Genomic DNA, 246,875 nt, shown 5'->3' on the forward strand with positions numbered 1-246,875 from the left:
TCCCGCACGCTTCTCTCTATTTCAGGGGTGGTAATGAGTGTAATAACCGCCCAGTCAGAGCTAGTAAAAGCGATTCGCGGTGTTAACGGTCCAAAACTTTCACCGGCTTTGAGCTGATAGAAAAAGATTTCACTCTGTGGTAGGCTGAAGGCATAACCCCAAAACCTGCCATTGTTGAGGCTGAATCTTTGCTCCAAACGGTTGGCCGATGCTGTTGGCTGCACTCTGCAGAGATGTAGTCTTCTGAGTTCAGACGCCGTGGCGGAAGCTCTGTAGCAGTTTACAGGAGTTTGAGAAAGCACCGTTAGGTTGGTAGGTCTCACGGCCATGCTTGTTTGAGAAAAAAGAGAAAGCTTGCTTGTTTTTTCTGAGAGAGAAAAAAACAGTTAAATTTAAGCTGAAATGTTAGATTATTTATCCTGAATGCCAGTAAGTGAATTAACCTATGGCTGAGAAGGTAAATCGAGCCTGGAGCGGATTGGCTAACCGGGGTGCGAAGGGAGCGGTGCAAGGGTTATGTGATTGGCAGCGGGGCGCAGTGAGGCGGAGTTGGTCTAAGGGGGGAATTTTCAAACGAGGTAAGCAGCGCATTCGGGACCAGAGCGGGGAGCGAACAAGCAGGAAAAAATTGTGCTCTGGAAGCTGTTGCGGGATCGGTGCGATTAAGAGCGAGGTAGAACTTAGACTCTGCGTAGAATTTTAGAGGTAGCTAGCAAGAGGCAAGTTTTTGAAGAAAAAAGAGTAAGGAGCTTTCCCAATGTTTTTGGATTATAGCGCTTTTTTTGGGGGAATAGAGGGGTAGCTAACAAGTTATTCTAGGGGTTTTGGAGAAATCGCGGAGAAATTTTTAAAAGGAGTTTTGGCTTTGTTTGGCTGAGCATGAAGGGAGCCGCGGGGCGCTGAATTTGAGAAAAAAGACTAAGGATTTTTTCAGGATTTTCCCTGTTATCGAATATAAGGTTTTGGGAATAGAGGGGGTACCCTAACAAGTTATTGTAGGGTTTTGGAGAAATAGCGGAGGGATTTTTAAGGAGTTTTCCCTGCTTATGTATCTAAGGATTAGGTTAAGGGGGCTGCGGGGATCGCGAGTTGTTTTTTCTGAGTATGAGTTTTATTCTAAATCTAGAAATGCATATAAATCTAAATAAAGTTTTCCCCCAAGGCATGCAGCATGTGTTTGTGGCCATACTGAACGTTACAAAAGCACAAGTTTAACTAAACAATTTTAATATGGTTTAATACATTTTTAAACACATGAGCACGGAGCCCGAGAGAGCACGGTCCGGAGACACGGGCGCGCCCCCGCGCGCCCAGACACACAGCCTCGGGCGCGCGTGGGCGCGCGCACACACTGACCCACCACCAGATGGCGTTTTTTGAGCATAAAAAAATAAATAAATTTTTTAATTGCTTAAAGAAATAAAAGAATGCTATTTTGATATATAAGAAACTTTCTAAATAATCAATTATATTTTTATGAATATCATATTTTTATGAATATCATATTTTTATGAATATCATATTTTTATGAATATCATATTTTTATTATTTAATTACTTCCTACTTCCGGACTTCCGGAGCTAATTTAATTAGGGGCTAATTTAATTAGGGGATAATTTAATTACTTCCTACTTCCGGACTTCCGGAGCTCATGAATAATTAATGAGCTCCGGAAGTAACCTGTCACTTTTTTTGACGAGAGGGGTATAATATCACTCTCTAGCAAACACTAGGCAATTATACAACCCTTGCTTCACATCTGAATTTAGCTGTCTGTGTGTTTACGTCCAATCTTCTCTGGATCTTCTCTGCGCTTTCCTTAAGACAACAGACATTTTTCTTTTGTGCCCTAAAGACAGCGGATATTTACTCATATATGCACGTCCAAAAGGGATGAAGTAATCCCTTTTCCAGCTGGAGGCATAACAATATGTTATGGCATTAAGATTTAACCACGAGTCCACAGACATGGCGGCGCTTTCCGAGCAATCAGAAGAAATGACATTTCTGTCATTGTCACTGCACTACTCAGAGATAGAGAGCCATCGCTGATATATGCTCATATGCTTCTTTTTTTTCCCTGTTGAGGCATGATAACATCTTTGCAGCTTTCGTTGACGGTGCTGTGATGGGTGTATGCCACTGTTCATGAATGGTTGATGTACTGCAGCTCTAGGCAATTATTATCCCTACCACATTCATCTTACCGAGGCCATTGATTTGCAATTAGTCCAAGGGTGATGTTACACACTCAGGTCTCTCTTTTTACAACCAGGTACAGTATCTTTTGTGTGCCGCGCACCTCTATTGTTGTCGAGTCCCACTGTGTCGCCCCAGGCTCTAAGTCAGCTTGTATAAAGTATTCAGCCAGTGTGGCGTTGTCGACTTCGACCGTGTTCCTCTGAACTGCTGTGTTTATAAGTATGCAGGCGGAGTGGCGGCGTGTGTCTCCTCAGCCTCCTGCTCCTCCCCCTTCGTGAAGTACGCAGGAGGTTTTATCAAACCCTGACTGGGAAGACAGATGGCTTTGAATAGGGGAGCCTAATGTAAAAGTGGGTGGAGTATGGCGGAGGGGGAGATAAGCAGCAACTGGCCATTTCTCTCTGGCTGTGTTGGGATACAGGGCCTTAAATCACCTGTTATCTCCTGCAGCCTCAGCCAGACGCTAATGGTCATCACAGCAGGCTATACCCCGCAGGCAGCAGCAGGGGGAGGCGGGGCGGGGACCGTGAGATTTGGGCTCTTCTCTCCACTGCTGCTGCAGGATGCTTCATGTGGACACACAATGTGATAGTGGCTTTTTTTTTCTTTTTTATCCCCCTATGGAACATTATTCTTTCTGCTGTACAGCAGACGTCCCACTGACACACTGCCCATTAGTTTACTGTCAGATGTAACATCACTATCCAAGAAGAAATATAGCATAAAAGATTACTTTTTAAAATTGAATACGGTGCAGATTTAGCATCACTTCGATTGGTTTTGATAACACCGTAGCCCCTTGCACTGTAGTCAGCGATACTTCAAGTCCAAAAATGGCAAGAATTCAAGCTGAACTTACAAGCTGTGAACAAGCCAAGAGATTGACCAGTCTAATCCAGGCACAGCGGCCATGGCAGTTAATTACAGAGTGTGTTATTACTGAAAGATAAAGGATCTTTCATTAGGCTGTTTTTTGTGTTCACATGCATCGCTTTAGTAAGTTTTAGTTCAGGGCCGATCTCTCTCTATTTATCCTCCTCTCAGATAAGAAAGCAAGCGCTGACACGGAGTTCAAATGCTAAAGAATGAGAGAAAAGGAAGAGCAAAAGATCGGAATAAAAATTAAAGAAAACCTAAAGCAGAGCCTTGTTTTTCCTATTCCACATCTGTTAGTTAGTAAAAAACAAACAAACAAACAAACAAACATTTTAATGAAAAATGAAAAAGGTGGTGCTGCTAGATTACCTTGATGGCCCTGTGATTAAACATGTACAAGTTGCTGTTGGATGTGTAACAGGGAGCAATGAGGAAAAGTGCAGCACAGACGTTCTACTAATTTAAGTTGCTGCAAACAATTTGATTCCGAAGCAACAGGTCAATTAAAATTCTCATCATAGTGTTTTCTTGTATCACATTCTCTGTGGTTTTATGTAGGCCTAAGTTTTTTTTTTGGGGTTTTTTTTTTAATCTAAACATTAACGAAAGCATTACATTTTTTCTAACACTGCTGAACTGTCCTGTGATGACCTGTCTGGGAGTACCCTGCCTCTTGCCCTATGACAGCTGGGATGGGCTTCACACTGCAAAGTGGATCATGTCCTTCTTTTGGCTGCTCCCTTTAGGTGTTGTCTCAAAGGATAGTGTGCCTGCACCTCACTCTATCCTCTGCATCCTTCTCTTTCACACCACTTCCCTGCACGTCCTCCTTAAATGCATCCTTCTTTGGCTTCTGCATATGCAACATGATCCTTTGCCCAAGATATTCAATCTCCCTCCTCTGAATAGGATAAGCAGATGATTGATGGATGGATGGTTAACATTTCATGTTAACAGCTGTTTGTAGGCAGTTAAGCACATTTGGAGCAGAGAATTTAGCTTCACTCTTTGCTTTAAAGTAGACTTGCTATGCTCAACACCAGCCCCGTATTGTTCTTGTTGACCTGCTAGGGTAGCAATGCATGATTCCTCTCATATGAAATCACCCTCTACATGAAATCCGTTATGTTAGCTACAGCTACCCCTCTTCCCTAACCCTACTTTTTTCAGATTGATTGCCCTTCATAAAGTCAAAGGGCCAGATTTACAAAATGGGGCACAATAGCATCCGTGGGCAATCTCAAAACAGCACTAACAGGCATGATTAGTTTTACGGGTAATTTACAAAAGTGGGAGTGTTTTTGAAACACAGGTGCAGTCAGTTCATTTCAATGGCAAGCACAAAAAATAAGACTTTTTTTTAGATTTTTTTAAAAATCATGTTTTAATCCAGCACCACAAATAAATTGACACAAGTGGAGAAACATTTCACTCTTCTAGCATGTGCTCTTAAATCTCTGCAGCTACCACTGTATCAAACGCACTGGACTTCTTTTGTTTCGTGAAGACGTGTCACCTCTCATCTTCTGTTCTAAAAATCAAATGATGGAGAGTCCCAGGTATTTAAACCCTAGTGAGGGTTGCCCCCTAAGAGGGTCGTTGACCCACTATTAATCATGTGCCTCATCATATGAGCCAAGGTGTTTCTGGTGAAACCATTGTGACACATTACCTCAGCATATTATGTAACCTATTTTAAGTAATCGAAGAACTGAAGAAGCCTCTCGGATGAAACAAAAGAAGTCCATCTGCTTTCTTTGACTGATTTAAATACCTATATTTTACACCTTGAGAAAGGAACTCCCAGAAATGCATATGCAACAGGGTCAGTTACAGTTACAGTTTTCCCTCCACGCAATCTTGTCACTGCGCTCTATTTGAAAATACAGGCAGTACTTTTTGTACCCCCAAACCAGTGTTGGTCAAGTTACTTGAAAAAAGTAATCAGTACCAAATTACTGATTACTTCCACCAGAGAGTAATCCCGTTACTTTACTGATTGCTTATTTTCAAAAGTAATTAGTTACTTAGTTACTTTTTAAAAACACCATTTACAACCTGAATAGGTGATAAAGTGATAGATCTTTCAGCCCAATTCTACTTTTTCTGCATCATACAAAATGTAATCAAATGGAAAAGTCCCTTTTTAAAACTTGTTTTATTAGTTTTAATCTTTTAACTTTATGCATCAAGCAAAAATTTAATTATATGCAACATTCTCTGACTGGAAGAAATTAGTTTAACATTTAAACCTATTTTCTGCACATTCCAGCACATAAAATAAAATATTTTTTGTGTTTACACTCACTCTTTCAAATAGATGCAAGTAAAACACAGCAGAAAATAAATAAAATCAAAGACTAGCGGTCCTGTTGAAGAATCCGCGAGTTTCTCTGTGAGTTTCCCATTACGTCGTTGCGCACTCGGTGCTTGCTTGGAAGTTTAGGGTTTTTTTCCCCTGTAAAAAGTTTTCTTCCCACGCACAACGGACGCTAATGTTTTTGTCACTTTTTATGGAATCAAACTCAAAGTAAGGTCAGTACTTCCACGCTTTAAACGCTGCACGCTCATACTCTCTCCCGCACTCGATATATGATCCATTGTTGATCTGCACATAGCTGTTGTCACGAACGTCGCACTCGCTTACGTCACTGTCATGAGACATTCTCGCAAAAAAAAAAAAAAAAAAAAATCACGGTTTTAGTAACGCAGCGTTCCTACGGGAAAGTAACGGTAATCTAATTACCGTTTTTGCAATAGTAATCCCTTACTTTACTCGTTACTTGAAAAAAGTAATCTGATTACAGCAACGCATTACAAGTAACGCGTTACTGCCCATCTCTGCCCAAAACCCAGTTTGCCCTGGAGGGGTGTGTTAGTAAATCTGGCCCAAAGTTTGAGCAGAAGGGAGGTGTGGCTGATGGAGAGAGCTATGGCTGAAAAGACCACATTAAGGATAACTATTCTCACTAATACCAGAGCCAAGAGTGGTAAAAAAAAACAGCCTTAAACAAAGCATTTTGAAGGCTGAGCTCTGTAATGATAGGGTTTACTTGTGTTTTACTATCAGAGGGAGTTTCACACATTCCCAGCTAAACCTACAACAATCCGCCGATGAAGTTAACGATCAAAACTAATAAACTATCGTAAGACCGAAGCTGAAGCAAACCACAATTATCCTTTAAAACACCATTGTACACGATAATAACAATATTAGATCCACAGCCATCATTATTCTGCATTATTATGACATCATTGCTAATAACACACTCTGTCTTCATGTGGCTGGTATAACAAAGAGCTTTGACTGGTTTACAACAAAGGAAGAAACAGAGAGTCGAGCGACTGCAGCTCAATTATCTGTGGCATAACCCAGCTCTCAGACCAGCTGTGCTCTTTGTGAAACAACTTGCTGTGAACAGTGTTCTGCTTTTATTTTCAACTAAAAATCAGCACACCGCTCTCAATACGAAATGGAGGTTTACAGGTATAGTACTTTAAATCTAGTATCACCAAATTTAGTGCACCATATGTAAAGTTGAAGATTGTCAGCAACAGGAAAATGTCATATATATCAATATATATATATATATTTGTCCTTGCACAATGCATCACAATCAGGAATCCTGATGCTCACATTATGGATTTACACCTGCTTCCAAGTCATCTCCTGAAAAGCCCGAACACATTGTTTCTTTCAGTTAAACCAAATGGATTTTGCCACTGCCTTTGTCTCTGAGCCATTTATTTTAATAATAGTAACAATAACGTTTATTCATATAGTACCTTTGAATTCAGGGTTATGCAGCGCTTTATACCCCTCAGAGCAAACAAGCACAGCGATACAGGGAGGAAAAATAAAAAATAAAAAATATTAAAATGTCACTCATAAGAAAAGGGATAAAAATGAGTTTTAAAAGATAACTTAAAAGAACAGCGCTTTGATGAGCCCGAGCTCCTCTGTCAGATCAGTCAAAGACCTGGCTCACTTTAGTCTTAAAGCCAGACAGGGAAACAGCCAGCAGGTTCCTGTGGGAGGACTTCAGGCTGTGCACAGTTTGGTGGTGGTGGTAATGGTGGGGAAGCCCGGCCAAGAAGAGACTTAAGAGTAATCAATCAAATCTTTAAAAGACTATTCCTTTCTCTGCTGCTGTCAGCTATCATTTCAGTGTCAGATTGATGAAACTCTTCTCTGCCTCATTCATCTTCAGTTTTCCTCAGAACCGGCATCCGGTGAGCTCATCAGCTCACATCGCATCCATCCAACTCAACGACAACAACTGCTGTTAATTTCTTTCTCCACCAACGCTAGGGAGTGGATTCAGGCAATATTCCTGATCAGTTAATGTCAAAACAGCCTCACTTAACAACACGTAAAACAAATAAATATGTCTAACTTTTGAGACTGTCCTGGTCTAAGGATAGTGTTTCTCACAACTAAAGCAGTGAAGCAAAGTAATAAATCCTTTCAAATTTCTTTCTTACTATCCTAACATCAGCCTCAGAAGGAGAGCGAACCTGCTAAACTGATCTTATAAGAACAATTTCAAAAATAACAAAACCTATAATTTGTGCTGTATATAAATATAAATAAGATGCCAGGGTTTGCGGTGGTTTTTATTTTCCAAATAATATAGTCTCCGGTGAGTCAGCACTCCATTAAAACTACTGATTTAGTGCATTCACAGCAGGGATCATAGCGAAGTGCAGCACATGTGCCAAATAAAATGCCTTTGTGCCTCTGAGCCATGATGTGTTTCTTAACCACTTTAGCTGAGCCCGCTCCGTGCCAAAAAACAGCTTTATAGGATGAGCTTCATAGTGACGTGAGATAACAGCTGGGTTAAAAAACAAATAAAAAAAACAGAGCTAATAAAATCCAAACCCATGCTAATTGCTGAGTTGATTTAAAGTGATGATGGGAAAGATTGTCACCTACAGTCTTCGCCCTGTAAAAACCTGACCATTTCTAGTTGGAGTTCCTTCCCTCAGCTTTGATGTGGGCCAGCTACCGTGGGGCAGACTTCACTTGTTACTGCTGTGCCAACAGAGTACTGATTGGAGCCAGCCTGGACTACAATAATCATTTCCATTCCCTCTCCCTTTTTTCATGAGTCAGTCAGAATTAATTCAGCTGCCCTTTACAAGATTAGAATTCCACAAGGCGACGGGGAAACCACTTATCTATAATATGAATTCCATCAGTTACACGGCCACATTGAAATCCCAGTCTGTTCCCACAAACTTAAAAGGTAGGCTCACATTTTTGAAACAACAATCACAAGAGTTATCAGTCACCAGATTGGCTCTGAAGTAATCGTCACCTTCAGGTCATTTAACTGTAAGAAAGAGGGCAATGCGAAGTCCTTGAGATCAGATCAGCAAGAGCCAAAATGAAGCTTTCCCAGTCCGAGCTTGTCTGATTTAAATGCTCGACACACTAGCCTCTTGATTTTATGCATGGCAAGGATCATGCTTGTCTATTCTCTGAAGTCTATTCTCTTTATAGTCTTTTCTTCTTCTTCTGTCATCTTGTTCCTCTCGCCAGCCCAACAAGTTGCGGCAGATGGTTTCCCCTTCCTGAGCCTCGTTCTGTTGATGGTCTCTTCCTCTTGTGCTAAAGTCACACAAGAGAAAATGATGACTGGAGACCGAGGCAAGGATGAAATTCTTGAAACCGTGTGCAATGAACTTGCAATGGTTGCTTCAAAGACAGAATGATTTTGGTGCGTCAAGAAGACATAAAAATGGAAAAAAGCACCAAGGCCGACTGCTATCAGTCTGCGGTTGAATCAGGTCAAGTTGGCAATTATAAAACCTGCTGTTGTAACACAATAATTTCCTCGTGGGGTCGATAAACCATCCAATTAATAAACCTGTAGCTGCTGCAGACCAGCAATTTAACTGTAAAATGACATCGGTGCTTGGCAATAATAATGGCAATATAATACATACATGAATTAGATGGTAATTATTTGCAAACCTTTGTCAGTTTGTCTAAGAGAGATTGGAGTCAGTTTTAAGGTTTAAAGACGGGTCGCCTCACACCAGGTGAACTGTGCAATTGCCTTGCAACCAGTAACAACCTCAACCTCTGGGCAACCAACTTGAATGAGCAGGCAATTACCAGTTATTCCTAAAGAAGCCTGACAACCTATTTTTACACTAGTGTAACTGAACAGTTTAGAGGCTTCGGTTTTATCGCTCTATAAATATAATTAAATAATGTTGGACTGATTTATCAATTTCTTTGGTCCAGACAGAAATATACAGAAAGAAAATGTTATTCCATTTGCAGGTATTGACCTCCACCAACTTAGGTGCTCACTTTTTCATGCTGAAAGTGAAATATCCAGGTATGGTTGAATTGTTATGAACTTTAGATATTTAAGTTGTTCTTTTAAACAACTGCCATTACCATGAGCTGTACCTTAACATCATGAACTCTTTCTATGGTGAACTGTACATGCAGTCACCTACAAACTTACATATTAGGACGCTCTGGTTAGCGTTTTGTTCATAACTCAGAATTGCTGTCAGTGAGGACAGTTTTCTATGCTTCTGGTTTTTATCTGTTGCAGTGTAATCACATTGATAGGGGGTCTCTTTACGACTGGCAGGAAGTTTGTCTTTTAACTCTATGTTTGTGTGAATATTGCTCTATTAGTCTAAGGGAGAAAAAAAAATGCTGGAACTGTGGAGAAAACGCATGCATTTGGAACCGAGTAAGGTAATCAGTTGCGAAAATTTCCCTTTTAACACACAACTGCATGTGGGGGGTACACAAATGGCCTTGCAGTGTTTTCAAAGAGCCGTGCAACAATTACACCAGAAGTGCAGAGAAAGAAAGCTGCCTGCTGCAAAATCTGAACGCTTTCTATCAGGAGCGGTGGCCAATTAACAGAATAATTAACTGAACTAACGTCTCTCTTAAACAACTGTTACAGGCCACTGTGACAGCAACGAGTGTATTTTAATTAAAGTGCCCTCCAGTTAGCTGCGTTTATATAAAGCCCACGAGGGACTCTTTTTCCAGGGAAAAAGAGATGTTCAATGAACTGCTGCACACTGCATGTGCATTGTGAACGCCTTGTCAACGTGGGCTAAATTGGTTGTGGATTGTTGTCAAGCGTTGGAGGGGGAGGGGGGGAAAAAAAAAGCAATAAAACTATCATTCTCCCTCAATCGTACCAAAAAGCTCATCATCTCTACCAGCACCACGGCTTTCCTTATGGGTGTCCAATGAAGCATGCAGATCAGCGTCGAAATTAAAGAGGGATCTGTAATGAAACTCCCAGAGCCCCCTGAGTAAGAAAGTAACAAGACAGCCCATAAATAAGACACAGAGAACAAGATCATAAACGATTTAGACACGCAGGAAGTAGGAAATAGGACAGCAGACAAGAGCAGGAAGTTTATGAATGCCTCGCTGACGTACCTACATTGTGAGCCCACAGGGAAACCTGTTTGGCATTTGGGGCAGAAATGTCATGTAGCTGTCACAAGCTATATTTAAATGAAGGATGGCAATGTCTCAGTTGTGAAGGTAGTGATCTTGGTGTTCAGTTTGAAATGTAAATCAAAAGACAAATTTAAAGAGTTCTTGCTTTGAAATGACTCAAATAAATTCACTCTCTTGCTGAATGATTTATAAAACAAACTACTGCTGCTTTTGAAGTTAGGAGTTGGCTCTAATCTGAGGGTTCCAAAACGATATCACTTTGGGCAACGGCCCCAACCTTTTTTGCACCACGGACCGGTTTATGCCCGACAATATTTTCACGGACCGGCCTTTAAGGTGTCGCGGATAAATACAACAAAATAAAACTAGTACCAGTATCGAAAAAAAAAAAAGATTTATTCATAACACACGTGAAAAGACCCAAGAAAACCGAGTGAACGATAAAAACGATAACAAAATAACGCTGAAAACCGATAAAAACCCTGAAAACCATACATTTCACACCTGAGCCTCAACTCTCACGGACCGGTACCGGTCCGAGGCCCGGGGGTTGGAGACCGCTGACTTTGAGAGTTGGCAGGGGCGTAACTTCCAGGGGGGTTAGGGGGGTTATGACCCCCCCAATAATCAGACCCAACCAATATAACCCCCTCAATAAAATTATGAATCATCTTGCATAAATAGGCTGTTGATTTTCTTCACTAATTTGAGGTATTACCAGCAAAATAGTTGCATGTTTAATCATCTGGGAATTTACCCAGATTTTATTTATTTACTTAGACAGCGATCTTGACCCCCCCCCAATGTTCAGCACAAGTTGCGCCGATAAGAGTCAAGGTTCTCCTGTTTTTTTAAAAAAAATTTTTTAACGGAGATACTGAAAGATCAACTTCGGGCGATGAGTTATGCTCTCGAAAAATGGATGGATGCCCTTCAGAATATGAAGCCTCGATTCTCAGCTTGTAATGAGTGCAGTGTAGCTGAAGCATGTTTAGCCTGATTGAGTGAAGCGCTTGTTGAGAGTTAAGAGACGGAGGAGCAGATGGTGAACCGAACCAGACCAGAGGGGGGAAAAATGCAGTGTTGGTTTCTCAAGTTTATTCGATCTGTGGTTATCAAAGACAATGCCCAAGAACATAAGTTATGAAAAACAAAAAAGCCTTCATGATGGGGAATTTTGATATGACATATCATTATTATTTTCAACATAGGCATATTTTCCTCATTTATTTTAAAATAGCAATGTTAAAATTTTAAAAAACAAACGACAAACAAAAAGAAAAACAGATGGACAGAAGAAACAGCAAAGATGCCGAGAAGGACATTATCTCAGTGGAGTGCTTCGTTTGGTGAGCCCCGGGACGGCTCTTGTGTCTGCGTGGGTGTCTGTGCGCGTGCACTGTGAGTTCACCACACTCCACATAATCTTACCATTGTTCGTTACCGGCGGAGTGACTGGCGTTCCCCGTTGTTCTGAGGGGATGAGGACAGTCCCCACTGTCGCTGCCAGTCTCAACTGCACAAACATTCATTCGGGGAAGGAAGAAATAAAAAAAACAACAAAAAAAACCAAAAACTGCTCACCAGTAACCAGGCACCTGGTCATGACATGGCCCCTTAGATTTAAACAGCACACACAGGCACACTTTGATCGCACCCATTCATCCTCTCTTTCAACACACACACGGACACAGTACAGTACACAATGCACAAGCCCCATACATACAAAATTAAGACCTTAAAAAGACACTTGATAAAAGCACAACATGGTATTGTAAAATTAATTGCACGTGAAGAGACGAGATGGAGGAAGCACAGTAAGAGGGGTAAAGGAGGAAGGGGATCGAGAGGGGTGTAGGTGCGGTGAGCGTGGCGAGAAGAGGGTCCAGTACATTCAGTAAACAAAAACAAGAGAAAACGAACAACAAAAAAAGGCAAGATTAGAATCAAAACCACTGAAAATAATTAAATTAAAAAAAAAAAAAAAAAATCAAAACACTTCTTTTCCAGTTTGTCATTTTTTTCCTCCTCAGTCATTGATTCGAAGCTCACTCTACAGTAGTCCCGGCGCCGTCTCGGGAGAGAGACAGCTCGGTCAGTTGTGTAGATTTTTAATTGTTTTCTTGCTTTATTTAAAATCAATGTTCACGTCTAAATGTCTACGGACCCGATATCAGAACGTCAGGCGGGGGAGTAGTGGTAGGGTGCAAGTCTTCCATGACCTGACATATGCACAGGCATTTACACAAGTGCGCACACGCGTTCTCTCCCACATACACACACATTCACGCTCACGCATTAACACACAGAGTGCATTCGCATTCCTATCACCCCTGGGTACAGGCTTCCTCTTTTCTTCTCAGCTTAGCGCACTAAGTACGCCTCTCTCTTCTGTACAAAAGCAGCCTCCTTCTCTGGAATCGGAGACTACATGTTTTTTTTCCTCACTCCTTCTCTTAATTTTTTTTCGATCATTTCTTCTTTTACTTATTTTGAGAGTTGAGCAGTTTGTCTGCCTCGGGGTACGTCGGGTACTTCACGGTCTCGATTTTCTCTCTGACCTTGTAGGAAGGGTAGAGGCCGGTGCGGCCCAGTTTGCGGTTGATGCCTTTGGAGTAGCCGTCCCAGTGGTTCCCGGCCACGCCGATCACGTCGCCGGGCTCCAGGGGAATGTCCTCGCTATTGCGGGGCTGGTGGGGGTAGACGGCAATCTGATTGTGGGCGTTTTGACCTCCGAAGTAGTAGATGTCATCCAGAGAGTAGAAGAAGGAGGAGGCGTCTGGATGCAGTGTCTGCATAATCTCATAAGCCACACGGCAGACCTGAAACAGAAGCACAGCCAGGTGTTATTTTTATAGAAACATCCATACATGCTCAAGATCTCAAGCCGTCTTGGTGATAATCGTGTTGAAAGACAAAGAGGGACTTCGACATATACATTTTCAGTCCTAGCCAAAGAGACATAGAACATGGTAAGTGACTTATGGATGGGAACTGTGTGTTTGTTGGTGACCACATGACTGATTATCAAAGCGTTTCACACTGATAAATTCGACAGCTTCCTCACATTTTTGACTTTTGACTTTTTATTCCTACAGCACATTTATGAATGTGTACCGACTCTCTCAGGTGCCTCTCACCGACTTTGGACTGATCTCAGTGTAAGGAGCATTAATTTGTGGATAAGCAAAGAACAGGAATTTAATGCTTGCGCCAGAGTGCCGTGGCGCTTCAGCTCTGCAATGGTGTCAATAGTGAGCAATGCTAGCTAACGACAGCTTGTTGATGTGGAGTCCATTAATCACTATAGACTCCCGGACCACGAACATCCTTCTATTACTGTCACTACATGACAGAAAATGTGAATTCCCAGTCTGGTTTGCAAGTATTATGCTAGGAAATCACCTGGTAAAGCCTCTATTACACAGACCTAGAGACCAGTCAGCAACTCCCTAGAAACCACTGGTTGCTATGGAAAAATGTGTATTCCCTGACATGTTGGCACAAACCTCCTCGTGATTGCTTTGCTTGCTAGCAGATTTGCACGCTCGCCTGTAGTTTGAATGAAAAAAAGCAGACTTCTCTACAAACACACCAGTGAAATTGTGATAAGCATGATCCAAACCAGAGATGGAGAAAAATTCCCCTTCAAAATAAAAGTTTTGCCTTTTAAAATGTGCTGGCTACATTTCTGGTTTGTGTTACATTGTTTAAAGTCAAAAGGCTGGTAGTTAGCAAGTGTTTGCAAATAAGTCAGTGGCTTCCACGAAAACTAAACAACCATAATATGACCGGCTTCACCGAGTGACAGCCAAGAACCTCGAGGATACATTTGTCAGTTAGTCTGGAAATACATGATCTTCCCTAGTGACTGGTGGGTTCATATTGAGGTGCTCAATCCCCAATATGGTAGAAAACGTCATGCAATCCAAGCATGAAGTCATGTGTATTTGTTAATGTTTTTGATTAAAAAAAAAAATAATAAATCCAGTCAGAGGGTAAATGCTACATGGGGAAAGCTAACGCTATCATCATAATATGGTATGTAGTATGCTAAATGCTAAATCCCACATGGTAAATGCAAGGCCTGTGGTCCTTTAAGTTATATAAAGTGCCAGCTATAATGCGTCTCTCATGCACAAGCACACCAGTTGGACTACACCCAGGCTGTATTGCGATAGCTGGTATGTTGGCATGTTAATTATGGCCTCCTGACTCTTGATTGACATACGCAGAGTCCTGTGATTGTCCAGTCGTTTTGAGTTAAAGAAATGAACGAACAAAAGCCGGACTTTAAATACAGGTGGGAGGAAGAGCATCTGCTCAATAACATAAGACAAACAGGTTTATCCTTTATGTGTGGAGCTCATGTGGAAAAATGAAAGAAAATACCATCAGACAACATGAGCAAACGAAGCACCAAAACAAGCACTGGGATGTGCACATACAGCAGAAACTCCAGAAGGTAGAAGAGTTAAAAACAAAAAAAGAAAAAGAAATAAATAGTCTGGTGTCACAGCAGACAAAAACCAAATCTCAAAGTAAAGCTGCTGTAACAGATTTACTGTGGTGGAAGAAATAACTACATCGCAGCATTTACTGAAGTTGAGTTTTTGAACCAAAATATGGTTAAAGTGCGCAATGTCATGTGTCAAAGTCAAAAAGCAAGCAGTTTTTGAGGTGAAGCTTAAGCAGACAGGAGTGCCCGCTATGTGCAGAGAGAAGAGCAGCCGTGTGAGCATGCTGAAAGAAAAACTGCACGCTGCGTCACACACCAGGAAGGTTTGTGTGGTAAAACTCTTAAAAACTAAACATGTAATGAGCACAGCAACACCCACAGTTTACTTTACATGAGCCAAAGGTTTGAATCGTCGCTAATTTCCATCACCTCTGGAGGAGGTGAGCTCCCAACGTGAAGCCCCGTCACACTGAGGTGCGATGGCTAAGCCGATGGAAAGTGCTGAACAGATGTTTCGAGTTGTCTGAGGAAATTTGTCAGTACATGGAAAGCAAGGGGAGAGACGCCACAGAGCTCTGACATGAAAAGTGGCAGGGTGAGTTGGGGTTTCTGTGCAACATAATGAAACATCTCAAAGCGCTAAACCTCCGGCTTCGGGAGCGGGATGGTGTGAGTATAGACATGTACGCTGCAGTCGGAGCTCTTAAAATGTGGGAAAAGCGGGAAACGCTGGTCTCTTCCTGCGTGCTGCCAATCAATGACAAAACAGGTCTCTACTGCAACATTTGCTACAAGTGGACGTTTTGCTGAAAAAAACTGAGCATGCATAGTACATGAAGATTTGCACGTGGAGATTTGCCCAGAAAAGTAAGTTTCACTTTCTCAGCAAGTCATTCTGGAAAGAGCACCTACAAACATTTAAATCAAACTGATCAAACTCCAGTTTAGTGAAACACTCAAGACAAAGTATGGCTACGTGGGCGCTGCGCAGTTCCCACGTTTTATCGCCAAAACGATGCCCCAGCTCCGCCGACAAGCTGTGAGAAAATGATTTCGTTAGAAATGACTCAGACTTTAAAGAAAGTAAGACACAAAAACTAATGTCACTTATGTATCTTTTATTTTTAATGTGATCTCATCTGTTTGTTTGCTCTCTCAGAGCCGTTTAGATCTTAAATCTGAATTCTAAGAAGTCTTGGGAGAAGAACAGCTGAAAAAACACAATAAATTCAAGTATGTTTTTCAATAAATATCAACACAGTGTGGCTGTTTGAGTTGGATCCAGGTATTAATTTTCTGTGACTGAGTTTGACACCCCTGTGCTAAGTGGTGCTGATTTTATATATTTCACTATTCCAGCACTAGCCAAGAACAAAGTAAGGCGCTGGCTATAAGCCAGCCAAATCAAATTCACTATTAATATACTTCTACTTGGGTATATAGTATAAACACTTTTTTAGTTAATGTACAAAACAAATCGCAGGCAACATAATAGTGCGGGGAAAGTGTCGTCCATGCCTCGTTATTGTTTTGGCCAAAGCTAAACTACACCTCAGAGTGTGCGAGCATACTACAAAGGCGAAATATAAGATGCTGACAACAGAAAGGCTGCAGGTCTTATCAATAAAGCAGCTTTTACGCAGGTTATGAAAAGAACCTTTATGCGTGAGCTTGAGAATACTTGAAATATAGTTAACAGCACATCCTGACAGATTACAAGGTTTATTTTTACTCCACATCAACCGTATTTGCTTTCTCGCCTCCGTGTCTGAAAGCATCAACATTCCAGTCAGCTCTCCGAGTTACTCCGAGCTGCTTTCATCCCAACATCAAATCCATCCTGACCTTCAGTTTCATGTGAAAACATATCAAAGACACCGTTTCGTGCTCTCTCCAAAAATGAACTGGAAAGCGTGAACTGACCTGCGAAGAGAAAGTGCAGACCAAGAAGTCGGTTTGGGAGAGGAAGTGGATGTCAAGAATGACTCCTCTAAGAGAGTTCTCGGTGTAGCGGTTGTGGAGGCCGGCCGACCACGAGATGGAGTTATCGCTAATGAACTCATAGTCTGGGTACCTGAAAGTGATATGCACACGGAAACACAAATAAATACTTCAAATACACACTAAGGAAACAAAATGAACACGGGCAGATACAAAAACACGCTGTCACGTATGCATCAGTCGGACATAAACACTCTTACAGATTACACACACACACTCCTAGACACTGACTTGGTCTTAGCTTCTTGCAGCAAAGATGGGTCATCGGTAGCTAGGTAAACCCGTTTCTTGTCGACATGAACACGCCTGGCCAGATGTTGGAACTGCTCCTCCACATGCAGCATGTACTCCTCTATGGGGTGGAAGGCTGCCTCAGTCCCCACTTTATCTGTCCTCCTCACATGGACTCTGGAGACAGAGAGACACAGATAGGGCAACAAATTAGTCATCTATGTTAAACTTACACCATTAAGTTACGACTAATCAAAAGGTTTTTCATTGCATTAAACTGGTTATTTGCTTGGCTTTCTGATATCTTGAATGAAGTCTGTGTTGAAACGTTCGGCATTTTCTCTCCAGGCCATAAAACAGTCGTAACACAGTTATGATGGTGCAACTCATAATTGCGTTACACGGTGCCTAGTTCTTGTGCTTACATTGCCGGAGGAACATATTTTGTTTCAATACTGGTTACTGGTTGACTAAGCTAAAAATGTAATCTACAATAACTGGAACATGTGCAACTGCTGAAGTATTTTGAAGATCCCGGCGATTGATCACAATATTTTTACTGCGCCTTACAAAAACCCCCCAAAACTAAATAAATAAATAAAGAAAAAACACGTCTATATTCAAACACATTCAGGGAACCTAAACTCTTATGACTCCGAAAGGAATTACAAGTGCAAGTAGCAACCAAGTGTGATAATCAGATGAACCTGGTTTATTGATCATCACCACATGCGGCTGCCTCTATAAAGAGCACAGGTTGTGGCATTTTGCTAGTGTGGAGCTGTCACCACAATATGAGAAAAAGACAAGTATGGCTCATCTTGAAGGGTTTCTAGGAAAACGCCTTATCTCTCTAAAAAAAGAGCATGACGCACAGATTAGATTTGCAAAGTTTCATCTGAACAAACCACAAGACTGGAAAAATGTCCTTTAGACAAATAAAAGTGGAGATGTTGGGCCATAAAACACGGCGCCATGTCAAGTGAAAGACATATAGCACATTAGCACAAACGATGCATGGTGGTGGAAGGATGAGGATTTGGGTTTGTTCTGGAGCCACAGGAGCGGAGCACCTTGAACTGACCATGAACTCCTACCAAAGTATTTAAGAGTGAAAGAGGCCACATGTATGACACCAAAAGCTTGGCCGATTCCGAGTCATACAACAGGACAATGATCACAAGCACAGGAGTAAATCTACAACAGAGTGGCTGAAAAAGACTGCATAGAGTCCAGTGAAAACTTTCACAGGACTGCAATGCTGATGGATGTTCAATAGATATGACCAAAGTTCCTAAAAATGAGGAATGGAAAACATTCAGATTAACTGAGGTGACAAAGTTAAGGGATTTATTTTCAAAACGGTTAGAAGCCAATAACAGTCGGGGGAAAAGAAGCACACGGTCGTGACGAGAAAAGAAAATACACTTTTTTTTGTGTTACCGTCATTGACGAAACCTAGTTTTAAATCCACACCGATCTCAAAATAACAGTAAATTCATGTTTTGTTCACAACTGCATTTATTCTGCTGCAAACGTAAAAAGGAAACAGCACTTTTACTTTAACGGCATGTTTGGGGAATCTTTCCATTGTTAGTGTAAATGCACACCCACAAAAAAAATGCTAGGATAGAGACAAAGTAAACAAGAAAGGCCAACAGTGACAAGAGAGGAGTTTCAAGGATGTAGCGAGACAGAAAAATGGACAGAAAGAGCAATAACCAACCCAGCTGTTTTTATTCCTTTCTTTCTTTTTTTTAAGTATCCTTGTCCTCGCTTCCAGTAAGAAAGGACAAAGAGAGAGTGCTGTCACTGCTGTACATCTGACAAAAAGAGCACAGCTTGAAAACGGAACAAACGATGAGAACTCCTCCTCGGACACAAAACCATCTGTCAACCTGATGGGTGCAGAAACACAATTTTATTCCAACCATAACTATTCACTTACGCAGCTACCCAGCTATATCTACATTGTGACTTCTGCCCTCAGGGAGAAAATGAAATTTATAAATATGAGACTGGAGAAAAAGACATTTTAAGTGTTCACTTCTTTTTTTGGGGGGTGGGGCAAACATGTGTGCCTTTTCCACATTAATATAATTCCACTATGGGAGCTGGCCAGTACAACCAGCTGTCTGCTGCTGGACAAGAAGCAGTTCCACTGGAAAATCTACAGTCAGAGGCACCTAGGTGAAACCTATTAGTCTTTTACTTCCACTTATTCGGGATCTCTCAGCTGCTTTGGGAGTTGAAAAAGTTCTGTGACCTCACGGTTGCCTTGATCTCTTTTGTGAGAATGAAGCAGAAGTAGAAAAAGTTAGACGTTGAGAGAATAAACACTTTGTCTCTAATTTCTACCGCTGGCCACAGATCAATCAGTAACTATTGAGTTTGCTCGCCTTTATTTACGTGGCAATGAAACCCACAGAATGGAGGTGAGAACAGCAGGTGAATGGGCGCCGTGAGTCTTTCATTCAGCGTCGATGTCTCTGATCGGACAGAGGTCTCGACATCAGGCTTTCCCATCCTTTGTTACGGTGCCTCTCTCCTGCTCCTGCTCTTCTTTCATGTCTCCCGTTTTTTTGTTCCCACAAACCCTCGTTTTATCTCGCTCTTTTCTCTCTCTGTCAGAGCGGCAGAGGCCGCTGTGAGGTACTGCTTTGCTCTTAGCCCCCCCAATCCCACCAGCGCTCTCCCACACAACTGCCACAATAATTCAATTCACTCCTCCCTATTCATACAATATTGCCAAGGCAGACTAATTCTCACGGTGGGTGTAAAAACATACATTATAGACATCAAACACCCGCACCCTAGACGCAGCAAGCGCTGATCCTGGCAGACTACGACAATAGACAAAATGAATTACCGGTATTTGTTTGAGTATGACCTCAGTACTCTGCCCACCGGAGCTCTGGGCTGCTGGGCTTTGGAACTGTAGCTGCTATTAACATTTGAATCTTTAGAAAACAGCTCATATGATAATTACATACACAAAAGCTGTAGAATCACCGCTGATGCAACTTGTACTTTGACACCAAAACATGTCAAAGTTGTTATTAAGATTTATCTCCAGTGCTCATAATTATAGATTATGACAAATTAAATATAATGCCATCATCAAGTATCCTAATGAGCTGTCAGGGCTACAGTAAGCCTCTATGAAAGACTAAATTATATTCTCTGTTGGCAATTTGGTGACGGGTAGTGTGGGTAGTGCTATTATATCACCCCTAAATGACTTTAATGGATGAATATTTGGTGACTGTGATGGTCATATCATGATCCAGATCACGCTCGGTGAGCACTCATGAAACAAAAAAGGTTATACCTTTCCTTTAGTGTACACCAGACCTTATATAGAAAATAGATCAACTCAGATATGTATAATATATATGAAAGGCCCGGGAAACTACAGTTTTGCTTTTCATATCAGCACATTTTAAAACTTGTTAGCGTGTCATCTATTATGAGATTACCGCCAACACAAAAAAGGGAAAAAAGATGCTACTTCACGAGTAATAGATGATAGATTAAAAACAATCCAGGTAATTTTCAAAGGAACCAAAAAGCTTTAAAAAAGTTGAATAAAAAGAAAATATGCTGCTGTTTATACACTAGAGTCTCTTTAAGGACAGAAAAAATGTCAGTGAAAAATATCTGAAGCAGCTTTTTTTCATGTAGATTTTTGTATTATTGATTTTTTTTTTAATGTTTGTTCCAAAAGATATATTTTAGCCTGAGTTTACAATGAGCTGAGAGGTTTTAAATGTGCGCAGTCTAATAGAAGCTGTTACAAAAAAAAGAAAAGGAAAAACAGAATACACATGACACAAGGCTTCATGGTAAATTCACCACTTGGGAACCCCTCTGTATCTGCAGTAGTGGCAGTGTTCCCACTTGCTTTTTTCCCCTCTCTGTACCTCTAATATTAAATCGTAGCAGGCCGGACCTGCTGCTTTTAGTCCGTGGCTTCCAGCTTTTCTGCAGCTCGCATCCAAAGGGAGCAGCGGGGCATGAGTGGTGGTGTGGTGGCTGAGGCACGTGAGGTCGGCTGGCAGTTGCTGGTTGCTCTGGGGACAAGCTGCCTTTCTATCCCCTCTTGGTACTCTCTCCATCAACCCTAGCCTTTCCCACCAGTGCCGCCCTCTTGCCTTTTCCTTTCAGTCCAACTTTCACATCTTACATCCACCAACCCCCCACTCTACAGACACACTTATAATGCCTTCCCCCACAGTGCTGATAGAAGCACACAGGCACTTTGTTGTAACATCACTACACAGTGGAGTGGCTATATCAAGAGCTGAGAAGGGAAGAGGGGGGAAAAGGAATAAAAACTTTGTTCTACCCAGCGCCTCATTTCAATAACCCTTTTCCCCAGCGATATGTAGGGAGAAAAGGGTGGGATATACGTGTGTAGGGAGGGGGGAACACAAAGAACTGTGATAGAGATGTGTGGAAAATGATGAGAGAATTGTGGGTATAGATCTATGCCTTGGGAACATGAGGAAGAAGTGAGGGAGAAGCATAAAAACGGGAAAACTCCTGGAGCAGAATGAACAAATGAAGACAGAAGAACAATCATAAATGAGCGGATGTGAGAAGATGGTAGAGATTTATGGGCTCAAAATGTGGTCATAAATATTTTGTACTTGTTAATCAGGTTTGTATGTGTAAACAGAATTTGTGTGTGCGTAAAAAAAGGTTTGTATGTGTAAAAAGATTTGTGTGTGCGTAAAAAAGATTTGTGTGTGGACTTTTGAAACTATTTTTCTTCCTTTCATCTGATTGGTCAATGTCATGTCAATCACAAATGTAACAATCCAATCAGAGAACAGATGGGTTTGGCTGTCGGAGGGGCACTTTTTTGAACTGCAGGTCCTTGAAGGGTAATACAGTTACATTTGTGATTGACATGACATTGACCAATCAGATGAAAGGAAGAAAAATAGGGTCAGAATTCGTACTTGTAACTTGCAGGTGATTTTTTTGGCTAAGTCCACGCACAAATCTTTTTTACGCACACACAAATCTTTTTTACACATACAAATCCTGAATTACAAGTACAAAATATTTATGACCACATTTTGAGCCCATAGAGATTGACTACGCTGGGATGAGTCACTGAATTTGAAAAAGAAAAGTGAAAAAGGAAGGGGCGGGGGGCTAAAAGAGGACGGGGAGAATGAGACACAGTGGCAGGGGTGATGAAAGGCAGAGAAGTTAAAAAAAAGCCCACAAAGAATAAGGACAGAGAGTCGGAGGAAGAAAGAGAGTGAGTGGAACAAGCCGGAGTGAGAACTAAAGCAGGACAGGAAAAGTGAGGAGACCTGGGAAGCTCGCTTGCAGCAAAATGTAAAGAAGAAAAAAGAGAAGTTATGAAGGCCGAGAAGCTGGCACAAAAGACTAGGAACATATGGATGTGAGAGTTATGAAGAGGATGACAGAACTAATGCAGGCTGACTTCAAAAAATATTAGAAGATATCTCTTAGCTTTTTTTTTTTAAATTTTATTTTATTTTGAACTACTTCCTTCACCAGGCGGAGTCAGTCAGTCTCGTGGGATGGAGCAGAATTTCAAGATGATCTCAGCAAAGTGCCTGGCACTCATTTCACATACTTTCAGATGACTGACAGCTTACTAGTGATTATGTGTCTTGTCCTAATATATAAAAATCCTCCTCCCTACTTCTAGACCAAGAGGGTTAAAACAACTGCCGAGATATATTCGCAAAGTCTCATTTGATCCAGGTTTGAAGTGGTGCAGGAAGGAATTATTTATGAGCCAAGAGGGGCTGGCAGACAGCACATGGATGTTGGTTGACTGAGTGCCTGACAGGGATACAGAGAAAAGTAAACAAGTAAATAAACAACTACATGTCTAACCCATTTCTTAGAAGGCTGCTATCAAAAGTGGCTTACAGTACTGTGAGCGTTCCCACAAAGGAGTGGCCCTCGTGGGAACGGATCTCGTCATACTTGTGAATGCTTTTCAACAATGCTGCGCTGGACAATAAGGAGTATCAAATCACTTTCAAGCATTGCGAGCCAAATCTCTGGAGGTGGCACAACACTAAGCATTAAGAATAAAAGCGAACACATTATCGATGACTGAAATCAGACCTGCTGATGACATATTTGGCAAAGATGCTCTCATCTCATCCGCACAGCTGATGCCAAGTTTCCTAAAAAGTAATATTTAAATATTTGTAACCTCGTAAATGTCAAATTTTAAGAGGACCGATAATTTTTCTGTTGTATATGTACTGTGACAGTGGCGGATGTTCATATTAAACAGGTTTTAACTAATGAGGTCATTGGATGTAAAAGTAATCCCTGTGAGATAAAAGTCAGGCTTCCGACTGCCCCAAATACTCAGTACTTTTATTCTTCTCCCGGGTTCGAATGATGCCAGTGATAGAGGATATCCTCAATAAGGTCACATGACTGTTTCCATGGGGCGACCGTGGCTCAGGGGGTTGGGAAGCGTATCTGTAACCGGAAGGTCGCCGGTTAGATCCCCGGGCTCTCTGTCCTGGTCGTTGTGTCCTTGGGCAAGACACTTTACCCTACCGTCTACTGGTGTTGGCCAGAGGGGCCGATGGCGCGATATGGCAGCCTCGCTTCTGTCAGTCTGCCCCAGGGCAGCTGTGGCTACAACCGTAGCTTGCCTCCACCAATGAGTGAATGAATAGTGGCATTGTAAAGCGCTTTGGGTGCCTTGAAAAGCGCTATATAAATCCAATCCATTATTATTATTATTAAGCCCCACTCACTTGACGTTCAAACCTTCTGTTTGCAGTGGACAGCCAATCAAAAGAAAGGAGTCTTAACGGTAGGGAGAGGAGCTGAAATGGCTGCACCAAAGTCTAGTAAAAGATAACTAATGACCATTTTGAAATATGAACCATACAATGCTCTCCAATGCTCCGGGAGATGCCAAGAAGAAACTGTGGAATATCATAATGCTTCTGAAAAACATTTTCCCAAATTTTGTTTGTAAGCTCCCCTGAATGTTACATATGCTACTATAGTTTATAGTAAACAGGTAGTTGTAATGTATTCAGTATTATGAATTAGGGTTGGGCGATATGTACAAATTTTTCAACCGACAATCATCAGTCCAATAATCGACGATGGGCGATATGTTCGCGCACGCGCAGACTTTTTGATGGGCGGTGCAATGTAATCACGCACGGACTGATTTGCGCGTTTACAACACAAATGTCCAAACATGGACGAACTAATTTACCCCAAAAAACATTAGGGCTGTCAGACAACAGCTGTTAGAAGTTCTCTTTTTGGTTTGCTAACATTTCATGACAAGCAGGTAGCCACAGAAGGCCTTCGTCTACATGTGCCAAATCCAAAACGCAAAGATTTTTCACTCAAATGATCATACAGTAAACTTTGAAATGCAGCATCTTAAATAGCTAAAAGAATAATAACAATAATAAAAAAGGATGCTTGAGCATAATTTCTCAACTTCATTGTGGAAAGCTACATACAACACATGCTAGTGGAATAGATTCATCTTTCTTTATGACTTCCTTCAGCATAACAACAAATAAAAATAGCCAGGCTTAACCTTTAGGTAACAAGGACTGATGAAGGTAAAAGAAAAGCTGCCAGGCCACTCGTTTTTAATACCGTTGTAAAGGTACCGCTTTCTTGTCAGGTTTGACTGATTCTGAAATCACACACACCTTTAGCATTTATTTATATTTATAAGTCAAAATATCAAATCAGTATTCTCCATGGATTTAGTAATAGGGCCATTACAATAAAAATGAGACACTCCGGTATAGCATGCGACTGCTATTAGAAAAACACTCAGTGATGGGTACTGAGTGATGACATTTCTTTAAATAGGCTGATTTGCATGAATATAAGATGTCTGAGTATTGACGGTGTGGTAATGGAAAAAGCGAAAGCATTCTAAGGGTGAAGGTAAGAGAAAATAAATAAATAAAAATAAGAAAACAAAACACGATTATCAAATTAAGTTAATTTTAATACTATTCTATTAACCTCATATTAACCTCACCCAAAGCAGTGTTTGTATTCCACCACAGCTCTCACAGCTATGTCTTTGTTTTCTCTCATTTCGTTTACTGTAGAGCAATGCTATAGAGAAAAAAAGCCATTATTACTTAGCGGCAAAGTAACGCGCACATACAGACAAGAAAGCTGGACATATTTACCCAATTATGGGGTGTTTGAAGCCCAGCTTGGCAGTGGTCTGCTGGATCTCCTTCTCAAGCCACGCCTGAGGACGCACCAGGTACTTGACAAACTGGGACACCCACCATACGGACGGGTCGCCGTGCAGACGCTGCAAGCGTGGGGCCAGGTCCTCGGGGATCGCAAGGGGCAGGTATGGAGGGCGAGGGTGGAGACTGTCCACTATGGGCAGCTCCACAACTTGGACGTCCTTATCATGGGCCTCACCTACATGGATCAGAGCAGAGGAGGTAGCTTTAAAACTTCAAGGGCTTTGTCACAGTTTCTCAAAGGCAAAAAACCCCCCAGCATGTTGCCTGAATACCAACTGAAAACCAAAAGATATTCCCTTTACACTGGAAGAAAGAAGAAGAGCATTAAATGAATACTTGAGTTTTTCCCTCACTATTCAAACTCTTACAGGCGAGTTCTTCCCCCAATTATTCTAATCAGGGGTTAAAGCATAGAAGAAATGCGGAATAATTTGCAAAGCCCTCTGTGGAAAATTTGTGACATTGGGCTATGCAAATACAAATTAATTCATTTCCCTTGAAAGGCTTTGGATCAAACAGAGGTTAGATTGAGAAACTGACCAATTAAGGTAAGAAAACAGTATATGAAATCTGGAGGAAAACCATATGGCCTAAAATAAAAACAGGCAGTCAATTAAAAACTAGGTCTCACATGACACTTATTTCATTCCAACAAGTCACGTCAGAATGTGCACTCTGTTCACTTTCTTGTTAAAAGTTTGGACAGGCTTTTACTAGCCAGGGTTTACGTGTAGGACTAGGTCAGAGTGCAGACTACCACAATAACCAAAGCTAATGCTCAAGGTCACAACTGCAAATGTCTCTGCTGCATCTTAGGAGATTCACATCATGGATGTGCAGCAGTGTGATGCTATCATGTCAGTATGGATCAATCTCCTCTAAATGTTTCCACAAAGAATTAAGCTAGTTCTAAAGGTAAACTGTGGTCAACCTGTTACTACCCACTACCATCACTTTTAACAGACTGATCAAGCAGCAATGCTAAGATTTCAATACCTGAAACAAAAAACAGGTGAGAGGGGTACAGATGCATATGATATGCCTGGAAAAAATATTTCACAATAAAAATGTTTCTACTGACACACAATAGTATTCCATCTGAAATCGTTACAGGAACTGTTGAGTTTGCAGTGTAGCGCCTGGCGTGGACGTGTCAGGTAAGCTCTAAGAGTGCAGTTGTAATGCTTACAGATGTCAGCATGTTCTGCTATAATTAGTTGTCCTGCAATGGTTCCATCGCTCATTATATATTCCATGTTAAATTAGTGAGGCTGACAGTGAAAGCACTGGGTAGTTGGTTTAAAGACCATTCCTACCCATATGTTAACACAGAAAAGTGTGTGCAGGTGATCCTCTGGCTGTTACTTAAACAAAGAGTTATGGCAGAGAAACTCAATCTTGCTGATCTGTCTAAAGCGCCAAACGCTGCTCACTGCAGAATAACGAGTGAAACAAAGCAACTTGAAATAGCAAACAGCAGTAGAGACTGAAGGAAGTCTCTGTGCACATGAGATGACTATAACCAGCTTTTCTAAAAACTCTTGGAAATAAAAGCTTTTCAAGCCAAATGAAAGATGTAAATGATGCAGATACAAAACAATCAGCATTCCTTTCAGACTTTTTTTTGTCAACTTAAATGCTCACTCTATATACAGTATGATAGTGTGTCATAGTTTCTATATTAATTCCTATCCTGGTTCCACTATCAGTCCAAATCCTCAACCGTAGTGTGTCCAGCTTTGATGACTGACAGCTATTGTTCACCTCTCCTTGCTGAAAGGCCAAGTCAAGCTCCTTTCTGTCAAGGTTGTAGAGGGCCAGAGGGCTGAGGCAAAGATTTGGATTTGAGGGTTTGGGGAGAGAGGTTGAAGGGGTGGCTGGTGGTGTGGCACCCTTAGGCTAAGTCCTTCTTGGAAGAAGCCCTGAGCAGAAGGGTTGAGCACGGCTGATTATGAAGGTCACCTCTTTGGGAAATAAAGAGCCCCTGAGCACTGCCAGACCTCCCCTAGCCTTCAAGGCCAACTGCCTCTACACAAAGACACTTGCAGGTGCATGACACACACCTGCATGTGTGAACAAAAGTGGGAAATGCACACAAGCATGCAAACATGGATGCACCCAGTCACAAAAATGCCAGTGGGAACATGGACACATGAGCGTGCACGTGTACAGAAGCTTCTGAACAGTGGAACAAGGTTTGGTTTGACAATGATAACTAATGGAGACCCAAATAAAAAGGGAAATATGTATTCACACCCAAAAACACAGACAAAGAGCTCCAGCTAATCTCATCTCACCAGAAGGGATATGGCTGGCAGACACAACCTCCACTCTCTTTCAGTCTTAAAGCCTGAGCAGAGTTTGCGCGTAAACCCCGGATTTAGGTAAAAACAAGTTTGAGGCCTGTGTTCTGTCAAACTTAAGTGGCTTTTGTAACTGCCACAGACAGCCCCTAGTACAGCTGCAAACGCTGCTTCCATAGCACACTTCAAGATAAATGGCATAATGAGTCATTAAAAATGGCCTTTCACAGAAAGGGTACATAAAAAACATGTTAAAAACAAGGGCAGCAACAGAGGCTTCGATTTGTGTGTGTGTGCGCATGCAGGAGCATGAACTGAATATAAATTGGTTGCAAGCATTAAATATTGAAAAGAAAAAATATTCCCAAGTCTGTCTTTGCTTATATAACAGAATTGGCACGATTCACATAAGGGGGAATGAGCATATTTCGAGGCCTTCACTTCTTGGCACAAATGTACAGATATGCAGTATGTCTTCCTCCCACAGCTACTTAATTAGACCACAAAGCTACTCTAAATTGTATCTCAACTCCAAAACCCCTACATTCATTTCCTGTATACATCATCACTTAGAGCACATGGGCCTGCACTGACACAGAATTCCTAAACTTAAGTCGCTGATGTATACAGAGCCTAATGAATATTTTATGAGATTAACATGGCTAAGAAACTTGAGCTGTGAGTGACACCATCCAGACTCAAAATATGGAGCCTCTCCATTCATAATACATTTGAGACTTAGTTTATGAACTTGGAGATCTCTTGTTCCAGTCTATCCATGGCAGGGAACATTATGTTTCTCCTGCTGCTCTCAGACTTGCACATAAAGCAGTGATATCTCTACAAAGAACCTCAAAGGAATATTCTCTCTTTGGCAAATTAGCTCTTTGATCAACGAAGCATTGTTCCAAAAGAAGCCTGGTTTCCTCTCTATGCGTCGAGACTTTAGTCTGTTATACCAGATGAGTGACGGTGTTAAGCTCTCCAGCTGTCCACTGAAAACAAAAGTTGTGGCAGAAGAGCAACACGAACGAGTGGAATAAACAGTCAGCAGGGGTAGATATGGAAATGCATTATTTTTTGCCATTTCTTGCAAAGTTTAAGTGTTTAAGAACGGCAGCAACTCAGTCACAAAGTAGCACACCACGTAAAGCTACAGAGCGGTGGTTGCCTGGTGTATCATAGTTGTTAACACTCTGTTGACTCAAAAAGCGCAGTGTTTTCCAAACCTCCTCTGGCATTAACATCAGCACAACAACTGTGTGCCAGAAGCTTCACTGAATGGGTTTATGGTTCTATCCATATAGTCTTTTTCTGTAGTTAAAGGTCCTATCTGGTGTAAATTATGTTTATATTAACTGTCCAAAAGTTGATTCTGTTCATCGGGATGTAGCATTTTCAGTGGGAGAAACGTTTCGTCACTCATCCAAGTGAGAGGTCACTTGGATGAGTCCAAAACCAACAGAGAAAAGAGACTAGAAAATACTAATACTGTATATTGATCACTACCCCAATCCTTAAAAATTGTTATATTTTATATTAGGGCTGTTCGATATAATGAGATATATAGTTAGCACACACACACACACACACACACACACACACACACACACACACACACACACACACACACACACACACTTTCATCGTTTTGATGGTCACTGTAGTGGCTATATTAATTTCTTAAAGTTCTCTCTTTCTCAAATATTTAATATAACCACACTACGGACAGACAAGAGCCTGTTTTTTATACGTTGTCGTTAGCAACAACGACGGTAAAACCATCGCGTGTCCGCTTGTTTAATTTCTACATAAACCTTTCAGAATAAAGCTCAAGATCCTGTTGAGACCTTTCAAAATAAACTGAATCACGTGAAAGAGTATGCAGAGTGTTTACGGATGAGAAGCAAAAAAAGAGCCTATCCTTCTTTTTTTTCAGCTGTAGAACAAACCATAGAAGGCAACCCTGTATGTCCTGATTATTTCAGGGTGGATCGTCTTGTAATGTTTTGTTTTTTGTTTCCCATTTGCGGAAAGAAAATCAGTGGGTCCCATAATGACTTCGTTGCTATCTTTGATGTTTCCCGCAAGCATTATGTTTTCCTGATAGAAACACCCTGTCACATACGCATAAACCATAGATCCTCTCTAGGTCTATAAATGTCTCACGTCCTGGGGGAAAACACTTAACAGAAAGTGGGAGAACCATGTATAGATATATAAGGAAATTGGAATCGTGAAGGGCTGCTACACAATATACCAGAAAAGTCAATTTTACCACATAAACAGAAACAATACAAAGGCATAACTCAGTACAGGACAACCCAAAGCATGTTTCTACATGAATGTAAACACAAACAAGTGGTGACATTCACAACCAAATGATAAAGAACATTTTGAAGAGGAGAATTTGAGAGAAACAAAAGTAGAAAATAAAGTGTCCTCAAAAGGGAGCGCTCACTACCATCTGGGAATTCAGCTTGTATTGGCACTACTACAAGTTCTGAAGAGATCAGTATTCACTACATTAAACACTGTAATTGCACTGGCATGGGCAAACACTCCACTTAATTAGCGAGATATTCAATGTATATCTACTTATTAATCCAAGGCTTTAGCATCCCTTTGTGGTCTAGTGCCCCAAGGAAAGTACTTGCTTGCACTGTTAACAAAACAGGCATGACCACAGGCGTAGCCAAGTACCCAACAGGATTACATTAGCTATGCCCAGCTAGTTAGCTGGCTTGATTATCAGAAACTACTGCCTCTGCAAATTGCAGGCTTTTATAAGGACAACAATTCAGAATGCTAAAAGGCCTAAGGAGGGTAGTGACATTTGGAGGGAGCTGCCTGCTGATGTGCGCTGCCAGATGGCATATATGGATCTATAGGAGACTGTTTGCAAGACAAACTCCTACGAAATACATTAAAAAGTGGAAAAGGACACATGAAAGGCAGGAGAATAAGAGAGGGAAGGCAGAGGGAGAGCAGGAGATAAGAAGGGAGAGCCCAGGAGAGCACAAGTAAAATAATGCGATAGGAGAAAAATGAAGAGCTGAAAGGACATGGCGACGAGAACGAGGAGGCAGTGGAAGATAACGTGATAAAGAGGGAGGCAGGTACAGTCTCATAGTAACACTTCTAAGTCATAACTGAGCTCCTTTTACATATGCTCCGGTAATGTCAGCTTAGAAGTGGAAAAACAAACATATACTGTGGGACTCAGTCATATTAAAATTGCACTTTATAAAACGGTTGAATTCATTTATAAATGATTCTGCTGCCTGTGCATTAGTAGGGAGATCTTTTTCCTCCCAACAGCCCCATCAATCTTTGGCCTAAGGTATTCTGGTATCAGCTGTACATACGAACTAACTTTTGCTTCAACTGTGTTCACAATGAACTGGAAGTGTGCAGAATTCTAATGTCACGCAAAAATAACAACACCATGAATCAACAGCCATACTAGCATTGTCTGTATGTAAATCTGAAGGTGATGAGTACGACACTGGTTTTGCTGCCAGACTATTCCTTTGGCAAATGCCTAAAGCTGTGCTGGTATGGGCATTTCTACTGTTGCGAAAAATACAAATGTGAAATATGAAATAAGAGACTCGGGTTTAAAGCTATGCCCCAAACCTGCATGAATATTTATATTCCCTTTAAGTGTCCCCTGGCATATACGTAAAATGTCTTCAAAATATATAAAAAAAATCAAGCATAGAATTAGTTCAGGCAAGATGAGCCAACTATGGCAGTCAGCCAATATCCTTCCACATGTACTATGGACAGAGCTCACCTGGAATATGTGCTATTTCAGGTCCCCCAGGCACACAGCCCTAGCACCAGTCAGCACATATCCGCCACTGGTCGCTAAGGGAATATATATATTTCCTAACTGGTCGGCAAGTGGTTTCTGGAGGTTGAAGAGGGCGCTGCACCAAAAACCCTCTTGAGACCGCTTTGGTTGCTTAGCATATTGTCATGGTTTCTTGTTGTTTGCATGGAAGATGCCAACTTCTCTGGAAATGGCTGCTAAGGCTTAATGTGAAAGCAAATTTTCTATTGAATTTATTTATTTATTTAAAAGGGACAGTGCAGTTTAACATAGTTCAAGTGCAAGACATGAAACTGATGTACCGCACACAGGTTTATAGCTACTGCTAATTTTCGACAATTTTCTGGTTTGTTTGCACATTTCAGCTTTACTATTAATAAAAAAACAAAAACAAAAACAGGCGGCAAGGGTTTGCAGACAAGTCAATTTGCATCTTCCATGCAAACTACGGTCAACTAATTCTTTTTGCAAAAATAATCACAAAGGGGATTTTTGTGCAGCACCCCTTACTGACTATCAGCCATCTGCACCCACTTGCCAGTCAGCTGGATAATACAGTTTTTTCCATAGCAACTTGTGGTTATGGGTGAGTCATTGACTGATTAACTTCCAGCAACCACCTGCAAGCCAAACAAGGAATACACATTTTTCTTGTGTGACCGGAGGTCGCCAGTTTCTAGGTTGATGTATCTGGAAGATGCTTTGCAATTGACCTCTACCCTTGTTCCTCCATTTCACGCTGTTTCTAACTTAATCATTAATCACGTCATTGTCTTTCCATGTTTGTGCACTGAAGGGCAGGGTGTACCAGAACAGAGCAATGGTGCTAAATGTAAAGTACCGCAGATGGAATAACAATCCTACTTTGATGAAAAATGGTCCATGGACTGTTTATAAATGAAAGAGATCCTGTTTATTTTCACTAACATACGTGTAAAAAAGCATTTTTACATTCAGCTGAAAATTAACTTGGTGTCAAAATAGATTTTTGACAGGAAAATGATGCAATAGTGAAGCTGTATGGGAATATAAGACCCTTCAGTCAGTCTCTGCCACAGCCTGGGGCTACAACAGAAAAATGACAACAGTCAACCTAGGATTCCATAAATTAGCTCTAATTGATGCAGTTTATTTATGCTCGGTCTGTGATGAAACCTACAGGATGTGCAGGAAATTGTGAATCAGAATTTTCCCTTCAATATCAGCCTCTAGGCTCTATCAGAGACTTTTGCACATATAAAATTACTGTAGGTCAGAGGAGTAAGGTGCATACAGAAAATGATTTTTTTCCTTTTTGGCTATAAAATCTATGAACATTAACGTGCTGCTACACCGGCTGCCAAAACGTTTTAACAAGAATTGCATAGTAATGCTTAGCCAGGCAATTCACACTTTGCTTTCGCTGTAACAGCATGAAAGAAAAGGTCTGGCAAAGCCTGTTTTAGGTGGGATCGTCCAGAAATCAGCGCGTAACTAGTCACAACTGGCATCTCTGAGGCTTTCACTGTCTGTAATTCATTGTTGTGCTGTTTTTGTGTGTACTCACCTGACCAGTGTCCAGTGGTGGCCCCAGAGCGGTCAGTGCAGGTGTTACTGACGGGCAGAAAGACTGTTTCCCAGCCGCCGGGAGCATAGCGCCAGTTGTGAGACTCCAGAATGAGCGTGCGCTGGGTGCCATAAGCGATCATGAAGCAGTAGACGACATGGTGGAGCTGGCAGCCGTAACCACAGCCCTTATTGATGTTACACACCAGCTTTCTCGCCTTACTGCAGTCTGGGGGGTTCTGGGAGAAGGAAAGAGTGGTTCAACATTTTTTATTGCTTGACCTCCACCTTGTATCTCTCAAAGACCTACTCTGTGACTTTTAATATCAAATAGCTGATATTGTTTTGTGTCCTTTTCTTATCTAATACACCACTCTAATTTCACGATGCCTGCTTACTCCCAGGTTGCCTTTCCTGCTGTACATGCTATTTTTCTCTACTCTTTAAATTAATTTTGCCTTCTCCCCCTCTCCTTTTTAGTCTCATACCTTCTATTGTTAAAGGATATACATTCTATACTTCTACAGTGTTACAGTGCTTAAGAATTATAGTGATTTTTCAAATTTAAATTCAAATTCAAATTTTGTTTGTCACATACACAGTACGACATGCAGTGAAATGCTTAGACAACTGTTTGTGTTCGTCTTGTAATCAGAAGGTTGCCGGTTCGGACAGCCTCGGTCGTTGTGTCCTTGGGCAAGACACTTCACCTACCGCCTACTGGTGATGGCCAGAGGGGCCGATGGCGCGATATGGCAGCCTCGCCTCTGTCAGTCTGCCCCAGGGCAGCTGTGGCTAACTGTAGCTTGCCTTCACCAGTGTATGAATGTGAGAGTGAATGAATAATGGAATTGTAAAGCGCTTTGAGGGTCCCGAAAAGTGCTATATAAATGCAATCCATTATTATTATTATTAAATTAATAGGATTATTTCCCGAAGAACAGTTGCTTTACTACTGTATCTGTCAGACATGAGGGAGGCAGTGTTATGGAATAGGCATGTGTGGTTGGCAGTGGATCTGGGTCACTGCTGTTTTATTTATGATATGAATGCTGGTAGAAACACTGGGATGAATTGTGAAATGTACAGATCTATACTCTCTGCTCAGTTTTAACTAAAATTTAAATATTCTTTAATGGCCAAGTCTCATGCATGATCTCAACCCAGCATAGCATCCTTTCAGTCATTAGTTACAAAAACGAATGTAGAGAGGCCTACAGAAATAGCAACTAAAGGTGGCTTTGATAAAGGCCCGGAAGAGCATTTCAAGGGAGAAAAAAAGAGCATTTGAAGAGGTCTATGAATTCTAGACTACAAGCAGCCACTGATGGGAAAGACTTTCATCTTAGTAATTAAAAACAATCCTTATATTTTAGATGATAATAGTCTGTTCAACTAATTTTGAGCATCTGACAATAGAGGACTGTGCACAAAAATGGCTGTAATTCCCCCCAAAGTGCATCCAAATCCTTTTCGTTAAATCTCTTTAAGTATATCTACTTCAATCACATATTGATTACTACCAAAACCTTAATCCAACAAATTATGGCCCTAAAAATGTGTGAAACTGTTGTCTTCATTATTGTAAAAATAGAGACTGTAGAACATTTTCAGTTTCATACATATTTACTAGTGCATATCAACATTAAGCAAAGTATAGCTCCCAGTATTATATACCATGTATAACACTTGATGACAATTAAACTGCAGTTTACCACCTGTTTCAAGAAATTATTGAGCCTATAAAGATGACAATCTGTCAGATGAGCTCTTTTCCTGTGATTTGTTGACAGTAAGTAAAAATGTAGACTGTTGAAAGCCTCATCATTTACTTTCGCTCATGCCTTCACGGTTCACAGCCCCTTTCTTTTGCTGCATTCTCAATGTTTCACCTTTACAATCACTCCTTTTACCACTCTATAGCGCTTTATTTCTTGCAACTTCCCTCCTGCTTGTTCCCCTTTCCACTCCCTCTAATCCCCCATCTTCCCCACTACTTCAGTCTCATTCCTCTTCTTGAACATTAGCTTCAATATCATACAAAGTCTGAGGGGGAGAATACCAAATGAGAGGCGCTGGGGAAAGAAACAAGGATTTCTCTCTTTTTTTTAACATTAAAAAAAATAAATAAAAAAATTGGAAACCAGAAGAGAGTGACACATGCTGTGCTGTCGATGAGTTGCCGGGCGGGTAGCGATTCGCTCAGCAGCCGGTCTGAGCGACTCCACAACGCTCATGCCAACCAGCTTCCTAAACAGCAATTACCGGCTGATGGGAGTGTTTTCCTCATTAGGCTGCTGCAGCTGTGGATGGTTCACAGTAATCAGGCCGCCCGGCACCCACCGGCTAACGCTGCCTATCATACACTAGCAGGAGAGGAAAAGGAAGAGAGGGTGGAGGAGGAGGGAAGGAGAGGGAAGCGGCGAGGAAAAGGGATGAAAGCATTAAAAAAAAATGTGGTGATGAATGTAAAAAGAGGACAAGAGGCAATAAAAAAAGGAAAAGGAAAAAAAGGAAAGAAGAGAGGATCCTTTATGTGAAGAAAACTGATTACCACCGCTGCTGCTCAATAACATGAACAGGCTACAGCAGCCATAGAGGTGACAGAACAAGCCACACAGGTATTTCCCTTCGAGTTACAGGCTGCCGCTACTACCCCCATAGGTGTAGGCTAACTTACTGAACTAATAATCTACAGTGGCATCCTGAGCTTGTTTTCAGTGTCAAACCTGGCCCCCGAGTCACAGTACGTGCATGAGATCATTCTGTAGAATGAATCTCGCGGCGTGGAGGCCACCGTTGGATGCCAGGGCGGTAATGGTGTAGCAGGAATGACTGCAGCGCTTAAGAGACGTGGTTCAAGGATAATGACGGCCGATGCATGCACAAAGGCAGCCTTCGAGTAGCGCTTTGTACTGTAGGTTAAGTGGCTGTTTAAATTGTTCTTTTTTTGAGTGTGAAACACAGCATCAGCTGCAGAGCGATTTGCACTAGAGAGACCACGGAGATATTGTTTATTTAGGGACTATGGCTGAGGACCACTGAATTTGAGACAGAAGTATGCCGAGCTTAGGTAATTATCCACTGTGATGCTGAAATCGTGACAAGTTGTTCAAAGGGCTCCTTTTGTGTTTTCCTATTTTTGTCATACGCATTTATCTTACCACACTGGATGATTATATTAGATGTAAAAAAAAAAAAAACATGAGATCAGTGCACGTATGAATAAAAACCAAGACTTAAGACTGTTCTAAATGTTTGATTTCAAGCAATTTTTCTCCTCTTGGATCTGAGTGATGTCATAGAGAGGGGGCATGCTTAATACTGTCATCTCAGGCTCTGGCTGTGAATGTTCTGTTTACAACAGGCAACCAATGAGAGGCCTACACTACAAAGCAGGATTTTGGCTTATCCAGGCAAGATCTCTAAATCACCATGGTAACTTATGCTGTGAACCTAACCTGTGCTGGAGCAGGTTAAGATCCAGTTTAGAGATCAACAGGTATAAAATCACTACCTACTGATAAATCAGTTCTCCAGAAAATAGCGTCACAACTCCTGGAAGATCCCTCAGACGTCTGTGCCTGAACAGTAGGAGCAGGTTATGTTCTGAGATTCAGTTTCACACCAGCTGGGACAAAATTAATTTCTCTTGGATCCGAATCAAATTGAAGCGATTTCAACTTCTTGTTTATTAGTTAGTAAACTTTAATGTTTAAATGGATCCTGTTTAAAGTTTCAGAGTTTTAAGGTGCAGCTGTCACCTTAGAAAATAAATAGCAGCACTTAGAACACAATCTGTGATAAAACAATCAACTGGAATTAAAATGTTTATTTTACCTGTTTAATGCGCTAAAATTAATCATTAACGATCAATATGTGTCCTTTTTTCAACAGTGTTTCATTTTAAAGTTGCATTTTCTAAGTTCTCTATACATTTGATAATGTTTCTGTTGTAGGGGCTCATAGTGATCATTTTCGTGGAAGAAGAGTCATGTGATCTGTGAAACGCCACTTTAGGATTCGTCAGATGCTGCCAACACCAGCCCTTTTGTGTGAATGCAGGTTAACTTAGTAGATAACAACCTTTGTGTGATCATTTAAACAGATCGACAATGTTAGAGTAAACGAATGCAGATAATGGAAAGATATCCTTGAACAAGCATCGTAGAGTAAGGCCCAGAACTTAAAGGGAAAGACAAAAGAGTGAAAACAGCTCATTTCAAACAGAGCACTGTAAGATGAGCAGTTATATATCAGTATTAGTTTGAACTGTGAATCGTGTGAAGTTACTGTAGTATAGTCCAAAAGTAGAATATACGACGCTGTAAATGAGCATAATAGACCCCCTCTAAAGTAAGACTCTGGCACGTTTGAAGTAAAATTGGTGTTGCTGCGCTTTGCTGGCAGGAGACTTACAATAATATGTTGATGTTTCAGCAATAAACTGCATAATATATTCAGCTCATTAAAGCTTCTGCATTTTCCTCACGGATGCCTTTTTAGGAAAAACACCTCTTGCTGACAGGCTGTGACATATTTTACACATGAAGGTGCAATCGCGTGTCATTTAGAGGGACTGGTTAATTAGCATGAACATCTACAATGGCTGCACGAGCTTCACCTTCAGAAAAAAACTAAATCTAATATCATTATTAGAAAATCCGATGCAGGAAGAACTTTTTAAAAGGTTTTAGCATGTGTCGTTTCCTTTATTCATTCATGGATCATTTTATGAAATTATTTCACATTTTGTTTTTCCTGATAAGAGTTTCTTTGTTGGAAGCAACGGCAAAACGTTTTGCATTCTGCAATTGGTTTTCTATTGAATTGTTTTTCCAGTTACACGAGAAGTCTCCTTTTTGTTAATGGGATTTAAACTCTATACCTACGCACAAGGGTACATGTAAGCACAACAGACAAAAGCTAACACCATAGAAAACACCATTCAATCATAGATCAAGACTGTCTTTTGATTCTTCAGCGTTAACAGTGTGATGGGATGAATGCTCGCACTCTTCATGTCTCTAGATGTGTTACTAACAGGTACACGATCTGCTTTCCTTCTTTGGCATTGACATGAGCACTTGATTTATGCCTTACTCCAAGTGATTAGTAAACATTACTCTGATTGGATCTCTGGCACTGAGGGGCATAGGTGATCAAATCTATCTGGACAACTATCTTAAAGCTGTAACAGGTGAACACAACCACAGAGCTGCCAAAGCTCCAGTTTTTACTCAGCTTGTACAGTAGCTCTTTGAATCAAAACAGCTGCCTGCTGGGGCCAAAATTGCACAAATAAAAGCAAAACAAATCAGCTGAAAGATGCAATAAAGCTTTGTAGAGCTGGCTAGGGTGATTGTGATTATAAGCACACAAGCACGCCATGCCAAGCACTGGACAGATTTATAGTGATAAGTGGTCTCTGGGAAATGGTGTGCAAAAGCACCAAAGATCAAAAACATGATTTTGTTCATTAGCTTTTAACACCACTACGCAAAGGCTCATAGTGCAAAAATAGATGAAAGGCTTGTCCAACAGAGCGCCATCTGAAGAAGTGAGCCTCGATGTTGCGAGTGGACAGATGGAGCAGACGGAGAAATGGAGTTAGTTAAACCGGGAATGAAAGGAGAGGCTGGTGCGAGTGGCAGAGACAGGAGGACAGGAGGGAGGAGTCCGTCTGTGTGAGTATGTATATATGTGTGAGTATGCATAAGGGATGTTGAAAGAGACACACGCACAAACTCGCGTGCACACACTCTTCGGGTATGAGCGTGTGCATATGTAAAGCTGAGGTTGTGTGAATGTGCGCCAGTTGCCCGCATAGGTGCGGATGAATCCATCTGTACACGAATGTGTGTATGCGTGTGTGATGAATTAGTGATGGCAGCTGGTAGAGCGGTGTGATCCCTCAGCGGTGGTGACAGCAGCTGTTAGTGGTGCTGTCTCCACCCAGCCAGACTGACTGGGTCCTCTTCGTCAAACACACCGGCTCATTAATGCTGCAGGGCATGGTGCCGCACCACAACGCCCCGCCCGGGAACCCTGCAGCACCAGAGCTGGAGAAGGGGAGCAGGGCAGCTGAAGCGAGTGAATGCATCCCGGGTCTTGAGTTGTGCATGCACTGGCCTGTAAGTGTATGTGCATCTCTGTGACTCTTGGTGAGTGTGTGCATTTGTGTCTGTTACTGTAGTGCATTGAGATTTCTTTACATTTTCGCATATCCACATGTGCTGATCTGTCACTTTGCGTTTCTGTGCTTTGCCGCATGTGCGTAGGTGACACTAAACTGCTGACAAACAACAAGCTTGTCAAATGTAACTGCTGAAACCGTCTGCTATGGTACCACTCACCTTCTAGTTGTGCAAACTGATGTTGACAGATATGGACGGTGCAAATCAGACGAGCAAGTGTGAAAGATATTTCTGGTTTATGCATATGTGCATTTATTTGTGTGAAGAAAATATTTGCATCGATGCTCACAGCATAGTTATGTCTCCGACACCTTTGTGTATGTTTGTGTGTGAAATGGTACAGTCCAGTTGGCTCAGCAGCTGCTGTGTCTGTGGATACCTGTAGATAGGTGATTCTGTTTTGGACCAGATCCGACAGGTCTTTAGCCTCCTTCATTCTCCATTCACCAATTCCATCTGCCTGGCTGAGGTAGTACAAGTCTGTCATGATGGACCTGCAGACACACAAATTTCAAAAATTTATCGCTCGAGAAGTCTGCCAGGCATGTGTAATTTGTTAGGTCTGTACACACACACCCCCAGAAAAAAAACACCTTTTCTAGATGCGAGCATTGCCAGTAACATCAGATTAAAAGCAGTGCATCTGCAAATCACTGCACTTCACATCTATGAGCATTGCTTTTAGTGCCAAACGCCCACAGTTCCTACCCAAAAAGCAAAAGTACATCTCTGAGAGGCTTGTACTTAATAATCTGACTGCAGTTGAACCCCCCCCCCCCCCGTATTTAGAACAGACACTCTTTTGCTCTCATTAACAGTGTCAACATCTGGCACAGAGCTTTTAAATGCAATTAGCGCACTTATATTAGGTACTCCTTGGTAATATGTGTACATTCTCAAAGATAATAAAACACACAACCTTATGTCCTTAACAGGTCAACAAGTTAATCATCTTTCGCTGTGCAAAGCATGAGCCTTTCAGGGTGTGTGAAACGTATCCAGTCACAGGCTAATATTAATTAAGGACATAAAAAGTCAATTTGTTGGTAATATGAACATTGCTTAATATGAATTGTACTGGAAATAGAGATTACAATGTAAAATAATTAGAACTTTAATGACTAGTGGCTCATCTGGCCCACGATCAATCAGGATTCACAGGTTATAGTTCTGTGTGAAATACAGAAACAAAGCTATAGGCTTTGTTACCGCTGGTTGGCTGTAATTCACAAATTAATAGAATTTATTGCCACTGATATCAAGATATAAAAATATCAAAAAAATTACATATTTAGTCCATAACCATATTGCCCACTTCTATTTTTGATATGTGGGCAGTATTAAATGTGCAACATCCATCTGCACTCATATGGAGAAGGGCTGTGGGGGTAGCAGTGTAAACAGACAAGCTCAGACCTCCCTCACCCCAGCCACCTCCTCCAGCTCATCCAAGGGAACGCCGAGGCCAGCTGAGAGATATAAACTCTCCAGCATGTCCTGGGTCTGCCCCAGGGCCTCCTCTTAGTAGGACATCCCAGCAACACCATGCCCAGGAGGCGCCTAGAAGGTATCCCCATCAGATCCTCGAACCACCTCGGCCGGCTCCTTTTATCTTTCATCTACATGATGAAATGATTCGAAAGGAGTTCTTACATAATATGTAATCAATTTTTATTCTAATCTCTATCTGCACTTTCCTGGACATAAACTGTCCTCAATAAAAGGAAATGTTTCCTCTCCCTGTAGCATAACAGTTTCCCCAATGTTATAATGGTATACACCTTACCTGTGAAACACTTGGATAAGAAAATCAACCAGACAAGAGTATATTGTGCGAGTAAAGCATTACAAAGTCTGAATAGTCTTTTATATTAACAGGAAATAAATTCTAATGCTGACTGACAACAGTGTCTTTCTGGTTGTTTAGCTGCTTTTTGGATTAAGCTGGCCATCTGCATGCTGCTGGCAGCAAATTTGTGTATGTGTCACATGCCGCTTAATATCGTGACCATCCACTTCCAAAGTTACACGAGAACTGAGATATATGCAGCTAAGGGCAAATGCAAAAGCATCTCTCTCACACACACAAACACACAAATGCACACGCGCAGACACACATAATTTATTAGTCATTTGTTTGACCCAAATCAGTCACATCCTGTGTGACTGAGAGTTCTTTAACGTATAATCAGCAGTGCATACAAGGACACGCAGGGAAGATGAAAGTAACGCAGTGTTTCTTCAACATAAACTTCAGTTAGGTGTAGGTAGACCACCCGGGTATTTTAACTCACCATTTTCTTATCTTTTTTTTTTTTCTTTTTTAAACAAAAGCATCTCCATTTACTAGTAAATAATCTGCTCACTCCAGTTTACCCCACCCGTTCCCATCTTGTATTTTTCCTATTGGGTGGCTTCCTGTCCAGGTTGCTATAGAGTTTTTTTTTTTCCAGGAAACTTTTTAAAGTGTTACAGCAGGGGACGTACATGTCAAATTATCAACAGATCAGTTCCGTTAAGAGACCCAAATGAGCTGCAACAGTGAATCAGCATGCAGAATTTCATCCTGCCACTGGGTGTGTGCCACATCCACTGTATAGACATGGGCCTTGCGACAGTAGCACTTCTTCTGTTTTGGGGGTCTGTTGCGAGCAGGAGCGCCTCTTTAAGAATTCTGCTGCAGAAAAGAGGTTCACATGCAGCTAAGGAAGTTGAGTTGGTGTTAAGCCAAAGGACGAGAAACTGACTAGAGAGGCAGCTGAATATGCTGAAAAGTTAATAATACGTCTACTTGACAATCCAAAACCCTGCAGAGGAGAAACCTGAAAAGTATTATTTCATAATTAATCTGAGAAAGCTTACGTGTCTCCTTTCCACAACATACATGTCTGAAAATGCATTCTAAATGTGTGCGACACAAAACCGTACCATGGCCCCTTTTTAACAGTGCGGCACAGCAAATGGCGTCTTACTTGTTAAAGCTAACGAAGACAGCATCATTAGTCACTGTCCCATTTTGAAGCTGGAACCACAGCGTGTAAATGGATGTCTCCTCCTGTAGTGCACAGGGGAGCCATAACCAACCCTCTGTGCAAAGGAAACGCAAACTGGCCCGTTGCAAAAACCTAACAAGAAGGAATCCACAGACAAGCCCTGAGGGATTTGGCAGCAAGGCAGGAGAACACCGCGCTGATATGAAACCTAGCATATGCACTGCATTGTGTGCGGCTAAGCGTGTGGGGTCTTATGGATATCTGAAGCTCGTGAGCTTTGCCACAGCCTTTGATTGGCCGAAAGTGAAGCGCCAAAGGCTGCAGCTGCACAACTTTTCTCAGCACCGACTGCAGAGCAATTACAGGTTTCAGATTAAAGCATAAATATCACCGAGTCAGTTGAGACAGATTATGTGCAAAAGGGAGGAAAGACAAGAGGTTCCCTTTCAGTCGATTCACTCGGTACAACACATAAGTATGGGATATCACGCCCTCGCGTGTCCTGGCTGAAGAAACCTTTATTCACGCCTTTACGGCAGATGACGTGTGATGACACGCGCAAGGCCCCGCCCGCACATATAGCCGCTGCCATCACCGTCATCCCTCAGTTCTTACGCTCTTCACCTCGCTGAGAACACCTCTGCTGAGTTGGGCTAGCTAGCTACTGCTAGTTAGCTCCGTTGTCTGCCAACTTGAACCTAGCTTAACTGCCCCTGTTGGTGTTAGCCTCCACCGCCCAGCTGGTGCGTAGGCTGCCCGCGGAGCGCTATTTTCAAGTTTTTCTTGTGCAGCGTTTCGCTTTGCGTTTTGGGAATGGACTCCAAACCGAAGCGAGCAAAGCAGAAATCTTCTGTTCGCCCCTGTCCTCAGGGATGTGGTTTCTCTTTGCACGACAGCGACCAGCACGATGCCTGCCCTGTCTGCCTGGGGATCGTCCACGCTAGGAGAGCGTTGACGGAGCCCGAAGCTTGTGCGTTTTGTCGCCAGCTCCGACGCTCGACCCTGGAAAGACGGGTGACGTTTGTGGAAAGAGTGCTGGGACGCTCGGCTGTCGCACGGCATGACCCTCCTCTTTCCGAGTCTGGAGCCCCGGCTTCGTCCGAGTCCGAAGACGAAAATTTTCAGGTCGATGTCCCCGCGATTAGCTGGGCTGACCACATGGAATACGTTGACGGGTTAGCCGATGACGGACCGGAACCATGCAGGGGCGCTGACGGGCTTCAGCCTGGGTTGAAGCCCGCCAGCGCTCCCCAGGAAGACGATGACGTGCTGGACATCGGCCTGGACATCCATGGTTTGTCGGAGGATGAGCAGGAGAGCTCATTGTCGACCCAATATGCCGCCGCTGCTGCGCCGGTCGGCCACGATGACACCTCTCTTTTCTCCCTGTTTCGCCGTGCCGCTGAGAAGCTGCAGGTGGACTGGCCCTCTCCTCCACCAGCTCGGAAGCCGTCGCGGTTTGCGGGTTTTTTCCTTCCACCGGAGCCCGCAACGGCCAAAAACTGCCTCCCCATGTTCCCAGACTTTCTCTGCGAGCTAACAGCGTCATGGGACAAACCTCTGTCTACCCGCGTCACTGTGCCCGGCTATGGACAGTACATGGAATTGGACGGCGCCGAGGGAGCTGGTTTAGCTAACCCACCCCCTATGGAGCCGTCTCTGGCTGCTTATCTGGCCCCGTCCCATAACCATGGTGTCGGTGGCCCCGCAACTCTGCCGTCCAAGCACTGCAGATTCTCGGCCTCGCAGCTGGAGAAGATTTATCGGGCTCAGGCCGGCACCGCTCGAGCCATGAGCTCCGTCACCATGCTCCAGACGTACCAAGCAATGTGCCTGGCGGAGCTTGGATCGCTGGTTCCGGAGGACAGCCCGCTGTCACCTCTTCTTAACGAGGTTAGAGTCACCACGGATTACATCCTCCGTGCGTCTCGCTGTGCAGCGCTCTCCCTGGGCAGAGGGATGGCTTCGACAGTGGTGGCGCAGAGGCACCTGTGGCTGACCCTCTCCGACGTCCCTGATAGAGACAGAGCTGTGTATCTGGACGCACCAGTGTCTGCGGCTGGGTTATTCGGACATTCACTTGAAGCCATTCAGGCTAGATTTGATCTGAGGAAGAAGCAGACGGAAGCTCTGCGCGACATCATCCCCAGACGCCAGCCCCAGCCCAAGCCCACTGCTAGCTCTCACAGGCCCGCCGCTCCTCTGACAGCTGGCAAGAGACCGGCGCCCACTGCTGGAGTGGGAGGGCCGCCGGCGAGAGCACGTACTCCGGCCCGAGCTCCACGCCAGTCGGCCTGGGGCAAAGGCCCTCCCCCGGGCCCCCGACGGGACCCGACGCCCAGGAGGAAGAAGCCTCAGCCCTCCTAGCTGTGATTGCGAGTGGGGAAGGGATCCGGCAGCAGGGAGACGCTGCTCTTACCCCTCTGTTGCCGCACAAGAGGTGCCGCTTAAGTTCTGTTCAGGTTGTCAGCCCCAGAAGGCGCTGCACTTCCCTATCGCGGTCTCCCAAGCACATAACCCCTGCACACGGTTCAGATGTGTTGAATGTTCAAGCGACCACATCGAGTGTTCCCGCTGTTTTTCATTGTTATGCCCCGGAAAAGGTGCACCCAACAAAATGTATAAATGTACATGTTCCCATGTTGCAATCAATAAAGAGTGTGGTTTACTCTCAAACAATCTCAAATGCTCAACCTGCAGGCGAAATGAGCCAGGTCAGGCAGGGGATGCAGTCCCCTGCAGACACACTGGGGGGCGACGGCGCCCCGCCGTCAGTGCTGCAGGCCAGCCGGCTGGCTGCTCACTTCCCTCAGTGGCGCGCTTGCGCCCCCTCTCCGTGGGTGCTGCAAACCGTTGCCATGGGTTACCGGTTGCAGTTCCGGGTCAAGCCGCCTCGTTTCCAAAGAGTCGTGAACACGATTGTCAACCCCGAGGCAGCCTTGGTACTCAGAGAGGAAATACAGGCGCTATTACAGAAGAGAGCAATACGGGTGGTCCCCGCTTCGGAGACGGACAAAGGTTGGTACAGCCGTTATTTTGTCATTCCGAAGAAAGGGGGAGGGCTTCGTCCCATCCTCGACCTGCGAGTCTTGAACACGTACCTGCGAACGTACAGGTTCAAGATGCTAACACTCAGACAGCTCCTGAGTGCAGTCGGCCCGGGAGATTGGTTTGCGACAATCGATCTAACAGATGCTTATTTTCATGTAGCTATACACCCGAAACACAGGCAGTTTCTGAGGTTTGCATTCGAGGGCGTAGCCTACGAATACCTAGTGCTGCCGTTCGGGCTGTCGCTCGCTCCCCGCACCTTTACGAAATGTGCCGAGGCAGCGCTAGCGCCCCTCAGGAAGAGGGGCATCCGCATCTTGGCCTACCTGGACGACTGGGCTCTCGTGGCTTGCTCCAGAGAACAGGCGGAGACGCAGCTGTCGCGGGTTCTGTCACACATTCAGACACTGGGGTTCTCTGTGAACTTTCAGAAGAGCTCGCTAATCCCAGGTCAACAGATCGCTTTTCTCGGTCTGGAAATATGCTCTCTTTCCAGCCGCGCACGGTTGTCAGAGCACAGAGTGGCCGCGTTTCATCGCTGCCTCGCTCAATTTCAGCTGGGACGCAGACTGCGTTTCCAGACGATATTGCGCTTGTTGGGCATGATGGCATCTATGATCGCCGTAGTGCCGCTTGGGCTGTTGAAAATGAGAGCGTTTCAACGCTGGACTCTCTCTCACCGTTTGTGTGCTTCGCGTCACCTCCGGAGGAGGCTGCCGGTAACTGCGTCTTGCATGCTAGCTCTCCGTCCTTGGAGGGAGCCCGGGCTACTGCACCAGGGCTCTCGGATTGGGAGGGTGTTGTTTCGCAAGGTGGTGTCCACAGATGCTTCCCTAAGTGGGTGGGGAGCGCTGTGCGAGGGTGCGTCAGTGAGAGGGATCTGGTCCGCGGCTCAGCGCCAGCTGCACATCAACCACTTAGAGCTGTTAGCAGTGTTCTTAGCTCTAAAGCGTTTCCGTCCAGTCCTGCAGGGCCAGCATGTCTTAGTCAGGACGGACAATTCAACAGTGGTGTCTTATATAAACAGGCAGGGAGGAACACGCTCTCTTCCCCTGTTGCAGCTGTCTCGCTCTCTGCTGTTATGGTGCAGTGTTCATTTTCTGACTCTAAGAGCCACCCATGTCCCGGGCCACCTGAACCTGGGGCCGGACCTTCTCTCCAGGGGGGGTCCTCTGGTGAGAGAATGGAGGTTACACCCTTCAATAGTGGCTCAGATTTGGGATCTATTTGGCGAGGCGCAAATAGATCTTTTTGCTTCCAGGGTGAATGCTCACTGCCCCCTGTACTTCTCCATAATCGACCACGATGCACCCTTGGGCTTGGACGCGCTAGCGCACCAATGGCCGGACGTGCTCCTGTATGCATTTCCCCCAGTGGAAATGATATCTCCAATTCTGGAGAGGGTGCGTCGGCATTCCCTCTCTCTGATCCTGGTGGCCCCTTGGTGGCCCGCGAAGTCGTGGTATGCAGAAATAATCAGCCTGCTTGCAGCAAGTCCTTGGCAGCTTCCTCTCCGCAGGGATCTCCTCTCTCAGGCGGGGGGGGAAGTGTTTCATCCGCGCCCGGATCTGTGGCACCTTCATGCTTACCTGCTGAGAGGTTAAACTTGGTTGCTAAGGGTCTGCCACCTAGTGTGGTAGCGACGATTCAGAGCGCCAGGGCCTCGTCTACTAGAGGCTTGTACGCTTACAAATGGCGAGCCTTCGAGCGATGGTGCCAGGGCCGCCACACTCTCCCATTTCAGTGCTCTATTGTGGATGTTTTGACATTCCTGCAGGAGCTGTTGGATAAAGGCCTTTCGTTTTCGACGATCAAGGTTTATTTAGCGGCTATATCTGCTTGTCATATCGGTTTTGACGGGGTGACACCAGGTGCGCATCCCCTCGCCGTGCGTTTTCTGAAAGGGGTTCGCCGGCTGAGGCCCGTGCTTAAGTCCAGTGTCCCTGCTTGGGACTTGTCTTTGGTGCTGGAGGCCCTTTGTGGCCCTCCGTTTGAACCCGTTGAGTCGGTAGATATGAAACTTCTTTCGTATAAGACCGCATTACTTCTCGCTTTGGCCTCGGCGAAGCGAGTGGGGGACCTTCATGCGCTGTCTGTGCATCCTGCCTGCACACAGTTTTCTCCTGATGGCCGCAAGGTCGTATTGCGTCCGAATGCCGCCTATCTTCCCAAGGTCATGCCTGCATCTTATAGTTCGATGGAGTTTGAGTTGCTGAGCTTTTGCTCCCCTCCTTTTGAGTCTGAGGAGCAGAGGAGGGTGCATTCTCTTTGTCCGGTGCGTGCGCTACGCACCTACATTGAGCGCACTCGGGATGTGCGTTTGTGTGACCAGTTGTTTGTCTGCTTCGCTAATCCGAATAGAGGTAGAGCTCTGTCCAGACAGAGGCTGTCCCACTGGATTGTAGAAGCTATCTCGCTGGCATACAGCACCGGAGGTTTTGCGTTGCCCCACGGGGTGGGAGCTCATTCCACCAGGGGGATGGCGACCTCATGGGCTCTTTTTAGAGGGGTGCCTGTGGCTGATATTTGTGCAGCGGCTAATTGGGCGTCGCCGCACACTTTTGTGCGGTTTTATCGGTTGGACGTTACAGCCCCTTCGGTGGCTCATGCTGTCCTTTCTGCTGGGTCTACCACTCACTGAGGATGTGGTGGTCCCGTTCCGGTTCGGTGGCTGCTCTGCGGGGCGTGTATATAGGTCCCATACTTATGTGTTGTACCGAGTGAATCGACTGAAAGGGAACGAATAGTTATGTCTATAACTTCTGTTCCCTGAAGGAGAGGAACGAGGTACAACACAGGGTGGCCCCACTGAGCAGTTGGCTCGGTGAAGAGCGGCTATCGAACTGAGGGATGACGGTGATGGCAGCGGCTATATGTGCGGGCGGGGCCTTGCGCGTGTCATCACACGTCATCTGCCGTAAAGGCGTGAATAAAGGTTTCTTCAGCCAGGACACGCGAGGGCGTGATATCCCATACTTATGTGTTGTACCTCGTTCCTCTCCTTCAGGGAACAGAAGTTATAGACATAACTATTCGTTCTTTTTTATCATCTAAATATTTTTTTAATTGCTGTGCTCTACTCTGTGAATTTATTCTGGTTTCAGTTACAGGCTTTCAGTGAGGCTTTCATTCTCTAGAAGCGCAGTTATATGAGTTTAGGCTACCCAGCGGATATGTTTGTAGCACTGTTGAATATAACTTATCTCAACAGAAGTCATAAAAATTGCCAGATGTTCTGTAGCCCAAATTACACATTTCCTTCTCTGGGTGCTTTCTACAGTATGCAAATCAGTCTGATCAACTAGATTATTGGTGTTAGAAAAATAGAGTCTTTTTTCTGGAGATTTGGTCAATATCACATGATCGCCTTTAACCTCCTAGGACCTACGGTCCACATATGTGGACATCACATTTTGGGTTATTTAGACCAAAATACTCAATTTTGCTCAACAATAGCCTGATATCCACTTACGAGGACATTATACTGCTAAGGTTCTATTGAAATTTTAAATGAATATCCTCATATGTGACTCTCATTTTTCTTAGAAACAAAAATCAGGTAACAAAAAATAAAATAAAATAAAATTTGGTAATTCTTTGTTTTTACATTCATCAGGTCCCAATATGCCCAGATGTCAAAGAGAAATTAAAAATGCATGCCGTGGAAGAGTTTGGGTCTTAGGAGGTTAACATGGCGTGCTTTTTAACTGTGATTTTAAACCGTTATCTCAGCTAGATTATTTTAGGCTTAAGGTTAAGTTTACACTGAGCTTACAGTGCTATTATAGCATATTACCGAGAAACCATAACACACAAAAACACACACACACAGGCACCACTACTGTGACACATTTTTGATTGCTTAATTTCCTGCTGCAGACATTCAAACTTTGACCTGTTGTTTTATGACAGTTCTTTATGAGCTACCTGTAAAACTTAGTCAAATTAAAAGCCCTCTATAATGCAGTGATCATTTTCAGCACTTTCAGCGCTTTTTTTTAAGCGTGCTGCATTTTTTGCCTTGGAAATTTTTAAGGCAATGACCTTTCAACCTTGCTGAGCAGAATTTAAACAAGGATTTATTTAAGTCAAACATTTCCCTGCTCTTTCCACCTCTGCTCCATCTTTGCAGCGAGAAGGGGAGGAGGGAGGGACGTTAGATAGAAAGTGAATGCGTGTGAAAGTCTGTGACCGTGTGCTCATGTCTGCCTGTGTATTAGGCGGTGGAATCAGTCTGTGGAAAGCTTCTTAGGCAGCAATGACTAAGACAATGGGTTTTATAAGCCACTTCATTGGGATTACAATGGAGCCACTTGGCAAAGTGACACCCGGCTTTTCTCTGCAAAGCTGCAATCCAAATGACAGAAAGTGTGTCCATGACCTTTGCCCTTTATTACTCAGCAGCTATCGTAGCACTGCTTTCAAGACTATCAGGATTTTATCCCATTTATTACAGATGGCATTAGCACTAGTCACATCTATAATCCAAGTTCCTACAGTGTCTCTTTAAAAACCTGTTTGCCTAAATAACTAACTGGTACCTTAATAATTATTTAGTCCTAAAGGTGACAAAAAAGTTAGAATTGATCAAAAGTAGCCATGACTGACAGTTGTGCAAGCCCTTTTCTTTACACTTGGACACACGTATGATAAGCTGTGCGTGGGTGTTACTTACTGTTACTTTAAAATCCTAACCAAAAGAACGGAGAGGCTCTGAAAAACACCTTACATATTAATAGGGCTCAGAGCCGTTTTTAATTTTTCAATACTGCTTTCGATGCGATACCCTAGTTTTTAAACTTATAAACTACTTTGTGAAATATGAAACACTTCTGATTAATTTAGCAACAAACAGATAAACTTATTTAACCAAGCATTGGATGTCGAGTTGGGATTTTTAACAGCTCCATTCTCTGTGGCATAATGAACTTATAGATTTCATCACTTGTCCTTACTGGCCTGGAGCACTAACCACAGGGACCATGAAACTAATTCCCCCGCAGATTGTCATTAACGTCCCAAACGGCAGCATTATTGACCCTTCTGCTGCAAAAATACATATAATTGTCAGCACATTTATATGCTTTTATCCCGGGGGCGGTGTAAGGGTGGAATTACATGCGCTTTCGCAGGGACTTTTTTTTTTTCGAGTGGGATACTGCGCCAACTCCTGTATGTTAACTGCAAATGTTGAACATTTACAGGTGGTTTATGTATTTTTGTTTCCTGATTTGAAAGGCGTTTTAAATGGAAAATTACCAGGCTTGTGCTGTAGTTCTGTGGACTGTCCAGTGTTGGGGCCTCTTACATGACTAAAAAGTCTGAGTAGTTAATAGTTTGATAGGTGAGGGATTTTTAAATGCTTTTAGACCCTACAAAACAAAGTATATTATTTTCAGGATGTAGAATGCTTTTCCTCGACCGAACCTGCTGCAATTTTGCTCCGAAAAACAGAGAAAGCAAACCAACAGATAGCATTTATGTGCATATATTAATATTTCCAAACCACATAAGCAACCACAATCACCCAGATTTTAACACAAGATGAAATCTTTGCAGACTTCATAAAGCCTTCCACACAGAAAGGAGCCATTAGCCAGGCCTGCACCTTATTAAGATGGCGACACTAAATCAAAGACATAAAAACAAAACATGATTTTTTTTTTTTTTATTTATCACTGGTTTCACTGCGAGTGTTTCACATTTTTTCCAAGCAGCCCACCTCTCCTGGTGTCCCAGGTCCTGCAGGAGTGTGTCAGCGTACTTCTGCCTCTCGCTGGGCTCAACATTGGCCAGTTTCTTCACCTCGCTGCGGACAAAGTACCAGAACTCCTTAACCCCATTCTCCACCCTCCGCCGCAGCTCCTCCTGAGTGGGCCCGGGACCTACAAGGACCAACAAAGACACTCAGCTTCTGTGACATTTTAGGCACAGGCGTAGAACTATTGAGTTACTCAGCTAGAAGAAACAAGGTGCCAGGAGGACTTTCAGAATATCTGAGCATTATATTATGAGAGCGTAAATAACCTACAAGCACAAAGCAAGGTCTGGGAACATAACCATTAGAGTCTTCTTCTTTCATACTCTGTCTCTGGGTGTTTTTTTGACCTCATTATTAACAACTTGATCACTTTTTCCCTCCTGCTTGCGATGGCGCTCTTGTGTTTTTCGAACACAGGGAGGATCTCTATACCCCTCCCGAGCCAAACAATGTGGAGTAACCTACATGGATAACACAGCTGCCTGCTCTCATTTTTGTGGAGAAAAACAGAAGAAAAAAAATCGAGGGAAGGAAAGAACAGCCTCAAGCAGGGGAAGGAGTTGGTGAAGAGGGAAAAGCTCTTATTTTTTTCCCTTGTTTCTCACATATTCTCTTTTCTCTTTAGTGCCTCCCTTGTGGAAAAAAGCTGAAGGGTATTTTTAGCTTTTTCCTCCCCCTGCGGCAAGATGGAGAGACTGACCCTGCTCTGCCCTCCAAGCTCGCATGTCTTTTCTCTTTTTTCCCCTCACCTTTCACTCTTGCCAATGGTACATCCACACTGCTTCCATTTCATTCACACAATTCTTTGCTCACCTGACAGCTTACCTGCCCCTCTGACCATGCTTAGGGTGGCAAATACACACATAGCCCTGTCCATCTCATCATGTGGCTTTGCCATTATTGCTCCAGAGCTAGAGCAGGCTTAACGCCAGACTAGACTCAGATTCTCGCTGCAGGAAAAAGCTCATAGGAGTCATAGACTCAAAGCTCATAGACAGCCCACACCTTGAAAATCAATTTTTTTTTCCTCATATTTGTAAGCTCTGTGCCAAATTCTTCCCTGCAACCTTTTAGGTAACTCTACTCTGCTTACCATCTCCAGTAAGTTTCTGGAAGCTGTGGATCTTCTGTTTGGCTCTGGTTAGTTGGTCCTCCAGGGAGCGCAGCCTTCCTGCTGCCAAGGACCCAGCATCGGCTTGACCCTCTGGTATCCTGACGGACACAATAGGAGATATAACAGATGAATTTGGGAACATGCACATCACTAGTAAGAGAAAAGAGCAAAAACATCCATCTCTGCAGATAAGCTGTGCTGCAAATGTAAAATTAAATAGGTAAATAAAGGAGACACTGCAATAAATTCATTTTTCTCATCTCAATAATGAAGGGTCACACGATGTATATGTTGTGCACTTGTAAGTCTTTAAATTGCTTATTTAGAATAGACAAAATAAAGCCATGAGTTTTAAATTTACAGTGATTTTAATGGGCTAACAGCCAATATATGACTTTTGATTCTTTGTTGGGTTTTAAAAAAAAATGTTTATTACAAATTTAGTTTGAGGGAAACAAATGGAACATTTTCCTAATTCTAAAATTGCAAATATATTTTCCAAATCATAACAAGGAAGAAAAAAAATTCTCCAACATCTTTAAAACTGACATATGCAGCAGGCAGGAGAACCTCAAAATCAAACTCTAATCCAAACAACCTCTAATTTGGTGTTTTACCCATTTATATCTTAAGCAGTAATCAGTTGGAGGCAAACCGTAAAAGTGTTGTGGTGACAAGCAGATGCACATACAGAAATACTTTGATATATTAGAGTCTCTGAGCTCTTTGTCACACAATGCTTGAACATTTAGCCAGAGCAAAACTGATGTTTGACGACAGATAAAAATCCTTTGCACACATCAATGTCATGTTGTTTTCCCCACCCAAGTCAAAAATCTATCAAAATGTCAGATTTTTGCAGATATGTCTTTGCATCTTTATTGAAAACAGGTAAATCACATGTAGTGCAAGGCTAACTTGATGTAAAAGTCGCTGGAACACAAACTCGATTACCACCAAACTGACTTTTTAACAGTCTAACAATGTAGCTGAGTATTCTGATGAATCAGTGAAAATGTTTATCTTCCATCATGCACTGGTTAGTGAACCATATCTCTTCTGACTTAAAAGCTGCTTTCAAAACTAAGCCACGAAAGCTGGCATCTCGCAGTGTTCGCCACTGAAAATTCCATTTCATTTACTAAAAACACCACAGCGCAGCGTTCCAGAGCCCTGTCCTGATTTATTTATTCAGAGCTCAAGATTATGCACAGGGCACTGAATCAATTCCCTCTGATTACAGCATCTATCATGTGCTACATTAGTGCTCCGGAGACTATGGCGGCCCTTTTGTTACCAGGCACGACTGTGATGCTGGTACTGTTTTCGAAATCTGCGTTGGCGTCATGGCAAGATGCCGCCCCGGCGACACTCAGAGTAGTCGGATCTACTTAAAAGACAGGCATTAGTCCTTTGGCATGTATTTATACAACCGACAAACACAAATAATACAAAACTTTGACTTTCTATATGAATATGAATTACATGCATGTAATAAAAATACAAATGAGCACTCTGACAACAGAGTTCAAATTAGCCAAAGGAAAAAAAAATGCCACTGACATTATACAAAATCAATTTCTCTACATAAACTCATTAAAAACTGAATATGTCCAAATGCACAGGGGCATTAGTGAAGTGCTGCAAAGACCATGTTAATGAGTCATCAAGGCATGCAAACTCAATTTGCTCCATAAATAAGGAACATCAGTCGCTGGCAGGCATAAAGATGAGACTTTTAAAGTTGCAGTAGCCTTTCTTGCCACACAACTTCCCCCTCATTCCCCAGAAGCCCTGGCCTCCCACTTCACTGAGCACTAACTGAGCATTGTGCTTCAAAGCCATGGAAACTGAAGAGAAAAGAGAGGTTATTTGACATCTACATTACGTAACTGCATCATGGAATGCTAAACCTCTGCATAACATTGTGGCACCACGGATATTTATATGCATTCCTTAAATCAGGGCTTCTTTTCTCCGTGAAATCTATGATGTGTCCCGTTACAGCTTCCTGACACAGATCTTTTTTTAAAAAGGACCCAGGTGCATTTTCAAACCAAATATCAGCTGTAGTATCTTTTTTCACAGCTAACTCTGTTCAGAAAAGCCGTCCCTAAAGGCCTTAATCCAGTAGTTACTCCATTGTACAGGAAGTAGGACAATTACAAAGTGACATCATTTCCTTTGTTCTTTGACAAAGCACACGGACACAAAAAACAGAAGACGAGGCGATCTATGTAACCTGAAAAGTTTTTGGCATCTGCAGGGGATGAAAAGAGGCAGGGTTACATTGCAGTAGTGCAGTCAGTGGGGTTTTTATGTCCCATTACAAATATAGATGTCTTTTTATGCAAGTATTTCTTTTGCAACTTATTTATTATCAAAAGTTCATTCTGCTGCCCTTTATGTAGAATTCAACAAAATGCTCCCAACATATCAAATCTTTAGCTATTTCTCTTTCACAGAGCTCAAAATCTACGATAAATATTGAGCCAATCTAGACTAAAAACTATTAACTTCCATTATTAAAAAAAACATAAAAACAACAGTCAGACATCTGTTGAGATCAAAAATGTAAAATCCCCCCCCCCCAAAAAATCTCAAAGTGCATTTGAATTCCCACCACCGATCTAAGCTTGAAGTGGAAGACTTTGTCTTTACTGCCTACACATGTAGTAAAGACAGTCGACCTATATTAAAGGGGAAAAAATACGATAAAATGTATTAGACCACCATTTGCCACCAATTCGGTTTTGAGAATAGTTCAATCCCCTTAATTAAATTAATGAAGTAATTTAAAAGTGTTTTACTAACTTATAAACCTTACATAATTAATCAAATCACATTAAACAAATAAACTTCTACAGGTCAAGCAGAATTGATGCACTTGGACCCAAAGGAATTGAGGTTTCTCACATGATATCATGTGCACATTGGAGTTGTCCCCCATACTACATTACCAGTTGCTAGGGAAGAAAATGTACTTCCTGACTGGTTGGCAGTGGTTCCTGGAGATTGTCGGATCTCACTGGGTAAAATTTATTACAAAAAGGTGCTGCACCAAAAACCTCCTAGTGTTTGTTTTATTTGCTGGAAGACTTCCACTGTTGCCTGTATTTAACCATGTTTTCTGCATTTACATACTAACTGCTAACCCAGCAGTAGTAAGACTTGAAAAAAAAAAAGTGCAATACAAACTGCCTTTAATGAAAATTTACCACCTTTTGAAACATGTTTTCGGTCTGTGCCCCACTTGGTCAACTGGTCTGTAGAAAGCTTCCATCACTCTCCAGCAACCACTCACAACAACTCGGGTAATCCTCATTTTTGTGTCCTAACCAGTGATTGCCTGGTCTCTAGGCCTATGTGACTCGGGTTTTATTCACTTGATCCCACATTGTTATCATAATCGTGGGCGATTATGGCTCAAGATTTGGGAGTTCGCCTTGTAATTGGAAGGTTGCCGGTTCGAGCCCCGGCTTGGACAGTCTCGGTCGTTGTGTCGTTGGGCAAGACACTTCACCCGTTGCCTACTGGTGGTGGTCAGAGGGCCTGGTGGCGACAGTGTCCGGCAGCCTCGCCTCTGTCAGTGCGCCCCAGTGTGGCTGTGGCTACAATGTAGCTGCCATCACCAGTGTGTGAATGTGTGTGTGAATGGGTGGATGACTGCATGTGTAAAGTGCTTTGGGGTCCTTAGGGACTAGTAAAGCGTTATACAAATACAGGCCATTTACCATTTAATTGTCACATGTCCAAACTGATGAACAAATTAACGTCATATATTCTGCAAAACCTTAATTCATGTTCCATATATTAAATGCCTCAATGAGTGGATTTTTAACAGCGCTACAGTGTGGATTCAACATAAGTATCTCCAACCAAAATTCTGTATGCAGGAAAAAAAAAAAAGAATCTCTTGAGGATCTAAAATAGAGACTAGACAAAGCAGCTGGATTCAACAGCATCTTAATCAAACAATACAGGAGAAGTAGCAGGAGAGAAAAAACTGAGTCAGGGGAGGTGGTATGTGAAGTAGAGGGGAAACAGCAGAGGAATGAAAGACAAAGCTGTGAAAGCAGGGGTTGATCTGCCCTGCAATTTCTGAGTACTGAACTGGAAAGCAGGTGAGGTTGAACATTCAACCCACTTTCTTCCAACCCAGTTTATCTGTGAACTGTTGCCATAGCTATCGCTCCACCGCCTCCTGCACTTGGTAACCATGGAGTTCACAGGGTTATCAGACACGGGTAGAGCAGTAAAATTAAATAATCCTGAGGTTTACTTTTTAAGTCAACCAATATGCTAACCAAGAAATGCCATGCATATGGATAGAGAGATGAAGAAATCTCGATGGTTTAGGGATGTAAAGACGAACACGATTTTCCTTGCTTATATACATCTCAATTATCACAAGCTTTTAAGGCTCGACTGACATGTTCCAGCCTTTCCTGGGAATTCAAACATCTTAAGTCACTTCACTCTAATAAGTCAAGCTAATAAACGACAACAATACAAGCGTAGTGCATACTACAAATTGGTGGAAAAGCCTGTTCTTACCATGAAAACTGCGACCAGTGTTCAACATTTGTTTTTAAAAACAGATAAATGCCATCACCATTTACAGTATTATTTGCTGACGTTATATGCGTAGATGTTTTGCAATTTTGCATAATATATTTCAACCCCGTGGCATATTAGTTACATTTCCTGCCTCCTTCCTTTGCTGCATCCACTGAGTCACTGTTCATCCAAGTAAACTGATTCTGAATGGTGCATTTTTGCCTCGCATGCTTCAACGCCTCAGCATATCCAGGGCGAGCCAGCTCTGCTCTGAGTCCTACTTGACAGAGATGTCCAGACCCCAGACAGCTTCAACAATGGAGCTAGTGTCTATGGTAGTAGACCATCTCTCGCTGGGCCTGAGCGACGGCCGGGTCGATGGGAGTTCAGGTCTGTAAACGGCAGCAGCGTCTGCTCGGTGCGCTTGCACTCTTAAACTCTTAAATCACAGCATAGGTAGATCTTCTTACTGTCCCTTTTCACACGAGAGAACAGTAGCCTCACAGAAAAGATATCTGTTCTAGAGATCAAATTTCTATTTAACATAAAAGGTAGCGACATATGAGGCAAATGTATGCAAAAAAGCACTGTGTAGATTTTACAACCTAATGTAGCCAGAAGCTAAACAACAAACAAGGACACGCAGAAGGCAAGTAATTGAGGTCTAATGGCCAATGGCCTATACCATTAAAAGACAATTTTACCAAACCCTGTAAAGACAATTTGTCTAAATCGTGCCCTTTTCTGTCCTAGATCAGGGCCACATGTTGTTGTGTATGCAAATAATTTCTTGTATCTGCTTTGAATCATGGACACTACATGCACTGGGTCACCTGAAACACTGAACTGTTTATCGAAGATAAATTTAGAGAACTGCCCGTTTTAGCGTCTAGTATTTGATTGTATATCTCAGCCTGTTAGCACTGGGGTAGGCTGAAATAACATTTAAAGCAGATTAAGGCAATGACTGTGGTCTCGGCAACCCTTCTCATCCCCTCTGTCCTCATTTTTCATTTCTTCCTTGCTGCTCTTTACTTAGCGCAGTCCTCACGCCATCCATCATGCTTCCATCCTCTTCTCCTTCTCTGCATTGTCCCCTCCCTCCCTCTGCTGGCATGCCTGGGGGAATTGATCAGGTCCTCATCGCTCAGCCCAGCTGTCACTCTCGCTCCTCGTTCTCTCCGATGTCAGACCATCGGGCTGGCGCGTGTCACCGTCTCCAGAGGAGCACTGGCTTCACGCCTGAGGTGACAAGCAGCTGCAGAGAGGGTGGAGCCAGACAGACCGAGCAACTTGACCTCGTGCTCACCTCTCATTAATGCTACTGGGCGATTGGTAGGCTGGCACGCTGCCTGTCACTCAAATTGCACAGGAGTGGCCTGAATAACCGAATTGCTGTACTCGATCGGTAGGCCAGCCAGGTGATACTAATTTGAACCTAAGTGCTGATTGATTAATTTTATATAACAATTCCATTTCAGAAATGAAGAGTTCAGCAAAACTTTGTAAAAAGCGTGCAGAGAAAAGGTTGTAGAACTGAGCATTTTTTGTCATCTCAGCGACTTTCCTAATTTGTGATCAAGAAAATCAATATCCCGTGCAAACTGCTGCCGCTTCACTCTCTATTACAAAGAGAATGAGACAATGTAAACAAGATCCCTTCAGGTATATAATTAATGCACCACAATGCCTGATAATACATAACACATCTATCAAGTTCTGCTGCGGTGCGATGACAGTAACCGAGTTAAATTCTACTCTGAACTATACATCAGTGTCAGTGCAGTGGGTTTCTATTCAGCAAAATGTGCAATAACGCCGGTTTTATGGGTTTGAGGCCACTCGTGAAAAATGAGCGCACTAATGTGATAGTTAGGTACTTTAAAAGGATTGGCTCAGGTTCTTGTACAAGATTCAGAGATTCATGTTCTCGGACCAAATCTGCAGAACGTGTAAAACTGCGAATTGGGTTAGGCACGCGTTCCGCTAGTCGATCAGTGAGCTAGTGACTTGTTACATAGTCAGTCATTCTGTGACAACCTGCGGGATAGAGTCTGGCTCCGTGCCATACCCCTGTCAGCAGTTTGGTAGGAGAATGAGGCAGAGGAGAAGGAGGACGAGGAGGGAGGGTTGTAGGTGAAGGAGGAGTGAAACGAGGAACAAGAGGAGGCAATGAACAGAGAAGTAAGAGGCTGTGGCAGGGATGACGGGCAGCTCACTAACAGCCTTTTTGCGTCTATTAGAGCTCTCATATAGGGATAAGAGAGAGACGGCGGGGTGAGGTGCTGGAGTTCTCTCTTGGACCTGTATCTGACTATTACGCAGACGCACACAAGCACACACATGCACAAAGAGACAACGACGTGAACAAGACAAACCAACCGCTGTTACTGTCGATAGCTCATAAAGCTTGACCTCAGAAAGCCCGTTGCCCGCTTTTGGCTTGCTGTGCTGGATACTTAGCAGAAGCTTAGAGGGACTTGTGAAGGCCCTGTAGCAGTGCCCCAGTAAACAACTGCGGAGGCCTCAGTCCCAGATCAACAACCGAACTCAATAACAAGCAACAAGCGTGCAGTGTGCCGGGGACCCATCTGGACATTGGCCGACTGAAAGCTGCACTTGTTTTTTATGCCATGAATTCCACCTTTGTTTTAAAGCCAATTTTGAATAATTACAAAAGCAAGGGATTTAATCAGGGACCAGCTGTCTGAAGCAATGTGCACGCGTGTGTTTGTGTACACCGATGAGGGCCCCGCATCAAAGTGAATCGGAATATCACAGAGGAGCAGCAATGGCAACATCTGAAGTTCCCTATTAATATGGCACACACTGGATCGCGCTACCACTTCCCGCCCACATGCATGCGCAGTCACAGGCACCCATGCACAGGCGTAGACTTTATGTGTGCATAGAAACATCGGCGGCATGCGGCGATAAGAGCAGAACCATCTGTCTCTCTATTACACATAGAGTGAATGTGCGAAAGACGCTGTGTGGTTAATGGGCTCGTACAATGTGCTATTGTCTTCCAAAATGACACAACAAAATCTGCTGAGGTGTGCGACAGACCATCCATCTGTCTGTCACAGGCAGCATCTGCAACACCCGTGGTGAGCTTTGAAACTGAACACTGATCAGCTGATAAAACCCAACTCAAGCATTTTAACTTTAAGCCAGACGCAAGATGCCGATTTAGACAGATGCTGCTTAAAGTTCCATAAATTGTTAAGAAACAATCATTTCATTGCCACATTCATTCATTTGGAAAACTACTGATTGGGCCACCAGGAATCTAGACTGTGTGCTCATTGCTGGACAGGAGGAAGGAAGCATTGCACAACAGAACTTTTATCAACTCAAAAGTTTACGTAAGAGGCAAAGCAAGAGATGCAATACATCTGATCTCTAGATTTAGTAGTAACAAAACTCTGGGAATAGATCCATATTAATAAAAACTTTAAAAAAACCTACAAATACAGATCAAAATGACAAACTCTACCCTAGCTTTGCTTTGATACTACAGAACATCTTCAGAAAAGGAAAAAGAAGACGGTGGATAATAATTCAATCAAGAAAGACACAACCAGTACTCATGTGCAAGTAAAGGGACTTAAACTGAAAAGAAATATTAACGGTTAATTGTAGCATGCGAGTAAGTAAACATGCAGTTTACCTGAGCGATTCGGCCATGCGCCGCAGGTCCTCGTTCTGCTGCTTGAGTCGCTCCAACTTGGCCAAGATCTTGGAGAGCTCCCGGCTGGACCGCTCCGGATGCTCGCTGTCCCTCACCAAGTGACCACCAATGTAGAAGAGGAGTGTTCCCCAGGCCAAAAGCACCAGGGTAATCCAACGCCATGAACCCGCCCAGGGCCGCATGTTTCAGCAACGCGACCCAAAAATGCCTCTAGGTGTGCCTGTACACCCACCGACCCGCCGGCCTCCCAGCCGGATGCGCACACGCACTTTGTGCTCTGTCACCACAAATGCCACAGTGGCATTGACATCTCGGCAGGTATGGGAAATGACAGATGGGAAATGTGTCTGTTTATGACCAAGGAGTGTTTGGTAAAAATACAGTGGGTGCTTCTCCGCCAATAAACCAGCCTCTCCTCTGTGCTAAAGCATGATTGGCTAATATGCTCAAAAGTCTGAGTTTTCACAGCCTGATTGGTATCTTCTCTCCTCCACCCAGATCCCTGTTGACAAGGTCGTCCAACACCACCTTTCTGTGTCCTTCCACTCCCACAGGATATGTTTTATTCAAGTTGCATCCTGTAGAATAAAAGAAAGACACTGGACTTAGTTAAACTTGTTGCACAAAGTTTTGATTTGCAAATACATTCTGTGCTTAATAGGGAAACAGAAGCAAATTACAGCCACTGAATAGTTTGCCAAGTAGGTCAACTTGGCAGAAGTATTCCTGAAGAGGAGAAGCGGAGAGCAAAGCATCCAACAGAAGAGTGCAATACAGAAACAGTGTGGAACAGGTCAGACAAACAGACTGGCAGACAGACAGCCAAGATGCTGCTGACTAGTCCTGACATAACCCTGTCTCAGCAGCCTACAGGATTGATCAGTGTGACACTGCAATTTGCATATACGTAGCGATGTGCAATCCCTGAGCTATGCTGCACTGCTGTCGAGGCAGGACAGGGACGCACACATATTCCAGTCTGTCAACAGTCACTTCCTCAACATGCACGAAGTCGACACACAGAAGCCTCTATGCGAAGACATTTTTATTTCACGAACCGGACACAACCACTAATTCACCTACAACCGCCCTTCAAACACGCTCTTCCTCGATCTTAGTTAAAGCACAACTAAATCCGACATTTAACTATTTATTTTTGTGTGGAAGACTATTATTTTTTATTTTTTTGCGGAAGACTGACCATTCTTCTTCCCAAGTGTCCCCCTGCCATCCTGGTAGCCTTGGTGACAGAATACAACACTGCCAAGGTGATACAGTGAGTTAATAGGGCAGAGAAAAAAAAAAAATCCCTGGATCATCACTTCCCTTCATTCTCAAAGCAGCGGGGGAGATTTTGATGGACGCGCGCCGGGTTTATGAAGCAACCTTCGCTGTCAACTCCCCAACAAAGCCCTGCCACGCAACAGAGACTAGTCCTGTGATGGGATGAAGACTGGCAGATACGCGTGCGTGTACAGTTCATCCAAGTGAATGTGTGTGTACGCTAACATCTCTGACTGTACTGAGTGTGCTGGAGTAATGCCAAGCATCTTAGTCTTTATGTGAGCGGAGCTGGTGGGATGGGGTTGATTGACAACGTCACGATGTCTCTGGTGTTTCTTGTTCTGAGCTTTTCAAGATAGAAGAAAACGTTCCTGCTGGAGTTCGCCTGGCAGCATGGAAGTAGGTTAAGAGTAACTAACCATGTATGCCATAGCAGCATAGCTGATATGTAGGCCACTAATGGTGCCATGTTGCAGTGCTATAGAAGCTGTTCATGCTTCAGTGGCGCAAACTGCCCAGAATGCAACAGCTGAGATCTCTGAAACAACGAGCTGCAAACAATTCATCTTCATTCCTCACCAAATGATGTGGGATTATTAAAATCTGAGCAGACATTCCTTCTTTGCCGGTGCTCCTTTTGTGACTAACCTGGGCTGACACAAGGGTGGCTCTCCTTTATGCATGCGGCACACAGATTTGCTGAGCTGTGTTTTATTATGGAAAATAAGAGGTGCGAGAGGATAGCACTCCACCAGCTAATGCACGACTGGGACTTTACTAAAAGCCAGGCTGCATAAACCCTTGTCACTGTGTTTGAGGGAATATAATGAGGTTCGTGTGCAGCAGACTAAAACTGATAAATGCGAAACTGCCGGATGAGACAGGCAACTGCTGCCAAATCGGATATGAGAAAATTCTGAGATAAAATTTCTAGCTATTGGTTCTACTTATACAAAAAAGAGTTAAGCTGAGCTAGTAATATTTTAACCGGTATAATAAGAGAACTTTGGGGAAATTAACATAAGGAAATGGGCTTACTGGGACACCAACTAGTGAACTGGTATCAGTCAAGATAATGAAACGCTAAAAAAGGACAAAATACACATATACACACACACAATAAATTAAAAAAAAAAGATTAAATTCATCTTCATGACAATCACTAACAGCACTTCAAAAAACAGCTGTATAAGCTATTCTGTGGCTCTGGATGAAGCCCTCTGAAGTCTGAGAGGTCACCAGTACTGGCTTGAGCCAGGCATCAAAAATATTTGACAGAGAAAGTGTGATATAAAGTGGAGACTTCACAGAAAAGGTTATTCATCAGCAGGGACTGGCAAATGAAGAGAATACCGCGTTGAATTATGGGGAACAGACCTATCCCTAAATCGTCACTCGTACTAGACAAACTAAGTCTGAAAACGTTATGCTGTGCAAGTCCTCTTTATCACTTTAAGCTACTTTCGGCTGCCCCCTTATTCAGAAGGGGGTTGTCACATGATTTGGTGGATTTCCACACTGGATGCCTTTCTTGATGCAGCTCCAAAAGGGATTTCTGTCTCCTCTTGGGATCAAATAGAAAATCTTGTCCTTGTTCTCTCATAGGATGACAGACAAGGAGCACCTTTGATGGGTCACCAGTCTACTGCACGGCCGTGTAGTGTACACGGTATATCATATATGAAAACCAAGCACAATAATCTTCTGCACTAATGACTAAAGTTAGTAATGGAAAGCCACAAAGTCAAGCTCAGCCACTTTACTGGCAGATCAGCCCATGGCTCATTTATTCTTCTTGGCAATCTCAGATATGCTGCATGATTTAACAGCTTGTCTCTCACTCCATATCTGCAAGCTGCTTTGCAACCCACCTCAGTGTGAGCTCCACTTTTTCGTGAGCTAATATCCATTCACTTATGGGCTAGATCTCAGTATGTCAATGAGGTTATTAAGCTCTCTAAATGCTGAAAGTGAGAAAAATCAGCCATGTCACTGAGTACACAAGGTGTCTAGATGTTAAATAACACAACCTTGGATCAACCACTTGCAGTTAAACCAAAAAAACAAAACAAACAACATAAAATAGAAATACTCATTAAGAGGTTGAAAACCTAAAGGATTATTGGTTAATTCTATCTCCTTATATTAAATCCATCTTTACTAACTGCACATTATGACAATTATCAAATCCTGTCAATGTCTCCATAAAATGAATGAGGAAGGTTTAACAAATCCTTTTCATTGTGCCTTACAGCTTAGCCTTGGCTGTGATGAAATGTCAAAGGAAAAGAGAATCACATACAATGACTCTTCTAATTAAATGAATGAGGAGACATCTATTCAATATGCAGAATGTGGCCTGATTAAAGAGAAAATGTTTTCTACTATGATACTTTTGATATAATTTATTCCACTGATGAAGATCTGTCAGTGAAATATGTTACTAGAAATATAGCTGATTCGAGCCAAGCACTGAAGATTTTTGCATTTTTGCAAACCTCTCACATCTGCCCTTGAGTCAAATGGGGGGTACATAAATAATGGAAATTATAATAGTCAGTTAAATAAATGAAAGTTCCCCACTGTGGCACAATCATTTTTAAGCTGGACTGGTTGACAGACATGCTGACAATGAGATTTTAGAGAAGTTGGCCATTTCGTGCCTCTTCTTTGTTCCGCTTCCTTCCCCCAAACCCCTCCTCCTTATCCCACCAAGTACAGTAGAACCCCCCCCCCCCCGAGTTGTCAGGTTTTAGCAACTACAGACAAAATGAAATACGTGACTGCTTCGGCCTGAATGTGAAGTCCTACAATTTTATGAGTGGAAGGAATAAGTGCTGCTCATAAACAGAACCTTGGTCTGCGCCACCTACACGCTCCAAATCTTCCTTGTGACCTTGGGTTTCAAACATGATCATTCTCTCACTATGCCCTTCACGGTCAAGGCTGGTGTGGTACATGTGGCACTGCAGGGTGGACTGTCAGACCTGTCACAAATTGTCACTGTGCTGTGGCAACATAAAGAAGCCCGAGGGGTCAGCAGAGTTGACCCGTTTTCACTCCTGCTGGTGATTCTTCCGAGTGACTAAGGCTGCAGCAGAGGTTATCTCTTATCAACGGCCTCCGGTCTCCAGACAATAAGCGCCGGGATGAGGTCCACTACTGAATTATGCATGCGGCTCTGCTAAGGACGGCTTCTATTACGCCAACACAACCACTCTACTTTGAGGACAACTCTAAGAGAGTCACCTATACGGCTATAGATAGTAACTTATCGTTTTGTTGGCGGAGGAGATGCATTGGTGTGTGTTGCTAGGGCAACCCTGAGGAGGACATATAGCAGATTGTGTTTGTGCCGTGGTTTATAGCGCGGTGGCAGGGAGATATGATGCATGTGTCTAGAAAACAGACAGGTAGAAGAGGATAAGGAACAAATGCAGAGCAGCAGTGAAAGAATGCCGATGGGGGGAAAAAAATGAAAGTGGAAAAGCCATTTACACATTCATAGCTCTGATGCAGAAATATCTCTTTGACAGATGAATCTAAATGTGACCTATGATTGAAAAGAAGATGTATTTTCTGCTGATACTGTCAACGTATTCAACAGAACTGTGAATTTTCCATCCCAGCATATCGCCGGTTGGAGACACGCGATTCTCCATATCAGCTTACGAGCACAAAGCAGGGGGCATTCTTGCTGGTGTTTGGACGGCACAGATGTAGCAGCACTGGCGTCAATTTTTAACCATTATTTATCCTCCAGCAAGTGAACAAGCTGTTGTTGGAGAAGCAGCCTTTTAAAAAATAAATAAAGAAAAGCACAAAGCTGCACTGGTTTCTTATGGTTTCCTTCCAAACGCTGTAGAGCAGCCTTTCTGATTATTTTGTCAGCTGGTGTTGAGGTGTAGTCCAGCGACCTTTGATTCCTTAGGCTTCCTGTTTACATGGGAAGGACGATATATGTAGTGAAGTCGTAGGGTTGACACATTTTAAGTATTGTATAAATACATCAAATGTAAAATGAGTAAAAGAATCAGGGAATGGTATTTATCAGACTACCATTAATGTCTGCTAATATCACAGTGCCAAACAATGACATTTATCTTTGGCTGGTGCTTATCCAGGAATTATTCAGTGTGCTCACAACCCTGCTCTGTCATTAGAACAGACTGTGTCCCTTGTTCTTCATTCTCAAAGTGGGAGATAAAACCCTTGGTGTCTCAATGTCAGACTTGAGAGAGTAACAAGAGCTTCACCCACCATTCCATTCAACATGCAAACTTATTTAAAAGGAACTCTAACTACCATCCAAACTGTTATTTAAAAAACATTATCGGGCCAGAATTTTAAAAACTGGTGCCTTCCTACTTAAAAAAGGATCCAAAATGAAACAGCAACAGTTGAAATAGCATGGTTCAGGATTATGAATAACATACAATCCAGTCGTTAAGTCTGACGTCACTAGCCGCGTCTGGGCCTAAACTCCGCTGCAGGTCCATATATCAAACGATCACTATGGCATTACTGAGAGTTGAAAAACTGTCTAAAGTCTTTCATCTTTAATAAAATGATCAGCGTTCTGCTCTACCAGGTGTAACAATTGAGTTTAACATCCAGGCATCCATGAAAACGGAATTTATGACATTTAACGGAGTTAGAAGTTAGCAGGGAGTTAGCTCGCTAGCTTCTATCTAAATACAATATAGCGTGTCCTGACTGCGGGGTTTTGGAAACAAATTAAAAGGTACAGCTCTGTTATCACTTCCAGCATAAATGAAGACAGAAAACTAAACAGCAGTGACGTTTGTAGGGTTACTGAAGTTTGGCTAGCTGGTATATAATGATGTGCTACGTGACCGCTAGCGACACAGCTATGTTAGCATAATATAAACAAGCTAACATTTTTTCCACTCGATAAAAGTTAACGTGAGTGTTCTTGGTGGTCAGGAACAAATGTAATCGCATGGCAGGATGCTGTAAAAGGACCAAACTTCAGCCAGGAGAACAACTGAGATAATCCATCCACAATACGAGGTTAGTCATTTATATACTGCTGCATGGGCTGGGCTGTAGTTACATCCTAAGGTTTTAAAAACTGAGCTTAAATAAATGATTAGCGGTAATAAAAGCCGAGGGAGGTCAACAGTGATCACTGACTGTTTTAGGAGCTTTTTGAGATTAAATAGAAGAAAATACAAAACATTAAACATGTTAACAACACAAGAGCCATATTAAACGCAGACTACTTTAGGCCCAGAAGTAGGATTCGTCACGTGATCACTTAACGACTGGATAGAGTATCCTAACCTGAAATGTTTGTCCTCCTGTTTTCAGCCATTTGCAACTAAATATTGAGATTGAATTTTGAGTGTGACTTTTTTTCCCCCCGCCAGTATGAATATCAGCAAATGTATGAGTCATTCAACGCCATAGTGCTCCCACTCGTTTCTCTGCTGGCTCAGAGCCAGGATACGGAGACACCCTTAGCTTTTTGGGGTGCCCCTTGTGTTTCATATGCATGCGTGTGACTCTGAGTGGGTGTGTGGGAGTCGCACGGCTTAGTACAGCCGACTGCACACGCAGACACACACCTCCACACAGAGGAGAGCGGTGAATATTTCATGAGCTGCTGTTTACTTTACAACATTTCTAAGCAGAATGTGCAGGAGTCCATTAACTTAAGCTAAAAGGCTTGGCGTGGGGAAAGAGGAGAATAACGGCTAGATGGTGAACTGGCAAGATGAAAGGGCATGATGTGCAAATGAATGTAATGCATTTTATATACATGAAAAGCCCATAGCTAATGCATTATACACTGAGATCATTTCAACACAGAGTTTAATTTCTGCAGTTGCATGCAGGAAACACGGTAGCTTTAAAAAAGAAAAAGAAAAAAAAGGGGGGGGGGGGGGGGGGGTGCTGGCAGCAAACCAATGCATTTATGCACGTAGATCTGGTCAAGAAAACCTGCTTAAGTTCAAACAAAGTATTGGAATGGGAAGAAAGGTGATTTATATGATTTTCAGCGTGGCAGACAGGTGGTCTGAGTATTTCAAAACATTTTTTTGCTCTATAGAAATAGAAAATGGTTAGAAAACGACATGATATCCAATGAGTGGCAGTTCTCTGGATGATGTCAGTAGTCAGGAAATGGCCACGATTTTTCTAATTGATACGAAGGTGACAGTAACTCATACAGCCACTTATTACAACAAAAAGCTAAAAGCACAACGACAAAATAAAGTCTTCGCAGGAATAATCTATGGTGGACCTGAAGTCATAAAACATTGCGCAAGTAAAGCCGTAATGGATGAGATATACAAGTGCGGCTCTTGCTGCACCACTTATTACAACAATGGTGTGGAGAAGATCATTTCTGAATTTGAACCCCGAAACAGATGGGCTCCAACAGCAGAAGACCACACCACCCAGTGTGGTACTCCTTTCAGTTAAGAATTGGAAACTGACGGGTCCCACTAACAACAGAAAATTGCAAAAACAAAAAAACCCAAAAAACATTGTGCGGTCTGATAAATCTTGATATCTACTGTGAAGTTCAGGCCAAAAATTGGTGTAAAAACATGAAAACATTGCCCCGTCTGCCTTGTATCAACAGTTCAGGTGATGGTGTATTGGTGTCCTTGGCACACTTTGGACCCTCTGGTACCAACTGAGCATTGTTTACACACCGCAGCCTATCTGAATATTGTTGTTGACAATGCCTATCCCCTTATGACCACAGTGTACCCATCTTGCGATGACTGCTTTAAGCAAGACGGCACACCATGTCACAAAGCTCGGATCATCTAAAAGTGGTTTCCTGAACATGACAGTGTGTTCCCTGTACTCAAATGGCATCCACAGTCACCAGATCTCCGTGCAAACGTGCACTTTAGGTATGTGGTGGGACAGATGATTTGTATCATGGATATGAAGCCAACAAATCTAAGGCAACTATGTGATGCTATCACGGGAATATGTATCAAAATCTCTGAGGAATGTTTCCAACAGCTTGTTGAATCTGTGCCATGAAGAATTAATGCAGTTCTGAAGGCAAATAGGGGGATCCAACCCAGTATCACCAAGGTGGACTGAATAAAGCAGCTGGTAAGTGTGCTTGGGAGATTATCAAGATATACTGAAATATCTGAACAAGAAGTATTTCATATAATTTAATATTTTAGTTTTATAAAATTTTATAATACAATATAACATCTACTATCCAGCCACCTATCATATGACAGGTTTGATTTATGATCTCTGATGTCTTAGAGATAACAGTACAGTAACATCATAGAACCAAGGGTCACCAAATACAATGACTCCATACAAAATCTGGGTGAAAAAAAGAAAATAAAAAATTGTCTTCTGCCATTTACCACTCTCCAGTTTGTTATTTTGCTGGCCAAGATGCTGATTATCAAGGCTTAAATTCAAACTGGGCATAGCAAGCAACTGCGCTACAGGGTGGATATTATTTACTTTATTGTTGCCAAGTATTTTTGCTGGAACATATGTTAATGTCTAGTTTGAGGAGCTTTATACTTTTAGTTTATAGTGACGCATAGTGTATCATCTTCTTAAACAGGTCTCACGGGAGTAAAGATTCGGTCTAAACTTTGTGAACACAAAGCAAATAACAAGCATTACTAAAACCAGACCAACTTAATTTGTTTAATCAAAAAGGCTGAAAGCACAAAGACGAAATAATAAAGTCTTCACAGGAATAATGTATGGTGGACCTGAAGCCATAAAACATTGCCTAAGTGGCTGAGATATATAAGTACAGCTCTTGCTACACCTGTTGGTGATTATAGTTCCCCACTGCCAGCATCCAAAAAACACCACCTCACCGTTAAACTCATTCATTACAGTTACAGCATGCTAATAGCATAGAATGGAAACCCTAATGGTTGATGCGTATGCGTAAAAACATTCTAGTTTTTTTACATTTCCAGGTTACTGGAAAGAGCCCAATTCTTGAGAGTGTTGTAAATGTGACTGCATACATTCACACTTGAGCCACATTGACAGTAATTTGCAAATTTGTATGGGATATTAGGTCCAGGGTGCTTATTCAGGCAGTTGACTCCAAGTCTAAACTACTAAGTCCACGGGTTTAAAACAGGTTTTTACAAACCAAACCAAACCATATATCCTTTAGATATAAACACTATATGACACAAAACCAACATGGAACACAGCATATGTCTGAAAGGGGCTTTGATGATAACTTGGAGGCAGCAAGACCACTTCTGGCAGCCCACTTCATTGCAAGTTTGGGATTAAATCTCAGAGAAGTGGCTAAATGTCTCAGAGAAGTTCTAGCCACACAACCACTGAGCCCACTGCAGCTTGGCATTCAGTATCAGAGCTCAGCACACAGCCTCTCCTTCAAGGTTATCTCTATGGAGAATTCGCTGACAGCAGGATACACGAGCACACGCATTCACACATGCACAGGTGCTCACATAGTGACAAAAGATAGGTACCCACAAACATGACTTCTCAAACACCCACACCCCATGCCCTCATGGGGTGTGGGTGGGCTAAGGCTTGTTTATGCCAGAGGTTTATACAAACAGGCTTTTAATTGGGACACAGGGACATATGATTAGCCGTAAAAATCCACCAATCAGTCCTGTGTTTTATGACGTTTTATGCCCAAATGAAACTGGGCGGGTGCTCTGCCTGCCAACCCAATCTGTCTCCTGACGACTGAAGGTGGATCTCGGGGTCCAGACGTGGTCAAGGACATGATTGTAAATTCAACATTTCAGTGAGGGTGATGAACTGGCTTTGCAGCATTGCATTTGTGAATATGTCTGAGAGAAGGCGAGGATAGAGCAAGTATCAATGCCACTCATGCAGCTATATACATCATGGTTGGTGCATAAAGGGCATTAAGTTTCAGTGTGTGTGTTTATTAGGGGAAACTACAAATGGATTGTTTACTTTATGAATACCACAATTAAGTGGTTTGCATAATGACCATCATTATTTATGAGCAGCAAAAAAAGCACAAGCTCAAGGTCTGTGCTTTACCTCCACCATGATCTATACTGCTGCCGGTACCCACACACACAGCTACTGTCCGTTCTAGTTTCTGTTACTCATAATGAGTCCCAATGACGGCTGACCTTTCACAGCCTGGGGTGCCGGGGACGAGCTAAAGTGATGGGGGCAGTGAGGGAGGGTGGCTGAGCCTGCAGTGACCCCATATAGAGGGTGCCAACCTTCATTCGGTCACTTCAAAGTGGTCTAATGAGTGGCAGAATACACAGGAGAAAGGCGAGTGGAGAGGGGAAAAAAAAACAAAAAACTGGGGATAATAGAAGAAAATCTTTGGCCAGAGAGGAAAGGTGAGAAGGAGGAATAAAGAGGACACAGAGAGCGACAGTGAGTGCATAGCTACAGTTACACTGTCCTCAACTGCCTGATTTTTATCATCGGAATATGCAGCGATGCATAATATGATATGTCCGTATCTACCAGATATGGATTTTTTCCCAGAATACAATCATACCTTTGGAATGAGACAGGGTGGACAGGCTCGCACTCTGGGCCATTTCTTATAACTTGCCATCAAGTCACAATTAAATTGATAGTTGAAAAAAAGGTGTTTTAAAAGTGCTCTAAAAGGAGGACTTCAGTTATACACTCTTAACAGTCTTTCTGATCTGCTACCAGAAGAAAAAAAGAAAAGAAAGACAAAATCATGATGAAATGACCTTATGTGTGACCAGCCCACGTAACAAGACCTGGAAGAAAGTAAAGGGAGAAAATAAGAAATGTCACTGCAGCGAGAACAGACAGAGGAAGAAGGTGTTTGAGGTTGGAAATCAGTGGTTAAGGGACACCAGCCACAGGGGGGAGAGGGAGAGAAAAATTGTTCTGGTCTTCTATTGCAATCTTCCAATAAAAACCTAGATTGACGAGAACAGGGTCCTCGGCGGTCTCTTGTGCGATAAGTTACATTTTCAACACAATAAGCAGCGCGCCCAACCGCTGCACATTTCCTACCTCACTCATCCTCTGCAACAGAATTTACAGTCAGTGGTTAACTCCCATTATATATATGGCTCAGGGCAAATGTGGTTCCCCCTTCCACAAGCCAAAGTGCCCTTTTCTGAAGCCAAGGCTTGAATGATAAAGCAAGAAAACGAAGAGCTTTGGCTAAAAAAAATAAAAAATAAATTTAAAAAAAGACAGCGAGATCTAGGCAACAACAGATGAGGAATACTGAGAATAAAGAAGAGGGAAAGTAAACAGCACAAGAATGCCCAGACAGCAAGAACACCAAGATTTAAAGAAAAAAAAAAAATAGTTGTATTGAAAGACAAAGAGGGAAAATAAAAATGAGTGTGGTACGAAAAGAGGAATCCATGGAGGTGGTAATCAGAAGAAAGATGGCGGTGGTAGACTCAAGACAGAGGGAGAGATGAAAAATGTTCCCCGAGGGGCCCGAGTCCTGACTAATACAGAGAAGAAGTTCTATAAACAGCAGTAACACATAGCTCCCACAGATTCATCGCTCTCCGCTACATTACCTCCATCCTCTCGTCTTCACCTCTTAGCTACTTTGCTCTTTGACCTTAAATCCTCTACAATGCAAAAAAGACATATCACCAGTAACATGTGACATGCTTATATAGCAAAGTTTACCTTTTAAATTCAGGCATTTAGCCTAGAAAAAAAAAAGAAGAACTTCATAGCTTATTATAGTCTCCTGTCTTCCCTTTAAAACAAAAGACTTTATTATGAAGTCTGGACTGGAATCCACTTTAAATAGTCCTGCATTAGAGATTTATGGATTTTAATAAAGGATGGGTCACGCAACTATTTCTCGTCTTAAAATATTCTTCTTTCTGTTGTTTTTACCAGTGCCTGGTGGTACAACTGCCAGAAGGTGGCAACAATGTAAATAGATGATACCAACCACTTTCAAATAAAAAAAATATATACAGACCCCCAAAAATAACGAGGTGGTTCTATAAATTGGTGTCCTGGGTGTTCTGTGTGAAGTTAGGTTAATTAGGAAATTAGGTGCTAACCACCTTGATCCAGGACACACTCTCGATTCTAAAGTTCTGTTTCTGAGTTTAAAAAAGTTCGAATTATTTCTGATACGTTGCTAAACACCATGCTATTAAAGAAGAAAAACAAAACAAAACAAAAAGCACTGAACATGAACAGGTCTCTCTGCTTGCGGGTGTGTTTGTGTGGAAGGGACAGGATTGAAACGCCCTTCCCTAAATTTATTACACCGTATCTGTCAGATATTCAAACTGAATAGTCAGGACTTCACCCTCCGTGTTCGCTTTCCGAGTTTCTCACAGCTTCGATGGTTGCCTGCTGCTCTCCAAAGACACGCATGTGAGATGAAATGAAAATTCAAATTTGCCAACAACTGCATGAATCGGCCTGTCTGGATCGGCCCTGTGATGGACTGGAAGCCAGCATGAATAAATGCTAAAGCAGACTCCAAAATTAATAATTGACAAGCTGAGATCGGGTGTTTTTGTGACTTACCCCTGCCTGACTGCTTCTTTGCAGGTGTGCTACTGTCCCCCTTTCAACTGCCCGCTTCACTCCCTTTTGCTTTATTCTGTTCGCTGGTTTCCTTTTAACTCCATTTCCTCTTCCTCATCTTTACAGATTTTTGTTAGAGCTTGACATTTAAACCCAAACCAAGCGGGACCTGCCTGGAGCAGACTTGGGTAAGCTTACACTGAGTTTTCCCATTTAATTGCTTGGCTTTGGGCGAGGGTTGTTTGAAAATGTTAAAGTACTCTTACCCTCTTTTAATGACGAGAAAATACTTAGCAGTGTTTGGATTGAGAGGTTTTGGATATTAACGAGTTCGGCTGTTGATTAGGCAGGAATTTGTAGAATCTGTGACACGCGGAGAACAATTTTTTAAGTGAATATCTGATTTTTGCACGTTGCAGCCTATGTTTAACATCACTCTGTCCTTCTGCTTCCATGTTTTTTTTAAGCTTCTTGCCTTTTTTGTGTCCTTTCACCGCAGTGGCACGCATGTGTCACCACACAAGCCATATTGACAGAGCTCCTCGTCTCCGTCAGGTTGCGTTTTCTGCTTCGGGTCCGTACTCGTTCGTCCGCCTCACTTCTCCTCTGTCTCTTCCACTCGGGCTCTACGTCTGGCACTGTGTTTGTCTGCTTTGCCCATCAGCTTCCGCTCGGATGCTCCTTCTACTTGATGTGAGTTGTTTGTAGGTCTTTTGTACTTAAATGTATAGACTGTGTAACAGTTTCCATGTGTGGACCATAAGTGGAAGGTCTGTGCGATTTATAGGTAGCACGGCTGGCATGATTTCCTTCGCTTGGTTCGACAGGAGTTTATTCTGGTATTGTAGTAAAACAATCCTATCATCACACAGAAGTGTTTCTGCTTTAGTGGAGACACTAATCACATTCACTACATTCAGCCTTGACTTGCCTGAATTGGTTGTTAGTGTAATGAAACTGACAATTACAGGCTACAGAGCAAACATTCCCTCTGTGGTCTTTCATAACCAGAGGCCTTTTCAGTGTATTTATTCATGCTTGGCCCTAAATGGTTCAACTCTACGTTCCTCCAGAGGACAATAAAAAAAAGTTACATGAGTCCATTTGAAAAAAAAAGAAAAAAAAAAAAGCAGCTCTAGGGAATGCTGTTTGCTAAATACTAAAAGGAAACACTGGCATGCAGTCTACCTTGACCCATATTAACAAGTCCTGAGAAAACAGTCACTACTTTTCTCCTCTCTACTAACCAGAACCTGTTGCTCAGATTACATTAACAGCAGGTGAAAACAACTCGACGTGCCAAGCAGTGCTAACGCTGCACTGTTCAACTCAACTCTTACTACCGTCTCTTCCACAGGAAAATAAAGAAATTAATGAATGCGTTCCTGCAAAAACCGAAGTATGCGTTTTCTATCCAGGGAAGGCACCACTGAGACCTTATTAGTACTCCGTAAAGCCAGAGCAGGAGTTTACACAACGTGACTTTGTAAAATCTGGAAGTGAAGGGAGAGACTAAACAGTTCTTCCACTGCTGGCGGAACACTGTGATCCAACTGGGAGCAGCTGCATCCCTTGTTTCAATAACACGGCAACAACATACCGCACCCTTTACAGTTGCGAGGATCAGTCGGGGAGAACCCGCAGGGAAAATGTCACGTTCTCCTTGGTGACGTTCTGGGATTCTACAAGATGGCCATGTTGCACATCAGACATGATGGCAACATTACACAGAATATGTAATCTTTCCTGCGCATCGAGTCAGCTGTCTTAAACATCAATGCTGAATCGAGTCTAGACAACAGGAAAGTCCATCAATCGTCCTCTGGGGAGGATAATATTTTGTTGCTTATTTAGTTCCCTTGGGGAATGATTGAGCTTTTACCCCACTACTTGCTTGCAGCGCCTATTTCCTGAGTGTGTAACAAGCTACTGTGCACAGCTGTCATGTGTCTAGGCAAAGCAGTGTGACTGACAGTCATTGTTCAAGACTGAATATGCATTTCTCCCTCCAGGACTGACGCATGCCAAATGAAGGACATTCCCCTGATTGATGACATCTATTTATAACAGAGCTCTCCCGTTTTGCTCTTGTACAGGCTTTCTCTACATTTCTCCCCGTCTGCCATGCTGACCTCTGACAGGCCCAGAGCTAGATTCCACCAGTGGGTAAACAGAAGGAGATGCACTTAAATGCCGAATCAAGAGTTATTGGAAATCTCTTATAGTTCACCCAAGTTTTCATTAGAGTGGGGGGGAGGGAAAAAATTCTGTTTTGCTGCAGAAATTATGCATAGGTAGGGAGGAGTAGGAGGGAAAGGGGGAGGTGGGGGACTCCCAAGCACCGAGGTTAGATCACAAACACAATCAATAATGCACTGCCTATTGTGTTTCAGCACTGCAGTCAGCTCAGCTCAGTTCCATTCAAGTGAATCCACGGTGCAGGACTGGCCGAGCCCGTGCTAAGTCAACAGTTCACATGAAAGATGGGTCTTCCCGAAGGCACTGACAGAAAACAGCAAGGAAGGGAGAGAAAGGGATGATGGCCTGAGCAGATGAGAGGGAACAAAGGCGGTCTTGGCAGGAAAACGAGGCACTGAGGGAGTGCACGGTTGCCACTAGAGATGGCACGATACCACTTTTTTATGTCCGATACCGATACCGATATCATAAATTTGGATATCTGCCGATACCGATATGAATCCGATATAGTGTTTTTTAATCAACAAAACTGTTTTTTAAAAATATCTTGCTGCATTTTGCAAGTCTGCAAGTTCATACTCAAGTTTAAAACAACAACTACACTAAAGCTATTCTGTTATACCTGTATACAAAAAAAATATTTCATAGTTCAGCAATACTGATCAATCTAATAAACTTAAACCTGCACCATCCTCCCTATTCTGGTATTTTAAAGAGTACTTAGCATAAATATTAAGCAACCTAACTAATAGGGTTCCAACTCCCAGCAACAACAAAAATAAATAAATAAAAAATAAGGAACCACCCCTCACGCGCCACCTCATGATGCTTAATCAACGTAATCAACCTTAATTTGATGCAGTGTGGAAAAAAATGCACAGAAATCAATTATTTTTCAAGAAATATTAAATAGATTCAACATCTTTCTTCAACAAAATTGCAGACTGCACAGATGGTACCTTCCCAAAGTAAAAAGTACTATAGCTTACTAGGGTATATATATTAGACTTAATAGTCACTATGTACAGTAATTGACTTCTATTCATTTTACATCAAATTAAAACTTTGGGTGTCAGATAATTATTTATTAAAAGCTAGACATTTTAAATGAGAATAAGAAAGAAAAGTATGTCTTTGTGCCCCCTTTTCCCAGTTAATGCCCTATCGGCCCCCCTGGCTAAACTTTGCTAGATCCGCCCCTGCACAGTTACCAGCCGTCAGCTACGTAGAAAAAGATCCTGGTGTAGAAATTAATATTAAATAAATTCTAACAACAGCTTATCAAGCTTAAACGTGCTGCTGTTGTTCAGCCGCTGGTTTCCTCTTTCTGGTGTAAAGTGGGCCAAAAACAAACGAGAGACAGACTCGCGACAGAAAAGCCGATCAGCTGATCATTAAGCAGTTTCATGATTGAAGTAGCAGCCGGAGAGCGAGAGGCAGTCGCTTGTTAAGCTTAACGTGGGAATGCTTTACAAACATTCAGAGATGGACTTACACACTTGCTTTACTTCTCTCGGGGATAACTTTGTCGGAGATGAAATGCCAGGTTGCTAGCGAAGCTCCACATGCTATCCAGACCACCGACAGGTCCCGCATGCCACAGCTGCTCTATCACGTGATGCATACTGCTCCGACTGCTAACGTTCTGAGGTGAGTTACGGCGTGTTGCAAGTTTTGTGAGGTGCTTTCGTGATATTTAATGGATCGGATTACATTTTTTATTTTTCACCGATATCCGATCCAGTAATTTAGGTCAGTATCGGACCGATACCGATACGTAATATCGGATCGGTCCATCTCTAGTTGCCACTGCTGCAGATGTTGTTTGTGAGTCTTTACACAATGTTGCATTCGATCTGCAGTTCACATAAAGAGATGGAGACGAAGCTGAGGCACATACTGGTGAAATGCCATCTTCTGTGGTAAAACGCATCTTGCTGGTGTACGTCTTTAAGATCTCCTGCCCCGGCTTTTCACTACTTCCCCGCCGCAAACTATCGACGCCGAGCATCAAAATCCTTCCTAAACAGCTAATCCACCCCTCAGGCAGCATCAGCGGTTTCATCTTCAGCTCTGCGAACCAAAATACTGGTAATCGAATTGAATTTAAATCCTTCAGCTTCTGTCCCTCATTGTTAATAGGTCCTTGGAGTGCATTAAAATATATATTGTCTCCACATATTTATTGCTACATGACATACATGTGGATTATTCACATTGATTTTCCGGGTAACCTTCAGCGGCCATGGTGACAAACAGTCTTTTCCGTGTTACTGCCACTATATTGCCTTGTAATCCAGATGACTCGCCCTCTGGATTATTGATCCGGTCTTACGTGATATCCATCTTCGACGGCACGCTGCGATGCGACTGCGTATAGATAATTTATAAATAAAAATGTGGAAACTGCTACATGTAAGATCACAGAAATAACTCAACTGTGAAATGTATTTTCAAATTGCTTTCATGTGCTAAAACACCACAGGCACACTGTTGTTTTTATTGTATTTTGTATCTGAGATAAAAGCAAATCTTATTTGATTGTGCTGGAAAACCCTGAGCAAAGATGTTGCCTATTACAAAGTTCTCCAATTCAAACAACCACACGGCTTAGAAATTCTAATCATATCTCTGTGAATACACGATCCTGGAGAATCACATAAACCTACGAGGCACATTCTGTACAAAGTGCACATTGATCTTGCTCAGCTAGCACAGATATAATCCCAGGTCTATGAACTGGCAGTGTGATAGTTAGATCCCGCGTACTTGTGTGTGTGTCGGTAATGGTCTAGTTTGGTCTCGGTCTGTCCGGAGGTAGAACTCTCCTCCCCTCTACACTCCTCCTTTCCTCCTCAGTCTGTCGGATCTGATCCTCCCAGTGTGTCCTCTGTGGTGTCTGCTTCTGTTCCCCTTCCTGTCGGTGAGCTGAGGGCCAGCAGAGGGGAACGGGCTGCCAGCGTCTTGGCCTGGTTGCCTGGCTCCCCACAGCCTAGTCATTACTGCTGGCTAACAAGCAGAGAGCGGGGGACGTCTGCGGCTGCTCTTTCCCTTAACTAACAAAGAAAAAGACCTCATGGGTAACTGTGGTAGTAGCAGCGGCACAGAGGCACGGGCTCCTGCTGGACCCATAATGGTGCCTTCTCATTATAGGCTGTCTCCTGGGGGAGAAAGAAAAAAGTTGTACACGCTGGGTTACAGGTCCTTTCAACTAGGCACTGTGGGACTACCGGGGGAGTGAGGAAGGAACATTATGTACACAACCTGTGACATGCCATTGCTTTGAATTATCTTTATGTAGCGATGCTTGCGTTCGAGTCTGTGCATGTGCTCTGCGTAACTCTCACGTGCGCTCAGCTGGATGTTTACACACTTTCATATTTACGCTGGTGCCAGAGACATGGGGAGTTCCTCAAAAGGGGTGGGGGCGTTTGAAATGCGTTTGACTTCATTTGATTTGATTCCAGCGACTCTTTTAGAGACAGAGGTGTGTGTCATTGGGAAAAGCAGGACTTTGAGAGAAATTATACCAACCATGCACACGAGCAAATTAGGCTTCATTAAATGCAAAAAAACTTGTGGTATAAGCAGCATTTTCTAATAGTTGGCAGTCAGTTTTAGTAATGGGCGATGGAGGCGTGGAATATGCTTATTAATGGCTTGTAAAATACATCTAAATCCGCAGCCCACTGCTTGTTTGACACCTGTTTTTATTAATTTTCAGCTTTGTGTCCAAACTGATGTAGGCTGTACTTTGGCTGCATTTCTGTTGACATTTCATCGACTCAGCTCAATATCTTATTTTCACTCAGCCAAGAAAGTCCCTCGCCGTTTCAAATTAATACGACTAATGTTACCTAACTTAGTCATGCAAATTTGCCATACTAATCCTTGAAACACTGTCACTGTACTGAATATGTTCTATGTTCTTTGGAAGGTGCTTGTCTCCAAACGAGAAAAAATATATACCATGAGATCTGCAAATTCTAATGAAATCCCATGCAACAGTTCTGGAATACAAATTGTACTTTTGTGAAGCCTTTAAGGCACTTTTTGTTAACCGTGTTACAGTTTATTATTATAATTTCACAGGCTGTAATTTGTGATAGGGTTATACTGGAATATGCAGTATTGGAAGTGTTTTAATCTTTATTTAAAACAACAAGAATATACTTTTAGATTTTTTTAACTTATTTTTTGGCCAATGCAAAAGGGGCTTCACAAAATGTGCATCATATTCAAGGCTATTTTATTAAAAAGCATTACAACTTACAAGTTGATGTAATTATGTGCACCCACACCAATTTACATACAAGTACAATTCATTATGCTAACTGTAGTTCAATAATTCACATATACTTCAATCTGGCTTTGAATCTGTAGCTTTTCATTTAAAATTGCAATAGAGAGAACTGCCTGGAGTCAGAAAAGAAACAAGAATAATTAGATCCAATTTCCTCCACCTGTGATACATTGAAGTTTGGCTATGCAACATTTTAATGAAGGACTTGCTATTATATTTAAAGTTAAACTCTTGTAAAAGATACTGTTACTACATCGTAGTGAGTTCCAGCTTTACTGAGGCATAAGATCACTCAGAAAATAAATGAATGTCTTTAACACTTTTATCTTGATTAGCCATCAAGACAAAGGCAGCTGGTAAGAATGACTTTGTTTATATATCATTTTAATTACCAGGGTTGGAATCAACCTTTGAAAGTCTTGGTTTTCTATTTTTATAGATGTAGCCTTCATATCCAGCTTGATCTGGGTGGAGCCGCTAATATTCACATTCACTGTTGCTGAACGTGCTTAATGTTGTAAAACTGTCAGTAGAGCAATCATATAAAATATCCAAGATCTTACAAGCTCATGTTGTGGTTGTTGGAACCACGTAAGCTGAACTTAATTGACAAATTAGCCTATTGTTTATGAACAAAATGCAGTGTTCTGTGACAATGACACGGCATGAATTAGTTTGCGCCAGCTCTGCGTAAACGTATAGTAAATGTTGATTGGGAAAAACAGTTTGATTCTATTAAGGTTCTTGTAGAAGTTTCTAGTAATTGTCAGAACAAGGACATTTGGGGCAGTGCAGGCCATACTGACCAATCAATTGACCAGATGACCTGGACAATATAGGTCTATACTCCAAATTGTATCTCTTTTTGATTACAATGACCATCATTAATGGCAAACAGGCTTTTTATTCACATTCACCTGTTATGGCAGTGAATGTTCGGTAGATGGCATATGGTAGCCCGCTGCCATGTGAGCTATCATCTGCCATCTACTCAAGAGAAACTTTGTGGAGTGAATGAGTTTCCTAAATAAAGCCTTCTGAAATCTTTCATTTAAAAAAAAAATAACACACCTAATTAGCATATATAAAGTCTAAAACGCCTTGCAGAGTTGTTAATTTCCCTAGACTTCCCAGTTTAAGTCAGTATGCACAGAAAAGCTAGTCATCCTCATTCCTTTTAGTGGCTTAACCACAGATGTTCCATATCAGCCACTAGTTACTTCCTCAAAATCCAGATGTGCCATATGCACCCAGATCACATGGGTGATCTTTGGCAGGCTGCACACTGTGGCCTGCGCAGCACAGCTGCCTGGAGACCAGAACTCTGACCCCTGGGAATGCTTCTCGGTGGGGGGTGGGGGTGGGGTGGGGACAAACCTATATTTCTGAATACAGATGTAAACTGCTGGGACCTCCACATGCTACCACCTCCCATCACCTACCCTTTCTCCTCCACAGAGATCATTACAATGTAATGATGTGACACTGTTGCCAAGGTTACGTGGAGATGGGAAGGTCTGGGGGTGGGGCAGTATGCATATGGCTACATTGGTGATATGAGACAAAACATTACGATGAGCTGTCGAATATGAACGCTGTACGTGAATGTTTACTGGAATTGTTTTTGTTAGCAGATACTGTGAAATGTAACTAGGGACTGCAGCACTCCTGCCTGGCCTCAGTCAGAAGCCCCAGCAGGAACCTGCAGCCCCCCGCCAACACCTTGCTTTCCAGCTGCCACTGTGATTTGCTCACCTCGTCTCTATTGCACGCGGAGATAAGTTGAGGTCGAGCAAAAAGAAGCAGTCGCTCAGAATGCGTTATCATTTCCCAGGTATTTGATACATGCACAACCGCAGCTATCTACTAAGATTATTGCTCAAGGGAAGGTTCAATGCTTTAATCTAATCTAATGACAAATTAAACGATTAGCGTGGGGACTGATTAACCTCTTCTGTGTTCTGTTCACCCATAGCCAAGCAAGTCTCATTTTATCTTTCCCCCGCTCAGTGGATGCGGCTCTGCAAAGGTCAGAGTTAGCTGCAAGTGTCACTGGCTTGATGCATCGCGTTGTTCTGTATGTGCAAGGGTGGCTCTGCTGCACCCATGGCTCACCAGCCATCTGCAGCCCGCTGAGGGACACATGATGATGATGGCTGAGTCACCCATTAGCCCAAATTAGAGCCATCCTTCCACCATTCAAGACACGGCCGCTGGCAATGCCACGCAGTCAAAGCCATTACAGAAAACACGCGCTAAACTGATTTCACTCTGCAAATACCATTAGCTGGTGCCCCAAGATTATAAATATCCGAACTCCCGATTTGACGAAGAAAATGAGCTTGGATGGGGAACCATGTTAAGAAAATCCTGCATCAATGTCATGGACTTCTTCACTGGTTGCCCGAGGGCAGAGAGAGACACATAATGGCTACAACAAGTCAAAGAAGATGAAAGAGCAACAACGGTGGCCAGAGTAGATGAATATGGACAGTTATGCTTGCTGCAGGAGTTTAGTGAAGTGCGTTAAAGGTTCCTGAAATAAAAATAAAAACATCCTTTTTTTTTATTAGGAAAAAAACAAACAAAAAAAAACACACACACAGAAGCTTTACAATACCCCCCACCCCAAAAAAGAAAGAAAAAAATCACTGTTTAAAATTATATAGATATGAGTAAGTGCTGTCTAAAGTAGCTGCAAAAAAATGGTGGGACATGCTGTTCAAATGGCCTTGGTTTGGTAAACAACTGTCCTACATGTGGGCCAATTTGTCAAAACAACACAGCCACTTCAAGCCTGGGGAAATTGCCATTTTGTTCATACAACCTATTTTGATCCACTCATGTTTCTGTTTTGCCACAAACGCACCCCAACCCGCCTGCCTCTTTCACCATCTCCTTTACTTGAGGATTCCTGTTGAATGCCAAAAACCGTTGCCTAGCAACTAAATATTCACCCTGCAGAAATCTGCTAGATTATTATTTCTTTCCAAGTTCCACATTTCTGAGAGGAAAGAAAAAGAGAGAGAGCGAGATATCTTTGTGATGTGAAGTTTACAAATCCCAGTTGTGCACAAGCAGTGGTACGCTCTTCAAAAGAAATGTACAACCCTCCGTCACATCTACAGAGCTAAAAACAGCTCCAGACACACCACGGGTGTTTCAGGGAAGAATTAGAAAAGTGTTAAAAAAGAAATCACTAATACCAACTTAACGTGCTCGGTGTAAACATGCCATCACTGATGATGAGTTAACCTCCATTCTAACAACCGCTTTAAAGGCTGCTCTTGGAGTCAGCTGTTTCAATTAAGATGATGAAATTGGAACTTTTCATACAAAGTCTGATTACTGATGAGATGTGTGCTCCTCCCAACAAAACACTGGTCTTGCTGAAACCAGAAAACTCTGTATTCTGCAACTGGTTGGTGAGTTGGTGGTTGCAGTCACAAGTGTGAAATTGGATGCAAAGACACTGACTTGACTACAAACATTTGCAATCTACTTCTAAATTGTGAGAAATGAAACCTAAACTATTGAACGCGAATATTCCACACTGCACGTTTCTGGTTTCCATTGAATTATTTTTCTAGTTTCAACTTTCACTTTAGCTCAGAGAGGAAATGGTAAGTGTTTGCAGACAAGTCGATATCTTCCATGCAAACCAAGGGCGGCTACAGCAATGTGCTAAAAGGTTTTCAATGCACTGGTTGAAGCTAATTTCACCTAGCGACAGCCAACAAACTCCAGCAATCAATCGTCAAATACAGGTTTTCCTTTAGCAACTGGATGTTGCCAACCAGTCTCCAGGCCTGCGTGACTGAGATCTTGCTGACTTTAACCAAAATGCTATGTTATACATCCCAGAAATATTAATGTATGGTTTTCTATAGGGAGAAATGTTTATAAGTGGGTATAAGAGAGTTTCTAAAAGTCACTATGTTGAAAGCTTTCAATTTTTCCATCTTGCATTGTCAATGAGTACTCAATATGACCAATACAAATGTGAACAATACCACTTTGTGTTTTACTTCACTTAGTCAGATTAAGTGTATCTATAACTGTGACAATGTGTCAGGTCATACTTATGAGTAACATGTATGCACGATTTTACCAAACTGCCACACACTTCCTTCTCCTAACCTCACGAGATTTAACTTCTAGATTTTCTTTTGTTCATGCAGGCATTCCAAGAAATAGTTTGTCAAGTCTTTATTTCTATAGCGCTGATGATCTTTTCTAAATTGTTAGAATCTTTCCTAAATATAGACCATTAAAGGTAAAAAATAGCCAACAAATGAACTTGTTTTTCCCCTTGAAGACTGAGCGTGTGCCTGTGGCTAACCAGCAGTGTGGGCTGCACTCTGGACTCACAGTAATATGTCTATTTATTCAAGACAACAAAGGCTCACTGTGAAAAATACCACTGGGTGGAGACTTGATGCACACAGCAAACATTGTAGTAATGTATCATTTCCAGTCCATATCTGAGTCTGATTGTAGAAGCGATGTGCCTCATGCTGTTGGCAGCAATTAAAAAAAAACCTTCCTGTGAATACATTTCACACTAATTACTAACTTAGATGTTTTACTTTTGTGAACAAGTTTTTCCCCCTTTTTTGGCAGTACTGCATCTGTTAACAGCTGGAGAGACATTATTTGCTTTAATCTTGCGCACAAAAGTAATGCGACTTCAAGTGAAGACAACATATATTATTGTAATCATAATGAACCTTTATGGATAACGCTGGGGAAAAACTATCAAACATTTTGGCAAAGCCCTCTGGGATCTGTCTGTGAAGGTTCTCAAGTCATCCAGGTCATCGTAGTTTAAGGATCTTGGAAAGAAAAGCGTCTGGACTTCTTTAAGTTGCTTGAAGACATTTTACTTCCCATAAGGCTTAAATCTGGGACTCTCCACCATTTGACCTTAGAACTGAAGAAGCTTCTCGGATGAGAGGTGCAACGTCTTCAAGCCGGACGCTTTTCTTTCCAAGCTCCTTAGACCCCTCTGGGGTCTGCAAAATTGTTGAAGTAAAAATGTACAAAAATGTACTGATGAGGGCTAAAACACATGCAACTGTCAATGTTGCACAATTGGTAAGAGAAAGTAAATCACTGACATTTTAGAAAAATCAATCTGTCTCTACTGGGATGTGCTTGAATCTGTCTTTTCACTAACATTGATTGGACGTCCTCCGTAAAAATATTTAATGAAGCACGGGAGACTTCTGAGGTTTGAAATAAATGCATTTGCACATCCACCGTCATGACTACGTACTCAAGGAAATAAGAGAATAAGTGTCGCACACAAACAACTAAAGGAAGCTGTTATTCTGACACCTAAACAAGTCTTCTTATCTGATCTAGCTTGTATGCTTTGTTGCTTGTTAAGATAATGCAGAAATATGAAAACAAAAAATGATGGCGAGAAAGCAGGTTTGAAGCCGGCAAATAGGTTAGTATTAATGCTCTGTTGATGGTCCCATCAAGAGATTCTGAACCTCGATAGAGATCCTTTTCACTCCCTAAAGTTTTAGATGTGTCAGAAGAATCGCCACCACTGAAATCACGCTTATGCAAATATTTATCTAAATTCACACTTGCCCTAATTCGACACGAGCGAGCCAATGTTGAATGGCTTTGGATGCAAAATGCTAATTACCCCTAAACGAAGCAGGAATAATGAACTCGTTAGCATGCTCAGCCTACTGGAATTCATTACACCACCCGACTCCTGATGGAGCAAAACCTGATCTGTTTTCATTCCCAACCGCTCCAAGCTATGTAGGCTGTTATGTGTCCAGCAGACACTTAAAACTACTTGTACACACAGAGCAAACCCAGAAGTATGAGTTCCGCTAATGAGAATGATTGCTCTCGTGTCTGCTTCCCACTGCCTCATGTGATTACACAGGACTTTTCACAGTAAAGCAGGATATGCACGCTCAGGTTAGAGTCATACAGCAGAACGCTTACTGTGGAAAAATGTGAGCAAATCAAAGTTAAACCAAGTTATATAACACATAGCATTAGTTAACGAACCGAGATTAATGAAGGATACTAACAACGTAACAATTAGACTGATTTAAAAAACGCATCGTTTTCTGGGACACAAGCTACTTGATAAGTTAAATAATTGTGAAACAGACAAGTGCTCTCTGGAGAGTGTAAGACTTTCCTAAAAAATGTTTCAAAAAATTCAATTTAAAACGCTTCTCCATGCGTGCATCATTACTGAGGCAATTACACATTGGCTTTTACAAAGTTACAATTTCTGTTAAATTACAGCTGAGGAAAGCTCGAGACTTTTGATTATTACTCATTACTTTTGTCAATTTGTAATCTTCCACATATATTTCAGTGGTAATCTTCTGCTTCATATTAAATACGGTTGTTGGTAAGAATTGCAAAAACTCTATTCCACATGAGGAAGTTGTTTTCTTCCTCATATCGTTTCTATTGTTCAGAGGAAACTTGCTCTGGTTGCCTATAGATCCAATCTATTTGAGCAGACCAACAAAAAACAAGACATGCTTTCATTAATTATGGTTTAAAAAAGGTTCTTTTTCACAGCAATGGCATCACACTGATGTTTAAGCAGAATCTGAGACTTTCAAATTAAACTAAAAATTGACTTATCTCTATAAAGCAACCCATTCACAAAACACCCCTAGCATACTTACTCACATACTAGCATAATTACTTTACACTCCTGTGCTTAGGTAGGTCAAGGACAGATCACAGAGAGGCAAACCCATTCAGCATTTGTCCTTTTTATCTACGGAAAATGCTTGCAGGCAATCTGGCTGTTTGTCCAGCGTTTGAGTCAATCACACCCCCAAACAGGCTTACAATCAATACACACATTGCTGATTACATTTCAGATGGGTATTTGGGAGGTAAACATTTGAATGACAGTACAAACACACGCGGTGCTGTGACAGACACTGCTCTGATCCTTGCCAAGTCTGTCACACTGCAGCAACTGTAGTTTCACGATCACATTCTGCCACAACGCAGCTATGCTAGCTATTTACGCAATATTGGCACCCTGTACCGCTGGCAATTTATGACCATAAACTAATTCCATTGTTGCCGTCCTTGTGACTCACTCTGGATACAAGCATTGGCTAAATGACTAACAGCTTTTGACTAGTATAATTCAGCACCTAGCAGTGAGGCAGCTTTATTAGAGTTGTAGGGTACCTGGTGACACCCAAAGAGCGTTTCAGGGCTAAAGCAGTTATTAGAAACAGCTGGGCAGCATATGGGTTAATGTAATGGTTTTGCATGTTGAGCAGAAGTGGCGTTAATCTCAGGCTATCAGAGAGTCATCGACAGAGCAGACCCGCCGCTTCATCTCTCTCATGCTCAGTGTTCCTGGCCCTGCATCTCCTGCTCTCCTTTTTCCACTCCCCTCTAAGCACCCATCAATTGAGGCAGTGAAGCCATCAGTGCCTACGCTTACCCCGCCTGTCTCATTGCTTGGATGGTCATGTGTATGTGAGAGAGGTTTAGTCTTTGAGAGTGCTTGTGTGTGGAGACCTCTGATTGGACTCTACAGCAAAAGCTGGAACATTAATGAACACTGTCTGTCACAGCCGCAGTCCTCACCCATCACTCTGGATGGATCAGCATGGCCAGATCTAAATGGGCTCTCCTTTCCTTTTATTTTTCTCATTCCTATGACGTGCTGCGCTGGCTAGAGATCGCCAAGATCAGTGGGGGTATCAAATCCTGACACCCAGCAGCTTCTCTGCCCATCTCCCAGAAGTGTTTGTTACAGCTATCCTGGCAGCGCTTAAATCAAATCAAGAGACAGAAGTGACGTCTAATACTGCAGGAGGCTGTCAGATTTTGATAAATGAACTATATTACAGATATTGCAGTAATACTTTAAAATGGTCCACAAAATAAGTGGGCTTTACAAGATTTTTGCTTTATGCCTGCAAAGGAAAAAAAACATAAAATCAGCATTTAGTTGTACATCAATACCTTTAGATACCGAAGAATTCAAATTCTAAAATGAATAAAAACTGAAAATGCTGCATGAGAGACTGCTTCAGTTCATTGAGGTTTGTGGGCATTTGTTTATTCACAGGTTTCTTTAAGGTCCCACCACAGGTTGAGGTCTAGATTCGGACTTGGCCATTGCGACACTTCCATTGCAAGTCTTTTCTTTTTTAGCCATTCGGTTGCAGATGTGCTGCTGTGCTTGGGATCATTGTCATGTTGCATGATCTATTTTTAGCCTAGCTTTAGCTGTCAGACTGCTGGCCTTTGACAGACATTTGTATCTAGAATACTTTGGTGTACAGAGGAGTTGGCGGTTGACTGTGGTGCCCAGATCCTGTGGCTACAAAAGACCAAATCATCACCCCTCCAACCACTGTGCATGACAGTTGGTAGAAAGTGTGTGTGTGTGTGTGTTGTTTTTTTTTTCTTAAGCTGTTCCTTATGGTCAAATATCTCCAAATATCTCAGATTCACCTGTCCAAAAGATACTGCTCCTAAACTTGTGGTTGGTTCAGATTTAACTTTATAAACCTAAGCTGTGTTGCCTTGTTCTGTTTAGAAGAAAAAAAAACGAATTTCTCTTGGCAACCCCTCTAAACAAGTCATTCTTGTTCAGCTTCCTGAACCGTCATGAACTTTAACATGCTAACCGAAGCCTGAGATATAGCTGTTGAGGGTTTTCTTTTCTTTCTTTTTTTTAAAACTATCTGCACTGCACGGCCTGACCTTGGATTTCATTTTCTGGGACATCAGCTCTTGTGTTAACACACACCCGAATGCTTCATTTCATTAGCAGCACCTGGGTGCTACTTCCAATTAATCCATTAATTCCAATGGAAGTCAAAAAGGTGTACTTTTTCAGAAAACTGCAGAGTCCTGTGTAAACGTTCTTTTTCACATGACCAAGTGGTACAGCCAGAACACAACGTGGTATTTAAATAACAAAAACACATAAACAAAAGAGAAATGGAGTTTGCTTGAACACAAGGAGAATACTAGCCTTCATTAGCTCTGGCAACAGTTACTAAGATTCACACTGCTCAGTCAAACTTCATGCCACTCAGGTGTTGATTAGTGCCACTGAATTTTAATTTGAGAAATATTTTTAAGGGGATGGAAATGAATTTAACACATTTGCTACACATACTAGGTTTTAGTCAGTAATCCTAAATGCAACTTTTGTGTGGTTACAAGAAAGTGCCAAAGGCCATCTTTTGAACTGTAAAATCTAGTGTTTTATTCAGTAACGGCCCATCAAGTGATTTTCAGTGCTAGCAGTTTCTGCTGGTATCCCTTGTTTTCTGCATTTGCAAGATAACATCAGCAATTTAATACCGTGCAAGGAATAAAAAGGTTAGATTGCTGCATCCTCCGTAATTACTGAAACAATAACAATTTGAATGCTTTTGCTGACAAATAACTCCCAGCCAGTAGTAGAGGAGCAATCTCAACCAAGTTTTTATCCTTAAATTTATGAAATATCTAAAATAATGGCCTAATATTTAAGAGCCCTTAAATAAGTCAAATTACATTTTTTTGGTGCATTTTATGGTTTATTTTGCTCCATGCTTTATTACGTATTTCTGTTTTTTTAACTAAAAAGAAATTATCTGTTGCAGTATTTAGCAACAGATTTTAGGATGCAGATAAATTTGGTGGCACAGTCTACAAAAGGAAAGTATGTACCAGATCAAAACGCGTCTTGCAGAAGCCAAATCTGAACAATGACCTCATACTACAGGACCCTGCAGAACAGCAGGACATAGTTAAGAAGCACACAGCCACATGATGTCAACCTGCATAACATCTATCCACTTCACATTAGGGAGGAGCACTTATTATGAATGTGCAAGGTTACAGTACGAGGAGGAACTTGTCCCTACCCCCATGTTTTATTTAATGAGCCTGGGGTTGGCTTGATTTGATTTGCATGTGCTTATTACAGAATCACGCAGAAACATTGCTCATGCCCACACACTCCCCAATATAGTGACATTTTGATTCCATTTTTTGCTTGGCTTGCCTGTCAGTGTATGCGAGCAGAAGGACCGTGACTCAATTTTCCACTGAGGAGTCTGCCGCTGCTGCCATTTGTATGCACTTTCACATCAAGGGCAGAAGTTCTGCTGCTCAAAGTGCATGTGAGCATATGCGCGCGTGTGATCTGAGGTGTGTCGTTTGAAGCCGAGTGTGCGTGGAAGAGTTAGCTCTCTTGTGAGGGACAGCTCTGAAGAGAATAGTGCTGATGTGGTCCCTCTAACCGACAACAACCAAAGAATACCAAGTGAGGAGACGGCGGGATACGAACTACATGAAAAGGCCTAAAAATCTGCAGCCAGTTAGTGCAGGTCTTTGACAAAAGAAAAAGAAAGGGGGAGGAAAAAAAAAAAAAGGACGAAGACATAAAAATTCTCATGTCTCTTTCGTCTTTTAATCTGAAAATGACATGGATGCTCATACCATACTTGGCAATTAACAACCCCCGGGGCAGAAACGTGTCTCAATTTTGATGATGTCAGTGCTTTGCAGTGAGGGACAGGTCAGCGCCAGCGCCACGGACATCAGAAGCCTGTAGCTCTGCGGCGAGATGTCAGCCCAGCTAGAGCCATCGCCGTGTGATGAGGCCTGGACAGCCGCGCACGGGGGCCAAATGTGACAAGGCAAGCAGAAACGGGGATGATTCAACCCTGCAGTAAGGACGGAGACAGGGAGGGAGAGCGAAATGCAAGGAGAGGGGGAGACGGTTGTGGGAGGATGGGTACACAGAGCACATGGCGAGGAAGACTAAAAGGGGATGAAAAAGAACAGGGGGAATGGGCGGCAGGAGAGATGATCATGATGGGGATTTTTAAAAAAAAATTGGGAGTTTATAATACACAGCACAAAAGAATTCACTTGGGGGGTGAAAGGAGGAATGTATTAACAGAACAGTGTTGAGTGAATGAAGCACGTTAATGAAAAGGGGTGCTGCTGAGCATGGAGAGCAAATGGGAATACATCTTTTGAATAGCTGAGGCTTGTAGCAATAATGAGAGAAAGGTGTGATGATGGGAACCAAATTAAAGGATTAACACGTGGCTTGAATCAAGGTTGATAAATGGAGACCAGGAACAAGTCAAACACATGGCAGTATGACCAGAAGTTCCCCCAATGATGCTAAATGACCCTCCCCCCCACTCCCACATGTACCCACTGGTAAAGTACACACTATCCAACCTGCTCGGGCATAGCTGTGGCATACTGTAAGAAACAAACATGTGGTTCTCCTGCAGGACTCCCCCAGTGAATCTGAGCTGCTGTATGAATGTGAAACAGGGCATTGCAAAACAAGTGCGCACATCCTCTGCAGACTTTCACTGAATAATTTAATGATCTGTGTTTAAAAAAAAAAGAAGAAAGAAAGAAAAAAATTCAAGTCAGTTTTTCCTGTTTTTGTGTTGCTGACATATCCAGCAAATTCAATCTTTGGACCATTTATAAAAGCTGTTTCATTTTCGCCTACAAGATAAATATAGTGAGTGCCTGGTGGGTCTTTCCCATGACTAAAGCTTCTGCACCAGGAACCTGCTAGTCATTCTTCCCATTTTTGCTGTGCAAATTTACATGATTCTCTATCTCTGTTTGTTTTTTGTTTTTTTTACTTCCTTATTGCGAAAATGCAAATCTAGAATTTGACTGAAAAAAGGAAGAGTTAGCTTGAAATGCTGGTTGTTTACTACGCTTTTGTTTACAGAACACCAGGAAACAAGCAATTTTTAAAACCCTAAAGTTTTCGATTTGACCAGTCTAACTGCCAGATGCTGAATTGCATGATGGTCCTTATCCTGCCAGGTCCCTAGTGTGATGTCCAACTTTAGACAACGTCCCAGCTTGATTCTCCAGAGACTTTTCCCAGACTTCATGTGCTAAAAAGGCCAAAAAGACACCACACCTGTTTCAAGTAATTCAAGATGAGACTAAGTAATTATAACTATAAAAAATAAATAGAAAAGAGACTGACAAAATGACTGGTGAGGCATCAGTGGTGATAGGGATGCTACACCTGTCTGCTGTGATGATGAGATAGCTAAGAGCTAAAGCAAAGCCATTAATTTACTGGTCGATCTACGTTCCAACCCTCACCTATGACCACATTAGATTGTAGACCAGCAGAAATGAGCTTCTTCCAAAAGCTCTCCCTACGAGAAAGGAAGAAAAGCTCAATCAGGATAACAAAACATCAAGTTGAAGTTGAAGTGGTTTAGCCATCTGACCAGGAAACCTCCGGCTAAGTTACGCGTTTCTGGGCTTGCCCCACCACAAGGTTGTGTAATGACATAATGATGCTCTTGTATTGTCTTGTGTTTTGAATCCAGCACATCTCTCTACTTTACAGCAGTGTTTTCACCCAAACTGCTTAAGCAAAATAATGGAGAGTCATAACAAAGTTTATGTATCCTTCCTCATGTGGAAATATCTTTAATGGTAAGCAGCAGCAGCAGAAATTTTTTTTTACTTTGGTGGAGGCTGCAGCCAACAGGGACTGCCAGTGGCTTTTGTGAGATGGGGTCAAAAACACCCTCTAGTGTGGGTCTAACTCTAGCAGATGGCGCAAGCCCCACCCACACCCACCCCATTTATTTATCTATTTGGTTTTCAGTTGGATTAAAATTAAACACACAAAGGAAATGGCCCTAAGTAAATAGTGGCCACAGTAATCAAAGTTATCAAATCAAAATGACATTATCCCTATCCACAGTCATTCGTTTACATATATAAACTTTAAAGGTTTTCTGGCTCGTGGCTTTCTCAGAATTAAGCTTTTCAACAGAAACAAAGTGTTTTGTAGCTTTGACCTTTTCAGTATATTTCACTTTGCAATTCACTTTGGAAGTAAGTGCCAGAAATCCCTAAACTGTAATTGCTACAAGATTGTGTGCAAAACATTTTTCTCTTCATTTGCAATTTTGTACTTTGCTAAAGGGAGCAGGGGCTGGAAGGACACGGGGAGTGTCATGTGAGCAGAAGGCGTGGAGCCGACTCCAATGGCCATCTGGAAAGTTGGTGGGAGCTCAGGATCTGACAGGGAGCGCAGACTGTCACCTCATATCCACACCTGAGCTCATGCCAGTGTCTGCCTTCATGTGTGCGGAAAGAGAGAAAGAGACGGATCGAGTACAAGCAACGTTACAGTTATCAGGAGGCCATGATGAGTTTGTGTGACTCTACATATCTGTCAGCAACCCGTGTTTATATAACGGGCCGTGAGAAATAAAGGAAGCGCAGGGGGACAGATGGAGAGAAAATGAGATATTGTAAGTGTGTCAGAGCATATTGACAGGGGCATCCCTTAACAGAACTGCTGGTCCTTTGATATTAATCACATGACCTGAGCCTTTTGCATTCACATGCCACAGAAAATTATGAAGAGGCTGACAAATATGATGAAAGACATGAAATGAAAATATTAATGTAGCAGGAGACAGAAAAATCCACAGCGAGAAACAAACAAACCAAAAAAAGCAACGTTTTTAAACTCATGGCCACGGAATTAAATGAAATCAATGCTTTACGGAAAAAGGGAAGTGAACAGAAAACCAGCTACAATCCTTCACCACCTTTATTCTAGGGCAGTGGCCCCTCTCAGGCAGAGCTAACTGCCTCTAAAGCCAGTGGCAAACCTACTGTAAAATTTATTTCAGTGCTTTCTCAAAGACACAAAGAGACATTTTAAGGCTAGAGAAAGAAAACAAAGCTCCGTGGTGGCACTGGAGTTCAGTGTGGACGGGCAGGAAGACTGCCTGGAGCAAGTCCTTTGCAAACAAGTCTTCACTAAACGACTGCTGACTGTGTAATCCTGATGGGGCATCTCAGATTTACTCAAATTTCACATTAGCAGTTATTTATTAACTTATTTGCATTTATCCTTTATTTGACTGACTTAGAAACATTAATTACACCTTCATTTAACTGGTTGTCTCTAAGGTTAAGATGCAGCTCTATAAAAAGAGGAGCTGTTATGCTTTTTCTTTATTTATTTGTTTACAACTCTTGGCTTTATACGATGTGCATGAGCAGAGACTGAACGTACAGGAGCACCACCTACCCATTACTTAAATCTTCTGGTTGCAAAGGAAAGCCAATCAGCCTTAATGGGAGCAGGAAGGAAGCTGAAACGGCTTTGTCCAGGAAGTGGATTAACTGAGGGGCTGCACAAAGACCCTGCATGAGGTAAATAAGGATTACTTTTAAACCGCAAAGCTACTCTTACAGGGCCCAGGAATAAAGTTATGAACATAATAGGTCCCGTTTGCAGAGAGGCTTACAGCTCCAGCGTTTTCATCGTCTTTCCAGCATCCAGTAGTCAGCTTTTTCAAAGCGTATCATTTACGGCATTAGCTTGATAAAAGGGTATCCTCACCTTTTCAGCATCCCCTCATATAGTGATTCATTCCGCTGTTCTTTTACCCAACTGTGTTTTAACTGTGTGCCTGACTTGACCTGTTTCCATTAGTGTAGTAGAGCTGGAAAAAGATGTTCCTAAACAATGAAATATCTCATAGCTCCAGTTTAGAGCCTTTAGTTTATTTGTTCTTTTTTTATTTGGACAGACTTACATTCCAAAACTCAAAGATTTAAACTGAAAGCTTACAAAACTGTTATTTTAATTCTTATTCAGCTTAATCAGTTGACGATTTAAACCTCTCTTTTTCCAGTTTCCCAGAGTTATGTTGACCAATGCTTTAGACCGCACATGAACAAGCAATGCAAAGCTGCATGCTGTGAGTGTACACAAATTTGCCCGCTGTGCACTGGTCCCCTGCTTCTCCTTCTGGCAAGTTTGACTGATGCCATTACACCACTGCCTTAAGCCTGGTTAGAGCAGGTCTGACACAGTCTGGGTCTAGTGCTTCTTGCAGTGTAGCCACCATAGTAGGTCAATGCACAAACTAACACAATCATGGACGAAAAAAAAAAAAACACTAGTATGCATACAAAACATCCACACTGTGGCCCCCTTGGCTATATACGTCCTCTTTCTCTGCCTCCAATATAATATATGTTGTTTGTTTGCTGGATCTGTGCTAGCCAGCAGCATTACCCTGATGCAGCCAAGCGTGGACTGCACTGGACACACACTATGTCAACGGCAGTAAGCAAACAGAGCACTGCACTGCCAGAGATGTGGAGCAACAAATCTATACCTTTCACAGAATGGGAGGCTGCGGATGGAGGGGGGTGGGGGTAGAGGGTATCCAGCTACAGTATATGATAGAATTTGATAAACAGCAAGGGTCGGGAGGTAGGTCAGCACACCATTTAGTTATTCTGACAATTTTGATCCATTGTGCGCTGGGATGAAGCACTGGGTGTCGCCTGAGATGAGAAGGCTTTAAAAAAAAAAAAAAAAGTAAAAAGAAAGAGCTGGCAGGAAGTATAAAACAAACAGAGACAGTCTTTTACTGCAGGAGATGAGAGGAGATAAAGCACATCAGAGGGAGCGTTTGCTTTATCAGAATGCAAAAAGAAACCAGGAGGAGAAACACACTCCCTCTAGAGAGTTTGGAAGACGGAAAGGGCAACACGGAGGTGTAGAGCTGTGTTTAAAAAAGAAAATTAAAGAATAACACTTTTGACTTATTCTGAGATTTCAGCATTAGTAATGACAAGTGTGTGTGTGTGTGTGTGTGTGTATGTGTGGCTTATGTGGACTTTACTGTATGCAATAGTCTTCATCTCAGCGAGGGAGGTTTGGGACTCAGTAGGGGGGAACTAAGGCCTTTTCTTTAATTAACAGTTCAATTATCAGGCAGCTAATGGCTTTGTAAATATAATGGGTTAATAACTCCGCAAGCACGATCAATCATCTGATTTTCACTTTTTGAAGCAAGAGAAAGTTCTAAATTTGGAATGCACATGTGCAGTAGTACATTTTGTGTGTGTGTGTGTGTGTGTGTGTGTGTGTGTGTGTGTGTGTGTGTGTGTGTGTCTCTGCTGTTATAATAATGAAGAAAGTGGAGCAGCAGTCATTCCTCAGATGGGTTTTCCATTTGAGTTTAGGAAAAACTGAGCTAGTATCAGCTCTGCAAAGTTACTGCCGGCAGTAGGTTAACAGTCTCAAATGAAGAAGAAAATCTATACAGTGTAAAATGAAAGCGGGCAAAATGATTGTGTATGGGGGAAATATTTTAAACAGTCTTTATATCCTAAAGGTAAGTTGAATCAATTTCACTTCACAGTAACTGAATGTACAGTGGCTTCATTCTGATGTATTTAAAAATGTGGTGTGTGTGTTTGTGGGCATGAGCCCAATGAGGCAGAAAGGGTGCCAGTAGCCTTTGAGGAAGGAGCATGTGTACAGCATCCACCACTGTTGTTCTGGGTCACAGATGTCACCTCCTCCAGCAGCCTACCTCATACCACTCGCCCTCCCCCACTGCTCAGCTCTATGTTGCAGGTGAACACAACGAGCCAGGAGTGTTAATCATTATTTAGATTATTTAGGAAAAAAATGGGTCAAAGAATGGTCGCAAAACTTCGTCAGATTTAATATGAGAAATGTTATGCAGAGCTACTGGCTATGTTATGTTGCCATGGTCTTGCCAAGTGAAAGTTAAACTGAATTAAACACTGTTGGCTCCTGGGTTTAAGAACCAGCTAATCAGAATGGGGGAAAGCTTGGCAAAGGGATAACACACTTAGATCGTTTCAGCCGCAGGAAACGTGTGAAACCAGCATCCCACAAAATAAAAAGGACAAAGAAGGGTGTGTGTGTGTGTGTGTGTGTGTGGCAAAAGCATATAGAGTCCTGCTAATCGTAAAAAGGAGCTTCCTTTTAATGGTGTGGTCATCTTTTTGAGAGGGCCTGAAATTATTTTTGCACGGCTCACCATTTGTTTGCTTGAGACGCTGAGAATGGTTTACCACAGGAATCCTCCATGGGGATTGTTGCGTGTACATCATTCTCTCCATCTCTCTCGCTCTCACTCATACGCACACATTAAATGTGTCCACCCACACATCGCTGACATTTCTTTTCGGAGTGTCTTTAAATTACCACGCGTATTAGTGAAGCACTGCAAAGACCTCTTTTTATTATTCTTCCTAATCTCGTGCGCTTACGAGGTCAGCGGCTGCCCCCGCTCCCCCATATGTCTTTCCTCTCCCCTTCACTCCTCCGCCTCTCTCCCAGCTCCCCTCTGCCAGCAGGCACAGACAAGTGGTTACACCCAATCTCCCATGGGAGCCCCTTCTGCAGTGCACCGGCAGATTAGGAAAGGACATCATAGCGTGCTCCTGTTACATGCCTGCCTCCTCTCCCTACACTTGCCACCAGCCGCCCACTTTCTCCCAGCTGTGACTCACTTCTCACAAATCCAGCCAGGCATTTCTGCATGCCATTTTGAATGTTATATTAATGTTACATGGGTGTAATTTGAATTAATTTGAATATTTTTTCACATTTGCAGGTTAGACTTTGGTGTCTGCTAGGTTACGACTTCCAACAAGGATTAAAACTGTCAGCGTGCTCGAGCAGGAATTGAAACAGCCATCGCCTCCAACAATTTTTGTAACATTCTGAAACAAACTGAGCATTTGAATAGCACGCTCCCTTCATGTAGACAGGCATTTAAAAACAAAACAAAAAAAACACTCTGGTGAGGTATCCAAAGATTTTAAAAGTACAAAGAGTTTTAAATTTAGTCTCTGTACCAACTTTTTTCGCACCTCTGAAAGGTCTAAACACTTTTAAATTGTTGGCAGGGCAAATATTAACTAGTTCGTTTGAAGCATATTGAACCACGTGCTTTCACACACAATTTATTTCTGGAGCGAGCAGAAGGAGGTGCATTTTAAGAATAATTGGTTAAGGAAACAATCGGTAGATAAGAGTTTTGGTTTTTTTTGAAAAATGGGTCAAAGGAAGACAGAGCATCAACTTGAGCAATGAGTTATTTGTGAGTGAGTTGGAGGTGCAGAGCAAGTGTAGGGGCAGGGCTGCCTGAAAGTTACAAGCATTGACACATCAGAAAAGAGATTAGGAAACTTTATTTAATGTGATATCAAATTGTATACAGTACTGTGCAAAAATCTTGCACTGGCCCTCATTTCTTAATACTTCTAATGAGGAGGATGACATGGGCCGTTTTTTCACTCATTTTCAATTCAGCCCATATACGTGACCATGTTCAAAAGAATGTTGCCCCCCCTTTTGTTCAGCCACTTAACACTAACTTAATAAACACTAAAGCACAGCAGCAAGGCGCCCAACTCAGGGGATAAAGATTAACTTAGCAAGAGAATTGATGATTTCTTTAGACACTTTGTTACTAGCAGTCTGTCGCAAAGAGCTGTTAGCTGAAAACTTGAAATGGTGTGCAGTGTACCCTTTACAAAATTTGAGGTAGCAGGACAAAAAGAAGAAGTAGCATGCCTACATCACGTAAACAGTATTTGAAAGTCATTTCTTTAAGAACTACACCTGACACAGCACCACAGAGATGCATCTGGGCCTTGCGTTGATTCACCGCTGAACCTCCTGAGAAAGGAGGGTGCAGGGTAGATTTAAAGAAACTATTCTACAACTGGAATGAAAATCAGCGTCAATTGAGGGATGAATGTAAATTTAAATTTTTTTGTTCCAGTTGTTATCAAGGGGGAGGAGGAGGAGGCCCCGGGGCAGACCCAGGACACGCTGGAGAGATTATATCTCTCGGCTGGCCTGGGAACGCCTTGGTATTCCCCCGGATAAGCTGGAGGAGGTGGCTGGGGAGAGGGAGGTCTGGGCCTCTTTGCTTAGGCTGCTGCCCCGCGACCCGGCCTCGGATAAAGCGGATGAAGATGGATGGATGGAAGTTGTTATCAATATATAGGGGAAGAGTCATGCGAAGCCTGGAAGAAAAAAGCTTGCCCAAGAATGTTTAGGCACCAATTCCATAGTAAAATATAAAAAAAATGACAGGAGGCTCAATATTTTTGCACGTACTGTAGCTATAAACTGCATTGTTTCATCCTTTATCTTATCTGAAAACATATCGATTTATCTTCAAAACCTAAGACCCAAGAACAGCATTAAATCCATTTTGGACAAACAATACTCTACAAGCTGCTTGGACAAAGCTAGCGGTTGTGTTTTCCTTTCTCTTGCTATAAATAGATAATCTTAATAACTCACATCCTAGGAGAGCAGGGCAGGATGAAGCCTAGTTAATGGACCCGAGTACTTGAATAGATGATGGAGATTCACATTTTTCCTCCCAACTTTGAAATGGTCAAAAATGATTAGGTAAAAATCATTTCTGTAAGAAACATCCAAAGGCGCTGAGAGAGTTCAAATAACTATGAGCGCAATGTGAGGGCCTATGATTCTAATCCCAGTTAAGACAAGCCTGGCAGGCGAGCCGACACAAAGGAGCTTGGTCCAGTGTTAGAGGAATTAAAGCAAAAGCCTCTTCTCTGTTGTTATGCTAATCCACAAGACAATGATTATCTGCAGGGCAACGTTGCCACGGTGATAAACATGGCTCAAGAGTGCCTCAATTAGGGCGCCAATAGCTAGGTTTCATTTGACGTAGACGTGACGTCGACGTAAAGCGCGAAATTTGACTGGCGGTCGGAAGTGAAAAAGATAAGCGCAAAATCACAGACAGACAGTACGCAAAATGCCTATGTCCTGTTGTGTTTACGGATGCTCCAGTAGGTCGACCAGAGAAACTGATAAACGGTATTTTAGGGTACCAAAAATAGCCCAACGAAGAGGAGAAAAATGGAAAATTCTAACCGAAAAACGTAGGAAAAAATGGATTTTAAATTTACGTTTACAGTCGGGAGGAGCAGAGTCTGCCAATGCCCGTGTCTGCAGCGACCACTTCGTCAGAGGTAATGTTATGTTTGCAAACGAACTTATTAGCATTAGGTTGTCGTTAAATTCTCGTTTACTTAGTGCTTTTAAGTTAGTAGTCTAATATTGACTTGATTGGGACTATAGGCTGCCCAAGTGCTTTGGATGACGAAGAGTCGGAGGACTGGGCTCCGACGGTCAATCTCGGCTACGAACGAAAACCCAGATCGGAATCAGTTCTCAAACGAGAGAAAAGAATGAAGCTTAAGGCAGAACAGCATCGATGTGCAGAGGCGATTTTGGATATGCAACAGACGGCTGAGAGCCCGGATTTGAGCCTAGTGACAGTGGAGAACAGGCTACTAACCCTGCCATACAATTGCAATGAGCTGCAATCACTTCTCCATCCTCCTTTGCAATTACCCAAGTCTTCAGAGGTGTCTCGTTAGACCGCTGAGAATGGTTTACCTTGAAACAAACAACTGTCACTCTAACGAAGTCCTAAGGATGTGGCATGTTTGTTGACGTTAAAGCCGCTACCGCTAACTGTTAGCGTGTTTAAGATAAAGCAATATAAGAACAAACACTCACCCTTGCAAACACCAAACTGTATCCATCACGGAGACGTTTTGTTCCAAGGTTGTGGAAAAATTGTACGCCTCCAGACTCTTGAAAGCTTTCATTTGCTGCCTAGTGTAGTAAGAAGTCTGGAGGACCAAGTAGTTGGTGATATCCACAGCCTCGATAGTAGGCAAATCCTTTACTTCTGTGGTGTATTCGGACATTTTCAAAGAATACGGATCACGTCCGATATATTTTTTAACTATCTGTTTATATCTCTCCCGAGAAACGGGGTCTAAAGTTGCACAATAGCTGCTCTCCTGACTCTCCACAGTGTCCTCCATGTTTACTTCCGCCCTCCACTCAAAAATCGCGCTGCCTCCGCACGTCATCAGAACCACGTGACCGCAACCCAACTATTGCCAGAGGAGAGCAAAAAGTGAGTAAGGCGGATGATGCTGCCATGAAGGAACAAGAGACAGAGTGCATGAGGTCTTTTGTTATTTCAGTCGAGTGGATGGGTCAGCTTTCGATTGATGGGGTAGCTTACAGATGAACTTTGACCTTTACAGCTTGACCTTCGTCGGGCTTGTCCCTGTTCACGCTGTAAAGACCTGCTCGTTCACTAGGACAAGTAGTTCAAGAGGGGATATGTAAATCACCTCTCGAATCAAGGACACAACTATAGGGTAACACTATGACTCTCGAGTACACGCTCTGTGCAGTGCAAGTGGAGTGGCGAAAAATAAAAGGGCGTCCGGGGTTGCGGCTCTCTTCATTCATCCGCCGTTCGGGTGGCTGCAACTGTTTTCAGTTTTATATAAACATCAAAAGTTGGAGGACAACCATAACACTTGATTCATCTATGAAAATCCTTCATTTACTCCACAAATCAAAGTGAGGATACAAAGCCCTTGCTAGGTGTTGAAAAGCTCCTCACTGAGTTGATGTGCCAACTTCAATTCTTTGCTGTTGTAACAAGATCAAAGTAAAGTTTAAAAAAAAGACAGAAAGAAAATCAGGCTGGGAGAGGCTGTTTTCTGTTTCTGGAGCAGCTCGTCACTCAGCTTTTTCACAGATGCATATTTGAAAATCTGGTCATGTGGTTGGCATCACACGAGTGTCTCCTCGATCCTCGTCAAAACTAGCTCTGGGCCACCGACGTAGACAAACAGAATGCATCCCCACTGCTTCAGAACACCTCCATCCTGTCTATTTGGTCTTGTGCTCCACTTTCCTGCCGTTTCTATGAGGAATGTTTCAAGTTTTGCCTTTTTTGATCCAGTCGGTCACTTGCTCTCTTTTGTCTTCTCTCCCCATCTGTCCTATACAGATCCAACTGCATAATAGGCCTTGGACTGCTGTGTCATCTCACTGAGTCCCCATTAGGGGCTCTTATATCTGACTGGCACGTTGTTATTACTCTCCCAGACCACAGCTAAAACTGAGAAATGGGTCTGCCAAGCAGGCCCTTTAAAGTCCACTGCACTGATAGCTCTGGCACTGAGGAGCAGTGGGGTTGTGGTGGGGATGGTACAGCGACAGCACATAAAGATGGGAAGAGTAGGAGGTGAGGCTATATGATGCAACACCTCTAGGGCAACATGACAAGAATGTCAGATGCAAATGGTCTCATGCTGGTTTACTAAGGGGCTTTGCCATAGGTGAATGCCAGTGCTGCCACTCTCACAAACACAGAGGAGAACTCAGTGGCATCAACGATCTTGCAGAGACAGCAAGATACAAAATTTAAAAGAAAAGTGCTGATGTGGGAAAGCAAAGGTGGCCTATGAACCTGACTCAGAGCTAAAGCACAGGTGCTGGATCTGGAGAATAGGTCCCGCAGGATTCACAGTCTTTCCCGGGTAAACAAACAGAGCAAGATGTTACAGCTGCAGTGTTTTTTTGTTGGGAGTTTTTTCTTTCTTTCTTTCTTTTTTTGAGAAATAACATCCTCCTCTCCAACAAGAACTAAAAAAATAAATAAATCAGAAATTAAAGCAAGTAGGAACCAAAGCTGGGACAAAGATACATGATGAGAGAGAAAATGAAAATGTTTGCTTTGTTCCTCTTTTCTTTCCGGCTATCAGAAATAAAATGAGCTTCCAACACACTTCTCCACATCAAAACCTTTAGTCTCAGGCTGGTTTCTTCCTCCAAGCAAACTGCTAATATATAGAAGTCTGGTTGATGTTACAGAAACACCAGAGAACACTTAACCTTGCACTGTAGCAGCCACTAGTTCAAGTTGTACCCGAGTAACAGAAAAGAAAGTGCGCTCTGCTGCAGCAGACTTCTACACTACGCTCAACAACAAATAACACAGGAAGATGTTTGTTCCTAAAACATTATTTTGTGAAGCAACTGTGAAGGAGTAACCTTACAGGAAAGATGTCAGTACATGCAAAAAAAAGACACATGTAAACCCCTCAGACACTGCTTTGTACCAAAAGTACAGCTTGATTCATTTGTACAGTTGCGGTTACCGTTTGCAAAAGAACATCTTTTTCACTTCTCCAATTATATATTTTAAGAGTGATGTGGAACTGAGAAAAAGAAAAAAAATCAATTTGCTCCTATTTGATGGATGGACAACTTGATGTAAATGATGTCTTGGGAATAAACACACACACTCATTTTTTGTACTGCAACCCACAAACAACTGGCATCTGCACTATACTTGGACTGGAAATTCATCCTGACACTGCTCTAATGCAAAACCTGCAACATGAGCATTACAAATTAATTTTATAACTCAATCAATAAATGAAAGATTGGAAGTGAGACTTCTCTGGCACACAGTACTCCTTAATACCCAGAAATACCATTAACCAGCATGAGACTGGACATCAAGGAGGTCCCATGAGACACATTTCAACTATATACCAAAAGCAAAAGCTCCTGGAAATGTTTCAAGTTACATCTATTAAGCTAACTAATAAAACCTTGAATCCATTCTGCAAATGCATCGCAACTGCAGTATGCGTCAAACGCGCTGTTGTCCCCATTTTGCAGTGTTGCTCTCTTTTGTCTTTGGGCGAGCACGCTGCACAGGTATAATCATCGTGAGGAACACGCTGTAATCTCTTCTGAGAGACCCCAGTTTGCAGAATGAGCAAACATTTCTCTTTATCTGGAAAATTAACCCAAAAAAAACTTCTGTCCACCACAATCAATACTGAGTTACTGTCTTTGAGGAACACCAGGACTGCAGTGCTTTAGGATAATTTGCTGACATCTTGCAGTCCTTCCAAAGATCAGATTTATGAGAGTAGCAGACAGACAAAATTAAAGAGAAAAAAAACGGACAGCACACCGATCTGGGCTGTGTTTGTTGATGTGATGTTATCTACCAGATACATAGTTGTGGAGGATGAGCAGACAGTGTTTGAATTCCAACAAATTCAATCTAGCTGTGTTTAAAATTTTAATAAAATTTGCACTTTGTACAAGTTTAAATCCAAGGAAACAACAATGCCGCTCGTTTGAACGTAAAAGCAGAAAGACGCTTCCAAGATGGGCTTTATACATAGAAACTGAACTAGGAGACGGCTGCTTATATCCACTTCAATTTGAATCTGTTAGACAGACCTTAATATATTAGGTTTAAGGACTTAATTGGTTAAAGTATGTTAATGATTACAGATGAACGCACCTTTTGCTGTTCTCTAGTTAAGATTCAAGTCCTTCTTTGTTTAAAAAAAGAAAAATGCCATCTGACTTTTGGCTGGTGTCTTCAATTAAATCCACTAAAGGAAAGCACTAAAAGAGAGCTTTGAGAAAACAACAAAAAAAATATATTTTATAAGATGCTCTCACAGCACTGAAAACCATCAATATGTGATGAACAATGCATTCCAGGAGTTATTCTGTGATTTTTATAATTACTATTTTGTTGTGCCCACTTTCCTTCAGCTTTCCACATCTAATTCTACTTCAGTTAGCGATTTCCTATATTTCCCAGAGTGCTTTTCAACAACCCCCAGTAAAAAGGCTCGACAAGCTCAATGGAGCAAGCTGCTTTATTCAGCTTAGGGAAACAGACAGTTCATATTTAGGAGGGAAACAGAGTGGGCATATCTGAGCTTTTAGGATCTTTTTTGGTGTATCGGTTCGTCAGTATGGGATGACTATATCATCACTAGTTTGAAAAATACAGACTAACGATCGTAATATAGAAATGCCCCATCGTTTTAGCCTTTTCAATTTAACTTTAACATACCGAGTGCATACTTGGTGTACTGAATACTACCTAAAAATTACAATCAGCTCTAAACTAACCAATATTACTCAGAAAACAACAAATATCTTTTAACTGCATTGTATGCAGGTCTCTTGAAGCTGGTTAAAATAAATAAATAAATAAATAAATAAATCTGTGAGTCATCATTTACGGTACAGAGAAAGTGCAATCTAATATTTTCTTTTTTACGGTGAATGCTTGGGTCCGCAATGCCTGAATGCAAATTTTGCTGTATATTCACAGTGTGACTGCTGTCTGATTGCTACCCTGCTGTCTTCCAGAGCGCCATGCTGTGCCAGGTGACAAGCCTCCTACAACGGAAATCCAATCAGGCCAATCCTCTACGATCCCACTCAATCCTCTCAGCCGCCGCCCTACACCGACAACCATCAGTAACACACGCAGCAAATGTCACACACACTCATAGTGAACTCTGTGACAAATATAGAGATGGACAGATTCACATTAACCACCTCTTGTGAACTTGGCACACACATTGGGGGGCTCGGTGCTAAACACGGCATCTCTTCAAGCTACAATGGCCACACAGTGTGGCTGACCCTGCATTCTGACCTCTCAATGGAGGTTACAGAGATGAATTTCTCCCTTAAGGATCAATAGTGCGACTGCAAAAATCCCCAAACACTCTCCCCATCAAGGCAAATAAACCCTTCAGGAAGCAGAACTGGCAACAGTGACACAAATAGGCCCCCTGCCTGGGAGAACGATAATGCACGCCTTTCATCACAGTCCAGGTCCCACTTTCACAGGAGCCTGGGGTTGAACCCTCTCCGGACCTGCATAGAGGTCACATGCAGGCCATCCAATACTGGCTAGTACCATTGGATACCACTGGCTAAATGGAGGACATTCAGCAGTCCTTGTGTGCTGCTGGGAATTTTCGTTTGATGCTGAAAACAGAATAATATCCACAACCCCCGTGCACGCCTGTCACACAACCTTTTTACCCAAGTGTGGGAAATGCACCCATTCTGTCAGATGAGCTCATAGTCGTGTTCTTTTCTACCCTGTGTGTGTGTGTGCGCGTGTGTGTGTGTGTTGTGGAGGGCCTGTGCATTCTGTGTTCGAATGAATGCGAATTATTGTCACTGTGATCCTAATGTCCAGCATCTGGCTCTCTGACTCTGTTTGTTTTTTTAAAGCAGGGGTGAGGTGGGCAATCTGAGCATTTGTGCTTCAAGCTACACAGCTGCCCCAGTTACTGAGACTCTCTTCCCTCCTAATTTTCCATCCATACCCATCTGCCTCTTCTTTACTCCAAAATATCTGTCCCGTTCAGCCTTGGATGACACTAGTGACGACTTGTACTTTCTGGAATCTCCTGTGCTCAAAACATTCCTTAGAGTCTGTTAATTTTAGATCTTGTTTTAACTTAGACAGTGTAGGGTCCATAAAAACAACACAGCACAGTAAACTTGTCAGATGGCAAAGAATTTTTAGCATCTCTGAATCCCTCCAGCCCTCCATGCCTGTGCTGATCCTGGCCTGAGCTGTGGACTCAGAGGGGTTAACAAGGCTGTTTGATGGGCCATGGGCACTGAGCATCAGGGGTTTTGTGGGTAGATGGGTGGTTTCAGCTGTCTGTGTCCCACAGTGAATCCCTGAGCAACTTGTGATGAGCTAAAAATTCCCACTGTGTCTCATACCCATATGAATTCAGTTCCACAAGCAGAAAAGGCACCGCTTGCATTCTACTTGTCTTCGTGTGATGCTTACACAAAGATACAAAACTAGAATACATACATATATTACATAGAAAGACATAAATTAATGCAAAGGCACGTGGGAGAGTGTGCAGCAAGGGGGACTTAAGTGCCTCCTACTGAAAAGCAGAAGAAACAGGGGAAGGAGGAAATTTAAAAGCTGCAAGTGGATGGGTACATGCCTATTTATGGATGGCTCCAATGAGCCGAGAAGAAATGTCGTAAGACCCACTTCCCACCTCAGACTGCTGCAGCAATAACTCCCCAAGAAAAAGCAAAAGCAAGCCTACACAAGGGAGTGTGCACGCACAAGTACACATTCTCAGTGATGCGGGTGAACTGCAGGCTGGGCAGCCTCCCTGCAGGGCCAAACAGAGAGGGGGCAGCATACTCTTCTAGGGGGAGCCCTGGTCCGAATGTCTGACTGGTCACAACAAAAGTAACAGGAACAGGGTACACTCAGAGCTATCCCTCAACCCCAGTGCATGTTCTAACATCCTCCAACCCCACCCGAGATAGATGTAGCAAAGACATGTGATCCATCTCCACTCCCTACACAAATCAAATCTGATGGCACATGGCTATCGGCTCAAGCTCCTATTGCGCCTGTCTGACTGAATTCCTATTCCAAACTTCTTCTTCTATCCTGTCCTTAGATATTCAAGCGAGTAAAGATGGGAAGACAAACAACAAGACATTTAGACAGGCAGACAGCAGGGCAGGCCTTCCAGGGCCCTTTTTCTTCTTCTGCTGGCGGAGAATGCTATCAGCCTGGATCAGGCTAGCCTACTCAAGCTGAGCTTCAGCAACCTCACGGGCCAGCCCGCTTTTCACCATGGAAACCTGCCCTATACTCGCCTTGTGATTGGCTCATGCAATCACTAGACAGTCACTCTGTCTTACAATACGGATAATAATGGCCCTCCAGCAGGATGACAGCAGGAGAAGAGTGATGCAGAAAGGTCTTTTTCCTACCGATTTTGCCCTTTAGAAATGCTGCATTCTGCAGGTGCACAAAAAGTACAATACCTGAATGCTGCTCAGCTCGTTTCTTCTACAGATCCTAGCCAAACCCACAAAACACAGTCCCAACAAACTCATTAACATCTTAATATGTTAGTGATTATTTTCTCATCTCCATAAGGACGTTTTCAAATCCTAGAGGGCAAAAGAGAGATAAAACAAACCCCAAACAACCCCTCTAATATGAAAAATGCCAGCCAAATGCCAGCACTAGTCATACAGCAATTGCTCACTGAACCGCATTCATGAACCAGCTATTCTTTATCTCTTCTATCTTTACAGACCGAGCTCCTGATAATACGGCTCAAAAATGGGTATGTGTCCATGTTTCCATACATAATCATTTCCGCCTTTTTCTTCCCAAAAGCAGGGACAACAAAAGCAAAAGCGTCTTTTCAATGGCCTCTGCTCTATTTACAGTACATTGTCTGGAATTCGAATACCCAGCACAGAGATTAACAATACCAACAAATCAATGCTTGCGGATGAGCCTCTTTTGGTAACATTGTTACTGCATCTCCCTACAAGCACTGCCATGTCTTGCATAGCCTCTTCACTTCAGTTGTTCTTTGTGTTTATAGCATGAAGCCCCAAAACTGGGAGCATGTCTTCAAAATGTGCTGTTTGTTTCCTCCACAGCACAATTCAGCCTTCTCATCCGTCTGACATTTTTAGAGAGGGGAAAAAGAAAAAAAAAAGGATATATCTGGGACAACAGGGGGAGAAAGGGGATGTATACACAGCACCCCGAAGCCAACATCAAGCATTATACACACACAAACTGTACACTAAGCCAAAACACTGTGATGCTTGAAATTAGAATGGCTTTTCATGCAAACAGAGGCGCTTGCTGTGCAGGTGACAGGCTGGTGCTGCAGAAAGAATTGAAATGAAAAACAAATCCTATTTTAAATAAAAACACCACTTGGCAGGGACTCGCTGCGCTAAGCCAAACAGAGGAACGGTGCTCGCCACGTGACAAACGTGTACACGTTAAATACACCTATTAAATGAGTCGCCGCCCATTTTTGCTCATCGCCCCGCATCCAACCTCTTTGCCAGAGCAACAGTAATATGTTTAATGAAGTCATTAGTCAAAAAAAATGAAGACAGACAGCGGCATGAGGCACTGAAGGTGGAAGCGCAAAGGGCAGAGACAGAGGCAGGGAAACAAAAGGGGAATGGGGGGGGAATGGATCAGCTGAAGTGTACTTCTCTGGAAAGCACATTCTCCTGCATTATAGATGCAGTATCATGCGTGCCAGCAGCTACATAGCTGCAAATGTAATATGTGTCTATTCTAATAAACCCAACAAACAGAAGGAACACAATCAGGGGTGGCATTTTACAAAAAAAAAAAGTTCAAACATGCCAAGTAAATTTTCAGGGTAACTGCATGTGAGCGTTATCACTACTGCTTGATCTAAGCGCTTCACCCAAATAAGACACCCGCGAATGAACTACTCTAATGAAATTATTAATACTTGGCTGGTATAAATGGGTCCACCCATGGCTATGCCCATTCATTCCTCAAATGGCAAAGCCCAGATCAAAGCAAATTGTTGCCAAAGCGTGAGTCACAGTTGCTTTTATGTAAAATAATTGCCCCCTGACAGTTTAAAGCAACTCAAATATAACCACGCGTCTATCTGAAGCAGCACAGTGGCTGCCACTGGAATCCAAGACCGAGCTCCCCTGCCGTGGCATAGACTGCTGTCCCAGCAATATATACAGCTGTTTACTTATTCATGAATGGATTAGGGCTACTAACTCAATCAATCTGCTTCCAGTTACCAAGGCTGACTTTATTAGATAACATTAATGATGAATTAGTTGTCCATAGGTGTTGCATTTCTCCCTTGTCAGCAAATATAATTCAAATGGGAGCACAAGGGATATGGGCAGCAAATGGATCAACACTCTGGGGATGATTGTGGCACTATACAACATTACAGACTAATAAATTATAGTCGGGCCATATGCCATTGAAGAAAGAAAAATCACTTGTGTGCTTCATGGAGATGAGATATGTCTTGTAATATCTGCTCCAGACATTAAGTGATATGAAATAATAAAGTCAAGCAAAAAAAAAGAAAAAAAAAGAAAGAGAGCCATCCTTTACAAATCGATTTTTATGAAAAAGAAATAAGATACCGCACTTATAATCTGTCTTATGGAACACAATTAAACAAGAGCCTTTCACTATGCTTCTTTCTGACATGCTTTGATTTTAGCTAGAGCTCTGACATCATCGCAGTATTACAGCCATTCATATACCAAGAGCTTTTGCTGCCTAAGTTGTACATTTATCACGAGCTATTTGGTGGTCCTCACATCACTATGAAGGAATACATCTTCTAATGGGTGCTCCTGCTGGGAGCTGAACCTCAGGCCTTACCAGCCCTGACGGTCCAGATTCTTATCAGTGGAACTACACCACACACAAAACACATACTTCCTCCGTGCGTGTGGGCGATGCCGTGCACAGCATCGCCAGCTTTATCGGAACGTGCACGCGTGCGAGTGGAGATGGGGAGCAGAGCTCACCCCCTCTGACCTACCTGACGCGATGCAGCATGAACTTAACTGAGCAGTTTTTATTTCTCAAAAACCCCCATATCAGAGGCCTCAGCAAACACTACCCATACCTCCAGATATCGAAAACAAACGCACGCCTGGCTCTGGTGATACAAAGCGATTCCAGATACTAGCAGTTGTGCACTGAGGCTTACACACAGGCAGTTGCTTTGTCTGGCCGCCACGCATAAATACAACACAGCAAAGGAAGGGAGGCAGACACTTGTCAAACACACACGCCGGTGTCATGTGTCTTTATTAACACGTTGTGTGCGCGAGACTGGAGGTCAAAAGCATTGCATCCTTATTTAACGACACATAGAAAAGCGGCTAGCATATAGGCTACACATTTCTAGCACTGTTGATGTCAAAAATTAACCCGCTGCACGTTCATTCAGGTGATTATTGGGTCTTAAAAGGCGCTTTCACACTAACTACCCGGGTCCTGACGCGGTCACACTGTAAACCAATTTGTTCCGAGCACTTGCTCTTCTCAACGCGAACGAGCGGTAAAAAAAAAAAAAACAAAACAAAAAAATAAACCGGGGGGGGTCGCAAGGCAGTTTGTGGGTATGTAAAGCAGCCAGGTGTCAACAAGAGAGACCCCCTGATGGAGAGTAAAAAGCGCGGATGTAACGGGACCTGAAATCGCTTCCTACCGTGACCGCTGTTTGATCTAACCAGCGACGCAGTCAACAGGCCGGGATGTAACGGGCTGAGCACTGCCTCTGCTGCTTCAACATTTCCGCCATGCGAGCAGCGTGATCCGCTACCTACCTTGACTTGATACGCCGGCTTCCAGAGGCACCCGACCCGAGCTGCGGAGGCTGGGTCCTGAAGCAGCAGACAGCCGAGACGTGTTGCTCCACAAAACTGAGTAGGACGGCTGCGGCGGAAACAGGAACTGAGGGGAGCTGGGGTCTGTGAATCCGGCAGTCGAGGCTGCTCTGTGGGGATCTGCTGAATGGCCGGTGTCAACAGAGATCGGAGAATGGGGAGGGGGATGAGACTCCACATCCGGTGAGATAATTTCAAAGTAAAGAATGCGCGCGCTTCAGGTGCAGTAGCTTAAAGTGGAGCTGGAGTTATATATACTTTAGGGTTGGAACTAAATATATTATTTATTCTTATTATGTATTTTTACTTAAAAATACAACAAATACATCATAAAACAAACATGTAAACAGATGCAAATTCATTGCACATTTCCAAACACCACAGTGTGTTCAACTGTGTTGTTTTAACCTGTGTTCAGTGTATTGTCTGGCCTGGCAAATAAAACAAAAGAAAAGTTATTTATTATTTCTGTTTTGGAAAGGACTAAGACATCTCAAATACCCCTACGGTTGCTGATTTTCTCAGGTTAGTTAATCCGAGTTATTTCGTTTTATTGTGAAACAGAAGAACCTTGTCTTGATGTCTTGACGCATGCTCAACCATCCAGGTAAGTAAATGATCTAAGACAGAAGAAGTCACCTGGATGAGTGACGAAACGTTTCTCCCATTGAAAACGCTACGTCCAGATGAACAGAATCAACCTGCTGGGTACAGAAGAACCTCATTTTGTCTTGTTTCTTCCTTATTTTGAATTGTGTTTCCTCTTTTTATAGTATATCCGGCGGTGATGCAGAAGCACTTTACTGCTCTGTGCCAGTGCGAAGTTCATTTGCAAACCATATTGTTTCATTTATTTTGAAGGCGCGTAGGTCTAATTTCCTGATTGCGCGTCGTTCTCAGTGATGCAGACTCTGATGGGAATCGTTGACTTGAAAGCGGCAGTGCGCACACCCGCGTTGGATTGGTGAATTGCATGGGAGCTCACAGACTGACAGACCCGGTGTCACCGGCCAATGGAGGGCACGACTCCCCCGTAAGCGTGGTACTCGACCTTGTGACTGGTACAGTGCAGAATAGAGACACTGTGCACAGTATTAGGTCATCAGCTCTCACTCGCCATCACTTATCTGTTACAGCCTCTTGCATTACTCTTGGCATATTCTCTGCCCTCATAATAACCGTATGTCTAAACTGAGCGATAAGACAAATAGCTTTAATATCCAACATTTCTGTCTTGCTTTACACAGTAAATGCAGTTGGGAGTATGTGTAGACAGAAGAAGGAAACTACCCCACATTTTTCCACCAGGTAAAGGGATGACAGGAATTCACATTAGAGTGAGTCATGTTTTTACGGTAGTTCGCTGACGCAGATTTTCCAAATTGTGTTATTAATATTTTACATCCATCTACCAAAATGAAAACTCGAAGAACTGCACAATACACAGGCAAGGACTTGCCTCTAAAGTATTTTACAGTCTGGGTAATGCTTTAAAAAAACATTTACGAAGTTTTAGCCACAACGTGTGTGTGTGTGTTGACCTTAAATACAAAAGATTGTGAGATATTAATAAACCCAAAGACGTTTTTATAAAGTGATTAGGACTGTCACCTCACAGCAAAAGAGACCTGAGTTTGAAACCACTGACCTGTGCCCACATGTGCTCTCTCTGGGTACCTGAGCTTCCTCCCACAGTCCAGAGATAAGACTGTTAGGATAATAGTTGATTCTAAATTGGTTATTTCTCTGTGTTAGAGCCCCGTGATGGAGTGGTGACTTGTATAGGTTGTACCCTGTCTCTTATTCCGCAACAGCTAAAATATTCCCACCTTGACTCTGGTTAGGAAACTGGATGTATGTAATTTGCTACGTGGCTATGACCTAAATTTCATAAATAAAACGCTTCTTAAGGTTAGATGGCCACTGAGCAGTCAGAACATCTGTTGTTTTTGGGGGGCCTACAACAGTACAACATAAAGGTGTAGCAAAGTGTCATGCACAGGATTTTTATGTAATGCAGCTCTGTGATGTTGTTGCAAAGCTCATTCATTTTACATTCGGTAACAGCATTCTTGAGTGGACTCTGCTTCTGCACAAGTCATCAGTCACCCGGCTGTAAACCACTCCTGCGAAGGTTGTGCATGATCACCCTCAGCTGTCCGTGCCAAGACCTATTTATTTATTAATTCACAGTCATGGTCACAGTATATTCATTTTTAATTGCAGCTTGCTAACGTTATGCACAGAGGATCATCAACTTGGAGCTGATGCAACAAAAAAAACATACTGTCTGTCATAAATGTAAGTACGCCTTTGCTGTATCTCTCTAAATTAACCTCGCTTGGCTTGAAATAGTGCCAAGCAATAGCTGAAAAAAAAGAAAAAGGAAGTGTATGGATGCCCCTTAAAGACGTATTCCATCTGTACTATTCTCTATGAACTACTACACAGATGTTTTTCTACCCACTGGTTTCAGTTTCACTTGAGAAATAAGCCAGGAAATCAAATTCTTAATGCCCAGAGGCTTTTTATTTTGTTGCTGCTTTTCCATCCATCTTTGAAAAATATCTGTCGTGCCTCTGAGAGGTCTCTCTCCTCCAGGAGCAAGCCCAGTCTTGCCCGTAAACCGTCACGTAGTGGCAGTCGAACCGGTTAAAGCACAAATACAACCCCCACCTACAAATTTGCTTGAGTGGTCTGAGTCATAAAGCTGATGCCACAGCGCCATCATGTGGTGCAAAGGCAACTTTTTAGTATTGTAGAGAAATGAGCAGATAAAGCAGGCATTTTCTTGCTACTGTAGGCAGTATTTTAATTAGAAAGGTGTGACTAAGAAGATGTTTCATTTTTGCTTCATCATCCAGGCTCAAAACTGGCACACAAACACACACACACACACATGCACACTATATTTTTATGACTTCATAGGCTTCGGAATGACGACCAACCTAACCATAACTACATGACTAATCCTAATCATTATCCACCCCAACTGAAGTTTACTATCACCCTTAACAAAATCTTCATACCTATACTGATGGATTCATTTCAATGAAGGCTTTTATTTATATATTTATTTGTTGTTATTGAAAAAGAGGAGAATGGTCACCACAATGATAACATTTGAATGCCCCATAACATACTATGAGTATATCAAAAACACGCACACACTCACCCTACCTCCAGCAACAGAGGGCTGTTGATGCCATATTCAGCACCGTTCTACAGGCCAAAGGCAGGTCGATCCCTCCTGACCTTTTTTTCTTCTTTCTTTCGGTGTGTGCTGACCTTTTCAGATTGAGATACAGAGTTCCTATAGTAAAACACATGAGCTCTGATCACCTAAAGGTAAAACCTGAGTTTGAAGGCAGCGGTGGGAAATAAAGCACAAGTGCTGCCTTATGTTTACAACACATGAAATTAAAAGTTATTGGATTAAAAAAAAAAAATCTTTATGCAGGCTAGGCACGCATCATTCTTCAGGCCATGAAATCCATCTGATACTACAAAACAGAAACAAAATGGAGCAGACTAATTAAAAGCTCATTAGAGTATCATTAGAATATCATTATCATATGAATTTGTAACACTTTGGAAGAGAAGCACTGCCGTGACACTTTCCAAAATGTATTCGGTGCAACAAAACATTTTTATGAATGGGTGACATTTACAACATTTTAATGATGACATATTGGATATTTAATGGGTGTCCTGGTGGTGAACAGTCAAAGAGCTCATATTCATGACATGAATAGAAAACACCTGCTTCACTTCTGTCTGGAGAGCTTTGTTTTTGATGAGGGCATTGGGGATGGTAATACCCTCTTTCCCCCAAGTGACATGATTAATGAAACAAGATATTGTGAGTGTAAACATCTACACAGTGCAATTCACGTGCAGAGAGTTGGGAATTGTTCCAATGCAGAACACTTGGAGTAATAGCATCAGATATAATATATTAGAAAATATATTATGACTTCCATTCCTTGGATTTAGAAAATGATCCCACCTGGGTTTATATCACATGGGAAACTTGGAAATAAAAGTTGTTTTTAATGTTATTAATTTCAATAGTGTTCCTAAAGGCACTGGTAAAGAGGCACGGGATAATTTGAAACCCTGCCCTATAGAGTTACAGAGTTACATTACAACTAATAGACACTTGCAGTGCCTATAGATGATGACACTTCTGTATGTTACCGGCATCGCTAAACAATTGCAAAAGTGAGAGACTTCCCTTGTTTGGCTTTACTTAAAATAGCAACTAAGCTACTGAGTAACCTGCTGGTAAGTGAGCACTTACCAAATGTAAACATAGTAGGAAATGTTTAAGCTGACTGAGGCCTCTAAGGATCTAACACTGTACTGTATTTAAAACAAGAAGAATTTATTGTATAACAAAGGGTTGAGTTGCAGGAAATTACAAGTCAAAAGTTTTAATAATTGTAAATGGAGTGAAGTGAAAACTGATAAAACTCCTCCAGCATCAAATGTTGGCAGAGAATACATTTTCATCTCTAACAAAAACGTTATTATGACTTGTTTACCTGTGTGGAGTGTCTAGCCTGCTTTTAATGACGTCAACTTCATAGGAAGGTTTGCTGAAGATTGAGCTTAGGTGTCACGGAAATATCTGTGATATGTGTATTTATATTTAAAAATGGGGTAATCAGAGTACAGGAGCAACACATTTGAAATTTGAAAGAAGAAAAAGCACCTGTCCCAACTTAAAACAGAAGAAAATGAAAAAACGGACATCAGCATTAAAAAAAAACTAATAAAGATGTTGGGAATGGTGATCCTGGGCACACATAAAGAGTACAGATATGGATCTGGAGCTGATATTGATGATAGCTGTAATGCTGATTCTGTTAGAGACAGCAGTTCTTAAGATTCAAATTGCTTGCTCATTAAGATTGCATAACTTTTGCTCCCCTGAGTATTTTTATTTGCTGGGACATTCAGCCGAAGGACATAATTAATTAATACTGAAATACCTACTCAGTGCCCTGGAATAGTAAAGGATGGTAGTGGGGGCAAGGGCCCAAAACTCCAGTGTTAAGGTTAAAGGGAGAACCCCTTATATATTTCATGGGTGAATGATGGTTTAATGAGCATAATAACATTTGTTTTTCATAGGTGGGGAACTGATTGATTTAGATGAAAAAAAAAGAAGAAGAAGCGTTTGTTTACATTTATGCAAACTGAGCAGATTCATACTGATTGATTCACTGATGTGTGCAGCGTGAGCCTCCGCCTGCTTTCATTTTCCACCGCTGCTAATTAGGCGCTGTATTGACACTCAGATGTTTATGAGTGCAGCTCTGCCTGCGTGTAACACACTAATGTTTTAACTCTTTTGGGACTGTATGAGGATGAAATGCTTATATTGTGTTTTGCTGGAACTTCTTGTCATTTGATTTATTGTAGAGAGAATGAAAATATTCCTTGTCTATTAAAAAAAGAAGAAGTCACATTTACGCTAAGAGCTTTGTCACAGCTTTCAGAGTGTTGTAATAGGAAATGGGTGAACAAAGGATAACATTAACGCACAATATGCTATAACTGCACTCATTAATCTACAGATAGCGCAGGTATTGATTCTTACAACTTGATGGTGACTTTTACAGGTTTAAGCAGTTTTTAAAATGATGATAACGGTGATTCAACTAGATTAAGACCATCGCTGGTTCGCCGTTACTTCCAGCACTTGTTCAGAAACGTCAGTGCAGAATCAGCCCAGTCGGGATATATCAGCTGATATCAATCTACACACCCAATTACCAAATCTCATACAGGACACTTAAACTTTAGCTTGACTCTTAACCCCAAAAGGTATTAGGAGCCAAATGTAACCCTATTTTCTCTTTATAGTGCTGTCAGACCCAACTACTACTGTCATATCTGTTGTCACTGATTGCTGCTTTTATGTGATGCAGACACATCTTGCTGCTCATTTCTATTAGGCTTTTAATTTATGTGCATGGATGGGCAGCGAGGTGTGCTCGTTCTTCATGTGTAGCAGAGCCACGGTACCAAAAATAAATTACTGCAGATGGAATAATTATTTTTATTGACTAACAGCAATTTGTGTGAGGTTTAGCCGATGTCATTATATACTGCATACATTCAACGAGGTCATAAATTTGACAAGCATTAGAGATGTTGCATTCTCTTTACACTGAACGTGTTGGGCATTGCTGCAATGTACAAGATTTACAGAACTGATGTTGGTCTGCTGGGCTTTTTAAAATATATGTAAAGTTTATTTTTATTAGTTTACATTATAAAGTCAGACACAAAGCCAAAGAGTTTATTTAATGAAATGGTTCTTTTTACTGCACACACACCGGACTCCCCGCTGTCACAAAGGGGCTTTTCTCTAAGCATCATTAATTACTCTGCTATTGATACACCTCTTACGCTGTATCACTTCATTTCACCTTATTTATTTTGTGCAGCACATTGCACCTGGGGCAGCAAGGTACATTTTGTGCTCGTCAAAAAATTTCATGGCACATTGCATGGTATAAATGCATTAAATGCAGCATGATCCTTGGGGGTCTACAGTTAAATGAGCTGTCTAATTTACTAGTTTGAGAATTTTCAAAGTGCAGTTTACAATAGGGAAACAAAGCAGGTTATTAGTAAAACAGATTCAACGGTAATGCAAAATTTCAACAGTTTCATTTGGCAGTTTGCTTACATTGATTTTTTTCCCCCTTCTTTGAGTTTAGGCTTCTCTTTGAAAGCAAATATTTTGCAATTTTTTGAGTTTTTGCTACAACAAAAGACAATTTTAGTTATTAATTCAAAAGGTAAGGTCATTTGAGATTGGTTGAGTGTTTTGTGCATAAAAATGAAATTCCAGCTCTTGAATACAAGGGTTACATAAGCCTGGGGGAAAATGAAAATAAATATATCTCAAATAATAAATGAACTACAGGACACATTTTTAAATTTTAATAAATTATATTATTGGTAGACTACTAAACTTGACATGAACAGGAAGTCCTCAGGAGGTCCTAGATTTAAGTCCTTCTAAGCTGCTTTAAATTCTTAATGCAGGTTGTATAATTTCTTGTAATTATATGGTAATAAATGATACTACCTTGAATGAAAAATAAAAATAAAGACACAGGTACTAACATGTTGCACAGGTTATAAATGTACAAGATACAAAACAAACATCATGCTCATAAAAGTAAATCTTCTGATTTTTATCTTGTATATTAGGTTAGGGAATTATGGGGAGTTTAATGAACAAACTACTTTAAAATGCAGCAAGTAACTGGTAAGAAAATAAATATTTTACCTTTAAATTATCATTTTAATTTAAACACTAGATGGCGATGTCTCATAATTTCTCATGTCTTATTTCTCATGAGTGTCAGTTCATTCATTGTCCTCTCAGTAAATCCAACATGTCTACATTATGGGCATTTGATTTTTGTCATTTTATTTAAATATTGTATTTAGCTCTGTGTCGGGATTATAAGCTGTGACATTCGTTGTTTATTCTTCGGTTCTCAGGCGTTTATGCTTCTGCTCAATGTCACCTCGCCAGTGCTTACTCCTGGGGTATGTAAATACAGCTGGTGATTAAACTCACAAAAGAAATAATGTGGCACTTTTCTGCTGGTCAAATTGAGAAAGCTCTGGAGCGCTCTTGTGGGATCTCTTGTGTCAGTACACCAGCAGGTGTCACTGAAGCCTCCTCACTTGAGAGGAAGCTGTGCTGTGATAAGGCAGCTCAGTTTCTACTGTCACCTCTGTCATTAATGTCATCATCTTTTTAAATCATGTTGGAATGATGGCATATCGATGGCAGCTTATAAATGAATGAAGATAGAAAGATAATGAAGATAGTTTTTAAAAAAAGATCAAACATGAAAAATCTGACTTAAACGAACAGATTTATATAATAAATACAGAAAAATGCTATCATGTGTTATTTATTATTATTATTATTGTTAAATTAGTTCATTTTTGTCTGTACAGCCAAACCAGGGAGAATAAAAAATGGGAACGACAAAACATTTTACGGTGGAGCCTACAGGTGGATGCTGGGTTGGTGGAAGAGAATCAGCAGATGGCAGCAGAAAGAAAAAGTAGCACTGACATGTCATGACCATAATTACTGTGACTGTGCGCAGTATACTCTGTGATCTCATTGCTTTTGAAATGGTTGCTTCAAGAATGGGGAACAGGTCTGTGATCACTCACAGTCAGCTTCTGTCTTCAAACAGACTTTGTTGCAAGAGATGGCGATAAAATGGTGATCGAATGGGGTCAAGTTGCCACTTTCATCCAGTCCGCTTGTGATAATTCAGCAGTTAACTGATAGATCATGAAATCTATCAAAGCTTGTTGCAAATTTCTTGTAACATACATACACAGATGTATGAAACAGTCTAACTAGAAGCTCAGATTTGAGATGGAAATTCAGAAATTCCTTCACAATGAGTCATATAGTTGCTGCTGGATGGCAATTTAACTGCAAAGTGACATAGGTGCTTGGCATCCTCGCTGTTATATAGGCAAAAAACAACCAGCTGAGTCGAGTCTCTCATTGCGAATACATGGACTGCAGATCGGTACAGACTGGCTGTAGTGTGTTAGTAGTCTGTCCGTGCTTATAAATTAGGCGAAAATTTGCAACCTTCAGACTATTTTGCCATCTATGTGACCAGCCGGCTACTGCAATGACTTGTAGTTGGTGGCTGAATGTGCAAAAAATTCAATGTAACCACCCGTCTTTTGTTTTTTTCATTTTTCATAGTTGCAAAGAGATTGCCATCCTATTTTTACTCTAGCGTGACTGAGACATAATATGAGGAGAAGACTGGATGTTTGCAGCTTAAACAGACTGCCAAACTGAGAGAATGTGTTATGACACGAGGAGAGTCAGACATGTTACGCGCAAATAACACAGTGTAAATTTAGCCTGAACTTGCCTGCAGATTTAATTTGCTCCTCTATATTAATATGCATAAAGCTCATATCTTACATACTGAGACTAGGGGATGTCTGGCATCTTTGCTTGGAAACTTACCAAACTGCTTAATGCATTGTTAAAATAATCATTTAATTAACCAGTCTTTTAACCATACACAATAAACAAGGAAATTATTTAACCATTGGAATTGACAGTGTTTGTTTGACAAGGTGTGGAGCTAGAACATAAAAGCACTGATGAAAATAGTGCCAAAACAATTAACTGATTAGGAATGAACAATACAACAACACAACAAGAGTTCTGATAACAGATTAATTTAAGAGCATCAAAAGCTGCTTCCAGCTTCTCAAATGTGTGGATTTGTTAATTGTCTGTTTTATATCACTTATATCTCCAGCTTTTGGGATGCATTGCTAGGAAAAAACAAGGTAATAAACAACATGTTTGTGTCGGGTAAATTTTGATGAGCAACTTTAAGGTTTTAAATGAAATAATAAAAACTACCATAAAAGTGTATTGTATCAAGTGGTAATGGCTAAAACCTCAACTGGAAACAAAGCATTTCTTTGCCCTCAAAGCAATAAGGTGCACAATATAATGTATATTTGAAGTTTAGCCTGTCAGTTATTTTACCACTCATTCCTAAAGGTTCATTAATTCTGCTGTCTGGCGAGTTCCCAGCATTTGTTCATATTCAATGCACCCTTCCCAGCATTTTTAATTCCATCTCTCTTGTGTGATTCATACCTTTATTTCCCATAAAAGCCATTGAGTCACATTTTTTTGCACCGCAGAGCAAAGACTGCTTCACAGCACGCTGAGGTCAAGAACTTTCAGTGTATTCGACTATGCTGAGAAGGTTCAAGGTTTATGATATGTGATTTTAAGAGCGCTGTACTGAAAGGGAGGCTGACATCTGCTCCCAAATTGTTGTACCTGCACCGCTTCTTGGTTGATAGCAGTAGCTGTGTTTACTGTCACAAGCTAGGTTAAATGACTCCATCTGTGGCAGTGCCTGACATTTAGACTTAATGAGGGAGTAAAGCTGTGCAACTATGTAACTCATCAGTAGCTACACTCAGTTTGAAAATGCCACCCATTTGACTGCATTGTAAAACAAGCACGCAAGGTCAAGCTCTGCACATAAGGGCATTTCCAAATCATGCACCATAGTCAGCAGTGAAACTTGCCTCGGTGGAAAATCCTTGTCACCTCCGCAAGAAAGATTGTTCTAAAGCACCATCTCATACTCAGCATGTCAAGTGGAGAGTTAAATTGAATCCTGGTGGTGGAGACTGTCACAAATCTGCTGCGGTTAAGGAATGTGCTGAAGAGGAGCTGGCTGAGTGACTATTCTAATTTGTGAGATAGTGGGTTATCTGGAAGATCTCTTGCTGTAAATGGGAGATGCATAGTCAGTGAATGGTTGGAGAGATACAGTGTGTGTTGTGTGCATCGTGTGTGTGTGTGTGTGTATCAGGTATCAGCATTTAATGTATAATGCCTTTGCAGACCGTATGAATGAATTCCAAAGCACACAGAAGGAGAGAGCATGTATTTTATTTTCATGTCACGCTAAATGCTTTTTATAAAAAAGGTGGGAAATAATTAAGGAGAGTTATGAATAAAAAAAGACTTCTTTTGAGTGTCTGATAAACTTTCTAGATGGGCACAAACCCACCAAATGAAGTGGAGAGAGTGAAAGCACTACAAAAGAAGCACAACAGATAAATAAAAGACTGATGTAATTAGATCACAATGTGATAATATCTGTAAATTACAGAGAGAAAAATAGGGGAATTAATGACAGTTATTAACCAAACAACTTCCTTTTTTGGCTTATTTTGGTGATGTTTTATTCCCATTTATATTTGTGCATCAGTGTGTCTGCATTGCTCTGAAATCACAACCGAAACTGAGGTGATCATGTTGGACTTGGAGTTAATAGATCTTGAACAACAAGTCACTTTTTCTGAAATGCAGTGCGAGAAAGAGAAAAGACTCCAACAAATCGAGTTTGTACAGGGATCGTCACAGCTATGAAAATACGGAAATGACATACAGTAGTGAGTAAAAGTCTGAAGCCACCTTTATATTTTGCTAGGAAAATGGGGAAATAGGTTACACAATTTATTGACACACAAGTATGATATATAAGGCGAGAAAAGATGTTGTACAGCATGAAAGTCAAGATTTTGTATTCCCACTTTTCTTTTTCAACTCAGCCTGAACAGTGTTAGCAAAACTTTTTTTAGTCTTTAGCAGTAATTCTCCAGGCCCCTTGAAGTACAATCCAAGCTCTTCTTTGAATCTTGGCTGTCTTTCGTTCTGTTCTCTGTCGAGCTGAGTCCACAGTGCTTCAGCAATGTTGAGATCTGAACTCTAGGGAGACCAATCCATGCCTGTGTCATGATCCTGGGTTTTGGACCCAACGTTTTCACTTTTGGATTTCCAGTTTCTGTTATATTATATTCTCTGTTTGACTTGAACCGGTTTTGAGTTGATCTAAAATTACATTTGTTCGGGTTGTGTGTTTTTCCATATTCAGTATTGATAGTTATAGTTTGTAGTTATTCGAGATTTTTCTGTGTCTAGTCTGCGTTTGTGTTACGTCTCCCATGTCAGTCTTGTCTTTATGTTTGTCTACCTTTTGTCTATGTCAAGTTTGTGTGTTTTTGTCTCTGTCCCAGTGTTAATGCTTCCTGATTTATTATGGTGGCTTGTTTATGGTTTCTTGTGCATTATGTTCAGTTTTGTTTCCCATGCCTCATTACTCCTGATTTGCCCCTGCTGTGTGGGGTGTGTGGGCGTCTCCACTTTCCTATCGCCTCCTGTGTGTGTATATATTGTCTGCATCTCTTTCTATTCCTTGTTTTGTCTTCGTCATTTGTTGTGTACTTGTCCATCCATATGTTCCTTTCCTAGTCTTAATCTCCCAACCACCCAGTTTCTACTTGCCATGTTTGATCATTAATTAATTCAATCTGTTATCAGCAATAAAGCTGCGATTTAAATTCACCTTCTGTTTGCTGAGTCCAGGTTTGTGTCCCACCTGTCTGCTTCACAGCCAACATGTGACAGCCTGATGGTTTTCCATTTTGTGTTTTTCTGTCCAGGGACGCTTTTACTGTATTGGCAGTGTTTAGGATTATTGTCATGCTGAAAAATGAAGCCATTGTCAATTAAATGCTCTCCAGATGGTATTTAATGGATCAAAATCTGGTACTTTCCTATGCTTGTAATTCCATCAATTTTGAAAAGATGTTTATCTGCTGTCGATGGTTTTTGGTCCTGACACTTCTTTTGTTCTCTATTTCTCCAGTTTACATTAATTTTTATAAGGACACATGACATGGCATGCTGAAATGTGACATGTTTTTGGCAAGTATTGCTTTGGAAATCATCTTGTTTACTAACGGGTATAAAAAAATACTATTTTATACTTTATAAAACTAAAGAAATGTGGAAAAATACTGTGTTTTAGCAACAGGCTAACAAAGTGCCCTTAGATACAACCCAAAATATGTTCCTAACAAAATTGATTGGTATGTGTGGACACAACCACTGGTGCCTTAGGTTAAGTGCCTTTTTTATTCTTCATTCAATTCCGCTATAAGTCAGTATTTAATGTCTTAACCACCAAACAAGGAAAAGTGAAAAAGCAGCCAATGCCCAAAGAAACTTTGAAAGATCTTCAGAGAGCCTGGAGAACTATTGCTCACCACTTTAAAAACGTTTCACACAGTACTACATATTGGCAATATACTAGAAGGATATTGCCAATATTGTGACCAACATGATACAATGGCCTATTTCATTTTATTTAATTTAAGGATTATCCTGTTGCTAATCAATAAACTGTATTTTTTGGGCATATTAGTGGTGGATCTATCACAGTTGTGTAGTTACTTTCCTTGGAAGTTAAAAGCCAGTCTACATCACGGATCATGGTGTTGGTTTAACATAAATTTCATGCTATTTCTATAAATCAAACTTAACAAGAAGCTGCCTCTACATGTAGACAGGCTCATTTTATGGTATGCACTCAGGTTTTAAGTACCATTTTTACTGTGGCCTCTTGTGGACCAATCTTGTTGATGAACATTGCTCAAAGCAGCTTGAGTTTGCTGTGCCTGCTACCAGGCGATCACGCCAAAGCAGGTGGCCACGTTGTTAGATAAAATTGCTTTTCCAGTGCTAGAAATTCAATATTTTCTTTGGAAATTAGACAAGGGTTCTAACATTACTATGCAGAGTAAAGCTTGTTCACCAGCAGTAAAAATATTGTTAACTTTGTCAATGCTATTGAAAAATCTACAATATATATAGCTTTTAAATTTTTTAAAGGGTAAATGATGATCTGTTGCTTAATACAGCTCAAATACAGGCAACGTTTCTAACAGTATTTACCACCTTTTGTAAAGAGAAATGTCACATTTAAAAAAACAAAACCAGCCTTTTTTTTTTGGCCTCACAGTATACCAATACCATGAAACCACAGGAAGCAAACTCTAAATAAGAAATGAAAAACACAGTGCCTGTTCTCATTCCCATGTTGGCCATATCTTCCATCTCACAGATAGCAAGAAGTTGTGCTTTGCATGAGTGCCATCATGCACAAGGTTACGGCAGCAGTGAGATGGGACTTTCGCTTCCAACTCATTACATATGCATGCTTGTAAAGAACCCCTTGGCGTCACATTTTAAAATTTACATAGTGTTTTTTTTTTATAAAGTTAATATTGTGAAGATGCATATTTAACCAAAATTAATTAACAACAGTTAATTATTTAGTGGAGAAAAAAAAAAGTTACTGACGATGGGTGAAATAAACCACATTATGCTGGCTAACAAACATGTGATTTACTCCATCAGCACTCCAAATCTCCTAATGTGGACTTTGGCTTTTTCCATGCCTGATCTGATGTAGATATGTCACACATTCCTGTGCTTATGGTACACACACGCCACAAAAGATGAGACGGGTGAAGTGAGATAATAAAAATGATAGTAATATTGCATAAAAGGTGTTAAAGAAAACATTAAGGTGAGAGCAAGAGAGAAGCCGTAATTGTTGTTCGAGATTTTCAGGTTTGTCAACTCACTTGATCGCAGTTTGCAGTTAAATTAAAAACCAAGCTTCTGGTGTGGCTAAAGGGTATGTTGCTATCCTAACTTACGCTGCAGACCTAAGCTGATTTAAAGTAGGTTATGTTTGAGGTATGAAATCATCATCTACTGACCAATCAATTCTACCGAAAATGACGTCAGCTTTCCTGGAAGTTGCCTCGTAGCTCTGTGCACATGTACTGTTTCCCTGATAAGCATCATTAATAAATACTGATTCTTAGATGCAACTTTATTCCTTGATTCTTTCGAGTTCCAAAAATGTTATTTTTCTATAAGCATTCATATATGATCCTAAAATATAGCACCTATTTGTACCTGTGCACCTTAAAACAAAGGAGCTAAGTCTACATTTGAATTCAGTTTTTCCATTTCTTTATTCTCACTGTGTAAAACACCTCTGTGGCTGAAGCTGAAGGAATAAAACGGACATATAAACATTAACTTCACGGAATAGCAATCGTAAAATTCTCTAATTCTCATTAAATGAAACCACATCATCATCAAATCCTTCACTAGTCATGTTATGAGTTTTGTTAACCTACATAATCAGCTTTCTTTCCTGGCTTCAAATAGGTTAGACTTTATTAATATGGTAGCTCTTTTACAGTCTTTTTGACCACACACATTCATACAGTGCTTTAAATACTGTGAGCTCTCACACACTCAGCACTGATTTATCTACGCTCTGTGTTGCCGTTTCGTGTCGTTAACCTCTTAATATTTTTCAAATATCATCTTTTATCTTCCTTTTTAAGATCAGCTGCTCTGTTGCCTGTTGTCTTTGACTGGTCATATATATTGCCAACGCCACACCTTTCATGTGAATGTGCTCGTAGCTAGATTGATATTGCAAGTGGTAGGCCAGGGTATTTATTACTGGCCTAACCTGTAAGGTAAGGCATCGAGTCCATTTGTCTGCAGGACCACTGGCTTATTTGATGCCCTGCAATAAGAAAATACTTCACTTTACCAAGTGACAAAGTAAAAGCTTCATATTTACCTGGAAGTTTCTTTTTGCCATATAGGCAAGGAGTTGAATAACATCTTGAAATAGCTCCTGGACCTATTTCAGAGTCTAATTCTGAGTTAAACTCATGGATTTCACAATGGCTTTATGGAAAAACACCTTATTAGTAAGGCTTAAGCTGCATGTTCAGCCAATATCTCAAACAACATCACAATCAATATACTTGAAATTGAAAGTAAACACGTCCTCATTCCTCCACACCGATGGTCTAATGAACAACACGATGTGCCAGGAAACATACATTATCTACCAACCTAAAACAAACAAAAACAGCACGATGTATTGTGATGAGAAAAAACTGACTACATATAACTGTTTGTTTACAAGACACAAAAATCCACAGGCTAATTTAAAGATGCCATCTGCTCTCACAGTACGGAAAATATCATTAAAATGCCTTTACATCATTCCACACTCCAGACTAGACAGGCAGAAACCATTCCTACAAACCTGGCTACAAAATTCATTGTGATAAAAACTCCACACCTTATTTCCACAAGTTAACCAAATTTCCAGCTGAGCGTGAACACAGATTAAAAGTAAATAAATAAGTAAAACCCCAATTGATTTTCTTCCTGTGGAGTACACAGACCCAAGATTAACCCACTCACCAGGAATTCATTCCCCCAGCTTATCAAACAGAACATTCAGCCCTCTTAAAACAAACCGAACCCTAAGATGCCGAAGAAAAACAGTCCTTTCGCTTTCAGACTGACAATGAGAGGGCAAAAGACGAAAAGAGAGAGACCTGCCACATCGATCGTCGAGTGGCCTCATGTTTCTTTCCTCTCTGCTATCTGTCTTCTGTTAATGATAACACACCCAGAGTGACAAGCATGGATGCAACAGTGACCATGCTGGCTTCAGTCTGCTAACCAGCAGGACTGGAGTTGGGGCTTCATTCCCACTGTTATGCTATGTAAAAGAGACTGCAAAATAATGACAAACCGCCCACAGAAATACACCAACACAGAGACAGGTGTGTGTTTTGAGTTTGATTTCGGTGCTTTCAGAGAAAGTTAGCAACAGTGATATAAAATAGGTCACATCGGTGGCAAAGAACAAAACCAAAACCTCACATTACAAATTGACATTTTGAGCAATCCCACACATTTACAAACATGCACACTGTTCTAACCTAACAGAGAAAAAAAACAAACCCCTTGTACCAAATCACTGTGACTCAGCACAATGTGAGAACACGTAGTGCAAGCGTATGCAAAGTCAGTGAAAGATGAAGTTGTAAAGATGTCGACGGAGGACGTCATCACCCCAACTTTGTTTGGCAAGGGCGTCTCTTCCCTCTGACTTGGGAGAGACACCACTCAATAAAGCTGGATGGCAATCTGGAGCCTAAATTGAGCCACGTCTCGGCTTCTGACAAGATGAATTCACTTAATAATGAGAGCAGTTGGGTTTTATGTATGACGTCGAGGTGAGCCCCATCTCTCGTTGGCCACGGGCTCTTAATTTCAGACAAATCCATTGACTCACGCCCTCTCTGTGGATGTAGCACCTTTTCACTCTTGTCTGCACTGCACTGCCAGGAAATGCAGTTTCTCCAATGAAGCCTGTCCTGCTCTATATTTGCAGATCAGGGTGAGAAGGCCGTGTTGCCAAGAAGACAAGACCGTGGAAGAAATATTTGGACAGCTGTGACAGAGAAATACCTCTCTTGTGTTTTCACCTACAAACTTTTCAGCTCTTTCCAAGTAGGGGAAAAGTGGAGCAATAGAATACACGTTTGCTTCTTTGCTAAATATATTCAAACGTTGATTATACCTTCAGGAAATACTTTTTGGCCTTGATAATACTGTGTTCTTGTCCCTAAAATGGATGCTTTTCCTCCCAAGGGAGTTGCTTCTGAATATAGCCAAATGCTTTTTATGCACATACCCGACACATTTGAGGCACAAAGCTGCTTCCTAACAGGTGGATGGGGCCCTGTAATGAATTGCAACATGAAAGTGACGGACCGCAAGATGAATGAAATCCTGAAAATACATCTGCTTTTTGGTCATCTAATACTCAATACCTTCACGTTTTTATATCTAAAAACATATATATATATATTGAAAATTCTTATGTTGACCAGGTCACAATCCATTGACATTTATAAATCACCTAAGGCGGTGTCCAAGGACACTGGCAGTGGACACTTGGATCCTATTGGTTGCAGGGTGAAGCCCATGTGGAGGCTTTTGCCAGTGTATGCTGCATAACCTTGGTTGGAATAGGAGTTTAAGGGTTTTGCTGTGTTCCTGAAGTCATTACTGAGCAGTTTTCAGAAACATACTTTCCATTAAACTGTTATGGTCTGGGGATTTTGCCTTTTCCCTGCTTTCACATGGAGATAGACAGGCTCTGCCCTGGACTCCACCTACTGGTTTCCCACTTGTTGGTGGAGACACCTGTTCCTCATTTGTTCATCACTCACCAGTACTTAAGGACCAGCTCAAGCTTGTTGTTGAAAGTGGTTGTGGTAATCAGCGTCTCTTATGATGGTTAAAAGCTCCTTGTGTTTCTCTCTGCCTCTCAGCAACCTGCTGCGTCACCTGAAGGACTCTTCCTGTGCAAATAGCTTCTCAAATTCTGAGCTGATTCTCTCCTGCAGAAAGAGCAGTTGTGAATTCACTTACCTCCAGACACTCACCGGTCTGCCCACCCTCTACTGTTTTCTTCTTGGAAAATTCCTGACCAGTCAGCCTTCTCGCTGCCTCAAAAGCAAAATAAATTCTCAACATAAGTCTTTCTCTTTGACAGAAACCTGCTCCTGTTTAGTGAACTAAACCTCACCTGTGGTCACCTCTGCTGCAGCTCACCCTTGGTTTATTCAAGTGACTTTGCAAAATAAATATTTCCGAGCCACACACTGAATGTGTTTTTTGGGTTTTGATTCAGAGTCCACAAAAAAACCTTTTCTCTCCTTTGGTTTTCACTTCGCAGTATTTTCCAGTGGATACTAAAAATTCACTTTACCTCTCGATGTTTCTAATGTTGTGGATCGACTTTGTATTTTAAAGATGTAAAGCTTAACAATTAATACCATATGACCCCGACAGAGCACTTTATTCTCAGACTGCAGGCTTATTCGTGGTTACTAGGATATTTAAAAGTAGAATGAGAAGTGGAGGCTTCAGCCTGTCATCTGTGAAAACAGCTCCCAGTTTAGATTTGGGAGGCAGACACCCTCTCTACTTTTAAGATTAGGCTGAAAACTTGTATTATTGTAGGGTTTTATATAACGATATAAAGAGCCTTGAGGTGATTGTTGTGATTTTGTGCTGTATAAAAACAACTGAATTTCATTGAACAATTCTGCTTTCTTTGAGCAATATTTTTTAATCAAGTGGTTAGAGCTTTCACATAACATGCCCACATGTGTTGACTCTAATGCTACACTGAAGGCTACATCACTGCTGATGTGCACGTATTTAAAAATGCTGCAACGTGTCAGGGCCATGGAGACCAGCTGTTTCTGGCTGCTTGCGTTTTTTTGTGTCCTGGTGCTAGCAGCCATTGTTCAGAGTGAAGACCCCATTAAAGAACTGGAATTAAACCACAGATGGTTAATACCTTTCAGGAATACATGAACGGCAGAACCACTTTCACAGCAAAGCCTCTGGGCGATGCTGCACCCAGTATAAAAGTCAACAAAAGAGTATAAAGTAATAGCATGACGATAGATAGTGATGCAGCAGTGACACAATGCAAAACAGAGCTGACCTGAATGTAATCCCCAGTGTTACAAGTTCTGATGGTTAAATCCAGTATGTTCATATTATAATGACTATATTAAAAACATGAAGTGGTGTAATGATGTAGGATACTGTCACAATGCTGGGAGTGGACCCAAATGCAGGACTCTGGAGACTGATGATAAACTCAAAAAGGCGGCTTCACTGCTATACACAGAACACAAAGGGAGGATTGACAATGATGTGATAATTAACAAATGGAAACTGAAGACTTAAATACACTCATGAGATGAGGGGAGAGTGGAGATACCCGGGGAACACGGCTGAACAGAATCCAACTAATAAACCAAGGGAAGCAAAACTGAACAAAATGCACACAAGACGAGAGACTATCAAAGTAAAACAGGAAGCACAACACTTAGACAGAGACCCAGACTTAGGATGTACAAACTTGGCAGGACTAACTGACTAACTGGGGAGAACAAGGCTCACTCTGGTCTCTCAGGGAAACCAGACAACCACAGACAGGGAACACAAATGATAATTAAATATTACAAAATGTAGAAGATTAACTATAATATAAATTGGCTACAAATGTAATATAATAAATGCCTAAAGACCCTAAAAACAAAGACCGCATGCATTTTTTTACTTTTGTTTGTGCAGGCATATTGGTACCAAAACGAGCAATATCAAAGCAATGACAAAGCTTTGGGATGCTGAGCACAATAATTGCATCAGGACATTGTCTGCCAAAAAGTTGTTACAGCAAATTCCTTTGCTGAAACACAAAGTGTCCTTTTCACGATTCAATTTGTGCAGGGTAAAGATTTTAATTAATAAGCTTTAGAGGTGTTTGCAGTTGTTCATTTTCACTTTGATAAAATCATCTGTTCGTGAGCTCAACTCTTTCTGTTTAGCTGAAACAATTTACCAAAAAGAACTAAATACGTTTAGTCCTCCAAAAACCATTTCTTCGAGAGATGTTTGTGGGAACGACTTAAAAACAGGATTTCACCTTTTGTGTTCAACAACAAAAACATATTGCCAGATGTGTTTTGGGTTTTTTTTGCCTGACTTTAAGAAAAGATATTAATATTGAAGGTGGAGAGGAGCAGGCTGTCAGGGCACAGCAGGGTTCTTCAGTCATTACTGCAGCCCGGCCAGACGGTGTTGGTGTTTACTGTGAGCAGAGCAGCTTCTTAGTCATATCATTGCCCAGCAGGCTCATTTCCTCCACAACGTCACCCCATGCTGGTTTAAAGCAAAGCTTTGTGCTGGATATAAGTCATGCAGTGGAAGGCAAAGGCACAGTGCAAAGTGTTCCTGCATTCATGTCTTAGGAACATGATTAACAAATGCTGTAACTATCTAGTGTTTCATTACAAACACATGATGGATCGGAGTTCTGTTGAAGACTGCAGATGAAAGCTGCAGTTCTTTTTGGCCTATCTAAGTGCAGCTCACCCTGCCTTAACCATTGTAAATGAGTTCTCGCTCACAAAGGAAGGCTGCCCGGCTGCTTGGCCTCACCGGGCCCCTCCTCGCTCCACTGGCCCCTGGACTCGCCACTCAAAGCCTACTTTTTCCATTTTCCAATGCAGCCAGGAGCCAGCTGGCTTTATTGGAGTTTTTAAAAGCTATAGCCTCAAACATTCATCCTCTGTCTCAACACATTCTAGACAGTTTCATTTTTTCTCTCTGCCTCACTTCATCTTCATCCCCCCCCCCCTCTCATTGCTGTAGACACTTTCTCTCGTTTTTGAAACTTCTTTCCCGTTGCCCCGGTCTTCCTTTCCCCCCCTTAATCCTTCAACTTATCCCCAGAGCTTATTCCAGTGGTTCAGTTTGGCCTGGCTTTTTTTTTTTAAACCACTCTCTCATACAATCAACACTGCCAACACAAATGCTAGTTTCAGCCATATTAAATTCTGCTCCTGCTTCCTTCTTTCACACAGAAGGAAGCAGTCCTCAGAGGATTGGGGGCCTGCTCTCATCTACTTAGATTTAATTTAGGTTTCACAAAATGATACAAACACATTCTGCTGTCTGACTCATGTCGAATGAAAGACCTGAGACTGGAGAGAGTGGCCTCAATTTTCTTCTTGTGCTTTATTATTATTCTGCTGGCAGCGTGTCCCAGGGCAAGGTTGTGGTCAGCGGATCTCTGCGGTTCTCCTGCTAAATAATTACACAAGACAATTGGAGAAACCACAATCAGTGGCATATGGGTTGCACTGGGCACAGTTATTCTTCCAATTTGACGTGTTTTTTCTTGCCCACATTTTGCATATGCGCTTAAGACTTCATTCGGTGGATCACACAACACGCGGCCCTTTTTTTCAGTCTGCAGCCTAATTACCACTGTTACTTGAAAGTGACATAAGAGCACAGTTCTGAGTAGAGCTGCGTACATATAAACAAGACTCTTGCCCAAATGAGACAGGAACTGTCCTCAGCAGAATTGCTTAGCCAAGTATTTCTATATCATTAGTGGGAATATGTCCAAATTCTGCACAGAGGCATGTCATTTCCCTTTGCCCAGGGAAATGAGCGCATCTGTGGGGAGTTTGAGGCTCTCAGCAAAGCAAACAACACAGCATCTGTGTTCTTGGAGATGCATATCCGCAAGGGATAGGGCCTGCTTCAAAATCCCAATGAATCCCCTAAAAAGAGAGACAAATTGGGATGCCATTTTTGAGATAAAGGGGGATGATAATTCAGTGGGAAATTAGCTAAATGCAAGTATGAATTGAAGCTTTATAACTAATTTGGACCCTTATGCCATCAGTGATATTACATTGAGATAAATGGTTGCTATGGTTGCTTTCCAGCTCTCTTTATTGTTTGTTTCACGATGGGGAGCAGTTTTTCACTGCTGTTTCCCCTGATATGAAGACAGGCCTGAGCTTACTTGTTGGCTTAGTTGGTGCAAACCTGCCACTAGCTTCTATTCCCTCTCATTTTGCCCTCATTAGTGCTGCTGTCTTTACTCTTTAGCATTTCATTTGTCAAGTCATTCTCATCATTAGCACAATCATTATCATATTAGCCATTATATCATTTATATCCACTCACCAGTCTCTTCCTCAGCAGTAACTAATTTGTTATCATTATTATAAAGACAAAGCATGGACGTCTAATAATTATAGAATCAAGTCCCGCAATATTTTGGAGCTCAAATAAAAATGTGAAAATGTTTTGGGGTAGTTACCGAAAACAATAAAACACGTTGAGACAATTCAAAGTATTTTCACAGATAACAATGCTTAGAAGACTCTGCTTCAATCAAGTGGCGGTTAATTTCCCTAACAGCCCGCCTAAGTCTGTGCTCCAGTTTTGAAGATTGAAATTTTAGTCTTTTATTTACACGGGTTTTTTTGTTGTTGTTGTTTTTTTTGCAGCGAGGGCGGCATGAAGATCTTGGGTTAAGCCTGGCTGACGTCCCTCTGTGTGGCAAGCCTGTGTGCTTTCCAGGTACTCTGGCTTCCTCCCAAAGACATGCATGTTAGGTTAATTAGTGAATCTAAAACAGCCGTAGTTGCAAATATGAGCGTAAACGGTTCTGTCTCTCTTTGTTAACCCTGCAACAACTGATGAAGTGTCCAGGGTGTACTCTACTTCATGAACTGTGACAGCTGGCATTGACTAAGTTGGATAAGCAGGACAGGATGGATGGATTTATTAGCAGATACCATGGATTTGCTGGGATTTCCCCTCCTATAGTCTACATGCCTCTGTTGAATTATTTTTTGTATCTCAGATCCCATTCCACTTTAAATTTTCGTTATGCCACCAAGTAGTGCTTTTTTGCTGTGATAACTATATAAAATAAAAGAATACATGAAATGCATTCATAGCACTGGATCTGCATATTTTACCTGAGCCTCACAAAACATTACTGAGTCTCAAACACGTGCCGATTGCCTACATCAGAACTGCCGACAAAGGGGAGAAATCTACAACTTTGCATTTGGACTGGGGCTGCTATCTGTGCAGTCGAGTTAAAAAGGCTTGATATGCTGGGCAGCTCTGAATAAATGTTATGTGCACGGCTTGTTGGTTTTGCAAGTGATGGTGCAGCCACTCTCCTACGTGAAAGATCAACCCTAACCTGAACGCCATTCGCTGCATCAATAACAAGTTAGAGCTCGCTTTCCATGATGCTGGAGCACACATTACAGAACCGAGTCATTTTCAGATATTTATTGACTCTCTGACTCCAGAGGTCTGCTGTTCATCTTAGCAAATAGAACAGTGTTGCTTCCTTCCCTAGCCAGACATTTGCAGAGTTTTAGGTAAAAGACGGATTTCTTAGACTAACATGTTGGAATCTGTAGCAGAACATCTATATATTGCCTTTCTTTTATTAACATTTTAATTTAATTCTGAAATGTTGAAAAAGCATTTAATCCTTTGTATTGTGATGTTTGACTGGATCCACTGTATCTGCAAAAGGAAAAGATGAGGCTGACAATATTGTGCATATTAATTCATTTGACTTTGAACAAAGAGATTGAAATATTAAAATATTACTGAAGGTCATAACTATTATATAAATGTTAAATTGGCAACTGTAATAAATAATAAAGTCTTGGACAGGCTTAAGAGTGTATATAGGCATTTATGTGTTGTGAATCAAACAAACACATAAACAAAAAAGTTTCAAAAACACCCGTGTGGATTCACTCTGTGGATCCCTTGTGAACCAAGCTTGCTAGCTAGCTGATAATTCATGACTTCGGGGTTGTGCTGTTATCTGCTGGGTTTAATCTGATTGCACCACAAGAAATCACTGATTGAAGTTCAGTGGAGCTCTGTTGCTCCTATAATGTTGGTGTCACAAGAGGGCGCATCCCATAAATCAGCAAGGAGGTTTGTTTACAGCCTTACTGTCAGAAATATACACTGTTTTCCCCACTCAGAACAGTCTAATGAGGTTATAAATGTGTGCTCCATTGCATTATGTGTTATATGGGCAAGAAAACCCTCATGTATATGAAATATATAAAGGTAAAAATGGGCTAGCTAGACCATTAAGAGGGTTTCTGACTCAAATGGAGGTGCAGACAGGAACTGACAGTTTCAGGTCTGCTTTTATTTACATTAACTGGGATTTAAGGGGGGGGGACACTGGGAGCGGTTGTCACTGGAAACAGCTTTCTAGAAGAGAGGAGAGCAGCTAGTTAGAGGCTTTTAGAAGCTGGTGGTTACTGTCCAGAGTAACCACCACTTTGTTTGGAGATAATGCAAAAGTGAGTTTAATTAGAGAGGTGGGGGACAAATTCCCAAGGGTGGGGTGGTCATGTGAGGGTCGCAGAGGCTTGTAGGTTCTGAGTTCCTTGCCCGTTCTGATATCCTTTCTGAGGTCTGGAAATGAGTGAGGCAGGGGAGGCACAATCCCAGAGGCTTTCGTGAGAAAAACGGGACTAGTGTTGGGAGGCCAGGTGAGTAACAAACAGTCATAAATTCTCGCTCAAGACCAAGAGGACCTGGCGACAGAGACACTGCGTGATTAATACACAAGGAAACAAGATACTGTAATCGAAACAGGTCCATGATTGCCGGCTAAAGAAGAGCAGGTGAGTTTAGTGGGATTCAAGGCCTGACCCTGCCTGGAGCGAGGAACCAAACCTGACCTGAACACAGAGAAGACAGTCCAACCAAGATCCTCATCCTGGACCATGACAGTCCACACTGTTCCCTACTGACATGCCTAAAAGCTTTAAAGACATCAAAGAAGGAGGCAGACTTTCTCTTTTCACCTTTCTGCAGTCACGCTTGAAACAAATCCCCAAAATACCAAGGTGAGAAATAAACCTGTATCAGTAAGACAAATATTTGACTCCTTGAAATAACTCCTATCTGAAGCAGTTATTTTTAAAAAGCGTATTACCTCTCTCATCATCACCTTATTTGTCATCGTTAATATCAGCCTCGTAATGATAATTCCTACCATCATTATCATCATCATAAAAGCTCGTACCTCTCCTATGACATCATCATTATTACACTGTCACCATTTTTTCCTCATGATCATCATCATTAAACTATTTGTTATTAATATTACTGACTTTATCACAGCCATTGTTCAGCCAAGGAAATGATTGAACAGTGGTTGACCTTTTATAGCAAATGATTCAACATTTAGATTTAAAGGAAAAGGCACCATTCTTAACAAATCTGTAATAGCAAAAAGAATTCAGGTGCGAGCAAACCGCCTCTCGATAAATGCATTAGATTTCCAACATAAACAGGAAACATGTGGAGGAGGGTGCAGGGGTGGAAGACCCGGAGCATTACCGTGAGCCTATTAGAAGAGCGGCGTTGAAAAGCGCTAAGAAGATTAAAATTTGAGCCCCACAAACATGCGTGAATGTGACTTGACCTGACGAGTCAGCCCGTATCTAAACAGGCGATGGATGAACCAGCAATTTGGAAGTCTGAATGAAACAATCAGCTAATGTAGGCACATAATCACTACCCTGTCTGGACTAACTCTCCACTCCATTTGTTAACATCAGTCAACATTTACGTTGTTTATCTTTTCCCCATAATCCTTATTGCTTCATCGCCATTGGCTGCTGTATTTAGGCACTTTTACTCTGTCTGTTTAAGACAGAGATGTCATTTGAACATCCCATTTCGTTTGACACAGGATGGATGAATGAGGTTGATAGTACACACAGTCCTCTGAAAAAAACTTTTCACAGGACTCCATGCAGTCCTGTGAAAAACTAAGTACAGCCCATGATTGAATAGCTTGTAGAAGCACTATGAGTAACATTATCATGAAGTAATAAGTTTCTGTATGATCTTATCAGTTTCTCACATCGTCGTGGAGGGATTTTAGCCCACTCTTCTTTACAACGTTGCTTCAGTCCACAGCATTTCAGTTGGGTTCATGACTGGAGTCTGACGGCAACACTTTGCAGCACGCTGTCATTCTTTTCTTTTTCAGCCATTCTGTAGATTTGCTGCTGTGCTTGAGATCAATGTCCTATTGGATGACTCAGTTTTGTCCAACTTTTAAATGCTCACGTTTGACTCCAGAGGACTGTATACTTTGGTGTATAAGGAGTTCATGGTTGACTTAATGACTGGAATTTGCCCAGGTTGTTTAGACCAGATCACCACCCGTCCATGATGATGGTTAAAAGTTGGAATTCCTATAGAAACAATAAGGCTGTATTTTTGAAAGTACACCCTTACATGTTATTAATGTGTACATTTGAAAACTTTCTTTTATGACTGTAATTTAATGCTATTAATTTTTTCTCTGCATAGCTTAAAAGACATGCTAAAAATAGAAAAGCCTACTGCTGTCTGAAAGCTCCAGACAAACTTGTGAGTGTTCGTCACAGTGCAAAGCAGTGAAATTTTGCAGCTCTGTGCACACAAACTTTTGAGAAGTGCTCCAAACCACCCATGCACTTTGATTAATGTCATATTAATCTTATTTTTCAACTGTTGAGATATTTGTCTTAGAGATTTCAGTTACGCGACACAGTGAGGCAGTGCTGTTGATGTCTTAATACTATGAACACCACAAAAAACTCACCCACCTCCACCGGAGGTGGATACCTAAATCAGAGCCATTTTCACATCACTTCATCTTACCATTACAGGTAACCAAGACAACCCTTTTCCTGTAATTTGGTTGAATTGAGCACTTAAACCTGGTATTATTTAAAAAGTTATGAATTTAATTCCACTGCATTAACAACATCAGTAGTGGTTTTACTATTTCTTTTAACTTCACCATGATACTGAGCTAATCACACACTTCTTATGCACCGTTATTTATTGATCCCAGGATATTCGTCATCATCCTCACTGTTTTTGCCTGGGATTGCCTGCAGAGGTGCAGAAAAATGAAATGATTTCCCTGCACCATGGATAGTGGTGGAAATGTCAGCGAAAATAGCCCACAGGAGAAAGAGAACAAAACAAAGAGGGGCGATCACGAGTTTGATCTGCTATTTATGAAAAAGCGGAAAAACAAAGCAGGACTATGAAATCGATAGATTCCTAAATCACCTGAGAGAAGGTAAGCAGAGGCTCCCGGGCAGGCCTCCAACTCAGCGACCGGCAGTTTATGGATCCTCTGTCGCATGCATCCAATATACACAGCTTATGCACAAGCATAGTAGGAGCGTCAGATCCTGAAAACAGACTTATTTTAGGCCAATATATTTCTAGAGACCCATAAAAAAACAAGAATGCATACTGTTCTTACTCTCTCACAATCAGACACATACAGAAAAACATACACCCACATAGACATACTGTAATCCCTCTTTCTGTCACACACTCACGTACGCACTGACATCCACAGTGACAATCCCTAAACAAAATCCTGAAAGCATGTCTCTCTATCTTTTGCACACATACACAGAAGCACACTTCTCCACAACTGCACTTTCTCACAGAAAATAAAAAAAATAAGCAATCCTTCACTTGCTCTATCTTTCCCTCTGACACACACACACACACACACACACACACACACACACACACACACACACACACACACACACACACACACACACACACACACACTTATAGTTCTACTCACTTTAACACATCCTCTTCTGCACAGACACACTCATTAAAGGCCTCCGACTCTCACACAAACACGAATGCCTACTGAGATTTAGTCAGTGCTGCATAAAAGGTAAAATCTTGGGGTTTTTTGTTGTTTTTTTTTCACCAGGAGATTATATTATGCTCATATTTTTAGGTAAAATCTGCGTTGGTGAAATATGACATGAGACGAAGGGTTGTAAATACACACACTAAACTGCGGCACTGAGATATACTGAGGAAATAAAAATGATGTATTCAAGTTGTGATTGTAACCTGCACTTGCATACTGTTTACTCACACCTCAGCTATAAATAGTTTAGCTCCAATTTTTGACTCCTAAATTACTTTTACTGCCATGCTTCAACACGACTTTAGTTATTGAGGAAGTGAGATTCTCAGCAGAATGAGCACAACGAGTCAATGAGAGGTTGTTGTTTTTTTCGTTTGAAATAAATGCACTAATCACGTCAGACTGTTCCCTTTTGTTGTGTGTGTGTTTGAAGCCTGTTCTTTTTCATGTGTTTTTATGTATTTCTATGTACAGCTACTCTCTGTCTCCTCTGAGGGCTGCCTACTTGTTTACTCCTTCGAGTTGCTTCTCATTCAACATTTTGCAGCTGGTGTCACGGAGCAGTTAAGGTGAATGCCTGGTCAGCTGTGTTTAGACCTTCCACCAAGGGGAAACACTTGATTCATATGCACAGTCTCATCTGCATATATTAACATGATCAGCGATGACACGCAAGTACGCAATGCTTCCACACTCCCTCAGCGGGTGGTAATGACATCCACAGTGCTCGCTGTGTCCCATAGAGAAATGACGAGAGTGACATTTTTAGAGTAGCAGAGAGGGGTGAAAATTAGGCTTTGACAAAGAGGAAATGACAAGACAAGAGGAAATAAAAGAGAAACACTGTCAGGGGAGGGTCATAATTTCAGATAAACAAAAGCACGAGTGAAATGCTTTTGGAGTTGAGGAGAGGCTGAAATAAAGTGCAAAGCGGTGCCTATATCATACATAGTATACTGTATTCTGTCATATCTTTGGAAGAGCAACAGTGAGTGAGAGACAGGGATGATGAGTGAAAGGGAGTAGAGGCCAGAGCTGTTTTCTCCCAGGCGGGAGGCAGAATGTGAATACCTAATCAATAGCCATCAGACACGGGAGGATTTACTGTCTTGCACTGCAGAACCTAGACACCCCAAGGCAAGCTGAGCGCTCAGACCAGAGCAATGGAGCATGAACGCTCCGACACAGCAAGTCACTGTGAAACAAACAGGGAGGAGGGGGTAAAAAGGACAGTTCTGCTGGATTTAAACAGTTACCTTGAATGTGCAGGACTACATCAAATGCCTGTGCAGTCTAAACTTGAGTTTCAATAATGCAGATATAGTGCACTGTATGAGACAGCTAACAAAAAGTTGGAAGATTCGTGTATACTTATCTATATTCTTATGCTTATACATGCTGTAGTCATCTAAATGCATCGTCAGGCTGATCTGTAAGACATGTCTATTTCAGTGATTCAGTGTTGGTCAGGCACAAGGCTTTTTGTTCCTGACCTTGTTAGTTTGGTGCTAGTGGTTGCTAGTTTGGTTAAATGCCAGTGACAATATGTAGTATTGCAGCAGGCTGCTGCTTGTATTTAATACTAGTAGTACTAAACAGTTAGTAGGTAGATTGTGTTACATTTGCCTGAAGGCAACAACTAAAAGACTACACAGTCCACAGAGAAATATGATCAGGGTTTAAATTGTTAGCAAAAACATCTTGTTCTACTGCATAAAAGAAAAGTATATGTGAAAAAAGCCAGCAAATGCTTAAACATTATTTGCTCAGTGCTCAATAGAAAACTTCATATAAGCATTCACATGTTAATTAACATTTGCTAATGAGGAAATCAAACTGCTCCTTACACTCTTAAGGATATTTTAGGGTGCACGGGAGTTCACCCAACCAGTCAACATGTATTTTGTGGACTTGGGGAAGGAATTTGGTCGTGTCACTCTGAGTATTCTGTGGAAGGTGCTCCAGGAGTATGGACTGCCTGGCCCATTGTTTTGAGCCATTCTGTCATTATACAGTGATTGCAAGAGCTTGGCTTGAATTGCCGGGATTGAATTGCCGGGAATAAGTCGGACTTTCTCCCGGTGGGTGTTAGACTCTGCAAATGCTGGCCTTAGTCACCAGTTCTGTTCATAATTTTCATGGACAGAATTTCTAACCCTAGCCGAGTGGGAGAAGGTTTCCACTTTGGGAGGTCTCTGGATCTCTTGTTTTTTTCGCAGATGATGTGGTTCTGTTGGCTTCATTAGGTGACGACCTCCGCAGTTCGCAGCAAAGTGTGAGGTGGCAGGAATGAGAATTAGCACCTCCAGAGTGGTGTGCCCACTCTGGCTCAGGACTATTGACCCAGCTGGAGGAGTTTAAGTATCTTGGGGTCTTGTTCACGAGTAAGAGGAGAGGGGAGCAGAAGATCGACAGATGGATTGGTGCAGCGTCTGAAGTCATGCAGACGCTGTAAATGTTTGTCATGGCAAAATGAGAGCTAAATGTAAAAGCGAAGCACTTGATTTACTGGTTGATCTATGTTCCTACCTCATCACCTTTAGTTACAAGCTCTGGGTAGTGGTTGAAAGAACAAGATTGCGGATAAGAAGTGGTGGAAATTAGCTTTCTCCAAAGGGTGGCTGGCCTCTCACTTAGAGATAGATGAGGAGCTCGGGCATTCAGGAGGGGGCTCAGAGTAGAGCCGCTACTCCTCCACATCAAAAGGGGCCAGGTTAGGTGGTTCAAGCATCTTCTGTGTATTCATGTCAGTGTCTCCCTCAATTCCATGCCACGTCCTCCCTCATGGCTGTGTTTCTCTCCCTGTGTTTCACTAAGTTACAGAATCCCAGTCTTTGTATCACCTCCATGCCAGCTAATAAAGCTGTGTTTTTGAGTTTATTTTTCGTCTCTGTGAGTTTGCATTTGGGTCCATTCCTGCCTGCCTGCACAGCCGTTTTATGACAGCCTTAGTTTCCCCAGGACAAGCTAAAGGATGTGGCTGGGGAAAGGGAGGTCTGGCCTTTTCTACTTAGGCTGCTGCCCCCGTGACCCCGTCCTGGATTAGCGGAAGAAAGTAGATGGATGGACATTTATATTACAACTCTATAAAGCGCCCAGTTTTAAAATACATTCAAAAAACAACTTAAAGTTGTATTTCGTGTGTGAACTATTGTTAAAAAGTAAGAATTACAGTGATTTAGTGGTTGTTAAAATGTGTTCAGAGTTTGCAATTCAATGATGATTAATCTCAGCAGTTATGACACACAGATCTCCACTACATAAGCTGCCTTTATAAGTGAAAAGTACCAGTATTGGTATTAGCAATACTGGCTCTATGTTTACTCTCACATCAATACCAAAATTTGCAGCATCGCACAACACTGACTCGATGTCCAGCATTCCAATTACGAAAAAGAGACTGATGGTAAAGGTAGTGGAGGTGCCCTTATTTATAAATAAAAAGAGACTGAGAACATCATCACAGTAATAATCAGTGTGAACCATTCACAAAAATGTATAAGAAACATTATAGAAATGCACAAAATCAGAAAAGTTTGGGTTTCACAAGCCACAATGAAACTGTTACATAAACCCTGTTCTTATTCTCTCAAGCACTGGGAATCCTGCAAAGATCACACCAAGATCACAACATGCAATACCGAAAGAGGTGAAAAAGAACCCAAGGGTAAGAGTAGAACACCTGCAGAAATCTCTACAACCTGCTAAAACCTTTATCCGTGTGTCCACAGACAGTGTAAGAATAAGTGTAAATGGAAGGACACCACAAAGGAAAACACTACTCTCACAAAAACAACTTTGTGTTATGTCTTACATTTGTAAAAGATGCCTTGGAAGTTCCAAAGACGTTGGGGACAAAATCAAACATGAAACACTGTGCTTGGAGGAAGTGAAAGGCACTTCAAACTAACATGAAAAACTGTGGGGTAAAATTAGAAGAAACCACATGCAAAACAGCGCAAATTTTTTTTAAAGGGGGTTTACAGAGGACCTTAAAAGCGGTCCACCGAGGATCATTTATTAGATAGCTGCTATATTGGATTGCACTAGTCTAGACTGGGCGTGTTTGAAATAAAGCTCTCAGTGAGTGTTTAAACATTAATTCCACCATGATCACACCAAACCAGCCCTGATCAGACCTCTAATTACACAAAATAGCCCACCATGTGTACATGTGAATTCCCACTAAGCAAAAGGTCACCATGGGCTGGAATTTTAAACATCTATCTTTGTGAAGAAATGAGAGCTGTATGTAAAAAAAAAAGAGAAAAAATCACCAAGAAAAAACTGGATGTTTTTTTTTTGCATGTTAGAAAAATCTGCAGATGATTGGGGTAGCATAAAATTTGTAACCAATCAGTTATTATATGCATGGAGATGTTAATTATAATCTGAATGATTATGCACTCTGTGAAATTATAGCTTCAAATGAATATTATCATTTACAAATATTGCAGGCTTGTAGATTACATATTGTTAGAATGCTAGTATGCATTACATATATTTCTTTTTTTAATCAAAGTAAACTAAAGGAAAAAAAAACAAACTTCAAGAAGTGTCTGCTGTTACAGGTTTCATTTTTAACTGGTAATCTATTTTTAATCACAATTTACTCACCACTGAGCAATGATGACAAGTCAAACACAAGGGGAAAACAAATCTCCCCTCCCCGAGACTTGATGAATGATATTATCTGTCTTGCATAAACTCCTGGATGAGTTCCGTTCTTAAACTGCTTAAAAAAAATCCTGTTATCGTTGCGGGTGTCTCTGCATGGCTACAACATGGGCGATAATTATGAATAATTACAGACGATTATGTTTGTTTTGGGGGTGTTCTGCTTAATTTTGAGAACAAAACCAGCTGTTAATTGCTCACAACAGCATCCCTATATGAGATTTTCTGTGAATTCATCTCGTCTACTCGTGTAGGCGTATATGGACACCATGAAAAAGAAATCGAGCCATAAGTAAATGAATTGAGTTAATTGAAATTTCAAGGCTGATTTTTGTTATCACTTTTCACGTACAATCCCGCAGTGACTAATACGTATCACACTGCAAGCATATGCATATATTGACAATCTATGCGCACAAATACACCCACCTCTTGGATGTAACTCTCCCCAGAAGACCCCTCAGGCCACACCAGAGTGGCCTTGACGTTTATGCTGATCTAGCATGGCAACAGCAGATATTGCTCTGCACTCCCTCTTCATATTGTCTGCTCGGCCGGCATGGTTCACTTACTCACCGCTCCGCAGCCTGGCGGCGAATAGACTGTGAACATCCAGACTGTCCATCATGGAGGGGAGTTTGACAGTCTTCTGACAGGCACGCTGAATTGATTCTTCAAGCCCACTGTTTATTTTCGCCTGCCTTGCCAGCCCGTTGCTCAGTTGGGTCCATTCTCTTGCTTGCTTGGTTTCAAGGTCCAACCAACCACCCCACTGCCCCCTCCTCCTCAACCCACCCAACCTATTCCTGTCATTGCACCAGTGACACTGACAAAATAACAGGATGTGTTTTTCACTCCTTGGTTTTCTACGTTTCTTTTTTTTTCTTCTTCTTTTTATTTTTTTTAGTGCCAAGCTACACGGCAATACGTTTTGAATGGCAGCTGGTAAAAAGGAATGTAGCACAAGCTGCTGTCCCTTGTTCAAACAATGCTTTCCCTAGCCACTAACCCTAACCATCAAAAATGAATTCCTAACCATAACCCTTGGCCTAAACCTAATCATAATCTAATTGTTTCCAAACACATTGCAATCACTCTGAGGCTATCATGGTCCTGGGTCTGAGACACAGGGCTTTGAGTTTTGCAGACCTACTCCCCACCTCGAAAGTAACCATTTCAAAGTCAGTAAGAGATCATTACGAGTTCATTACTTAAGGCTCCAGTTGCTGTTTTCTCTAGTGTGACTGTAGCATAAGGTTTGGGGGCTACATTAGTCAAAAATGTAGTCAAACTAAAATGAACTTCTAATAGAACTCAATGTATCTGAACCCTACAGTAAAGTCCAAGTTCTCTTGGATGCCACATGCTTTGCCAGAAGGTTGCTTTGTCTCCAAGAGGATGGAGGAGATACCAGGAGACAGGCAGCTACTCCAGGAGACAGGTACTTAGAGCTGGCCAAGGCTGTAGAAGGTCCTTAACTGACCAGCGGGACCATTATCTGCTCAATTGTGCAAGAAAGACTAGAATCAACACTGCCAGGGATCTACAAAATAACCTTCAGCAGGCCACTAGTGTGACCGTCTCTGGTCTCTTTGGTGGTTTGTTAGTGATGGTCTAGAGAGGCATATCCAGGTAGGGACACTCAGACCTCTACGGGATAGTCAACAGCACCTGGACTGTCATTAGGTATTAGGATAAAATTCTTAGACCTTTTGCTGGTATAGTAGGTACTGGGTTCTTCCTGGTGCACAACAATGCTTGGACTCATGTTGCAAGAGTATGCTGGCAGTTCCTGGAGGATGAACGAATTGATACTATTGACTGGCCCCCACGCTCACCTGACCTAAATCCATTAGAACGCCTCTAGGACATTATGTTTCAGTCCATTTGACAACACCAGATTGCACGTTGGATTGTTTAGGCGCTCAGTGATGCCCTGGTTCAGATCTGAGTTGAGATCTTCTGGGACACCTTTACACATCTCATAATGAACATGCCCCAAAATTGTCAGGCATGCATACAGGCATGTGGGGTCATACAAACTACTGAGTACCATTTTGAGTTGCTGCAGTGAAATTTCAGCAAAATGGGCTAGCTTGCCATATAATTTTTCCAATCTTTGAATCCAACCCTCTGTGGTTGATGCTTCTCAATTCGATCAAATGATGTGGCATCCTTTCATTCCTAACACATTACCTAGTTACCCACTGAATTTGAAGTTCAATTTATTTGAATCATATTTCCAGTGTTCACAAAGCACAACACAATCAGCATGTAGTGCAAAAAGCCCACAACTGAAGAGCCGAAGTGTTGAAATGTCTCTTTATTTTTATTAACATCAACATTATCTGTTACTTTAATGATTAGTTATCAAACTGATTGCATATTAATATTCATTTTCAGCTGATGGACTAATCAATTCTTCAGCTCCACTTCACTGAAGTCTCTGAGCTCCTGGTAATGAGCATGAATAATGGTCTCATAGTTATGTTTATCCAACTCAAGTTTCTTGCTATAGCTAGGACTGCGGCCTTGGATGGATTTTGAGAAAGTTAGTGTAATGTAGGTTGCAGAGCGAAGACCTCAAGAGACAAAACTTTTTCCTTTGTGCAACCTCTTTTACAACTTGCTTTCTACAACTACTACAGCAACTGCATTCCTCCCAAAACTTATTTTGTAAGACAGGTTAGTAGTACGGAAACATGTTGTTTGGGTTACAAGGTCAGCAAGACAAACATGTACAGTAAAACTAAGACAAGAAATACTACAACAAATACTAATTCAACATATGCAGAATTACATTCATACACAAGTAATTGTTTTCAGATGAAGACAGAAATGCAAGAAACAAATTTCATCAAACAAAAACAGATTCTCACAAATTTTATGCAATTCATTGAGCTCTTTCATTTTGTCTTTGGCTTTTCCTTCAGCATCAGGAATGCATGAACGAAGTGCGGTCATAAATATCCAAGATAGCTCATTCACATTCTCAGTCAATACATTCTCCAGTGAGGCAGGTCGATGGTAATAAAACTAAAAAGTCAGTGCTATGACAATATCAGCCTGACCTCAGAGTCATCTCTCGTATAAGATCATTCGTCTTTGTTGGCCGCACCACCGAGTACAGCCTTGACATCTTGTCTGGCTCTCTGTGAAACAAGAAAAATACAATTATGACACTTTAATGCTTTGCATTGCTGAAATTGTCTTACAAGAATAAAGAGGACTTTCAAGTGGGTGTCTTTTGTCTTGTTTGTCCTGTTCAACTAGTGCTGCATGTATTTATTCAGGTGGGTTTCCTAAAGGCCAGTATTTCTACTGACAATGTAAGATCTCACAGTTTTTAGCCTCGCCACTCTTTCCTGTCTCATAATATTTCCAGCAGTACACTTGCCAACAGGAAATAGGTTTAGCTTGCTTTCAAAAACAAATTTCTCTTACTCTTAAAATAACCCTTTCTGTCCAACATAGCGGGAAAGGTTGTTTTATCCCAGTAATGGTGTTTTGGAGAAATATGAGTCAGGCTTCAAGAATGCGTCACAGCAATGGTTCTGCATTGCTTAGGGATAAAAATGACTTACTCTTGTTCCTACATGGTATGAACCACAGCATTTTAATGATGCTGATGCTTATGGCACTGTTGACCATGTGTTTACTCCTGGAGCCTGTCAAGCATACAGTCCAGAGGGGGCTTCTAGAGGAGTCCATCAGACTACTCTGCACTTTAAAAACAGATGCTCAAGGCATGAGGAGCGCTTCATTTAAAAATCGACACAAAGGGGTCCTGCCCAAGCATCACTATGTTACAGTCAAGGGATAACCAGGGTCATTGGATTTCATCCTTTGTGGTCCATAGATGTGTGTACAAATTCTCAGGGTGATCCATAGGTTAATATTTTGGGACCAAATAGTAGACAGATGGGGCAGATCAGTACTTCTATCCCTAAAAATATCAAAAAACTATTTAAAGAAATGTTGAGAAAGAGACAGAGTTAGAGGCACATTTCTGAAAAGATACGCTTAAATAAAGGTCTGACTCAACAAATCGAAAAAAACTTCCGAGCTGATTGTGGAGCTAAGGTACTTAAGACCCCTGGGATATGAGAGAGTGCTGGCAGCTATGCCAGTTAGGTCTTTAGTCTCCCTTCACAGGACTACATACTGATATTGGCAGCATGGATCCATCTTTGTTTCAGTGCCATTGCTAATTTTACCCCCCATCCATTAAAGCTTCTTCTCTCTCCAGAGGATTTTGAGAATGAGGGTTTCAGTCTCGCAGCTGGTAGCATCTGTATTAAAATCTCTGTAGTTACATCCCACCTGTTCCCCAGCTGAAGTACACACACACTTTAACTGTTAGCAATAAAGTTTGTTTTGGTTATGGTATTTTTTCCCTTACAGTGCCTTAACTCTCCCATGATTTAAACAGACGATCTGCTGAATAAATCACTGGAACTTGTTTCCCCAGTGTGGAGATTTTTGAGATCTTTCTCGGTCTCTGTCTTTGTCCCACTGGCTTTGGGTTGCCTAGAACAATGTTTGATGCAGAATAATACTTACTGTCTTTTGCTGTTCAGCCTCCATTGATCACTCCCCCATGGCTCATCTTCAGTGACCATCTTCCATCACTCTTGCTGGCTCTATTCATCCTCTGACTTTACTCTTCTACTGTCTTTCTACCAGTCATGTAGATATAAAATAAAGTTGGGTTATGGCTGAACTAAACTTTGTAAATATCCACAAAGAAAACACACTTGCATAGTAGTTTTGTGAATTGTAAAATTACACGTCTTTAAAATAGCATCCATTTGAATCTCAGCACTGCAACATTTATGCCTAATCCCAGGTTCAATGTGTTTAATCCTACCAAATTTTGTAAGACAAGAACTGTAAGCCACATATTTTGCTGACACCTTGCAGTTCCTGGTAGAGGTGGTAATGTAACTCTTATTGCCTTAGGAAATAAGACATTTTGTCACCTCGAAAAATGTTGGGAACTTGTTTTAGGCCAGTGGAAGCAATTTGTCAAGACAATTTGATTTCATCTAGTCTGCCCTGAGTCTTCAAAGCTTATCCCACAGCAAAAATCCTTATCGACTGTGACTTGCTTCTCATCCACACACACGTTGTCTAGCCTACAGTCTAGCCTGGTTCACCTTATAGTCTCAATTATCACACCTGCTACTGAGGGAAGATTCTCACATGCCTTTGACATTGGAAGAGTCAGAGCCAGAGTGGCTGATAAAGACTAATGAGAATACTTTAATATCTTACCAAAACATCAACACATTTTTCTTTTGCCAGTATAACTGGAGCCATTTACTGGAGCTATTTTGAACTTTAAACAGTCCAGCTTTAATGTGTGCTGAACAGACATTTAAACACAACTATGAAATGTGACACAAACTCATTTACTGAGAATCCATCCATCTTCCACTTCTCTGAACTTATCTGAGTTTTCGTCATTGCAGGCTAAAACGGGAATTCTAGAAGTCCCAACAACTCCCCAACAACACTTTGCATTTCCTCCTGGGGGATCCTGAAGTGTTCCCAGACCAGATGAGCATTACGTCTCCAATGAGCTCTGGGTCTACCCCAGTGTCTCTTCCGAGTTGGGCATGCCTGGGAAAACCTCCAAAGGGGGTTACCCAGCAAGCAGCCTAACCAGATGCCTGAACCACCTTTACTGTGTTCGCTCAGCACTCAGGAGCAGCGGCTCCACTGCAAGCTCCCTCCAGATGTCTGAGCTCTTCATGCTATCTCTAAGGCAAAGAGCCCAGCCACCTTGCAGATAATTACTTGTTATTAAATAGTTGACTAGATAGCATTTGCTGGTTATTAATTATCCGCTGTTTTGGGCAAAGCATAAAAGAGACCAAGCCTAGAGCAAAAGAAGGCTTAGACAATTTATATCATTTAGCACATGAAATGAACTTGTGATTTTTGTGAAGCTGTGCTATGTCTTTTTAAAACAGTAAAAGTGTTTTTCTATCAAAGTTCTTGAGCATTGTTTTCTTAGCTCTTATAGGCACGCTTAGGTGTTTACTTAGCTGTTCAGTCCTTTTTTCTTTATTCAGTCAATGCCCTCAGACCTTGAGAAAATCTTTGCTAGTTTTTACTCTAGCAGCTAGCTAATCATCTCATTATTTTATGTGATATCAGATTTTATGATCAGTTCCATATGTATGTAAATCCAGATACCAAGCAATGCCTTTTTTTGAGGTGATTAAAAAATAATAATTGAACAAATTCTAAAATAATAATTATTCTTAATTTACCTGCATCCTTCCAGCAGAATGACTGTTAAGAAATATATTTAATGTGGCACTGACCACTGCAGAAACCCTGCTTTGATTGAGAGGTAACCTTTCTATGTATGTAATATTTGTTTGCAAACTATTGCATGATGGCTTTTGTTTTTGAAACAGTTCTGTATTGCTGGGTGAAATGCTAAGTAACATACATACTTAGCATAAAAATCTTGGGTGCTTTTCGCTTTTCTTTCCCATTTGCAGGTGTTGTACTAACTGACTGGAGTTTGGCTTAGCCTAATGAGATAGCAGATCATTATACATGAGCTACAATAATTTCCCTAAGCTCCCCAAACCTAGTTTTGTCTTAATTTTACATCCAAAGTTCGAGCTGTCCTGTATAGTTTTTGTACATTTTTAATCCTCAAAAGTACCAACTGTCTATTTTTTGGGGATCTAAAGAAAAAAGCTGCAATTAAGCCAGACTTGTAATCCAATTTAGAAGATTCCCATCGAACACTGGCCGGTTTGGTGTTCCATTTTTTCCCAAAAGACGTCGCAATGCCGTCTGCTCGATGTCCACCGTGAAGGATGCCCTGTATTCTCTTCCCTTAAGAACAAAATAAAACAGAACAATACTAATAATCGAACAACAGAACAAAATAAAACATTTAAAACATCACGCTTGTGACAAGAATAAGAAAGTCATGAAAAGACACCTCACCACGAGGGAGACAAACTGGTGATCTCTCACTATGATGTTAATTTTTATCTGACTGAACAATTTTTAAATGTCTCACAAAGTCAGACTATCATACAAGTTATTTTGCCCTGCAGAGCAGTGAACACTTACTGCCTACACATTACCATACCCCATCCCAGCATACATTTATATAAGCCTGAGGTATATTACATGTCGTACAGTACTTCTGCCCAATACCTAAGAACACATATATAAATACATTACCACTCACCAACATGTTTACATGTCATATGTATCTGCAACCTCTGGTTCTCGGTGTCAGGCTAATCCATATGTGAGCTGTCCCCACGGCAACAACCTCTCAACGTGTCTTTAACAAACCTTCCCAGTCTCCCAGAGCCTGAAATACAAACAGGCGCTCACACACGCATTTCCATTACATTCTGTCCACCCACCTCCACATTCTTCCCGCCATCTGACACAGCAGCACCCTCCCTTTGATTCTTCGCTGGAGTAAACAGTCCCCCCGCTGCCATCACACCAGAGATGTTCTCATGAATATTCATCAAAGCCAAAGCTAGCGCCCAGAGGGGAGAGTCTCTTTGCGGACAGCGTGAATTGGCCACTTCATCTTCAGGAACAACACTTGTTTGTTTAGGTCTTGCAGTGGTTGTTTATTTCTGCTTTTATCCTGTGTCAGCCCGACTTTGGCCATGAACTTATACAACAAGAAAGGTTTCCTGTTTTGTTTATGTGGGTGTGAATGTTTACTGTCAATTATGGTGTGTTTGTTTAAATCACTATAATGTGTGCATAGTGACTCAGCAATAACACAGATGTTCAGTTTTACTGGAGAGACAAGAAGTTTACCTGTGTAGGTAACCATACGTGGCCCCAGTGCAGTGTATGGCAATCTTTCCCAACATCTAATGAAAGACCATAATGATCCAAAAGCAGTGGGAATAGCTACAACAGAGTGAGCATCACAATCAAGACAGCATCATCTCTTTAGGGAATTAATATTCAGAGAAACTGAAAATAACTTCTCAAAGGAGTTCAGCATAAAGTCCTTGTTTCATGTTCTTCTCTTTGTCTGCACTAACACGTTTGCTTCTTGGCTTTATCTGGTCCTCCTGCAAGTCTTGGCAATGATACAAGAGACTTTCTCAGATGTTGTTTACAACAAACAAATTTCTCCATAGGGGCCTCCCAGTGGAGAGATTTAGCTGCTGCTTCCACACCCAATAAGATTTGTTGCCGCACCAATAGTTATAAAGTCAAATATGATGGCGCCAACTGAGACTCTTGGAACGCCTTTTGAAACCATTGCCTTTATAGTGAAATAATTTCTCCTCTTATCTTCCGACACAGCTTCTTTATCTTTGTCATGACCTTGCGTGGCAGGTCTGGATAGTCTCTCTCTCTCTCTGATGATAAAATACAAAACAGCAGCGATGGTTTATGTTCAGATGTTTAATAATTTAGCAGGTGCACAGTGCAAAAGTACAGACAAAGACAAAAAAAACCCCTGCATATATTTAACTATTAGCTTTTAAATGTGACTTCACAGTGGCATCATCGTTATCAGTGACGTCTGGTGCTGGAGGAACTCTGTCTCATGTTTCAGTCCCAATAAAAAAAGAATTCTATACACTAGAAGGAACAGAGTGTGGGTGGTTTCATATTATGTTGCAGAATTGTATATTTTGCAATAAACGTAAGACAGACATTTAGGAACTGAATAAATAAATCATCAAAAACATCAGCAGTCACAAATCGTCTCAGCTGCTATAGCTGTAGTTATTCTATTTCCAATATATCACAATTAAGAGTCTTTCTTCCTAGCTTTCACTTTCAAGCAGAGGAACTGCAAATGTGTTGAATTTTCATGTTTACTGAAAAATGTGTTTTGAATAATGGAGTGTTAAGATTCTATTGAGGAGAGGATCAGATGAAGGACAGTGAGGGAGTCATGGTAGGACAACATATACTCATAAAGGTGAAAAAAGAAAAGAAAAAAACACCAACGCTCTCTCAATCACAGCAAGCAAGGGGGGGGGGGTGTCACCTGTTATTCGGGGGTCATCGCTATGGTAACTTATTCTGCAGACTACTACAAAGCAGAATCTGTTAGGTTTAAAATCAGAGATCGTCCTGACTTATCAATTCTCCAAAAAGTACTGTCACCTTTCCTGGAAGATCCCTTGAACCGCTGTGCATGAATAGTAGTAGGATCTATTTTTTTCTTTCCTTTTTTTGGAAAGAAAAATAGTACCAAAAAAATCTTTGCCTTTCCTGCACTTAGCCTGATTGCCACTGTTACAATTTGCTAAATGTACCGGGGTCAGGAGACACAGAGTCTGTTTAGACACAGGTGAAAACAACTGAAGACAGGTTACACGGTGAGGGAAAACAACGGGAATGAAAGAGGAAGTAATAACAAGGGAACCAAGACACCTCCAAGAAAAAACAGAGGAAACACAGGAGACACTAGAAAATGTAAAAAACACAAAACATGAGAAAGAATATCAGTTGAATCAAAAGTGGGACTAAAACACAAATACTAGACAGGAAACAAAGATAATGATGGCCTGGGTCTGTTCAGGTAAAGAAAAAAAAAGTGTTTGTGCAAAGTGCTGCATATACATTATGTTTATGTGACATTACATAGGTACAATATCTGATTAATAATTCCACAAATGTGGCCAGATCCCAGAGGTTTTTGCTACCATTGTTGCTGCCAGTCTCTGTGCTCATTAGCATCGCAAACTTATCACTTCGCACCCGAGACAGATGACATCAGAGGAAAGACAAATCACTTAAAAGTCAACTTTGCTTTGACAGGCAGAAAATAAAAGGAGTAAACAACAAAGGATGAGTTTTGACTGGTTTCACCAGTTATCTGGAAGTAGCGTGTGTTCAGTGGCAGCCTGCAGAAAAAGGCTGGGACTGTACCACAAGGATCTTTTGTGCTTTCCCCTGGCTTTCCTTATATGGGGAAAGCCAGGGTGAGCTCTTCCATCTAGATGGAATGATTTATGTGTTCAGCACCGGCTGGTCATTGCTGATGTTTTTATTTATCTACTTGCTCCTTTCTGGTAGAAGCTCTGATGCAGCACCGGTGCAAAGGTCTTCTTCTCCTTCTTTCTGTATCCAGCCTGTTGTATTTTAAGCCTTGCTGTCAGAAATACCTACAGATGTGATAGAAGACCTACTAGTCAAATGCCAGTGTGGGGCACAGCTAAACTCTTGTCTATTTCTGCTTCAGAGCATTATCTGTAGACACTGCAGCAGCTAAATAGGCCCTGAACACACCTTTGCATAGAACAACATTATATAGCTCAATGGAGCGTTAATGACAGCACTTATACCAATTACGCTGTGCAGAACCATCTATTCGAACAATAGCAGCTTCTGTGCAGTCCTCCCACATAGACTCATTACTTCACTGTACTTTTATGCAAGTCACTAATATTAATGAAAACTACGCTAATTGCAGGTCCATCATGAAATTCTCCTTTCCGAGTGTGGGGAAAATTCCTTAACCTAAGTTTAGACCATAAAAAACCCTTACTTTTATGATATGTTATCTCTTTTTATGGACTCGCTGCTGTTCTATTCAGTGCTTAGCAGCCACGTCTTTTTAGGCTTGCTTCTCCACCTCCCCTGCCCTCCTTTTGTCATCTCTCTTGGCTTTTTTCAACTTTTTTCTTTTTTCTCCGCCTCCCCAATCACACCATAAATTGGATGGCAGGCAATTAAGTGAGTTGTCGGAGGGCTCGCTGACAGCAATTACAAGGTGTGTAGGAATTCATGGGGAGACATGACGCCCTGCACTTTTGATTTCTAGACTGATGTCTCTTTTTCCTCTTTCCTTTTCAGGACGGAGAATACGTTTAGAAAGGGGAGGGAAAGAAAAGTGAGGGAGCAAAAGGTTCAGGACGGCTTAAATGAGACAGAGGAATGAAGAAAAAGGAGGTGGGATGCAGATGGAGTTGAGAAAAATGAGTGCTCAGGAGAGAAAAACAACAAAGGGAGGATAGCAGAGGGTGGAAAGTGATCAAAGCCCAGCCAGGGTTTTTGTCAAAGACTGCGGGCTGACTCAAAAGAAACTGGAGTTAACCTTATTACACACTCTGCAATCAGCAGTGAACACAAACAAAAGCTGTGGAAGAAAACAGTGGGGATATGTCATTATTTTACTTATTGTTTTTGAGAGGGCTTAGGGTGTTTGGAAACAGGCAATCTCCAAAACATTTGGACATCCCACACGCTGTACAGGCATTATCAGTATTAATGAAAGTTTCAACTTTTTGAGAGTTCAATGGTCTGATTTGATTCAGCTATTATATTTTTCCTGAATTCCCTCGTCTTGCTCTGTCAGTGTATTTCCAATTATTATTTTTTCAAATTTTATTTAACTGGGTGAATGGCGCAGAGGTTAGCAATCTATTCGTCAAAGGAGACAAGGAAGCAATCAGGTTACAATTGGCTTCCTTAGTAAATTGATGTCTTTAACATCATGAATCCCGAGAATCTCTGCTTCTATAATTGAAGCAGAGGAGTACAGAAATCATTTGAGACAATACAGATCAAAGTCATTCTACTTTGCAGGACAGTTAGGAGTTTGAAAGGGTAGAATTTTCTCCTGATATATAGCATACATTAGTCCAGTTATGTCAAGTACACATCTATACAATTTTTTATTATGATATCAGTTTAATGACATAATCAAAAAAGTTTTATATACTATATATTATTACAAAATATATAAAATTAATCTCTCTCATGCACGTGTTTAAGCTATCAAACATGAAGAAAATGACTGCGTTGTCCCAAATGATAAGAGGAGAAATTACTTCATTACACCAAGAAGGCAAAGTTTCTAAAAAGATAAACACATTTTGCAGCATAGAAGGTAAGACTGTAAATTATGGGGCAGGAACAAAATTTCTACATGGGGAAAAAGACCATTTAAACCAGAGCCAGAGATGGACGCATGTGATACCAACCAAACCTTGCAGGAGAACCAAATACAAGCAGGAACAGCTGTCAACAAAATGGACAGGGTGTATACCTATGCTTGGTATAGCATGTAGGGGTCTTACACATATAATTTATTTCTTTTTTAAACAGCATATTTTAAGTGCAATATGGATTCTCTGGAGATTCAATTTCATATGTAGAATTTCTTAAACGGTATCTTATTAACATCCCAAATGAAGCCCAGCTGTAACGTTACAGTTACATATAATTGTATGCATTCATTTGGTGATGCAGAAAATTATAGTTGTTTTCATACTTGAATAAGTATAGAATCACGCTGCTAAGTCTGTTTTACACTGCTAGAATTGCAGCTAATGTTAAATGTTTCCAGTTTAAAGTTTCAGAACTCTAATGTGCAGAAATCAACAGCAGCATCGAGAGTGAGCTCATTGGTAACATAATTAAGTCAAATTAAAATGTTTTTTTTACAACTCTCTGCACTAAATTGCCGGAATAACAATTTTCTGGGCATGAATCTTTTATCTACAACAGGGGGAATTTTACAGTTATATCTACATGTTCTTTACAGATTTTTGCACTATTTTTTTTTTTATCATCATCACCACCTGATAACATCTCTGACTTGAGTAGGCTGCACTCGCAAGGATAATTTTTGTACAGAAGAGATGATGCATGAAACTCTATTTTACTATTTTATGTGAGTACGCATAGATCCTGTAGCAGAACGCTCTGGCTCGGCTCAACAGAGAGAGTTGATCAAATGTTGAGGTGCCTGAGACCACCTCCTCCAGAGTGTCTTGATGTGGGTTCATATCGGGATAGGGATAGCTCAGTAGGTAGAGTGGATGCCCCATGATCGGAAGGTCGGGGGTTCGAGTCCACTGAACGGCTACCCTGAGGTACACTGAATATATAGAATCGAGTGAGCAAGGTACCGTCCCTACACACTGCTCCCCGGCCGCTGCATTGGTGGCTGCCCACTGCTTCACTGGGTGAATGGGTTAAATGCAGAGGAGTAATTTCCCTACGGGGACTAACACATACAGATACACATTACATTATCCATCCATCCCCCTCAAGTGTAGAAGGAGAACTTGAGGATCCTTCACAGCATCTATGCTGTTCTAAGGACTGTGCTTTTCTTGGCAGAGGTCTCATATGTAATTTCTGGCATCGACTGGAGCCGCTCGCCCAGTTTGGGGATCATTCATCTTCTCAGCTCCTCTCTCGGCCCTTGGTATTTCTCCAGCTTCTTGTGTTTCTTCTCGCTGATGCTGCTATCACTTGGTACAGCTGCATCTATCATAATGGCTGCCTTCCTCTGTTTGTCCACCACTGCTATGTCTGGTTAGTTAGCCATCACTAGTTTGTGCATTTGTATCTGGAAGTCTCACTATATCTTAGCTCAGTCATTCTCAACCACCCTAAGTGAGCTGTCCCATTTTGACCTTGGCTGTTGAGGCTACTCTGCTCACAGCCAGATCTCTCTCAGTCCCATTGCCACCAGAAACATGAATTCATTTATAAATGTCCAAAGTTTTTATTTTTAAATTCTGGCATTGAGGATAATTTTTTTTAAGTGTGTTCAGTTCTATAAGAAAAAATAATAATTCTCCGTCTTTGAATGAAAGAAGTCTAGGAAAACAGAAGCAAAGCCAGCACAATGGACTTAAAGAAAAAAGCAGAGTTGCCCTGCAAGAATGCTGAATTAGCCACAGCATTTGCTGCAATATGACATAATTGGGCAAGTTGTTGCATTAGCCTAACATACATGCAAGTGCACATTCATTAGGCGATTACTTTAGATGGTGACTGCTGTATTTCGCTATTCACCTAATGACTGTCCTGATGAAGGACTGTTGAAGAGTGATGTGAAGTGAGTATCACAAATCATTATGAATAATTTTTTTTACTCCAACTAAACTTTCTGGACATAAAGCAACACTCCCTGCCACCAACACTACAGGGGACTGTTTTTACTCCGAATATCTGCTAAATAAGTTGCTTTCTACAACTGATTATTGGACTGTTTCTAAAATTGAGACAGATTCATGCTGTGAAAGCTTTGCTCTGTCTGCCTGCTCATCTTCTCCTCACTGTGCCATCAGTCTGCTACACCATGCACGCACACACCAAACAGAAGAGAAAAAAAACCCCATTTTGTATCATGACAAATAAAGTGCTTTAAAATGACACCAAAGTATTGAAGGAATCTAATTACAAACAACTGAGCACAGAGGTTTTTATAACAAAAAAGAAAAGAAAAGAAGAAAGAAACGTGAGAGACAGCCATGAGGAAATGCACTATAATGTGACCATTTGTGCCTCATTACACTCTGGACGAAGGCTTTATCACGCTGAAGTGGGCAAGACCCTCCCCCCATCTCAACTGTTTCAGGATATGAAGCGCATCCGAGGATTAAAGGAACTAATTGATATTTGTTTTCTGTCCATCTGGAGCCGTGTCAAAAAGCAGCTAATACTTTCATTACCATGTAAACCACGCTGTTTCTTTCTTTTTTTCTGTAACAGCAGCAAAGTCTGAGGTTCATTAACAGAGCCCTTGTGCCCAGGACCACAAATAATGAACCCAAGACTTACTCTGGGGTGCGCGCACACACACATTTAGTTTTTGTCCCCATAAGCAAAACACGTCCCTGTAATGTGGCACTATCAAGACATAGTGGGCCTCATAACAACAGGAAAACACACACACACACGCACACAGACACGCACATGGGGGTTGCATGTTTAGCCCCATAAGAACAACACGTTCCCATGATGTGATACTATCAAAAGATATTGGTCCTCACAACAAGAGTACACATACAGGCACACTAACACATGCACACACGCATACACACACATGTACCACAGCAAAGGCGCACAGGCGCAAACACTTATTCTAGAAAGCGGTTTCCACATTCACTGTTGAATAATAAATACCGGCACGCATATACAAAAGCATTGTCACACCCACACTTATTTTAAATGCTTTATACGAATTCATTGTTGAATAATACATCAAAAGCATGGTTTAAGGACACAGAGTACAAAGCAAGGTCACAACCTCACTGCTTGGTTATCTGTTCGTACATCATTAAGAGCTACATAAATTAGAGACAGTCTACCCTTATTGCGCTGCACTGTATATTAAAACAAACGTAAGAAGCAGAATACAGGATAAATGAAGAAAACATGCTCCTCTTTAATCCTGAACACTGGTCCACTGGAAGTCACCAACTGGTTTGTGTGCAGTTGAATTCTGCAGATTCTGTGCAAAAGCAATTTTTTGTGTTTGTGTTTATCTTATTTTATTTATATGCTAATGTTGGATCAATAAGACTCAGTTTTAATGTATTCTACATAATAATCTCATTGTTTTCATTATATTCACGCATCATTTCTATAGGTACAAGAGCTAATTTTTTTTCCTTTTCATGCTCACGCTTGAGAAATCTAAATATTGACCCTACTAATGGTAAAACAAGCTCAGCCCTTATGCATATTTCTAGACATTTTAAAGAACAAATAGCTCCACAAGCATTTAGCGTGCTTGCAAGTATATAGATAACAGCACCTTTAAACAATATACTTAGGTTTTTGTTATTTCCCAACTTTATATTAACTTCATGTTTTCATTGAAGTTGATAGAGCGCAAGATCAGTAAACATTTCAGCTGCATTACAGTTTTTTACAGACGCTAGGACACATTTCTCAATACTTAGGTCACGTTTGCAAAACTCCTCACACAGTGAGCACAACAGAAGTCTATGTGGGCTAAACTGAGGACCAGTTATCATTGTTTTGGCACAAAATGCATTCAATGACTACATCTCTCAAATTTCATGAATTATCTTCTCACTCAGACACAACAACTGCCAAAAATCTTTGTACGGACAGGACATTTTGCATGTGCTTACATACTGTTTTCAAAACTGTTAAACTTATGGCCAAAACAATAACACAATGCAAAACTTGAAAAGACAGCAAAATCCAACAGCAATATTTTATTGAAACATATTTCCAATCTAAAAATGCAGTTTAACCAGCCACAGCTGATTCTCATTGTAGATGAACATCTACACAGATGTTACTCCTTCAATTTCATTACAAAAGGAGACAACTGCTGAATAGGTTTTTTTGTGATGTAAACATGGACCCAGCCAGAAATGGAGTAGAATAGCATTGCTATTGTATGTGTATCAGTGGATGGTGTGTATACAAATTCTTGTATTTTGGGATTACTTAGTGCAAAAAAAAAAAAAATACATAAACAAATATTACAGTTTTTTTCAATCGCTAACAAGCGCCTACCCATACTTCAGATACTTTTTCTAAACGCTTAACACAGACTCACACCTACAAAACACAATTGGCCAAATGGATAATTTCCTTCTCAAAAATACATTTTGTTAAATATATACTAACTCTTCATTTCAAAATAGAACACATCTTTCTCTGCACACACTAACTGTACAAAAACACTACAAATCTGACTCAAAATGAAATTAGTCTGTCAAAGAATAACACTTGTTTTCACCTCACAAGGTACATGCAGTCAATCAAAGTACACCAGGTTTCAAAATACTGGCTATTATTGACATTACAAAAACTGCGTAGACTTTTATGTTTCAGTTTTACAGGTATTTGCATGCGAAACATGCAATCCACCATTTTGACACCAGAAATGTCTTGGTTGGCAACTGTATGTCCACATGTACAGTAATGTTCACATTCAAAAGCATTCCAGTAAAAAGCACACAAGTTTTTGTTTCTTTACTGTTTACTACAGGAGGTACAGTAGAAACACGGTATGATAGGACAGAGAAAGTTTTACAGTATTGCTTACAGTGAACAAAATATCCATAAAACACACAAGAGCATTCTGAACAAAAAAACAACAGCAAAAAGCCAAGATAAAAAGGGGGGGAGGGGGGCTAAAAAAAAGGCAAAAAAGTTGCATCTAATCTCTGCGATCTTCAGGGTTAGGCCACATGTTTTCATCAACATCACATCTGATGTTATCCAAGTCGATGCACCTGGGATAAAACCGCCTGGTATGTCGGATCCACCCTTGGCAATCGTCAACTGTGATGTCCCTGGAGCCAGCATCCATGGCTTCAAGGAGGGACATCTGGTCATGTGGCTGATGGTCATAAACCTTCCACCGCCATGCAGAAAAGAACTCCTCTATGGGGTTGAGGAAAGGTGAATAGGGTGGAAGGAAGAGACTTACCAGTCTTGGGTGGACTTCAAACCATGTTGTTATTGCTTGCGAGTGATGGAAAGCCACATTGTCCCAGGTAATTACAAAGGTCCTCATGTTTTCACCCTCCTGACCCTGCTCTGGAACCAGGCGCTGGTGGAGATCATTGAGAAAGGCAAGCAAGCGCTCTGTATTATAGGGTCCAACCTGACATCTGTGAAGGAGTAATCCTGCATTTGCAATTGCTGCACACATGGTAATGTTTGCCCCTCTCTGTCCTGGCACATCAACTGTGGCCCTTTTTCCAATTACATTTCGTCCACGTCGACGCCTTTTGGCCAGATTGAATCCTGCCTCATCGATGTATATGAATTCATGAGGGGCCTGGTTGGCCTCCAATTCCATAACTCTCTGAAACAAAGTTTATGTAAGTCATGTTAGTACTGTATACCATACTGTACTGTAACCTAGTATTGTGTAGGTTACCTACTTGCAAAGTGCAAAGCTTATAGAACTGGACATTGGATTGAATATACACTGTACCTGGACATATTGTCGTCGTAGCTCCTTGACCCTCTCACTGTTCCTCTCAAAGGGAACAGTGTAGAGCTGCTTCATCCACACTCTGTGTTTGGACAATGTCCGCGTAATGGTTGTGAGGCTGATTCTATCGATATTGTCAAATATGAGGGTCGCAGATGCCAACAGACTTAATAAACTGATCCGTAAGGCCAGCAATGTTGTGGGGATGGAGCTGGACTCCCTCAAGGTGGTGTCGGAGAGGCGGATGCTGTCCAAGATAAAGACAATGTTGGATAACACCTCCCACCCACTCCATGACATGTTGGTCAGTCACAGGAGCTCGTTCAGTGAGAGACTGAGATTACCGAAAAGCACCACTGAACGACACAGGAAATCATTCCTGCCTGTGGCCATCTCCCTGTACAACGCATCCACTTAACACACTGTTTGCTGCTACAACTACACATGTTTCTTTTCCAAATATTTATTTATAAGTGACTTATGTATGTATGTATGTATATATATGTATATATTGTACTATTCTTAGTTAGCGTATTGTCTGTCTTGTCTTAATGTTGGTTTAAAATGGAGCACTGTAACAAAAAATAATTTCCCCCAGGGATCAATAAAGTATTCTGATTCTGATTCTGATTCTGATTCTGAAATATCTCATGGTCCGCCACAATTCTAGTTTGAATTTCACGCAGTTTTATTGCATTATTTGCAGTAACCATTTCTACAATGGCAAGCTCCTGATCATTACTGAGGAGCTTTCCTCTTCCCCCAGAGGGTGAAAGACGTTGCATTCTTTAGAAAGACAAAAAATTCAACATATGCATTACTGTATGACCATATTGACATGTCAAGTGAGAATAGAAACAATCCATGTAAAATGCAATACTTACCTGTTGGTTTGTTGAAAGATGCATATAATGGAGGCAACCGTTGACCGCCTCAAATTGGGCTGCACTCTTTCACCAGCCTCTCTTAGTGAAAGACCATGGTTGATTACATGGTCAATGATAGTGGCACGAATTTCATCACTGACTACTGTTCTTGCAGCCCTTGGAATGCCACCACCACGCATTCTTACACCTCTACCTTGCCCTCTCCTTGGGCCTGCTCTTCTCCCTGGGCCCCTTGCTCTTACTCTTCCTCGACCAAACATTACAGTGTTTGTCTTTTTTTTGTTTCCAAAAACATCACTCCTCAAGGTCTTGCCTTATAAACCCCACTGAGTCTAAGCCAGAATGGCAGAAGCTGTGGTTGGCCCAATTTACCCAACATAAATCAGCTGTGTGTCAATTATTCAGTTGTTTGTTTATTATCAGCTGAGATATATTTTTGATATTGATATTGTTTTTGTACTGATATCATTGCAGAAGCAGAGGTTTTTATACTGTATCTAAGGTTTGGAATATTGTTTTTGCTATTGTGGGATGTTGTGTGTTAACATTCGTAGATACTACAAAAACAGTCCATAATTTTGTTGGGAGGTATAACTTGTCTGTTAAGAAAATGTAAGCATTGTGGAAATGTGTTCACTGACTGCATATTGGGTGAACACGACATGAAATGTGTGAATGGTATGGCCACAACAGACCGATGCTGTGCTAATTGTGTTTAGCGTTTTGCAAATGTGACAACTGTTTGGACAAACGCTTGTTAGCGACTGAAAAAAACTGTAACGAATTCTGCATGATGTCTGATTCATTCCAGTAACATATATTGAAATTATAAACAGAGATGTGTCCTTGTTTTACACAAGAAAACACTGTGTAATGCTACATGTTGTTAGTGTTTTTTAGGTCTTTGTTTTGTGGGTGACAAAGTGTGTTTGTCGGTTGTCAACCTTTGCTAGTGTTCTGGAAGAATGAGTTTATTTGAGACCTGAATGAAGTGTTTTGGTAGTTGTAGTGCATTTTGAATGTGAAATGAACTGCTTTGCCAAGCTGATGGTCAGTTAGGAGGATTGTGTGAAGTGTTTTGCAAAAGTGACCTAAGTATTGAGAAATGTGTCCTAGCGTCTGTAAAAAACTGTAATATTTGTTTATGTGTTTTTATTTTTTTGCACTAAGTAATCCCAAAATACAAGAATTTGTATACACACCATCCACTGATACACATACAATAGCAATGCTATTCTACTCGGTCTCCTCCATTTGGCCACAGGTTCTCATCCACATCACATCTTATGTCATCTAGGGCAATACACCTAGGAAAGAATCTTCTGGCTGCCAGAATTGAAGGAGTTGAAAAATTGAAGGGGTAACACCTGTGTAGATGTTCATCTACAATGAGGATCAGCTGTGGCTGGTTAAACTGCATTTTTAGATTTAAAATATGTATCAATAAAATATTGCTGTTGGATTTTGCTGTCTTTTTAAGTTTTGCATTGTGTTATTGTTTTGGCCATAAGTTTAACAGTTTTGAAAACAGTATGTAAGCACATGCAAAATGTCCTGTCCGTACAAAGATTTTTGGCAGTTGTTGTGTCTGAGTGAGAAGATAATTCATGAAATTTGAGAGATGTAGTCATTGAATGCATTTTGTGCCAAAACAATGATAACTGGTCCTCAGTTTAGCCCACATAGACTTCTGTTGTGCTCACTGTGTGAGGAGTTTTGCAAACGTGACCTAAGTATTGAGAAATGTGTCCTAGCGTCTGTAAAAAACTGTAATTCTATATGATTTTTCTGGCTGTATCAGGATGTCATTTTTGCCATTTTTAATGTCACCTACAACAAAAAGCCTTTTGTCTTGCTGATTCTCCAGCCAAGAGAAACAGCCATTAATCACCTTTTTTGATCCCGTGAGTAAACAGAGATATGAACAACAACTAGTCGGAAAGCAAGGTTATTGTATTTTTCATCACAGAGAATAAAGCTGCACAAAAATACTATATGTTAGCAGCTGACTTAACGACTTTAATACATGTGGTAAACAATGGGAGCTGTGTGCTAAATTACATGTTTAAATTAATAATTTTTCTACCTCTAAAACAGCAGGTAGAGCTTGACAAGACTGTGCTTCTCTGCAATCACTCATGCAGGCAGCTTTACTCACACTCCAGTTATTTGTCAAGCATGTGTCTGCTATTTCATGGTTTATCATATCATATGATAATCTTTCAAGATTTTGAATAAAGAGAAGACATTTTTTTCTCTTTATTGATCATTGATTTATTGATTATTGATCATAATCAACAGACTTTGGTAGGGCACCAAACGGAGACAGGCTATGTTTGGACAGAATCTGATGGGATTCACAGGCCCTCGCTTGGTTTTGTGTGCTCGAATACATCGACACATCTCTGTTAATAGATTTACTTAGCCACAGTTAATGTAAGCCGACATTGACCTTAACCAGGAAACAAAGCTCTGGGCTGTGAACTGGAACAGACAATGGGAGAGAGATGGCAGTGGATAATGGAGAGGAAAAACAGGAAAATAGATGGAGACACTGGAGTATTGGTAAGGAAAGAATAATCCAGAGGGGATTAAAGCAAAGCAAATAAAGAGGAGAAAACAACCTGGAGGACAGATGGGGTTATAACACATATGTCCATACAGACATGGACATATTAGATAATTAGAGGGAGAAGCCAACCTTACAAAGCTCACGATGTTAACTATAATAGCTGCATCATAGATGAAGGTGTGTCAGCTGGCAAAAATTCTGTTGCTTTTTTAAAACATGAAGCCAAGGTTAAATTTATTCATCTCTTCCATTTCCTGATCTAACGACAAGGAGTCTAGTCTTCCTGTGTGTGTGTGTGTGTGTGTGTGTGTGTGTGTGTGTGTGTGTGTGTGTGTGTGTGTGTGTGTGGAGTTGAACGGTTGTGTATTTTTCAAGCCACATCCACTTTTGACTGGTCCAATCCACTCATAGGGATTTGATTTAAATAGAGTTGCAAGTTGGGATAAGCCATTTCAGGCACCCCTGGTTCCAAAAGTAAAAAATCGCATGCACTTTTCCCATAGAAAATGTTTCATGACTCGCAGCTTGCGCACTCATACACCTTGGATAAGCATTAACCACGGCAATCATCAGACCAAATTATTAACAACTGTGTTCCAAAATATCTAGTTATTTGATGGAAGGTCCAAGGTAAGAGCTTGTGTGCATAACATTTTCAGGGAATGACTCACAGCCCTTTTCGCAAAGAAAGCATGCAGTGGATTGCAAATCTTTCAAACACATCAAATGTTAAACTAAATCCTTTGTTTTCAAAAAATTCTATTCTTATTTCTAATTTGATGCCAGCAAAGTTTTTCACAAGAGTAACAAAAAATTGTAAAAAGTTGTGCAGCGCTAAAGAAAACCGCTTGATGGAACAACAAATGAGGTTAACTGGCAACCAACTTGTAACATGACTGGATATAAAAAGAACATCCCGAAGTGGACGAGTCTTTCAGAAGTAAGGATGGTGACGGGTTCACAGGCTAGTGAAAGAGCATGGGCAAATAGTTCAACAATTAAATAGTAATGTTTTTCAGCATAAGGTTTTGGGGATTTCATCATCCATACTTAATAATATCATACATGATAGCAGAGAAACCAGACAAATCTGTATGCATGGGAAGAGGCAGAAAACCAGTGTGTGGTTTTGGCTGTGATCTTCAGCCCCTCTTGCAGGCTTTGTGTTTAAAACAGGCACAACTCTATGCTGGAAATCACTGCATGGGCTCGGGAACACTCCTGAAAATGCCTTGTTAGTAAACTTCCACAAATGCAAATTAAAACCTTACCATGCAAAGTAATGAAAATGAGAAAGTATAAAACAAGAGCCAAAGGCACTTCCTATTTAAAAGGAGACACAGTGGAAACTGTCCTGTGGTCTGACAAAACAAAATTTGGAATTCCTTTTGGAAATCAAGGACACTGCTTCATCTAGTTCAAAGAAGAAGGAGAGCATCCAGCTGGTTATCAGCCCACAGTGCACAGGCCAAGATGATATTGAGGGTGCATGAGTACACATAATGTGGGTGACTTGCAAATATGTGAAGCCTAACTAATGCTGATTTATATTTACAGGTTTTTGAGCAACATGCACAACTCTGCTGGTTAAATCCAATCTGCAAGCTTAAAGTTCTGTGAACTACTAACGCTGAGAGCCGAGTTTGATGTAGACTAAAGTTAATAGTCTTCATCAAACTAAGAGCACAATCTACAACTTAAACACAAGTACTTTTAAAATCTGGGTTAGATATTTTTCTTTTATTCTTTTCCAGTTTGTGCCAAAGCAGTGTTTGGGCTGTGGCACTGAAGATTTGGACAAAAATGACTGATTTAGGCTGCTCTGCTGGTCTTCCATAGCCAAGATTCTATGCAATTCCCTAAGCACTGAGATTGTGAAGTTAAAAGTGCCTTTCGTGCTGCTGTAAACAGCTGAACGTGAACTATTTTATTTTTTTGATCTATTGTATCTATGCCATTTGTTGTCACTTACTACTTGGACATCTGGTTTTGCATATGTTGGTATGTCCTTTAACACACCATCTTCTTTACCTTTATCTTCTGTTAGTTTATAAGGAACGCTGTAAATGCTGATGTCAACAGAATCTGCTGGAGATGCATAGAACAAGTCTTTCACTCAAGATTTAATTTAAAAGCCAGAGGCATAGCGATACTTATTCACAGGGAGATTTTCTTTGAAACAAAGGAAGTTATTGCAGATGTGGGTGGTCCGTATTATCCTCTGGCTAGCTCCTTAATAAACTGGTGACTCTGCTAGTATCTATACCCCCAACTGGGATGATGAAGCCTTCATTTTCTCCAGATTTTCCAGTTTTGCAAACACCTATCCAGACTCATTCAGCCACTGGAAATTGTCCTCTGCCTTAAGCATCTTTATTTCACAAAACTGGCTTATGTGACCCCTGGTAGTTTAAATATCAAGACAGTTGAGCTTACTCCTTTTTCTCTCCTGTGAACCAAATATTCTCCTGTATTGAATATTTCTTTCTTAGTATTACACTAATTCCCCTCAGGCAGGTCAAAGTATTATAGCATGGGAATATCAGATCATGCTCTCCTGCATATTCTGTCTCCACATCTGACAAGGTTTTACCTTTTTTAATTGATTTTATTTTTAAAGCACTTATTTCCAGTGAGCTCTGAAGTGGTGGTGGAGAATGTATTTGATCAAGTTGAGTGTACCGCTGGTTTTAAATGTGCTATACAAATAAAGTTGTATTGCATTGTACTCTTTAAAGAGGAGCAAAACAAGATGCCTTCTCCCCCCCCCCCCCCCCCCCCCCTTGCTTTTTGACCTTGCTATTAAACCATTAGCAATTTATTTATGCTGGTGTCAAACTTTTTCACAAGGATACAGCTTACAAAACTGCCTTATATGCTGATGATTGCTGTATGATTGCCAGCAATCCCATGTCCTCAATATCACCAATCCTTAATAATATGAGATCTCTTTGAGTAGCTATAGAGACAGTTTTCTCAGTTCACAAGTCTTTATTGCACTCAAGGAATTACTTGCACCAGCAGATCTCAACAAGGCGCTATTTCTGGAGCTGATGCAGGGTGCTGGGCAGGAGTTCATTAGGAGACGGGATAGAGTGATTAGTCCAGGTGAAACTGTTAGGAAGTGTTCAGAGAAATGCACCTAACATGAGAGAGCTGAGTGTGAGAACTGGCTTATTTGTATTCACTAAGGCAATGTCTCTGGTGGGCATTTGTTTGCTGGCAGTGGGTGCCGGAGGTCATTGGAGGTAAGGCAGACAGGTAATCAATGCAGAGAATGTACTGATGAAGGTTTCCAGGAGGAATGAGCCAGCTTGGTTTCAGCAGGTAAGTTGATCCATCAACGGGGCCCACTCCTCAGCCACACAGAAGAAAGTAGAATGCAGGAGAAAAAAAAAAGACATTAAGCTGAAACTAAAGGAAATGCAGGAAAACCATGGAGGAGTTTGATTATTGGTCTAGGTATGCAGACACTCTGGTGGGGACTGGATGCAGGAACTGGAACTTAAGTACAGGAAACAGGTCAAATTTGACCCCATGGGTTCCCCAGTAAATCAATGGGGTCGGCTCTGACCCCATGGGTTCTTGGGGGTTAAGATCCAACAACAGGTGTGGAGGCCAAAGAGCGTGAAATGGCAGCTTGACCCTGAGGTGAAACAGTGCCTGCCCAACCGAAGCTGGTCCTCAGAGCGGGAGCAAAACACAAAAGACAAGCAAACTAGTGCAGACCATGACAATACTCTGCTTTTGCCTTGAAGATATCAAATATCTCAAATATAACCCAACACCTGTGATCAATAGATGAAAAGAAGATATAGAACAGCAGTGCACAATGGCAAGCTGCATTCATTTGATCAAAATGAAGGTAGTTCCCAAATTTTTATACTGCTTCCAAAATATCCCCACTTTCCATTCTAAAGAAACCATTTGGAATAATTGATTAATTTTTAGATTTATGTGAAATGGTCAACAACTACTGGTCAACAGGTGTTTTCTGGAGTCAGAAGGAGGAAGGAGCAGTGTTGGTCAAGTTACTTGGGCTGAAAGATCTATCGCTTTATCACCTATTCAGGTTGTAAATCGTGTTTTTAAAAAGTAACTAAGTAACTAATTAATTAATTACTTTTGAAGTACTGACTACTTCCCCCAAAAAGTAATCCCATTACTTTACTGATTACTTCAAAAGTAATTAATTACTTAGTTACTTAGCTACTTTTTAAAAACACGATTTACAACCTGAATAGGTGATAAAGAAATAGATCTTTCAGCCCAATTCTACTTTTTCTACATAATCCATCATACAAAATGTAATCAAATGGAAAAGTCTCTTTTTAAAACTTGTTTTATTAGTTTTAATCTTTTAACTTTATGCATCAAGCAAAAATTTAATTATATGCAACATTCTCTGACTGGAAGAAATTTGTTTAACATTTAAACCTATTTTCTGCACATTCCAGCACATAAAATAAAATAAAATATTTTTTGTGTTTACACTCACTCTTTCAAATAGATGCAAGTAAAACACAGCAGAAAATAAATACAATCAAAGACTAGCGGTGTTGTTGCTCTATTTTCACCTGTAAAGCAGGAGTGGCGTAGACGGAGGTTTACCCTGGTGCAGGTGTGCCGCAGCGGTCAGTTGAAGAATCCGCGTGTTTCTCTGTGAGTTTCCCATTACGTCATAGCACACTCGGTGCTTGCTTGGAAGTTTAGGATTTTTTTTCGCTGTAAAAAGAAGTTTTCTTCCCACGCACAACGGACACTAATGTTTTTGTCACTTCTTATGGAATCAAACTCAAAATAAGGTCAGTACTTCCACGCTTTAAACGCTGCACGCTCATACTCTCTCCCACAATCGATATGCGATCCATTGTTGATCTGCACACAGCTGTTGTCACGAACGTCGCACTCGCTTATGTCACTGTCATGAGACATTCTCGCAAAAAAATTAGTAACGCAGCGTTCCTACGGGAGAGTAACGGTAATCTAATTACCGTTTTTGCAATAGTAATCCCTTACTTTACTCGTTACTTGAAAAAGTAATCGGATTAATCGGATTACTTGTAATCGATTACAACTAACATGTTACTGCCCATCTCTGGAAAGGAGTGCACTCGATCTCTTGTAAAATGTTCAAAAATGTTTCTTCTGTGTGCATCAGAATATTAGTGAATGCATGTCAGACTGGGGTACAGTGGAATCACATTACTGTTCTATTCATTTATTAGTTTCTGCTCATTTATGATGCTCAGCAGAGTGCTCAGTCCATTTCATACACTTTGGTTGCAGTTCAGGAAGCATTTTGGATTGCAAAGCCCGTCTGCAATAGGACCTATCATTTTCATACCTGTTGGAATGGATGTGGCTTTCTGTGCCTGGCATCATTAATAGCATACATCTGATTTGGGTTTTTCTTTCTTTTGACAGGATATTCACATCCCTTGAACAGCTTGCAATGAAATTTAAACTACCCTGCACCAACTTTTTAGATATGTTCCAACTGAGAAATTTTGTCAATAAACAATATGGCTCTTTTCCTAACATGTCCCAGGCTACTCCAGTAGAAAATTCACTTAAGAATGAGGTTATTATTCCCCATGTTTATGGATTAATTAGTGAATCCGGTGCATGTCTCATTGGGAACAGGATTCCTTTCAAATGTATCTTGAAGTGTTGCTCTTTTAAGACTGTCCCGCTATTACACTAAAGCTAAATTATGCTAGATTCAGTCTAATTTCACCCTATATGTGACAGATATTAAGTTTCTCATGGTAATTCAGGTGAGCTAGATCCTCTGATTGTCATATTTAGCTGAAACCTGAGACTGCTACCCGGTCAAAAAATGTGTGTAATGCTGTTTGTTTTGCTTGCCTTCTAGTTTATCATCTTAGTCTTTTAAACTGGAAAGGTTTTAAGTCGCTCTCCTATGCCAGATGTCTGAAGCATGTCGTGTTCCCTTAGAAAATAATAAACATGTTCTAAGAGAAAAGAAAAGTGAGTTCTGTAAGATATGAGCATTTTTCATCATGCTGTACTTTTGTCAGTGGGATAGCAAATTAAAATCATCCATAATAAAGTCTTCTTATCCAGCTCTTGATAACCACAGTCGCTGTAAACAAGTGTTATTTTTTGTTTGTTTTTGCTTTGTTAAGGTAAATGTGTCATAAAATGTTAGGGCATATAGGGCACTTCTAATTACTTTTCAAACAATTTGAAAGAAGAAATTATAAGGGCTGAGAAAAGGGAAGGGGATTCTACATTATATTGTTCTTAATGTGTTGCTACCATATGATTAGCACTGTGTTATATTACAGTGGGTTCATATAGTAGAGGTTTAACATTCACCTAACAAGCAAACGATACCAGGAGGAGATATAAATCAACCATATGGAGCTTTCTGCTGGGGCGATCTACTGTGAATAAGGGAGCAGCTGAAAGGAACTCTGTATATTATTACAAAGTTTAATAAAGAGAAGCTCCTAAAATATTCTGGGTCAGATATATGTTACATTACTTAGTAAAAAAAAAAAAAAGAAAAGATAAAAGACATCAAGTTAACTTGATTCAGTCCATGTGAATTATCTTCAGCTTTTGACTTGTTGCTGACTTTACAGGTTTGGAAGTTTAGAAAAAAGTTCTTCAACTTGAATTGTTTTGTTTCATTTAATTAGAATGTTCCTGTGAGGCTAACAAAATAAATAAATACATAAAAAATCATTCAAAAAAAATGCACAAGTTCTTGTTGAGTAAACAATAAAACCTCAGGGTTTGAACTCAGGACCTTTCACAATGGAAGAAAAGGCTTGTACCCCTTAGACACTGAATGCACCTACAGACTTAACATTTAGGGAATGCTGACTAAACATACATGTGACAGGATAAGTATTGTTGAATAAAGTCTTGAATATCCTACTCAACTCGTATTGAGTTTCAACTGCTTCAGAAAGTTAATTAAAATAAAATTGATCACATCTTTAGCACTGAAGTTCTCTTAGTCATTGAAGTAAAGATTCAAAAAGCTTTTCAAGTAACAGTTGTAAGAATTCTGAAACTGAAACGCCGGCAGTATTGTTCCATCTTCACATACCGTGACACCCGTGCAGAGCTGTTAATGAGGAGTTAAAGCATGCTAATCTGGTGAAAGTTGTATTTTTTGCAGATCATTCACACTATAAGTCCACTGGAACAACATCACAATAAAGGCGTCATTCCCTCTGAAGATCAAGTCAAGTCAAGTCAAGTCAACTTTATTTGTCAATTCTGCCACATGTACAGGACATACACAGAATAGAAATTGCGTTACTCTCAAACCCTAGTGATTAGAAAAATGCAAATAAAATAATTAAAAAGTAAAAATTTAAATAAATACAATACAATTTTACGTATAACAAAAAAAAAGCTATGCAATATACAATATACAATATACAATATTCAAGTAAGGAGGCATAGTGGTGCAAAATAGGCAAATAGTGCAAATGGAGATTTCGTAGTGTACGGTAAGAGATAGTGTAACAGCAAAGTCTTATGAGGTAATGGCAGTCCAATGCTCCACAAAGTGACTGGAGCAGGCCAGTGAGTGCGTCAGAGAGTGAGTGTGTGTGTGTGTGTGTGACAGAGTTCAGTGAGACCGTGGTGGAGAAGAGGGGAGAGGGGGGCAGAATCGGGAGGGAGTTTAGCTTCCTGACAGCCTGATGGATGAAGCTGTCCTTCAGTCTGCTGGTCCTGGCCTGGAGACTCCGCAGTCTCCTCCCTGACGGCAGCAGCTTGAAGAAGCTTTGCATTGGGTGCGTGGGATCAGCCGCTATGCAAAGGGCTTTTTTAGTGAGACGGGTGCTGTAAATGTCCTGGAGGGAGGGGAGAGAGACACCAATGATCCTCTCTGCAGCTCTCACTATGCGTTGGAGGGTTCTATGGCAGGACGCATTGCAGGCTCCAAACCACACAGTGATGCAGCTCGACAGGATGCTCTCGATGGTGCCTCTGTAGAAAGTGTGCATGATGGGGGCTGGAGCTCCTGCTCTTCTTAGTTTGCGGAGAAAGAAGAGACGCTGCTGTGATTTCTTGGCCAGTGCTGTGGTGTTGTATGTCCAGGAGAGATCCTCTGTGATGTGCACACCCAAGAACTTGGTGCTGCTCACTCTCTCCACAGACGCTCCATCAATGGTCAGAGGAGCATGTTGGGTGTGCATTCTCCTGAAGTCCACAACAATCTCCTTCGTCTTCTCCACATTCAGAGAGAGATTGTTGTCAGCACACCACGTGGCCAGGCGTCTCACCTCACTTCTGTAGTCGGTCTCATCCCTGTTGCTAATGAGACCCACCACCGTTGTGTCGTCCGCAAACTTGATGAAGAGGTTGGAGCTATATGATGGAGTGCAGTCATGGGTCAGCAGAGTGAAGAGGAGGGGGCTCAGCACACATCCCTGCGGGGCCCCCGTGTTTAAAATGATGGTGCTGGATGTATTACTGCCAACCCGTACTGCTTGAGGTCTTCCCGTGAGGAAATCCAACAGCCAGTTGCACAGTGAGGTGTTGAGCCCCAGCTGGACCAGTTTTTGAGTGAGCTGTTGGGGGATTATAGTGTTGAATGCTGAACTGAAGTCTATGAACAGCATTCGAACATATGAATCTTTTTTGTCCAGGTGTGTGAGTGCTGAGTGGAGTGCAGTGGAGATGGCATCATCGGTTGAGCGATTGGGCCGATACGCAAACTGGAAGGGATCCAGGGAGGGGAGCAGGACAGTCTTGATGTGTTGCATGACTAGTCGTTCGAAGCACTTCATCAGGATGTGAGTAAGTGCAACAGGACGGTAGTCATTAAAGCAGGAGGGAGATGACTTTTTTGGGACCGGAATGATTGTGGTGGCTTTAAAACATGTGGGGACGACAGCCTGGATGAGTGATATGTTGAAGATGTCTGTGAAGACATCAGTGAGTTCCACTGCACAGTCTCTCAGTGCACGACCAGGAATGTTGTCAGGACCCGGAGCTTTACGTGCATTGATCCTGCTGAGGGATCTCCTCATGCTGTCCGGGGACAGAGTCATCACCTGGTCACCAGGAGGGGGTGGGGTCTTCTGTGCAGTGGTGCTGTTTCGGACTTCAAAGCGAGCAAAGAAAGTGTTCAGCTCGTTCAGCAGGGGGATAGTGCTATCACAGGTCTGTGGTGGGGGCTTGTAATCTGTGATGGTCTGAATGCTCCGTGAGTCTCTGCTGTCTTTGAAGTGATGGGATATTTTCCTGGAGTACTGTCTCTTAGCCTCTCTGATGCCACGGGAAAGGTTGGCCCTAGCTGTCCTCAGGCTCGCCTCGTCTCCATCTCTGAAGGCAACATTCCGAGCTTTCAGCAGCCTGTAGACCTCTCCTGTCATCCATGGTTTTTGATTGGCCCGGACAGTTATGGTTTTCGTGACAGATATATCAAAGTATTAGCAAAAAATGCGACACAACAACTGAGATATTGATTCTGGTTTTTGAGAATAACTACGGCCTAATATCCAGTGTTTGAACCATTCAAGTGAGACATCAGTGTTGTACAAATTATTAATGCCACAAATTTGCTTTTCAAAGTCAAAGGGAGCATGAAAGCACTGAACGCTAAAGTGTGTGTGTGTGTGTGTGTATACATACACTTAGTTTCACACTAATTACATGAACAAGACAGTTAGAACTCGTGTATCGATTCAAATTTTATTAACAATCAATGCAATGGAAAACAGATGCACATACACTCACAGGGAGGTATGCACGCATCATGCTGTTATCGGGCATTTCTCATAGGAAACTTGAGCTTTTGGTTTTTCCAGTGACAAATCTTTTATTTTTGACTCAAATTAAGCTCAAAACTTTACTTTGTTTGAGATCAACAGTTGCTAATTGTCATTTTTACATTGTACAGACATACCTGCAAGATCACCAGATGACACTTTTTTCATTGACCAACCCAGCCCCGTCTGCTACCTCATAAAACATTTTTAGGGATCATGGGCAAGTCCTTATCACCAAATATCAGTGTTCAGCCTCACTAATGATGGGAGCAGATCACCGCAGCCAGGCGGCCAAAATATTGTGGAAAATGTCGGTATGGGCTGCTGTGCAGCATACCACAGATGAAAAATCAATTGCACATAGGGGCAATATGGGGGTGTCTACACACTTTTGAACAAATAGCAAGTGCATAGGCAGGAAAGTAGGAAGAGAAAGAAAGTGTTAAAGACAAAAGGTTATGAAGAGGAGGGATATATCAATGAGGAGGGAAGAGGTAGTCTCTGTATGGAATAGAGAAAGAGCAGAAAAAAAGCGATGGATGAAAACACGTAGGTGATGCAGATGTTTACATGTATAGATAAAGGGAAAGCAGAAGGAGTGACTATAGGCAGCGTGCGGCCCTGAGTGTGTCACTGCAGACTGTGGTGCTGGGCAGCTGTCCAGCAGTGGGGAGGAGAACCAATCCAATCAGCTGTAATGGAGTCAAAGGTCAGTGTTCACTCCTGCAAAATTGCTGTGGCCAACTGCCTGAGCAAGACACATACACACAAACAGATCACTCAGTCTCCAAGCAGCTGTAGTATATCCTGATAACAAGAAGGGAACATGTGGGCATGTGTGTGCCTTTTGTCCTTGTGTGTTTCCATCAAATATAATGAAAAAGAAGCGGAAGAGAAGGAAGGATTTTTTTTATACCTTTTGCCTGCCCACTACAAGCAGGAAAAAATGATACTAAACTTTCTGCTCCTGTAATTAGTATGAACTATTCCAGTACACAGGAAAAAGCACTCTGGCATGATGATTTTTAATCTGTTTTACCAAAGAATTAGGGAATTATGCAAACAACATATGGTGCTCTTTAAACAAACTTTAAGTGGGAACAGAAAGATTGCTGAAGTTTACAAAATGCTTTCCCATTCTTGCTTCTGATAGGATTTGAACTGTACAAAAGTTAGAGGCATTTGTTTCATTTTTGCTTTAGAGTGACAGAAATGTTTTTAATGTGCAAGTTTTCTGGACAGCAGGCAGTTCAATTTAGCACCCGGATGAACTTTTAGACATCAATCAACACTCAGCATCTCTAATAGGAATAAATAATTTAAGGTTTTACCAGATATAGCTAATCTGCAGTAAGCCATTCATGATTATTTGGTTCTTTAACTTTGTATTTATGAACTGACCGACCAAAAATAAGGAAATGTGTTTATTTTTAGCAGCAAAATTGAACAATTCCAATGTTTTTCCTAACTCAACATAGATCTATATCTGTATATACTGTAGTTCTGACTGTTCATCTGCCACTGGAGAGCCACAACTTTGCGACTGCTGGCTATGAGGCAGCGCTTGACAACAGTGAAAAGGAAGAACTAACTTTTTAATAGGAACTCCCTCCAGTAGAGTCAGACTCGACTCGGAGGGTCAGCAATCTGCTGCGGCCAGTTGGTGGGTGTGGGGGTAACAGAAGACTAGAAAGGGGAGCAGAGAATTCCTTAGAATGGTTCACAAAGAACTAAAGGCATCATCATAGCCTCCAAAATTCCCAACACGTTTGGGGTGCTCAAAACAAGTCTGATCTATGGAGGCCTCATCACACAGCCCACAGGACCCGAAGGATCTGCCGCCAGCTTCCCAGGACACTCTGAGAAGTTACTTGTCCATGCCCACACCAATCAAATCTATGCTGGTGGCGCTAATGGCAGAAATATTAGTTTTAATGTTGTGGTTGGTGAAAATGACAAAGTTGTTTTTAGTGAGATGTTTCTACTTTAAAAGAGAGAGAGAGAGTGTTAGAGAGACAGATTGCATTAAAACTTAATAGTTAAGCTGTTACATTGTGGTCTACATTTGAACTAATTGACCATTGTACTGCATTCTTTTTCAGTAATTAGAAAAAACTGGACAGCTTTACAATACCCTCTGATCCACAGGGCAGAGGACAACAAGAAAAAGCTTTTAGAATAATACATGCGATATAATCATTATGCTTCCCCTTAAGCCAAACTGCATTGCAAAAATAACCCTTGTCGATAGTCCCTGGCCACACCACAGTATCTGTTCTCATTCTGAGTAATGATCACTGAGCTGCAGTGCACTAGAAAAATCATATTGTTCAAACACTGAGCCCAAAGGCGCGAGGCAGCGGGGTGGCTGCGCTCGTGCTGCTCTCATCCACTTTGCCTCTCAGGGTCCAAGAGTCAGAATTTGTCAAGTAATTAGATACTACACACTGGCATGATGTGCGTCTTCTCTGATTATTATCTGGACACCCCTTGACAGCCTGATTAATGCCTGGCTGTACTGCTGCCTTTGTTTCACATGCTTTATCTGGGACTTTGTTGACTTGCCCACTCCTGATTGCATCTTCGGGTAATCTCAGAGTGCATTCCGTGCCTGAAATATGGTCGCATTATTGTTTTTAATTAAAAACACATTTTGCTCAATTTCCCCTCATTACCGCATGTAGCGAAGAAAGGAGGAGAGGCGTCGTTTTCTAAAGAGCAACCAGGACCTTTCTGCTCAAGGGTGTCAATTTGTGGTGATTTAAAACTACTTTTGGATTAATGGGGAGAAAACAACATTAGAGGGGGTTTTTTATGAGGTGCTTAAGGGACAAATGGCCTGTTATTTTCAAACTGTCCTATCATTTAGTAGAGAGCAATAGTCCTTGAAGTATCTCAGCAGGGCCAGTAATATGAGGCCTCACAACAAAACCTTAAAAGCCCCTTTATAAGATAGGAGCTTCAATGTCATCTGCACCTCATGAATTAAACTTTTGGAAATTAAAAATCCAATAGGGCGTCTAATTGATCTTCCTTCACTGACCTAAAAAAAAGATGCTCAGCATTGCTCATAGTATAAGTGGAAGAGACAGCCAGATGCCCAGTGAGAAGTACTTGGGATAAAAATCAATAGGTCTCAGCATCTATTACAGCGAAGGAGATGGAGAGAGGCGAGAGAAAGACGGGCAAGAGGGACACAGACAACTCAACAAGGCACTGAAAGCACAGGCAATAAGGCTGACACTATCACAGAAGAAAAGCAGGGAAGGTAGGGCTCATAATGAACACATGTATTGTGCAGGGATGCTGCAAAGCCACTGCAAAATGAGCTTCTCTTTATTCACCTCGCCAGTTCGAAGGATAGTTTTAGTCATGAGACACCGAATAAAGGTTAGACTCATCAAGGGATGTTATTGATTTTTCAAGCTCACTAATATCCAGACAAACTACAGTAGTAAAAACAGACAGCAGTGCTCATGATTAGAAACATTTTTTCACGCGCTGAGAGTGTGAATGTGAGTATTTCTGCCTCTGAAGCAGCCATTTAGCATTTTGAAATTAATAGATTTAGTTAGTGTGAATTTGTGGACCGCCTGTGATTTCCCAGAAGAGCTAAATGAGTTCAAATCGTGGCTGAAGGAAACCAGAAGTTGAAGAAAGGTGACAAAAAGATGGAACTATGCTTATTATGGGTTTCGCTGCACTCAAAACTAACTTGCTGCAATTAAAACACTGCCTGCTTTATCTGCCTATCGAGTCTACTAATAAAAGAGATGGCAAGTTTGAGCCCCAAATGAGATCTCTCATAACATCTAACATCAATGACTTTTTTCCTCATTTATATTTCAAATACAGAACTGGAAATACCCCCAGGGTTCTGTCTATGCTTTATAAACATGAGCGGGACACCTTGGTTGACTCTTTGGCCTTCCTACTATGAAAATTAAATATTGTTGGGTGTTATTTATTTTAGCTCCAAAGTCATCCTTCTCATTCAAGCTTCTATTACAGCTCTGCATGTTAATGAGCGCATGCTTTCAGTAAAAAAAAAAAGGCACGCTCTCCCACATGCAGCTATTTTACTTTAAAAAAACAGCTTAGAAATCATTTTTGTTTTCACTTGAAATATAATGACAGTGAATAACATCTCTTACTCTACAACTCCAGCCTTATCTAATGATTTATCATATGAAAAGGAATTGTAGTTTGTTTTATGTTTAGCTTTTAGAAGCATTATCTACTAATTGGATGCCTAGATGGAAAGAGATGGCTTCTGCTCATATTTTGCTTGAGGCCGATGTAAGGTGAACCCTATGGAAAATACATGTGCTGGTTTGTACTGAGATGAGGATATTCACGTTGTTTGAATGGGCAGCTAAAAATCCGCTTGTTTCAGTACGCTTCACTTTTGAAGAGCTCGTCAGAATTCAAAACCCTGCAATTACAACTTGTGGCCACAGAGGTCACTGTTGCCACTGCTAAACAACATATATACCGCTACTTTACCTTTTTTCTCTTAAAGGCAGTTGTCAATATATTATAATAATCCTCATCATAATGTGGTGACAGCAAATATTTTCTTAAATGTTAATGGACACTTTCAATACACTAGTACTGAAACAAGTTAACAGGCTCTGAGTACAATAGAGCACTCAGAGGTTTGGCCCCTCTGCACATCTCCGACTTACTCACTGCATATAACCCAATGAGACCTCTCATGTCTTTAGGCTAATGTCTCTTAGCTGAATCCTGAATTAGATCCAAGGCTGGTGAGAGTGATTTTAGTCACTGTGCCCTTACTCTCTGAAACTGCTCGCTCACCCATCACAATCGTTTTCACATTGAAAAGCAAACTTAAGACCTTCCTCTCCCAGTCCTATGAATAATAATTGTGTGTATATGCCTGTGAGTGTTTCCAGAATTAATAACACATGTGGTAACACAATTTTAACTCATGCATGTTGTGTTAACTGACTTGTCGTGATTGTGCCTGTATTTCAGGCATTTTTATTTGATGCCACTTTTTCAAAAGTCTAGCGAAAATTAAACCTGCTTGCAAAAAAATCTGCAATATCCATACAATTTCATCAATTTCATTCAAACTTTTCAAGCAGGTTTTGGTGTGTCAGCTCAAACTAGTTGGCAATCCAAGTTTAGTTGAATTACTTTTCGCCTTCCTGAACAAGTAAGAACCAGAGTGACATATTTTTACGATGCTGTTTCATATTTTGAAGCCAATGTCATGCAACGTTGCACAAGGTAGACTCACATACCTTTAATTGAGGGAATGTGAATAGCTTGAAGTAAAACACGCTGACACATACTCGAAGCTTCCAACTGAGAAAGCAAGAGAGAAAGACCCTAAAATTATTTCACACAGAATTTGGGTTAACTTAGCTTTCCTTTATTCTATTATGTATTTGGTAATGATGCAAACTCAGAGATGTCTTTTTAGAAATTCAAAGAAATAGTTCTGCGAGTTTGAATAACAACATTAGTGCATATAATGACTGACCAATCGGGAGCGAAGTGGGGTTTAGCAAGCTGAAAACATTGAGATCATGAAGCATTTATTCTGTCTTGGGTTCTGAGATGGTGCTACTTGTTCTTAGATCCTGGAGCTGTCTTATTGGATTATTCAATTTTTCACAAGCCAAGTCCGTCTAGTGCATAAGCAATATAGTGTGTTCTTTGAGAAAGCTAACAAGAGACCGTGACTGTGTGAGAGCAAACATTCCCTGCAGATGTAGCAGGTAAACCACTAAAGGTTAGAAATGCTGCAAAAAAGGTCAGCTCCCTCAGTAGAATTGTGTGCTCCTGCTGCTCTCCGCAACACTTCAGTGACAGCCAGTTCTCTCTGAGGTCAGAATACAGCCTGGGCTAAAATCTGGATTTGTGCATGAGAACATGTGTGGCTCTGTCTTTTATCACCTTTGAGCTGTGACTATGTGTGTCCTGTGTTTGAGTGTTTACCCAGTGCTGCTGGGGGCATATATATGCATATGTGCAGCAGGTGAAGTTGGACATCAAGTCCTTTCCCAGCTTCCCCATCAGCATTCTGTCTTCCTCCCTCCTGCCACCCCTGTCAGTGACCACCGGTGTGCACTGGTGACATTTCAAGCAGCCTGAGGACAAAAACCACACATCACGCTTCTCTGTCATCCCCATGGGCGGGGAAAAGGAGAATATCTGTTGTTATTATTTTTCCGGTTTTCACTCTTCCACAAACACTGCCTCCCTTCATTTGAACAACAGCCCTGCTGGGGCTACCTATTTGGATGGCGCAAATACTACACTCAAAGATAGCCTCCATGTCTGCTTGATTCAGAATATCAGCCAGCCATGACATTAACAAAGTCTGGCTGAAATGTTTCCATGGCAACAAAAACAAGGTGCAATGACATTTAAATCAAGGCCACTCTTTATTAGCCTCCCTTATGTTTTCATTCCAGGAGATAATAGAGAGATTGTCCACAGGCCTTCAACTGTTTACAAGGTTTTTATTACACAAGCAAAATAACAAAACAAATCTTAGCAGATGTAAATGTAGCAAAGTTAAATTATGGATATTTGCAAGAAGAAAAAAGCTTTAAAATTATATATTTCAGTCTCAATTCACATGTGTTTGCCTAAAACAAGAAATATATTCATCAAATTTTTCTGGTATACCAATCTTGTTCAGTTTGCTATGGTTTAATAAAATAAAAATGTTAGAGGAACTGCTGGGTAAAAGATCTGAGTTCATCTGGGTGATCTGCACTACTGCCATAAAACAGAAAGTGAACAAGGAGTGGTGCTAAAGGCGGCCAACAAATTTAACGCACAACAATTTGAAATTTAAATTAAATATTAAATGCACTTTTCTTCTACAATAGAAAGCACGGTTCATACTGGGAAAACCTCGTATACCAATTTTAAGCTAATGCAGAGTGATACAGCATATATAGTATATTAATTTTGTGATTGTAAATGGCCTGTATTTGTATAGCGCTTTTACTTAGTCCCTATGGACCCCAAAGCGCTTTACACTACATTCAGTCATCCACCCATTCACACACTGGTGATGGCAAGCTACATTGTAGCCACAGCCACCCTGGGGCGCACTGACAGAGGCGAGGCTGCCGGACACTGGCGCCACCGGGCCCTCTGACCACCACCAGTAGGCAACGGGTGAAGTGTCTTGCCCAATGACACAACAACCGAGACTGTCTGAACTGGGGCTCGAACCGGCAACCTTCCGATTACAAGATGAACTGCCAACTCTTGAGCCACGATTGCCCTTGTAAAGGGTACAGGGTCTGGCAGGATTCACCAGAGGTAACATTTTCGAGTAAGTTACACTTTAAAGTAAAATGGGTATTGCTAGTGTTTGTGCACCATCACTTGTATCGGCTTTGCAATATCATTTCTTTAATATTTTCACTCATATTTGCTTAACAGAAGTTCCATGAACTGTTACCACAATTAATATGTAGTGCTAATACTGCTGGTTCTGAAAGGTGTTGCCAGCACTTCAGATACCTTAAACTTCAGTTCTTTCTAATGGCCAGCAGGAGGCAACCCCTCTGGTTGTAATAGTTTATCTTCCCTTTGTGGGGTGTGTCTGGATCTGTCATAACAAAGCTAAACTTTTACTGATGTCTTTAGACTAGAGGAAATTAGGAAAGAAAGAAAGGGATTGCTGGACTGATGACTGTCCCTGTGTCACCAAGATAGGTGCGATCAAATAGGTGGTCAACTCATTTCTTTTGAAAGATCTGCGAGAAAAAGCCCTCCGCTTGGTGATCTCTTTCAAGAATGACTCAGAGCTCTCAAAGCAATTTCTCACAATACAACAGTAATAAGAAGCAAACAGCTTAATAATAGCTGTACTTGATTTAAAAAGGTTAGTTGTATGTTGCGAACAAATGGACGGTGCTATTCCTGACACTAAACCCCACCTAAGGGGAACCTACCCAGATGCTTGTCATACTGTTACAACACTGAAAACTCATAATGAGTATGACCAAAACTTCAAATAAATAGGTCAGTGCATGATATTATAAATTTATCATTTGGTCTCAGGCATATAGCTGAGCAACCCCGCCCTCTCACTTCCTGACTGGGCAGCCAATCAGAAGTAATTTATCTTAGAAGGAGAGGGCAGTGAGCTAAAACTGCTTAATTTGGACACTGGATGAACGACAGGGCATCCTGTGATAAATAGGGATTATTATGAACTATATGTGTATATGAGGGGTAAATGGGTATAATAGGTATCCTTTAAAGTAACACAAAAGTTGAATTGAAATTTAAGTCAATTAAAAAATTACAGTCAGCATGTTTACATTTAATAGATCTAATATTCAAAAATAACCAGATAAATATTGAAATTTGGTTCAAATTACTTGCAAAGTTATTATCTTTCATATTTTGATTTGTTTTTTATTTAAATACAAGAAAATGAAATGCTTTGTAAATAGACCGGGACTTATGTAGCACCTTTTTACTTCATTTGAGTCTCATTCATCTAATCACACACACACACACACACACACACACACACACACACACACACACACACACACACACACACACACACACACACCAGTGAGTGCACTGGGGCCAACTAAGAATTCGGCATCTTACCCAAGGATACGTCCACACATGGACTGGAAGAGTGGGAAATCATTTAACCAACCTTCCTACTGGTAAACAATATCTCGAGCCACAGCCACCCCAAAAATGTATAAAAACTGTTTTGGAATATCATCATCCAATGCCAAAATGAGCCCTACTTTTCGATGCTGATCAGGCAGAGAACTTTTAAGTGTGCTGCACCGGGTCTATCAGCACTCAATATTCAGTCTACCTGTAATTTGTCAGCAGCATAAAGCTCATCAGGTAAGTGGAATCCACTCATTACTTTCCTCTAGACTATTTCATTTCTGATTCGAACCTCATTTGTCTCTCAAATTCTAGATACTCCCTTGAGGGGGGCGGGGGTACTGATTGCTTTTTTAACATGATAATATGGAGCAAGTGGACTATTTATCCAGTTTGTTCGTCTTGACGCAACACCGTACTCGGCTGAAAGGGTGCTTCCTTCTTTTTTCTAACTAGGAAGACGGTGACAGCAATGAGATTCATTTCTAATAGTCCCACCTTAGGAAGTTAATACACCACAGAGCCAAACACAGTGGCTCTTTTTTCTCTCTGCACGTCTCCTCGTTTCCTTTTTTCACAGCTATACTTGCTTCCCATTTCCTTACTCCTCTCTCTTCTTTTCTACTCATGTTATTCCCACTAAATCTGTGATTCAGCTGCTGAAATCATCTTCTTTCGTTTCTATTTCTGGGAGCTTCCCTTCTTTCACTGAAGGTGTACGTGGGGAGCAATGAATGGGAAGGTTATTGGGAGCGAGCTGAAATGGAACCGTCTCTTCAGATTAAGATGCATGCTACCGTGGAACGTGCAGTGAATGAGAAAATATTTTATGGCTGAGTTGGTTGAAGGTGGTGTTGGGGGTTATGTGGTGTGCTGACTGCCAGATTGAGGGCAACACAATGAAACATCAACAGTGATTCGGCTGCTTTTTCTCTCTGTTTTCTGTGCGTGTGTGTGTGTGTGTGCTCCTTTATCCATGTGAGCCTGAAAACCTTTTGTTTACTCTGACTTTCAGAGTTCTGTTGAGTCAACCACTAAATGTCAAAGACTAGAATTGAAAAGCAGCTTTTCCCACTCTTCAAAACACATAAAGGTGGTGAGTGTAATATAATCAAGGTGGGATCATGGAGCGGGATTTCACAATAAGGAAAAGCAAACAGCCAAACAAAACACTTCAAGATTATGCACCAAGGTCAGCCACAGGTGAGTAAGACATGAAACGATGTGAAATTTTTTCCCCCTCAAAAGAAAACTGACTTGCTCGGATCAAACTTTGTGCTTTGCTCCTTGCGGTGACTTTTTAATGATATCTGATGAATCATATGAAACCTGGTAGAAGTACAGCTGTCCTGAGTGTGGCTCTTGAATTAATCATTGCTTTGACCAATGATATTTCCCGTCTCGTTACAAGTTGTTCCTGACGGGCCAACGCTTGTTTTACTCATGGGCATGCAAGATAGCAGACTCCACACTCTGATCCTGTTGAATGTTTGCAGCCCATATGCTTAGGTTTCCTCCCCGCTCTCTCCAGAGGGAACAACTAGAATGGTCCCACGAAAAGCCAAATTCAAATTGGCACCTGTTTAATGACTGAACACCAGACGGATGATTCATGGCAGCTGGGTACAGGTTATCAGTCTTTGACTTTCTGTGGCACTCCCGGGCTCAGGGCCTGACTCAGTGATGGATGCGGCGGCACCTCATATGAAAATAACAACAAAATTCTGCAATAAATTGTTTGCTAATGAATATGGACAACATGCCATGGGAATTTATGATTTCTGGGATCTCATCTGTTGGAGCAGGGTGATATTGCCGATGACATTAAATGCGTCCAGCTGCAGCTGCAGCTCACATTAATCATACTCTGGGAGTCAGGACCTGTCAGACCAGATTAGAAGCGAAGCAGAGCCAGCTTCATTCCACCTCTTCCTCCCTCCTAGGTCAAGCAAGATCAAGTGTGGGAGTGTGGTTGTTTGTGAGGTTGCTACAGGCTTCATAAAGTGCTATGATCCCATCCCATAACCGCTTTGAACACCTGATCTTCAGCGGATGACTTTGCACTTTATGTGCTCGTTTTTGTTTGTGTGCCTTCGGTAATAAACCGTGATAGGTGTTCAGTTTTTGTGACACAAGTAGCTGGGCGGGTTTAGGCTTCAATTGTTCTCACCCGGTGAGATGCAGGGAAGCCGATCGACTCCGGCAGCTGTTAGCCACAGCCCATCGGCAGGGTGACCTTACAGCCACTCTACAAATTTCACAGCTGTTTTTCGGGTGTCATAAAGATTATACTTAAACACCAGATAGAGGCTGATAAACAGTGATGCCTCATAAACTTCTAACTATCTGATAAACCCCTTGAGGCGAGCAGGATATATTTGATATTGACAAAAAAAAGGAAAAAGCCTTATCATCAGACTGATTTTTAATAGGGTTGAACTTCAGTGTGATTGACTGCAGGGGAAATAGAGTCCTGGAGCTTCAGGCTGTATACTCTGGTGTTTGGAGTTGGGCCTCGGTAACAAATTGCCTTTAAATTCTGAGATGAGATTTTCTCTTGCAGTTATGATAGACACCGTGTCATAGATGGATAGGAGAACTAATAGAGCAATGGGCAGAGAGGAAAAGCATTAAGAGCCATACACCCGAGAAGAGAGCTGCAGCATCGTCGTGCCTAGAATGGCATTCAGTATCTTGACGCAATAAAAGATCAGGTTATTGTTGCGATGGCTTTTGGGCACCTGATGAATTGACCGATATCCCATATGATAGATTGGGAAATATATGGAAAGTTTAACTACACAACCAGAGCCTAGAATATCCAACTAGAGTGCTAATACCAATTATGATATGCGACTAGTGAATTTATCGAGCAGGCTTTAGGCAACAGAAGAAGCGTAGGAGAACACAAAGGGCAAAACATGAATATTTAAACGCAAAGTGTCATGAGTAGATCATTCCGAGACACAAAGCTCTGTTCTTACACTTTGAAATCTTTTGTCACGCGTATCAGTGTGTCTTATTCAAATTTCCATTTTTACAAATAATGAACCATTCACGTCCTCAAACATGAAAATTACTGTAAAGCATCAGGAGGCCTTGGCGCCCTCCTCCTGTGTTGCCGTGATGATTCAGCAGTAGGAGCTGACAGATTGGTGGAATAATGAACAGCGGCGTGCTGGGTGAACGCGGGTGCAAGCACATGCCTTCTTTTGCTTTTCAAACTTGGATATGCCAGCTAGCAGTGGCAGTCCATCTTCCCTCCTTCTCCTCTCCCGCTGTTCCTGGAATGCTAGATGCTCATGCACAGAGCCCTTTCAGCTCGTGAACAAAACAAACAGGTTTGGAAACTTCTTCTCCTTTAGAGGCCTTTGGTGTCTTTACCGGCTCTGTGTAATCTGGGCGCCTTTCTTGTTCTGTCGCACTTTTCTTTACTTATTAATCCATCTCTGTCTCCCTGCAGCTTTGATGCTGGTGACGGCGTAGCTGCCCTGATTCTGTCATCGAAGAAGCTCTACAGGTGGGGTAGTGTCATTGTGATTTGGACTACAAGGGCTTTGGAGAGCCCCAGCGGTGAGATGAAAGGGTGTAAAACAGCCAAGAGTCCACACACACAATTTTCAGAGCAGCATGAGACCTCTGAAGGCATCCCTGCCAAGAAAGACGAGGTACATTAACTGACAAATTGTCAGTTAATGTACAGTACAGCTCTGCTGAGCTATTTTGGAGCAACGAGGAGTTTTCTGAGATGTCACACAAAACACACATACACTGGCTTCACTTATAACAGCAGAGCACTGTAGATGAGTGCATTAGACATGTCTCCTCTCCTTGTCATCCCCCCCTGTGGACAGAACAGGCTTCGTATTTGTGATCCCAATGAAAAAAAAGCAAGCTGGAAGGACAGAACACATGTAAGAAAGGGTTTGGCAGGACTGTAGCCAGCAGAAACATGCTCCAGAAAGGGAAATAAGTGCACCCTCTGGATGGATTTGCTAACAGTGCTACTCATAGCTATAGGCAGGCAGCTTGTCAAAGAGAGTCCATTGTTGACACAGCACCTTCGTGTCTGAACATGCCATTTGACAGAATGCAGAAATTATTAATGAGTGCAAGTTGTAAATGATTAATAGAGATTGTTTGCTTTGTTTATCTCACTGTTGACAGACAAGTAGCCTCTGGCTAAAATGCATGCTGCTTCTCTTCCAAAAAAAACAAGATGCTATTTCAGGGATGGCGGCCATCCCAGTTGCAAATTACTTTGGAGTGAAGTCAAGGGCCTGTTTGTTTGTGTATATGTACAAATAGACCTCACCCATCTATCTTTTAAAACAGCATGTGATGTTGAATAATTAAAAAAAAAAAAGAAGCTGAGATTATGCTTTGTATTAGAAATAGATCTCCTTCCTTACTGCCTGCCAATCACAGACATCCACAAGACCTGGTGTATGTGCAAATTTCATATAAGGTCCTCAAGTTCAGTATAGGTGTCTTATTTTAGGATTGTTCTACTCGAACAATAAAATTGCAAAATTGTTTGCACTTAACAGAAGAAAAAAATCGAGAACTAAAGCTACATCTAGAAATATTTATTTATCACTGATTATCACCAGGGAAAGCGAAAAACATTTAACACACCTGATAAATTTAGACCCTCCTGCTATTCACCCACACAGGATTCTTCCAAAGAATTGACTGGTCAGTATGCAGCATTTTTTTTTCTTACCAAGTAAGAGTTCTCTGAATTTCACAAGTTTGAACTTGGGTAAGTGTTTCTCCGGGGCTGGTAATTGTAGATGGGAATCACGTGTGCCAGTGGACTCTGGGGTGGCCATGCCTTCTTCTGGGAGGAGGTAAGCAGAGTTAATTCACCCACGTCGACACAGACACGGAGAAGAGAGAGAAGAGAGTCAGAGAATGCAGGTCAGCACCTGAGTAGACAGGGGGGACCTTCTTCTATTTGTAAGAAAGAACTGGACAGAGCGCGGGTGAATGAATTCGCTCAGGTCACTCAGAGCTGTTTGTCTCAATTTACTGCAAGTTTTATGAAGGAATAAAGTGAAGTGGCAGAATGTAGCATCAACATACTTTAAACATGTACTCTTGAACCTTCTGGCTGGATTAGAATCTTCACAGTTTTCAAGGCGAGAGATATGTGGATTGAAATATGGATTGTCGAGTCATTCAATATTGATATAAGGGTCTAAATGTTGTCCTAGCAAGGAAATTACCTGTGCTAATTAAAGATCACACATTCACCAAAGGATCGAGCACACAAGGTGGGATTAATTTCGATTGATGGAAGGTGCATATTTGGGGAACACTGGTGTCAAAATGTCAGGCGTAATGTTCTTGTACTGCCGTGACAGTGTACACTAACTTATGTTTAATCAATTAACTGCACGCTGTAAGTGCCTTCCCCTTATCGCAGGTGCCCAGAAAAATCAAAGAACAGAATTATCGTACAAAAACCCAAGTGTGCCCTTCATGGATTCATCAGCTGTGTAGCTGTGTTGCATCAGTAATTCATAATTTTTTGTAGGAGTCAACATGTCAAGGTTGAACAGTTATAGGCCGCGATGATTTGTGAAGAGGCATTTCATTTGTTGGGTCACTAAAATACTCACATCAGTAGCCTCTAAGTGGATTTTTATGTGTAGGCCTAGGCGTTTTATGGTTCTGTTTTGGCATTTTGGCTGTAAGAAAATTGTGTTGGCAAAATTTTAAATGGCACTGTGGAGTATAGGATGAAAAATATGATGCTGGAGTGACCATGCAAGACGCTGGGTGCACACAGTGCATATTAGCTTTGATTATGTAGCATCAGACTGACCACACAGAAGTGGATTTGTAATCAAACCAACATGCAAACTGTGAGCACAAATTGAAGGGACAGAGTTAATTGCAGAACGGAGCAGTAGCAAAGGGATGTTTCATCCAAACCACAACTTATGATCAAACAAACGCACATAAAAAAGAAAAATCTCCATAAACTGAAACAAGCAAAAGTTTGTTTTAATGTTTCCTGTCTCTTTTTGATTCTGATGCTTTAAAGTCTTTGGCTGGTGCTTTCCCCTGATTTAAATGGTGCTCGTGTACACTTTCAATTCAGTAGACATTTTACAGAACTGCAGAAGCCGTGTAACAAAACCATTTTTGAGACTGTTAACCACAAGTTCAAAATACATACTTGCTAGCACACTTAGACTGACCTTTAGGGAATCAATGTAGCAAATTACAAGGACTAGAGTTCAAGCAGGGTTCAAAGGGCATTATCTTGTTAAGACTGCTGCTCACTTATGATCAGGCGGAATTAAAGGCTCTTCAATAGCTCTGTCAGACTGAGAGTGATTAAGTAGATAAAGTGTCATGAATGTGCAGGATCCTGCAGAGAGTGATCAATTTTTATGTGAAAAATTACTGACTTCCAATAAACCTTTGCAGGGTCAAGGACTTTTAAAAGTAGTGGGAAGAAAAAGAAAATCTGATTTTTATTTTCTTTAGTTGAGCATTGCACCTGCAACAAGATGACAGTGCTGGAACATTCTTCTGATTTTGTCCTTTTTCCCTCAACTTCTGAGGCACCCTCTGAATTTCACCTTCTGCTGCTAAGGCTTCATATTTGCCATCTCAGACTTCTCTCCTGCTGCCACCATCAATAAGCTAATGCCTGCTGTGAATATTTTTAGCTTCATATCTGTTCTTACTGATCCCCCTGACACCACCGACACGGACCCTTTTGCCTGTCTGCACTGCCTGAGGTGCAATAACCCTCCCTAGCATGTCGACATCATTACACACATTGGGCCCCCTGTAGAGCCATGGCAATGACACCATTCATACCTCTGTGAACTACCACAGTTCCCATGACTAACCCACCAATGGCTGCTGTTTCTCTTGCTGGCGTCCTAGTCCACTGTGCAGCCTGTGGTTCAGCAACAATATCACGCGCCATAGATCTATGGAACGCCAGGACTGCCATAATGAATTAATTAAATACACCATTAAATAATTAATTAAATGTGGCAATAATTAATTAAAATTGGAATTAATTAATTAAATAAATAGTTATGACACATGTAATTAATTAATTATTGACACATTTAATTAATTATTTATGTATTTCACATTTTAATTAATTATTGACACATTTAATTAATTATTGACACATTTAATTAATTATTTAATGATATATTTATTTATTTCATTTTGGCAGTCCTGACGCCTGGCTCTCATCATGAAATAATTTTATCTGTCAGCCTCACCCATCAAACTCAGGGGGCGGGGTTAACGCTGCCCATGCAGCTTCTCTAACATTTGATTGGTTGCCGTGCAAAGTAAGTCAAAACAGGTCGATCCTAGAAAATCGATTGCTTGTGTAGACTTGGGGCAGCCAGTTATCCCAGAATGCAGATCAAATCACAAGCAGCAATGGTGGTGGTGTAGTTTTAAAATACCCCGTTTTTCTGTCACCAGCTACACTTTTAACAGTGTTTTAGCCGCGAATGTCGCGACGTATGTCTGGTCAGGTTGTCAACATAGAACATGTTTGCAAAAGTGCTCAGATGTTTTCAGAGATTTCACTAGCTCTGCTAACAGTTAGCATGCAGAGTGCACCGAGGGGGTTACGTTAACCGGTTTGTTTACATATTCCACTCTCCGTGTTCCACATGTTGCATTCGCAGATTCTCATTTTCACCGAACGATCGTCTCTTTCCGCCTGGTCTTGTGTCTCTGTGCTTCTGTAACATAAAGAACGAGCTGACATTTTTCTCACGAAACCAGCGATCAGCTCAACAGACCCTCAGTTTACCTGCATGCATCCTCCTCCTCATCTGTCAGCTGTTTAACACCTGCTGCTAATTCAAGAAACACGCCTAGTTACCTGGTGATAGTCACAGTTTAACTGGGCAGCCGGTGCTCGATATAACGCAATGTCAGCGCATTTTTCTGCACAAGATAAGTAAATATAGTGTTTTCCCCGAGCGCAGAGCTGCTGGAGCTCGTTTCCTTACAGAGCACTTTATAGGCGAGCCAGCTTCATCAGCGGCTGATGTCCAATCACCGGCACACAGCTTTCAAACCTCAGCTGAGTTTTAGCTCTCAGTGGTTAAACGCTGGACTTCATTCACTCAGGTTCTGTCTGTCGGGTCACGTTTACTTCGCTGTTTTATTTACAACTGAGCAAATCGGTTTGGCTGAGGTTAAAGTTACGTTTCATAACTGCATAGTTTCACAGACGTTTAATGGTTCACTGGCACATGTGTTAGACTGAACTATCATCTAAATATCATCTGTTTTTTAATAGTTATTCAACTGTATTCTAAGCACCAGCTGTCTGTTAGAATGTGATTTTTTTTCTCTCTCTGTTGGCAGAGGTATAAAAATGCGCAGGAAAATCTGACATGCATGGCGAACTTCACCGACGATATTTAGGGAGGAATAAACACACATCAAACATAAATGAACCATTTGTCTGTCTCCATAATTGAGAGAATTTTCTCTTCTTATGTCAACACTCTCTCTCTTTTTTTTTGCTTTTTTTTTGCTTTTTCGGTCATGTTATGTTTACCTGTCAAAGGCTTGTTACAAACTATGAAACACATTGTGCAGACTTCTGGATGTTAGAAGAAAACTAATACTGCTCATGAATGAGACTAAAGGCAGGAAGGTGTCCTTTAAAACTAAACATGTTAATAGGACCTCCCTGTTTATATCATAGTTTATGATATAGCACGTGTATTTCAGTAATAGCCTGCTGAGGCCACTATACGTGCTGGCCTCATATCAAATGTGAAGGCAGACTGAGTCTATGTTTGACGTTTTTTATATCTAATCTTCCTTTTCAAACATTTAAACAGCAGCGAGTCTGCAGCTGAGGGAATACAAATTCAAATTGTCGGAACAGGTTTGCTCGTTTCTTGGATTCATTTGGTGATTTATTAAATGTATAACTGTTATTCTAATCTGCTGCTGAGTCTCTTACACTTTTCTTTATGCTGTATATTTTCACGTCTCTGGAATAGTTGGCAGTTAGATAGTCAGCTGGGAAACTTTGTGTTAACTCATGGAGCTGAGGATATCGTGGATATGCTGACCTCGCTGCGTGGTGTACAGAGCGAGGTCAGCATGATTAATATTCACAATAAAAATATTAGCCGAACATCATGAAGTCTGTATTTCATAGTGTCGAACAACCTTTGTACAGTTAAAGCCAGCAGTTACTACATGACGGAAACACCAACGTTATCTCTTTTATGTGTTTATACACAGGTCACGCTGATTACTGAACAAAAACCCAAAGATCAGATGTTAAACAGATTTATTTGCTCTCTCTCCTCCTTAAACATGTTTTTAATGTTAGTTATAATTCAGAATTGGCGACTGAAACACGTAGGACACATAAGAACATCAGGAAATAAAACATCGATAAATATAACCTCAGTAAAAGAAGTCAGCGGGGGTTACTACAGCTGTGTACCGGGGCCTGCGCTTTGTCGGTGGGATTGCTTGCGAGGCGAGCGGGTCTATCCCACGCTTTGCCGTGAGACTGGGCAGACATCTCCGAAATCATCGAAACACTTTTGCAAAGAGGCTGTATCTTGACAAACCGACCAGACACATGAAGATTAAACCACTACATTCTCGGCTAAAAAAATATTAAAACGGTATTTGGTAACACACAAACAGGGTTTTTCAAAGCTCAGTTCCGTTAGCTTCCACATGCCGGTTGTTGTGTGCTAGAAACAATGGCCACCAGGCCAAAGCAATGGTTTTGACTCGATCAGCGTTAACCCCGCCCCCTGAGTTTGATGGGTGAGGCTGACAGATAAAATTATTTCATGATGAGAGCCAGGCGTCAGGACTGCCAAAATGAAATAAATAAATATATCATTAAATAATTAATTAAATGTGTCAATAATTAATTAATTAAATGTGTCAATAATTAATTAAAATGTGAAATACATAAATAATTAATTAAATGTGTCAATAATTAATTAATTACATGTGTCATAACTATTTATTTAATTAATTAATTCCAATTTTAATTAATTATTGCCACATTTAATTAATTATTTAATGGTGTATTTAATTAATTCATTATGGCAGTCCTGGCGTTCCATACGGATCCAGCAAGCCCCTCCTAATTCCTTTGGGAAGAGATGCCAAGCAGGCACAAGATGAGGTAAATTATTAAGACAAACTGTCTTCCAGAATCCCTGTGCCAATTCTTAAATCCCAGTACAAAAAGAGACTGTTAAGCGGAAAATTCTGAGGTTCTTTTGTGACATAGACCGTAGGGTAAATTCTGAAATACAGTTCATTTGAATTGTGTTATTCAGTAAAATTTAAATCCAGATCTATTGCAAATTATTATTATTTTGATTATGATAATGATTTTTTGGGGGGGGTAATAGCTGAAGTTGCCTACTGTCACTCACAGTAAAATCTTGGTGACATAATGATTGCAGTCCCAGGGTGTTTCATTTTAAATTACTGTAACTGTTCACCCCACACCTTCCAGCTGAGGTTTATCGCTTCTCATCGTAGTAAAGATTTGAGTGCACTTATCATTTTTCTTACATTATTACATCCTTAACATGACTTAGCATGACATTTGTACAAGTGCTCTGGTGGAACGAACCAGAAGCGGTGATCGTGCCAACACTCAATTGAATCGTTAATAAAGCTGTAATGCTGTAAATCTTTGCAATATACATGTGTAGCAGAAGTAGACGTGCCAAGGAAAAAACCCTGCAGACCTTATTTAGGAGCAAAGTGACCAAAACTTTTACGTCTTTTTTAATCAGATTTGACAAGTGATTTACACCCACTTATCACTTTATCAGGTACACCTTCATAGTACTGGGTTGGGCCCACTTTTGCCCATGCAAAAGCATGCAAAATGTAGCGCAAATTCAACAAGGTGCTGGAACCATAACTCAGAGATTTGGTCCATGTTGACAGGATAGCATAGTCACACAATTCTTCTATATTCATTGGCTACATTTTTATAGAGATTCACGTAGTCAGTAACATACTTAAGGTTTTATTTTAGGATGTGGTGTTTAAACGATGCTCAGCTGGTACTAGGGGGCCCAGAGTGTGCTAAGAAAATATCTCACACCGTTGCACCATCATAAAGAGCCTGAACTGTTGAAACAAGGCAGGATGGATCCATGATCTCATGTTCTTTATGCCAAACTCTAAACTTACCAGCAGAAATTGAGACTCATCAGGCTGGCAACATTTTTCTAATCTTCTGTAGTTCAATTTTGTTGAGCTCATGTGATTTGCATCTTCATTTTCTTGTTCTTATCCGGCATGAGTAGCAGTTGGTGTGGTCTTCTGCTGCTGTGGCCCAGGTATGCCAAGGTCTTTTGTGTTGTGTATTCAGAGATGCTCTTCTGAATACCTTGAGTCGCTGCTACCTTACTTGAAGAAGTCTGATCATTCTCCTCTGACGTCTGGCATGCATAAAGGTATTTTCACTCGGGGAACTGCCCCTTACTGCATTGTTTCTCTTTTTCTGAGCACTCTGTATGAACCCTAGAGGTGATTGAGTGGGAAATTTGCACTAGACCAGCACTTTATGAAATACTCCGATCAGCCTGTCTAGAACCAAAGTGACTTAAATCCCCTTTCTTCTCGATTCTGATGCTTGGTTTGAGCTTCAGCAGGTTATTTTTGATCATGTCTACATTCCTAAATATGTTGAGTAGCTTCTTTAACCGTACTTAATAAAGGAGTGAGTGTATATATGTAGTGAATTATGTTTCAGTGACCAATAAACTTAAAGATCTTTTAAAACCAAAAACAACATGCCAAGAGCAAAACTTGCTGTGGAAGGACTTTGGCTTAGCTTAGTAACTAATGTGACAACAAGCTACTGATTCCTGTGCAATAACTTTTTCATAGAGCCGTTTATACTTGAATGCTCCCTCTGCTCTGGATTCCCTGCATGTCCATCCCTCCAAAGGTCAGCGCTGTCAAAATGGCATGTTAGATTTGCGAGCAGCACAAATCTGCTGATAAGAGAAAAGAAAGTGGATTTGGTTTGTGAGCAAATCCTCTAAGTTTGCCAATTTTACTAGTTTCCGGAGAAATTTCACGTTTTTATAGGTCACTGTAGCCGACCGTTAAGACAAAGAAGCACTGTTTTGAGGGGGCCCTGTTTCATAAACTTTTTTAAAAGAAGAATTCAAAAGCTGACAGTAAGCAGTTCATTTATTTATATTTAAAAACTTGTGCTAAGGAAGGTGACACAGAAAATCTCTCAATCCTTGGTTACTAACAGATGTAGTTTTTTTTTCTCTGTGGTTTACATAACAAAATATTTTTATGCTATTCTCCACAAAATTTAAAAAGACACGAATTTGCCAGTTCGGTCATTTTATTTTCATAGCGGGAAACAAAAGTGTGTCTGTCGGTGTCAGCCTCAGAATTTGTGTTTCATATCTGACAGAAATTTACTTCTGGAGTTCTTGTCAAAGCAACTTTATCAGGAAATCAATTCCAAACTTCATAAAGGCATTTTATACTGCTAAAGCAATGTTCATCCATTATCTATGACAGCGCAAAACCACTGAGAATAAAACTGTTTTGACAGCAGGGAAATGTAAATAAGACAATTGTGCACGAAACACTTCATCTCTGGCTACGCTTTACCTTTTTGTTTGCTTTGACATAGTGCCCATCTGTCAGCAATCCTGCAAGTGTGAATAGAACGATATAGATGAATATTTCACACCCCTCTTCTTCTATTGTAGTCTTAAAGAGAAACAAGTTTTTATGGAATTTTTAAGTGTCTAATGTCCATTTTTTACCAGTTAAATACACTTTCAAGGTCAATTGCTTCATGATTTGACTTGTAATTTAGTTCATCCGCCAGCTTGACTTTGACACACCTGTAAAATAACATTATTTCTATTTTCATCAGCCATCACAGAACATATATTACACATATATTACACATTATTCCATATTTATGACAATAAGCCACCCAGAGTTCAAGAATAGGTTTACGTATGTCTTACTAGGCTTTGATAAGGTGTGCGTGTTATGGACATAAGATGGAGGATGATAGGTAAAAAAGAGAGTGTTTCTTTGGAGATAGTGGGAGCAGAACGGTTATGGGCTTTTATCTAACAGCATGGACGATCGTGGCTCAAGAGTTGGGAGTTCGCCTTGTAATCGGAAGGTTGCCGGTTCAAGCCCCGGCTTGGACAGTCTTGGTCGTTGTGTCCTTGGGCAAGACATTTCACCCGTTGCCTACTGGTGGTGGTCAGAGGGCCCGGTGGCGCCAGTGTCCGGCAGCCTCGCCTCTGTCAGTGCACCCCAGGGCGGCAGTAGCTACAATGTAGCTTGCCATCACCAGTGTGTGAATGTGTGGATGACTCGATGTGTAAAGCGCTTTGGGGTCCTTAGGGACTAGTAAAGCGCTATACAAATACAGACCATTTACCATCTTTAGCGGCTCTTGAATTCCTTGAACACTCATGCTTTAAGACCTGGAGAGCACTGAGCTCTGAGAGGCAGGGGTAAGATATAAGAGGTTTAATAATGAAGGTCAATTTAAACAAAAAATCTGAACCTATAAAACCAGACAAAAGAAAAATATAGTATTAACCCAGTTAGAAATTATATATTGTGGCACTTAGTCCCCAAAAAGGGCCATTTGGTTAAAAAATGTCATGGCTGAGCTGTAATTGTGGCTACTTGAGAGTAGTTTATGCTGCCAAGAAACCAAATGTGGTCTCTTGTGACCTTACTGCTCTGGAGAAAATGGACAAGCTACCCTCTGCCATGACAGCTTCTGGGTAGCCCTCCACAACATGTGGATAAATTTGAAAGCATGTACTAAATCACAGCAAGTGCACTGTCTGCAATTATAAAAATGGTGATCGATGGGGTAGGCCTTGCCCTGCGTCTTTGACTCCAGAAATAATGGTAGGTGGTGGAATTAACAGAGATCTGCCCTTGTCCATATCTAATGGCTCAGTGTCCCAGGATTACTAGCTTTGCCACAGGCAGCGGCATCATTGATTTAGAAGCATTAGTTTGTACATACAACAGCTGAGAGCCTAATAAAAAGGCTCCCTTTGCGGTTGTACTACTGCGACCCAGAGTATGACTGAATTACAATGCGCTTACTGTACAAAAGCAACACTGCTGGGACTATTTAATCTTTTCAAGAGCGCAGTAATACGAGGCCTGTGGTCTTCCACCTTAGGCCTACATTTGGGATATCATCTAACTCTTTATAAAAGTCAAATTAAGTTACACATCATGTAATATGAGGCATGTCCCTGATGATCTAGTGATAAAGATTTGCGGTGGCTCAGCAGGTAGAACGCATCATCAACACAAGACACTGGAGACACCTGATACTCCTCTGGAGCAGCACACTGAAGCTCTGTTGCTCCAGATGGTTAGGCTAGCACTTGAGCGGTAGCATGGTGGTGATTGCGAATACAACAGTGTATGATTTTTTCTTTTTGATAGACGCAGATTAGAAATTGTGTTAGTGATACAAAAGTGTTTTATCTTTTGAATTTGGCATATTGGTTGCAAACACAGCTGTCTGGCAATGTTTTTACAACAACACAGAGACGGAAATCCAGAAACTGTCATACTTCAACACATATTTCACAAGACTTCCATTAGTGTAGCACTTTTGCTTCAGCAGCTTAACATTTATTTTCACTGCCAAATACCATTAAGTCACCATTAAGAGTTAAGTGTTGTGCTAATATTGTTGCTAGTGCAGACCTCAAGAGATTGTCCAAGAGACAAGGCCATTAGTATGGTTCAGGTCCTTTACAAGAAGAGAGCAGCCCTAGGCTACGTTGCATTAGAGCCACAATTAACTGTGTTAATATGTACTGGATCCTCTCCGCTTTCAGCTTTCTGACAGCCAGCAGTGGCCGTGACCCTCATTAACCGAGCCACTGTACCTGCTCCTCAGCTCATATCAATGACCAGCTGCCCCTCACATTTCACAGTAATAATGTTGGACAAAATGATATCTGCAGAAAGTGTGTTATTCAAGAGTAGATGGGGAAAAGAATGTCATTTCTCATTTATTCTCAAAATTAGAAGACAGGCTTTCAAAACCTGCAGGCAATGACACACCAATGACTGCGTATATATTTAATATTTAATTTTTTTAAGAGCAAAACCCTAAAAATTAAAATTAGCAGTGTTTTACCCACTGGCAGGAGCAGATGGGAGAAGGGAGAAAGCCAGGAATTTACTGAAGCAAATAATAATAGTGTGAAATAATGAAGCACTAGTATGTCAGGTAACATCCATGTTACCGGTGAACAAGCACAATCATTTTTACCATTTTATTATATTTAAAAAAGCCTTTGATAATTTAGTTTTGTATTTAGTTTAACAGTTACAATGAAACTGCACTTTTTCCCCCTTTATTAAAAAACAAAATCTGAAATTATACTCGCACTGAGCCAATAACACACTCTCTCACTGCTTTCAAATCTGATTTATACACTTTGATCCATAACAGCAATACAAAGCAGACACGTGAATTCTTGTGTAGAATAAATCCATTAGCTTCAGGCATGACTGAGTGTAAAGGGGGCACAACATAAACCAGGTTGGCAGGCTGGACACAAATTCTGGGAATGGATGCCTAGAACTTGAGCCAGTGGACACCAGATCAGAGCAGAAGAGTTGCCAGTGAAGTGGACAGCCGCTGCCTTTCAATCCCCCGACTTCATCTCCCCCGCTTGTTCTGCTCACTTTTTTCTGCTCTTTCACGTCCTCTTAGGGGATTCATCTGCTCAGCTGTCTGTCTGCGGTTTGTATCTGACAATCTGTTCGGTACCTTTTACTCGCAGTCTCCTCACATCTGTCTCTCTTCAGCTGCACGGCCCGTTCACCGATCCGACAAAATAGTAAGCGAGAAAAGCAACATCTGGCTTTTAAATAGGAGCAGCTCACGCATCTAAAAGCCTTACAGAGTGATCCTGAATAATGACTGAAGTGTTCTCCCCTCATATGAAGATGGGTGCCACATCATTTGTCTCTTCATTCACCACCCCCAGCTGGACACACATAATTCTTAAAAACCACACATACACACTTCACACGCTTCTGCCTTCTGCCCAATTGCTAAACCAGGTGACTGCGATTAGATAAAAGCAAAGACTAGCGAGCAGAACTGATTGTTATTTATGCATAACAGGCTCTTTGAAACCAGCACAATGATGTGGAGATGTGGTCCTTGACCCAGTTAATTAAAACACTGGTGGAGAAGTAACACAATAATGCCTTTGAAGTTAAACACAGCAGTCCTATTCATGTTCCCATATTAGCATTCCTTTCTCACCAGTTCCATTCAGTTTACCGAGGACCCGAAATAACATTGCTGCTTGTTGCACTGGCTCTACTGATGAAGTAACTGACAGGAAGGACCAGTATGGGAAAGCAACACATGTAATTAAATCTGAACTTGGCAAAAAAAGAAATGTTAATTAGAAATAGGAACACGGGGTTTGGTGCGGTTGTTCAGTCGTGTTTCGTCAAAACTACTGGGCCTTTTCCATGAAAACATTTTGACATAACGGTTTGAAAAGCTCAGGTGAAAATCAATTAATTAATCATATTATGAGTGTGAGAAAACTCCTGTGCTTTTTGCCACTATAACAAGCCAAAGTCTACCGTAAAAAAGGAAAAGAGAAATGTTTTATTAGCTTTCTGGTGTGATTGCGTCCTTACATAGTGTACAAGCTATTTGATTTCCACAACAGGCACTGGCCACAGATTTGCTGCTTAGTTAATTTTTTTTCCTAAAGTGAGCGCTGTAGCACCCTTGGGATAAGGTTGTCATTTATCTTGAGTTTTTAATCAGGTTTCGCCACATTAAGGAAAAAAAAATGTTGACGTATCAATATATATGACTTTCAATCACACCATGCCACAGAACAGAAAAGCTATTAATATGAAAATTACCATATTAAAAGTGCTTCATGTGCTGTTATGTCTTGGTCACTGTGCTTTCCAGCTTCCACAGCACTTAGAAAAGCAATAACCATCAGAGCTCTGATGGAATGATTTGACAGCACGCAGCTTAAAGGAATTCAAAACGTAAGCACTCTCATTATATTGATTTTAGGTTAAATAAAACATAACTATTCTCATTCATTTTAATGTTCAGTATGATTTAAGTGGAATTATGTCATGTTAAAGGCTAACAGAGCAGCAACAATGAAGGCCAAAAGCTGCAGTTTCTCAAGTGACCACTTGAGGTTGGCTCTAAATAATAACAATGGATTGTATTTATATAGCGCTTTTTGAGCCCATCAAAGCGCTTTACAATTCCACTATTCATTCACTCTCACACACTGGTGGAGGCAAGCTACAGTTGTAGCCACAGCTGCCCTGGGGCAGACTGACAGAAGCGAGGCTGCTATATCACGCCATCGGCCCCTCTCGCCATCACCAGTAGGCGTTAGGTGAAGTGTCTTGCCCAAGGACACAACGACCAAGACAGACAGAGCTGGGGATTGAGCCGGCAACCTTCCAGTTACATGTAAGTCTTCCATCTTAAATGCCAGCTATCTGCGTTATGTTTGAGCCCCAGGGGTCTAAAACTTTGTACAAAGCTCAAAGTGCACCCTCAGCTGAATTGTACTGACATACTTTTACAACTATGTACAATTAAGTCATATAGTTTAAGAAAGGAAAAGATGGACTCAAATCATAAAATAATTATTATTTAATAGCCTAGTGCGTCTGCAGCAGTCATGGTAGCATCAGTGAGTGGGACACCGATTTAAAAGGGCCCGTGCACATCGGGTTTTGGGAAACACTCCTCATCCTGACCGGTGTGTGGTGAGCAGTTTTGGTCAAGTTACTTGAAAAAAGTAATCAGTGACTAATTACTGATTACTTCCCCCAAAAAGTAATCCCCTTACTTTACTGATTACTTATTTTCAAAAGTAATAAATTATTAAGTGACTTTTTAAAAACACGATTTACAACCTGAATAGGTGATAAAGAAATAGATCTTTCAGCCCAATTCTACTTTTTCTGCATAATCCATCATACAAAATGTAATCAAATGGAAAAGTCTCTTTTTAAAACTTGTTTTATTAGTTTTATTAGTTCTTTTAACTTTATGCATCAAGCAAAAATGTTATTATATGCAACATTCTCTGACTGGAAGAAATTTGTTTAACATTTAAACCTATTTTCTGCACATTCCAGCACATAAAATAAAATATTTTTTGTGTGTTTACACTCACTTTTTCAAATAGATGCAAGTAAAACACAGCAGAAAATAAATACAATCAAAGACTAGCGGTCCTGTTGCTCTATTTTCACCTGTAAAGCAGGAGTGGCGTAGGCGGAGGTTTACCCTGGTGCAGGTGTGCCGCAGTGGTCAGTTGAAGAATCCCGAGTTTCTCTGTGAATTTCCCATTACGCCATAGCACACTCGGTGCTTGCTTGAAAGTTTAGGGGGTTTTTTGCTGTAAAAAGAAGTTTTCTTCCCACGCACAACGGACACTAATGTTTTTGTCACTTTTTATGGAATCAAACTCAAAATAAGGTCAGTACTTCCACGCTTTAAACGCTGCACGCTCATACTCTCTCCCGCACTCGATATATGATGCAGAGGTGTGGACTCGAGTCACATGACTTGGACTCGAGTCAGACTCAAGTCATTAATTTTATGACTTTAGACTTGACTTGAAAAAATGTTGCAAGACTTGTGACTTGACTTAGACTTTTACACCAATGACCTGGGACTTGAATTGGACTTGAACCGGTTTACTTGAAAAGACTTGATATTTCACCCCAAATATAAAATTTAACATGCATATTATATAGAGATTGAAAATGTGACGTCATTCAGGGGTAGAACCACAAAGGATTCTGGGAACTCGTGGCAAGCGGTACTAGCGCACGCAGGCTTTCAATTGAAATCAGTCACACAGCGATAAAAAGAAACACAAAAATGTCAAGAACTCATTGTATTATTAACTGCAATAGCCGGTCACATGACAGCCACGGGAAGCCGACGGGTAAAGAGATCGGTTGTTATCGGATTACGTTGTTGAAGAGAAATTGTTTGAGCCATGTTTCCGAAGTAACAAAGAGGCGACTGGATTGCAGCCATTCAAAGACCAAATATAACGTCCCAGAACACTCCAGCTCACAGGTTAGTCTGCTCCAAACATTTACACAAAGGTCAGTCTGCTGTTGTAGTTAATACGTCATTTTTCTTAACATAATTGGTGATATAGGTTACAAGCAAGTCTGGCGCTGAACAGAAATTGTCGCGCTATGCTCCTTTATTTATTGTGCATAAATAGTGAATTGTCCTGACACAATATTGTGTTTCGCTTCTGTTATTATGGTACATTAACAAAAACATATACTTTTATTCACAGGATAAAACAGGTTTTTTGTATCACCAATTGCCCAGTACGTTTACAGCATACAGTATTATTGTCACTGCTACATTTCTGTAACGCGTACCAGAAATTATTTCCACTGCTAATTAATTACCGTTGAGCTCAAAGGTCCTATTAATAAACGGTTAACGAATGTGTATTTATGAAGACGATTTGTGAGACTGGTAAACTTACCTTTGTTCGTACGATGGTCTTTACTTTCTACACGGTGCATTTCAAGGTCCTGCACCCATCCGTCGGTAAACTGTACCTGGGCTTGTTGCAGTGACCTGAAGTTACTAAACTTCACGAGTGTATGCACTCACTCCAAGAACCGTATGATTATAAATATGCATATAAATATGCTACAATGAGATAGCTGACTTCATCTAACTAGCAAATGTTGGCCAGGCTACGTTGGTGATGCAGTTTTTTTTAATGTGTATGATATTTTTGTCATGCGATTTTAAAGCCGGTCCTACAACCGCATCGAAGAATAACATGCAGCTTATCTCAGAACTGTCGGTGAAAATTTTTCTTGGAGCTAGGTTTAATTGAGCTGCATTTTAAAGAGGTACAATTTCACAATTTGTGTGTATTTTCTAAGTTCACTATTTTGTCATGTGTTGAGAAAAACACAGATTTAAAAATTACATGGTCTAACATTTACATTTAGCATAACTGCAACATTATTTTTTCGTTTTTTTTTAAAGACTCGAAAGGACTTGAAATTCAAAATTTCAGACTCGTGACTTTACTCGGACTTTTACACCAGTGACTTGAGACTCGACTCTGACTTGCCTGACATTACTTGAGACTTGACTTGAGGATAAAGACTTGAGACTTACTTGAGACTTGCAAAACAATGACTTGGTCCCACCTCTGATATGATCCACTGTTGATCTGCACACAGCTATTGTCACGAACGTCGCACTCGCTTACGTCACTGTCATGAGATATTCTCGCAAAAAAATCACGGTTTTAGTAATGAGGTAATGCAGCGTTCCTACGGGAAAGTAACGGTAATCTAATTACCATTTTTGCAATAGTAATCCCTTACTTTACTCGTTACTTGAAAAAAGTAATCGGACAAGTAACGCGTTACTGCCCAACTCTGGTGGTGAGTTCATTAATCCAACATCTCTCCCGTTTTATACACTCTCCCATCTAAGACAGATATTTTTGGACTTTTAACTGAGATTTCCTTTCTCTTTGAGTGTGTTATATGCGTGTGGGTCTAATTAGACACCGGTTAAAGATGAAATTTAAAACTAGCTGTTCATGCTTGAATTTGTTGTGTATAGTCAGTAAAAATTGGCCAAGGTATAGGTTACAATTATGTACTATTGCCTCTAGTGGTGATTTTTTTTCTTAATCTTAATGAAATAGTAAAGTGAGTTAACCCAGATGCCCTGTTTCAAAATTGGTTGCCTGTCAAGCCCATATGGTCTGGCACTGAGCCTGTAAAAGCCCAGTGTTACAGCAGAGATAAATATATTTAATTATATGCCTCATATAAACAAATATATTTGGTCATTGACAGTGCTGTAAAACAGTCATTTTTTTCTATAATATAATAATATATATATAATGTAATAACAGTATATAATAATAGTTTGTCATTTGGGTCATTCAGTCCATTAACTGCATGGAGATTTTTGACCCATATGATTATGCTTTTATGTGTGCAGGGAGCCAAAAGGAAGTCAGCTATTTTGGAAGCTAGTGGGTCTGTGAGATGGAGACTCAAATGGCTCAGCTGGGAGCAGGACCGTCATGCACCATGCACTATGGGTCCTTATATGACCGTCCATATGACCGTCCATATAAGGACCCATAGAGCAGGCTAACTTTTTCGTGTGGTCAATGAGCTCCTTCAATAGAAACCTTTAAAGTTCTCATCAATGCTTTTAGAAGTCTCATGTTTGCTTAGCTCTGTACCATCATATGATACTTCACATATTTCTGATTATAGAAGACAACCTGTTGATTGCACTGGGTCTGTAAAAGAGCCATTAGGGCTCAGAAAGTGTTTCAATTATCTTACTGAAAACAGGATAAACCCCAGGAATTTGGGATCGATTTAGCGTTCGAGTTAGAAACTCACTTCCAAAGTTGTCAGTGTTTCTTTCAGCAGTGCTGGATTTGAAATGTCAGTCAAGCACGGCTGAGATAAAACCTAGAGACAAGGTTTAAGCTTGTTTACAAAAATAGTGTCCAAAAGAATACTCTTCAAAAATTGAAATGTATGCACAGCTGTTGTGTGGTTGGAGGATTGTTGTAGTTTATACAGCCTTTATAGTGAAAGTGAGGAGGATTCAAATTGTGTTTCAATCAAGGTTTTGACATGACTTATCTGCTCCTACAAGTCCTGCAACTGTCACAGCAGTGGAGCACAGTGGAGCTGGAGAGCAGCATCTATCAACTATAAAACCATTCATATGTGAAAATTACTGGGCGTGGTAAAGTTTTGAATGGCGGTAAAAAGCCAAACCTTGAGAAAATGAGAGAGGGAGTGGAAGTTACAGGAAGGTGATGGGGACGGTTCTCCCTGCAGATGGATTGTCTTGTGACACACAGAGGCTGCCCTCCACCTCTCTCATCACAAGTAAATAATAGAACAAAGCAATGAACAAAGACAGCCAGGAGAGCCGTTACTCAAAGAGCATCGCCATTTATCAGTGTCACAACAGACATTTCATGCTAGCCAAACACACAGAAAACACACAGTGTACACATATCAATCATGACCGCAGGCAAACAGGCAAGGGCATAGAAATAGATTTACTCTGGCTTTAAGCAACTTTCAGCAAGAAACACACAAGGATCTTCATCCAGCACACGATGACATGCTCAGTTCAAAAAAACGTGGCAATTCAACGTGAAAAGGAAAGTAGAAAATGCAAATGAGGTGCTGATTATGCAATTCCGGAGGTTTTTTAAAAAAAAGTGTAACCACTGAATAAAACTTTAAAAATGTGATTTCTATGCAGATTTTCTAATCATTGCTTTAAAAAGGATTTTTATTATTCTAAGTGATGAAACTGGAAAATAATGACACCTACTGTGTGTAGCTTAGTGTAACTCACTTATACTGTCAGCACTGAATAATCAAATTTACACTGTTCCCACTGCACAAACCATAGCAAACAAGATAAAGAGTTTCATAGACCCTTCTGAGTCACAGACCTGCATACACAAGTGTTAAGTAAACACACATCTGACATCACAGCATTAAATAAAAACCCAAGGCCTTACTGCATGGCACTTACCCACCCAAGCATGGCAAGGTAATACATTAATGATATATTATTTCCATATGCTTAATATTTATCCCTCCGAGCATTCACTTTCCAATGCAAATCTCATTGGGTGTGACCTCTTATATACTATACAGAGCCTGATAACGGGACTCTTTTCTCAATATAAGTGACAGCTCAATTCTGTGTGACACACTCCCGTCTCGTTGTCTTTATGCATCTACCTCCCCAGGCGAACGGCTGACAGTTTCGAAGCAGCTACAAAAAAAGTGCAGCAACCCACACTGTCACACCAGTACAGCCGCCACTCCTTCCTCTTTGCCTGACACCCAAAACACAGAGTAAGATTGAGAGACAGAGCTCTGAGATGTGAGGCGAGGAATATACTGACATTGTGTGCAATGAGTGGAAAAAACAGAAAAGATTTTCAATATGGGTCACCGTTTGTCTTCAGGATAGCCTTTTTGCTTCTACAACTGTGGGCGGTGGATACTAGACGTTTGTCAGTTCAAGCCTCTGGCTCACAGGCTTCCACATCCTTTACCCCTGTAACTGTTAGTCAAAAGTTCACCGATGATTACATTTGACACGGGAGGCTGTAAACAGTGTGGGGGCACCTTGGGTCAACAGAATTTGCACCTCGGGGTGTCCATGCTTCTTTAAAGTTTTGCTGATTTTTTTTTAACCAAAGCAGACTAAGGGACTGACTCGCTAAATAATAAAAACTTCACCCAAGTTCAACCTGAGCAAAAGTCTAATCAGCCAGCGAGATCCTGTGTGGATGCAAAATGGAAATGAAATGGAAGCAGTATCCTCAGTCTTTGGGTGTTTGTTTTGACTTCCTTGCTGACATTCCAATTACCAAAAAGAAGAAATTGAAGTTTGATTTATTTTTGTAATGGTGTCCTGTTAATGATATTCTCCACAGGGCATTAATTTTCGGCTCCAATTTCTAAACCGTCATTTGATTGGTGCAATATTTGTGTGGGCCGATTGTAATATCGCCTGAATTTCAACTTCCTACATCTATCTTTCCACTAAGTACTTTGTGACATAATCTAGATAACAGTTAAATGCTCGTACTGCTGTCATTATAGGAACGCATCTTACTGTGAGTTGACAGGCTGGTCATTTACCATCACAACAACGGGGTTCATAAATGTGAGGGGATTTACCCGGAAACCCCAACATTTAACAACGTGACACTAACAAAGGACTGGGGGGAGGAATTTAAATCGTGATGTGTACACAGGTGTACACACAGTCAGGAGGATACTACTTACTTTCAAGATGACTGAATCTTTTTGCTTTTATTTTAATTTTTGTGTCCAAAAAAAGCTTCAACAAATCCCAAAAAAAGAAAAGAGCACAATAGCTCTGGTATCAAGTTTATACTTGTGCGGTTTCACTTCAACAGGTATACACCGATACCCTATTACTGAATATATTGTTGACAGCATTGGACTCACACTGTGACTGAGCCACAAATGAAATGGTTTGCACTTATATATAAGCATATCTCTTAGTAAATACAAACAGTATCTGGGAAATGCTTTTTCTGCAGACTGTTATCATAAAGTAGTGCACAATGCCAATTTTCCTTAAGTCATTTTGCCTGTTATGACAATGTATTTTTTGTTGTGTGCATGTTATGTAACACCATGCATTTGTGAGAAATGACACCCTAACCGTGTACCTTATCTTAAACTTGGCCATTATCTAAGTGTCCATTATTTTTTGGCGCAGACGATCATCAGGTCTGCAGAACTCCTCAGATAAAAAAGAACTTCTGTGCATCAGAAAACAAACCCTATCCTCCTCAGCACTTCCAGCTACCAGTGACTTTGATTGACCAACAAGGGAGAACAGAGGTTCAATGACACTTTCTGTTAAAGACTAATAAGGTCTTGCGGTTCAGGCGGGCAATGTAGAGAATGTCCCCTCTTCAAAACTAAATGGGTTTATTGGCAGGTAGCTGTCATTCAGCAGCAGGGAGAGCATTTTAGACAGACTGCTGAAGGGACACTAGAGTGTCACAGTCATTCACAATCTGATTTCTGGGTCCCAGTTCAGGAAAGCGTCCAATTGGGAATCACTTATGAAGTGCCTGGTGATAACAAGCTAGGCCAAGGCTTCTATCAGGAGCAGACAGATTTGCACTTGAAGCCACCGTCCAAATGAAAACCCTATTCTGCTCAGAGGAAAGACTGAATCCAAGCCACTATTAGTATAGATTGCTGGCTTGTGGTATTCCATACACTCACGGGTGAAATAAAGCAAAAGGAGAAAGAGACCTAATCATTGGGTGTAGGCTCATAGCACATTTTAACAGAGCGATTCCAAGTCAAAGTTTTCATGATTGCCTCTTTTGGGACCTTCAATCAACACTTGCCTTCAACTAATGGAGTCTAGTCAGCTGGAGATGGCTCTGTTGGTGTGTGTAACCGTTGGCAATTTTGGCTTTAAGTTTGTCCACTTCATTTTTTGATGTGTGCTTTGTCATGAAGTGTGAAAGAGGAGACTTAAATGTATTGGATGAAACATCTTCAAACTTTTAAATATGTTGCTATGTGTCATTTTCACTCTTGAACTCTTGGCAATATTGTGAGAATCAAAATACAGGTGTGGTTCAAAGTAACTGCAAGACTGGAAATAATCTCTTTTAGGTGAGAAGTTGTCTCCTTCTAGAGCTTGCCAGATGCAGACACATGACACCAGAGAACTCTCTGGACAATTACCTGCTTTGTTCTCACATATTCAGACTTTGCACTAGAGAGCTGGCAGGGCAGGCTGTTTAATATTCAAACCAACAGATTTGTTCTCTTACACACAGCTCTTCTGTGTAGATCTAAAAAATGTTATGGCTATACAACTGAATGCAAAGGAAAAACCCACTGCATGAGCTGGAGGTTGCTGGCCGATGCTAGCAAACAGATTGCCCCACCAAAAAGCTCCTTTGATTGCTTTGGTTCCTGGCAGATTGTTGCAATCGTCCATAGTTTGCACCACAAATGCTAACTTATCTGCAAACACTTGAGATTTACTCTCCAAGCTGCAGTGCGGTGCAACCTAAAAAACATTCACCTCCAGTGCAAAAAAAGTAAAAGAAAGTTGTGCCTTACCACTGCAACCAACACATTTCAAAAGGTACAACTTTTAATTTGATTACGAACAGACTACTGCTTGAACCCTCAGTCCAGCAGTGATCCCCATAGGGTGACAAACTTTAAACTACAGCAATGGCGATGTGAAAAGTTTGCAATGACAAAAGAAGAAAAAAGATGTCTTGATGCATTCTCAGTCATCCAGGGAAGTAAATCTCCAAAAAGCTGATTCTGTTCAGTCTCAGACTGAAGAAGTCACTTGGATGAGTGACGAAACATTTCTCCCACAAAATGCTAAGTCCAGATGAACAGAATCAACTTTTTGGAGAAGAAAAAAGATGTTGAGGGGGAAAACACAGTGGAGAGAGGAGTAGTTTATAACCACTAAGTATAGTGCTTCAAAACTAAATGCTTCTACTCTAGCCTTCCTTGCTGGGGAGAGGAATTTAAAAAAAAATTCTCACAAGCACCATATTATTTATTTTGTTTACTTTGATGTTTAATGTTAGTTAAGTTAGCTAGCAGAGCAGCTGATCAGGTTTTTGTAAGTGTTTATGATGCAATAGTGATGTACGCTGGTTGAAGAGGTCCCAAGTGTATTTTTGCCAAAATACATTCAATAATGAGTCTTTGCAGACAAATCTGCATTTTCCATGCAAACTACAGATGACCAGAGCAATTGCAAGGAGGGTTTTGATGCCTCTGGAAATCCCCGACCAACACACACTTTTCCTTGGCAACCAGGAAATCACCTACCTGTCTCTTGGCCTGTTTGCCTTGGGCTTTAGCGATTGATTTCATATCAACTGCCAGCAACCAGTCTGGGAATACACATTTTCCCCTTGCAACCAGTTGTTGACAGATGGTTGCTAACCCATCTATGCCTCTGCCTCTCTATGCCTGTGTGACTGGGGCCTTATAAGTGCACTTTCCAAATCATCATAAAGCACTTTAGATGGAGCATAATTGGTTAATTTTCACTAATCAGATTGCCTCCTGCTGCTCTTTTTCCAAAGTAAATTAATTTGCAAATAGAGATAGAACTAACAGATGCTATTTGTTATTCATTTCTATGTAATAAGAGTCCTTTTCATTAGTTTACCAAGCCAGACAGTCTTAAATATCACAGGAAGGACTGTTAAAGAAGAAACACACACTAGAAAAACACAAAGTCTATGACTGTTCATAGCCCTGAACAGGTACCCCAGTCCTATTTGTAGGAGGTATGACTTTCATTTAATGCTGAGTGCTATTTTACCCTATTGTAAAATATAATGTAATCCATTTAGATTGAATACAAAAATCTAATTGAAATAGCTATGAATGCATTCAGACTTTTAAAAATGTGCAATGACCAGCAACAGCTCAAGTATAGCAGTCAAAGTAATCTTTACCTGCAGATCTATCATAGCCATGCCATTTCACATATAAACTCCATTCAATCACAGCTGTCATTAAAGCTGTGTTTGATGGCCGCCTGCCTGCCTGCCTGACCTGAATTTGCCATTTGGCGCTCCCGTCTGAGCCCTATGAGAAACAAGACAAAGAATTGAGAATAAACCGGCAGGCGGGAGACAGAGAGTAAGGGATAGATGTGACTGAATTGTTGATTTGTGCACATCACAAGGAAGAGTTTGGATGGATACAGAGATGTAAAGGGAGAGAGTTGGTGGATGCAAAGAGACATCCCAGACTGGGAAACTCTTGCATCACAGCTTGAAGTCCATCAGAGCAAAAGAAATAAGGCAGTCTTGAAATGAACTCGAGGGAGACAGAAAGGGGGGAGAGTCAAAGGATCAAGATAAGTTGGAAGATGAGATGAGATCATGGGGATGAGCATCACTCGAATGTGTAACTAAGAAAAGTTGTATTTAGCTTTTTAAAAAAGTTGTTAAGTCAGCTCTTACTAAGCTAAGGAAAGTCTCCTATTCAAGAGAGTAGGGCTGTGTGATATGACCAAAATCTCATATACCGATATAAGACCTCTATCGTCCCGATAACGATATAAATCACAAAAATGTAACATTTTCTGTAAATTCTGTGAATCTCGGGCAGCTCGACTTGCGGGAAGTGTTTCCAGCCATACGTCATGTAGCTGGAGTCGAGTATTTTAACCGATGCATGAAACGATACATTTTTAGACATAGGTTGGTAACGGCCGCCATTTTCTTTGTGAGTATTTATTACACGTCGTGCTGCGGGGAAAAGCCTGTTCTAACGTTTGAGTCTAAGGTTTATTTTTTAGCACCTGGCGGCTCTTGTTTTGCTTCTCATCCGTAAATAATCTGCTCTTTCTTTTTTTTCTTTTTTTTTTTGTGTCCCGTTTGGATCTTTAGCCATCAGAGTTGTTGTCTTAAGGCCAAGAAAGATGCCAAGCGGATTTATTTTACCAAGTGGATCATCATGGCCTTGCCATATTGGTCCATTTGATTGACCTTTATTATAATTATGAATTTATTTTATTTTCGGTTGCTACAAACGGGACAGACATGACTGGGGGATAGGACGGGGAGAAAGAATGAAAGAAAGAGAGGGACAGAAAGAAAACCAAAGGGGAGAAGAGACGGTGAAAAAGGGGGGAAGAAAGAAAAAAAGAACAAACAAACAAAAAAAACCCCACCTGGATCACCTGTATGGAGAAAAAAAACAGAAGAGAAAGCAAACAACAAAGAGCAACATAATAAAAAAAAACCCCAGCATCATCACAATAAACTAGCTAGCAGTAGATAACAGTAGATACTAAATAATAAACGATATTGTGCAGCACGCAAGATAGACAGCGCACAATGTGCTTTGAGGCAGCAGCCAAGAAAGGTGTAGTCCGCGTCTGTGAACACCCGTGTGTACACCTGTGTGCACACCTGTGTGGATCAGCATGCTTGCATTCCAAAGGTTTCTCCATGTAACGATCTGCTAGGGAGTGTGGGGGGGCCACAGCCCCGTCCTCCAGGGTATGAAGCAGGTATGGAGGAGATCCAGGCCCCAGATATCCAGAGGCCCCAGAGTACAAGGACCCGAGGAGGACCACCAAAGGGGGGGGGGGGGGGGGGGGGGGGGGAGGGGGGAACCGTGCCACCCTCCTGGGTAGAGCCCCAAAGGAGAGGTCACCCCACAGCTACGGAGCAGAGACCAGAGGGGGTTGCAGTGGCGTGCCCGCGGGCTCTGCCGGCAGACAGCTGTGCCAGAGATGACCAAGCTTCAGGCCCAGAGGCCTGAGGGCACTCCACCCCCTGGAAGAAGCCCAGCCGGGCCACAGGTGCCCGGCCCCGCCAATCGGCCACCAGGAGTGAGCTGGTACATACATGAGCGCCCAGCTCCAGACGACAAAGACCACCTACACACCAACGTCTGAGGGCATCAGCCACCAGCAGGGAGTGTGGTGAGGGGAGATAGGCCTCCGTACTTTAGAGGGCCTGAGATGTACCCAGAGAGGTTGAGTCTAAGACCCAACCTGACATATAGACACAGACGAACAGGCACACGCGGACACAAACGTGCATTCCCACCCCATATGCACAACCAAATACTCGGCACTCACCCAACGTGTAGACAGACACAAATAGACACTGCACAGACAGTCGCACTCCCCAAACATACTCTATATCCCAGGTCCAGGTACCCCCGCCCTCAGAGGGGCAAGCCGCACCTAGACCCAGGAGATGTAACCCTTCTCTCTGGGGTGGAGGCAAGCGGACCACCTCCTTATCTGCAGTAGCAGGGAGGCCCCGCATCCCAGACCCCAGTCTGACGGCCAGCACCTCCTCCCAGCCCCCCAGCCCTGACGGCTAACAGAACCAGGGTGAGTGAAGACCTCAAACCTCCCTACGCCCGCTCATATGTAGTGTTGCTGTGTGCTGTTCTAAAGTGCATTTAAAACTCAGGAGAGCATGGTACTAGCTTCCTCTCAGAGAGCAGCACGGCTCCTCCCGAAAACCCTTAGTGTCTAAATGCATTTAAAATTGAGGGTAGGGCACCAGCGCCAGAGGTGGGTTGGAGTACACCGACCATCCTCTGGATGCTGTAAAACGTGCCCACCCCCAAGGCCCTATATGTATGTGTTGTGTGAGAGTGTGAGTAATGTGGATGTCTAGGTTGCAGAATAAAATTGAGGCACAGGCGGCCAGAAGGGGACAGAGGGGGAGTGCCTCCCCTGCACCCTGGTGACATACCTGCACCCCAAGCCCTGCGTGTGTGGGTGGGTGTGGTAGAGCGGGAATAGGGAGGCAGCTGAGGATGGGGAGGGAAGAAAGGGAGGGGCAAGCTCCTGGCGGCTCTTTTTTTGCTTCTCATCCGTTAATTATCTGCTCTTTCACGTGATTCAGTTAATTTTGAAAGGTCTCAACAGGATCTTGAGCTTTATTCTGAAAGGTTTATATGGAACATAAACAAGCGGACACGCGATGGTTTTACCGTCGTTGTTGGTAACCGCAACGCATAAAAACAGGCGCTTGTCCGTCCGTAGTGTGGTTATATTAAATATAAGAGAAAGAGAGAACTTTAAGAAATTAATATAGCCACTACAGTGACCATCAAAACGATGAAAAAATATTGCCGTAAACAGTTTATTTTGCGACACCACAAAACAAGCGATAGCGTAAAATGAAACGATAGACGTTTTTATATCGTCATCCGATATATATCGTTATATCGAACAGCCCTACAAGAGAGTTATTTAACTTCTCGTATAAGGACTCACAATGTGAGCTCAGGCCATACAGAAATAGCGACAACCATTTTTTAACCAAAAAAATATATATCCAAGCATCACTGCAGTCTTGTCACTACTGAACACCACTTATCCTGACTTAACGCCATGTTGAGCCTTGTCAAGCACCTCTAGTCCGCGTCTGAGTGTCTCTGGGGCTGTGATTGGAGTGTCAGGCCGAAGCACAGCACAGCACTCCATAAAGTGGCTATCTGGTGCTCCATTTGGGAACACTTAAGACTCTCCCTCTGCTAATTATGTGGCTCTAATTAGCTTGCGGGTAGAATCCAGTAAATGCCTAATTGTCTATTGACATTATGCAATGAGCTGCAACAAAACCCTCTATCTCTGTTACCGTATCGCCTGAACAGCGAAAAATATAGGCTGCTGAAAATGTCAGTCTTTGGGGTTTGAAGTGCATTTGCACAAGACGGCACAAAAAGGAAAGAGAATCCCAATATTCATATTCAGTATTCCAATCATGACTTTTCAAAGTCAGTGGAGATATGAAAGACTCAAGTCTGTCAGAGTTAGGCTGAAATATGTCTCCTTTTTTTTCTGGCTCTGCCTTCCAGTGTGTATTTATTCTTTTTATCAAATCTAAATTAAATGAGCTTTGTTGGTGGAAAATACTCATGAGCAACAAAAGTAACAATTTAACATAATGAGCAATGCTCAGCTGGCAAATGAAAAAGAGAGGGCATAAATTGATTAATGGTAACACTCACTCGTGCTATTGCGGGAGATCCCACGGGCATTTTCAGGATTCTCCAAAAACTCACATGCCTGTATAGAAAGTGTGAAAGAAGGGATGCTATATAGATGTAACCATTTGAAGATTCAGCCTTTTCTGCTTTGGGAATAAGCACATATTCAGTACCTTGTGTGTATCTGAAGGCACTTATGCCTAAACCTTTTCAAGTAGAAGAATTAACACACCACAACAGCAGTAATTGATGCATGTTATTTATGCATTTAATCCAGTCTCTCTGGTGTGCAGGTGGAACATTTGAAGCATCAGCAGGAACACGGTGAATGGTCAGCTTTCAAGGTAACATTCACCAGATGTAGTCATTTCAGTCCTCCTTTGATGTTGCGAGTAAAGTGAGGATGTAGAAAATGGATCAGGGTATTTTGATGTGCCACTTGAAGCATTTAATGTCTTTATGAAAACAACGACTGGTGCATTTTAGAGCCTTTCTCCTCTTGTCATATTTTGTTCGTGTATCGGACAGAAAATTGCTCCTATTTCAAAGCTTACTCACATTCATGGAGGAAGTACATCCTGTTCAGACAGACTCTGATGAGATCCAATTATCAGAGTAATAAACACAGAATGTAAAAGAAAATGCACCTTATCAAATAAAATTCTAATCTTGGGTTTTTCTGGCAAAATGAATCTTGTGTATAGCCTGTATTAAATGACTGACATATGAATATTACTCATATTTGTTGCTAGCTATTGTCTATAAAGACTAAAGAAAGACAGAAAACTTACTCTGCAATGAGAAAACGTATGTTTTCTTGGGCTACAAGCCTCTGATGATGATGAAATGTAACTGAAATATTTAAGCACATCGGCTGCCATGCTAACTAGCCGGTCATTACTAGTGAATTCAGACACTGGGGGAATAAATGGTTTATATTCCTGTTGCTGTTGTTGTCTCCCCTTTTCTATCATGTTAACAGAGGAGCTCTGAATCTAATTCAGTGAGTACCACAGAGGAGTTGTTTCGGGTCATAACGTGTCGAGTGTTAGCTGACAGGCGCTACCATTGGCTCATAATATTCTTCTCACACATTACATTCTGTCAGACGAGCTGCAGGTTGTTAACAACACTCATGACATGCGTGGCATCTGTCTTCTGGGAAACACGAAGAAAGTCAAGACCCCAACAGCCTCTGCTGTACATATTGCATCTTGCAAAAGTTGGCAAGCTAACACGTTGAAATAAAAAGCTAAAAGTGGTCGGACTTGTAGAAACACAGATTATACTTGAACTGTGCTTTCATGCTTGTTTACACCCACAATATTATTAACATTCTTGCTATAGTTTCTTAGATACACTGGTTCTGACCCTCTCTGGCCACCTTGTACATTTTAGCCATTCACCATGATTGTTGGACTTCAGATTTTATCTCTCTAGCAATTTCCTTATAATGAACAAAGCAGCTCCATATAGCCATCCAGACTCTTCCATTAGCCTATCAGATCTGTACATGGACTATAACCATAGCTGTCTGTCATTCAGGTGATACAACAAAATGCATGCTGGGAGGATGTTCACAATCTGACATCATGGTGTGTGAACAATAACTTGGTCTTAAACATGACAAAGACCAAAGAAACCATTTCAGAGTTCAGGACTAAAAAGAAAACCATAGAGACACGCATACCTCTATACATCAATAGCAGATCAAAAGCAATTTTCCTGCACCCCAGCAAACACAGGTAAGGTTCAAATAAGGATTCCTTATTTCTTAAGAAGGATAAGCAGAGCAAACTTCGCCCCAAAAGCTGCTTTTCAACTTCTACAGATGCACAACAGAAAGCATTTTCACAAACTGCATGACAGCCTGGTACAGTAGTTGCACCAAAGGCCCTCTAGCTTGTTGTGAAAATGGCTTAAAACATCATTGGCACAGAGCTACTGTCTTTGGAATATCTATACATCGGCAACTGCGTGAGGAACGCCAACCAAATTATGCAAGACTCTACAAACCCTGGACACCATTTGGTTAAGCTCCTCCCATCAGGCAGGTACCTCAGAGCTATCCTTACACATCCAAAGGCTGTGACACTGCTTCAGTCTGTGAATAACCTATGTACAATCTTAATTTCACAATGCATTTCATAACTTGTGCAATCATTTCATATACTGCTGATGAACTTGCACTCTTGTGATCCTATTTTAATGATGTTAATTGTAATTGTAGTATTTTTTTTTTTAATGTATACTAATACTCTCTTTATCAGGTTTATGGATATGTGTCACACTTTATTTCTTACTCAGTTTGCCACAGCAGAGAACTCGATGTATCTCATTTGCCAGATTTTTCTGCTGGATGCTCCTCATGTCACAAAGCCCAAGGCACTTGTGCCTTCTCCCGGGATCAAACATTTGTTTAACTGTGTAAACCTACACAGAGACTACAGAACCAGTAATCCTGAATCTAAAAAATTTCACCCGTAATATTTGTCTAATAAGAAAATCTGTGAATTCATAGGCTTCATCAAACACATTCAGACAAGTTCGTATGTAATTATACTGTATTAAAAAAACATGTCCACTAAATTGCTGTTCTTACAACCTTTCTAGCAAACCTCTTTGGAGAATCAGACATTTTGATTCTGTACAAAGGCAAGTAAAAGCAAAAATCTCTCTTTTTTCCCCCTCTTCAAAACCAATTCTAATTCATTTTGTGCTGTAAGGGGCTTCTCAGGACTCAGATTACTCACTATGGCAACAAACTTAAAAAAAGGCTAAAGTCTAAAGAATGATACTGGCAAGAATTACTGACACTTCAACTGAAGTCACCTGGCAAGTGCTACTTGTTACTGTGGCTTACTATCTTTGTCCTAATCCCTGTTTGAGGGCAGGGAATAACAAAAAGGTATCATGTAAGGAGAGTTTTGCCCAGTAACAGCAGTGCGAGCATGAGAGAAAGTTCCTTTTGACAGAACCATTATTAATTCATTGAACTGTTTATAAATTTTATTGAAGCTTTTTTTTTTTTCTAAAGCTCACAAGCAGCCGCCTTGGGTAATGTGTGTGAGCAGGTGCACTCATATAAGTTTTTTTAAATGTCCGTGTGTGTGTGTGTGTGTGTGTGTGTGTGTGTGTGTGTGTGTGTGTGTGTGTGTTGGCTTGTTGGTATCACTTGGGGCCAAAACAACAGTTTCACTGAAATACAAACACAGCAGCTCTGCAGAAAACTGCAGAGAATTACATAGCTGCAGGTGTTGTTCATGGTATGGAGGGTCCGGTGAGAGCATTTCTGTCCATCATGTGTGCGCATGTTCAAGAAGATGTGTGCATGTGAGGCTTGTCTAGGCAGGGTACAAGGGGGATATCATGAGAACCAGTACCTGAGTATCACATCGGTGCATAGACTTTGGAGAAAATGTTACTTTTTTTGAGATACTAAAAGCACTGGACAGTAAACACAACATGTTAGTAGTCAGTGCAGGTTGGGCAACATCTCTCCTGTAACTTGCAAGCAAGTCATCTTTATAGGTTAGATTTTAGACAATAAACAATTACACAGAATTTAAGATGAGGGAATAAGTGGTTGATAACTTTACATAAAAAACAAACACAATATTTGTATTTTGAATCTGCCACTCCCTGGTTTTCAACAACGTACCAGAAGTCACATGCGCAAGTCACATGCGCAACCCAGCAGGATTACAGCACAGTCGGCAACCTTAATAGACAATATATTTACTAATGAAATAGAAAACAGATCTATAAGTGGTCTCCTAATTAATGACATCAGTGATCATCTACCTATTTTTGTAGTGTATAACAGCAATCACAGAAAGGTCAAGCAGGAAAATACAACAAAATACAAACGAGTGAGAACAGAGGAGTCCATAAATGCACTCAAAAGTGATTTACTTAAGCAAGAATGGGAGATGCTGTATAAGGAATAAAATATTGATAAAGCTTATGAGATTTTTTAAGGAAAATTTAAACTGTTATATGATAGTCGTTGCCCAGTAAAGAAATATAGTAAAAAACAAAAATATGCAGAGTGCCCATGGATCACAAAAGGATTACAAAATGCATGTAAAAAGAAAAATACCTTATATAGAGAATTTATAACGAACAGAAGTGCAGAAGCTGAAAATAAATACAAGAAATATAAAAATAAATTAACTAGTATTTTGAGGTCATGTAAAAAGGAATATTATGAGAAATTATTAAATATGAATAAAAATAATATTAAAGGGATTTGGAAAACATTAAATACCATCATTAAAAATGGTTCTAGGCAGTCAAATTATCCTTCGTATTTCGCTAATAATGATAGAAATATTACTAACATGAGTGATGTGGTTAATGAGTTCAATAAATTCTTTGTAAGTGTTGGGCCAGACTTGGCTGAAACAATTCCTGATATAACAGATTCTGCAGAGAAAGAAACTAAACTCATTGACTGCAATCCTCATTCAATGTTTTTAACGGTGGCAGAAAAAAAGGAAATCATTGATATTGTTGGGAAATCACAAACAAAAAATTCTACAGACTCTGATGACATTGATATGGAAATCGTTAAGAAAGTGATAGATGGCATCTCCAAACCCTTAACACACATTTGTAATTTGTCTCTACAAACTGGTGCATTCCCAACACAAATGAAAACAGCTAAAGTAATACCACTGTTTAAAAATGGAGATAGACACCAATTCACAAATTATAGGCCTGTTTCTCTACTTTCACAATTTTCAAAAATACTGGAAAAAGTTTTCATTAATAGACTTGACAAATTTATAGATAAACACAAAATAATAATGGACAGTCAGTATGGTTTCAGACCAAATAGATCAACATCTATGGCATTAATGGAACTAATTGAAAATATCACCAACAATATAGATCAAAGACAATGTATAGTTAGTGTTTTCATTGACCTAAAAAAAGGTTTTGAAACAATTAATCATGAAATATTACTTGATAAACTGGAGTACTATGGCATTAGAGGAGTGGTGCTAGAGTGGGTCAGGAGTTATTTGAGAGACAGGCAACAATTTGTGAAGATTGGTGAATATCAGAGTGCCTGGACATTGTTTGCGGAGTTCCACAGGGGTCAGTATTGGGACCAAAGCTGTTTATCCTCTACATCAATGATATATGTAAAACATCTGATATATTACAGTTTATTTTATTTGCAGATGATACAAATATTTTTTGTGCTGGAGAGAATTCACAGCAGCTTTTGGAAATTGTCACACAAGAAATGATTAAACTGAAAACATGGTTTGACAGAAACAAGTTATCACTAAATTTGAAAAAAACTACATTTATGTTATTTGGAAATTGTAAAAAAGATGCCGGAGCAAAATTGTTAATAAACAATGTTGAAATAGAGCAAGTTTCTGATACAAAATTTCTGGGTGTGATAATAGATAACAAAATCTGCTGGAAACCTCACATAAAGCATATACAAGCTAAACTGTGAAGAAGCATCTCTGTACTGAGTAAAGTTAAACATTTTTTGCCTTCCAAATCACTTCGGGTACTTTACTGTTCACTTATATTGCCATATTTGGAATACTGTGTGGAAATCTGGGGAAATACATACAAAACATCACTTCAACCACTATGTAAAATTCAGAAAAAAGCAATCAGGATGATTACTAAAGCAGGATTTAGAGACCATACTAACATCATGTTCTTGAAATTAAAAATTCTGAAGTTTATGGATCTTATAAAATATAAAACTGCAAAAATTATGTACAAAGCCAGATACAATATGTTACCAGGAAATGCACAGAGGATGTTTTTTGACAGAGAAGGGGACTATGAATTGAGGGGGAAATTAAATCTGAAGACTCTTAAAGCATGGACAAAGGTTAAAACCTTTTGTGTTACTATTTATGGGGTAAAACTGTGGAATAGTTTTACTGTGGACCTACAGCAATGCTCAAGCATTAGTCAGTTCATAAAGATGTTTCGAAAACTGCTTTTGGAAGAATATGAAACTGATAAAGTTGATCACCCATTGTGTGTATAAATATACTAAATTGTATCTAAATTATATCTATTTCTGTAGATATGTTTATACATGTTCTCCTTGTTTATTGTGTGGGGTAAGTGATGATGGGAATTAGGTGAATAGTGGGATTCAATAAAATGTTGAGCATGGGGTAGGGATTAATAAGTATGTTATACTTCTTCCTACTCCATTTCAGACCTAATAATTGCCTAATAATTTCATGTCATTTAGACTTTGTTTTATTTTATTTTATTTTATTTTTTGTTTTATCTGAGCACATACGTGTGTGTGTGTATTTACATATATATTCGTATTTGTAAATGCAAGTATGTGTAGTTGTGTATATATTGGTTTTTTTTCTGTATATGTCTGAAATAAAGATACAATACAATACAATACAACTACAGGAGCTGCTCTGCTATGGAAAACTAAGCTATCAAGCTTCTGGCAGACAGTGTTTGTTCTGATGTTAATGCCAGAGAAGGTTTGGAAATGTGTAGTTATTGAGTCAGCAGAGTTTAGCACCTCAGTACATCGTGATCATGGTGTACGAGTTTGTACATAAGTTGCTGAGGTTTCAAAATTCTTGAAATTTTTTGTGTGTTACTAAATACATTTGTTTTCATGCTTTTACTATTTTTAAATATAGAAATGGCCCATCTTATAATTCAGCCTGTGTTTGTGTGTTTTGCTATTCTCTGCAAGTGGAATTCTCTCTCTGTTTTACTAAAGCAGTGGTTCCCAAACTTTTTTTGCTGGGCCCCCCTTTGTTTTACAAAAATGTTCGTGCCCCCCCGCGTGCACACACGCACACACCCTCCAACCACACACACCCATATTTTGCTCCATTGCGGTTTATTTCACACCTCAAACATTTAGTAAACAATTAAGCAAATACAAGTAATCTGCGATAAATTACAGGTAGTAAGAAAATAAACTACTAACTAATTTACGCTACGTCCACACCAACACGGGTATTTTTGAAAACGCAGCTGTTTCGTCCACACGTAAACGGCGTTTCGAATCACCGAAAACTGCGATTTTTTTAAAACTCCTTTTTTGCGTTTACGCGTGGACGAGGAATAGAGTTCATCACGCATTGTCAAAGGTATGTGCCTTTTTTCACATCACGCTGTGCGCCACGTTATTGTTTACATGAGATGAATTGCAGAATGGCAGATAGAGAAAAAATACTGTTAATCTCACTATCTGTAGGTTTTACACGCTTACATATACACACGCAGTTACTGTCCCTCTATTTACAAAGGCAGAGGCATCACGGTGTGATTATTTTACGTGTAGTTGTTTTTTTCCTGTGTAATAATATTCAACATTGATATCAATACATTTTTCAAAGAATGCCTCTCTGTGCAAAATAGGTTTAAAAACATAAACAGCTGTGGGATACTGTTTGTCTGTGATTTGAACCGGGGGAACAAATCGTGGCAGGATCAGCCTGGTGTTATTTGTATCCAGCTGTAACTTTACTGTATAAAGTATAGTATAGTATGTATATCTTCAAAATGTCAGGAGTAGTTAGTCATTACCAGAAGTGTTTGTGAACTAAAAATCACGAATGTGGGATACTGTTTGTCCGTGATTTAAACAGCCCAGCGCTGCTCACGATGAAGGGAAAAGCAATTCTGCAGGGGAGACCTACCTCGGCACTTGTGCAGGTGAAGCCAAAGGGCAGATATGCTTCACCATATTTTCTAGTCTTTGGCTTAGAATGAAGTTGGTTTGGAAACATATTCAGCGATGCTTCCTCTCCTGCTTTGCATTTCTGTAGGCGCCCGTGCTAGCAGTGTCCAAGCGTTTTGTTTTTTCCCCCCCTTTTCATCCCGTGCCCCCCGTCATGGCTCTGCGCCCCCACACTTTGGGAAGGTCTGTACTAAAACATGAACTGCAACATACCCTTGCCTTAATGTATTGACCTGGTGTTAGAAAATAGTAAAAGTTTCAACAAGAAGACTTGAAATATTTCAGAAGTTTGCTCTAAAATTCTTTGACTACTTTTCACACCTACCCAGTTTCACCTCTACCTTATCTGGGTCGTTTTCTGTTGCTTTCCTTCTTCTTCTTTTGTCTCCATAAACACACAGCACCCCCACATGCCTGTAGGATTTATAATTGATGCCTGGTGTTTGTTATGATAGAATAGTATTAGCTATATTATTTCTCCTTTTTGAACACCGTGCCAACAAATATACTCCCAATTACCTTCATCATACTGTTATTTCAGGTTGCTGATACTGTGATGTCCAGACATGAGCTTGCTGCGTCCAGCACTGTGTGCAGAAGTTCAGAAGACACAGGTGTTTTGTCACAGGCTGTCAGGCTGTGCAGATGTCTCCCCCCCCCCAGGCAGTAGCCACTGGTCATTCGGCACAACTCAGACTTGGCACCTTCTTTAATAGCAAGTACCAACTCCTCAGTATTTCTGGGAAAACCGGAGCTGTGTTAAGTTCAGAAATCTGCCCTGAAGCCTTACCATACTTTTTCATTTGGAGAACAAATACCTCGAAACACTCGCGGAAGCACACATGAGTACTCCCGGGCCCTTCACTTTAAAGCGTGATAATAATTCAAAGTAATTACCGAGGTGAGGTGTCTGAAAAACTCCCTTTTAAGCAGCTTTTTCCACCAAACATCAGCTCTCAGACATAATCACGACAAGCACTTAAGGTACATTAATACTCATGGGCTGAATGACTGATGGTGCACTATTATCACATAGTATTCTGTATCTGTATGTGACGAGGCGTGTGGATCTTTGATACAAAGACACAAATGGTTCAGTAAAGCGCCGATATTGGCAGCAGGTATGGCAGCTGCATGTCAAAGGGGTTGCCATGGTGACTGTGCACAGTCAGCTCAGCCATCCCCTCCCTTCCTCTCTCTCTGTGTGCCTCTTTCACTCACTTTTCTGTTTTTTTTGGTCCTAGTTATTTCGTCTCATACCAGTGGGCAGCTTTGTTTTGCTGTGGTGGCCTTGTGTTGCAACTGACAAAAGCATCACAGCAACATTCGCAGCATCACGACGCTCGTCATTAGCATGCACCAACAGAAGATCTCCCAGAACACACATTTGCAGGAAAGCGACACTGGAAATGGCATCATGCCTTCATATCCTGATAGCTCTTTCCCTCAGAGCACAGTAATTGGGGAGGAAAAAAGCCTGAGCGAACCCAGAGCTGATAATCACATCCTGACAAGAGAAATTATCGTGTTCAGTAGCAGAGCAGGGCAGTTGCGTGTCTCAGACACAAATGTCACACTGCTTTATGCTTCCCTGCCTTATATGCTGAGGTCATCAAGTGCCTGTATGTTAATTGCTTTCCCATGGACTCTGATTCGCAGAGAGTGCAGACCCCCTTTCAAATCTCTGGAGATCACAACCGGCACATTTCTTCATAATCTTAGGTTTTCTGGCTAGACCCATTTTGCGATTTCGTGCTGGCCTCAACCCACACCACTTATATATTAAACCTTCCTTTCCTTCAGTGTATTCTCACATCACTAATTAATGCAGCTTACGTAGTCTTGAAGCCAATCATTAATATAGTCGATTAGTGCAGAGAAGCTAGAGCAGGAGAGGAAATGCAGATTATAATGGTTAAATGTCACCAATATTCTCACTGCGATGTGCGCCCATAATGACAACGAGCTCTGAAAATAGGAGTGATTGCTTGTGATGGGAGTCTCATGCAATGACTCAATGGGTTCTTTGTGTTTGAACTTGCATACAGGAGCTCGGTGACACACATACACAGGCATTCGCCGAGCAACACTAACGTTTAGATACACGCACACACACACAAATAAACTCATGGTCACATGCCAAGCCTTTTATTTTAGTCTTGCAATGAGCAATGTGGAGCACAAACACTGAGTCATGAAGTCACACACAAAGGGAAAATGATACAGAGTTTAATGCAGTCAGTACAACCACTTGCTTACAGAAATATATTACACGTATATTCAAGAACCTGAGCCATAACGTGGACAGATTCCCCCCCCCAACAAATTGAAGCATCTGACATATTCTCTCCGTTTCTTCCCTTTCATAAAGAAGGGAGCAGCTTGCTAAGAGAAATCTTTCTTCTTTTACAAATAAGACTGTGGCTTACAGAGCAGTGGGGAAGAACAGTAAGGTACAGAGCACTGCCACAGAAAGTCTTTTGGAACAGGATTTATAGTGCAACCAGCCAGTATTTGCCATCACTCCCATGTTTCTAGGGTTTACAGACAGCACAGTGTGTAACGAAACAGCCTTCTGTGTCTTCAAGACATCATCCTTGTCCCGCAAATCCACTTCACAAGTTGTTTAGAAATGTAAGATGATGTTTCAGGGAACCAGTAAAATCAGCACTTTGAAAACAGGATTAACGTCAGGTTTATAGTAAGAGTGCGGTCCCTGGGTAGGTGTCTTAATCAAAAACAGCCAGTTAGTTTTAGCATTGAGGACTCCAGTAAGACTGAGAAGTGATTCCAACTGGATTACTAATTTGATGTCTAACACTTGCCATATTTTCCTTTCAACACAAATTTCACCTTTAGACCAGGTGGCAGAGCGGTAGAGACATTGTTTGTTTCCTTGGATGTCTGTGAAGAGTAAAAATGGGCTAATACTGATGTTTAATGTCAAGAACAGAAACTGCATTATTATGCTGCTACACAACAAAGAATAAGGCTGTTTCAGAAACAAGGGTCAGGAAATATTCCTTAAATCAGTAGTTTTGCAGATGTATTTGGTTTTGAGTTATCATACCACCATCATCCCCATCGCCAAGAAGACAGCTGTGGCCAGCCCAAATGACTACAGGCCTGTTGCACTTACGCCTGTAGTGATGAAGTGCTTTGAGAGACTGGTCTGTCAGCACATCAGGGCCGGTCTGCCTCCCACTCTGACCCCCACCAATTTGCCTACAGGACAAATCGTTCCACCGAGGACGCCATCACCATAGCGCTCCACACTGCGCTGAGTCACCTGGAGCACCGAGGAAGCTATGTGAGAATGCTCTTTCTGGACTTCAGCTCAGCATTCAATCATATCATCCCGGAGATCCTGGTCCAGAAACTGTCTCACCTGGGACTCTCCACCCCCATCTGCCTCTGGATCAAGGACTTCCTGACAAATAGACCACAGTCTGTCAGACTCGGCCCCCACCGGTCCAGCACCATCACACTCAGCACCGGGTCTCCACAAGGATGTGTTTTGAGTCCCCTCCTGTTTACGCTCTACACATCCGACTGCTCCCCTACCCATCTCTCAAACACCATCATAAAGTTCGCGGATGACACCACAGTGGTTGGACTCATCTCAAGGGGGGATGAGTCGGACTACAGAGATGAGGTCAACAGACTGACTGAGTGGTGTTCAGTTAACAACCTCCAACTGAACACCACGAAAACTAAAGAACTTATCTTGGACTTCAGGAAGGGCAGAGCAGACCCGGCCCCACTTTACATTCACGGAAGCTGTGTAGAGAGGGTACACTCCATGAGGTTTCTGGGCGTGCAGATATCTGATGACCTCTCCTGGACTGCAAATACTACAGCGGTGGTTAAAAAGGCCCAGCAGCGTCTCCACTTTCTGAGAGTGCTCAGGAGGAACAACCTGGAGGAGAGGCTGCTGGTGACATTTTACAGAGCCACCATAGAGAGCATCCTAACGTACGGCATAACAACATGGTATGCAGGGTGCTCAGCTGCAGACAGGAAAGTACTGCAGAGGGTCATCAACACAGCCCAGAAGATCACTGGCTGCTCTCTGCCCAGCCTGGAGGTCACTGCAAACTCTCGGTACCTCAGCAGAGCTGGCAATATCATCAAGGACCACTCTCACCACAGCAACCAACTGTTTGAACTATTACCGTCAGGCCGACGGTACAGGTCACATAAAACCAGGACAAACAGATTCAGGGATAGCTTCTTTCCCAGAGCTATCACCGTAGTAAATAAGCACAAAAACAATTGAACCTATTCCATACCGTCACTGTCATTATATTATGCTGCTATTCATACTGTCATCATATTAATGCTGCTATCCTGTATATATTGTACATACTATTGTTTGAGTACTTACGATTGGTTTTTTTTGTACTTTTTATATTTTACATTTATATTTATTATTGAAACTTGCACCAAGGGAGTGGCACTCCAATTTCGTTGTACTCTGTACAATGACAATAAAGGCTATTCTATTCTATTCTATTCTATAACAGTGGTAAATTATGGATTTTATTCATAAAATGTCTCAATAAAAAGGAAGGTTAAATTTTTCAAACTCACATGGGCCCACCCCTGGGCAAAAATTCACCCATATCACCTGCCATCTTTATTTGATTTACCTTTCACTTTGAGTAAGTTCACATCTGTAGCTCTCAACTCTCACTGGATGTTGGACAAAGAGAAGCTTAATAGTTGTTTTACCACTAGATCAAGGGGTTTTTAAAGTCTGGCCTGCAGGCCAGTGGTAGTTCTTGGTAGCATTTTACGTGGTTCATGACCTTGACAGGGAAAGACATGCTGCTGTATACTTTATAAATTCATAGTTCACACTACAGTGAAAAACAAGACCAGAGCAGGGCTCTTCTTTCATTTCCACTCTTCTCTTTGAGCCATACAGCCGACTAAACCTTCATAATGGTGACAAATACATTTTGTGCGTAAACAATATAATATAAAACACTGTCTTCTCAAAGACATTACAAAAGCTGACTAAAAGTGTTTGGGTGCATTTTCAATGCAATCCTCTATTATGCTTTGGCTCCCAAATCGGTAATCAGTCATGAAAAATTTAACAACGTCTGACCTACAGTTGAGGTCAGAAGTTTAAATACATTCACCGTGGGCATGAATGTCATGAATGCCTTTGAGCTGTTCTTTTTTCAGGTTGGAAAGATGGTACAGCATACATCTTTAACGACTTTGAAAAACAAATTACGTGCACAAGTTTGAATTTGTTTTGCATTTTCTCTAATCGACGCAGGGTCACAATTATACAAACAGGCTCAAATACTTACAAAGATTTACTGAAGTCTTTTAATAAGTGGTGCTGAATGTTCTACAGTATTTTTTGACTTGACAACGCCAAGGCCTCTTAACTTCTCGTTGGTGATCATGATTGACTACAACTGGGAGTGTCGTAGTCCCTGTGTCTCCCCGGTGGCTCAGCGTCAGGCTACATGTTTTTTTGTTATTGTTTTTCTCCGCTTTCTCTCTCTTTTGTCTCTGCCTGCCTGGGTGGAACACATTACGGGTTCCCGCCATTGGTACACACACCTGGGCTGATTAACCACCTGCTGCTTGTTAACCTGGTTTCCTGGCCACTACCTCAGCCAGTGGCTCATGGCTTCTTGTCAGTGGATCGTTGATAACCTTAGCTAGTGCAGCCCCAGCAAATCCTAGTCTCCATACGAATCTCTTGCTTGTTTTCTTGTTCTAAATAAACTTTTGACTTTTCATTCTAAGAACTATGGGTCTGCGCTTGAGTCCATTCGGTTCTGTGACAGGTAGTTTCTCTTTGCCAAGGTGACAAGGATTTGGCGCACTCACCGAACTGACCACTACAATGGGAAAATTCAAGAAAATTTGCAGCAGCCATTACGGACAAGTCAAATCCCATTTGGAAAAAAAAAACATTTTATGGCCAGACAAGACAAATATTGAGCTGCTTGGCCACAGTGACAAAAGGTATGTTTGGAGGAGAAAATGTGTCTTTTAAACTTCAAACAACTGTACCAAATATCAAGTACATTGATAGGTATGTTGCACAAAGTTATTGGAATAATGAAGAAGGAGGACTACCTCCAGATTTTTCAACTTCACCTCAAACCAACAGCTAGAAGGCTGAAACTTGGACACAACTGGGTGTTCCAACAGGAAAAATCTTAAAATACACATCAAGACTGGTTTTAGAATGGATAAACAGGCTAACATTGGAATTTGAGGGAAGCTGACCTCAATCATGTTAAAAAATTGTGGACCACAGCCAGAATCTGCACTAACCAACCAGTTTAAATGAACTCTACCAATTCTAATATCCAGCCGAAATTATGCCAGAAACGTATTGTTCACTATCAAAAGGATCTGGTTGAGGTACAACTTGTTAACAGACATTAAACCAAACGCTGGGACCTAATTTTGTGTGTATTAGAGAAACTTCAAAATTAATTCAAACTTCTACATCCAAGTAATTAAAATGTATGCTGTGCAATCATTCTTCCCTGGAAAAACAAACAGTTCAAAGAAATCATTAAGAGCCCTGGATCACCGTGACATTTGGGCCCACGGTGAGTGGATGACCTGCCCATGAACATTAAGGTGAGCTAGGTGTTAGTTTGTTTTTCCTGTGTAAGTCTCAGGCTTATGTTTGTTGAACAAGGGTACTTAGAAAAGCTATCTTTCAAATGAAATGTGTCCACTGTATGCATACTGTTTTGGTTTCCAGGTTTTTGTATTAACCTCTTTGTCTGACTGAGCCAGCCACCTTCCCATACAGAAATATTTTTTGATAGGGTCTAATGGCTTCAAGTTTGATACAGCAAGAGCAATTACTGAGTGCTGAGTGCTCCGTGAATTGCCAATTATACAGTTGGCTCAACATGTTTAGGTCAGCCCAACCACACTTTAAAAGTTCAACAAGTTATTTCAGCCCAACAGATGGATAGCCTCTTTGGCTTCACGCAATATGACCGGTTTAGCTTTCTAAAAGGTCTTACATTCACTCCTTAAACTTTGTAGTAGCATTACAAAAAGTCTTTCCTCTATTAATAATTAAAAGTTCATGCACATTTTCCTTTAGTTAAGTTGCATCTTTACCAGTTAATAAAGCGCTAACAAATGCCATGTCAGTGACAAGCATCTTAAAATGAGTAACTGGAGTTGTGGCTCAGGTGTATGTGAGGCTTGTCTGAAACCCCCAGCCCGCTTACTGCATCCCAATCACCTGGCATGCTTGCCCAGTGAGACTACCCACACAACAGGACAATCATGCCAAATCCCCTGTTCAGCCAGGGGCAACCGCGGCAGGTAAGGCAGACAACAAAAGGGAAGAAAAGAAGGTATGTTGTAGGGGATCTAGTATCAAAGGATTCATTTTGTAAGGAATTTATGGAAGTGATTTCTGGGGAGGTAACCATATTTCTTGGCTATAACCCCCTGCTCAGCCTCCTTTATGCTCAGCGGACTTACTTTCAAGGTTCATCCAGCTCAGCTGCTTGGACAGATGCCATGCTAGGAGGTTTTGAAGCCACAGGTTTATCTCAGTTGATGGCCTGCACATCAGTCAGGAGCCCATAGTAGGATGCCATGGGTTGTTTTCCATCTTCCATCTCTGAGCCTTATGCTCATGATTCACCTGACAGTGGATCTATCACGTTATTCAAGTGTGTGCAAGCATTTGTTGACTTCCTGGGTTAAAAAGGGGTTAAGAGTCATCTATTAAACTCCACTATAGCTTTTTCCTTCCAACTTCTGGGGATATTTCCTGTGCTAGGCTGGAGCTTGTACATTAAGCAAGCTTTGATTGTCAGATGGGCTGATAACCCTTCTGCCTCCCTTCCCAGCATCTGTCAATCACTGTGGAGGCTGTGAGCCACAAGAAGCATAAGAAGCTACACAGCCAGAAGGGAAGAGAGTGACACACAGAAAGAATTAAACAGGAAACCAGATTGAAACACACACACAGTTTTATACTGTATACAGAAAGGAGAGACTAAGGAAGCTGCTTTCCACCACTACAGGTTCAAACCAGCAATGCACTGGCTTAACTCAATTGAAGCCTGTTTCAGCATTTCTGATCATTAAACCAGTGCCAGAATTAAGGATGGAACGACATCCCCCATTGCTTCCATTAATCTATTAGTGTTTATTGACTGATCTAGTTCTTTGCTTGGAGATAATCATGTTTCCACAGTGAGCCCCATTTACTTTACTTCCTTTGCTGATTTGACAGATTTGCTTGTTGCTGAGAAAAGCTAACATCCACAAACTGTTACACACTGGGGCACTGCTATTGCTGGGGTTGTGTCCTTTACACGTCATACTCTGAATGCTGCTGATTAGTGTGCACTGAGGCCTGAGAGCTGAAAGATACTTTAACCAGTATAATAGCTTAGAAATGGGGGAAGAGTCAATGGGTTCAAATGTAATTAAACAAAGAAAATCTCCTTTTTTAGCTGATTAATTGATATATTTATTATATATTTTTATCATTTATAGTAACTGGCAAAAGTTTTACTTTGTAAAAAAATTATTGGCAGACAACAAACTTACGCTGCATCATCAGGCTGTTTTAAGGAAAGCCCAGTCTATTGTTGCTGATCGTAAGCACCCTCTTTATTCTGACTTTGAATGAATGTCGTCAGGACGACGTTATAGGATGCCACTATCTAAGGAGATGCTGTGATGTTATTGTTGTGTTAAACATTTGTATATGTATATGTTTAAATGTGGGTTAATATGAAGTGACTTGATTGATTCATTTACGACTCGGTGAGCCGAAGGCAATTTTCCATTGATGTGGATGATAAAATTATTATATTCTATCCTATTTATGTGAATAAAATAGTTTTTTAAATGAATCTAATGTACTTTAATGGCTCATTCACACCAGCGTTCAGACAATGCAAGCTCAATGTTTTTTAGATTACAAAGACTTTTAAGACTACATGATGAAAATCATGGACCATTTAGCAGCTGAAGTGACGGATAGAAAGATGAGAAATGCACTTAAACAGTGATAAATGTTTCATCTCTATTTAGCTGACGGCAAAAAACACAATTCAAGTTAACCGACAGTGAATTCAGTATGTTAAACTTTGGTGTATTTTGACACATTAATTTGTGCTTTTTGCAAACAAGTGGCAAAGTGTCTCAACAATGCTCAACCTTTCTGCGAAGAGAAGGCATCAGTCAAAAATCCTGAGACGGGGCTGTATTAGATTTCTGCCATGATTCCAAACTTAACTTTCAGACCACGAGGCAATGTCAAAAGAGCTTTCAGTTCCTATTGATTTTGTCATGTATTAAACACACAGCAGTGGCAGCCAACTTCAGAACTGTAAAATTCAAACATGAAGAGAATGCAGTCCCTTGAACACACAGCAGAGTAAACTAATTACTTTTAATAAAAGTAGAAGGCTGAAATGGGTTTTTACAATACTTCAATTGGTTGCGGTCGCAATCTTTCTTGTGAACAGATTAATGAAAACCTTTTACATGACACCTCACCAGCCAGAACCTGTTTCAAACAGGTATTTTTCCCCCACTTCAGCAGCTGCAGCAGCAGTAGAAGGTAATTTCTGTAAATTAATGGTTGCACGCTGCCTTCATGACACCTGCCTCTTCATCAAATTCCAATGACACTATTGTGAGAAACCCATACAGGATTATACAAACAAAGACTGGAGGTGTGATGAAATGCCAGAGCAAAAAGAACTGATCATCAGCATGTGTGAGATGCCCACCTGTAATTATGTAACACTGCGGATCTTAATTAAATCCACATATATGTTTACTTATGCAAGCATTTGAGTTTTATTGATGTGCACATCTGCTTTTAGAGGATTTGAGGACATCCATGCATGTACGGGAATGTGCATACCTCTGAGCCTGTGTGTCTGTGTGACAGTAATAAATGTGCTGAGAGGGAGGTGGCAGAGGAGAGTGATGGATCGCCTATGCGCTGCAGGCTGAGTCTCCAGGGAGGGACACTGCTACATCCTACCAGGGAGGGACAACTTAGAGTAATTGGGTCACTGGTGCTGGGGAGGAGAGTTTCCACCCAGCCATGCTTTTAACTGAGAGAGCAGCACAGAAGGTAAGGAGAAGAGTAGAAAGCAAGGTAGGAAAAGTGATAAATAATGAGAATGTGGTCTTTGTGAAGGGAGCAGGCAGAGGCAGGGAAAAGCACGAAAAAACAAAAGCTAAAAACGGAGCAATAAAAAAACAAGCAGAAGAATCACAGTTGGAAAGAAATGAGCCGCTACTTTGGTTTTGATATCGTCTAGAAAAGCTCCAGTGATTACAAGGAGCCATGGATTCAAAGTTTTTTGGCTTTTGTGCAAGCAGATTTCATCCTGCATGGCATGGCCTCATGTTGGGAAGTATGCAATATGTAGAAAACAGGCTGAGGTAGCGCTTATGTTCATGCTCTGCTTCTCTTCTTCCAGTGGAGCTCAGCGGTTAAATCAGATCAAACTCTTCTTTAATGAACAGAAAGAGGTGCAAAAGACCCGTCTGGGAGTCTTCAGGCCGCTTATGGCTTCTGAAAGAGAGACTGAAACACACGAGAAGAAAGAGGCAGAGATGGAAGGAGGGAGACAGAGAGGGAGATGTGGGCGTCCTCTTCTTCTCTGGCAAGAATTAAAGGTCAGAGATTGAGTATTGTGTAAATCTATCACTACAATGCCGGAAGGCTAATACGCTAGAGCTGGCTGCCTCCCTGCTGATTCTGTTTCTCCTGCACTAACCTGAATAGTTTATGAACCTATACCTGATATTATATGTAGTTTTGTTGACTATGCATCTTTTCAATTTGTTATGATAACCCAAAATATTTTGGCTTAATATATATAATAAAGGCTGAAATAAGTGATTTTTGACATCACATAATTAAAAAAATAAAGTTGTTAGACACTACTGATGCCAAAAAAATGTAATACTTCCATTGTGATATTTTAGCACTGTTGGTACTGCATTTTATCAATCAACTTCAAGAAACTATAGTCCAGCTACTATATTTCCCCAAACTTTTTTGGTCCAGCTCTACTGACCCAGTTTTTCCTTCTTGTGAAACAATGTAAAATGCTCAACTTTGTAGGCAGTGAAATTTAAGCCCCAGTCACTCAAGAATGAGACTAGCTGCTGACTCTTTAGCAAGCTCGGTTATTTGGCGAGATTGGTGAAGGTTTGCAGTTTGTATCACAAGTACTTGCAACACGGAATACTGATTTATCCCTTGTTTTTGCCATCTGGGCACCAGATGATTTCTAGGCCTTACTGACCAAGGCCATAAGTATTCAAAATATCATTTCATTTGATATTATTCACACAGATGACAAATATTTCCCAAGTTTTTCAAAACTGCAACATGCATTTCAAACAATCATTTCTGATTTCATGATTGCAAACGTCATATAGTTGCATCAAAGTATATTTTAATTTCCTGGAGAGCAGCACAAGTAGGTTGTAAACAAGACAGACAAATAAAAGCTGACAGAAAAACTTGAATATCCATAACCGTGGAAAACATCCATTTCAAGACTACCGGTTATGTGCGCCAGTCAGTGGCATTCCACTGGGGCAAGCAGGGCAGGAGTGATTGTCCAGTGAAAACAGGTATCAATTTAAACCAGAGTAGATACATGATGTCTCTCCTTAAATCTCAAACAGTGTTCCATATCATTGTCTTTTTGCTTCCTATAAATTACTTTAATTTTGTTGTCCCAGTTGGCTATTGCTTCTGGAAGTCAGCTTGACTCATTTTGAGCCAACAGAATCTGTAGTTTCAGGCATTTTCATGGGTATGTCTGTTTCCAGTTAACCAGTTATCCAGTTCCAGTTTTGGCAGCAGCTTTTTTTGGTTGTTTGCATTTGCACATTGTGGATAAACCTGACTTATAAAAGAACAACATGCCGAATGAGCTGCTCCCAGCTTTGCTTTCACTGCTTTCAGATCGTTTAAGTTCTGTGAGTTATTGTAAATGCGAATATATGTGTGTGTAAACAAAGGTAGCAGTAGCAGATACTGTAAATGAGCAAATTCCTCTGTGTTTTTCAACTTGTGTGGTGTAGAGGAGTTAGAGTATAGTGTGAAAACAAGGAGAGCCTTGATAATAGAGATGAGACATCAACTCTTACCACATCCACCTTAATAAAGCAGTGGAGGTAAACAGGTTCATAATCTCTGTTTGACTTTCTATAAAAGTCACCTTAGACCACTGGTGTCTGCCTCATTTGCAAATATAGTTACTAAATCATCAACAGCCAAAGGTTTTGCGATTGCCTTGTAATATTTGCAGTCTCTCTTTTGCACTGATGGAGTCATTACAGGTTGCTCATTACTTTTCTTAAATGTAATGCAGAACATCAGTTATATGTTATAGTACTCATATTAGTTTTGCCCTGACGTACACTGGTAACAAAAAAACTGAGACTAGAGTCCCACACATTGACACAAATCCCTAACCCAATGAGGCCAAACATACAATCTTTATATATGACCAGATAGCAGTTGAAATCTAGAGACTTCAAATCAGTTACCACAGTGATTCTACCTTTGAAATATGTAGAGATAGAAATAAAAGCTACAAAAATACAGGCCTGGCTGCTCATCATTGTTTCTGTTACCTGTTGAAGATCAGGCAGAGCTGGGCTGAGTCACTAGGAGTTGTTTGCTAGCTTGTGTTAGCGTGCTGTTCGGACAGATGCTTGCAAAGAGCCAGAGATGTGTTGCTTCTGTCCTGGATGCAGTTTGTACTTTACCACCTGTGCGTGTCCTTTCTTGCAATAAAGATACAAGATAAAGTCCATTAAAAGTTGTAGTCCACTCCACAAGTTACCTCCTCCCTGAACAGGTGATTGAGCTGTAAATGTACAGGAACAAAAGGGTGTGTTTGATTTCTTTTTTTGGTGGTGGTGTGGTGTGTGTGTGTGTGTGTGTGTGTGTGTGTGTGTGTGGGGGGGGGGGGGGGGGGGGGGGCGTCTATCTACCTCTTGTGCAGATACCCTTACCATAAAACAGAAAGTGACGTAAATTTTGCAGAAACTGTAGGGTTGTTTTCCTCCATGGCCTATCAAAGCTCCATTGGTGTTATTGAAAAGACTTGTTTGACTTTAAGGCTCCCTGTATATGTCCTGTGACACTTAGAGCTTTGGTTGCACTTGTAAGATCAGTTTATTTTGATGCACATGCTACCGTTTTGCAAATTGTGCACAGTAATATCTATTTTCATTTTTGTTACAGTTTTGAGTGTATCTCAAAAATGAAATTATGAAGACACATTTAAAACAAATTTCCTGTGGCTGGACACTATTTTGTGCAACTTTTTCTCTTTTACAATTTTGAGGGATATGCATTTGACATTTCTGTAACTAGAAACATGTAAAAACATTGTATTTCTTTGCAGTTTATTGCTTTTTTAAAGCAATTTATGTAGTTACTAGGGACTTATTACATGCATATTATTAACATTTGGGATATAAATGTATAATGTATATGATGTATAAAAATGTATAAAAACTACAGCATGTAAAAATGTAAAGACAAGCTCTGGCTAACTTGTTTTCTTTGTCTGGCTGAAAAGTATTAAGAACCCTTGTATTGCGAATAGCAACAGAGTTTTAATGTAATTACTGATTTTTGTACAGTCACGTATGATATTATTGTGTTATTGAAAAATGTGATGGGATTACAGTAACATCTCAATTTGGATGTTACACCAAATGCTGCTTTTTTGCTTTCTACACAGTTTACCTGCATGCATTTAAAGCCTCCTGAAATATTTATGGTCAACAGAGCCGGGACAAGCCGGTACAAGCTAGTGACTAAAATAAAGGTTTGCCTAAAGTAGAGATGTTTGGCCCTAATGCACCATGTTTGGCAAAAAAGAAACATATCATATCATCACACGAAGCACAGTGGTGGAGAGATAAAATGCTGTGGTGGGACCTTGCGAGAGCTGTGCATAAACAGATTCCTGCAACCTGGATGAACTGATGTAACAAGAAGTGGGCCCAAATTCCCCCACAACAATGTGAAAAACTGATAAAATCAAAGAGAAAATAATTATTTCAAGTTACAGTTGCTAAAGGTGGTTCTACAAGCTGCTGAATCAGGGGTCATTTTTAGTTTTTCACAAGACTGTGATTGGAGTGAGCCAGATAACTGCATACATATATATATATTCTTATTCTATTGTTTGTAGTCGCTTTGCTTATATTATTTGCATCTGCTTTCATTATGTAACAAACTGCAATAAAGATGTTATTTAACTTGGAGTATTAAATTCTCCATTCTCGCATTCATGAAAGAAATTAATATGTTGACAAACTCAGGGGAACAGATTTGTCATTTTACAAAAAAAATGCCTCTAATGAGCCATTTTTCTCTGCAGAAAAAGTCAAGTGTTTTACATCTCCAGCAGGCACATCATCGAACAGTAAGAGCCACCTTGGATAAACAGACAAACAGAAAAGCACCGCCTACAGAAACTCCAGCTCCATCAACAGAAGAAGAAGAAAGATGCAACTGTAGCCACACTGACAAGTAATTTCTGTGAACACCCCAGTAAATACAGGACCAAAAAAAAAAGAGGAATTGTACATTAAATTTTATGCCTCGCCACATCAAAAATAGTGGTTATTGTTTGATTTCAACTTTAGGCGTTGTTGCACTGTTACCCACAAAGACTCGACAGCGTAATCGTGAAAAATGGGAACAGGAGAACAGATCTGACATACTGTAAAGGTCAAAACCTTGAATCAAACCATTGTGGAAGAAAATATGACAATCCTAGAGAAAAGAAACTCACTCTTTCTATAACTCCTACACTGATGTTTTCTCCTGTTCATATTTGTATCTCATCTTACTCTTCTGTCCCTCACTTCTTCCGTCGTTATCTAGTCCTCACATCTTTGCTCCCATTCTTCTCGCCGTCTAATTTCCTCAGTGCCTTGTTCTCCTGCACCACTATCCATCAGCTGTTCAACCAGCCCTCCAACCTTAGATGCAATATCACTGCAAGTCTGCAGAACGTCTTTGTATCTGATCCATTTATTGAGTTTGCATTATGACTAAAAATGGTTGAGAAGCAAAAAACATTGCTCTGTTTAGCCGTTGTGGAGTAAATGAATTTTAAACCACAAGTTAGACCACCGAGCTTGCAAGTTTCATATTTTAATTGGGGGGGAAAAAACGCATTACTAAAATTTCATTATTTCAAACAGGTCTTATTAATATGATGCCTTGACACGGAGACTGCAAGCGCATTCTTTTATGGATGCAGGATTTTACTTAAAAGTTTTATAGGCAGTTAACCCCTGAGATATTTATTTTTTCTCTGCTATGAAACTGTGTGATGTATGATCAGCCAAGCAAATATGAGTTGCATAGTCAATAAAATTCATTAACTCATGACTTCTGGACATGAATTGACTTTATGTCTAAAAATCAAAACTGACTGTCAAATGTAAGAGGCCCAGAGTTTAGCAAATCACAAATGAAGGGAGGAATTCAATAAAATATACTTTTATTAGGTTGTAATACTTCCAGAAAAGGCAATTAGTCTGTGCTATTTTGCAATCCCAATTTATGCGTCTGGAAGATCAGAAAATTAATGTTTAATTCTCGGAAGCTTCATAAGTGGATGTCATTTTAAATGTAATTCCCCATAGATGATATTAATTATTTAAAAGAATATACTGTAATGCCTATCTGTGTAATTAATTCTTAAGTTTTTGACAAGAATAATAAATAATAAACTCACTTTACTTTTTAATAGACCTCCAGGCAACATAGTGATGCAAATGAAAGCTGACAGATCACCTGAGAATCAACAATTTTAATGGAATAGTTCACGGAAAAAATCTTTTTTCTGTCATGTTTTTCACCCCCTCCAGTTTCAGCGCTCAAACCCCTGAGTATAATCTGACTGTTCTGCAGCAAAATGATCAAACTGTGAATTTAAAAGTCAACCACAGTATTTACCTCACTCTCGCCTATATTTCACTTGATGATAATAACCTAGTCAAATCGCACTATTCACCATAAGGTGCAACTTTTCTTCAAAATGCTCTGCTTATGCCGCTATTTCAGCTGTTAAAGAAAGGACTGGGATGAAACAAAGACACTAGTTGAAGAAACAGCAATGTCAATCACATGAAACACTTTGCTCTGAATGAAATATCTCCACTGCTGTCAAATGAATTGATATTCATGGTGTAGCATCATTAAGCTGATGTTTCTGGCTTTTGAAATATGTCTCAATGGCTACTGAATAGATATATGGACAGTTAAGTCAGTATGTTTTAGCACAATGGGACATTTTTCTGTGAAAAAAAAGTGGAATGGATTATGAATCAAACAAATAATATTAATTTAACAAACAATTTAACAAAAGTACTGCAGTAACTGTGTAGGAGGCTCAGGTCGGGGGTTGGAGCCTATCTCAGCTTCGAGAAACAGGGTACACCTTGGACAGGTCACAAGTCTATCGCAGGGCTTACACAGAGAGACAGACAACCATTCACACTCACATTCATGTAACCTATGGGCAATTTAGAATCACCAGTTAACCTAACCCCACTTGAGGAACTCTTGGATTGCTTTTGCAATATGTTCTAGGCCAGTATCTGATGATATATGTCTGATAAGTTTTGCAGTATTTGGCTGAATCTAAGAAGAAAGTACAGCTCCGTACGCCACAGAACTCAACCTGGTCACGTGATCAGGAAACACTTGTTGCCGTCTTCCACTTTCACTGACAAGCCCATGCCATCACACTACCATCATCATGTTTAACAGATGATGTTTTTTGCTTTAGATCTTGTTTAGGTCAGGGTTATTTTTTCCTGCAATCAGAGTCCTGATCAGGAGCTGCCCGACCATCGCGCATTGTGGTAGGAATAGCTAATCTGTATGAAGTGATAAATGGCCTTGAACTCTATACCTGTTTGGAACATGGCCAATTACTGGTCAATTGAACTAACTATAGATAGACTATAGGTATGCATATGTATCGAACAATACAAAATTTTTAATTTATTTTATCAACTTTTCTTCTGACGATGCTGTCTGTGTTGAGAGCTCAGTGGATCTGCGTTCGACTACTCCTGCCCCAAGTGGAGGAGTTCAAGTATCTCGGGGTCTTGTTCGCGAGTGATGGGAGAAGGGAGGGACAGACGGATTGGGGCTGCAGCTGCAGTAATGCGGACGCTGCACCGGTCCGTCGTGGTGAAGAGGGAGCTGAGTGTAAAAGCGAAGCTCTCAATTTACCCAGCGTCAGATTATCAACCTGTCCAGGGTGTACTCTGCCTTTCATCCTGTGGTAGCTGGAATAGGCTAGTAACGCAGATAAAAATAAGCAGAAGAGAATGGATGGATGCATTTGGTTTCAGTTTATACATATGAGGCATATTTTGTTTTTGGATTGTAGTTTATCTGTTCCTGCCTTTATGGCATGTTGTATCTCTGTTCTCTGATATGACCCATAGTAACATTAGATTATTTAGTACCCCGCAGGGAGCAAAACAATATGCCACAACCTCACTGTTACATAGAATTCAATTTTCTCAAATGCTTCCTGTGTCCACCTATTCCACACAATGTAAAATGTCAGTGGTGATGTCATAACATACAGGTTTATTAGCCATGTTTTGTATTTCAGATACCTTTGTTTATTTTTTAAATACTATAGCTAGATGTGGTCATTGAAAGATCTGCCACCTAGACCAACTTTTCTTTACATTTTCAAATGAGATGAGTTAAGCTTTATTTCAGTGTCCCATTTGAACATTTATGCTTTACATTGAAATTCATATTAATTTTCACTTGATTTCTAGAATAACTCACAGGTTTAAATAATAGTTTTTGTTAGGTTTTGGAAAAGTTTTGAAAAGTGTTATAGTACCCCTAATGAAAAAATATTTAAAGGGGGGCTGACAGTATCTCCAACACTGCCAGCAAGTTGTCTATAAATGTGACAGACATGAAATATATAATAATATATAGCTGAAATATTAACATTATATCATCATCGCACTATATGACATTGCATTCTTATCAACTAATGATACTACTACTACTACTACTACTACTACTACTACTACTACTACTACTAATAATAATAATAATAATGATGATAATAATAACTGTTAAACATAACCTGCTTTACATTCTTTAGGGAATGTTTAAGGATTTTGTTTACTTGATTAGACAGGCTAATTGTATTTTGTTTGTTTTTTTCCTTTCCCTTTCTTTTCTTTTCTTTTCTTTGTTTTTTTAAGGTTAGTGTTGCCCTGTTACTACAGAATACTCTTTTCTTCCTCTGAGTACTGGAAATACACAAATAAAGTGTTCTTTGTTCCTACCTTTTATGTGTCTTTTTTTTTCCAAATATCAGACTGTAAGAGTTTAAATAAAAACATTTCTCTGTTTGATAGTTAAAAATGTAGAACAGGTATTTTATTTAATAAAAGAATCACAATTCATGTTTATTAACAGATAAATTAGTACATCATACCATGATATGTAACATATAGTGTGACATTTTCTTTACTGTGACAAGTATGGTTTGTCATGAAATTACTACTATTTGACTACTTTTATGATTAAATGGCACAAAGGAATATGAAGATAAAACCAGTCTTATCAACCTTTACCTAAATAATAGCCTTGGAACTTTTTCAATATTGTGATATTTCACAATTTTTAGTGTCTGGCACCAAAAAAAAAAAAAAAAATTCTAATGAACACAACCAAATTTACTAATAACCGACTTTGATTGTAATATATATATAATATTTTCCTAAAGGGCATTCCATAAAATAAATATATATATATATATATATATATATATATATATATATATATATATATATATATATATATATATATATACATATATATATTAGGGGTGCAACGATATTCGTATCGATATTGAACCGTTCGATACAGTGCTTTCGGTTCGGTACGCATATGTATCGAACAATACAACATTTGTAATTTATTTTATCAATTTTCCTTCTGACGATGCTGTCTGTGTGGAGCGCTCAGTGAATCTGTGTTCGACTACTCCGCCTAGGCTGCACTGTCGAGCGCAGATCCACTGAGCGCTCCACACAGACAGCATAGTCAGAAGGAAGAGCACAGGGCAAGCTAGCGAGACAGAAGTTAAGCTCTCCTTGCAACAGGCAAATTGACCCTCATTCAGATCTGGCGTTTGGAATTATTTTGGTTTTCATGTGACGTATGACCCTGAAGGTAAGCGAGTCATGGACTAAAGTAAAACAGTATGTTGGATGTGCCATGCAATGCTCAATTACATTGGTGTGAACTAGTGTGTTAGCACAGTTAGCTCGTTAACGTGTTGGCCGTCTAGCCCCATGCACGGAGCGATCGGCGGTAGCTCGTTAACGGAGATTTGCCGTGTTGTGGCGTTAAGGTCATTTCAACGAGATTAACCTGAAAGCACTAGTGGGAACACAACGAATATGACTGCACATTTACACCGACATCATCCTAGTGCAAAGACAAAAACATTTGCGCTTGTTTTTTTGCTTTCACTTTGCAATCGTGCGAACTGTGTATAGAGAGCGACAGCACTGATCTGTGAGTGATGATAATTTGTGCACCAATTCCTCTGACATTGTCTTATTAATCGTTAGCTTACTATGCAAACATGACAAGTGAAATCTCCCGCAGCAAGCTTAAACATGTGAGAGGTTGATCGCGCAGAGAATCGCTGAGCTTATGTGAGTGCGCGTGTAAAAGCATTTCAGTTCTGCTGAGCCAAATAAGACAGGTCAGGGTGAAGAAGTGACAGCCAAATAAAAGCTTACCACAAAACGGAGAAGTTATGACAAATCAGACTATAAGGCAAAAAGAAAGTGCAGCTTTATGGTTTCATGGACAAAATAATTTCTGTGGCTGCAATATGACGAGCTATATAACCAGGGCTGCACATAAGTGGTCCGCAGGTGCGCATTCGCTGTCAAAATAAAAAACGCGCACAAGGGTTAGGGTTAGGGTTAAATTTAAAAACTGTACTTTTGAGTTAAAATATATATTTATAATTTTAATAAATGACAAATTAAAAATGCATGAACATTTTTTTTGTATCGAAAAAATATCGAACCGTGACACCAAAGTATCGAACCGAACCGAACCGTGAATTTTGTGTATCGTTGCACCCCTTATATATATATATATATATATATATATATATATATATATATATATATATATATATATATATATATATGTATATATATATATATATATATATATATGAACACCCAGCACGCCCCTGCGGGCGGTTTATCCTTCAAGCTCGGGTCCTCTACCAGAGGCCTGGGAGCTTGAGGGTCCTGCGCAGTATCTTAGCTGTTCCCAGGACTGCGCTCTTCTGGACAGAGATCTCCGATGTTGTTCCCGGGATCTGCTGGAGCCACTCGCCTAGCTTGGGAGTCACCACACCTAGTGCTCCGATTACCACGGGGACCACCGTTACCTTCACCCTCCACATCCTCTCGAGCTCTTCTCTGAGCCCTTGGTATTTCTCCAGCTTCTCGTGTTCCTTCTTCCTGATATTGCTGTCATTCGGAACCGCTACATCGATCACTACGGCCGTCTTCTTCTGTTTGTCTACCACCACTATGTCCGGTTGGTTAGCCACCACCATTTTGTCCGTCTGTATCTGGAAGTCCCACAGGATCTTAGCTCGGTCATTCTCCACCACCCTTGGGGGCATCTCCCATTTTGACCTCGGGACTTCCAGGTTATACTCGGCACAGATGTTCCTGTACACTATGCCGGCCACTTGGTTATGGCGTTCCATGTATGCCTTGCCTGCTAGCATCTTGCACCCTGCTGTTATGTGCTGGATTGTCTCTGGGGCATCTTTACACAGCCTGCACCTGGGGTCTTGCCTGGTGTGATAGACCCCAGCCTCTATGGATCTTGTGCTCAGAGCTTGTTCTTGTGCTGCCATGATTAGTGCCTCTGTGCTGTCTTTCAGTCCAGCTTTGTCCAGCCACTGGTAGGATTTCTGGATATCAGCCACCTCCTCTATCTGCCGGTGGTACATACCGTGCAGGGGCCTGTCCTTCCATGATGGTTCCTCGTCTCCCTCCTCTTTCTTGGGTTTCTGCTGCCTGAGGTATTCACTGAGCACTCGGTCAGTTGGGGCCATCTTCCCAATGTATTCTTGGATGTTCGTTGTCTCATCCTGGACTGTGGTGCTGACACTCACCAGTCCCCGGCCCCCTTCCTTCCGCTTAGCGTACAGCCTCAGGGTGCTGGACTTGGGGTGAAACCCTCCATGCATGGTAAGGAGCTTTCTTGTCTTTATGTCAGTGGCTTCTATCTCCTCCTTTGGCCAGCCTATTACCCCAGCAGGGTACCTGATCACGGGCAGGGCGTACGTGTTGATGGCCCGGATCTTGTTCTTACCATTCAGCTGACTCCTCAGGACTTGCCTGACCCTCTGCAGGTACTTGGTGGTTGCAGCTTTTCTAGCGGCCTCTTCATGGTTCCCATTTGCCTGCGGGATCCCCAAGTACTTGTAACTGTCCTCTATGTCTGCAATGTTGCCTTCTGGTAGTTCAATCCCCTCAGTTCTGACTACCTTCCCTCTCTTTGTTACCATCCAGCTACACTTCTCCAGTCCGAACGACATTCCAATGTCATTGCTGTATAGCCTGGTAGTGTGGATCAGTGAATCGATGTCTCGTTCACTCTTGGCATACAGCTTGATGTCATCCATGTACAGGAGGTGGCTGACAACTGCTCCGTTCCGTAGTCGGTATCCGTAGCCAGTCTTGTTAATGATGTCACTGAGGGGGTTCAGGCCTATGCAGAACAGCAGTGGGGACAGAGCATCTCCTTGGTAGATCCCGCACTTGATGGTGACTTGTGCTATGGGCTTGGCCTCTAGTGTTGTACGCCACATCCCCATTGAGTTCCTGATGAAGGCTCTTAGGGTCCCATTGATCTTGTACAATTCTAGGCATTCCAGTATCCAGCTGTGGGGCATTGAGTCATAGGCCTTCTTGTAATCAATCCAGGCAGTGCACAGGTTGGTCAGCCTAGTCTTGCAGTCTCGGCTGATTGTTCTGTCTACCAGTAGCTGGTGTTTTGCGCCTCTGGTATTCTTGCCAATTCCTTTCTGTGTCCCGCTCATGTATTGACCCATGTGCCTGTTCATCTTAGCCGATATGATGCCTGACAGGAGCTTCCATGTAGTACTGAGGCAGGTTATTGGTCGGTAGTTGGAGGGGACCGGTCCCTTCTTGGGGTCCTTGGGGATCAGGACCGTCCGGCCTTCAGTTAGCCATTCCGGGTGTCTCTCGTTAACTAGCAGCTGGTTCATTTGTGCTGCCAGACGCTCGTGGAGTGCAGTCAGCTTCTTTAGCCAGTAGGCGTGAACCATGTCGGGCCCTGGTGCTGTCCAACTCTTCATACTGGAGACCCTTTCTTGGATATCTGCCACTGTGATGGTTACTGGACCCTGTTCAGGGAGGTCGCTGTGGTCTGCCCTCAGATCCTCTAGCCACTGAGCATTGCCGTTATGGGTTGCATCCTTCTCCCATATGCTCTTCCAGTATTGCTCCGTCTCCAGCCTTGGTGGTGCTGTTCTCTTATTGTTCCCTTGCCACTGAGAGTACACCTTTGCTGGTTCTGTGGAGAACAGCTGGTTTATTCTCCTGCCTTCTATCTCTCTGGTGTACCTCCTCAAGCGGCTGGCCAAGGCTGTGAGTCTTTGCTTGGCAGTTTCCAAGGCCTCAGGTATGGACAGCTTGCTGTATTTCTTAGGCACCTTATTTGTCGCACCTTTCTGCAACTCCGTTAGTTGGCTAACCTCCCTCCGTGCTGCTTTGATCTTGCCCTCTAGCCTCCTTCTCCATGGAGAAGGAGGCTAGAGGGCCCATTAAGCTGCAGTCAGGCGCCCAAGCCCTTTACCACGTTTCAATGAGCCAATTCTCTCCTTCTTCCAACTTATTCATACTTACCCCTTCCCATCATTCTTGTACAATTGATCTTGATTTCAATTGTTCAAAGAATTTTTACAGTACTTTTCCAGCTCTTTAGATGTTGGCTTGCGAAGTGTACTTTAACCTGCAACCAGTGGTTGAACCTTGTTGTAAACCTTCTAAGTTTGTATGCTTGTGTATGCTGGATTGCAGACCAAGCTACATGCTATGACATGCCTACATCCTCATGCTTTTCGATTGATTGAATGTTGTAACGGGGTTTTTCTAAATCAAGGAAAGAATTTTTCACTGTAGCTGTCTTCTGTCTTCTTCCAAGCTCTTTAGTCACTGAGTGGAAAGGCCAGCTCGTTGACACTTCTTTTTAATTCCATCTAGTTAATGCAATACTTTTGTTAAGCCTGTTATATGAATGCAAAGAGTCTGCCCTTCAATCATATCTTAATTATTGGATTCAAAATCCGCTGTAGTGGTGTACAGAGGAAAAAAATTTAAAAAGAAAAATTAAGAAGAACCTATGAATACTTGTAGATGCACAGCAGTACCTAGTGCATAGCTTATATAGGACAGTCATTTAAGCACAAATGTCAGTGGTCTTGTGGCTCATCTGTCATGCACTGGTAACTAGGGGGTTTAGCAATGTGTTCAAGAGCACATTCAGAAGTCACACACTAATTGCATCTAGGCCTATTAATCAGCCTTTTTACCTCCTGGCAAACTGGCTGAGTGTCAATCTAACAAAACAGCATCAATCCAAATGAAATTAAAGCCTCCCGGAAAAGCTAATTAGTATTAGTTAAGGTTAGGTAACCGTGTGTTTGAGCCCTATTACACAAGATTTCATCACTGCACAGTGATCACAGCAAGTCCAGGAAAGGACAGTCATATCTGACCCACCTTCTGCTTAGTCTGGCCTTAGCCGGCTGCACCTTCACACCAGTGGAGGCTGACCAAACAGGTGGTCTGAGACTGTGTGTGAAGCTCCAGAGAATATGAAGTAAACGTTCTAAAAGAGGTTTAATCTGCAGTGTGTTGCTTTCAAACTGCACTGTTGTTTTACTCCTGCTGCAAAATCAACCCATTTCTAAATGAAGAAGTGTGGTAAGAGTAGAAACATTTAAATATTTTTTAAAAAAAATCATAAAATATTAGTCTTTGAAAAAATTCTCATCAATTTTCAATACCTATAATTTAAGCCACATAAAGAATGAATTCAGCACAAGCTCCTCTTAAGTGCTGAGTCAACCTAGTAGTTCAGCTTCACTCTTCTTGAAAATAAAATGTGTATTAATGTGGGATTTACTAATGACATTTCAGTTTTTAAGATTTAAGATTTTATTTTATTTATTTATTTATTTATTGCTGATATTAAGTGCTCAATGGTGTAGACGCGGACAGAGGAGAGGCAAAAAATGATGGAAACATAAATCAGAATTAAATTTGGGTCACATTAACTCAAATGACAGCTAGCTGAAGCTTTCAGTTATTAAAAAAAAAGCCAGCAGATGAGTGCTGGAAGGAGCTAAATGATCTGTGCACATATTGCAGGTGCACTGCTAAATAACAACCCTGCTCAGTAAACGAGGTTATGAAAGGAAATATTCTCAGCTATTAACAGATGAGACTAATAACAAAAAAAAAACCCACGGATGATCTGATATCGTCGTGTTGGTGTTGTTCCCGGAACAACATAGTAAATGTTGTTCCAGGATCAATATTGCAAGTGACCAATCACATTGTTGTGACGTTATTCGTGCATTTATGAAATTCCAGTGTTGTAAGGACAATATCAATTCTGCTTAGCGTTTATTAAAGGGTTAGGGTCAGGGTCAGGGTTCGTTGATCGGCGGACAAAGGCGGTTTCTCGCAGCTCAAGTACAGTTTTTTGTTTTACGGCAGTTTTTCCCGAAGTCGCAGAAGTATGAAGTCACAACATTCTGATTGGTCACTTGCAATGTTGATCCTGGAACAACATTTACTATGTTGATCTGGGAACAACACCAACACAACGATATCAGATCATGCAAAAAGCACACAGATGAAATTGGTAAAATAAGCATAATAAACACTAGTATATGCTCATATAGCTTGCACTGTTGCCATGTTTGCAATGGTGAATGAGTTCCTTCAAAGCCTGCTGGATAAGTGTGGCAGTGATTTTGCTGTCACTGTCAATAAATCCCCTGAAAATACTAAAATCAACAGTAGCTATAAGGAATGGTCTGTTTAGCTGAACTCTGATATAAATTACATTCTGTGCTGCAGAGCTCAGTCTTCATATATGCACACACACGCACACACACACACACACACACACACACACACACACACACACACACACACACACACACACACACGGTTTAACTGTGGAGATCAGCTGAATACAATGAGGTCATTGTTTGAGATGATAAGTGGGCTGTGGCCATCAGAAGATGGGTACAATGTGGTCATACATAGTAAGATAGACATGGTCAGCAACAATACTCAGGTAGGCAATGGTGTGTAAATGATTCTCAATGTG

At 41.2% G+C, this 246,875-nt stretch overlaps 1 protein-coding gene across 1 annotated transcript; it reads right to left on the reverse strand.

Moving 5' to 3' along the window:
* Window positions 1–11,616: 11,616 nt before the first annotated feature.
* fut8b (fucosyltransferase 8b (alpha (1,6) fucosyltransferase)) lies at window positions 11,617–110,827 on the reverse strand. The gene is made up of 10 exons (XM_004550460.5): window positions 110,624–110,827; window positions 60,543–61,141; window positions 52,289–52,407; window positions 51,157–51,319; window positions 39,770–39,884; window positions 33,195–33,432; window positions 25,436–25,682; window positions 17,232–17,408; window positions 16,923–17,073; window positions 11,617–13,362 (listed from the first exon to the last, which is right to left on the reverse strand). Exons 2-10 carry the CDS (start codon window positions 60,743–60,745, stop codon window positions 13,024–13,026), a joined length of 1,752 nt encoding a protein of 583 aa, XP_004550517.1. The 5' UTR covers window positions 60,746–61,141; window positions 110,624–110,827; the 3' UTR covers window positions 11,617–13,023.
* Between the last annotated feature and the right edge of the window lie 136,048 nt (window positions 110,828–246,875).

The sequence above is a fragment of the Maylandia zebra genome, linkage group LG15, assembly GCF_041146795.1.
Source record: "Maylandia zebra isolate NMK-2024a linkage group LG15, Mzebra_GT3a, whole genome shotgun sequence".
NCBI classification, from domain to species: domain Eukaryota; kingdom Metazoa; phylum Chordata; class Actinopteri; order Cichliformes; family Cichlidae; genus Maylandia; species Maylandia zebra.

Bases quoted from the DNA above. Each gene is read 5' to 3' on its own strand.
- fut8b (XM_004550460.5), bottom strand. From the start codon at position 60,745: ATGCGGCCCTGGGCGGGTTCATGGCGTTGGATTACCCTGGTGCTTTTG. The intron at 51,320-52,288 runs GTAAGCAGAGTA...TGGTCCTTGTAG, and splicing joins CCAGAAACTTACTGGAGATG to GTCCCGGGCCCACTCAGGAG. The intron at 25,683-33,194 runs GTGAGTACACAC...TGATCCATGTAG, and splicing joins CACCACTGGACACTGGTCAG to GTGAGGCCCATGATAAGGAC.